This window comes from Mesoplodon densirostris, chromosome 1 (assembly GCF_025265405.1).
Source record: "Mesoplodon densirostris isolate mMesDen1 chromosome 1, mMesDen1 primary haplotype, whole genome shotgun sequence".
NCBI classification, from domain to species: domain Eukaryota; kingdom Metazoa; phylum Chordata; class Mammalia; order Artiodactyla; family Ziphiidae; genus Mesoplodon; species Mesoplodon densirostris.
The window spans coordinates 191,560,797-191,849,154 of record NC_082661.1 but is presented as its reverse complement, the minus strand read 5'-3'; the positions used below and the strand labels follow the sequence as shown (position 1 = coordinate 191,849,154).

The 288,358-nt window shown below is 39.8% G+C and overlaps 1 protein-coding gene and 1 pseudogene across 1 annotated transcript; one reads left to right on the top strand and one right to left on the bottom strand.

The window, feature by feature from the left end:
• Positions 1–1,152: 1,152 nt before the first annotated feature.
• On the bottom strand, positions 1,153–6,387 carry CXCL13 (C-X-C motif chemokine ligand 13). Its single transcript, XM_060097627.1, has 4 exons — positions 6,324–6,387; positions 4,636–4,768; positions 1,497–1,574; positions 1,153–1,207 (listed from the first exon to the last, which is right to left on the bottom strand). Exons 1-4 carry the CDS (start codon positions 6,385–6,387, stop codon positions 1,153–1,155), a joined length of 330 nt encoding a protein of 109 aa, XP_059953610.1.
• A 43,583-nt stretch (positions 6,388–49,970) lies between these two features.
• On the top strand, positions 49,971–171,632 carry LOC132488867 (solute carrier family 25 member 16-like; annotated as a pseudogene).
• Positions 171,633–288,358: the final 116,726 nt, after the last annotated feature.

Genomic DNA, 288,358 nt, shown 5'->3' with positions numbered 1-288,358 from the left:
CAAATTCAATGCAAAACCTTGTCAAAGAAAACATTGGAGACTTTAAGAATTAATATATGAGACAGTGAAAATGGGTTTTAGTAAGAGTTTGGGCATTTCTGGAAGAAATTGTGATGAATCTATCAAGGAGAAGAGGCTCTTGGGGGCAAGCATTTTCCTGCTGTGCTGATATCAGGAATAACTTCACTCACACTTTGTCGTATAATTTATATCATCTGTAAAAAGGCAAGAGGCATGCAAAGAAAAATTAACATGATGAAATCCTACTTTTCATTATGAAGAATCAGAGAATGGCTAAATTTGAATAAATGCTCCATTAAGAATGAATTGCTCATAATTAAGTAAAACATTTGCTCAAGTTTATTGAATGTTGATTAATAGGAAGCATTAAAGAATTGAATACCAGAGACAGAAATAAAAAAGTCTGTGCAAAAGATGTGAGTAAAAAAAAAGTTCATCAAAGCCAATGTATAAAAGAATACATCTGTTATCACCCTTTAAATCCTTTTCCTGAATATTCTATGAATTTAAGTCTGGGGATCTTTGAATGTTATTAGCTTTTGTCTGTGACAATAAATCTTATAAAGGAACTCCTTAAAAGTAGAGGAAGGACCTCATTCCTCTCAATAGTGCGTTTTAAATGAAGGATATCTATTATGTGAACCCTCTGTCTCTTGGAAGGCTGAAATTCCATGGGTTTCCCAGGCAGCTTTTAAAATCTGTTATGGAAGCTTGCTATTCCTAGGGTGTAAAATGATTGAAATGCATTCCATCATTTCCTCCTTAATTCAAGCCACATGTTCAGATTTGAGTTTTAAATTCTCATTCCCTTATTTTATAGGGAAATTCAGCATTCAACAACAGGTATATTTTTGAAAGAAACCTATATCATTTATAACTCAGTAACTATCCTTCAAGAAAGTTTCCTCCTTGATGACTAAGAATGCAAACTCTATGTTTATAGGGTACTGTAATCAAAAAAAAAACTCAAGTTTGCCCCATCAGCTTCTGCAAGGTTATTTGTACATATATTCTCATGCTTGAGCAGATGGGGAAGATCTTTTTCCTGGAAAACATCTAACCAAACACAAAACTAAAACTGAGGGCAGGAATGAAGGGGGAATGCAGGTGTTCTTGGTGGTAATATTGGCATCAGGCAATTGTTTTCTTAAACATTGGAGCTGGTGAAGTTGAAAAAGCACTTTTTCTGTGAAAAAAAACAAGAGAGTCATGTTTAGAGAAAGACTTGCCAGAAACTGTGGCTTTCCCCTGGAGATATCAAACAAGGAATACTGTGCCCACTGGTTTCCAGTTTAGTTTACTGAGCTGCTGGAATGAGTCACCCCAACTCTATCTGATAAGAAATAATAGTGAAGAATAGGCATTTGTCTCAGGAACGTCTCATAAATTTAAAATGGTCCCCATTTTGACTACCCGGGAAAGGGAAACCCTTCCGTACAAGTGAAATCTACAAACCCTTGATATGCCTGACTCACCTTGACACTCTCATTAGTTTTTGTGTCCATTTGGCTCCAGGGTTCAAGCAGATAACTGACTTATTCTTCATCCAGGCTCTGGGGGAAAAGAAATAAAAATAAAAATAAAGCAGTCAGTCCTTCACTTAAGGAAAGAGTTGAGTATAAAAATAAAGATTCCCACATGAAGTGAAATTGGAGGTAGGCAGTTTTGGATCTGGAGTAGGTGATTTATGGCATGAGGTCTGATGAATAAGAAAAACCCCATTTGCATGTTGGTATGTGTGAGCTGGTGGAACTGAAAATTAATTAACAGACTCTCATGTGTCAGAGGTTAGTATTTTGTTGAAAACCTTTACATGAACTGGAGATGGACCAAATGGCTGACTCCAAGGTTTGCTCACTCCTAAAGCTGTATCACAATATCTTTAAAATGTGTTTGTCCATTGAGCTTGGGAGAACAAAATAGACCATAGAAAATACTCTCTTGAAGACCTTTTATTTGAAAAAAAATCTGATGAAATTTATTGTGGGAGAGGTTACAGAGCTGACTGCTCTGAGTGACATCTGCATTTGGTGGAACCATCAGTGAGCAAGGCTTTCAATGCTCTAAAAATTAGGCAACAAGAGCAGCAAGGATAATTATCAGCTGATACTGATCAAGTACTTAATATGTGCCAGCCACTATGCTCAGAAGTAACATGAATTATCTCAATTAATCTCACAAAAATTCTGTGCTAAAAGAAATACTATTTCCTCATCTTCAAAAGAGGAATTTGAGGCTTAGAGAGTTTAAATAATTTGTCCAAGATTGTACAACAAATGCATGATAAAGCAGGATTCAAATGAATCTTGTCTGTCTCCTGAACCCACACTTTTAGCCACCATTCCACATGGGCATGATCTGAATGGTTACCAAGTGCCAGACACGGTGTTGAGTGTTTTACCTGCAGTGGAAGAAGTGAGGTCTCCCAGGTGACAGCAAACTGGGAGACTCTACTCTCTGTTGTGGTGACCTCAGACAAAACACAATTTCTTGATGTGTCATTTTAGCTATAAAATGACAAACAGCAAGAATCCATCCATCTAGCATTGAAACTACCCTTGTCATTGAAAAGTACAGTCAGAGGTCATAGAACTGTTGGGTTCTTGGGCAGAGCCTTCCAATTTGGCTCCTGAGTTCATGATAGAAAAACAGATTTCTGACCATGTGGACTTACAGTATTTTCACTCCTGACTGCTATGAGTTGCTTATAATTATTTGCAGCTTTTGCTTCTATATCTGGTTAAAATTCAGAAATACAGACTCTGGTGAGAAGATAAGAAATCAGATTTTGGGGGGACTTCCCTGGTGGTGCAGTGGTTAGGAATCCGCCTGCCAATGTAGAGGACACAGATTCGAGCCCTGGTCCGGGAAGATGCCACATGCCGTGGAGCACCTAAGCCCGTGCGCCACAACTGCTGAGCCTGCGCTCTGGAGCCCGTGAGCCACAACTACTGAGCCCACACGCCTAGAGCCCATGCTCCACAACAAGAGAAGCCACTGCAAGGAGAAGCCCGCACACCGCAACGAAGAGTATCGCCCCCTCGCCACAACTAGAGAAAGCCTGCGTGCAGCAACGAAGACCCAATGCAGCCAAAAATAAATAAATTAAGAAGAAAAAGTATTTTTGTCACGTTAAAACAATTAAAGCTAAAGTAGAGAAAATTAGGGTGTATCACTTCCCCTGGTTGGAGGTGAGAGACTTGACTCATGACAGAGAAACTGGTAAAAATAAAAGAAGAAGTCTCTATTCTCTAGACAGCCAGAGGAACTGCTCCCAAACAGGTTATGGCTATACTTTGCATCTCCGAGTTTGAGGGCGATAATCATGGTTTAGTCTGAATTTCCACTTCAAAGATAGTAGTGGAAGTGTAATGCCTTTTTAATGAAAAATTCCCGTACTTATTTTTTTTAACATCCTTATTGGAATATAATTGCTTTAAAATGTTGTGTTAGCTTCTGCTGTATAACAAAGTGAATCAACTAGTCCAAGACCCAAAGCATTAATATCAAAATGGGACAAACAAAAAGTGGCTGCTTTCAAATGTTTCATAAGGCTAAAATAGCCAAGGGAAGAGCTGCTAATGAAAGCCAAGCTGATAGTGCCCTGAGAAGGATGCTCTGTCTGTACTTCAAGGTGCTGTGGGACACCTTGGTTTATTCAAGGTAGATCCAGGAAGAAGAAATCACAGTTCTAAGCAGCGATATGCAAAAGATCTACAAGCTCCCTTTAAAATATTCAGTGCAACAATCCAACTTTGTTGAGCCTCTCCTATATGCCAGGTAAGGGATAAAGCATCAGGAATAGAGAAATGAATAATATCTGATCCCCGTCTATAAAGAACTTGTTTTCTGGTGCGAATGAAAGAGAAAAACAAACAAACCTGATTGTTTCAACACAATGATGCTGTACAATTGCAGCTAACAGTTGCTGAACATTTATTACTGTGCCTGGCACTATACTAGGGGCTTTACGTGGAGTGTGTAAAGTCTTATTAATGTGCCATGGAAAATGCCCTAATAAAGAAATCCACAGATTTCTCTGGGTGTACAGAAAAGGGAGGGTCACAGAAGAAAGGGGTTATACCATTTCAATAAAAGAAAATATCTATTAAATTTCTTGTAGCCACTACTATCCCCTTAACCTAAGTCTTTAAACAGAGTTAGAGGTTCAAAGTTGATAGAACCTAAAGCTAAAGGACAGTTCCATAAGATAGACATTCTGACCAAGGACCGCTGTGGGTACTTATTTTCTTGCTCTTCAACTTCTGGGGAACAAAGTGTCTGCTTCTGCTTGCAATTGGAATTTGACAGATATGAGAAGAGTCTTGGCTCTGTCCATTTCTAATGGTGTGACTCAGGGCAGTTAGTTAACTTCCCTAAGCTTCAGTTTCTGCATATGTAAAGAAGTGATAACAATAGACATACCTTAAAGGGCTCTTGAAGGAATAAAATCAGTGAATGTGCATAAAGCATGTGCATTAGCTCAGGACCCCTGCAAAGTATGTACTTAACAAGTATTACTGATTCTCATTATTAGTTTGAGAATTAATTGCTAGCAACACTCAAAGTAAATTACCTTGAGGAATCATACATTATTGTTTTATTGCAACTTACATGACTTCTGTGTTTGGACATCCATTCCCAGGGGGCAAGATTTGAAGCTTTCCAATGAGCAAAATGGAGACAAAGTTGGAGGTCTCTCGGATGCATTTACACTTTAAGTTTGTGTTATAGGTCTCCAGGACACCTATAAACACAGAATCAGTTATTTTAGTCCCTTTGGCATATAATTCACAACTAGAACTTAATCAGTAATCTTTCATACTGCACATCTGAAGATATAAAAATTTCAAGTCGGTGCTTCCAGCCATATGCCTTTAGTTTGTGCATTTCTGTTCATCTTGGCTTATTTTTAAATGTTTTCTACCAAAACCTTAAAAATAAAATTAGCTTCTTAAAAGCACAATACCTATTGAAATTTGTGATAGCATTATATTAGTACTCAGGTGGTTGTCCATATAATAAAATTTAAGAATGGCCGCAGTGGGGACTGACAATTCAGTTATAATTAAGGCAACATAAAATTGACTGATCTTCACCCCAAACACACAAAAAAACCAAGGAAATGAACTAGTTTCCGAGTCCCTGGAGCATTAACAAGCTGTAACAGAGTTCTCTCTCTTATCATACTCCCCAGCCCACCAACGCTCCCTGTCTCTCCGAGGAAATACCACGAGGATATTTTTTGTTTTTGTTTAATATGTTGGTCCTCATAAAAATTCGACTATTTGTTTTCAACAACGAAAGTTCTCAGTACTAGATACTTGTATAGGTAGCCCATCTCATGCATTTTAAGGAATTCTACCTTCTTTAACCCCAGTGCCTACCACTGTGCTCGACACAGAATTGCAAATAAAAGGGACCAGGCTCTCAAGGTGTCTGCACTTTAGTGGGGGAAACAAGTGAACAAGAACTAAAATATCACAGAATGTTGTATTTCCCCCAAGGCCCAAACTGCATGAATGAGAACAGGGGACTTTGCCAGGAACAATGGAAAGGCTTCATGCAGGGAAAGAGAGATGAGGGTCTTGAAGAATGAAAATGACATGAAACAAAATAAAAGTTGGAAAAAAAATCCCCACATTTTAAGAACAAAAGTTGGTCCTCTACCCTGAGCAGAGCGTAGCATCCTGCGCATGCATCAGATTCCTTCAGCTGTATAAAAATTTACCACTTCAATTAGATATTTACCTATTTACACAAAGAAAACCTCCCCGTTTAGACTTGGAAGTCTGCTTCTTGGCAGAAAGTGTGTATCTGAGTACGCCTGCTGTACATACAATGGTTCGTGTCAGAGCTGACCCTATAAAATTGTATCAGACGTTCCCTGCAGGAGACCAACAGGTTGAGGTGAATAATCTTTAAATCCTATAAAGTGTTTGGTCGGAAGGGGTAGTGAAAGGCAAAACGAAGAAGAGATACCTGGAGAGAATTAGTTACAGGCAGAGCTGCATCTGAAAAAGGTCAGGAATAGGCAAGCAGAGTGTAAGTCCCATGGACATTGGATCTCCAGTATCTCCCCCTTTCTCTGGATGACAATCTTAATAATACAGATGTTTCCAGCCTCTAAGAGTTAAATCCCTAAGCACCTTACTTTTAGAAATCTAGGAGCAGTTGAGCAGTTTTCTTCCCCCTTCATTCACATCTCCCCTCATTTTCTGATTGAAAAAAAAAAAAAATTCAAACAGCTGAAGACCATTTCAGTTCAAAGCACAAATGACAACATAAGTGAAAGTTCTCACCATGGACTGGAGAGAGGCTGCAAGCCAGCAGCACAAGAAGCAGAGATCCCTGGGTGAACCTCATTCTGCGTCAAGGTGGAGTTCAGACTTTAGTTAGCTCTGGGTCTAAACTGTGAGTTCTCAGCACAGAGATTCCTATTTATCCAGACCAGTAAGGCCCTCCCACTGCCTTTGTCTCCAGGAGGTCAGCTGCATCATCAGTTTTAAAAGCCCCCAAATATTGCTGAGCTTGCTTTTTTAAAACTCCTCTTGCAAATTTTATGAATTTGCTTCAGAGCAATAGTAGTGTGGTAAAGTATTTCTTGAAAATGTCGCCTATAAATGGCAGGGATGCTACAGGAATTTGGGGGTGGGAGTGAGGGAAAGGGTTATCGGTTTGGAGACTCCACAGCACTCTGCAGGATCACAGTCAGTGATTGTGGCTTTGATTGCTTCTCTCAGTGAAGGGTCAATGGGCTTTCTCAATGGCATTTGAATATATCCTCCAGGAAATCAGAGACTCTGTCGGGCACATCATTGTGTTCCTAGCACCTGCAAGAGAGTCTAGCCTTTGGTAAGTGCTCAGTAAATATTTGCAGATCTAATGAATGTCTTCTTATATACAGATGCTTATGCTGACTGTTTTTCTACCAGACTTTCCCGCATCGTATTTCACTATCTGAAATATATGATTACTTATGTAATCTCACCATCATGGGAATCCTGGAAAAGGGCAAGTATGTGCCCCCTCATTAATGCGGCTGTGTCTTGAAGGGAGGAAAGTAACAGCTTTGAGGAGGAGAATCTTTCTTGCTCTGGTATGCAAGTTATTGAACTTGAGAACCAGGTGTCAGTGGAGGGTGTCATTAGAATTTCATCAGATGCTGAACCTCATATTACAGTTTAATACAGCACATGTGCAATTTGGTTTTAATCTGGCCAAATAGCCCATGGGCCCAATGAACCCATAGCCTTAACTCACTTGCTAGGAGCACTTTTTCTTCTTTTTTTAATACGTCTAAATTGATTTAATTTTTAAATTATCTTGAGATGATGTTGGACCTAACTTTTTTTTTTAACAACTTTATTGGAGTATAATTGCTTTACAATGGTGTGTTAGTTTCTGCTTTATAACAAAGTGAATCAGTTATACATATACAAATATCCCCATGTCTCCTCCCTCTTGCGTCTCCCTCCCACCCTCCCTATGCCACCCCTCTAGGTGGTCACAAAACACTGAGCTGATCTCCCTGTGCTATTTGGCTGCTTCCCACTAGCTATCTATTTTTCATTTGGTAGTGTATATATAAGTCCATGCCACTCTCTCACTTCATCCCAGCTTACCCTTCCCCCTCCCCGTGTCCTCAAGTCCATTCTCTACATCTGTGTCTTTATTCCTGTCCTGCCCCTAGGTTCTTCAGAACCTTTTTTTTTTTTTTAGATTCCATATATATATTTGTTAGCATACGGTATTTGTTTTTCTCTTTCTGACTTACTTCACTCTGTATGACAGACTCTAGGTCCATCCACCTCACTACAAATAACTCAATTTCGTTTCTTTTTATGGCTGAGTAATATTCCATTGTATATATGTGCCACATCTTCTTTTTCCATTCATCTGTCGATGGGCATTTAGGTTGCTTTCATGTCCTGGCTATTGTAAATAGAGCTGCAATGAACATTGTGGTGCATGACTCTTTTTGAATTATGATTTTCTCAGGGTATATGCCCAGTAGTGGGATTGGTGGGTCATATGGTAGTTCTATTTGTAGTTTTTTAAGGAACCTCCATACTGTTCTCCATAGTGGCTGTATCAATTTACATTCCCACCAACAGTGCAAAAGGGTTCCCTTTTCTCTGCACCCTCTCCAGCATTTATTGTTTGCAGATTTTTTGATCATGGCCATTCTGACTGGTGTGAGGTGATACCTCATTGTAGTTTTGATTTGCATTTCTCTAATGATTAGTGATGTTGAGCATTCTTTCATGTGTTTGCTGGCAATCTGTATATCTTTGATTTAAAAAAAAAGAAAGAAAAATATGTGGACAATGGCTCATCTGTCCTAGAGCACCCCTGGGCTGCCCTAGGAGTGTACAGGTGTGGATGTGTGAACCCAGACCCATGGAGCCACTGAAAAATCAGAGGTTTGGTCTTCCTGGTGTGGCTTCCTAAATTAAGTTGATTTTTGCTACTCAGTTAGCATTGTGGATGTTAGCATCTTAGATGCTCCAGAGTGTATGGGGTGGGGTTATGGTAATGTCATAATACCTTCGTAAGCCAAGCAGTCCTCCAATTGGCCTGAATGATTGTGGTGACTGGGAACTCATCAGTCTTGAGGCAGCCCATTCTGTTGTTTGGGCAGTTCTGGTTGTTAGAAAGTTATTCCTTCTGTGCATGTGAAAGCCGCTTCCCTAATATTTCAGTCACTTTGTACTAATTCAACCTCTTATCACCATATGAAAACAATTGCTCTTTCATTGATAGTACTCCAAATATTTGAAGATAGGGTGTGTGAGTTGGGCCCCCCAGGAAGCAGATGCTGAGATGGATGTTGGAATAAAAGAAAATTTTTTTCTTTCTTTTTTTTTTCTGAATCAAAGTAGGGAGGAGACAGGAGTGGGCCTGCCCACTGAGGAGAGCTTCAGATTGCAATGCTGATCTGAGGGTCTGTGACAACTCAATGGGAGGTCCTGAGAAAAGACTGTCTATTGGAGGAGCTTCACAGTGGGCAGAGATCCAGGCCCTACCATCCTTCCCTTCCCCCCACCGCCATGTCCAGTCACTGGTGGGGGCTTCTCAGAAGCAGCATGGTCTCTGGTAGAAAGCTGAAACAGAGCCTGAGGGTGTTAACAGCTGGAGGCTGTCAGCTAACTGCACTTCTCCCAGCTGGTCAGCAAGTTATTTCTTTGAGGGAAATCTGAGCAGTGAACCTCCATGGCTGTTGCACAGAGTTATAAACTGGAGGTTAAGAGCACAAACTGTGGAGTCACCCGGTCAATGACTTTGGACAGGTCACTTAATTTTTCTATGTCTCAGATTCACCAGTTTTCATATGGGGATAATACTAATTTTAAAGGATTTTTTTGGAGAATAAAATCATCTAGTATATGTAGAATTCTTGGCAGGGTGCGTGGCACATAGAATGTGTTCAATAGATGGTCTATCTGTCCATCCATCCATGCACCCATTCATCCATTATCAATAGATTTAACTTTTACTCTAAACCCCAAATAAACACATTTCAAAGGTAAATATCCTAATCTATAACACAGTTTGAGGCTCTCTCACCATCTTTTTTCCATCACTTATCTTCAAAAAGATAAATCACCATCTGGTTTATCTTTTTGAAACTTTTTCATCTTTTTCATTGTTTCTCCTAAATCACGACTGCCCCTGCTTCTGTCTCCCCCTACCTTCTCTGACTCACATACACACACACACACACACACACACACACACACACACTCTTGCATGCACACACATCTGAACATCACACTACCCCAAGTATGGCTTTGCCAATACAAAGTAGAGGAAGCCCCTTAGAATAATATTATTCTGGTCACTTATATTGAGTTTTCAGGTAACAATTTCTTTTTATTTTGATATGGCTATTTCTGACTATGTCTCATTCATTTCACTTGTGCCCACTTGTGCAATTTGATCTTGGGACCCAAGTGTAGGAGTTTTACATTTGCCTCTGTTATAGGTACTATATATCTCCTTGTCAGAACAAAAATGAGTGATGCTGACAACAACAGGAAGAGAGTAGGAACAAAGGTACCTGAAAGAGAACTCTGAATAAACTTAGGAAATTCCACAATTGGCTCTTGTTAAAAAAGAACTGCTGGGTCAAGGAGCTAATTCCAGAGCAATTCTAAAAGTGATTTTGTTCCTTTTAGTGTTCAACGTTTAGGATTTAGCATATACTGACCAAAGAAACTTTATACCTGCCTGCCCCAAGATAGGATTGGAAAATGGACAGCTCTGTGGTGGCCAGATGATTCTAGAAGTTTCAAGTCAGGCTCTCCATGATCTCATTTACAATAGGGGTATACATTTCAAAAACTTTGAAGCCAAGAAGAAAAATGTTTTGAAACAATAGATTTAGGGCCCAAGTGGAAACATTTTATTTTTAAAATCGTTTTTATATACAAATAAATAGTTTTACCTTTGTTTGGAAACATAAAAACATACAACTTGGTTTATATCAAACCTGATTTTTTATGATCAGATATATAAAAACTTAGGGAAAATGAGAAAATGATGGGGAGGGTTTTTTTCTTTCCCCTGACTTTGAATCAAACCAGATTTTCCCTTAGACCCAAGAAAAACTGGGTAGTTTTGAGTACCTTGGTACTCAAATTGTGGTCCATGTACTAGTGTCATCAGCTTTATCTGAGAGCTTGTTAAAAGTGCAGAATCTCAGGTCCTGCATTTTAACAAGATTCCTAGGTGATTTAAATGCACCTTAAAGTCTGAGAAGAACTGCTCTGTGTAGCTTGAGCCACATGCATATTCAAATTGCCTTCAGAGAAAGGTTTGCACAAATCATCTCCTCGGGGTATGATGCACAGATCCCTTAGTGCAAGTGGACAGGACAAACATGCTCACTGACTGCTAAATGCACAGCAGTGAAAGCAGTAAGAAGGGAATTCTCTCTCAAGATATCAAAAAGTGCAATGTCACTAAAGTAGAGAGATGGTATAATTGACCAAATTACCTACCAATCTAGCTAGTCAAAAGGCATTGAACAGAGGGTTCATGGCAGAGTTTAAAATGATCCAAGGGATAAAATTCTGATAATTTTTAAGTAGTTTGTAATATAATAGGAGACAAATGCCATTGTGACCAAATTGAGAACATTTTCTTTCATGTCATCTAAAAGCAACTCAACTAGAAAATCGAAACTTGCTCTATTCTGTTAACAAGTGTTTTAACTTGCTGAACATCTGACATTTGCTTTAGCCTTTCAGCACAGCAGGCAAGTATTACAACCTAGTAGGTAAGAGCTCAGGTTCTGAAATCAGACTTGTCTGGGTTTGCAAACTCACTACAAGACTTACTTGCCTTGCATCGTCCCCAAGGCTCAGTTCCTCCATGCCACTGGCACTGAAGATAAGTGATGGTACCTTCTTGGAGAGTCCTATAGGGAACCTAATAGTGATGGGAAAGTGCTTTGCTCAGTGTTTGGGCAAACAGTAAGCACTCAATAAATGTTAAAATTTTTACCTTTGTGAAAACAGGAACATTTATTATTTATTTTAAATTTAATTAATTTTATTGTGGTAAGAACACTTAACGTGAGATCTACCCTCTTAACAGTTTTTAAGTGTACAATACATTACTGTTGACTATAGGTGCAACGTGGTACAGCAGATTTTCTAGAGCTTATTCATCTTTTTTAAGAAGCAACTTTGGCTTTGTTTGTGAGTCAAGCTTCTGATGTGAATTAACGTGTCACTTTGGTTTCCATTGGACACATGTGATTCCTTATTTAAAGGTCCTCTGACCAAGAATCTGTTCCTCACACTCTGTTTTTACCCACTTTGAACAAAAATATTGATCTCCTTTCCCTAAGAAGCCACCCATGGAGGTTTGTATTAGTTACAAATGTACTGAAGTTTTATGAATTGATTATTTTGCCTTTTGCCATCATTTTCATCTCGACTGAATTGCTTATAACAGCCTGTTGTTTATCAGACAGTCATTCCAAGACCCATATCTGAGGAAAGATATTTTCAAAGGTGATTAAGTTCATATTTCAAGTTGTGCTCAAGTTCACCTCAAATATAGTAGATCCCAGACAAAACTAAAATGTGTCTATCTAAAACTTCCTTCCAAAAAAATAATAAAATTAAAAAATAAAACTTCTTTCCCCTGTGTTCAGGTGGTGATTTTCCAGAAGACTGCTAGGTGGCAGTGTTAATTATAAAAACAGCCTGCTGAGAGGGAAGGCGGGTCCACAGGTAAAGACCCTGCAGTGCTGACAAGAGGGATGTGTTGCATATTATTTCAATGTTCAAATCATTATTTGATTTGGTTTATAGCCTTTTAAAAAAATTAAATACTGTGAGCTTTGAGATTTTTAAAATTAGGCTGAAATGTTACTCAAAGAGGGAAGAAAAACCCCTAAAACTCTGAAGTAATCCAACAAATTCTGGGCCACGTCCAACTTCTTGACCCTGAGGTTGCAAAATCAGATTGTGTGTCAGTTCTCTGGTGTGCAATCACGTTAGGCCTCAGCAGCAGCTGAGTGCAAAGCTTCTGTGATTAGAAAGTTTTCTGAGAACAGTGAGGACACCACATAGCAATGTCAAGGTGATGGTCAAGTTTTCCAGCTCAGCCCAGTCAGCAGAAACAAAATAGTCATCTTCTTTCTCCTGTTCAGATTCTATAATGTACATGTCATCTAATCATCTGCTTTTTTTATCTTAGCTACTTTATGTTATAACCATGTATGGATGGAGTTCTGGATGTTAAGAATAAAAGTCAATGGTTTCCAGCAAGAGTGTTTTTATTTAACTTCGAAAGTTTTGGGCTTATCACTCTGTATTTTTTTTATATATATATTTTTTATTTATTTATTTTTTAATTTTTTGCGTTATAACAAATTTATTCAGTTATACATATACATATGTTAACATATCCCCTCCCTTTTGCGTCTCCCTCCCACCCTCCTTATCCCACCCCTCCAGGTGGTCACAAAGCACCGAGCTGATCTCCCTGTGCTATGCAGCTGCTTCCCACTAGCTATCTACCTTACGTTTGGTACTGTATATATGTCCATGCCGCTCTTTCGTTTTGTCACAGCTTACCCTTACCCCTCCCCATATCCTCAAGTCCATTCTCTAGTAGGTCTGTGTCTTTATTCCTGTCTTAGCCCTAGGTTCTTCATGACATTTTTTTTTCTTAAATTCCATATATATGTGTTAGCATACAGTATTTGTCTTTCTCTTTCTGACTTACTTCACTCTATATGACAGACTCTGGGTCTATCCACCTCATTACAAATAGCTCAATTTCATTTCTTTTTATGGCTGAGTAATATTCCATTGTATATATGTGCCACATCTTCTTTATCCATTCATCCAATGATGGACACTTAGGTTGTTTCCATCTCCAGGCTATTGTAAATAGGGCTGCTATGAACATTTTGGTACATGTCTCTTTTTGAATTATGGTTTTCTCAGGGTATATGCCCAGTAGTGGGATTGCTGGGTCATATGGTAGTTCTATTTGTAGTTTTTTAAGGAACCTCCATACCGTTCTCCATAGCAGCTGTACCAATTCACATTCCCACCAGCAGTGCAAGAGTGTTCCCTTTTTTCCACACCCTCTCCAGCATTTATTGTTTCTAGATTTTTTGCTGATGACCATTCTGACTGGTGTGAGATGATATCTCATTGTAGTTTTGATTTGCATTTCTCTAATGAGTAAAGATGTTGAGCAACCTTTCATGTGTTTGTTGGCAGTCTGTATATATTCTGTGGAGAAATGTCTATTTAGGTCTTCTGCCCATTTTTGGATTGGGTTGTTTGTTTTTTTGTTATTGAGCTGCCTGAGCTGCTTATAAATTTTGGAGATTAATCCTTTGTCAGTTGCTTCATTTGCAAATATTTTCTCCCACTCTGAGGGTTGTCTTTTGGTCTTGTTTATGGTTTCCTTTGCTATGCAAAAGCTTTTAAGTTTCATTAGGTCCCATGTGTTTATTTTTGTCTTTATTTCCATTTCTCTAGGAGGTAGGTCAAAAAGGATCTTCCTGTGATTTATGTCATATAGTGTTCTGCCTATGTTTTCCTCTAAGAGTTTGATAGTGTCTGGCCTTACATTTAGGTCTTTAATCCATTTTGAGCTTATTTTTGTGTATGGTGTTAGGGAGTGATCTAATCTCATACTTTTACATGTCCCTATCCAGTTTTCCCAGCACCACTTATTGAAGAGACTGTCCTTTCTCCACTGTACATTCCTGCCTCCTTTATCAAAGATAAGGTGACCATATGTCCGTGGGTTTAACTCTGGGCTTTCTATCCTGTTCCATTGATCTATCTTTCTGTTTTTGTGCCAGTACCATACTGTCTTGATTACTGTAGCTTTGTAGTATAGTCTGAAGTCAGGGAGCCTGATTCCTCCAGCTCCATTTATCGTTCTCAAGATTGCTTTGGCTATTCAGGGTCTTTTGTGTTTCCATACAAATTGTGAAATTTTTTGCTCTAGTTCTGTGAAAAATGCCAGTGGTAATTTGATAGGGATTGCATTGAATCTGTAGATTGCTTTGGGTAGTAGAGTCATTTTCACAATGTTGATTCTTCCAATCCAAGAACATGGTACATCTCTCCATCTATTTGTATCATCTTTAATTTATTTCATCAGTGTCTTATAGTTTTCTGCATACAGGTCTTTTGTCTCCTTAGGTAGGTTTATTCCTAGATATTTCATTCTTTTTGTTGCAATGGTAAATGGGAGTGTTTCCTTGATTTCACTTTCAGATTTTTCATCATTAGTATATAGGAATGCCAGAGATTTCTGTGCATTAATTTTGTATCCTGCAACTTTACCAAATTCATTGATTAACTCTAGTAGTTTTCTGTTAGCATCTTTAGGATTCTCTATGTATAGTATCATGTCATCTGCAAACATTGACAGCTTTACTTCTTCTTTTCCCATTTGGATTCCTTTTATTTCCTTTTCTTCTCTGATTGCTGTGGCTAAAACTTCCAAAACTATGTTGAATAAGAGTGGTGAGAGTGGGCAACCTTGTCTTGTTCCTGATCTTAGTGGAAATGGTTTCAGTTTTTCACCATTGAGGATGATGCTGGCTGTGGGTTTGTCATATATGGCCTTTATTATGTTGAGGAAAGTTCCCTCTATGCCTACTTTCTGCAGGGTTTTTATCTAAATGGGTGTTGAATTTTGTCGAAAGCTTTCTCTGCATCTATTGAGATGATCATATGGTTTTTCTCCTTCAACTTGTTAATATGGTGTATCACATTGATTGATTTGCGTATATTGAAGAATCCTTGCATTCCTGGAATAAACCCCACTTGATCATGGTGTATGATCCTTTTAATGTGCTGTTGGATTCTGTTTGCTAGTATTTTGTTGAGGATTTTTGCATCTATGTTCATCAGTGATATTGGCCTGTAGTTTTCTTTCTTTGTGACATCCTTGTCTGGTTTTGGTATCAAGGTGATGGTGGCCTTGTAGAATGAGTTTGGGAGTGTTCCTCCCTCTGCTATATTTTGGAAGAGTTTGAGAAGGATAGGTGTTAGCTCTTCTCTAAATGCTTGATAAAATTCGCCTGTGAAGCCATCTGGTCCTGGGCTTTTGTTTGTTGGAAGATTTTTTATCACAGTTTCAATTTCAGTGCTTGTGATTGGTCTGTTCATATTTTCTATTTCTTCCTGATTCAGTCTTGGCAGGTTGTGAATTTCTAAGAATTTGTCCATTTCTTCCAGGTTGTCCATTTTATTGGCATAGAGTTGCTTATAGTAATCTCTCATGATCTTTTGTATTTCTGTAGTGTCAGTTGTTACTTCTCCTTTTTCATTTCTAATTCTATTGATTTCAGTCTTCTCCCTTTTTTTCTTGATGAGTCTGCCTAATGGTTTATCAATTTTGTTTATCTTCTCAAAGAACCAGCTTTTAGTTTTATTGATCTTTGCTATTGTTTCCTTCATTTCTTTTTCATTTATTTCTGATCTGATTTTTATGATTTCTTTCCTTCTGCTAACTTTGGGATGTTTTTGTTCTTCTTTCTCTAATTGCTTTAGGTGCAAGGTTTGGTTGTTTATTCGAGATGTTTCCTGTTTCTTAAGGTGGGATTGTATTGCTATAAACTTCCCTCTTAGAACTGCTTTTGCTGCATCCCATAGGTTTTGTGTTGTCGTGTCTCCATTGTCATTTGTTTCTAGGTATTTTTTAATTTCCTCTTTGATTTCTTCAGTGATCACTTCGTTAGTAAGTAGTGTATTGTTTAGCCTCCATGTGTTTGTATTTTTTACAGATCTTTTCCTGTAATTGATATCTAGTCTCATAGCATTGTGGTCAGAAAAGATACTTGATACAATTTCAATTTTCTTAAATTTACCAAGGCTTGATTTGTGACCCAAGATATGATCTATCCTGGAGAATGTTCCATGAGCACTTGAGAAAAATGTGTATTCTGTTGTTTTTGGATGGAATGTCCTATAAATATCAATTAAGTCCATCTTGTTTAATGTATCATTTAAAGCTTGTGTTTCCTTATTTATTTTCATTTTGGATGATCTGTCCATTGGTGAAAGTGGGGTGTTAAAGTCCCCTACTATGATTGTGTTACTGTCGATTTCTCCTTTTATGGCTGTTAGTATTTGCCTTATGTATTGAGGTGCTCCTATGTTGGGTGCATAAATATTTACAATTGTTATATCTTCTTCTTGGATCGATCCCTTGATCATTATGTAGTGTCCTTCTTTGTCTCTTTTAGTAGTCTTTATTTTAAAGTCTATTTTTTCTGATATGAGAATTGCTACTCCAGCTTTCTTTTGGTTTCCATTTGCATGGAATATCTTTTTCCAACCCCTTACTTTCAGTCTGTATGTGTCTCTAGGTCTGAAGTGGGTCTCTTGTAGACAGCATATATATGGGTCTTGTTTTTGTATCCATTCAGCCAATCTGTGTCTTTTGGTGGGAGCATTTATTCCATTTACATTTAAGGTAATTATCAATATGTATGTTCCTATTCCCATTTCCTTGTTTTGGGTTCGTTATTGTAGGTCTTTTCCTTCTGTTGTGTTTCTTGCCTAGAGAAGTTCCTTTAGCATTTGTTGTAAAGCTGGTTTGGTGGTGCTGAACTCTCTCAGCTTTTGCTTGTCTGTAAACGTTTTAATTTCTCCATCAAATCTGAATGAGATCCTTGCTGGGTAGAGTAATCTTGGTTGCAGGTTTTTCTCCTTCATCACTTTAATTATGTCCTGCCACTCCCTTCTGGCTTGTAGAGTTTCTGCTGAGAGATCAGCTGTTATCCTGATGGGGATTCCCTTGTGTGTTATTTGTTGTTTTTGCCTTGCTGCTTTTAATATGATTTCTTTGTGTTTAATTTTTGACAGTTTGATTAATATGTGTCTTGGTGTATTTCTCTTTGGATTTATTCTGTATGGGACTCTCTGTGCCTCCTGGACTTGATTAACTATTTCCTTTCCCATATTAGGGAAGTTTTCAACTATAATCTCTTCAAATATTTTCTCAGTCCCTTTCTTTTTCTTTTCTTCTTCTGGAACCCCTATAATTCGAATGTTGGTGCGTTTAATGTTGTCCCAGAGGTCTCTGAGACTGTCTTCTGTTCTTTTCATTCTTTTTTCTTTATTTTGCTCTGCAGCAGTTATTTCCACTATTTTATCTTCCACCTCACTTATCCGTTCTTCTGCCTCAGTTATTCTGCTATTGATCCCATCTAGAGTATTTCTTATTTCATGTATTGTGTTTTTAATCGATGCTTGATTCATCTTTAGTTCTTCTAGGTCCTTGTTAACTGTTTCTTGCATTTTGTCTATTCTATTTCCAAGATTTTGGATCTGGGAAATAGAATCTTGGATCATCTTTACCATCATTATTCTGAATTCTTTTTCAGGTAGACTGCCTATTACCTCTTCATTTGTTAGATCTGGTGGGTTTTTATCTTGCTCCTTCTCCTGCTGTGTGTTTTTCTGTCTTCTCATTTTGCTTATGTTACTGTGTTTGGGGTCTCCTTTTTGCAGGCTGCAGGTTCATAGTTCCCGTTGTTTTTGGTGTCTGTCCCCAGTGGCTAAGGTTGGTTTAGTGGGTTGTGTAGGCTTCCTGGTGGAGGGGACTAGTGCCTGTGTTCTGGTGGATGAGGCTGGATCTTGTCTTTCTGGTGGGCAGGTCCACGTCTGGTGGTGTGTTTTGGGGTGTCTGCGGACTTTTTATGAGTTTAGGCCACCTCTCTGCTAATGGGTGGCATTGTGTTCCTGTCTTGCTAGTTGTTTGGCTTAGGGTGTCCAGCACTGTAGCTTGCTGGTCGTTGAGTGAAGCTGGGTGCTGGTGTTGAGATGGAGATCTCTGGAAGATTTTTGCCGTTTGATATTATGTGGAGCTGGGAGGTCTCTTGTGGACCAGTGTCCTGAAGTTGGCTCTCCCACCTCAGAGGCACAGCACTGACTCCGGCCTCCTCAATTTGGGATGATGTGTTGTCTATTCATGTATTCCACAGATGCAGGGTACATCAAGTTGATTGTGAAGCTTTAATCCGCTGCTTCTGAGGCTGCTGGGAGAAGTTTCCCTTTCTCTTCTTTGTTCTCACAGCTCCTGGGTCTCAGCTTTTGATTTGGCCCCGCCTCTGCGTGTAGGTCGCTGGAGGGCGTCTGTTCTTCGCTCAGATAGGACAGGGTTAAAGGAGCAGCCTCTTCGGTGACTCTGGCTCACTCAGGCCGGGCGGGAGGGAGGGGCACGGAGTGCGGGGCGAGCCTGCAGCGGCAAAGGTCGGCGTGACGTTGCACCAGCCCGAGGCGCGCCGTGCGTTCTCCCAGGGAAGCCGCCCCTGGAGTCCCGGCAGTGGCGGGCTGCACAGGCTCCCGGAAGGGCGGTGTGGGCAGTGACCTGCGCTCGCACACAGGCTTCTTGGCGGCGGCAGCAGCAGCCCCAGCGTCCCACGCCCGTCACTGGGCTCCGCACTTTCAGTCGCGACTCGCGCCCGTCTGTGGAGCCCCTTTAAGCAGCGCTCTTAATCCCCTCTCCTCACGCACCAGGAAACCAAGAGGGAAGAAAAAGTCTCTTGCCTCTTCGGCAGCTCCAGAGTTTTCCCGGACTCCCTCCCGGCTAGCTGTGGCACATTAGCCCCCTTCAGGCTGAGTTCTCGCCGCCAGCCCCAGTCCTCTCCCTGCGCTCTGACCGCAGCCCGAGCCTCAGCTTCCAGCGCTGCGCGCCCCGGCGGGCGAGCAGACAAGCCTCTCGGGCTGGTGAGTGCCGCTCGGCACTGATCCTCTGTGTGGGGATCTCTCCGCTTTGCCCTACCCAGGTATGTGGGGTGTTTCTTGCCTTTTGGGAGGTCTGGGGTCTTCTGCCAGCGTTCAGTAGGTGTTCTGTCGGAGTTGTTCCACGTGTAGCTGTATTTCTGGTGTATCCGTGGGGAGGAAGGTGATCTCCGCGTCTTACTCTTCCGCCATCTTACCCGGAAGTCCATCACTCTGTTTTTGTAATGTCTGCTGTTCCATAACCTCAGGTGTTTCCAGGTAATCCTTTTGGCTTCATATTCCGTTGCCAGTGTCTCCTCTTTGTCTAAACAGACATTAAGATCCTCTTCTCACCGCGGGCTCTCTTCCAAGGCAAGCGTGTCTCTTCCCTACTTCCAGTTTAGATGGAAGTCCACTCACATGGGTATCTATCCAATAGCCTAGTGGTCATGGTTTCATAGAGGCCTCTTAGATCCCTCCAACCAATCACATCCAAATTGAACTTAGTTTCTCTAAAATCTGCTTTACCTGCAGTATTCCCAGTCTTAGTGAATGGTATCATTCACCCAGTTGCTCAGAAACCAGTAAGTCATCTTTAATTCCTTCATCTCCCTTAATCCCCATACTTATTTGGTCTCCAAGAGTTGCCACTTGTATCTGTTAAAACGTCTTGGCTTTGTCTACTTTCCTCACTTTTATCACCACCTCTTATTCCAAGACACCATTGTTAGAAATCCTGCAATGGCCCATTAACTGCTCTCTTCTCATCCCCCTTCTGATCCATTTCCCACACTGCAGTCAGAGTCATCTTTTCAGAACACAAAGTTTATCATGTCATTGCTCTGTTTCAAAAGCTTCTCACTGTCCTTATATGGATCAACCCTTCTATGGATCCTGGCGTTCTCTCCAATTTCATCCCTTGCCTCACTCCCTCGTTCTCCACCCCACTTTTCAAAAGATGGGTTTGAGGACCCTTGGCAATCCCTCTGCCCTCCACTAGGGGTCTGAAGTTCCCAGGTTGAACACCTTCTGCAATGAAGAAATGAATACTTCCTTCCTCACTGGCAGTACCTGGATATTCAAAGTTTTATCCTCTAGCCCTATTCCTATGGCTTCATTTATATTTATTCTCAATAACAGGGTGTTGTACCAGGGCTAGAAACGATTTACAATGTTGTATTAGTTTCTCGTGTACAGCAAAGTGATTCAGTTACACATATACATACATATTCTTTTTCATATTCTTTTCCCTTATGGTTTATTACAGGATATTGAATATAGTTCCCTGTGCTATACAGTAGGACCTTGTTTTATCTATTTTATATATAGTGGTTTGTATCTGCTAATCCCCAATTCCCAATTTATCCCTCCCCTACCCCCTTTTCCCTTTGATAACTGTAAGTTTGTTTTCTATGTCTGTGAGTCTGCCTCTGTTTTGTAAATAAGTTCATTTGTGTCATATTTTAAATTCCACATATAAGTGATATCGTATGGTATTTGTCTTTCTCATTCTGACTTACTTCACTTAGTATGATAATCTCTGTGTCCATCCATATTGCTGCCAATGGCACTATTTCATTCTTTTTTATAGCTGAGTAATATTCTATTGTATATATACACCACATCTTCTTTATCCATTCATCTGTCAATAGACACTTAGGTTGCTATACCTTGGCTATTGTAAATAGTGCTGCTATGAACATTGTGGGGTACATGTATCTTTTAAAATTAAAGATTCCTCCAGATATATGCCCAGGAATGGGATTGCTGGATTATATGGCAACTCTATTTTTAGTTTTTTGAGGAACCTCCATACTGTTCTCCATAGTGGCTGCGCCAATTTACATTTGTACCAACAGTGCAAGAGGGTTCCCTTTTCTCCACACCCTCTCCAGCATTTGATATTTGTAGACTTTTTAATGATGGTCATTCTGACTGGAGTGAGGTGATACCTCACTCTAGTTTTCATTTGCATTTCTCTAATAATTAACGCTGTCGAGCATCTTTTCATGTGCCTGTTGGCCATCTGTATGTCTTCTTTGCAGAAACGTCTGTTTAGATCTTCTGTCCATTTTTTTTTTTTTTTTTTTTTTTGCTGTACGCGGGCCTCTCACTGCTGTGGCCTCTCCCGTTGCGGAGCACAGGCTCCGGACACACAGGCTCCGCGGCCATGGCTCGCGGGCCCAGCCGCTCTGCGGCATGTGGGATCTTCCGGGATCGGGGCGCGAACCCGTGTCCCCTGCATCGGCAGGCGGACTCTCAACCACTGCGCCACCAGGGAAGCCCTTCTGTCCATTTTTTGATTGGGTTGTTTGTTTTTTTTGTTATTGAGTTGTATGAGCAGTTTGTATATTTTGGAAATTAAGCCCTTGTCGGTTGCATTGTTTGCAAATATTTTCTCCCAGTCCGTAGGATGTGTTTTCATTTTGTTTATGGTTTCTTTTTCTCTGCAAAAGGTTATAAGTTTGATTGGTCCCATTTCTTTCTTTTTGCTTTTATTTCTATTGCCTTGGGAGACTGACCTAAGAACACACTGGCACAATTTATGTCAGAGAATGTTTTGCCTATGTTCTTTTCTAGGAGTTTTATGGTCTCATGTCTTGTATTTAAGTGTTTAAGCCATTTTGAGTTTATTTTTGTGCATGGTGTGAGGACGTGGCATGTGGATATTTTTGAAGCTTAGCGTTGGGCAACACCCCACCTTACTCCTGAGTGGAACATATTTACTGAGGAGTGTCACCTTGGTGTATATAATGAAGAAAAATCCACCACCCTGCCAACTCCCAACTCTACTGTATTGATGCTCTTTCTTGCCTTGTAAGGCAACTTGTCCAGATTCCATAACATTTTTTTGTTATTCAAATAATCTTTTCTCTGTTTGTTGAAAACAATTCAGTATTTGCACAGTTCAAAGCTCTTCTCCTCTCTTCCAGCCAATGCAGATGAAAACTTTGACTAGAGGGGCTTGGCATGGGTGAGTGAGGCACAGTCTGGATCTCCTCTACCTCCCCTATCCTCTTTCAGGCTTGTGTGACTTGTCAGGGAAGAGGGACGGGGCCTGGGATGGTTGTCTTCCATGGCAAGGGGGCAGCCCCCACTCAGCCCGTTCCTCATCGCTGCTTCTCTGTCATGGGTGCTTCTATCGTTGTGGATGCCTGTTGGGTGGCAGGGCTGGCTCTCTCAGGGAGACCCCGAGGAGCCTCCCTAATGCACAGCTCCCTAACGTGGCAGAGCTGACTCTGCACTAACTCCTTCCACAACTCTCCAGCCTCTACCACAGGGACATATGCCACAGCCACTTGTCACTGGGGTCACCTCACCCCACGCCAGCTCTTTTGGAGGTGGAGTACCGGTGAGATGGCCAAGCTTGGTTATCTCCTGCAGGGTCCGCTAGACCCACAGAAGATGAAAGGTTGTTGCCATGCCAACCAGTGGAAAAGCTGACAGCCTTGCTGGTGTACCTCCTCTTTCAGCATCCTGTTTCCCCTTTTTCCAAGCTCCAACATCATCAAATACTCTATCCCTTTAATGGCTTGCCAATGTTCAGAAGAGGGAGGAGAGGGAAGTGCTTCTTTTATTGATATATACCTGGCAATCTTGCAATGCTCTCTCCTCTTTCCTTATCTCTTCCCCTTATATTGACTGGAGGTGGGGGGAGGATAGAGGGTTCTTTGATTGGGTTCTTCCTGGTAGCCCTGTGAGCAGGTGGTTGGCCCTGGTACTGCTGGTGCTCTGGTTGTAGAATGTAGCCACAGCCTGCAGCAGATCCTGCAGTTTGCCCACCTAACAGCCACTCTTGTACTTCCATTTTTTGAACAGAACCCTATTTAATTTGAATATTAAACCTCTTCAACACAGCCATGTGCACCAGATGAGCTACTCCAAGGCCCTTGGAGGGAAATCCTCATTGTCCTAAGCCAATGATTGAGATGATTCCACTTTTCTACATCTGGAGCCTGAGAAAGACATTTTAATTTAACTCTTAAAATCAAGATAATGTAAGTGGTGACTTCTTCCTGCCTTTGGACATTGTCCTCAGGCTGGATCCTTTCATGACTACAGCTATTCCAGGTGTCTTGCCCAGATCTAACAAAGGCAACACATGGAGGAGTTCCTTGTCAAAAGGATGGAGACATTCTTACTACTTGAGACAAAAATATTTCTTTATCGTTATAGCCATTTTTAGATAAAAGTATCCTAATGGACCCATGTTTCTTTTGCTTGTCAGCTTTCGATCTTAGCACCGATCCAGGACACCAGGAAAAATGCCCCTATATTTTCTGTTACACTATCTTCTGTCTGTGTCAGTGATATGTGAAGGGTTTGCTTTGTTTGCAAAAAACAGGCAACAATTTTTTGAGTATGAGAAGGTCAATAAAGGGGTAGCATGCGGCGGTGGTCAATTCTTCACCCCTACCCAGGCTGAAAGACTGAGACCACTAAGAGTGTTGGAATGCCAAGTTGAGGAGGCTGTGTGTGATAATGACTCTGGACACAGGCATGCTTGTTTGGAGACCAGGGGACACTGTCTTAGGAAGTGGGACAGAGAACTGGGGAGAGGGTCAGTCCCCCTAAATGCTCTGCAGACAATCATAAAGCTCCAAGACTGAAGGCTCGGGGCGGCAGAGCAACATCCTCACAGAAGGCCCTGGCAGGACAGCAGTGATGTATTTTGACACAGAGGCTAGCGCAAAAATCACAAAAGTTTTGTGGCACATCTCCCTGAAGCCAGTGGGGCACTCTGTGGGCGTGTGGGGCAGCAGTCCTATAGACATCCGGCAGAGCTGTAGGAGGGGTATCAACCCACGCACCATTGTGTTTATAGTCAAAGGCTCTGGCTTTCACACCTTTATACCACACTCTTCTATGGGTGGTGAACAAGAGAAGCTTATTCAGTCTTCCCCCATGGTTCAGCTCTTTTCACGGTGAACTCAATCACTGTCATTGATTTGAGTGTCTACTGTATGTCAGGCACTTTGCAATGTGCACAAAAGACATGTGGTCCATGTCCTGTGAAAATCAGCCCCAAATTTAACACCTTTACTGCACGTACTAAGCTCAATACATCTTGACCCAGAGTTTATAAGCACAAACCTGGATTACTCTCACTCAGGGTGTCTCAGCGGGGTTGAAATGTTCTAATCCAACACGTTTTCTTAATTATAAAGCATAAGCGGTCTTAGTAGAGAACTCAAAAGCATCCGCTACCCCTACTAGATTAAGTGAGCAGAAATTAGAGAGTCATGTCCGTAGACCTACTATCTGCCTCAGTGATATACAAAAAAAGCTTTGTTTTATTGGCACACACACACAAAAGAAATGTGCTGGTAAATGTTGTAAAGCAAACATTCTGGAAAATTCTGACTTGTGATGTTTGCCTACTTCCATGATGTGGATACTCCCACCATGGTCAATTTCAAGCTACCCAAGTGAGGTGGCAGAAGTAGAGTGGGGACTGTCGAGCACCCTCCCAGTACCTGCCCAGCTGCCTGTCCACAGAGCCAGAGGCTTTTTCTGGCTTTGGGACATGAAATGTTTATTCTGTGCCTTGATATTCACGTTAGCAGAGGCCTGGGCAGGCTGTGCTGCTTTCTATAGGTGGATGGCCAGAGGGAATTTTCTGAGCTATGCTGCTGACTATAGCTCTAATGACAAAGCTGGATCATTTGATTCAAGTGTCAGTGGAATCCCTGATCAGCCCACTGTCTCAACATTTTTATCGCTGTCTCTGTTTTGGCAGAGACAAATCGATTCTCACGATCTTGTTCTCCAGAAAAGTGGTGCTTCCCAGGGCCTTTGCCTTGAGCTCAAAACATGCAAGGAAGCTCTGTGGACCCAGGTTCCAGGGCAGAGGGAGAAGCTGGGCCTCTGTGGACCTGAAGCCAATTGTTTAAGAGTTCATCACTCTCCTCTTTATGACCTACTCTGGTAGTCTCCCGAGATACTCAAACCTAACCTTTCTGACTCAAAATCCAGTGCTCTTACCATTAGGCTGAGCCCCCAAGTACTTGCACTGCAGCAAGTTCGCCAGGAGGCTGATGTTATTCTGAAGGAAAGCAGCCTTGCCTGCTATGACATGGCTTTCAGTATGAATCCTATGTCACGCAGTGGCAATGCTGACCTTTTGCTGGGGCTCAAGAGAGTGGCACTGCCCTTCTTTTTCTATTCATCCAACCCAATCTCTGGGTTCAGTCCCTGATAACTGTTAGAAAGATCCCTGTCCTCTTACTTAGAAGCATCTCTCAATTTGCTCCCACCTCTGGGGTAGCACTGGTCCTCCTCGCCCTCTGCTGGTTGAAGACAGAGGTTTTTGCCCAGCTAAGTAATAACCACTATGGCATGTGTTCCTGTGTCCAAGAACACCCTTCGCCTTCAAACATGGCAAGGTTTTCACTGGAATCAGGAAGCTTAGATTTGAGAGCTCACTGTTCTTGAACTGACTACTTAAGTTCTGGTCTCCACATTTTCTCATCTACAAAAAAAGGAATAATACCTGTCTGCACAGGGATGATATAAGAAATTAATGTACGTGAAGGTGCTTCGTAAAATATAAAATGATTTTTAAATGTAAGGTATTTTATTCTCTCTTCGTTGCTCCACTTAGGCATTTCCATTAACTTTAAATCCTGAGGTCAACTTCCTCAAAGCCACAGGAATTTATCGGCCTTGCTTTGGAAAGTTAGGTCTCAAGGGACTGTCCACTCATTCATTGTAACAGTACCAGTGACAAACCTCCAATTTTGGTGTGACGCACAACAGAGGGCACATGTGGGAGATGATGGGAAGCAATGGTTAGTGCCCCTTCTTACTGTAAATTGGAGGTGAATCTCTCTCTTCTTTCCAGGCTAGTTGGCTCTAACAATGTTTTAATTTGTGCTTCAAAACAGTTGTGTTTCTTCACCAAGTGATTCATAACAGCCACAATCAGGGAAATGGAGCAAGCTTTCAGTTTCTCCCAAACTCCCCTGGTCAAGCATTTCTTGCCTTTTTAATTGGGAAGAATGGATGAAGGCAAAGAGTTGCCTGAGACCACCCAAATCCAAGAGAATGATGAAAGAATAGAGCCTAGAGAGAGGAAAGAAAGATCTGAGTGAAAATCCCAACTCTGCCCATGCATTTGTAACTTATTAGTCTCTCAGGATTTCTCCATCTTTAAAGTGGAGGTGATAATACCGTAATGTACATTTAGCTTCTCAGCATCCAAAACTTCTTGTTTTAGAGAAATCTCCTATTGTGTGAGTCTTGGATACAGTAAAGGTCTCATTTCCACCATGGAATCTGAAAAGGCCCCTGGTACTCAGGGCACAAGACCCAGGATGGCAACCATACTGTTCCCACCACAGACTTGGACTCTTGATTGATTCAAAGTCTCTGACTTAACTGGACCACCCCTGTGGCAGGATCCTGGCATGGTTCCTGCTGCCCAGCTACTCATGGCTTCCCCCTGGTTCTGCAGGCTTTCTTTGTATTCCATGACCTATACAAAGTCCTTTCAATTATTTCTTTTCTGTTCAAGACAGCTAGAATTGTTTTTGTTGCTGTGTATATTTGTCACTGATAACCTAGACCCCTGTGTAGACAGATACTATTCCCATTTTAGATAAGAAAATTTGGAGCTCAGAGTTTAACTGATCAGTTGACGAAGAACAAGCCCTCAAATCTAGGTGTCCTGATTCCAAAGTCCATCATTCAGCAGATACTTGTTGCACTCTGACTATGGGCCAGGCTCTTGCTGGCATGTAGGGCCTGGTGCTGATGACATGGAAGGGAAGCCAGTGTAGAGCTGTGCAGTGAGGCCTGGTGCTGATGACATGGAAGGGAAGCCAGTGTAGAGCTGTGCAGTGTGGCCTGGACCCTGCAGGCATGAGGGCCACTGCAGCACTTACACACATGTGGATTCCAGGGTTCAACTTAATGTCTGGGGGTCAGACTAGGGAAGTGTCATGTTTAATAAGCTCCCAGGTGATCCCCTGGTGCTTGCTGGTATTTGAGAATCCTTCCTAATATGGTGGCACCAGCCATAAACCATATTATGAGTGTATACGCATAGTAATAGTACGAGGCAGGTAGCATTCTATGGATACACTTTACATGGCGTGAAATAGCTTTTAGCATAACCTTTCCAGTCATAAAAATACTGGCATTGTACTGGGGCTTGGAGAGCATGACTACACATACACTAAGCCCCCTGCATTTACACTGCTGTCTTAATCCTGCCACATGCTGAATTAGTGTGTGATATCTCTATAGGAGAGGGGATAATTCACGAGCTATTTGGTTTTAAACTCAGGAGCAGAAAAGGAAGGAATTGCAGTGTGACTTGTGTCCATGGAAAATGCATTCTTTAGGCCTTCCAGAGGTAAGTTTATGATCAACGTTTTGATACTGTGTTTTACTTTATTAAATTATTATACCATGTGCAATTCTATTTAGAAAAATTTATTTCAAAAAAGGAAATAATTCTTGTATTGCTGAAATTAATAGAGTTCAAACTTCCCATAAATTGCCTCTGTGAATCCCCCATGCCATCAGCTCTTTGAAGTGGAATGGTAACTTGACTAAGCACTTTTGACCTTGGCCCACACATTGCTCTGCTGGAAGAAAAAGACTATGTTTTACCTTAGACTTCTTCTCCCTCCTATAGAAACTGGTTTCTAAAGACAAAGTAGAGACATTCTCTAAAAGGATATTTCTGACATGTGTAGTAAGTGGTTGGCAATTTATATATAAATTTTGGAGGTTAGTCTCTTCTGATTTAAAAAATATATCTTACCATCTCCTGGAGCCACTAAATATAAAGATCTGTGACTTGGAACTTCCCCACAAATTCAGAGAGACGGTGATCACACTTTAATAAAAACTGTCTTCTGTGTACTTCATACATCAATAAATTTCATAGAGTATTTACATGAACCATCAACTTTTGGTGTATGAAAAATCTGAGTATGGGGAATGTATATGCAGGTGTTCAGGTAAAGGAAAAAGCGAAGAAGAGTGGTGTTACCCTTCTGATGGAGGCATGGGCAGTCTGTCTGCATGTTTTCTATTGAATTGAATGAACTTCTCCCTAAGTTCCTATGTCTAATTGATGGAACAGATTGAGCCAGTTGAAAACGTGAATATTTATCAAAATCTTTTTACGGTTCCAGAAAAACAAGCAAGTGCTCTCAAACATTTGCCAAATGCCAGCTCCATACCAAGCAGTTGGTATTCGGCCTTGGGGTCAAGAAGTAGAACTTTGATATAATTTTCAACAATTTCCTCCACCGCACCTACAATCAAAGCCAGGCCCATGCAAGCACTTCTGCAAATTTCAAAATGTATATGGTCTATATAATCAGCAGCCTTTCAAGCCACATGAGTCTGAAATAAAAACTTAGACAGACTGAAAATAGAAGTGGCTCAGAGGAAATTGCTTCAACCATGAGGGACAATTTTCAATTCTAGTAGTTGTAAAAGGGAACCTTCTAACCTAATCGCCCTGGGTTTGACTTACCTACATAACTTCATTTAGTGGTTTTAAGGGTAGTAAGCAGTGATTGCTATGGAGTGTTCAGTTTTGTTCTTGTTTGTCTGTGTTTGAGATGGGAGGGTTGGGGGTGAGCAGAGCCTATGAAGTTATCTCAGGCAAAGAACTGGAGAAAGAGGATCCATGAGAGCAGGTGAAGAGAATGAGGATGGAGCCAGATCCATGGACCAGGCTAGAGAGAACTCAGAGTTTAAAGGACAGAACAGCCAGGTAGTTGGTTTGGGGAAGAAACTCCACTGATGACATATGCACATGCCAAGGACAAGTAAGAAAAGAGGATAGGTTTAAAAATAATTTTCCTGGTGTATTCTCTCAGTTGGCACCAGCATTGTCAGTAATGTATAAGGCTGAACATCCATAAGGCTGAACTAAGCTGACTGGGGTATGCAGGTACTAATGACACTTAGTTACCAGAACAGTGATCCTGGTAGAGGTGGGCAGCAAGTATGGTACCAGAATCCTTGGGGGTTGGGACCAGTCTACTTCCCCACCCACCTCAATGGTAGTGACCCCTTCTTCCAAACTGTGGGTTTTTTTCTCCTCAGGGGTGTGGGTGGGAGTAAAAAACAGTAAAATAAATTATGTACCCAAATTGACAGTAACATTTGATTGTTCACTAGAATTTTTTCTATGAAGACTATAGTGGTAGAGAAGGGGGAGCAGCCTTCTTGGAAAATTAATGTAGGAATCAAAGGTGAAAAGAGGAAAATGAGATCATGCAAAGGAAACAAGACAAACCCCCCCTTGGCCATCAATCCTGGTGCCCTACATCATTTCAAAGCAGAAGCAGAAATTGTCCTTGGCTCAAGCCAGTCCACACACTGCTGTCATCCCCTTATGTGACCCTGTTCCCCAGGCTATTGGACTGGGCAGTTCATGTTCCTTGTCCTTGCAATCAGTCACTTGGTGAGGAGTATTAGAGACCTGAAAAGACGGACCTAGACTTGAATCCTGGTTCTGCCTCTAATTAGTTTCATGGCCTTTGGTGTGTTACTTGCTTTCTTGGCACCTTGGTTTTCTAATTCTTAAAATGACAGTCATTGAAGAATTAAGTGAGCTAAAGTGAAGATTTGATGCAGTGCCTGGCACACAGATATCAGCCTTTGTGAAGATTCCAATTAAACAGATACCTGGTCTCCCTCCTTTGAGCCACTATTCTACCAATTACCCAGCTCCACTGTTGCATCTAACCCTAAGGAATGCAACCATTTATTTCTATACATTATCCTTAACTAGACTGTGAGTTCCTGCTGGAAGAGGTCAAAACATGATGGCTTTGTATTCCTCACACTGTAACTAGTACTGTAACCAGTACAAGCTCAATGAAAGTTTCTTGGATCCCCAAGGTTCCTTTGCTGACTGAATGCATAAGTGAATGAATAAAAGGGGAATGGTGGTGGGGAGAAATGAAACTAGAAGTCTTCATCAATTGAGAGGAATGTTCCAACACAGCATCCTTTTCTTGTTTTGACTAATTCAGCAAGTAAGACACCAGACATACCGGATCTTATTCTGAATACCGTTGACTAATTTGTGGGCAAAAGAAGTCTAGGCCGTATTTACTTTTAAAGAGCTACACAGGGAAGCCTTGTCAGAGTTTCCACACTAGGCTGTTGAATTAGGAGTGACTAAGAAAAAGAAGCCCCATCATGCCAAGACACGGTGCGGTTTCGCATTATATGTCATCAGCTAGAGAAGATGGAGTCGTCTTACATTTCAGCACCACCTACTGTAGCTGGGTCTGCAGCTCGTATAGGGGAACTGTGGTGTCAAACTATCCTTCATTTACACGCAATTTTCAGTTGCTGTCTAGATCCTTTTCTTCCTAGGACTTTAACCTCTACCACACGTTTCCTTTAAGCCACAAAATATTCCCTCAAAGTGTCTAAGAACAACAGCAAGCTTACATGAAGCTAATGTCTCAATCCTCTATTTACAGATGGAAAAATGAGTTATTCCATTGACGCCAGGAAAATATGGCTGCTTAAGCAATTCACCAAAAAACCATTCTTTCCTCATGGTCAGAGACCCTGTCCTGAATATGCACGTCTGGTGAGCCAGTTTATGTAAGTAACTGCCCACATCTTTTGCTGAGGGCATGTTCTCTTGTTTTCCCTTGTGGATACAGAGGAATTTTATTTTATTTTACTTTATTTCATCACTTTTTTATTGAAGTATAATTGACTTACAGTATTATACTAGTTTCAGGTGTACAACATAATGATTAGATGTTTTTATATATTATGAAATGACCACCATGTTAAGTCTGGTTACCATCTGTGCCCATACAAAGTTATTATAATATTATTGACTATATTCTCTATGATGTACATTACATCCCTGTGACTTATTTATTTTATAACTCGGAGTTTATTCCTCTTAATCTCCTTCACCTATTTCACTCATCTTCCCACCCTCCTCCCCTCTGGCAACCGACAGTTTATTCTCTATATCTATGAGTCTGTTTCTGTTTCATTATATTTGTTCATTTGTTTTGCTTTTCAGATTCCACGTATAAGTGAAATCATATGGTATTTGTCTTTGTCTGACTTATATCACTTAGTATAATACCCTCTATGTCCATCCATGTTGTCAAAAATGGCAAGATTTCTTCTTTTTTAATGGCTGGGTAACATTCCATTGTATATATACGCCACATCTTCTTTATCCATTCACCTATCAATGGACATGTTGGTTGCTTCCATATCTTGACTATTGTATATATGCTGCAAAGAATGTAGGGGTGCTTATATCTTTTAGAATTAGTGTTTGTTTTCTTCAGGTAAGCACCCAGAAGTAAAATTGCTGAATCATATGGTAGTTCTATTTTTAATTTTTGAGGAATCTCCATACTGTTTCCCATAGTGGCTGCACCAATTTACATTCCACCAACAGTGCACAAAGGTTCACTTTTCTCCACACCCTCACCAACACTTGTTGTTTATTGTCTTTTTGATAATAGCCATTCTGAGAGGTGTGAGGGGATATCTCATTGTGATTTTGATGTGCATTTCTTTGATGATTAGTGATGCTGAGCATCTTTTCCATGTCTGTTGTTCATAGGTATACCTTCGTTGGGAAAATGTCTATTCAGGTTGCCTGTCCATTTTTTGATTGAGTTGTATGAGTTCTTTGTATATTTTGGATATTAATCCCTTATCAAATACATAATTGGCACACTATCTTCTCCCATTCAGTAGGCTGCCTTTATTTTATATAGTTTCCTTTACTGTACAAAAACTTTTTAGTTTGATATAGTCCCTTTTGATTACTTTTGCTTTTGTTTCCCTTGCCTGAGGAGACAGATCAAAAAAATATTGCTAAGACTAATGTCAAAGAACATACTGCCTGTTTTCTTCTAGGAGTTTTATGTTTGCATGTATTATAGTTAAGTCTTTAATCTATTTGGAGTTTATTTTTGTGCATGATGTGAGAAAGTCGTCCAATTTCATTCTGTTCCATATAGTTGTCCAATATTTCCAACACCATTTATTGAAGAAGCTGTCTTTTTGCCATTGTATATTCTTGCCTCCTTTGTTGTAGATTACTTGACCATGTAAGTGTTGGTTTATTTCTGGGCTCTCTATTCTGTTCCATTGATCTATGTGTCTGCATTTGTGCCACTACCATATTATTTTGATGTAGCTTTGTAATATAGTTTGAAATCAGGGTGCATTATACCTCAAGCTTTGTTCTTCTTTCTCAGATTTCTCTGGCTATTCAGTATCTTTTATGTTTTCATACAAATTTGAGAAGGCTCTTTTACTTTTCCATACAAATTTGAGAATTATTTGTTCTAAATCTTTGAAAAATGCCATTGGAGTTAGGATAGAGATTGCACTTAATATGTAGATTGCCTTGGGTGGTATGGATATTTTAACAATATAAATTATTCTAATCCATGAGCATAGTATATACTTCCATTTGCTTGTGTCATCTTTAATTTCATTTATCAGTGTCTTATAGCTTTAAGAGTTCAAGTCTTTCATCTCCTTGGTTAATTTTATTCCTGGGTAACTTTTATGCAATTGTAAATGGGATTTTAAAAATTAATTTCTCTTTCTGATAGTTCATTGTTAGTGTATGGAAATGCATTAATTTTGTATCCTGCAACTTAATTGAATTTATTTATTAGTTCTAATAGTCTTTGGTGGAGACTTTAGGGACTTCTATATATAGCATGATGTCATCTGTAAACAGTTTCCTTTCCAATTTGGATTTCTTTCATTTCTTTTTCTTGTCTGATTGCTGTAGCTAGGCCTTCCAATACCATTTTGAATAAAAGTGCTGAGAGTCGGCATGCTTGTCTTAGTCCTGATTTTAGAGGATGCTTTCAGCCTTTTACTGTTGAGTTGGCTGTAGGTTTGTAATATATGGCCTTAATCATGTTGAAGTCTGTTCCCTCTATACCCACTTAGTTGAGAGTTTTATCATAAATGAATGTTGAATTTTGTCAAAAGCTTTTCCTGCATCTATTGAGATGATCATGATTTTTATTCTTCAGTTTGTTAATGCAGTGTATCACATTGACTGATTTGCAAATATTGAATCATCCTTGCATCCCTGGGATAAATCCTACTTGACCATGGTGTATGATTCTTTCAATGTATTGTTGAATTTGGTTCGCTAATATATTTTTTGAAAATGTTGCATCTATGTTCATCAGTGATATTGGTCTGTAATTTTATTTTTTAGCAGTATCTTTGTCTGGTTTTTGTATTAGCATGATGATACTCTAGAACAAGATTGGAGGCATTCCTCTCTCATTTTTTTGGAATAGTTTCAGAAGGATAGGTGTTAACTCTTCTTTAAATGTTTGGTAGAATTCACCTGTGAAGCCATCTTAGACTTTTGTTTCTTGAGAGGTTTTTTTAAAATTACTGACTCAATTCCATCACTGGCCATTGTTCTGTTCATATTTGCTGTTGCTTCCTGAAATAGAATCTCTAGTCTTAGAAGACTGTACATTTCTATGAATTTATCCATTTCTTATATGTTGTCCAATTTATTGGTTATAATTGTTTAGAATAATCTCTTTTGATCCTTTGTATTTCTGTGGTATCAGTTATAACTTCTCCTTTTTCAATTATATTTTATTGATTTGGGCCCCTCTCTCTTTTTTTTCTTGATGACTATCATTAAAGGTTTATCAATTTTGTTTATTTGTCAGAGAACTTTTAATTTCATTGAACTTTTCCTTTTTTTGTCTCTATTTCATTTATTTCCACTCTGATCTTTATTACTTTCTTCTTCTAGTAACTTTGAGGTTTTTTTATTCTTCTTTTTCTAGTTCCTTTAGGTGTAAGGTTAGATTGCTTATTTGGGGTTTTTCTTGCTTCCTGAAGTAGGTTTGTATCACTATAAACTTCACTCTTAGAATTGCTTTTGTTGTATCTCATAGATTTGGGATCATTGTGTTTCCATTTTCATTTGTCTCCAGGTATTATTTCTTCTTTGATTTCTTCAGTGACCCATTGGTTGTTTAGTAGCATATTGTTTAGCCTCTACATGTTTGCATTTTTGTAGTTTTTTTTCTTGTATTTGATTTCTTGTCTCATACCATTGTGGTTGGAAAAGAAGTTTGATATGATTTCAAACTTATTAAATTTATTGTAGCTTGTTTTGTGGCGTAGCATGTGATTTATCTTGGAGAATGTTCCATGTGCACTTGAAAAGAATGTGTATTCTATTGCTTTGGGATGAAATGTTCTAGGTATGTCTATGAAGTCTATTGGTCTAAGGTGTCACTTAAGGCCAATGTTTCCTTATTCATTTTCTGTCTGGATGATCTACCCATTGGTCTAAGCGGGGTGTTCAAGTCCCCTACTTCTCTCTTTATGTTTGTTAGTATTTGCTTTATGTACTTATGTGTTCCTATGTTGGGTGTATATACATTAATATTTACAGTTGTTAAATTTTCTTATTGAATTGATCTCTTTATTATGTATTTTTTGGTCTCTTGTTACAGTCTTTGTTTTAATGTCTATGTCTACCTCAGATTTTTTTCTCACTTACATTTATATGGACTATCTTTTTCCATCCCATCATTTCAGTCTGTTTGTGTCTTTAGATCTGAAGTGAGCCTCTTGTAGGCAGCATATAAATAGGTCTTGTTTTTTTAAAATTTATTCAACCCCTTATGCTTTTTGGTTGGAGCACTTAGTTCATTTATATTTAAAGTAATTATTGATGGGTATGTACTTATTGGCATTTTGCTAATTGTTTTCAGATTATTTTTGTAGTTCTTCTTTGTTTCTTCTTCTTTTGCTCTCTTCCCTTGTAATTTGGTGACTAACTTTGCTGTTATGTTGCATTTATTTCCATTTTTGCTATGTGTATCTATTATAGGTTTTTGGTTTGTGGTTACCATGGGGTTGATATATAACAACCTATAGATAGATAGATAGATAGATAGATAGATAGATAGATGACTATTATTAGTCAATTATCTCTTAAGTTTGAATGCATTCTAACAACACTACACTTTTACTCCCCCCTCATGTTTCATGTTTCTGATGTCATATTTTACATCTTTTTATTTTTCATATTCCTTAACTAATTATTGTAGATATAGCTGATTTTACTACTTTTGTCTTTTAACCTTCCTACTAGCTTTATAAGTGGTTGACTCACTACTTTATGTATTTTGCCTTTAGCAATGATATTTTTCTTTCATAATTTTCATATTTCTAGTTGTGGTCTTTTCTCTTCCATTTAGAGAAGTTCCTTTAACCTTTCTTTTTTATTTAGTTATTTATTTTCTTTTTGGCTGCATTGGGTCTTCATTGCTGCACGTGCGCTTTCTCTAGTTGTGACATGCGGGCTTTTCATTGCAGTGGCCTCTCCTGTTGCAGAGCATGGACTCCAGGCACACAGGCTTCAGTAGTTGTGGCACGTGGGCTCAGTAGTTGTGGCTCGCAGGCTCTAGAGCACAGGCTCAGCAGTTATGGCTCAGTGGCCTAGTTGCTCCGTGGCATGTGGGATCTTCCCAGACCAGGGTTCGAATCTGTGTCCCCTGCATTGGCAAGTGGATTCTTAACCACTGTGCCACCAGGGAAGCCCCCGCTTTAAGACTTCTTGTAAAGCTAGTTTAGTAAAGCTCTTTTAGCTTTGCTTGTCTGTACAACTGTTTATCTTTTCTTCAAATCTGAATTATAGCTTTTTTGGGTGGAATATTCCTGGTGTATTTTTTTTTCCTTTCATCACTTTGAATATATCATGGCACTCCCTCTGGCCTGCAAAGTTTCTGCTGAAAAGTCAGCCAGTACAGAGGGGATTTAAAATCACTATTATTAGCTGTTTGTTAAATTCCCTTAAACTCATATTCAGATGACTTGGCAGGAGATACACCATAAGCCATGTGTAAAAACCAGACTGTGATATTCCATGACATTGCATGACCAGAGATACTAAAAACCTTAGCAGAAATGAAAAAAAGAATACTGCCAACATTTTGGTTTTATGAATAGCCCTCTCTCACCAAATTTAATAACCTTGTTCCTTTAAAAAACTTTGAAATATGATTCCATTGTATCACTTTGAGAGCAGGAAAAGCAAAGACTATCCCAGGATAACTCATTTAGGAGGCCACTGGTTTTGGCCTAGGCCTCGTGTTACAAAATGTGTTGTTTAGACTTTCACCTTAACTTCAAATGAGGTTATACCTATTGTCACACATATCCAGGACAGTAGTAAAAGACATTTTTTTTTCACGCAACTCTACAATTGTCTTATTATGATACTACAGAACCTGAATTAAATCTTGTGTTACTTTATGAACAGTACAATTATATTGTATTAGGTTTATATGTTTTACACATGTTAATTTATTAAATGTAAACACTTAAAATACACTCTATTTTTGTAAACTTGTTTTGACATTTCCTGTTACATATACTAGGGCTCAGCCTCTGAGAAGTGCTTGGTGACTAGAATCTAAGCCCTCCAAAGAACCACTAGGTTGATTTTGCCTTTTATGGTAAAGCTCACTGCATGCCCTGTGGAACTGGAAATGTTATCAGTCAACTGTTTAAGGGCTTGTTAGAGCTTCTCAAAAGTTTTAAAGCATTCAAAGCATACATGGCCAGTTATTTTACCACAAATGTCCAGTTCTAAGAAAATATTCTTCAAGTGAGTATGGTTACCTAATTATTAGTAATCAATAGTAATGGAAGAGGTTTAAGTGCCACAGATTTGGTGTACACTGGATGGGACAGTTTCTCTTTCCCAGACCCTTTACACTTGAAAGCAAAGGAGATGGAGTGAATGAAAAGTTTCCCCCATATCATCAGTGCAAAAGCCTCTGTTAACTAGACTGCCTAGTTACCATTTTTGTGTGTATTATGGGAAAAGCTCATAAAATGTGACCCAAGGATGTTTAGGAATCAGTACTGCAGCTTCCTGGACAGTAGATAGCAGCCAATGGCATGAGCACTAAACTGCCCTGCAGACCTTGAGATTTATCATGATTTAAGTAAACAATTTTTTAAACATTTTTATTGGAGTATAATTGCTTTACAATAGTGTGTTAGTTTCTGCTTTATAACAAAGTGAATCAGTTATACATATACATATATCCCATATCTCTTCCCTCTTGCATCTCCCTCCTTCCTACACTCCCTATCCCACCCTTCTAGCTGGTCACAAAGCACTGAGCTGATCTCCCTATGCTATGCAACTCCTTCCCACTAGCAATCTATTTTACATTTGGTAGTGTATATAAGTCCATATATACACTACCACTCTCTCACTTTGTCCCAGCTTATTCTTCCCCCTCCCCGTGTCCTCAAGTCCATTCTCTAGTAGGTCTGTGTCTTTATTACCATCTTGCCCCTAGGTTCTTCATGACCAATTTTCTTTCTTTTTTTTTTTTTTAGATTCCATATATATGTGTTAGCATGCGGTATTTGTTTTTCTCTTTCTGACTTCCTTCACTCTGTATGACAGACTCCAGTTCCATCCACCTCACTACAAATAACTCAATTTCATTGTTTTTTATGGCTGAGTAATATTCCATTGTATATATGTGCCATATCTTCTTTATCCATTCATCTGTCAATGGACACTTAGGTTGCTTCCATGTCCTGGCTATTGTAAATAGAGCTGCAATGAACATTGTGGTACATGACTCTTTTTGAATTATGGCTTTCTCATGGTATATGCCCGGTAGTGGGATACCTGGGTCATACGGTAGTTCTATTTTTAGTTTTTTAAGGAACCTCCATACTGTTCTACCTAGTGTCTGTATCAATTTACATTCCCACCAACAGTGTATGAGGGTTCCCTTTTCTCCACACCATCTCCAGCAATTACTCTTTGTAGATTTTTTGATGATGGCCGTTCTGACTGGTGTGAGATAATATCACATAGTAGCTTTGATTTGCATTTCTGTAATAATTAATGATGCTGAGCATCCTTTCATGTGTTTGTTAGCAATCTGTATGTCTCCTTTGGAGAAATGTCTACTTAGGTCTTCTGCCCATTTTTGGATTGGGTTTTTGTTTTTTTGATAGTGAGCTGCATGAGCTGCTTGTAAATTTTGGAGATTAATCCTTTGTCAGTTGCTTCATTTGCAAATATTTTCTCCCATTCAGAGAGTTGTCTTTTCGTTTTGTTTATGGTTTTCTTTGCTCTGCAAAAGCTTTCAAGTTTCATTAGATCCCATTTGTTTACTTTTGTTTTTATTTCGATTTCTCTAGGAGGTGGGTCAAAAAGGATCTTGCTGTGATTTATGTCATAGAGTGTTCTGCCTATGTTTTCCTCTAAGAGTTTGATAGTGTCTGGCCTTACATTTAGGTCTTTAATCCATTTTGAGCTTATTTTTGTGTATGGTGTTAGGGAGTGTTCTAATTTCATTCTTTTACATGTAGCTGTCCAGTTTTCCCAGCACCACTTATTGAAGAGGCTGTCTTTTCTCTACTGTATATTCTTGCCTCCTTTCTCAAAGATAAGGTGACCATATGTGCATGGGTTTATCTCTGGGCTTCCTATCCCGTTCCATTGATCTCTATTTCTGTATTTGTGCCAGTACCATACTGTCTTGATTACTGTAGCTTTGTAGTATAGTCTGAAGTCAGGGAGCCTGATTCCTCCAGCTCCGTTTTTCTTTCTCAAGATTGCTTTGGCGGCAAAAACAACAAATAACACACAAGGGAATCCCCATCAGGATAACAGCTGATCTCTCAGCAGAAACTCTACAAGCCAGAAGGGAGTGGCAGGACATACTTAAAGTGATGAAGGAGAAAAACCTGCAACCAAGATTACTCTACCCAGCAAGGATCTCATTCAGATTTGATGGAGAAATTAAAACCTTTACAGACAAGCAAAAGCTGAGAGAGTTCAGCACCACCAAACCAGCTTTACAACAAATGCTAAAGGAACTTCTCTAGGCAAGAAACACAACAGAAGGAAAAGAACTACAATAACAAACCCAAAACAATTAAGAAAATGGGAATAGGAACATACATATCAATAATTACCTTAAATGTAAATGGACTAAATGCTCCCACCAAAAGACACAGACTGGCTGAATGGATACAAAAACAAGACCCATATATATGCTGTCTACAAGAGACCCACTTCAGACCTAGAGACACATACAGACTGAAAGTAAGGGGATAGAAAAAGATATTCCATGCAAATGGAAACCAAAAGAAAGCTGGAGTAGCAATTCTCATATCAGACAAAATAGACTTTAAAATAAAGACTACTAGAAGAGACAAAGAAGGACACTACATAATGATCAAGGGATCAATCCAAGAAGAAGATATAACAATTGTAAATATTTATGCACCAAACATAGGAGCACCTCAATACATAAGGGAAATATTAACAGCCATAAAAGGAGAAATCGACAGTAACACAATCATAGTAGGGGACTTTAACACCCCACTTTCACCAATGGACAGGTCATCCAAAATGAAAATAAATAAGGAAACACAAGCTTTAAATGATGCATTAAACAAGATGGACTTAATTGATATTTATAGGACATTCCATCCAAAAACAACAGAATACACATTTTTCTCAAGTGCTCATGGAACATTCTCCAGGATAGATCATATCTTGGGTCACAAATCAAGCCTTGGTAAATTTAAGAAAATTGAAATTGTATCAAGTATCTTTTCCGACCACAATGCTATGAGACTAGATATCAATTACAGGAAAAGAGCTGTAAAACATACAAACACATGGAGGCTAAACAATACACTACTTAATAACAAAGTGATCACTGAAGAAATCAAAGAGGAAATTAAAAAATACCTAGAAACAAATGACAATGGAGACACGACGAACCAAAACCTATGGGATGCAGCAAAAGCAGTTCTAAGAGGGAAGTTTATGGCAATACAATCCCACCTTAAGAAACAGGAAATATCTCGAATAAACAACCTAACCTTGCACCTAAAGCAATTAGAGAAAGAAGAACAAAAACATCCCAAAGTTAGCAGAAGGAAAGAAATCATAAAAATCAGATCAGAAATAAATGAAAAAGAAATGAAGGAAACGATAGTAAAGATCAATAAAACTAAAAGCTGGTTCTTTGAGAAGATAAACAAAATTGATAAACCATTAGCCAGACTCATCAAGAAAAAAAGGGAGAAGACTCAAATCAATAGAATTAGAAATGAAAAAGGAGAAGTAACAACTGACACTGCAGAAATACAAAAGATCATGAGAGATTACTATAAGCAACTCTATGCCAATAAAATGGACAACCTGGAAGAAATGGACAAATTCTTAGAAATGCACAACCTGCCAAGACTGAATCAGGAAGAAATAGAAAATATGAACAGACCAATCACAAGCACTGAAATTGAAACTGTGATTAAAAATCTTCCAACAAACAAAAGCCCAGGACCAGATGGCTTCACAGGCGAATTCTATCAAGCATTTAGAGAAGAGCTAACACCTATCCTTCTCAAACTCTTCCAAAATATAGCAGAGGGAGGAACACTCCCAAACTCATTCTACGAGGCCACCATCACCTTGATACCAAAACCAGACAAGGATGTCACAAAGAAAGAAAACTACAGGCCAATATCACTGATGAACATAGATGCAAAAATCCTCAACAAAATACTGGCAAACAGAATCCAACAACACATTAAAAGGATCATACACCATGATCAAGTGGGGTTTATTCCAGGAATGCAAGGATTCTTCAATATACGCAAATCAATCAATGTGATACACCATATTAACAAACTGAAGGAGAAAAACCATATGATCATCTCAATAGATGCAGAGAAAGCTTTTGACAAAATTCAACACCCATTTATGATAAAAACCCTGCAGAAAGTAGGCATAGAGGGATCTTTCCTCAACATAATAAAGGCCATATATGACAAACCCACAGCCAGCATCGTCCTCAATGGTGAAAAACTGAAACCATTTCCACTAAGATCAGGAACAAGACAAGGTTGCCCACTCTCACCACTCTTATTCAACATAGTTTTGGAAGTTTTAGCCACAGCCATCAGAGAAGAAAAGGAAATAAAAGGAATCCAAATGGGAAAAGAAGAAGTAAAGCTGTCACTGTTTGCAGATGACATGATACTATACATAGAGAATCCTAAAGATGCTACCAGAAAACTACTAGAGCTAATCAATGAATTTGGTAAAGTTGCAGGATACAAAATTAATGCACAGAAATCTCTGGCATTCCTATATACTAATGATGAAAAATCTGAAAGTGAAATCAAGGAAACACTCCCATTTACCATTGCAACAAAAAGAATAAAATATCTAGGAATAAACCTACCTAAGGAGACAAAAGACCTGTATGCAGAAAATTATAAGACACTGATGAAAGAAATTAAAGATGATACAAATAGATGGAGAGACATACCATGTTCTTGGACTGGAAGAATCTACATTGTGAAAATGACTGTACTACCCAAAGCAATCTACAGATTCAATGCAATCCCTATCAAACTACCACTGGCATTTTTCACAGAACTAGAACAAAACATTTCACAATTTGTATGGAAACACAAAAGACCCCAAATAGCCAAAGCAATCTTGAGAACGAAAAATGGAGCTGGAGGAATCAGGCTCCCTGACTTCAGACTATACTACAAAGCTACAGTAATCAAGACAGTATGGTACTGGCACAAAAACAGAAAGATAGATCAATGGAACAGGATAGAAAGCCCAGAGATAAACCCATGGACATATGGTCACCTTATCTTTGATAAAGGAGGCAGGAATGTACAGTGGAGAAAGGACAGTCTCTTCAATAAGTGGTGCTGGGAAAACTGGACAGGGACATGTAAAAGTATGAGATTAGATCACTCCCTAACACCATACACAAAAATTAGCTCAAAATGGATTAAAGACCTAAATGTAAGGCCAGACACTATCAAACTCCTAGAGGAAAACATAGGCAGAACACTCTATGACATAAATCACAGCAAGATCCTTTTTGACCCACCTCCTAGAGAAATGGAAATAAAGACAAAAATAAACACATGGGACCTAATGAAACTTCAAAGCTTTTGCACAGCAAAGGAAACCATAAACAAGACCAAAAGACAACCCTCAGAATGGGAGAAAATATTTGCAAATGAAGCAACTGACAAAGGATTAATCTCCAAAATTTATAAGCAGCTCATGCAGCTCAATAGCAAAAAAACAAACAACCCAATCCAAAAATGGGCAGAAGACCTAAATAGACATTTCTCCACAGAAGATATACAGACAGCCAACAAACACATGAAAGGATGCTCAACATCTTTACTCATTAGAGAAATGCAAATCAAAACTACAATGAGATATCATCTCACACCAGTCAGAATGGCCATCATCAAAAAATCTAGAAACAATAAATGCTGGAGAGGGTGTGGAAAAAAGGGAACACTCTTGCACTGCTGGTGGGAATGTGAATTGGTACAGCCACTATGGAGAACGGTATGGAGGTTCCTTAAAAAACTACAAATAGAACTACCATATGACCCAGCAATCCCACTACTGGGCATATACCCTGAGAAAACCATAATTCAAAAAGAGTCATGTACCAAAATGTTCATAGCAGCCCTATTTACAATAGCCCGGAGATGGAAACAACCTAAGTGTCCATCATCGGAAGAATGGATAAAGAAGATGTGGCACATATATACAATGGAATATTACTCAGCCATAAAAAGAAATGAAATTGAGCTATTTGTAATGAGGTGGATGGACCTAGAGTCTGTCATACAGAGTGAAGTAAGTCAGAAAGAGAAAGACAAATACTGTATGCTGACACATATATATGGAATTTAAGAAAAAAATGTCATCAAGAACATAGGGGTAAGACAGGAATAAAGACACAGACCTACTAGAGCATGGACTTGAGGATATGGGGAGGGGGAAGTGTAAGCTGTGACAAAGTGAAAGAGCGGCATGGACATATATACACTACCAAACGTAAGGTAGATAGCTAGTGGGAAGCAGCCGCATAGCACAGGGAGATCAGCTCGGTGCTTTGTGACCGCCTGGAGGGGTGGGGTAGGGAGGGTGGGAGGGAGACGCAAAAGGGAGGGGATATGGGAACATATGTATATGTATAACTGATTAAATTTGTAAAATAAAAAAAAATAAAAAAAAAATATTGCTTTGGCTATTTGGGGTCTTTTGTGTTTCCATACAAATTATGAAATGTTTTGTTCTAGTTCTGTGAAAAATGCCAGTGGTAGTTTGATAGGGATTGCATTGAATCTGTAGATTGCTTTGGGTAGTATAGTCATTTTCACAATGTTGATTCCTCCAATCCAAGAACATGGTGTATCTCTCCATCTATTTATATCATCTATAATTTCTTTCATCAGTGTCTTATAATTTTCTGCATACGGGTCTTTTGTCTCCTTAGGTAGGTTTATTCCTAGGTATTTTATTCTTTTTATTGCAGTGGTAAATGGGAGTGTTTTCTTAATTTCACTTTCAGATTTTTCATTGTTAGTGTATAGGAATGCAAGAGATTTCTGTGCATTAGTTTTGTATCCTGCTACTTTACCAAATTCATTGATTAGCTCTACTAGTTTTCTGTTAACATCTTTAGGATTCTCTATGTATAGTATCATGTCATCTGCAAACAGTGACAGCTTTACTTTTTCTTTTCCAATTTGGATTCCTTTTATTTCCTTTTTTTCTCTGATTTGCTGTGGCTAAAACTTCCAAAACTATGTTGAATAATAGTGGTGAGAATGGGCAACCTTGTCTTGTTCCTAATCTTAATGGAAATGGTTTCAGTTTTTCACCATTGAAGATGATGTTGGCTGTGGGTTTGTCGTATATGGCCTTTATTATGTTGAGGAAATTTCCCTCTATGCCTACTTTCTGGAGGGTTTTTATCTTAAATAGGTGTTGAATTTTGTCAAAAGCGTTCTCTGCATCTATTGAGATGATCATATGGTTTTCATCCTTCAATTTGTTAATATGGTGTATCACAGTGATTGATCTGAGTATATTGAAGAATCCTTGCATTCCTGGGATAAACCCCACTTGCTCATGGTGTATGATCCTTTTAATGTGCTGTTGGATTCTGTTTCCTAGTATTTTGTTGAGGATTTTTGCATCTATGTTCATCAGTGATATTGGTCTGTAGTTTTCTTTTTTGTGACATATTTGTCTGGTTTTGGTATCAGGGTGATGGGGGCCTCATAGAATGAGTTTGGGAGTGTTGCCCCCTCTGCAATATTTTGGAAGATTTTGAGAAGGACAGGTGTTAGCTCTTCTCTAAATATTTGATAGCATTATCTTGGGAAGCCATCTGGTCCTGGGCTTTTGTTTGTTGGAAGATTTTTAATCATAGTTTCAACTTCAGTGCTTGTGATTGGTCTGTTCATATTTTCTATTTCTTCCTGGTTCAGTGTTGGAAGGTTGTGCATTTCTAAGAATTTGTCCGCTTCTTCCAGGTTGTCTATTTTATTGGCATATAGTTGCTTGTGGTAATCTCTCATGATCCTTTGTATTTCTGCTGTGTCAGTTGTTACTTCTTCCTTTTCATTTCTGATTCTATTGATTTGAGTCTTCTCCCTTTTTCCTTGATGAGTGTGGCTAATGGTTTATCAATTTTGTTTATCTTCTCAAAGAACCAGCTTTTACTTTTATTGATATTTGCTATCATTTCCTTCATTTCTTTTTCATTTATTTCTGATCTGATCTTTATGATCTCTTTCCTTCTGCCAACTTTGGGTTTTTTTTTTGTTGTTGTTCTTCTTTCTCTAATTGCTTTAGGTGTAAGGTTAGGTTGTTTATTTGAGATGTTTCCTGTTTCTTAAGGTAGGATTGTATTGTTAAAAACTTCCCTCTTAGAACTGCTTTTGCTGCATCCCATAGGTTTTGGGTCATCGTGTTTTCATTGTCAATTGTTTGTAGATATTTTTGAGTTCCTCTTTGATTTCTTCAGTGATCTCTTGGTTATTAAGTAGTGTATTATTTATCCTCTATGTGTTTCTATTTTTTACAGATTTTTTCCTGTAATTGATGTCTAGTCTCACAGTGTTTTGGTCAGAAAAGGTACTTGATAAGATTTCAATTTTCTTAAATTTACCAAGGCTTAATTTGTGACCCAAGATATGATCTATGTTGGAGAATGTTCCATGATCATTGGAGAAGAAAGTGTATTCTGTTGTTTTTGGATGGAATGTTCTATAAATATCAATTAAGTCCATCTTGTTTAATGTATCATTTTAAGCTTGTGTTTCTTTATTTATTTTCATTTTGGATGATCTGTCCATTGGTGAAAGTGGGGTGTTAAAGTCCCCTACTATGATTGTGTTACTGTCGATTTCCCCTTTTATGGCTGTTAGTATTTGCCTTATATATTGGGGTGCTCCTATAATGTGTGCATATTTTCAATTGTTATATCTTCTTCTTGGATTGATCTCTTGATCATTATGTATTATCCTTCCTTGTCTCTTATAACATTCTTTATTTTAAAGCCTATTGTATCTGATATGAGTATTGCTACTCCAGCTTTCTTTTGATTCCCATTTGCAAGGAATACCTTTTTCCATTCCCTCACTTTCAGTCTGTATGTGTCCCTAGGTCTGAAGTGGGTCTCTTGTAGACAGGATATATATGGGTCTTGTTTTTGCATCCATTCTGCCAATCTATTTCTTTTGGTTGGAGCATTTCACCCATTTACATTTAAGGTTATTATCGATATGTATGTTCCTATAACCATTTTCTTAATTGTTTTCAGTTTGTTATTGTAGGTCTTTTCTCTCTCTTGTGTTTCCTGCCTAGAGAAGTTCCTTTAGCATTTGTTGTAAAGCTGGTTTGGTGGTGCTGAATTCTCTTAGCTTTTGCTTGTCTGTAAAGGTTTTAATTTCTCCGTCAAATCTGAATGACATCCTTGCTGGGTAGAATAATCTTGGTTTTAGGGTTTTCCCTTTCATCACTTTAAATATGTCCTGCCACTCCTTTCTGGCTTGCAGAGTTTCTGCTGAAAGATCAGCTGTTAACCTTATGGGGATTCCCTTGTATGTTATTTGTTGGTTTTCCCTTGCTACTTTTAATATTTTTTCTTTGTATTTAGTTATTGATAGTTTGATTCATATGTGTCTTGGTGTGTTTCTCCTTGGATTTATCCTGTATGGGACTCTCTGTGCTTCCTGGACTTGAATAACTATTTTCTTTCCCATATTAGGGAAGTTTTCAACTATGATCTCTTCAAATATTTTCTCAGTCCCTTTCTTTTCCTCTTTTTCTTCTGGACCCCTATAATTCGAATGTTGGTACGTTTAATTTTGTCCCAGCGGTCTCTGAGACTGTCCTCAATTCTTTTCATTCTTTTTTCTTTATTCTGCTCTGCAGTAGTTATTTCTAATATTTTATCTTCCAGGTCTCTCATCCATTCTTCTGCCTCAGTTATTCTGCTATTGATCCCTTCTAGAGAATTTTTAATTTCATTTATTGTGTTGTTCATGATTGTTTGTTTGCTCTTTAGTTCTTCTAGGTCCTTGTTAAACGTTTCTTGTACTTTCTCCATTCTATTTCCAAGATTTTGGATCATCTTTACTATCATTATTCTGAATTCTTTTTCAGGTAGACTGCCTATTTCCTCTTCATTTGTTAGGTCTGGTGGGTTTTTACCTTTCTCCTTCATCTGTTGTATGTTTCTTTGTCTTCTCATTTTGCTTAACTTACTGTGTTTGGGGTCTCCTTTTCACAGACTGCAGGTTCGTAGTTCCCGTTGTTTTTGGTGTCTGTCCCCAGTGGCTTGGGTTTGTTCAGTGAGTTGTGTAGGCTTCCTGGTGGAGGGGACTAGTGCCTGTGTTCTGGTGGATGAGGCTGTATCTTGTCTTTCTGGTGGGCAGATCCATGTCTGGTAGTGTGTTTTGGGCTGTCTGTGACCTTATTATGATTTTAGGCCGCCTCTCTGCTAATGGATGGGGCTGTGTTCCTGTCTTGCTAGTTGTTTGGCATAGGGTGTCCAGCACTGTAGCTTGCTGGTCATTGAGTGGAGCTGGGTCTTGGCCTTGAGATGGAGATCTCTGGGAGATTTTCGCCATTTGATATTATGTGGAGCTGAGACGTCTCTGGTGGACCAATGTCCTGAACTTGGCTCTCCCACCTCAGAGGCACAGCCCTGATGCCTGGCTGGAGCACCAAGAGCCTCTCATCCACACAGCTCAGAAGAAAGGGAGTAAAAAAGAAAGAAAGAAGAAGATAAAATAAAATAAAATAAAATAAAGTTATTAAAATAAAAATCAAAAAATTTAAAAAAACAAAAATTGTTTAAAAATATATTTTTCTGTAATTTAAAAAAAGAAAGAAAAGAACAACCAAACTAAAAAACAAATCCACCAATGATAATAGTGCTGAAAACTATACTAAAAAAAAAAAATTTTTTTTAAATGGACAGACAGAACCGTAGGGCAAATGGTCAAATCAAAGCTATACAGACAAAATGACACAGAGGCATACACATACACACTCACAAAAAGAGAAAAGGGGAAAAATACATATATATCGTTGCTCCCAAAGTCCACCTCCTCAATTTGGGATGATTCGTTGTCTATTCAGGTATTCCACAGATGCAGGGTACATCAAGTTGATTGTGGAGATTTAATCCGCTGCTCCTGAGGCTGCTGGGAGAGATTTCTCTTTCTCTTCTTTGTTCCGCACAGCTCCTGGGGTTCAGCTTTGGATTTGGCCCCGCCTCTGCGTGTAGGTCGCCTGAGGGCCTCTGTTCTTCATGCAGACATGACGGGGTTAAAGGAGCCGCTGATTCGAGGGCTCTGGCTCACTCAGGCCTGGGGGAGGGAGGGGCACAGATGCGGAATGAGCCTGCGGCAGCAGAGGCCATAATGACGTTGCACCAGCCTGAGGCGCGCCGTGCATTCTCCCGGGGAAGTTGTCCTTGGATCACGGGACCCTGGGTGTTGCGGGCTGCACAGTCTCCCGGGAGGGGAGGTGTGGATAGTGACCTGTGCTCGCACAGAGGCTTCTTGGTGGCTGCAGCAGCCTTAGCATCTCATGCCCGTCTCTGGGGTCCGCGCTGATAGCCGTGGCTCACGCCCGTCTCTGGAGCTCCTTTAAGCAGTGCTCTTAATCCCCTCTCCTCGAGCACCAGGAAACAAAGCGGGAAGAAAAAGTCTCTTGCCTCTTCGGCAGGTCCAGACTTTTTCCTGGACTCTCTCCCGGCTAGCCGTGGTACACTAACCCCCTTCAGGCTGTGTTCACGCCACCAACCCCAGTCCTCTCCCTGTGCTCCGACCGAAGCCCGAGCCTCAGCTCCCAGCCCCGCCCGCCCCGGCGGGTGAGCAGACGAGTCTCTCGGGCTGGTGAGTGCCAGTTGGCACCGACCTCTGTGCAGGAATCCCTCCGCTTTGCCTTCCGCACCCCAATTGCTGAGCTCTCCTCCGCGGCCCCGTAGCTCCCCGCTCCGCCACCTGCAGTCTCCGCCCGGGAAGGGCCTTCCTAGTGTGTGGAAACTTTTCCTCCTTCACAGCTCCCTCCCACTGGTGCAGGTCCCGTCCCTATTCTTTTGTCTATGTTTTTTCTTTTTTCTTTTGCCCTATCCAGGTACGTGGGGAGTTTCTTGCCTTTTGGGAAGTCTGAGGTCTTCTGCCAGCGTTCGGTAGGTGTTCTGTAGGAGTTGTTCCACATGTAGTAGTATTTCTGATGTATTTGTTGGGAGGAAGGTGATCTCCACATCTTACTCTTCCACCATCTTCAAGCTCCTCCCAAGTAAACAATTTTTGAAAGTTAATTTTTCCTTAAGTTAAACTTTCCTGACCCACATCAGCTGAGTGTCCTGACCCCTGAGCATCCACGCTTGGAGAGAGATTTTAAATAACCAGAATGCTAAGAATGAGACTTTCATTGAATAAAAGAAGCCAGCAACTTTGGTAAAGCTTCTGCTTTTAGTGGCTCAACAGGGAATTCTGGGATACAGTAATGCTTCAGGATGGTGCCCCAATATGCGTGATTCAGGACACTCCTTTAGAAAAGCATGCAAGAAATCATGGGCTCAGACAGCTGCGTGTCTTTTCATTTTGAAGTCTTTGGAGAGAAAGAATTTTTAGAGCATACACTAGTTTTTGGACAGGTATAAGGAATAGCTGTCATTAAAGCAGCTTTAGGATTTAGGGTAAGTGAATTTGAGATGCTTGCATTATGATGTCTAGTATCTCTCCTTACTTTTGCTATTAACTAAAACCTAGAGAGAAGAAAGCAGATCAGAGTATTCTAATTGTGTCTTCCCATGTGCCTAAGGGGTAGAAGTCCTTGACTGTATTTTCCATTTCCTTTCAGGCAATTCTTTTCTGCTCACAACTTTCCTAGATAGTCAGTACACTGGTTATTCTCAGCCAATAGTAGTGCTTCTCCTCCTCCTCTCTCTCAACTAATTCCTCAGCATTCCTGTGCCCCAGAAAGTCAGATTAATCCATGGCTTCTGTCCAGTAAATTTCTCAATACTGTTAAAAATGTATCTTCTAAAGGTAATTCAGATTTTTAGAAGGCTTTGAAATTATCTGGAGTAACTTTATTGTCTCTCAAATTGTGAGGTTATTTTGATTTCAAATGGCAACTAAGAGTATTAATTTCTATATTCTCTGCATATTGGAACAATATCAGCATAAAGTGATAGAAGGCCTGGAATGGCCTTCTTCCTTATTCTGAACCCACATCAGTTTCATCAACTGTCTAATGAATACAGGGTGTGTTGGTGGATTTAAACAGGGGATGTTAGTAGAATGGTTAATGGACCAGATGATGTGAACACAATTGTGCAGTTAGAGAAGTTGGAAAGGTAATTCTTAATCAATGGTTGGAATACAAACCCTGAGTAGCCATCTATTGTGGCCACACCAGTTTTTGAGAAATAATATGTAAAAGACTATTCTAGGCCATGGAACATTGCTATTGGTCTGTATGTTGGCCCTAACCTCAAATGTGGTATCCTGAACCAGTGACATGGGATAGATGTTCACCATCAGGTCACCTCTTGCCTCTCCATTTTAGAACCCAAACTAAATCAATCTCAGTAGTATCCTTGGCCCATTTTCCATGTGTCCGACCTTGGCTGTCATTTACTTAGACTTAAAGGTGGAAAGTGGGAATTAAGGGGAGAGGGTGTGCCATATAGTTCTTTAGGTGGGCTCACTGAAACCTAAAACAATGCAAGGAAAACCAGAACAAACTAGCAAGTAAGACAAAGCAACTACTCAATAATAGCAAATACCAAACAAACTGCCTCGCCTTTGAAGAGACATTTACGTTTCAAATAGATGTCTGTTCTCAGTGCCTTCATTACTTCTACCAGGTACCTTCCATTAACAACCTAAAAAGGGCCTTGAAGGGGATGAATACCTAGTACTTTCACTGCTGGTCGGACGGCCCATCAGGGCTCCATCATAATTTGTATGCCATTTAATCTGGGGAAATAACAACAAAGCTCTATAGCCTTTGAGTCCTTATCGCACCTGCATCTGGGGTCCAAGGAAAGGACAACTCAGTCTCACCAGGTGCACAGCAAGTGGTGTACAAAAGGGCCCTAACTGAAGTACAAAAGGAAGTGAAGGGGAAGGAATAGTTCCTCCTGAAAAGGTTGAGGGGCACATATAGGAAAATTATTATTTTATCCCTTACTTTCATATCTTTTCTTTGCTGTCTGAGGCAGTGGCTTGAACAGTGTATATTTGAATATTTGTCAGATCACGAAGGTGGCAAGCACAAGGGAACCAGCAGAAAACTGTGTTGGCAGATAAAGGATGAAAAGGCATCTCTGAAGGATTTTATATTCCTATCAAGCTGCATTCATCCCAGTTCAATTCCAAAAGGGCTGAGGTTTGGGCTTAAACCTAGTCAGGTGCTCCAGATAGACCAAAAGTAAGCCATAAGAGCCACTCTTATTCTTCTAGATCAAAGCCTAACCTAGATGCTTTTCTAATGACCTCCTTAGTCTAACTCTGGTTCTTCCTTGGTCTTCTGACCTAGGGAAGAGGTGAGGAAGCAACCTGTCACAGTCCGATTACTCAGTGTAGGTGGAAAGAAGTTTTTTAAGCCTTTGTTCCTTATATCAAAAGCTCCAACCTGACAACACCATGACTAAGAGTATGCTCAGCCATGACCTAGATATGAATACAGTTGGCCCTCTGTATCCGTGGGTTCTGCATCCACAGATTCAACCAACTGCAGATTGAAAATATTTGGAAAAAGAATTCCAGAAAGTTCCAAAAGGCAAAACTTGAATTTTCCACATGCCAGCAACTATTTACATAACATTTGTATTAGGGATCAACTCTGGACTTTTCAGGAAAACCATGAGAACAGAGGAGCATCTTTAAAATAGGAGTATGAGTCAGACACACAGCTATTAAGGATCGCTAGACTGCAGGGGCCTCTAGCAGCACTAACATTGAGAAAACATCAACAACTCTCAGCTGGAATATAACTACACCCGACGCTGGTCACTTTACCACAGTGTTGACGCTGCACTTGGGCAGCAAAGGCCAAGCCCACATCCTTTGTGGGGTAAACAACAGCAGCCAAACCTACCTCCTCAGAAAAAGGGTCCCAACTCTAGCTTTCCAAAATTCTACCTGGAAAGTGACTCCTTAGGAGCCTTCTGAAAAAACTGTTCAGATAAAACTATATCAGTAAGGATAAAATGAATACAGGTTCCCCCTGCCATGGGACAGTAGAACGCTCCTATGAAACCTTTCATAAGTTGAAATGGTGTAAAGCAAAGAAGCAATTACCTTAGGACACACCTTGCTAACAGATGCTCACAATAAATCAAGATAAAGAACAGATGCTCATAGTTCAGAGCTCTGGCCGCTTGATGCTGAGATGCTGAGTGTAGTTCCCAGGAAAGGTGCTTGGCGGTGCCATTCTGGCTGCCTGGGGTGGGAGCCTCTGTAACAGCTACTGCAAAACAAACACTGAATGCTATTTTCAATTTTCATCTTTTTTTGTAAAAGTGAAAATCCTCTTTGGATTTTTTTTGCTTAGTGAGAACCTACAAATGTAAGTCTTTTGTAAAAGCAAAGTGGTGTAGAACAAACTTGCAAAAACTGGGGGATACCTGTATCTGAATGACTTCAATGAGACAGAAATGCATTTTCCTGCCAGGGGTCAGTCTGGAGGAGGGCAGTCGAGGGCTGTGTGGCACAATCCAGGCACCCAAGGGCCCTTCACCTCAATGCTCTGCTCTCCCCAGAGTGTGGCCCTTGTAGTGTCTGGAGTTCGAGCCTCAAATTCTCATTTTGGCCAGCAGATGGAAAGAAAAATATGATTAAGGAAGTTCAAAAGGCACCCTCCCACTGTCCTTTAAGGAAGGTCCAGAAACAACCATCTAACATTTCTGCTTACATGTTATTAGCCAGACATAGTTATCTGGCCATGTTCAGTTGTAAGGGAGATGAGGGACTGCCCCCTTTATTCTGTATGATTATATATCAGGTAAAACTTGGGAGTGTGATTACACTGGGAAACTAGAGAATGGGAGTGCTGGTCCTTAGTTACTGTGGCAGAGACTGCTAGTTAGCCCCACCACACCCAGGTTGCAGATGTGGCACATATATACAATGGAATATTACTCAGCCATAAAAAGAAATGAAATCGTGCCATTTGCAGAGACGTGGATGTACCTAGAGACTGTCATACAGAGTGAAGTAAGTCAAAAAGAAAAAAACAAATATTGTATAATATTGCTTATATGTGGAATCTAGAAAAATGATACAGATGAACTTATTTGCAAAGCAGAAATAGAGACACAGATGTAGAGAACAAACTTATGGACCAAGGCGGGAAGGGAAGGTGGGATGAACTGGAAGATTGGGATTGACATATATACACTACTATGTATAAAACAGATAACTAATGAGAACTTACTGTATAGCACAGGGAACTCTACTCAGTGCTCTGTGGTGACCTAAATGGGAAGGAAATCTAAAAATTGGGGGATAGTATATATGTATAACTGATTCACTTTGCTGTACAGCAAAAACTAAGACAATGTTGTAAAGCAACTATACTCCAATAAAAAGTAATTTAAAAATGTGAAGAAGGTTTATTGGAGTATTAGCCATTTATTAGTAATCAGAAACTGGAAGAAACAGAATATTTAACAAGTTTTGTGGCCCAGGGAGAAGGGGAAGGTGGCAAGGAATGATCACATAGCAACATGGAGGACATCTATACTTGTCTCCTGGGTTCCTACTTGAGAATCAGGAGGCCCTGGAAGCCTAAGTGACTTGTCAAAGGTCAGGTAACTATAACCTGCCAGTAACTATAACCCACGACTGACTCCCAACCAGTATCCTCTCATGCCTCATGGATACCCAGTGCCCTACAGATAAGGAAGATTTCTCTACTCTGTACCTAAGAGATTACTCACATTTTACGTGGCAGATTCAATAGGATGGCCGAGAGACAAAAAACAAAAGGGAAGAGATTCCTATTTATTACTATTGTGTATTTTGCCAGTGTTAGTTGTCTGAGTCAAGACCCCAAAGTCTATAAATTCCCAACACTCCTCTGCCTCTGCACAGCATTCCCAGCAGATGATCTGGCCTCTGCTTGAATCTCCTCAGTGATGGGGGAGCTAACTTGAGACAGCCCACCCTGATTCATGTTGCTTTAGTTGTTACGTAGTTCCTGATACAGAAGAGAAAATATCTTCCCCCCATTTTGCAAAAAGGCTCTGAATGAATTTAAAACCATGCTAAAAAGTATTTGTGGAAAGAGTGGTTACTATTCTTAACTTAATATCAAGATTTGGGACATACCCTAGAGTCCTTTAAAAACATAATTTGTAACCTAACTCAAGAGTTACGACTAGTTGAATACCTAAAACCATTCTAACTGTTGTGTTAGTGAGTTCACAGGTGATTGGTTGACATGTTATACTCATTGCTATTTAAGAGATTAATTTAGGATAAAAGAGGACAAGGAAACATCCTCTAAGATGGGAGATGGAAAAATAGGAGGCTTTGAAGTATTGTGGTATTTTATGTGCTAGTGGGAGAAACAAAAGCTACAAATTGAAGAACTTTCAAGGGTCTTGATTTTCATATTTACATTCTAGGAACTTATTTTTATAATTTAAAAAAAGCTATGGTAGTAAATTTTATGTTATTTTAATTTTATCACAATAATTTTTTAAAGGTGGGAGGAGGTATGGTACAGGAAATGAAAACAGCAATAGTTTCCGAGTTGACATGTCAAATATACTGGGTCTCTTCTCCAGTCCACATTATCTGAAGGAACATTGCCAATTGGCGAGTCAGAGTTTTGTGTAATGGTTTGCTTTTATAACAGGTGCACTTTTTAATCGCCTGAATGGACTGGTAAACAAGAGGTAGGGATACACATTTATAACCCTGGATGTTCTGGAAATTTTTAAATATATATTTTCTAGTAAATAATTAGATTGTCCCAGATGGCCACACATGTTTGACTCTCCATAAACACTGCTTGCTCACACATATTTTAATAGAATTATATCAATAGGGAAGGTGGACTTTCATCATCGACCTTGAGCTGAACTATACAGAAGTCCATCTGAATCATAAACAAAGGTCTATAAATTTGATGTATAAGCCCAGATGTTGAAGAGTATGTGGGATAAGAGGGCTTTCCAGGAAAATATTGAAAACCCAAGTTCCCATCCTCAAAGGCTTTTCAAGGTTTGTGGGTCTTGTTCATGTTACTGGAAGCTCTACACAGCAGTTATTTCATCTGCTCTTGGGAAACATACATATCCACCTAGTGGACTGTAATTTCTCAAAGGCCAAACCTGGGTGCCATTCTTTCACCAATTTCCGCAAGTCTTATGGCCATCAGCGCTCTCTCCTGCCTCGCCATCACGAGTTAGAAAATAACAACTGCCATGACAGGTACAGAGAATTACCTAGTTCCTCTTACCTACTAGATTGTGAGTCTTTTGAAGTCAGGCTCCATTGTGTTTTACACATAACAGATAGTCAAATAATTGTTGGGTGCTGTAGGAAAGCAGAGGAAGGAACAATTAATTTCAGCTCCTGCATGAAAGGAAGGTCAGAGCCACTTTCATGTAAAACCTTCGGAGTTGGCCCAGTAAGGATTTTCTTTCTATTTTTTTTTCTTTTTTCGGGAAGGACCCAGTGCAAACAATTAAAAGAAATATTTCTTAAGATAGGAACAAGCTCACAGCCAGTGAGCAAACATTTGGTGTAGAGAAGATTCAAATATGTTCTGCCCAGGGTTCCAGGATCACCAAATACCAATATCATTTTTCCTCTAATGGTCCAGGTTGAACATGAATTGTGTTTGGGGGAGGGGACATAGGGGCATGTGAGCCACCTACAGCTAATTCATTTTCTCCCAGTTTTGAAGCGACAGCCCAACCAGCGCCATGGGTTTTAAACTTTCATTTTTAGCCACAGAACCTCATCTTTTTGCAAACAAATTCTTACCCACAATCCCTATATTTAGATTAAAGCAGGTGAAAGTACAGCAGCGCAGGTGGAAGCAGCAGGAGCCCAGCCACTCCATTGAGCCCCCTCCCTTCCCCCAAAACCTTTGGGCCACATCAGCTGAAACGCAGACTCAAAGGAACAGTTTGAAGCCCACAGACAACCTGACGCAACCTGGTAAAAATCCATGGAAAATGTGCTTGTGAAGCAAAATGGACCCAGGAAAACCCCGCACAGGCTCCGCAAGGTCTAGGGTTATTTATTTTCTGCTGCCCCTCCCCTCCCCCACCCATCGGGGAATGGGGAACTGTGGTGCTAAGATTGCATCACTGCCACACAGCCTTTCCCCTTCCTCTTCTCCACTGGGGAGCTTTCAGCACAGTATCTGCTCATCACGCCTCTTGAAGTCAAAGCTATTTCCCTGGGGAGGGGAGCTATATGTTGTAAGTAAGAATCTGGGCTCTGAGTCTGACTCTGGGCTCCAGGACTTGCTGGATGCAGGCGCCTAGGTACTCACTCTCATTTTGTCCTAGATTTCCCGCTCACGCTAGAGGGACAGCTGCCCTATAGGGTTGTAAAGATTAAAGGAGGTAATGACTGTAAGAACCCTGGGACAGGGCCAGGCACAGAGTAAATGTTTGGTAAATGCTGGGTATCATTAGGAACACAGTCGGTTTGCTTGCCTGATGCCGGAAAACCAGCTGAAGCTCCTCACTCCTTCTGCCCCTAATTTTCTGGGTCACCTGAATGTTCCTTGCTGGCTGCAAGCCAAACATGCGGTCTCAGTGATCACTCGTATGTGTATTCCTATGCATGTGTCAATTTGAGAAGTATCGGAGCACATTAGGTGCCACTGCTTTCCTCCTGCACTCTATGCAGCAAATCTTTAATGACAACTCTCAGAAGCTTCTAGAAACTCCAACTTTTGTCAGTTCTGTTTTTCCCCAAAGATACTTTGTTATTCAGCCCTTATAATTCTGAGCTGGCCTTCTCTTTCTTGTATCATGAAAACCCATGTTAAACAGTTTTTAATTGGTACAAGCAGGACTGACTAATTTTCAGGACCCAGTGAAAAATGAAAGCATGGGGTGCCTTGTTCACAATAATTAAGAATTTAATTTAATTTAAGGGCAGTGACATCAGAGCATGAAACTGAGTGCAGGGCCCTTCTGTCACATGTCTATGAAGCCAGCCCTGAATACAAACATCAGCATCTTTAAAGCCTTTACTTAATTTATCTATGTCACAGTCAGGATAGGATATTCAATTTACACGATGAGATTTCCCTTTTTTGTATGTAGGAAGGATTGAAGGACAGAAAGTACATATATATGACACTTGTTTACTCCTCCCACAGAAAATAGTTGTAAATAAGAGGCAAGAGATTCTGTCCAAAGATCTATATGACAGATTCTTACAGAAGCAGGAAAATGGTATTTTCTCTCTTTCTGCTGGGGAAAGAGCACAGTTTTTTTTTTTCTTGGATTCCCTTATGACACTTCATTTTAGCAAACACCCCAGAATCTCATCTTTTAGCTGTCACCAGTCTCATAAAAAGATCTCACGATTATTACTTTTTTGTGTGTGATATGCGGGCCTCTCACTGTTGTGGCCTCGGCCGTTGCGGAGCACAGGCTACGGACGTGCAGGCTCAGCGGCCATGGCTCACGGGCCCAGCCGCTCCGCGGCATGTGGGATCTTCCTGGACCGGGGCACGAACCCGTGTCTACTGCATCGGCAGGCGGACTCTCAACAACTGCGCCACCAGGGAAGCCCGATCTCATTATTCTTAAAGGTGTTGTACTCTCTATTTACGAAGGAGGTTAACTGTTCACTTATCAGTACTTCTTTTGTTGTGCTGTGAGGAATCCTCATAGGAACTGAGCTGATTTTTCTTCTATCTTAATGGTGATTCCCCCCAGAAGCAGAGCCTGAGATAGGATTTAATTATCAATAGTTTATTGGGAGATGCAGCGAAGGAGGGAAGGGAAGGCAGCCAAAAAAAAGGTGAATTATTAAGCCAGCTATCCCAGCGATTGACTGGAAATTAATCATGTTGAGAGACCCTGAGATAGTGAGATACCAGACCCTGAGATACCACAGACCACTGAAATATCTCACCTGGGGGCTCAGGGGTCTGGGGCCTTTAAACACCAACTCTTATCAGTCAGTGATTGAGAACTGCTGGGGGTGGGCGGGCTAATGCAGCCAGTGCATTCTGGGATGGTAAGGCCTCAGGGACAGGCAGACGCTGGGAGCGTCTGCTACATTTGCAATAATAAATTGGAAAGCAAGTCTACACTGCAAGAGAAAATTGGAAAGCAGACAGCTTTGGGTTCCAAGATCAGCGCTACTGATTAGATGCAGGATGATTTGGGGTAAGTTAACACACGAGCCTGTTCTTCATCTATGAAATAGAAATACTACCTCACCTACTTTCAGGATTATCGGGGTGATTAGAACTGTATGAAGCATCAGATATAGCCGTTTACTGTATATAGAGAGCTGCCATTAAATTGTTTTTAAACTAGTAGGTATTTCTCAAACTTAAATATTCATAACTTTCACTTGAAAATCTTGTTAAACTACAGATTTTGATTCAGCATACTTGGGTCGGGCATGAGGTTTTGTATTTCTAGCAAGCTCCCAGGTGATATGGATGCTGCTGGTCCATGGACCATACTTTATGCAGTAAGATTTTAAACCATTCTAAAAGTTTTGTTTGTTTGTTTTTAATTACAATATGCAGCAACTCGTAAAATATTTTCCCTGTATCCATTGAGTTTCATCATAGCAAAAAAAAAATGTTTGATTGTATTTGTGACAGCTGTTAGCCTTATATGGAACATAACAACCAGCTGGGTTGATCACCACTAATAAACTTAACTGCCTGGGGTTCCCAAAGCAGAGTTACACAGAGAAAAAGTACAGAATGAAAAATATATAGGCTAGATAAGGATTTCAGCATTATGGGAAACCTAAGAAAAGAAAAAAAGTTGCATCATTATTAGAGAATGAGGAAAAGGAAGAGAGCCCAAAGGCATATTTCTAATCAATTCATGACACTAATCCAATATTAATGTGATGTGCTTTGAGACGTTTCCTATGTACCATACATTATGTAGGGTAATGATGTAAAAGAATGTGTGTGGTGTTTACAATCTGTTGAGGGGAACAGACACATACATGCAGAGACTAAGCAGTAAAAATGTGAATAAATAGTTCTCCTTAGTGGGAGAGTTTTGTTAGGCACAGGGAGATTATTTTGGTCTGGAATACAGAGGAAAAGTGTAGCTGGAAGGGGGTTTTCAACTGAGCTTCAGAGGACAAGAGAGTCTTGAGTTTGAATATAGTGGGAATATATAGGGAAATGGTCATAACTTTAACAAAATGGTTCTAGAAAATGTGCCTCAAAAAGGGCATTGTTCAGGAATATATGTTGTCAGTAACAGAGCTTGGTTATGAACTGTGGCCCACAATGTACTTATTGACCCCTAGCTGAGGCAGGTAGAGGTCAAGGAGCAGGTGGCAAATAGGAGCATCATCACTAAGAATATGGAAATTGGAGTCAGATCTGGCTTCTCACACAGATTTTAATAAGAACTAGATGTGTGGCTTGGAAACACTGTTCACTCTGAATCTCCTTTCTTATCCATAAAATGATGAGTTCATGTTTTCTAAATAGGATTGAGGTGATGATTAAGTGAGATAATTCATGAACGGTAACCCATGTGTATTGCTGAGCACAGGGCCTGGTTCATAGTCAGTGTTTGAAAAGTAGTATTAACAGAATCAAAACAGAAAGGAGAAAGGCCAGCAAAAGTTTTTTAAAAAAGAAGAAAGAAAGAAATCTCATTGTGGTCACAGCAGTGCTTATGACCAGGAAGTTCTAGGAGGTGAAGGGGGTCACAAAGACTGGGGCTCCAAGATACCTGGAAGCACATAGCTTCAGTTTATATTGTCAATGACAAACACACACAGCATATTTTAACCTTTCATAGAAGAGAAGTGTGGGTGGATGGCTGCTAGATGTGCTGCCCGCCTCAGGAATAAAGATTCTATTGCCCCACCACACTGGGGGTTCCTTCTAGTGGAAGAGAGCCACCTTGCTCAGAGTCACACCCCTCCCCTGTGGTCCACATCCAGTGACTGTTGGTGCAGAGGTGACAGCTGAGGAGCTATCCACAACTCTGAAGGGTTGAGTCCATCTTCAGAAATTGCCACAGGGTCGACTGAAGCTTCATTTACATGGCATCACATCTCAGTTTCTCCTTCTACTCAATCCTGTTTCCTTCCTTTCCCTTCCACAAGTGTTGAACCCAAGGACACTCTGTAATAAATCTCCTGCATGGTAATCTCCATCTTAGAGTCTGCTTCCTGGAGAATCAACCTGTGACAGGAGGCACTGCTGATGGTAGGTGGAGGACATGTAGCTCTTGGCACAAGATGGTAGTGTAGGTATTAAAATGATCACAGGTAATGAATTTGTATGGCGTATGTGGAAAGAAATACACTAGCTGGTGCTAGTTTCCACCATTGGAGAAATATGAAGGAAATACTAACTTTAAAGACAATTGAATTGGGTGACTTTTCTAACTCAGTTGAGACTTTAGAAAAAAGATAAGCTGGGGTGAAAGGCTGAGGTTCCCCTTAGTAGCCTATAAAGAAGCTCTCATGTCCTTCAAGAGAAGAGCTGAGAAAGTTGAGGACAAGGCCCAGGAACTAGCATTAGAGTAGCCAAATTTCAATGGAGGTTAAACTCTCATCTTAGATGGATCTGCTATGCCAAGGTCAGGGCCCTGCTTGGGTAAAAATAAGACTCTGACATGTGGGATGGGCACACCGGGGTAGATTACCACTCCCCACCCCTGTCTCGAATCACCAGATTCCCAGGAGCCCTACAGAAGTAGTATGCCCAACCCTAGTCAAGGGTAGTACTCTTCTCTTGTTCAAAGGCAGTACAGAAGTTTTTTTCCTTACAAGACAGCATGTGCCAAACTCAGGATCTGACCCTACCCTACCGACCCACTCGGCCACTAGGCCTATAACTATAAGTTGCAGCAAGCATAGCCAGAGACATGGTGGGCATGAGAAGGGAAGAAAGAGACTATATCCCAAAGGAGCTACAGGACCTCGTCCTCCTTTATAAACATGCACTGGAAGATTATAGATGGGATTGGTTTCTGAGGGTGCTGGAATATCGCTTGAACACAGAGTTTATCAATTGGAGAGACTCTTCTAGGATTATGTGATTTAAAATTCTGGCAAGAAACACCAAGAGAAGGTGCAAACACTATCCTAGGGTGGCTCTTAAAAGCATGGAAAAAATGATAGCTCACACTAAGTGGGAAAAGAAAGACCAGAGTTGTCGTGGCAGCTGGTAGACAAAGGGAAAAAAAGGCTGAGAGAAGTACACAAGCCAGAGTACGTATACTGTGTAGGGCTGGACATGCCATTACAGAATTATTATGCTTACTGATAACAGGGCATCCCCCAGCCCCACACCCACATGCACACTATAGAGGACAGGTGGTGGTACTTAACCATCTGAAGCCAGATAGATGCCATTATCGTAATGTATGGAGAGGACAAAAGGCTAATGGATGGATCTGACTTGCAGAAAATTGTGGAACTGATTAACAGAAAACTGTATCCCTAGGGAAAAATAGGGGGCAGCTAACAGGGTCCTACATGTACTCAATCTGTATAATGAAAAGAAGTCGAGGATGACTCATTGCGAGGTTGACAGCACTTGCTCCAATATATAGTCATGATCCATTGCCCAGATTCCAGGTCTGAATGCTTTTTCAGGCCTGGAACCCAGTTACTAAAGAGGTCAGATACCAACAATTTTGCAACACCATGGCAAGTGCACACAATGATGAGTCCCCCAGTCTTTCTCCAGGGTCATTTACATAAACAAATGTGCATTATGGAAGGGGACTATTGGACGGGGTCTGAGTTAACACTAATGCCCAGAGATCTGAAACATCATCGTTTCTCCATTAAAAATGGAGCTATACGGGGGCCAAGTAATAAATGGATTCAGTGGATAAATCAACATTTCAAACTAAAGATGTGTGTCTTCCTAATACTCAGGAAAATCATGTTTTTTAAATTTCTTTCTTCTATTTCCCTTTTCTTAAAAAATTGAAATGTAGTTGACATACAATATTATGTTAGTTTCGGGTGTACTACATAGTGATTTGACATTTGCGTTCATTAAGTAAATCATCACAATAAATCTAGTAACATCTGTGCTCATACAAAGGTATTATAATATAATTGACCATATTCCTTATGCTGTATATTACATTCTTGTGGCTTATTCATTTTATAACTGGAGGCTTGTATCTCTTAATCGCCTTCACCTATTTTGCCCAACTCTGGACTTTCCTGTCTGGCAAACATCCATTTATTCTCTATGAGTCTGTTTTTGTTTTGTGTGTTCGTTTTGTTTTTTAGATTCCATATATAAGTGAGATCATATGGTATTTATCTCTCTCTGACTTATTTCATAAAATACCCAAAAGTGTAATTGCTGGATCATATGGTAGTTCTATTTTGAATTTTCTGAAAAACCTCCATATTGTTTTCCATAGTGAATGCATCAATTTACATTCCCACCAACAATGCACCAAGGTTCCCTTTTCTCCATATCCTTGCCAACAGTTGTTGTGTTGTAGTTGTGATATTCCTCTCATTTCTGTGTCACTAACCCTGGGGTGTGGGTCCTCACTATATCACACCTCTTCTCCTCGTACCCATTTTGTTTTGTATCCTTCTTTATAACATTAGTTATGGAAAATTGTATCTGCTAGTCTTCAGATCGTTCTCATAGATAGTTGCTTTGTAAGTAGTTGTAATTTTGGTGTGCCCATGGAAGGAGGTGTGTTCAGGTCTCCCTACTCTGCCATTGTGGGGAAGCTCCATTTCCCATTTTCTTGGATGGTAGACCTAATCTTCTGGATTCATCTTTGAATTTTCTCATGTTTTATGGCTTTACAATATGGAAGATTTCTCCAACTTTATACTTTAGTATTTTATAACCCTGTTTCTGCAATGATTTTAAAAATCAACTTTAATATACATATAAAATGCATCCATTTTAAGTGTACAGTTTGATAGGTATTTGTGCACCTACCACCCAATGAAGTTACAGTATATTTGGTTTTTCCAATCAAGGTGTATTTCCAAAAATTCCCTCATGCCTCTTTATCATCAATATCTACCCCCACCAGATACAGTAACTGCTGACCTCTTTTCTATCACTATAGATTAATTTTCCTCTCCTAAAAGGTCACATAAAAGGAATCATGAAGTACATCTTCTTTGGTGTCTGGCTTCTTCAGCATGTTTTTGAAATCCACAGTGTGTGCATCAACACACACATTGATTTTTATTATCAAGCAGTCTTCTGTTGTATGGATATATCATTTGTTTAACCACTCATTTAATTGACATTTGGGTTTTAGGCTACTATGAACAAAGCTACTATGAATATTCATGTACCGTTGTCTTTCTGTGGACAAGTGTTTTCATTTCTTGTTGGTATTTACTTAGGAGTAGAGTGATGGGTCATATGGCAAATATAAGTTTAACTTTATAAGGAACTTCCAAATCATTTTCCAAAGTGGTTGTACCATTTTATATTTGCACCAGCAATATATGAGAGTTTCAGTTGCTCTATATTCTCACCATTGGGTAATCTCAGTTTTTGTTTTTAGCCATTCTATGGATTTATAATAACATGTCATGATTTAACTTGTATTTCCCTGATGACTAGAAATGTGCATCTTTTCATATATATATTGGCCATCCTTATATATTTTTATTTTAAGGATGAAATTACCAGTCCAATTTAAAAACTGGGTTTTTATCTTCTGATTATCAAGCTGTAAATGTTCTTTATATATTCTGGATGCAAGTCCTTCATCAAATATATGTAAAGAATATATTTTCTATCAGTCTGTTGGCTTGTCTTTTCATTTTCTTGATGGTGATATTTGAAATACAGAAATGTTTAATATTTATAGAGTCCATTTATTAATCTTTTCTTTCATATTTTGTGCTTTTGTGTTATATCAAAGAAATCTTTGTCTACCCAAAGTTTATAAAGATATTTTCCTATGTATTGCTGTAGCAAGTTTATATTTTTTGTTTTTACATTTCAATTTATATTCAATGCAGTTACCTTTTGCATTTGGTGTGAACTAAGAGTTGAGGTTCATATTTTTTCATAAGGTTATCCAATTGTTCAAGCACTACTTATTGAAAAGACAATCTTTTTGCCGTTGAATTATTTTGACATGTTCAATTTCTTTAATAAATACAGGGCTATTAAAAATGTCTCCTTTTATGTTAGTTTTGTAGCTGTGTCTTTCAAGGAATTTGTCCATTTCATCTTAAGTTGTCCAATTTATTACATAAATTTGTTCAGAATAGTCCCCTTTTATTCTTTTAATATCTTATAGTGAAGTTCTTTCTTTCATTCCTGATTTTGATCATTTGTATCTTCTTTTCTTGACTGGTCTGATTAGAAGCATAATAATTTTTCAAAGAACCAGATTTTGGTTTCGTTGATTTTTTTGCCTATAAATTATCTATTTTCCATTTCGTGATTCCATTCATATTTTTATTATTTCCTATATTCTACTTACTTTGGGTTCAATTTGTTATTCTTTTTCTGAGCTTCTTCATGTGGAATCTTGCATTATTGATTTTAGACTTTTATTCTTTTCTAATATAAGCCCTTAAAGCTCTAAATTACCCTCTAAAGAGTGCTTTATTATGTACATCCTACAAATTATGATGTGTTGCATTTTCATTATTTTCGTTATTCAGGGAATATATGTCCTAATATTCCCTGTGATACATTGTATAATACATGGGTTATTTATAAGTGTGCTGTTTGATTTACAAATATTTGTGCTTTTCCAGTATCTCTTGGTTACTGATTTCTATTTTTTTCTGTTGTGTTCAGAGAACACATTCTATATGATTTCAATGCTTTAAATTTCTTCAGACTCTATATAGTCCAGTATATGGTCTATTTTGGTGAGTGATCAATGTGCATCTGAAAATAATATATATTCTGTTGTTTTTGGGTGGAATGTTCTATAAATGTTCTGTAAATGTCTAGATCAAGTTGGTTGATATTGTTGTTTCATTCTTCTACATTCTTATGGAATTTTCTTTCTATTCTACCAGTTACTGAGAGAAGAGAATTGAAAATTTCCAAGTATTATTGTGAGTTTATTTCTAGTTTCAGTTCTTTACGTTTTTGCTTTGTGTATTTTTGAAACTGTGACTGAGTACATACACATTTATGATTATTATTTCACATTTATGGTGAAATGACTCAGTTATCATTATGAGATATTTCTCTCTATCTCTAGTAATATTCCTTGTCCTGAAGTATCACTCTAGTTTTCATAAAATAAATCTTTGCCAGGTATAAATGTTTTATCCTTTTATTTTAACTTACCAGGGTTTTAAAAAAATTATTTATGGTAGGTTTCTTGCAAACCACAAATAGTTGGACTTTGCTGCACCCTCATTCATTCTATTGAGTGTTTTTTGTCTTGCTCTATTATTAACTACATTAGGATTTGCTACATAAATGACACTAAGCCAAGGGAGATAGCAATTGCTCTATAACATTGACTGCAATAAATATGATGTACCTATTTTTCCAAAACTAGTTATATCAAGTTAGTTCTTCTCTCAACAAGAATGCCAATATCTCTCTGCCTTTATGGCCCTTCTGACCCAATGGTCAGGGAAAAAAGTGAAGACTGTTGGTTCTTAGTCACTTTTGGATGCCATTGTCATTGGTCTTTGCCCAGGCCCACAGGCTTCAATGGTAGGCTGCCAGGTTAGGTGAGACTTGGTTATTCCCTCCCCCCATTGCTGAGCTCAGACATTGGCCCTCCACAGGAGACTTCAAAGTCAAGATGTTAGTGCTTGCCTTGGGTATCCAGGCAACCGTCTCTACCAGTGATTCTACCATCTCTAGTGAGCGTCATCAGAGTGAACCAGAACATTTTCTCTTCTACCTCTAAAGCGCCGATCCCTTATCATCTTTCTCTTCAAATTAGCCAGCCTTGTAAATTTTGGCTTCTGCAGTGCAGGGGAGAAAGTTGGGGATGGGTGCAGAGAAAAGGACATATTTTCTGATTTATTTTCTCCAAGAAGAGTTCGTAGCTTCCCAGAAAAGAAAAGAAAAACAAAACAAAACAATGCACAAGACACCAAATGAATCTCTCAACAGTTCAACTGTTACATACTCAAGTTAAACAAAGTCATAAGTCATTCTTCACTGAGTCTTCAGAAAATGTTTAATAAGACTGAGCAGGGACAGAACTCTTTTTATGAAAGCTTCCAACGCAGGCTAAGTTGGCCTGAGCCCCATGTGTCCTGTCCAAGAATTGCAGGAATGACTGTGCTCATGACCAGGGGTGGGTGGAATAGTGCTGAGATCTAAAGTCTGCCCTTTTTTCACCCAGGAAAAGCCTGTATGTGAAACTCTCCTACACTTGTCTACTTCTCTCTCTAGTGAATGAACTGTGTATTCAGTGTTATTCAACTTCATCGAACCCCTGTGTTTAAGATCTAAATAGGGAAGAAAACATGAAGAAAAAGAAAGACCGTCCCAGTGTTTGTAGAGGTTGGAGAAAAACAGCTGCAAAACAAAATATATCTTAGTTGGCTTTCTGTCTTCAAAAGGACATAAAATGAAACAGGGATGATGACCATCTATGTTTGGCAATCCTCATACAAGCAATATTGAACTTCTATGTGCAAAAGACTGCACTACAAACCTGCATATGTAAAGTGCTTGGCACAGTATCTAACTAAGTAAATGCTAGCAGTTAGCATTACCATTAATAATGACAGCAGTTTTCTTTTACTCTCTCTTCTATAACGTTTTGAGGGAAATTGTAGCCAAGGTAAAAATCTGATTTGCACTGCCTGTCCTAGCTCTTAGGCTATAAGCTCTGTTGACTAGGAATTATCTTAAGAAGGAGAGTGATGTAAAAAACAAGAAAGAAAAAGAAAAAACAGGTTTCCTTTTCCAGGTGTTAATTTATTCTCCCTTTTTGAAACTGGAGCAGGAATCAGACAGCTAAATATCATTAGAACTGTGCTCATTCCCTAAGAATGGATATGCTGTAAGAGCTTGTTTGAATACTCTGTTTTAACAATGGACTGTTTTAGTATATTATTTCTGGCAAAATTAAAAAAACTAATTTAAAGAGATAAATCAAGAACTGTTTCATGGTTGAAACTGAAAAATACCCATCATTCTCTTTAAAAAGAGATTTTGAATGCTGCTTAAAACCACATGCTGGAGGTGAAGAAATACTTTGCGTAGCTAGCATCCTCTATAGGACTGTGTTATATAATGCAGAATGAGTAAATAAAACATCTAATTATAGCTTAAGACGTTTTTTGGCCTCTAGTTAGAGGGCTAGTTTTTCCTAAAATACCTGGTAGTTAGTACAGCTAGGTGCCATTCTAGGATTCCACTCAGCCTATGACCCCTATAACCCTAAGTAGCTTCTTATCCACTGCAGTCACTCTTTAACTTTTTTATCCTGGTAAATTCATCTTTTTAAAGAAACTGAAGGATCAGAGACTGTGGCAGCAGCTATTCCTGCTTAAAAAAGAAAATAAAGGGAAAAGGAAAAAATGTTGCTAATTTTCCATCTTTTGTTTCTCCCTCACAGTCTGTATGCTGTAATCTTCTCTTCCTATCTATTATAAGAACAGCTAACATTTATACGGTGTTTACTCTCCCCCAGCCCCGTGCTAAGTGCTTTACACTGCTTAGCTCATTTAATCTTCACAACAAACCCATAAGGTAGGCAATATTTGTATCCACATTTGAAGTACAGTGGGGCTAAGGGAGTTACCTAAATTTACACAACTAAGTAATGGCAGAGCCAGGACTTGAATCCAAGCAGATAGGCTCTTGAGTTTATGTTCATTTTGTCCCCAGCTTTATTGGGATATAATTGATATATAACATTGAGGGAATTTAAGGTGTACAATGTAATGATTTGATGTATGTTACATAATGATCATGACCATAGTGTTAGCCAACACCTCCATCATGTCATATAACTGCCACTTCTTTTCTTGTGGTGAGAACATTTAAGATCTACTCTCTCAGCAACTTTCAAGTGTACTTAATACAGTATTGTTAACTATAATCACCATGCTGTACATTAGATCCCCAGAACTCATTCATCTTATAACTGGAAGTTTGTACTCTTTGACTAGCATCTCCCCATTTCTGCCACCCCCCAGTCCATTCTACTTCCTCTTTCTATGAGTTTGGCTTTTTTTAGATTCCACATGTAAGTGATATCATACAGTATTTGTCTTTCTCTTTCTAACTTATTTCACTTAGTATAATACCCTCAAGGTTTATCCAAGTTATTGCAAATGAAGAATTTCCTATTTCTTCTGAGTTATATTCCATTATATGTATATAAACAACATCTTCTTCATCCATACATTGATGAACACTTAAGTTGCTTCCATATCTTGTGATATTCCATTATACACACACACACACACACACACACACACACATATATACATACACACACATCTTCATCCATACATTGATGGATACTTAAGTTGTTTCCATATCTTGGCTATTGTGAATAATACTGCAGTGAACATGGGAGTGTAGATATCTCTTCAAGATCCTGTTTTCATTTTCTTTGGGTATATACACATAAGGAGGATTGCTGGATTGTATGGTAGTTCTATTTTTTGCTTTTTGAGGAACCTCCATACTGTTTTCCATGGTGGCTATACCAGTTTATATTCCCACCAACAGCGCACAAGTGTTCCCTTTTCTCTACATCTTCCCCAACACTTATCTCTTGAATTTTGATAGCAGCCATCTAACAGGTATGAGGTGATACCTCACTATGCTTTTTATTTGCATTTCCTTGATGATTAGTGATGTTGAGCACCTTTTCATGTACCTGTTGGCCATTTGTGTATCTTCTCTTTTTTTTATTTTAACTGTTCAGGTCCTTTGCCCATTTTAAAATCAGATTATTTGGGTTTTGGCCATTGAGCTGTATGAGTTCTTTATATGTGTTGGGTATTAACTCCTTATCAGATATATGATTTGCAAATATTTTTATCCCAGTCCTTAGGTTGCCTTTTCATTTTGTTGGTTGTTTCTTTTGATGTAGTTCCACTTAGTAACTTTTGTTGCTGTGCTTTTGAGGTTATATATAAAAAAATTTTTACTAAGACCAATGTCAAGGAGCTTTTTCCCCATGTTTTCTTCTGGGAATTTTATGGTTTCAGGCCTTATGTTTAAGTTTTTAACTCATTTCAAGTTAATTTATTTATTTTTTAGATTAAATTGTTTTTTATTGAAGTATAGCTGATTAACAATGTTGTGTTAGTTTCAGGTGTACAGCAAAGTGGTTCAGAACTACATATATATATATATATATATATATATATATATATATATATATATATAGTTCTCTGTGCTATACAGTAGGTCCTTGTTGGTTATCTATTTTATATATAGTATTGTGTATATGTTAATCCAAAACTCCTAATTTACCCTCTCTTTCCCCTTTCCCCTTTGGTAACCATAAGTTTGTTTTCCATGTCTGTGGGTCTATTTCTGTTTTGTATATAAGTTCATTTGTATCATTTTTTATATTCTACATGTAAGCAATATATGATATTTGTCTTTGTCTGGCTTACTTCACTTAGTATGATAATCTCTAGGTCCATCCATGTTGCTGCAAATGGCATTATTTCATTCTTTTTTATAGCTGAGTAATATTCCATTGTATATATATAGATACCACATCTTCTTTATCCATTCATCTGTTGATGGATCAGTTGCTTCCATGTCTCGGCTATTATAGATAGTGCTGCAATGAACATTGAGGTACATATATCTTTTCAAATTATGGTTTTCTTCAGATACATACCCAGGAGTGGGAATGCAGGATCATATGGTAGCTCTATTTTTAGTTTTTTAAGGAATGTCCCTACTGTTCTTCATAGTGGCTGTACGAATTTACATTCCCACCAACAGTGTAGGAGGGTTCTCTTTTCTCCATACCCTTTTCAGCATTTATTATTTGTAGACTTTTGGATGATGGCTATTCTGGCCTGTGTGAGGTGATACCTCACTGTATTTTTGATTGGCATTTCTCTAATAATTAGCAATGTTGAGCATCTTTTCATGTGCCTTTTGGCCATTGGTATGTCTTCTTTGTAGAGATGTCTATTTAAGTCTGCTCATTTTTTGATTGGGTTGTTTGGGGTTTTTTTTATATTGAGCTGTATGAGCTGTTTGTATATTTTGGAGATTAATCCCTTGTTGGTCGTGTTGTTTGCAAATATTTTCTCCCATTCTGTAGGTTGTCTTTTCATTTTGTTTATGGTTTCCTTTGCTGTGTAAAAGCTTTTAAGTTTAATTAGGTCCCATTTGTTTACTTCTGTTTTTATTTTCATTACCCTAGGAGACGGATTGAAAAGATATTGCTGTGATTTATGCCTGTGTTCTGCCTATGCTTTCCTCTAAGTGTTTTATAGTATATGGTTTTATATTTAGGTCTTTAATACATTTTGAGTTTAATTTTGTGTATGGTGTTAGAGAATCCTCTAATTTAATTCTTTTACATGTAGCTGTTTTCCAAGAACCACTTATTGAAGAGACTGTCTTTTCTCCATTTTATATTCTTGCCACTTTTGTCTTGGATTAATTGACCATGGGTGTGTGGTTTTATTTCTGCTCTTTCTATCCTGTTCCACTGATCTATATTTCTGTTTTTGAGCCAGTACCATACTGTTTTGATGACTGTAGCTTTGAAGTTTAGTCTGAGGTCAGGGAGCATGACTCCTCCCTCTCTGTTTTTCTTTCTCAAGATGGCTTTGGCTATTCAGGGTCTTTTGTGTTTCCATACAAATCAAAAAATATTTTGTTCTAGTTCTGTGAAAAATGCCAGTGATAATTTGTTAGCAGTTGCAATGAATCTACAGATTGCCTTGGGTAGTGTGATTTAACAATATTGATTCTTCCAATCCAAGACCACAGTATGTCTTTCCATCTGTTTGTGTCCTCTTTAATTTCTTTCATCAGCATCTTACAGTTTTCAAAGTACAGGTCTTTTCCTTCCTTAGGTAAGTTTATTCCTAGGTATTTTATTCTTTTTGATGTGATGGTAAATGGGATTGTTTCCTTAACTTCTCTTTCTGATTTTTCATTGTTAGTGTATAGAAATGCAACAGATCTCTGTGCATTAATTTTGTATCCTGCAACTTTACTGAATTCATTGATGAGCTCTAGTAGTTTTCTGGTAGCATCTTTAGGATTTTCTATGTATAGTATCATGTCATCTGTAAACAGTGACAATTTTACTTCTTCCCTTTTAATTTGGATTCCTTTTATTTGTTTTTCTTCTCTGATTGCTATTGCTAGAACTTCCAAACCTATACTGAATAAAAGTAAGGAGAGTGGACATACTTGTGAGGAAATGCTTTCAGCTTTTCACTGTTGAATATGATGTTAACTGTGGTTTTGTCATATATGACCTTATTATGTTGAGATATGTTCCCTCTGTGCCCACTTTCTGGAGACTTTTTATCATAAATGGGTGATGAATTTTGTCAAAAGCTTTTTCTGCATCTATTGAGATGATCACGTGGTTTTTGTTCTCCAATTTCGTAATGTGGTGTATCACACTGATTGATTTGCATATACTGAAGAATCCTTGCATCCCTGGGATAAATCCCACTTGATCATGGTATATGATCCTTTTAATGTATAGTTGGATTCAATTTGCTAGTATTTTGTTGAGGATTTTTGCATCTATATTCATCAGTGATATTGGCCATAATTTTCTTTTTTTTTTGTGGTATCTTTGTCTGGTTTTGGTATCAGGGTGATGGTGGCCTCATAGAATGAGTTCAGAAGTGTTCCTTACTCTGCAATTTTTTTGGAATAGTTTCAGAAGGATAGGTGTTAACTCTTCTCTAAATGTTTGATAGAATTCACCTGTGAGGCCATCTGGTCCTGGACTTTTGTTTGTTGGAAGTTTTAAAATCACAGTTTCAATTTCAGTACTTCTGATTGGTCTGTTCATATTTTCTATTTCTTCCTGGTTCAGTCTTGGAAGATTGTACCTTTCTAAGAATTTGTCCATTTCTTCAAGGTTGTCCATTTTATTGGCATATAGTTGCTTGTAGTAGTCTCTTATGGTCCTTTGTATTTCTGTTATGTCAGTTGTAACTTTTCCTTTTTCATTTCTAATTTTGATTTGGGTCATCTCCCTTTTTCTCTTGATGAATCTGGCTAAAGGTTTATCAATTTTGTTTATCTTTTCAAGGAACCAACTTTTAGTTTCATTGATCTTTTCTATTGTTTTCTTCATCTCTATATCATTTATTTCTGCTCTGATCTTTATGATTTCTTTCATTCTAGTGACTTTGGGTTTTGTTTGTTGTTCTTTCTCTAGTTGCTTTAGGTGTAAGGTTAGGTTTTTTATTTGATATTTTTCTTGTTTCCTGAGGTGAACTTGTATTGCTATAAACTTCCCTCCTAGGACTGCTTTTGCTGCGTCCCATAGGGTTGGGATGGTCATGTTTTTGTTTTCATTTTTCTCTAGGTATTTTTTTATTTCTTTTTTGATCATTTCAAGTTAACTTCTGTGAATGGTGTAAGAGAGGGGTAAAATTTCATTCTTCTGCATGTGGTTATCCAGTTTTCCCAACACCATTTATTGAAGAGATTATCCCTTCCCTATTGAGTATTCTTGACTCCCATGTCAAATATTAGTTGACCATATATGTAAAGGTTTATTTCTGGTCTCTCAGTTCTGTTCCATTTGTCTATGTGTCTATTTTTATGCCAGTGCCATATTACTTTGATTACTATAACTTTGTAGTATAGTTTGAAAGCAGGTAGTGTGATTCCTCCAACTTTATATTGTTTCTCAGGATGGCTTTGACTATTTGTGGTCTTTTATGGTTCCATATGAATTTTAGAATTGTTGTTATTTTTTATTTCTATAAAAATACCATTGGAATTTTGACAGGGATTGTACTGAATCTATAGATGGTTTAGATGGTATGGAGTCTATGTTCTTAATGATTAAGCTCTGGTAGTTTTTTGTGATAAATGCCAGAGCTGCAAGGGCACTTAGAAATTAATTACTTCAAACCCCTCATTTTACAGATTCAACTGAAGTATGGTTAAAGTATTGCTGTTTACTATTTATCCTATCCTGGATCAAATTTAGGCATCCCAAGTTTCATCCTGTTTACTTTACATCATCACTGAACTAAAGCAGAGTATAAGTGAGACTCCCAACTGTGCTGGTTATCTGCCAGTCATTCCAGATGCACATTCCATTCTGCTTAGTACCCAGGAAGCTGACTTACATAGGCTGATCAATGGACTCCCTTGCTCTGTGGATTCTAGTAGGGCTTGACCAGTTGGGGGACAATAGCAGAAGATTCAGGAAGGAGGGTGAAGCTAGAGTATTTATTCTAACAATCTGTATAGTTATTTATTGCTGCTTAACAAACTACTCCAAATTTAGTGGTATAAAATTACCATTTATTAGGCTCACTAACTTTGTGGGTCAGGAATTCAGACAGAGCATAGTGAGGATGGCATGTCTCTGCTCCACTACGTTTAGGGTCTTATCTGGGACTCAGCTGTTAAGGTGGCTTCACAGCTGGGAGCTTATTATCTAAAGACATGTTCACTCACGTGCCTAGCTGCTGATGTTAGTTATTGGCTGGGACTTCAGCTGAATGTACAGCCAAAATACCTCCATATAGCCTCACCATTGCCCTCTCCACCTGGGTGAGTTTGGGCTTCTTCACAGTACAGCATCTTGGTTCCAGTAATGAGTGTCCCCAAGAAAGCAGATAAAAGTATGTGGCACTTTTATGTTCTAACCTTGGGAGTTGCACAGTGCCATTTCCATCATGCTCTGTTGGTCCAGACAGACACAAAGCTCTGCCCAGACTCAAGGAGAGGGAATATAGATGCCAACACTTTATGGGAGAAATGTCAAGGTCACATTGTAAGAAAGGCATGTGGGGTAGGAGAGATTTTGCAGTCACCCTTGGAAAATATAATGGGTAACATATTGAGATTTGAGGACTACATCTGTATACACGAGTATGGCTCAACTGGAAAGGCATGCCTAGAAGGGAAGGAAGTATATTATAGAATTTATGAAAATGTAAAAGATGTAGTATGTTATACAACTGTTATTCAGGGTACCCCCAGGCCTTAAAAAATAAGTAAATAATTGGATCTAGAACAGAGTTCCTAAAATATCCTCAGTTCTTCCTGTGAAAATGAATGTTCTTGACCATACTGTGTGTCCTCTGAAAGCAGTTCTTCCCTCCCTGCCCCTCTCTCTCTTTCTATCTCTCTGGAAGAGGATATTGTGAGGACAGTATGGGTGGGGAGATCCTTGGGGGCAGGAAAGAAATTGCTCAGTGTTTCCCCTTTTACAACAGCAGTAATCTTGCCAAGGTATGCAACGCAGTCTTTAGGAGGGCAGGAAGGTGGGATCTACTTCTTCTGGAGTATTGCTAGAAAGAAATTTAGTGCTGTTTCCATAAAGATTTTCAGAGGGTCTTTGATAAATATGAAAACAAGTTTCCACAAATATATATACCTCACTCTAGTCATGGGATTATAGAAGCAAAAAGAGACCTTAGAACCTATTTATGGCCCAGCCCCATTATTTTGCAGGCATGGAAACTGGAAATGAGAGGTTAAGTGGCACACCTAAGTTCTACACTGCTTGGACTTCTGCCATTTGTGACAAATTTGAAATAAGTCCCAACTCAAACCCCTCACTCTTCTCAGAGGTATATATTTTAAATTAAACTTTGTATTTTGAGATAACAGTAAATTCACATGTAGCTATAAGAATAATAGAGATCTCATGTTGTCCAGTTTCTCCCAATGATAATATTTTGCAAAACTATAGTGCAATATCATAAACAGGATATTAACACTGATACACTCAATATACAGAACATTTCCAACACTGCAGGGGTCCCTTATGTTGCCCTAAAAATAGCCACACATACTTCTTCCTGCTCCACCCCCTCCTTAGCGCCTGGTAACCACTAATTTGTCCTCCATTTTTATAATTTGTCATTTAAAGAATCTTATGTAAGTGGACTCATACAGCATGTAAGCTTTTGGGATCAGCTTTTTCCACTCTGCATAATTCTCTGGATATTCATTCAGTTGTTGTGTATCAGCAATTTGTTCTTTTTATCACTAAGTAGTATTCCAAGGTGTGAATGTACCACTGTTTAACCATTCACCAGTTGAAGAACATTTGGGTTGTTTCCAGTTTCATGCTGTTACAAATAAAGTTATTATAAACATCATATTCAGGTTTTTGTGTGTAAACATAGTCTTCATTTGTTTGGGATAAATGCCCAGGAGAGCAATTGCTGGGTTGCATGGTAGCTGCATATTTAGTTTTTTTAAAGAAACTGCCAAACTATTTTCCAGAGTGGCTGTATCATTTTACATCCCCACCAGCAATGTGTGAGTCATCTAGCCTCTCCATATCCCCACCAGCATTTGGTGTCATAGCTATTTTTCACTTTAGCTGTTCTAATAGGTGTGTAGTGCTATCTCTTTGTGGTTTTAATTGGTATTTCCCTGTAGACTAATGATGTTAGGCATCTTTTCATATGCTTATTAGCCATCTGTTTCTCTTCTTTGGTGAAATGTATCACAAGTATATTTTTAAATGTTTAATATGGGCAAAGTCTATCTACCCAATCTCCCACCCATCCTTAGGGTCTTGTTTGCCAAAGTTCCAGTCCCTATGTTCAGGAAAGGAAACCAACTTGCGCACCATTTTCCAGCCCCACTGCCCTCTGTCAGCATCTTTAGCATGTCAAGCTCTTCATATTTGACCAGCAAACACAATGACTCTGTGACCAATCTGCTTGTTTCCACATGTATCTGGCTCTTCTCAACTTTGAATCTTGGCTTAAAGGCCACTTCTTCAGAAAGGTCTCCCCTGACTTCCTTAAGTTGGTCCTATTGTAACTCTGGTTTCTCTCCCCTTATGTTTACCCCAGTTTGCAGTTTCACTTATCTGTTTGCTTGTCACCATCTTCGCTTACATCTATAAACTCCATCAGGCCAGGTACCTTGTGTCTTTTCTCACTTGAAGCCTCAGCATCTGGGCTAAGTGACAAGTATGTAACAAATCCACAGATTTGGTGAATGACTGGGTACATTTCAGTGCCACTTTATCCAGGTTTCAAGTTACCACAGACTTTTCCCCCTTTAATGTAGTTTCTATCATTTCTCTTTTTTACTTACGTATGATCATCACGATCACCATCCTTAGGATTAAGCTAAGACATACATATTTTACCATGTAAAACACTCAATAGATCTATTTTAGATTGAGTTGGCATTTGGTCACTAAACGTATTTCATGAATATTTAACATAGAAAAATTTTATTTAGTGTATTAATGTGTGTTATCTGGTGCATGATCCAATTTCATAAAATAAAAATGTTTATGTATGATTGAAGTATATAGGAATATACACTAAAGTAGTGTTGTGGGTTGAATTGCACCCCCCCCCCAGATTTATATGTTGAAGTCTTAACCCCATTACCTCAGAATGTGGCTGTATTTGGAGAGGTATATGAGGTCATTAGGGTGGGCCCTAAACCAATATGACTGGTGTCTTTATAAGAAGAGGAAATTTAGACACAGATACACACAGAGGGAGGACCACATGAAGACCCAGGGATAAGACAACCATTTACAAACCAAAGAGAGGCCTCAGAAGAAACCAACCCTGCCAACATCTTGATCTTAGACTTCTAGCCTCCAGGACTGTAAGAAAATTAATTTCTGTTATTTAAGTCACTCAGTCTGTGGTATTTTGTTATGGCAGCCCTAGCAAACTGACGCAAATAGTAACAGCAGCAATATGTGATGGTAGAATTGTGGGAATTTACTGTTTGATCCTCTGCATGTTTAAATTTCTGTAAAATTATCTACAAATTTTGTCACTAAAATTATTTTAATCCTACCCCACCCTGAGCTGATAGATGGAGCTGGTTTGAGATGAAACTAATGATAAAATAATAGATGAAGAAGGAACAAGTTGGCTAATTAATCCCCCTCTTGTCATTGAGGAATATGAAAATAAAAATCAAATTCATAGTTGAAATTGACTGAATCTTGGTCAAAGGAAAGTGTACTGAATGGTTGGTCCTCTGACCAGACCATGATCACCCAGGCAAGAAGGCCTGCATCCCTTACCTGGAAGTGGAACTTCAGAGTGGCCCATGGCAGAGTCTCCAGGGTCTATGCATGGGTCTTCCAAAGCTTTGATCTGAGACTCACAGAACAAATTAACCACATATATTCCTTACTAGTTACTGGAAACAAATTCCAGACCAGGGTGTCCATGCCAAGAGGGACGATGGACATTGGCTCTGGAAGTCAGCCAGGCAGTAGAGTGTGTGGGACTGATACATTCAACCTCTCACCTCATTAACAGGGTCATTTTGTTCATACATCTTCTTTCATCCCCTTGAATAAACGTAACTGGCCAAGAGTAGCCAAATATGATCAGATAAAATCTGTTGGACTCAAGGACCTTCATCAACTGGGCCAATCCTCATTTCACAGGGGAGAAAACTAAGACCCCAAAATGCTCAGAGTAGTGTTCACAGTGCTCACACCTGTGTGTCCAGAATATTTATAGCAGTCTACCTCAGTCTGAAGTTAGAGAGAAAGATTCCTCGGAGACCTACCAAGCCTAAAATTTCTCATGCTACAAACAGCATTTTGGATTCCCTTGCCAGGCCTTGTCTAATATCTCAAAGGGAAATACATTTAAGAGATGTTCCAAAGTTAATTGTTTATCTTATGACATTGGGCTAGAAGTTAAAATCCTATCAGTACTACATCTGGAAAATATAAAGAGATTGATTAACAGTTGGAGAGAGCTGTACTATATCACTGAAAAGTAACTCAATCTCACCAGTGAATACTGTTCAATTATTACTCTTTTGATAAATTATTTCCTCTCTTCAGTGTGCAGGGATACAGATATTTGTTTTACAGTACTTTGAAACTAATAAATCAGGGAGCAGATTCATTTGAGATCCAGGTCCAAAGGATTAAATATGCACTTAATTATAATATATTTCTATCACATATACTTTATTAGACCTTAACAAAATTCCTGTGCACTACAAACTTATTTACTTATTTTATTACAGTATAGTTGATTTACAATATTGTGTTTCAGGTGTACAGCAAAGTGATTCAGTTATACATACATACATTTTTTTCAGATTCTTTTCCATTATAGGTTATTATAAGATACTGAATATAGTTCCCCATGCTATATAGTAAATCCTTGTTGTTTATCTACAAACTTTTTAAGAAATAAAATTGGATGGGACAGTCTGTCCTCAAGGATAGCTCAATCTGGTGAAAGAATTAGACACATGAGATGCTAAGTTGAACAAGAATAACAGAAAATGTTACTCTGCTCTCCCTACTACCTGTTCTGCAGAACATTTGCTTCCTTGTACCTTAGAAGAATCTAGGACAGGTCTCCCCAATAACCTTTCTGGTAAATCCCAAATAATAAAGTCCTCTGGTTACTTCTAAAGGAAAAAAAAGTCTTCTTTCAGTAATTCATTCCCTGTCAAAACACCAAATTTCATTTTAAGGTAAAGACTCCCCTTGCTGGCAGCTTATCCATCTCCCTCCTGGGGCTCTGCTATTCCTCTCCCACTTGCTAGGCTGCCTCTGGCTCCTGTTAGGCTAGAGCCTAAGGTGGGGGCCAGAGGTTTGCTCAGAGGCAGGGATGGCTGGCACCCAGGTGATTTTGGGCCAGAGCAGGTGTCTGGTTGACAGTATCTCCCATGGGTTGTTTGGAGGCCCCCACTGAGAACAGCAAAGGAACTTCCTGTGACATGGGTGATGCCCTGTCTTCAGGGTGCCTGCTTATATCTCCTCCCTCAAACTCCGGGAATTAGATGGTCCATCTCTCAGTTGGGGTAACCATCCCTTTAGGGAAGTCCTTTTCAATAGAATTTGCAATAGCTCTCAGCTGACTCTCTCCATCAGGACCCACAGGACCACTGAGCTGTGAAGGGAAAGACTGCTGGCTTCTAGGGCAGCCTGGTTGAACTCTCAGCTCATTACCATTGCTTCTTGCCATTAGCATCTTCAGCAGTGTTTTACTCTGTTCCCCAAACTCCAGGGGATTTAGATCAAACTCGCTTAGCTCATCAAAGACCTGATCACTAAGCTTGAGGAAGGGGAAAGAACACTTCACGTCTCTTCCATAAGGTGGGGAAGGCCCACTGTACTAATACCCCCTCCTGAGAAATCCTTTGTTTTTCTAGATTCCAATTTCTTGACTCAATTCTTAATTCTCACTTCTATGGCCTGGATATAGCCAGGGGATACAACTTGTTTCCAACCAACTCCTCTGGAAGTTCTGCATAGGCAGATACAACACCTGGTAACACTTTGGATTGTGGGGTTGGTTGCTTTTTGGCTCTCAGCAAAAAATAAGAGTTCCTTCTTGTCATATTAGTAAATATGTCATTAATGTGAGATAAGTGAATGCTAGAATAGAAACACACAAAATCTTTTGTAGTAAATAATACTAATCTACACTAGAGAAGGGGAGGTGTTAATAAGTTTCTCATAAAGCTGAGGAACTCTCCTAAGCTGAGTTCCAAGAGATAAGAATCCAGAAAAGAGGGAAGAGGATTTTCCAAGTTAGGTCGTTTTCAACTGCAAGGTCCATTTGGATTCCTTGGAGCTGTTTGCTCCAATAGCTAACGTGACTCTAATACTCTGCATTTTTACCAAACAAAACAACATTTAACACTATAAAGTGTTCTTTCCCGGAAAAGTTGAACCTGAATCTAGAGTCTCTAGTGTGACCTTTTATTTGCAGGAAGTACAAGGATAGAGGAATAAGTTAAGTGACACCAACACAAGGAAACAGATGAATCCAGACTGGGGAACATTCTGAGGAACTGACTCATTTTCTGTAAAAAGACAACGGGGAAAAGTTGGGAAAAGGGTCAACTGTATATGCAAAAAACACAATAATCAAATGTGACATGTGGACTTTGTAGCCGATGCCAAAGAATTATTAATAATTTTATTAGGTATCATCCAGTATTGTGGTTAAGTAAGAATACATTCTTTCTAAGAGCTGCATACTTAAGTAGGCAAAGGAGAAATGACACAATGCCTGGTACTTACTTTGAATTACTTCAGCAAAGAAAAAGACAAAAGGGATAGTTAAGCTAAGATGGAAAATCTTGATAATTGTTCAGTTTGGATGATGGGTAAATGTGATTCATTATTCTCTCTAATTTTGTTAGTGTTTAATATGTTTTATAATTACATTTTTTTTTCAAAGTTCATTTCTTGTGCTTCCATAGTTGGTGGGTTGCTTTTCTCTTGATGATACTTTCATTTTGTGGTTCTACCGTGCTGTAAGGCCTCTGAGTTCTTTGCATCTGAATAAGCAGGGGAAAGAGAATAGTGAAATTCACATACTCCTACTAACATTCCATTAGCAAAAATGTGTCACTTGGCTTCATCTAGAACAAAGTAGTTCCTGAGTGTACAGTCACTTCCAGCCTCTACTCTACACTATGAAAGTGGGGCAAAGCTCTTCAGTGGATGGCTCACTGTCTCTGCCACATGCAGATTCCTGGGCTCCAATAACAGGGATTCTGATTTAGCAGGCACAGTGGGCCTCAGCAAGCTGCTTCCTCACCAAGTCCTGCAGGGCAACTCTGATACAGGGCACTCTGAATATTTTCTACTTACTCTCCCAAGCGACATTCCACACTTGGTCACCCTGTGTCCTGTGGGGCAGACCACCAAGGACTGCATCAGGAAGCTTCTTTGCCCTGTGGTTCCCAGTGGGGTTCAGGCAAAGGTGAGCACTCAGGAAGGCTGTAAAGAAGGAGGAGATGGAAAGGAGGAGATTGAGGGGAGGTGACTTTGTTCTCAGCTGCCCCTGCAGAATTGCCACCTGGGGTTTTGCTGGCCCTTTCTGTCTCCAGGTTCTGATAAGTGTTCCCTCCCATCTCCCCTTCCAGCCTAAGGTCAATATCAGTGCCACACCAGAATATTACTTTATCCATGTGGCTTCTCTATACCTGTCCACACCCTAATAAATATTGCTTTTATTCAATTCACATCAAATTCCCACCTGTTTCTACTGGGATCCTGGGTGATACACAGGGGTATATGGACAACATCAAGAAACACCAGGTCAAGGCAGGATATGCTACAGCCCCTAGGGAACCTGAATGACACATTTGAACTACAAGATGTCTAATGCAGCCAGAGCAAATGTAAGGAGTGAGAGCTGAGAATGTTGAAGTGGGTGGCATCCACGCCACTGAAGGACCATTTCCCCATACTAGACCATTCTGACAGCAGCAGGAAGATTATTCAAGGAGGCTTAGCAGTAACCAAGGTGAGAAATAAGAGTTTCAACTAAAAAGCAGTAAATCGTGAGACCAGAGAAGGAGAAAATCAAGGTCCTATTGTTGGAATCTACCTACAATGTTACTAGAGCTGCACTTGTGGACCAATGAATCCCCAAGCACAGAAAAAATTGCTTCTGGAGAGAAAAACAGAGGGGTTAGGTAAAGGAGGATACTAGTTTTAGGGAAAGTACAAGTTGAAGAGCACTACTGGGACCATAATGTCCCTTATGCCATGAATCTAACCTCTCCATTAACCTCTACATTTATCACCAAAAAGTTATGCTTCAATTTTGGAGGTTCTTTTCCTCCCTAAGAAGAAGATTGCCCATCATAGGATCATTTGTTACAGCAAAGAAAATGGAATTTTTTTTTGTACAGTCAGTTTTGCCAGGCTACATTTGTTATGGGAAGTGAGAAATATCTAAAACTGGAAGGACTAAAAACTGTAATGGGAAATATTATTTGAAAAACAGCATTGATGATCTAATGTTGCAGAGGCCCAATGCTATAGAGACTTCTAAAGTATTCCTAAAGACATCTAATATACATGCCACATTGGAAAGAATTCAAGACAGAACTTTTATTTCCTCACTTTCTCTCATTCTCTACCCAGGAACTAACATTATTACTTTAAAGCAAAAACCTTGTATTGTTACATATTTGCATAATTATTTTCAACCAGTTGCTTCGGGATATTTTTTGCTCTTTCTTACTTCTTTCTGCCTAGAGTATCTTACGATTTTTTAAAATAGAATTTAAGGAGCTGGTATGTGAATTTTAGGTAATATTTTACCATCAGGTTTGGCCCTAATCATAAGGCATTAGAGAATATTCAATTTCCTTCATTAATGCAGTGTGGATTTTTTCATGTTAGGGGAAGCACAAGCCTACTTGCCTACTTCCCTTTTTGTTGTAAGTATCATGAGTTCAATAAGATTTTCTAAGTTTCTATGATTCCAAACACCAAGGAAAGTCTTGTCTACTACTCCCTTCTAAGTTATTTCGGTACCAAACTGGGGAGAGGAGTCATGGTACCAGCATCATCTTTCACTGGAATAATGCTTTGTATATTTATTTCAAAATGTGCTACATTTCTCATTTGAAGGTATCTTTTAAACCTTCAATTGGGCCAGGGTATATAGCCAAATGGATATATGCTTTTAAAATTCAGGCCATGTTTCAAGTTGGAACTTAATTAGGATTAGAGAAAAAATTCAAACCATGTACTAGATTCACCCACTGGAAATGTCAGTCAATACCTGCCCTACTTACAGCCCATGATGAATGGGCAGCTTTAGGTGATCATGCTTGGTATCACATGGCCAACTAAGTAGACAAAGGTGGACACCCAATGAAAGGGTCACCAATCCAAGGCCTAGATATTGGTACAGCTCATCTTTTCATTCCAGGCCATGTGATAGGTCAGGTTCTTTCTCAGGAATTTGAACTGGGAATTACTACCAAGGGAAGGGGAAGAACAGCAGTGGCAGCAGCTGAAAGACCACGAGGTAGAGTTTACTGTTATCTATTTTACAAATCTGAGATAACTATAGCAGCCAGAAGAGCCAAAGCAAGATACCATTCTTTGGGAGATTGGAATTGACATGTACATATATAAAATACATGTATATAAAATAGATAACTAATAAGAAACTACTGTATAGCACAGGGAATTCTACTCAATACTCTCTAATGGCCTATATGGGAAAAGAATCTTAAAAAGAGTGGATATATATACATGTATAACTGATTCACTTTGCTGTACAGAGGAAACTAACACAACATTGTAAATCAACTATATCCCAATAAATTTTTTTTAAAAAGATAACATTCTTTTGTTATATTTCAGTCCTTTACTGTGTATAAAGGTTTGTTTAACGGTCTAATATGTGATCTATTCTGGAGAATGTTCCATGAGTTCTTGAGAAGAATATGTATTGTGATGTTTTAGGTGCAGTGTTCTGTACTTGTTAGGTCTTGTTGGTTTATAGTATTGTTCTACTATGACCTTGCTGGCATTCTACCTAATTGTTTTATCCATTATATAAAGTAGGATATTGAAGTTTCCAACTACTATTGTTGAATTTTCTATTTCTCCCTTCATTTCTGTCAGATTTTGCTTCATGTATTTTAGAATTCTGTTCTTAGGTATAATTGACCATTATATCATCCTAAAATGTCCTTCGTTTGCCTTAGTAACATTGTTGTCCTAAAGTCTATTTTGTATATATATAGTCACATCAGCTGTCTCGTGGTTGATGTGTGAATGGTATGGTTTTCTCTATCCTTTTATTTTCAGTTTGTACCTTTAAATCTAAAGTATATTTCCTGTAGACAACATATAGCAGGATATTGTTGTTTTTTTATCCAGTCTCTGCTGTTAATTAGATTATAAGTATAATTATTGATGTGGCTGGAATCACATCAGTTATTTTGATTTTCTTTTTCTTTCTGTCTCAGGACTATTTTTCTCCTCTGACCCTCTTAATACATTTGGTTTTAAGCAAATATTTTCTAGTGTATCATTTAATTCATTAAAACATTTTTAACTATTAAAAACATGGGCAATATTACCTTAAAAAAAAGCAAAAGGCTTTAGCAGAAGGCTTCTGCAAACTATTCACCCATTCCATTCCCCACAAAAAAATCACAAACTGAAATTAGCTTGAGTCAGTCACATTATGTCACCTTGTCTGACCAACTGCCATCCGAAAGTACCTGGTAATTCAAGGACTTCTTGTATTAAATATTCACCCTGGGCCTCCCTGGTGGCGCAGTGGTTAAGAGTCCGCCTGCCGATGCAGGGGATACGGGTTCGTGCCCCGGTCTGGGAGGATCCCATATGCCGCGGAGCGGCTGGGCCCGTGAGCCATGGCCGCTGGGCCTGCGCATCCGGAGCCTGTGCTCCGCAACGGGAGAGGCCACAACAGTGAGAGGCCCGCATACCGCAAAAAGAAAAAAAGAAAAAAAAAAAAAAAAAATCACCCTACCTGTAGAGTACAGGTTTTAAAATATGTGTATAAAACCCCAATTAAACATTTAAATGGAAAATAAATGAGAAAATATATAATTACTAATCATGGCTTCTGGTCAACTCAAGAGAATCACTGTTATCAAGGCATTCCCATCATTCCAGGCAAAAGCAAAGAAACCATATTTGAGATTACTTATGAAAAAACTGTAAATGCTAATAAACTCATATATTCTTCTGTTTGAAACCTAGATCATGGACCACTGTACACTTTGGGTTCCCTGGGAAGCAAACTCAGAGGTGGAGTTTAACATCCAGGATATTTATTAAGAAGCACCCTTGAGATCTAAAAGTATGGAAGGGAGGGGGAGGAAGCAAGATTGAGAGGAGGGAGAGGTCTAGCTGTGATATAGGCTGAGGACCAGCCTCAGATGGTCCCACTGGGAAGCTCTGGAACTAGAATGTACTTCAGAGATGCCCTGAGTTGGGGCCAGATGGCCAGGCCTGTATATGCCCTCACAGATCAGTCATGGGATGTGAGCCATGCTGGGAAGGGACATCCTTATGCTAGATGGGTCTCTACACCTGAGACAATTGCCGAAGGTCCTGACAGCTAAAAAACTGTCTCATAAGGTGACCAACTATCCCAGATTTCCCAGGACTATCCAGATTTCAGCACTGAAAAATCCCAGACAAACCAGAATAGCTGGTCACCCTACTGTCTGCCAACAGCGCTTTGGCAGCTGAGACAACAATCTTTCATTGAACTGGTGTGTGTCCATCACAACAGCTTTACTATTCCCTAGGATTTTAGGGACCTCATGCTGGAGTCTAGTATTTGCCAAAGTTCTTAAAAGCTCTAAGTGTTAAAAAGGTAATTGCTGTGTTTCAATGATCATACCGACTGGACTTGCTTAGAAGCAACGAATGACCATACTATCTTCTCTCCTATCTCCCAAAGATTGGTGGTCACATATATTCATTTTGGATCATTTTGTAAAGGACTCACTGGACCAAGGAGACAATACAATATATCGAAGTCTGACACTCTATCAAGCTACTCTGCAGGTACGTTTCCCCATGACAAAGTCTCCTCTGCTGTGTATTTCCTGTTCTCTGCTGGGCATGGCCTATCCCTCTAAGACCAGGCAGCCTGATAAATAGCAAATATGCCTGGAAACAATTATTATATGTTAAAATTTAGAAGAAAACAGCCTGTCTCAATGTCAAAAGAGTACAAACTTTGTAGTTAAAATTTGCTGTATCTCACAGAGTTGGTGATATTTCAGTAACTAGTGACGTTCCTTACCACGCTTAAGTTCACACTGTTGATGCTGAGGTTATAATAATGAGCAGATACACAGGTTGATAAAAGAACAAGAAACAAAAACTAAAGGAGCCATTTGATTTGTTGAAATGACATGATGACAGCTTTGGCAACGGAGGTAGGAATTCAGAACAGAGCTTGACTCCCCTTCCTACAAAACATCCTGGCCTGAACCCTTCGCCTCCGGTTGGTCTCCACCCAGCCCCTTATACCTGAACCCAAGAAACCATTCTTTTATGCAATGTATCTCCCTTGCCGACTATCTGCAAGAGCCAGATCAGAGAAACTCAAGGAAGAAACACTCATTGACTAGTAAATAGCTAAGTGTCATCCAAGGCAGAACTTAAAATAATGTGCCTCCAAGTAAACTAGCAAACCCAGATGCTCAAAGATGGTCAAAAACACTTCATTCATGTGTTGATCCTTAGATTCAAGCTTAATTGGCTACCAATAAATGAAACACTTCTATAGCTATGAGAAGAAATTTTCAACAAATAAATAAACTTTTTGGAAATGAAAATTTACAGGAACTTTATGTTACCAGTCTTGGAAACTGTGTGCAAAAAGTAAACACATTTGCCCTATTTGTCTTCTCAATCGTAAGACGATAGACATCCAAATAATTTCCTGTTGATATACTGTGAGTGTAACTCAAAACCATAGTACATCTGCAAGGATGAATCTACAAATTACATTAGGTTGATGTGGTTTTGTTGTTTTTTTGGCCATAGCCCCTCTTTTTCAAACCTGTGGCTCAAACAGCAATGTTAATTCTAAGACTTAAATCCTTTTTAACAAATATTACCCTACTGCTCATTCTAACTATATGAATAATTCATCATAATCACTTCAGTGAAAAATTAGCCTGCCCATAACTTGGATCATTTTTATAGATGGAAAATGAGTTAAAATTCAGTGAATTTGGGAAGCAATCATTGCTTTTAAAAAGAAAACTAAGTTCTGATATTTCAATTATACAAAGAGAAAAATGCAGAATTGAAAATATTAAAAGCTTGCATTTTTTTGGTCAGATCAAGACAAACTTTGGAGAATATTGAAAATTTATTTTCTGACAAGAAAAGCAGAGAACAGTCTTCTCTGATACCAGCACTTTTACTCATTGAAATTTTTATTAATTTTTATTTTTATATTGAAGTATAGTTGATTTACAGTGTTACAGGTATACAGCAAAGTGATTCAGTTATACATATATGTATGTATATATGTACATATATACATTGTATATATGTATATATGTACATATATATGTATATATGTATATAATCCTTTTTCAGATTGTTTTCTATTATAGGTTATTTCAAAATATTGAATATAGTTCCCTGTGTGATACAGTAGGTCCTTGTTGTTTATCTATTTTATATACAGTAGTGTACACTTGTTCATCCCAAATTCTGCATTCCGCCCCCCACTTTCCCCTTTGGTAACCATAAGTTTTTTTCCTACATCTGTGGGTCTATTTCTGTTTTGTAAATAAGTTCATTTGTATCAATTTTTTTAGATTTCACATATGTGGTATCATATGATATTTGTCTTTCTCTGTCTGACTTAGTATGATAATTTCTAGGTCCATCCATGTTGCTGTAAATGGCATTATTTCATTCATTTTTATGGCTGAGTAATATTCCACTGTATATATGTACCACATCTTCTTTATGCATTCCTCTGTCGATGGACATTTAGGTTACTTTCATGTTTTGGCTATTGTAAATAGTGCTGGAATGAACACTGGGGTGCATGTATCTTTTTGAATTATGGTTTTCTCCAGATATATGCCCAGAAGTGGGATTCCTGGCTCATTTGACAACTCTATTTTTAGTTTTTTAAGGAAACTCCTTACTGTTCTCCATATTCATTGAGTTTTAAAGCTGGTAAAAATTGAATTTTCTAAAAAGTTAATTTTATTGATTGGTATCAAGTAATTATACGTTGGGAAGGGTTTTTTTCCTTCTTTTAATGTGGTAAAATACATATAACATAAAATTTACCATCTTAACCATTTTAAAGTATATGGTTCAGTGGTATTAAATACATTCACATTGTTGTGCAGCCATCACTACCATCCATCCTGTAACTCTTTTGATCTTGTAAAACTGAAACTATACCTAGTAAATAATAATTCCCCATACTATCCTCCCCCGGCCCCTGAAAACCACCATTATACTTTCTGTCTTTATGATTTTGACTATTCTAAGTACCTCATATAAGTGGATGTAAGTGGAATCATTATGTATTTGCTTTTTGTGTGTGACTGGCTTATTTTACTTAGCATGACGTCCTCAAGGTTCATTCATGATGTAGTATATTTCAGAATTTCCCTCCTTTTTAAGGCTGAATAATATTCCATTGAATGTATATACCACATTTTACTTATCTGTTCATTTGTCAGTGGACACTTGGGTTGCTTTCATGTTTTAGCCACAGTGAATAATGCTGCTATGAACAGGGGTATAAAAATATCTCTTTGAGACTTTTTTTTTCAATTCATTTGAATTTGTGCCAAGAAGTGAAATTGCTAAATCATATGATAATTCTACTTTTAGTTTTTTGAAAGACTGTCATATTATTTTCCACAGCAGCCATACCATTTGACATTCTCACCAATAGTGCACAAGTGTCGCAATTTCCCCATATCCTCACCAACACTTGTTATTTTCTGTTTTTGATAGTAGTCATCTTAATGGGTGGATATAATTCTCAGATGTAGGGATTCACTTAAAAGAAAACAGAAGAAAAAACAATGGAAAAAAAACAGTACCACGTTTGGACAGTATCAATGAGAAAATGTAACTATAAAATGATTCAGTTAAAATTCCTCAGATCAGTTTAGTTGTATAGTTGTCAGAGTAATGTTGATATCAATGAAGAAATATTTGTAACATGCAGATGGCTCTGTTTCTTAAAAAACTATTGTCATAGGGCTATTAAACTTGTATTTTTTAGTTTAAAAAATGTGGTGGTATCTCATTGTACATTTGATTTGCATTTCTTAGTTATTAGTGATTTTGAGCATCTTCTCATGAGCTTATTGCCATTTGTATATTTTCTTTGGAGAAATGTTTAGTCAAGTCCTTTGCCCATTTTAGATTGGGTGGTTTGTTCTTTTTTTGTTGAGCTTAGGAGTTCTTTATATATCCTGGCTATTAATCCTTTGTCAGATATGTGATTTGCAAATATTTTCTCCCATTCTGTGGATTGTTTTTTTTTTATTCTGTTGATAGTGTCCTCTTATGCAAAAGCTTTTTCATTTTGATAAAGTCTAATTTGTCTAGTTTTTTCTTTTGTTACCTGTGCCTTTGGTGTCATATCTAAGAAATAAAATCCAGTGTTGTGAAACTTTTACACTGTGGTTTCTTCTAAAAGCTTTATAGCTTTAGGTCTTACATTGAGGTGTTTGATCCATTTTGAGTTAACTTTTGTATATGGTATTGGGTAAAGTTCCAACTTCTTCTTCTTCTTTTTTTTTTTTTTTTTTTTGGCATGTGGATATCCAGTATTCCCAGCAGTATTTTTGAAAAGACTGTCCTTTCTCCACTGAATGGTCTTGACACTCTTGTTGAAAATAATTTGGCCATATATGCAATTATTATTTCTGGGCTTTCTATTCTGTTTCATTGATCTATATGTCTTTTATACCAGTACCACAGTGTTTTGATTACTGTAGCTTTGTGATAAGTTTTGAATCAAGAAGTGTGAGTCCTCTAGTTGTGTTCTTCTTTTCAGGATTGTTTTGGCTATTCAGGGTCCCTTGAGAGTATGAATCTTAGGATTTGTTTTTCTATTTCTGCAAAAAGTGTCATTGGGATTTTGATAGGAATTGCATTGAATCTGTAGATTGCTTTGGGCATTATTGAAATTTTCATAATATTAAGACTTCTAATTCATGAACATGGGATGTGTTTTCATTTATTTGTCTTTAATTTTTTTCAGCAATGTTTCATAGTTTTTATTGTATAAGTCTTTCACCTCCTTGATTAAGTTAATTCCTAGGCATTTTATTCTTTCTGATGCTATTATAAATGGAATTGTTTTTGTAAGTTCCCTTTCAGACTTTTCATTGCTCATGTATAGAAATGCAATTGATTTTTGTGTGTTGATTTTTTATCCTGCTACTTTGATGAATTCATCCACTAGTTCTAAGAGCTTTTTTTGTGGAGTCTTTAGGATTTTCTACACAAAAGATCATATCATCTGCAAACAGATAATTTTATCTCTTCTTTTCTAATTTGGATGCCTTTTATTTATTTTTCTTGCCTAATTACTCTGACTAGAATTTCCAGTACTATGTTGATTAGAAATGTCAAAAGCAGGTATCCTTGCCTTGTTCCTGATCTTAGAGAAAAAGCTTTCAGTCTTTCCCTATTGAGTATATGTTATCTGTGGGTCTTTCACATATGGCTTTTATTATATGGAGGTAGTTTCCCTCTACTCCTATTTTGTTGACTGTTTTTTATCATGAAAGGGTGTTGAATTTTGTCATGTTTTTTCTGCAATTGAGATGATCATGTGTTTTTTCCCCCTTCATTGTATTGATGTGGCCTATTATATTGATCAATTTTCATATGTTAAACCATCTCTTCATTTGAGGAATAAATCCCACTTGGTCATGGTGTATGATCCTTTTAATATGCTGCTGAATTCTGTTTCTTAGTATTTTGCTGAGTATTTTAAAATCAATATTCATAAAGAAATTAGTGTAGTTTCCTTGTGGTGTCTTTATCTGGCTTTGGTATCAGGGTTATGATGGCCTCACAGAATGAGTTAGGATATGTTCCCTCATCTTCAATTTTTTGGAAAAGTTTGAGAAGGATTAGTATTCGTTTTTTAAATGTTTGGCAGAATTCACCATTGAGGCCATCAGGTCCAGGGATTTTCTTTGTTAGGAGATTTTTGATTACTGATTCAATCTCCTTACTAATTATAGGTCTATTCAGATTTTCTAGAGCTGGTAGGTTTTTTATTTCTGTTAATTTGTCCATTTTATCTAGGTGATCCTTTTTTTGGTGTATAATTGTTTATAGCTCTCTTACAATCCTTTTTATTTCTGTAATATTGATAGTAATGTCCCCAGGCTCCGGACACTCAGGCCCAGTGGCCATGGCTCATGGGCCCAGCCGCTCCGTGGCATGTGGGATCCTCCCAGACCGGGGCACAAACCCATGTCCCCTGCATCAGCAGGTGGACTCTCAACCACTGCACCACAAGGGAAATGCAAGATTTGTCATTTTTTAAAAATCTTTTCGAAGAACCAACTTTTGGTTTCATTAATTTTCTCCATTATTTTTCTATTCTCTATACTGTTTATCTCTGCTCTGTCTTTTTATTTGCATCCCTTCACTAGCTTTGAGTTTAGTTTGTTCCTTAAGTTTAAAGTTAGTTTGTTGATTTGAGATCTTTTAAATTTTTTAAATGTTATTTTTTAATGACTAACTTACTGGGGTATTGGGAGAATTTAATTAAAATCATACATGGATGAAAAAAGTTTTATAGCTATAATTTTGCCCCTTAGCACCACTTTTGCTGTGTCCCATAAGTTTTCGTATGTTGTGTTTTCATTTTTCATTTGTCTCTAATTATTTTCTAATTTTCCCTGTGATTTCTTCTTTGATCCATTGATTGTTTAAAATGTGTTGTTTAATTTGCACAATTTTGTGAATTTTCCAGTTTTCTTTATGGTACTCATATCTAGTTTCATCTCATTGTGGTCAGAGAAGATATTTTTTATGATATCTATCTTTTTTAATCTATTGAGACTTAATTTATGATGTAACTTATGGTCTATCCTGGAAAATGTCCCATGTGCATTAAGAAGAATGTGTATGCTTCATTGGGTGGAGTGTTCTGTATATGTCTGTTAGATCTAGTTGGTTTATTGTGTTAAGTCCTCTTTTCCTTACTTATCTTCTGTCTCTCATTGTTGTGAGAGCAGTACTGAAGTCTCCAACTATTATTGTAGAGCTGTCTATTTCTCTCTTCAATTCTGTCAGTTTTTGTTTCATATATTTTGTTGGTCTGTCATTAGGTATGTGTATGTTTGTAATTGTTATATCTTCTTGCTATATTGAAACTTTTATTAATATATAATGTCTTTATCTCTTGTAAACATTTTTGATTTAAAGTCTATTCTGTCTGTTCTTAATATAGCCATTCTAGCTCTCTTTTGGTTACTATTTACATGGAATTTCTTTTTCCATCCTTTCATTTTCAACCTGTTTTTTGTCTTTGGATCTCAAGTGAGTCTCTTGTAGACAGCAAATAGTTGAGCCATGCATTTTTGTACATTCTACCAACCTCTGTCTTTTTTTTTTTTTTTTTTTTTTTACGGTACGCAGGCCTCTCACTGCTGTGGCCTCTCCCGTTGCGGAGCACAGGCTCCAGACGCGCAGGGTCAGTGGCCATGGTTCATGGGCCCAGCCACTTCGCGGCATGTGGGATCCTCCCGGACCGGGGCACGAACTCGTGTTCCCTGCATCAGCAGACGGACTCTCAACCGCTGCACCACCAGGGAAGCCCCAACCTCTGTCTTTTGATTGGAGAATTTACACTGACAAATGTAAATCCATTTACATTTAAAGTAGTTGCTTATAAGATATTGTCTGAACCTCTGTGATCAGAAGCAGTAATCAGCAATCAAAGCACAGATGTTCAATATTTGGAGGACAAGGTCCTTTTTGCTCATCCTGGCTACTGCAAGCTGTGGGAAAGCTGCTCTAGGAACACATGCACAGCTGCCTGAAATGGGGGTAGGGGGTGGGCAGATGCTAGTGTGCTAAAAGCTAAAAATGACCAAAATTAATCAAAATTTACCTTCTAAGTCTTCCCCTGGAATTGTAACTCTTCTACAAACCCCAGAATTCCAGTATAGTTACATCAGACAGATTCTGCCAGTGCAATTGTTGTCTAAGTGGGAGACAGATTCCTGGGGCCCCCTACTCTTCTGTCTTCTCAGAATCATTTCTCCTGGGTAAAGTTGTTTTTAACTAAAACATTTTTCCTTTCCATTAAGACAGAAATAATCTTCGCTTGGCACTAAAGGGAAAAAAATGTAAAATTTGTTTGCCATGTAAAAGTCCAAGCAAGTTGAGAAGCCTTATATATATATCAAAGTAAACATGGCTCACTGTAATCATATCAAATCACAGTTCATTTCTTATCACCAATGAGGTTGGTGTTCAGTTACTAAGCCAAGAGAAAGCCAAGTGAAACCTCTGAATTGAAGCAGCATGGATGTCCAAACAACTCACTGGGCTGGAATCAATTACTGAGTTTTGCATTCTAGAAAAGGATGATGGAGAAAATAAAAGTGGAACTAGTCCAACCATGCAGTTATCTGTGCTCTGCCATTTAAAATTTGTTGCTTAATAAGTATTTGATGATAGAATCTAAATAACTTATGGAAACAAATGTTTTGGCAGTATGAGTTGTTTATATCCCCTTAACCAACAAATAAGAACATCTACTGTGTGATAGACACTGAAGAAAGAGAAAATAAGACAATTTCTGACCTCAGAGAACTAACAGGGGAAGTAAATATACGAGAAGAACCCAGAAAAAGGGTCCTCTATAAATGAGAATGGGGTTATAGGGGAGAGCTTGTGAGGAAAGCCTTACTTCCTAAAAACAGTAATACTTGATCAGAGTATAATTAAGAGAAATGCTCTGAAATTAAGGCACTGGATAAAGGACAGCATTTTAGGCTGAGGAAATGCATATTTGTCAAAATGGCAAGCCTTTTGGTATGTCAGGAGCAAATGGTACAAATGAAGGTGTGACAAGAATTGATGCTGAAGAGGCTAATGGGCTCAGACCCCAGAAGGCCTTGTAGAGCATGCTGTGGAATTTGGGCATGATTCCATAGACATGGGTGAGATACGCTGTGGTTTATGTGCAAAGCAAGGCAGGCTAGCTATTATTCACCCTTTCTGTTCTATCCAAGAATATGTCTGAAACAGGGGAGGATGTGATCCTGTTCAAAGTTCTCATTAAATTTATTAACTGAGCAAGAGTAAATGGCTAAAGATTTAAATTATTTATCTTAATAATAACTAACTTATAACACCCTGTTGCTGCTCATGACATAGGCTATGAGTGTGCATTTGATGTGAGGCTGTTGCCGTTGGTGGGAGGGCATTAAAAAGATTTCATGAGAGAATGAAGTGATGAAATTTGAGTAGTTCTGTATTATACCCCATCCTCAGTCTCATAAATTATGTTTCCCAGATGAACCTGAGCAAAGAGGTAAAGGTGAAACTGGTCACGGGTCTTTTCTCACCATACCCAACAGGGGTAACTCTGAGGAATCTCACCCCACTTCCCACCTCACCAGGACTGACTTTCCCTTCTCTCAATTTTCTCTTTCCCTGCCTCATCCAGGATCACTTAGATTTTTTATCTACTTGCACTTTGACAAGAGAATTAAAGATTCCAATCCCAATAAACCCAGTGGGCAATAGCAGTAGCCTCTGCCCTGCAGAAGACCTCCACTTTGAAAAGGACACCCCTTAACTCAAAGAAGGCATCTCTGATATTAGGATATCAATTACCAAGGCTGCCTAGTCAGGGAATACTGTGTTATAGGAGCTGAGTTGGTGTAGCTGGAAGGGAAGGGGGACTCTTTCTTTGGGACCTCACAAATCACCATTACTAGCATGGTAATCATCACTAGCATGAGCCTCCGGCCTTGGAGCTGTTGAGTGTTCATGTATTCAAAAGGTTTCTCTCCCTTCTGCAGCCTCTGGGCCTGCTGGCCATCCTCTGTGCATGAGTAGTAGGCTTTGAGCCAGTGACGTGCTGAAGAGTGCTATTTAGGCATCCACACATGTCCTATGATGTGCTTTTATGCATTGTGAACAATCAATCTGATAAACTGTCCTCTTAAAGCATCCAGAAAGATGCCAGGATTGCATCAAGTAGTGGGCGGACAGGAAATGTGGAGGCAGTAGCTCTATAGGATGAGATAAATGACACACACTAAAAGCTCTGATAAAAATATCCTCATGGGAATGAGCATTTGACCATCTACTTCTTTTCTATTCAGGAATGTGGGATGACAGATGGTAAGGTTAAACTATATTTAGAATCTAGATCTTCATAGATGGTATGCACTAAAGTGAAATGGAGTGGTGGATGATTGACGTTCTTGAAGGAGTCCTACTTTGTATGTCATGTATTTTAAAGAATCAACCACTTTTATTTTTTAATAGATCTTTATTGGAGTATATTTGCTTCACAATACAGTGTTAGTTTCTGTTGCAAAGAAACTAAAGCGAATCGGGTGTATGCATAAACGTGTCCCCATATCCCCTTCCTCTTGAGCCTCCCTCCCATCCTCCCTATCCCACCCCTCTAGGTCATCGCAAAGCACCAAGCCCATCCCCCTGTGCTATGCTGCTGCTTCCCACCAGCCAGCTATTTTACATTCGGTAGTGTATATATGTCGATGCTATTCTCACTTCGCCCCAGCTTTGCCCTCCCACCCCATGTCATTAAGTCCATTCTCTATGTCTACCACTTTATTCCTACCCTGCAACTAGGTTCATCAGTACCATTTTTTTTTAGATTCCATATATATGCGTTAGCATATGGTATTTGTTTATCTCTTTCTGACTTACTTCATTCTGTAGGACAGACTTTAAGTCCATCCACCTCACTACAAATAACTCAGTTTCGTTTCTTTTTATGGCTGAGTGATATTGCATTGTATATATGTGCCACATCTTCTACATCCATTCCTCTTTCGATGGACATCTAGGTTGGTTCCATGTTCTGGCTATTGTAAAGAGGGCTTCAATGAAATTGTGGTGCATGTCTCTTTTTGAATTATGGTTTTCTCAGTATATACCCAGCACTGCGATTGCTGGGTCATATGGTAGTTCTGTTTTTAGTTTTTGTTTTTTTTTTTTTTTTACATCTTCATTGGAGTATAATTGCTTTACAATGGTGTGTTAGTTTCTGCTTTATAACAAAGTGAATAAGTTATACATATACATATGTTCCCATATCTCTTCCCTCTTGCATCTCCCTCCCTCCCACCCTCCCTATCCCATCCCTCCAGGCAGTCACAAAGCACCGAGCTGATCTCCCTGTGCTATGTGGCTGCTTCCCACTAGCTATCTACCTTACGTTTGGTAGTGTATGTATGCCCATGCCTCTCTCACACGTTGTCACAGCTTACCCTTCACCCTACCCATATCCTCAAGTCCATTCTCTAGTAGGTCTGTGTCTTTATTCCTGTCTTAGCCCGAGGTTCTTCATGACATTTTTTTTTCTTAAATTCCAAATATATGTGTTAGCATATGGTATTTGTCTTTCTCTTTCTGACTTACTTCACTCTGTATGACAGACTCTAGGTCTATCCACCTCATTACAATAGCTCAATTAGATTTCTTTTTATGGCTGAGTAATATTCCATTGTATATATGTGCCACATCTTCTTTATCCATTCATGCGATGATGGACACTTAGGTTGTTTCCATCTCTGAGCTATTGTAAATAGAGCTGCAATGAACATTTTGGTACATGACTCTTTTTGAATTATGGTTTTCTCAGGGTATATGCCCAGTAGTGGGATTGCTGGGTCATATGGTAGTTCTATTTGTAGTTTTTTAAGGAACCTCCATACTGTTCTCCATAATGGCTGTACCAATTCACATTCCTACCAGCAGTGCAAGAGTGTTCCCATTTCTCTACACCCTCTCCAGAATTTATTGTTTCAGGATTTTTTGATGAGGGCCATTCTGACTGGTGTGAGATGATATTTCATTGTAGTTTCGATTTGCATTTCTCTAATAATTAATGACGTTGGGCATTCTTTCATGTGTTTGTTGGCAGTCTGTATATCTTCTTTGGAGAAATGTCTATTTAGGTCTTCTGCCCACTTTTGGATTTGGTCATTTGTATTTTTTCTTATTGAGCAGCATGAGCTTCTTGTAAATTTTGGAGATTACTCCTTTGTCAGTTGCTGCATTTGCAAATATTTTCTCCCATTCTGAGGGTTGTCTTTTGGCCTTGTTTATGGTTTCCTTTGCTGTGCAAAAGCTTTGAAGTTTCCTTAGGTCCCATTTGTTTATTTTTGTTTTTATTTCCATTTCTCTAGGAGGAGGGTCAAAAAGGATCTTGCTGTGATTTATGTCATAGAGTGTTCTGCCTATGTTTTCCTCTAAGAGTTTGATACTGCCTGGCCTTACATTTAGGTCTTTAATCCATTTTGAGCTTATTTTTGTGTATGGTGTTAGGGAGTGATCTAATCTCATACTTTTACATGTCCCTGTCCAGTTTTCCCAGCACCACTTATTGAAGAGGCTGTCCTTTCTCCACTGTACATTCCAGCCTCCTTTATCAAAGATAAGGTGACCATATGTGCGTGGGTTTATCTCTGGGCTTTTTATCCTGTTCCATTGATCTATATTTCTGTTTTTGTGCCAGTACCATACTGTCTTGATTACTGTAGCTTTATAGGATAGTTTGAAGTCAGGGAGCCTGATTCCTCCAGCTCCATTTTTCGTTCTCAAGATTGCTTTGGCTATTCGGGGTCTTTTGTGTTTCCATACAAATTGTGAAATTTTTTGTTCTAGTTCTGTGAAAAATGCCAGTACTAGTTTGATAGGGATTGCATTGAATCTGTAGATTGCTTTGAGTAGTAGAGTCATTTTCACAATGTTGATGCTTCCAATCCAAGAACATGGTATATCTCTCCATCTATTTGTATCATCTTTAATTTCTTTCAACAGTGTCTTATAATTTTCTGCATACAGGTCTTTTGGCTCCTTAGGTAGGTTTATTCCTAGATATTTTATTCTTTTGGTTGCAGTGGTAAATGGGAGTGTTTTCTTGATTTCACTTTCAGATTTTTCATCATTAGTGTACAGGAATACCAGAGTTTTCTGTGCACAAATTTTGTATCTTGCTACTTTACCAAATTCATTGATTAGCTCTAGTAGTTTTCTGGTAGCATCTTTAGGATTCTCTATGTATAGTATCATGTCATCTGCAAACAGTTACAGCTTTACATCTTCTTTTCCTATCTGGTTTCCTTTTATTTCCTTTTCTTCTCTGATTGCTGTGGTAAAACTTCCAAAACTAGGTTGAATAAGAGTGGGGAGAGACAAGTTGGCAACCTTGTCTTTTTCCTGATCTTAGTGGAAATGGTTTCAGTTTTTCACCATTGAGGACTATGTTGGCTGTGGGTTTTTCATGTATGGCCTTTATTATTTGAGGAAAGTTCCCTCTATGCCTACTTTCTGGAGGGTTTTTATCATAAATGGGTGTTGAATTTTGTCGAAAGCTTTCTCTGCATCTATTGAGATGATCATATAGTTTTTCTCTTTCAATTTGTTAATATGGTGTATCACGTTGATTGATTTGTGTATATTGAAGAATCCTTGCATTCCTGGAATAAACCCCACTTGCTCATGGCGTATGATCCTTTTAATGTGCTGTTGGATTCTGTTTGCTAGTATTTTGTTGAGGATTTTTGCATCTATGTTCATCAGTGATATTGGCCTGTAGTTTTCTTTCTTTGTGACATCCTTCTCTGGTTTTGGTATCAAGATAATGGTGGCCTCTTAAAATGAGTTTGGGAGTGTTCCTCCCTCTGCTATATTTTGGAAGAGTTTGAGAAAGATAGGTGTTAGCTCTTCTCTAAATGATTGATAGAATTCGCCTGTGAAGCCATCTGGTCCTGGGCTTTTGTTTCTTGGAAGATTTTTAACCACAGTTTCAATTTCAGTGCATGTGATTGGTCTGTTCATATTTTCTGTTTCTTCCTGATTCAGTCTTGACAGGTTGTGCATTTCTAAGAATTTGTCCATTTCTTCCAGATTGTCCACTTTATTGGCATAGAGTTGCTTGTAGTAATCTCTCATGATCTTTTGTATTTCTGCAGTGTCAGTTGTTACTTCTCCTTTTTCATTTCTAATTCTATTGATTTGAGTCTTCTCCCTTTTTTTCTTGATGAGTCTGGCTAATGGTTTATCAATTTTGTTTATCTTCTCAAAGAAGCAGCTTTTAGTTTTATTGATCTTTGCTATCATTTCCCTCATTTCTTTTTCATTTATTTCTGATCTGATTTTTTTGATTTCTTTCCTTCTGCTAACTTTGGGGGTATTATGTTTTTCTTTCTCTAATTACTTTAGGTGCAAAGTTAGGATGTTTATTCGACATGTTTCCTGTTTCTTAAGGTAGGATTGTATTGCTATAAACTTCCCTCTTAGAACTGCTTTTGCTGCATCCCATAGGTTTTGGGTCGTCGTGTCTCCATTGTCATTTGTTTCTAAGTATTTTTTTCTTTCCTCTTTGATTTCTTCAGTGATCAATTTTTTATTAAACAGTGTATTGCTAAGCCTCCGTGTGTCTGTATTTTTACAGATCTTTTCATGTAATTGATATCTAGTCTCATAGCATTGTGGTCGGAAAAGATACTTGATACAATTTCAATTTTCTTAAATTTACCAAGGCTTGATTTGTGACCCAAGTTATGATCTATCCTGGAGAATGTTCCTTGAGAAAAATGTGTATCCTGTTGTTTTTGATGGAATGTCCTATAAATATCAATTAATCCATCTTGTTTAATGTATCATTTAAAGCTTGTGTTTCCTTATTTATTTTCATTTTGGATGATCTGTCCATTGGTGAAAGTGGGGTGTTAAAGTCCGCTACTATGATAGTGTTACTGTCAATTTCCCCTTTTATGGCTGTTAGTATTTGCCTTATGTATTGGGGTGGTCCTATGTTGTGTGCATATTTTCAATTGTTATATCTTCTTCTTGGATTGATCTGTTGATCATTATGTATTATCCTTCCTTGTCTCTTATAACATTCTTTATTTTAAAGCCTATTGTATCTGATATGAGTATTGCTACTCCAGCTTTCTTTTGCTTTCCATTTGCATGGAATATCTTTTTACATCCCCTTACTTTCAATCTGTATGTATCTCTAGGTCTGAAGTGGGTCTCTTGTAGACAGCATATATATGGGTCTTATTTTTGTATCCATTCAGCCAGTCTGTATCTTTTGGTGGGAGCATTTAGTCCATTTACATTTAAGGTAATTATTGATATGTATGTTCCTATTTCCATTTTCTTACTTGTTTTGTGTTCGTTATTGTAGGTGTTTTCCTTCTATTGTGTTTCTTGCCTAGAGAAGTTCCTTTAGCATTTGTTGTAAAGCTGGTTTGGTGGTGCTGGACTCTCTCAGCTTTTTCTTGTCTGTAAAGTTTTTAGTTTCTCCATCAAATCTGAATGAGATCTTTGCTGTGTAGAGCAATCTTGGTTGCAGGTTTTTCTCCTTCATCACTTTAAATATGTCCTGCCAGTCCCTTCTGGCTTGCAGAATTTCTGCTGAAAGATCAGCTGTTAACCTGATGGGGATTCCCTTGTGTGTTATTTGTTGTTTTTCCCTTGCTGCTTTTAATATGTTTTCTTTGTATTTAATTTTTGACAGTTTGATTAATATGTGTCTTGGTGTGTTTTTCCTTCAATTTGTCCTGTATGGGACTCTCTGTGCTTCCTGGACTTGATTAACTATTTCCTTTCCCATATTAGGGAAGTTTTCAACTATAATCTCTTCAAATATTTTCTCAGTCCCTTTCTTTTTCTCTTCTTTTTCTGGAACCCCTATAATTTGAATGTTGGTGCATTTAATGTTGTCCCAGAAGTCTGAGACTGTCTTAAGTTCTTTTCATTCTTTTTTCTTTATTCTGCTCTGCAGTAGTTATTTCCACTGTTTTGTCTTCCAGGTCACTTATCCGTTCTTCTGCCTCAGTTATTCTGCTATTGATCCCATCTAGAGTATTTTTAATTTCATTTACTGTGTTGTTCATCATTGCTTGTTTCATCTTTAGTTCTTCTAGGTCCTTGTTAAATGTTTCTTGCATTTTGTCTATTCTATTTCCAAGATTTTGGATCATCTTTACTATCATCATTCTGAATTCTTTTTCAGGTAGACTGCCTATTTCCTCTACATTTGTTAGGTCTGGTGGGTTTTCATCTTGCTGCTTCATCTGCTGTGTGTTTTTCTGTCTTCTCATTTTGTTTATCTTACTGTGTTTGGGGTCTCTTTTTTGCAGGCTGCACGTTCTTAGTTCCTGTTGTTTTTGGTGTCTGTCCCCAGTGGCCAAGGTTTGTTCAGTGGGTTGTGTAGGCTTCCTGGTGGAGGGGACTAGTGCCTGTGTTCTGGTGGATGAGGCTCGATCTTGTCTTTCTGGTGGGCAGGTCCATGTCTGGTGGTGTGTTTGGGGGTGTCTGTGGACTTTTTATGATTTTAGGCAGCCTCTCTGCTAATGGGTGGGGTTGTGTTCCTGTCTTGCTAGTTGTTTAGCATAGGGTTTCCAGCACTGTAGCTTGCTGGTCGTTGAGTGAAGCTGGGTGCTGTTGTTGAGATGGAGATCTCTGGAAGATTTTTGCCATTTGATATTATGTGGAGCTGGGAGGTCTCTTGTGGACCAGTGTCCTGAAGTTTGTTCTTCCACCTCAGAGGCACAGTACTGACTCCTGGCTGCAGCACCAAGATCCTTTCATCCACACGGCTCAGAATAACATGGAGAAAAAACAGAAAGAAGGAATTAATAGAAGTAGAAAGAAAGAAAGAAAGAAAGAAAGAAAGAAAGAAAGAAAGAACGAAAGGAGGGAGGGGGAGGAAGGAATGAAGGAAGGAAAGAAAAAAGAAAGAAAGAAAGAAGATAAGTAAAATAAAATAAAGTAAGATAAAATAAAATAAAGTTATTAAAATAAAAAATAAAAAATAATTATTTAAAAAAACAAAAACAAAAAAATGGATGGATAGAACCCTAGGACAAATGGTGGAAGCAAAGCTATACAGACAAAATCTCACAAGAAGCATACACATACACACTCACAAAAAGCGGAAAAGGGGAAAAAATCATAAATCTTGCTCTCCAAGTCCACCTCCTCAATTTGGGATGATTCGTTTTCTATTCATGTATTCCACAGATGCAGGGTACATCAAGTTGATTGTGGAGCTTTAATCCACTGCTTCTGAGGCTGCTGGGAGAGATTTCCCTTTCTCTTCTTTGTTCTCACAGCTCCCGGGGCTCAGCTTTGGATTTGGCCCCGCCTCTGCATGTAGGTCTCTGGAGAGCATCTGTTCTTCGCTCAGCCAGGGTGGGGTTAAAGGAGCAGCTGCTTCGGGGGCTCTGGCTCACTCAGGCGCGCGGGAGGGAGGGGTACGCAGTGCGGTGCGAGCCTGCGGCGGCAGAGGTTGGCATGATGTTGCACCACATTGCCGTGCGTTCTCCCGGGGAAGTTGTCCCTGGATCTCAGGACCCTGGCCGTGACGGGCTGCACAGGCTCCACAGAAGGGGGGTGTGGACAGTGACCTGTGCTCGCACACAGGCTTCTTGCTGGCGGCAGCAGCAGCCCCAGCGTCCCACGCCCGTCTCTGGGGTCCACGCTTTTCACCGCGGCTCACACCTGTCTCTGGAGCTCCTTTAAGCAGCGCTCTTAATCCCCTCTCCTCGTGCACCAGGAAACAAAGAGGGAAGAAAAAGTCTCTTGCCTCTTCGGCAGGTCCAGACTTTTCCCCGGACTCCCTCCCGGCTAGCTGTGGCGCACTAACCCTTTCAGGCGGTGTTCACGCAGCCAACCCCAGTCCTCTCCCTGCGCTCTGACCGAAACCCGAAACCCGAAACCCGAAACCCGAGCCTCAGCTCCCAGCCCCGCCCTCCCCGGCGAGGGAGCAGACAAGCCTCTCGGGCTTGTGAGTGTCGGTCGGCACCGATCCTCTGTGCCGGAATCTCTCCGCTGTGCACTCCACACCCCTGTTGCTGTGCTCTCCGCGGCTCCGAAGCTTTCCCCCTCCTCCACCCGCAGTCTCCGCCCGTGAAGGGGCTTCCTAGTGTGTGGAAACCTTTCCTCCTTCACGCCTCCCTCCCACTGGTGCAGGTCCTGTCCCTATTCTTTTGTCTCTGTTTATTCTTTTTTCTTTTGCCCTACCCAGGTACGTGGGGAGTTTCTTGCCTTTTGGGACGTCTGAGGTCTTCTGCCAGCGTTCAGTAGGTGTTCTGTAGGAGTTGTTCCACGTGTAGATGTATTTCTGGTGTATCTGTGGGGAGGAAGGTGATATCTGCGTCTTACTCTTCCACCATCTTCCCCAGAAGTCCTGTCTTTAGTTTTTTAAGGAACCTCCATACTGTTTTCCATAGTGGTTTTATCAGTTTACATTCCCACAAACAGTGTAGGAGGGTGCCCTTTCCACCACACACTTTCCAGCATTTATTGTTTCTAGCTTTATTGATACTGGCCATTCTGACTGGCGTGAGGTGATACCTTGTAATTTTGATTTGCATTTCTCTAATAATTAGTGATGTTGAATATCTTTTCATGTGCCTCTTGGCCATCTGTATGTCTTCTGTCCATTTTTTAACTGGATTGTTTGTTTTTTTGATATTGAGCTCCATGAGCTGTTTGTATATTTTGGAGATTAATCCTTTGTCTGTTGTTTCACTTGCAAATACTTTCTCCCATTTTGAGTGTTGTCTATTTGTCTTGTTTATGGTTTCCTTTGCTTCACAAAAGCTTTTAAGTTTCATTAGGTCCCATTTGTTTATTTTTGTTTTTATTTCCATTCCTCTGGAGGTAGGTCAAAAAGGATCTTGCTGTGATTTATGTCAGAGTGTTTTTCCTGTTTTCCTCTAAAAGTTTTATAGTGTTCCGATCTTACATTTAAGTCTTTAATCCATCTGGAGTTTATTTTTGTGTATGATCTTAGGCAGCATTCTAATTTCATTCTTTTACACGTAGCTGTCCAGTTTTCCCAGCACCACTTATTGAAGAGGGTTTCTTTTCTCCACTTTTCTCCGCAAGTATATTCTTGCCTACTTTGTCGTAAATTAGGTGCCCATAAGTGCATGGATTCATCTCTGGACACTCTGTCCTGTACCATTGATGTATATTTCTGTTTTTGTGCAAATACCATACTGACTTGATTACTGTAGCTTTGTGGTATAGTTTGAAGTCAGGGAGTCTGATTCCTCCAACTCTGTTTTTCTTTCTCAAGATTGCTTTGGCTATTCGGGGTCTTTTGTGTTTCCATACAAATTGTAAGATTTTTTGTTCTAATTCTGTAAAGAATGTCATTGGTAATTTGATAGGGATTGCACTGAATCTGTAGATTGCTTTGGGTGGTATAGTAATTTTCACAATATTGATTCTTCCAATTCAAGAACATGGTATATTTCTCCATCTGTTTATATCACCTTGATTTCTTTCATCAGTGTTTTATAGTTTTCTGAGTACAAGTCTTTCACCTCCTTAGGTAGGTTTATTCCTAGGTATTTTATTCTTTTTGTTGCAATGGTAAATGGGAGTGTTTCCTTAATTTCTCTTTCTGATTTTTTGTTGTTGGTGTATAGGACTGCCAGAGATTTCTGTGCATTAATTTTGTATCCTGCAACCTTACCAAATTCATTGATTAGTTCTAATAGTTTTCTGGTGGCATCTTTAGGATTTTCTATGTATAGTATCATGTCATCAGTAAAACGTGACAGTTTTACCTCTTCTTTTCCAATTTGTATTCCTTTTATTTCTTTTTCTTCTCTGATTGCTGTGGCTAGGACTTCCAAAAGTATGTTGAATAAGAGTGGCGAGAGTGGATATCTTGTCTTGTTCCTGATCCTAGTGGAAATGCTTTTAGTTTTTCACCATTGATTATGATGCTCGCTGTGGGTTTGTCATATATGGCCTTTATTATGTTGAGGTAGGTTCCCTCTATGCCCATTTTCTGGAGAGTGTTTATCATAAATGGGGGTTGAATTTTGTCAAAAGTTTTTCTGCATCTATTGAGATGATCAGATGGTTTTCATTCCTTAATTTGTTAATGTGGTGTATCACACGATTGATTTGCATATATTGAAGAATCCTTGCATCCCTGGGATAAATCCCACTTGATCATGGTGTATGATCCTTTTAATGTGCTGTTGGATTCTGTTTGCTAGTATTTTGTTCAGGATTTTTGCATCTATGTTCATCAGTGATATTGGTCTATAATTTTCTTTTTTGTGATATCTTTTTCTCTTTTTGGTATCAGGGTGATTGTGGCTTCGTAGAATTAATTTGGGAGTGTTGCCCCCTCTGCAACTTTTTGGAAGTTTGAGAAGGATCAGTGTTAGCTCTTCTCTAAATATTTCATAGAATTCACCTGTGAAGCCCTCTGGTCCTGGACTTTTGTTTGTTGGAAGATTTTTAATTACAGTTTCAACTCCATTACTTTTGATAGGTCTGTTTATATTTTCTAATTCTTCCAGGTTCAGTCTTGGAAAATTGTACCTTTCCAAGAATTTGTCCATTTCTTTGTGATTGTCCATTTTATTGGCATATAGTTGTTTGTAGTAGTCTCATAATTCTTTGTATTTCTGCAGTGTCAGTTGTGATTTCTCTCTTTTCATTTCTAATTTTATTGATTTGCATCCTCTCCCTTTTTTTCTTGATGAGTCTGGCTAAGGGTTTATCAATTTTGTTTATCTTCTCAAAGAACCAGCTTTTAGTTTTATTCATCTTTTTTAGTGTTTTATTTGTTTCTATTTCATTTATTTCTGATCTGATCTTTATGATTTCTTTCCTTCTACTGACTTTGGGTTTTCTTTGTTCTTCTTTCTCCAGTTCTTTTAAGTGTAGGGTTAGATTGTTTACTTGATGTTTTTCTTGTTTCTTGAGGTGAGATTGAACTGCTATAAACTTCCCTCTTAAAACTGCTTTGGTACATCCCATAGGTTTTGGGTCACCGTGTTTTTGTTGTCATTAGTTTCTATGTATTTTTTTTTTTTTTTTTGCTTTATAACAAATTAAATCAGTTATACATATACATATGTTCCCATATCCCCTCCCTTTTGCGTCTCCCTCCCACCCTCCCTATCCCACCCCTCCAGGCGGTCACAAAGCACCTAGCTGATCTCCCTGTGCTATGCGGCTGCTTCCCACTAGCTATCTACCTTACGTTTGGTAGTGTATATATGTCCATGCCGCTCTTTCACTTTGTCACAGCTTACCCTTCCCCCTCCCCATATCCTCAAGTCCGTTCTCTAGTAGGTCTGTGTCTTTTTTCCTGTCTTACCCCTAGGTTCTTCATGACATTTTTTTTTCTTAAATTCCATATATATGTGTCAGCATACAGTATTTGTCTTTCTCTTTCTGACTTACTTCACTCTGTATGACAGACTCTAGGTCCATCCACCTCATTACAAATAGCTCAATTTGATTTCTTTTTATGGCTGAGTAATATTCCATTGTATATATGTGCCACATCTTCTTTACCCATTCATCCGATGATGGACACTTAGGTTGTTTCCATCTCTGGGCTATTGTAAATAGGGCTGCTATGAACATTTTGGTACATGTCTCTTTTTGAATTATGGTTTTCTCAGGGTATATGCCCAGTAGTGGGATTGCTGGGTCATATGGTAGTTCTATTTGTAGTTTTTTAAGGAACCTCCATACCGTTCTCCATAGTGGCTGTACCAACTCACATTCCCACCAGCAGTGCAAGAGTGTTCCCTTTTTTCCACACCCTCTCCAGCATTTATTGTTTCTAGAATTTTTGATGATGGCCATTCTGACTGGTGTGAGATGATATCTCATTGTAGTTTTGATTTGCATTTCTCTGATGAGTAAAGATGTTGAGCATCCTTTCATGTGTTTGTTGGCAGTCTGTATATCTTCTGTGGAGAAATGTCTATTTAGGTCTTCTGCCCATTTTTGGATTGGGTTGTTTGTTTTTTTGTTATTGATCTGCCTGAGCTGCTTATAAATTTTGGAGATTAATCCTTTGTCAGTTGCTTCATTTGCAAATATTTTCTCCCATTCTGAGGGTTGTCTTTTGGTCAGTTTCTATGTATTTTTAAATTTCTTCTTTGATTTCTTCAGTGATCTCTTGGTTACTTAGTAGCACACTATTTAGCCTCCATGTATTTGTGTTTTTTACAGTTTTTTTTCCTGTAATTGATTTCCAGTCTCATAGAGTTGTGGTCAGAAAAGATGTTTGATATGATTTCAATTTTCTTAAATTTTCTGAGGCTTGATTTGTGACACAAGATGTTGTCTATCCTGGAGAATGTTCCATGTGCACTTGAGAAGAAAGTGTATTTTACCACTTTTGGGTGGAATGTTCTATAAATATCAATTAGATCTATCTGGTCTATTGTGTCATTTAAAGTTTGTGTTTCCCTATTTATTTTCTGTTTGGATGATGTGTCCATTGGTGTAAGTGGGGTGTGAAAGTCCCATCCTATTATTGTGTTATTGTCGATTTCTCCTTTCCTGGTTGTTAGCATTTGCCTTATGTATTGGGGTGCTCCTATGTTGGGTGCATAAACATTTATAATTTTTATATCTTCTTCTTGGATTGATCCTTTGATCATTATGTAGTGTCCCTCCTTATCTCTAGTAACTGTCTTTATTTTTATCTGATATGAGTATCACTACTTCAGCTTTCTTTTGATTTCCATTTGCATGGAATATCTTTTTTCGTCCCTTCACTTTCAGTCTGTATGTGTCCCTAGGTCTGAAGTGGGTCTCTTGCAGACAGCGTATATATGGGTCTTGTTTTTGTATCCATTCAGCCAGTCTCTGTCTTTTGGTTGGGGCATTTAATACATTTACATTCAAGGTTATTATTGATATGTATGTTCCTATTACCATTTTCTTAATCGTTTTGGGTTTGTTTTTGTGGGTCTTTTTATTCACTTGTGTTTCCCTGCTTAGAGAAGTTTCTTTAGCATTTGTTGTAAAGCTAGTTTGGTAGTGCTGAATTCTCTTAGCTTTTGTTTGTCTGAAAAGCTTTTGACTTCTCCATCGAATCTGAATGAGATCCTTGCTGGGTAGAGTAATCTTGGTTGTAGATTTTTCTCTTTCATCATTTTAAGTATATCCTGCCACTCCCTTCTGGCCTGTAGAATTTCCACTGAAAAATTAGCTGATAACCTTATGGGGATTCCTTTGTTATTTTTGTTTTTATTTTTATTTTTATTATTATTTTTGTTTTTCCCCTTGCTGCTTTTAATATTTTTTCTTTGAATTTAATTTTTGTTAGTTTGATTAAAATGTATCTTGGTGTGGTTTTCCTAGAGTTTATCCTGTATGGCACTCTCTGTGCTTGCTAGACTTGGGTGACTATTTCCTTTCCCATGTTAGGGAAGTTTTCCACTATAATCTCTTCAAATATTTTCTCAGACCCTTTCTTTTTCTCTTCTTCTCCTGGGCCCCTATAATTCGAGTGTTGGTGCCTTTAGTGTTGTCCCAGAGGTCTCTTAGATTATCTTCAGTTCTTTTCATTCCTTTTTCTTTATTCTGCTCTTTGGCAGTTATTTCCACCATTTTGTCTTCCAGCTCACTTATTCGTTCTCCTGCCTCTGTTATTCTGTTATTGATTCTTTCTAGTGTATTTTTCATTTCAGTTATTGTGCTGTTCATGTCTGTTTGTTATTTAATTCCTCTAGATCGTTGTTAAACATTTCTTTTATTTTCTCAATCCATGCTTCCATTCTATTTCCGAGATTCTGGATCATGTTTACTATCATTACTCTGAATTCTTTTTCAGGTAGATTGCCTATTTCCTCTTCATTTATTTGGTATTGTAGGTTTTTACCTTGCTCCTTCATCTGTGACATATTTTTTTGCTATCTCTCTCTCTCTTTTTTTTTTTTAATGAGTGGGATAATGCTCCTGTTTTACTGGTTGTTAGGTCTGAGGCTTCCAACACTGGAGTTTGTAGGCTATTGGGTAGAGCTGGGTCTTGGTGCTGAGATAAGGAACTCTTTGAGACCTCACTCTGATGACGATTCCCTGTGGTCTGAGGTTTTCTGTTAGTCCAGTGGTTCGGACTCGGAGCTCCCACCACAAGACATTACCCTCAACCCTAGGCTCATGAATAAAGGTCCTGCAAGCCTCATGGGGTGGGGAAAAAAAAGAGAAAAATAACAAAGTAAAAAATAAAATTAGACTAGGAAACTAACTAACTAGGTATGTTAGAAAGAATGTAAAAATAAAAATAGATGAGTCAACAACCAGAATATACATCAGTACCACAATAGTAAAAGAGAGGAGAAGGGAAGGGGGAAAAAAACAAAGGAAAACAGTGGGGGGAAGGCCTTGGCTGTGAAGAGCAGGGCCTAAGCAAGGGTGAGATTTGGGCATTGGGCAGGTCCAATGATCAGGACCCACAGGGCTGGAAAAGGCCCTGGGGTCTGTGAGGGGTGGGGCTTAGTCTCAAGGAACAGATGGGGCCCAGGTGTGACCCCCACCCTGGTCTCAGAGGGTGGGGGACCTCACCTGGGAGCCTAGCAGGCTTCCTGGGCTCGAGTGGGTGGGGCAAATGCCCTCCTCTCCTTTCCTTCTCCTCCAGTCTGGGGTCTGGGAGGACCCCTCCCACCTGTATCTCCTGATCTACCTGGCCTCTCTCCTATGCCCGCAGGATGCACAGGCCTGGAGGGGGCTTTGAATTGTAGAGGACTGGACTGGGAGGTAAGCAGGCTCCCCGGGCCCCAGTGGGCAGGGCAGTCACCCTCTGCTCCTCTCCCACTCCTCCTGGATGGCTCCTCCCACCTGCCACTCCTGATCTCCCAGGCCTCCCTCCTATGCCCCCAGGACCCACATGGCCTGGATGGGCTTTGGATGGGGGAGAACCAGCTTGGGAGCTCAGCAGGCTCCCCTGCCCAAGTGGGCCAGGTGATGGCCCTCCACTCCTCTCCCGCTCTTCCCAGAGAGTCCCTCCCAGCTGACTCTCCTCATCTCCCTGGCCTCAGGGGTGCTGATCTTGTCTGCCCTCCACTTCTCCTCCCCCCTTGGTCCCCCTATGTCCTACCAGTTCACTTTGGGGCTCCTCCCATCTCCTTGGGGGTCAGAGTCCCCCACCAGGTGCCGGCAGGCGCCCTAGTTGTGGGGAGATGCTAACTCCACGTCTTCCCACACCGCCATCTCGACTCCTCCCTCTCAACCACTTTTTTAAAAAGTTTTCTCTGTTAAGGCAAGGACAACACACAGCTACCGGGAATCCCAGATCCATTAAAAGCTCATTGCTTTATGTAGGTAGCATATTCTGGACCCTAGATGAAAAAAGCCTTGAAATTCTGATGTATTGTGACATTTGGGGATTTTTGACTCTAAGTTACACAATATAGCACTATTAAGAATCATCCATCTAAGTAAAGATGCCCAGAGACCACCAACTAAGCAGTGAACTATCTCTTGACTGTTAATTGTGACTGCTAGTATTTGTTCCTTTTTTTTTTTTTTTTTTTTTTACTGTAAAAAGAAAATATCCAGCAATGTTCCAGATAGTACCAGTCATCACAGGACTCAAAAAATAAGAAAAGAAACTGAAGGAAAATGATAACCAGTTTTTCTCTAGTTGAGTAACAAATAAGCCTCAAACAATTTATAAACACGGTTATCTTCTAATGCATTAAGTAAAGCAGGGTGGCTTTTGAAGGGGGTGCAAAAATGACTACATTGGTTACGCTATTGGTTCATCCTAGGCTGCTTGTCCCTGTGTGTTTCTAATAACTGACAAATGCCTAGATATAAAATGTTGTACAAATCGTGGCCACAACATTCTTGAATTCCAGATATACGCATGAAGTCACATTTCAGTCAAGTGACATTAATACCAGACTGTTTATGCATCTTCCCAGAGTTGCTCAGCTCCAATCCCAACATTGTTCAGTGGTCATTGCTGCTCCAAATACTGCCAGTGGTCTTATCCTCTTCCAGGGCACAGCTTCTGTGGTGCCATGATAGCAGCACCTATAGCAGCTTCACTGCCAAAGTTTGACTTAACCAGACACATAGAGGCTCTAGCTCACCTGGCAGGTGCTTGGAATGGCCAAGCAACATATCTGGTAGTGTAGGTGAGTTATTGTTCCTTAATAAAATATAGACCAATGGGAGGCAGAAGGGAGCTGACAAATTCTACTTCCTTCCTCCTGATCCCCCACCAGAGATTTCAAGACCCAGTGACAGCTTTCATATGGCCTTTTCAGAGATGTCTCCTGTAACCAAGCAACTCCCTGTGAATTTGTATGAAGTTATAGCTTGCTTGATAGTATATCACTTTGTAGGATTTCTTTCCCTATTTCCCTTCTTCACATCCCTTTCTCTCACTCTTGTTGCCCTGGGATTGCAACCTCTAACATCCCGTTTACATGTAAGCTTTGCCGTAGTCTCTGTTTTCTAGGGCTAAGACACTTATACTTTCCGTGCTAATCTTAAGTTTGAATTAAATACAGTTTATGTATGTATGTATGCATGTATGTATTTAATCAACTTTTTATCCCTGGATTTCTCCAGGGTGGGAATGGAGAGGGCACCCAGTCCATGGTATTAGAAAAAGGATAGTTTAAGTCCATTGGGTATTTAGATCTTTGTTAAAGTCAGTGCACCAAAGGCACAGCTTTTCAAATCTTGGAACTGATGTAGTAGCTCAAGGGAAAACAAACTTGGTGTTCCCTTCCAGCATGCAGTAGGGTCCTTCCCTTTGAGATACATTTGGTATTGGTATTGGTTTCCTCTTCCTAATAAGAGTAAAAGCCCCCAATTAGGGATGCCCTGTAGGAGGCTGATGAATTTGGATGGAAGAAAGTATAACATTGTCTGCTCTTCTTTCTTAAATTCATGTGCTTTATCAAGAAGTACATTTTCAAAAAGACTTCAATGAACACTTCAACAAAGATACAGATGGGAAATAAACACTTTAAAAATACTCAACCTCATTAGTCATTAGGGAAATGCAAATTAAACCACAATGAGATGCCAGTATATATCTTTTGGAATGTCTAAAATATATTTTTTTAAAACTGAAAATATCGAACACCAACGAGGAGGTAAAACAATTGGAGCTTTCACACATTGCTGTTGGGAAAGCAAAATGATACAGTCACATTGGAAAACCAAAAATCATAAAAATTAGAAAGAAGAAAATATATTGTCAAGCACCTCATAAAAAACAAAATGCAAATGGCACATAAACAAGCGGGGAAAAGTTCAGGCCCAGTACTAAGCAAATAAATGAAAAGTAAAATATCAGGGAGATATTCGTCTTTACAATTCACCACCAATAAGGATTTTTAAAATAACAGTACCCAATATTTGCAAAGATTCAGTAAGACACATATTCTCATAAATTATTGGTGGCAATGTAATTTGTTAAAGCCCTCCAGAACATGATTTGTAAATATCTGTCATAAGCTATAAAAAATTTCATTCTCTTCAAATCAGTAATTTTACTCCCCTGAATGGATCGTAAGGAAGTAATCAAAAATGAAGACAAAGATTTATATATAAAGAAGTCCATCATGACATTATTTTAATACCAGAACACTGGAAACAAACTTAATACACAATTCAGCCAATAAAAATATGTATGAAGCATTTTGGATGACATGGGAAATAGTTCTGCTGCAATGATAAGTAAAAAAGAGGATAGAAAACTATACATAGTATGACCCTGGTAATATATCTATAAATATATATGTATAATTTTAAGAAGATTAGGATTATTTGTATGTGGATATATAGTATGTGCATGACTACAAAGAAATACAACCATTAAGACTGCCAGACTGGACTTTGTCATTTTATTTTATTTTTTAAATGAATTTATTTATTTAATTAAAAAAAAAAAAGAAGTACATTTTCAATATCAATATAGGAAATACCAATTGATACAACCCACATAAACAAAGGTTTGGGGAGTCCTCAATAATTTTTGAGTGTAAAGGAATCATGAGACTACCAAGTTAACAGATATCTCCAGGGCCTAGCATAATACCTGGAACAAAGAAAAGTCTTGTAGCAGAGACTTCTTGTGCCCATGTTGTAGCCCCTTAGCCTACTCCAGTTAACCGCTGTTTTATGGTGCTTTACAACTTGCAAATAGTAAAGAGGCAGAAATGCTGGGTTACCATGCATTGCTATGCTTGTATATCTTCTTGCTAATAAAATTAGGGATATTATTACTTTGAGATTTTAGTGCTTCAACATTTGTATTTCTAACCACCTCTACTGTAGGACTTTAGTGTTTCTGATGCTATTTTTCTTCCTAAAGTGCTGCCAACATAGATGTGCCACACTTGAGCTTCATGGCACACTGAGCTGAAAGACTATATGTCTTACATATACAGTGAAAATTTTGCATTTAGGGAGCAATAAAGGGAACTATTAATCAGACAGGAATTTGAGACTCCAGTTCCATTTTTGGATATGATATAATTTTTAAAACTTAGATATCTTTCCTATAATATTTTTTTCTCCCTAAGCTTAGGTAAAAAGAGTGGTACTTGAGTGTTTGGTGCAAATAGTACCTATTTTTTATTTTCTCCTTTTAAAAGGTTTTATCTAACACATTAGTGTAAGTGAAGTCAAATAGCACTAAACGTATACAGCAATAAAGTGTACCAAAGGCATATAAATCTGGCTAGGATGTGGGACTCCAAGAATATATGGTATTAATTTGATTTAGCTTGATGTTTTTATAGAAATTCTCACTAAAATATGGTACTTTAATTCAAAATTTTATGTTGGAAATAGTAATGCTTGTAACACACAAGCTTGTAGAATGAGCTTATGACATGGCCTGATTTCCAATTGAAAAATTGTATCACATCTATAAAACCAGTTTTATTCAGTGGAGATTGGTCACTGGTCTCTGTCTCTCTCTCTCATAACACACACACACACACTTTCTTAAAGAAATTTAAAAAACAGAGGTCTAATCTAAAAGATTGATTTTTCCTACCTCAGCACAATCATACACCTACCCTCACCTAAAATAAGTAGCAAAGTCAATGATCCTTAAGTTCTAGCATGCTCACCCAACTTACACATGTGCAAGCACACAGGAATTGAGATTTTATTTCTTGTCACCCTTTCTTCAGTTTTATTTTGAGCACTCACAATATTTTTGGTGCCACAGAAGGCTTTAGGGATGCAACAGACAAAGCAGACACCAACCCTGTCAGCTTAGAACTTAACAGTCTAGTTCACCACTAGTCTAGCAAATACAGTGTACTTTTAGTTCACATGACTACCTCCTCACTAAAGTATATTCCTCAAGGGCAAGGACTCTTATTATCTGTTATTTCCCAGTAAGCTTCTTGGTGTACTCATAGTGTATATAAGTTGCTTTCCACTGCAAGTAGCAAAGGTCCTGATCTAAAAGTGACAAACATTTGGAGTGTACTTTTCTCAAGTAACAAGAAATCCAGAAGTAGCTGGTTGCAGTGTTGGTTTGGAAGCTCCACAATGTCATTGAGAACCAGAGTTTTCTATCTGTCTTTTCTACCAAACTCAGGTGTCAGTCAGAACTATTGGTCAGAGCTACAGGATGACTACAGTAGCTCCAAGCAACATATCTTTACATGATAAAGTCCAAAAGCAGAAAAGGAGACTCTGGGTCTCTTCCCTGACTTTTCTCCTTTTATCAATTAAGGAAACATTTCCAAAATTTTTTCTTATGATTATGATCATAACTGTGTCACTTAGCCACCAATAGCTAGTTGCCAGAGAGGCTGGGTAACCAAGTATCAGCCTCAGTTGAGTAAAGAAACTGTAGGGGAGGTGAGTGCCCATAGGGCAGGCAATCCACCTTATTTGCCACAAAGGCATATTCATATTTGTTACGAGAAGGCCATGGGAATAGATGGTTAAAAAACAGACTAGAATAAAGGATGAGACAATGATATGGAGGACGAATATTCTTAGGATGACAGGAGTCAAGTCAAAGAGTATGACCATATCCAGATTCCCAAATCCTCAATGAATCTGTGAGCATTTAGAAATGGGGTGAGTAGGTTTCATAAGATGATAGCAATAATGACAGGTACAAGTACCTGAGGAAGGTGATCAGACTAGCTGAAGATCCATGACCTATCTGTGGACAGGGCAGAACCAGGAGACTGATACTGAGTTCCATGCCAAATTTCAAGGTCTTCTGGGAGAATGGGCAGATTCCTCTCAAGTGAGTGACCAAGAAATTAGCATGTCCAGGTTTTAATTAGAGGAAAAAAGTATGGAGGTAGTCTATTTTGCTGTGATGTACATAGATAAGTTTATTTATAAGAAAAATGAGAGTTATAGTCAACAGTGGATGTGGTTGAAAGAACAATATCAAAAAGATGTGGCTTGGAGGGTGTGGAGAGAAGCAGGCGGGAAGGAAACTGGGATTAAACACATGGGCAAAAATCAGTTTTCTGCAAGGTTTCTACTCCAGACCCTGGCAGGAGTTCAACAGAATGAGAAGTCAAGATAGAGGAAGCTTATGGATAAATTTAACCAGCTCTATAAGTTATGACTCTCTAGTGTCAAGTAAACCAACTTTAATTTTTTTTAAAGGGAGAGGATGTTGAACAGACTCTAAAGCTATGAAGTCAGCTGGACCTCAGAAAGTGACAAGAATCTAAGCCTGGTAAACTGCCAGAACTCTCCCATCTCTGTTTCTACATATTCAGATACTTTTTCTCTGCTCTCCTAGGCTATTGATGGAAAACAACCGCTCCACACTTCTTAAGTTTGCATGTTATATTTCCAACCACCCACTAACAGGCTGAATTAACTCCATGTCCTTGGAGAAGATCTGATTGATCCTCTTTGGGTTAGACAGGATCTATCCAGCCTCTGCTAATGCCAGGGAGACACAATTATGTAATATAAGTATGGCTTCTATGAGCTTATCCCTAAAATGGGAAGAAGTTTAAGAGAAAAGTATTATTATGTGCTCTGCAGACATCACAGTTATCTATTATTGTGCTGGAACCAGAGAAATTTGGTACAGTATGACTGGGTATAGCTCTGGTCTTCAGGAGTCTCTGGTGATCACTGAGTTTGACAGTGGGATTTGAGTCTACCCTATTCTCACATTAGATTTCACATTTCATTCAATGGGTGACCTAGAAGGAGGAGTAGAACATGGAAAGATAAGTCCAACTCCCAAGCGTTTGTCACCTATGTCATGTAGAAGAGGTGTTTGGGTAAGAGAGGTAAGGGAGAGGTTGGAAGGAAGGTAAGAACCACTCAAACACTGAGAACAGAGGTGATACTGATTCCTTCACCAACAAAGATTTCTAACTGGGCAGTCTTTCTACCACAGAAAAAGAATGTGTTGGTCTCACTTTAAGGATCATAAAATATGCTAAAGGCAGAAAATGGTAATTTGGAAGTGGCCAATAGCTGACTCCATAATTTTGAAGGCATCTTTTAGTAAATAGCATAAAGAAAACATCTTTTAACTTTTAAATTAAAAAATATAAATTAAACACCTAGGAAGAAGTCATGTAGTAAGATAGCATGAAACAGTGGGAAGAACTCTGGATTTGATATGAATAAGTCACACTTGGAATTCTAGCTGCACACCTTGAGTTACCTTGAGCAAGCACTTATTGCTTTTATAAAAAATTAAAAATCTAATAGCAGAGAGATTAAGATCTTTTTGATTTAGGACTTCGCATGGTTGTGAGGATCAACTGAATTGGCATAATAGCAAGTGGGAAACAGCTGAAATCTATGCAAATGTTAGTAATGACCCATAACTTGGAGGAGAAATGTTCATATATGGATGAAAGGGGAAGACTCTCACTGTAGCTAATAGTCACTCCTATAGCAACTGAATGCCTTCGGGGCTGTCGGGATGGATGGTGAGTACTGAAAGTGCAGGACCACTCTTATTCATGACAGGTATCAGCTCTAAAATTTTATAAGAAGTATATTCCTTAATCACCAAGCAGGTCTTTTTGCAGGATTTCTGGAAGCACAAAACCAGATAGAAACACATGCAAATTCGAGTGGTATAGATGGGACCCACTTGGTCAATAGTATAGTTGACCCTTGAACAACTGGGGGTTAGAAACCCCAACACTCCCTGCAGCTGAAAATCCACACTTAACTTTATAGTCAGCCCTCTATATCTGCATCCTGGATTCAACCAACCACAGATTGTGTAGTACTGTAGTACTATTTAGTGTGGGGGGGAAATCCATGTATAAGTGGACCCACACAGTTCAAACCCGCATTGTTCAAGGGTCAACTGTATAAGGACCTCGCAGAGCATCCTGTTGGTTTGAGTATAGTGAATTCTGTCCCAAAGGTTGGACTTGTGGGGGAAGAGAGAGGTGGAGGAGAGGGGTGGAGAAGCCCAGACCCAATGTCCTGGACCCATTGTGCTCAGAAGCCTGTGGATGGGGATGATGTCCTAGAAATTAGTGCTTGGGGATTTTTTTGTTTGGGCATACATCTGTTTGATCTAGAAGTCAGCTGGGCCACAACAGTTACATCCATAAACAAACAGTCTTGCAGTCTCCAAGTAAGAACTTTGCCTAGGGAAATCTGCTTGCTGGTTTCAGCTCTGACAGGAGCTATTTGGGTTTCTTCATGTGAGCTCCTTGAGTCCTCTCAGGGTCAAGCCATGCACATATACTAAGTTTTCATTTTATATTTATAGTCAGGGATCTCAGGATCCTTGCTTAAAAGATGAGACAGTTGGGGCTTGGAATATCCAGACTAACAGAGTATTCTGTGATTCTATGAATAGTTTACTGGCCAGAACTATGGTCCTGTCTGATAGTATTCATCTCAAGTAAGTACTGTAGGGCCGTAGAACTCAGGATGCTCTTACCCCACCCCTCCCCCCATCTCAGCCCCCTTCTAGCACCCCCAAGCAGTGGGGACATGAGTGGTGGATAACATCCAAACCAAGAAGGTTGGTGGATGATCTAATTGCTGGTCAGGGACGGGCCCATAAGTGCAATCTTGCCTTGTTTATTTTATAAGAGGAAAGAGGCAGAAAGGATTGAAGAAGGAGGAGAACTGGGGAAGAAAGAACATTATGTTCAGAATAAAGGCTTAAACATCCACCGTGAGCCAAAAGGGGAATCCCACTCTTTTTACATGAGCCTAGTTCCTCTTTTACATATTTGAGAAGACAGTATAATTAGCTGAGGACACTGAGCAACCTCAAGGCATTTGGAAGTCCCCTCTGGCCCCCATTTCAAAAGGACGCTCTTAAATTGGTTCAAAGTCCTGACCACAAATCTGCTGAATCAGGCTCTGGATGCCTTTTGTCTGCCAGCAGTAATGGGACTCTTGGAGGTACCCATTAGCAGGAAGCCTTATTCACTTTCTGGTAAGGAAAATAAAGGGAATGACCCTAAATTTTGGATTATACAAGCATGCTCAAATGATGGTATGTCAACTGCTTGTCGTACAGTTGAACTTCTGCTTCAAACATTGCCAACTCTTTGTCAATCAGGGAGCTACATCCTCATTTTAAAAAAATGTTTAAACACCAAAAAAGAGATGCAGAGAGAGCCAGACTCAATGCTCTTAAAAGAAATCTTGCTTGAATCACTATCTAAACGTTCAAAATTACATTAAGATGACATAATCTTAGTTTCTACCCCATATCAGCATTCTGGGTATTGTCTATATGCCCGAAGACTTATGTAAAGCAGCAAAGAAGTAAATGTACTTCCAATCTTTGGGGAAATTAGAATTCATTTCACAGAGTAGGAAACTCTGTGAGGAAAAATTGATTGGTAGCAGCAAGGCAACCTGGAAAGGACCCTGATGGACCATATAAACATTGTGGTGGGCATGTGGATTCATCCAAACATGAAAGGGCTCATCTAGGAGCAAGTGTATATCCCTGGTATAAGAGCGGAAACCACTGTCCTATCTGGAAGAAAAAGATAGTACCAATTGGGGTAACAAACCCAACTCCTAAGTTAACTAAGGCTCCAGAATATTAAATTATGAAAAGGGTAGCAAGAGATCATCATTTCCTGCTGGGACAACTGATGTCACACTTTTGCTCATGTGTTCCTGATTGCTTTTTATTTTCTATATTAAACAGTTTCCTTGTGGGCTGCTCTATGGGAATGCCATTTTGTGTGAGCCATCCCCAGAGATGACTATGGGTCAGGTCTCCCCGAGAACCATCCAAACTTTTCGCCCATTATGGTCATTATGTCCACCTTGTTCAGAGGGTTAAGTGTGGTCATTTGGCCTCTGCTCTTCTGGGAACCTATCATCGCGATCACTTCCAGGGAGCCCAGGTCCATAACAGCATCTCTTACTGTAACTTTCAGCTCATAGAGGATAGCTTTCCATCAAGGTTGGCACACTCTTACAGGTGCATTCATTACTGCCTTTTTAAAGAGTGTCCTGCAGACTTGGCTGAGGAACATGATTAGCTTTTATAGAGTAGATCATGGTCAAGTCTTTTGCAGTAGATCTGTTTTAGCACTATCCCTTCCTCAATAGGCTGCCTAGACAATTCTGCCATCTCTACTTCATTCAATGTGGGTCATCACTTTTTCTAAGCTTCCAAAAGCCATCCCAGCACTGTCACTCAGTGTTCTTTCCAGGGCATTAAGTCCTGTGTCAAGGAAGAGTTCCTTCATTTTGACCAAATCCCACCTATCCAGATTTAAGTTCCTCCCCAGCTGGGCCAACCCCCACAGGATCTATTCCCAGGTATGCTCTCCTGGTTCATGCCTGCCTGTTAGCCAGATTCTGTAGCTCCTTTGACATCTCTCACCCACCAGCACAAGCCCATCACTTCCCCAGGAGGGCTCTGCTGAGATTTGACCCTAATTATAGGTCTGGTGGACAGGAGATTAGGTGGGGACAGATGCTGAGGAGGGCAAGTGTCTTTTCAGGCATGTGTCTCATTTGAGGCTTCTGCGTAGTCTTCAAGGAAAGGAGGGAGCTCTACCTTCCAACAAAGGGCGTGAACTACTTCTGTAAGCTCACAGGGCTCAAAGGGATCAGAAGATTCAAGTTTCTCAAGTCCATCTCCCCAGATACAACCATTCCAAATCTCAAGGTCTTAATCCTTCCCTATTAGAGCCCCAACTTTAGTGTAGGATTCTTGACCGGGCTGGGAATCCAGCCATTTCTGAAGTTCTGTCTCTGTTAAAATTAACACCTGTGTCTGATCTTCAGCTGTAGGTTTGGGACTAGGGTGAGGCAAGTAAAGCACTTAGGGTACAAAATTTAAGGAGGTGCTCATACTCAAGGCCATGCGAGTACTGACCTTGCTCTAGCACGATCCCGAGTGTAAGTGCCTCCTAAAATTTTGTGCCCTAAGTGCCTCTTTTGCCTCACCTTAGCCCTGACCATGTTCGGCTGTGTCTTCCCTTCAGCTGCAAAGGATATGGGTCTTTTTAAATGTTGTCAAGGAGGCCACCTGACTCCTGAAGCTTTCTTTAAATCATTGACCAATATATTGGAATCTGTCTTAGCAACTATAAAGATTGTGAAATGAATGTTGGTTGCTCTCTCTACCATACCCCTCAAACGCCCAAGGCACTGTACCAACTAGAGCTTCCTCTTCCACCTATACATCATTCCAGGTAGTTTTAACAATCCCAGAGCTCCAGCATGCCAGGAACTATTACTACTTCACATACTCAGTGCCATACAGATAGTGAGCAACCCAACTTCAGAATCTCATCCTTAGGGTCTGCTTCCTCTACCAACTGTCTTAGTTTGGGTTCACTAGAAGCAGACCTATGATGAGGGTTTTTAAGTGATTAATTGGGTGAGTACTCTTAAGAAAATGAGGGAAGCAAGATAGAGCAGATGAAAAAGCTAAGCAAAAAGCTCACTGGAATCTCACTTAAGTCTGAAGCTTTGGGAATTCTGAAGCATAAATTCCACCATAAAACTAGTTGCACCTCAAGGCAAAGGGGCTGGCTTCTTATGCCCCAAGCTAGTCATTGGAAGGTCTGGCCCAGGTGAGAGCGTGGGAGAGGGAGGAGGTGTAGTGCAGCCTCCCACAGGTTTCTGTTTGCCCAGAGCCAGTTCTCTGGAGAAGGAGCAGCTGTGAACTTTACTGGCTAACATTCAGAGCATCTGGGGGATGGGTGCACCAGCCAGTAAAGGGGTGGAGCACCAAGAGCATCAAGAACACTATACACCTTAAAGAAATGATCTGTTTGATCAAAATATTATAGAAGGTTTCTATTATACCTGGGCTGCCAGAAACAGTACCCCTCATGGGACTTATTTTAGGCTTAGCTCTGCCATTAGCTAGCTGGAGGACCACTTTGGCCACTTTGTTTTGGCCTCAGTTTCTCAATCTTTAAACATTAAAAAGAAAGTACAGCAGACTCAGTTTTGCCTGTGATTTCTAACCTCATTGCTTGTGGTAAGTGGGATGGCTGTGCTGTAACATCAAAATTACCAAGATGCTCATCTGTGGCCAGCTGAGCTGGGATACAGATAGAAGAAGATGCACTAACTTATGTAATCTGCAGAGATATCGGACAATGGTAAGCCAGTTGGTTATTAAGTGATGCTGATGCTCTCAAGGAAGAAAATGACACATTCAGGTCAGCTAACTACCAACTCCGTCACAATATGAAAACTAAAGGGCCTCCCCAGGCAGTATTTAAAGAGGTCATTTCCTGCAGTTTGAGGGCAGACTGTGGTAAAAATCAGATCCAATACCTGATTGTAGAAGAGCAGAATTATAAAAAAGGCTGAACTCATAGTCCCAGAAAATCTCCTATGCTAAAGTCTGGCCCTATAAGAGAGAAGTAAGTAAAGAACTGTGACAGGAACATCTGGTGGGATGCATTTAAGAACTCTAAATGCCCACATTACCCTGAACACTCTGGGGATGCTGGACTTCCCTCATGGTCCCTTACTGGAGCATAACAGGCCCCCCCACTACCTGGAAACATGCAATGATTTCACCTGAGGCAGGTGCCTTGCAAGATGATGCTTGTCCTAAATTTTGACTGCATCTCTCCTCATGGCTTCTAAACTAATAACAAGGATCAAGAGCCAGCATGGCCCAACTAAGGAGGTACCATCATGCTTTAGGAGTCAGAGCAAGAGAAGGCTCTGCAGCAAATTCAGGCTATGGATTCAGGCTTCATCCCATTGCTATGGGAACAAGGTTGGCTATAACATGGGGATGAAGTACCAGAGAGTCAACATTCCCAGCAGTGATCCTCAGTCAGTGAGGAATGGGAGTGGATGAGTGAATACCCCAGTTTCCTTGCTTGTCAATAGACAATGCAAAGTGAATTCCATGCAGCTCTTTGAGGGTCTCCAGTGGGACTGAGCCCCAGTTGCCCACAATAGTAACCCACTTGTTAAAACACCTTTTTTTTTTTTTTGGTTTTACTCTCTTCCTTGTCTCATCTCTCTTCTCTTCACTGTGTTCCCTGGGATTCCCTCCAAAATAAACTAGAGTATACAAATAGTTGTCCCGGGTTCTGCTTTTAGAAGCACCCAATCTAAGACAAAGATCACCACGTCTGGAATTCAGTGAGGGCAGGGAAATGGAATGAGGTGAAGTGAAGAAGCAGGTAGGATCATGTAGGGTTTTGTAGTGGCTTGAAAGCTTGGATTTAATTCTAAGAGCAGTGGGAAGTCAAGACATGTTTTAAATAGAGGGATAACATGAATAAATTTGAGGGTTTTTTAAAATTATGCTGGTTGCTTTGAAGAGAATTATTTTAATGGAACAATAATGGATGCAGGAGGGCCAGTTATGTAGAGTTGAGGGTACTTAGTTGAGAAATGTGGCCATGGAGAGGAAAGAATGAGCTGATTCCAAATATTTTAGAGTTAAATTCTACAGGATTTGCTGATGGATTTGTTATGTGGACCAAGGGAAAATGATTGTGCCGTTCACTGAAATGGTGAGGATGAGGTAGGGCATGCTTCAAATTTCAGATTGAGTATTTCTTCTCTACTGTTTACCTTTATGTCTAAAGAGGTCTAGGATCCAGGAATTTCTGCCCAGGTTGAATCGGCAGTGACTGGGGTGTGTAAGAGCTCAGTGGACACTGACAGAACTCCTTTCATAAGTTGGGGCAGTAAGTAGGCTGGGGACACACCTGTTAATATTTTTGTTTTTGTCATACTTTCTAGGTATAATGATAAGACACTGTTGCCTTTCCAAGTTCATTTTTTTAGATAATTATAGTTTCTTAATGACAAAAATAGTTAGTTGCAAATTTTAACTTGACTCTTAGCCAAGTTATACCATGCAGACTACTGGAAGTGCATATTCTGAAAATGAAAAGTAATTACATGTTCTCTTCATGCAGAAGGAGGAACAGTCAGCTTCCTGGACAGCACGGATGGCTTGTACATTCTGAACTGTGCAGGGCAGAAGGACACTGGAAAATAGTCCAAAAGCCATTGCTTTCTAGACAAAACATAGAAGCACTTCAAACAGTCTGCATCCCCCAGCCAGCTCTTTAAGCCTCTCTCTCCATGGTACCCTGATTTCAGAAGAAAGAAATAGCTCCCTTTTAAACACTAGGGAAGACAACAGTCCTGCTGGCATCAGCTGTAGGCCAACAATCACTAAAGACTTATATTTCAATCACTGGAGACTTATATTAAATGGGTAGGAATTCTAGAGGCTTAGACATAGGAGTGATGGGCCATACAAGAAGCTCAGCTTCTGGAAATTTGTCTGTAGGCCTTCACACATGTAACTTTCATTTCAGTAGATCACACCACTCATGGAGAGGTTGGGAAGGGGTGGAATCCTGCTGGACAACCCCCAGTGAGCTAGGGCACTTCAGGTTCAGTCCCTTTCAGGATTTCTTCACTGTGTGTGGTGTAAAATGGCTAATATTGAACTACTAGATGACTAGGAAGAGGCCCAAACACGTTTTAACATTTTTTCTTACAGAGTAGACTCAACATCCCTACTGAAAGTCAAAAATTGTCCGAAATGCAATCTGAATTGCAGACTGCTGTCCTCAATGGGATTAATGTCTCACATCACCCACAGCTCTATCAGTCATCATTCACATTGTATTCATTCTCTGCTACTAGAATGGATACCTGAGCTCACATTTTCTGGAACTGGACCAACCACAGAATCATATACCTGATGGTTACAACCCCAAAATACAGCAGGAACTCAGAATGCTACCTAATTTTACCTTAGAGCAGATGGCATTGCTAGGCATATTCAGGGGTATGGCAGATGCTGTTTGTAGATCCTGCTCTACATCCCCCTGGTCACTTCCAAGCTGGTCTGTGGCTGCAATGGGCAGCCTCCCTCCTCAAACATCTATCTGAGCTGCTCTGCCTGAGGGTTTTCTCTGGTGCTAAAGGTGCTTGCCTGGAAGTGCCAAGGACTGAATGACCCTCAGGGTATCCCTCAACTAATGACAGATGGAAGTCAGTGGAGAAATACTGTAGCCCCCCATCCCTTGGTAGGACAATCCTGAGGCATATTCTTAGCAGATGCTCAGTGAGTCCCCAGGGGAATTGAACCATAGTTGCCTACAGTAGTATCCTGCTCAACTGTATTGGCTTTCTTTGGTGGTAGACAAAGAGATGCACTGTCCTGATCCAGAGATTGTGACCAGCAGCTCCAGACGTCAGCTCCTTCCGGGTCTACCTTAGTCCCAGAGTTGTCTCACCTGAGGTCATGTGCTTCCTGGGAAACTCACATCTGACAACTACGTGAGATGAGGGCACAAAGGTGTGGCCATTTTGGTCCCATGCAGTATGATGCTATGGGCAGTATTTGCTCCAGAGCACCCTTCCAGGCTGACCTTGGCTTTGTTAAGCCTGCATCCAGTGTGACTGCCCAATCCCACTTCCCCTTGCCTCCTTTCACAGACATTGATCCCTAAGAAACACCTTGTACCCCAAACTCTGCCTAGAGACTGCTTCTAGGAAACACAATCTACATTTTTCCCATCTCTCTCCCCACTCCTTCACTTCTGCTCCAGACATCACAGATAAACCTCCTGCACTCAAGTCTTTGACTCTTTGGAGGGAACTCAAACTAGAACCAGAGGAAAGAAGAGAAGTGTCTTTCCTTGTTCTTAATCTTTCCATGTTGAGATAGCTCCTGCAGCTAAAGCACTCTTCACTTTTCTCTCACCGCTCCTTCCCTCCTCCCTGAAAGAGTAGACTGGGGACATGAAGCCCAGCTTGTTCCTCTTTCCTTTTGGGAGTGAGGCTGCCCACAGGAAACATGTGTTCTCTCCCATTCCTGCCTCTGTCAGTTTTCTAGAGGCAACACATGACTTAAGAGTCCTGGAGTGGTCAGTGTTGCTAGAATGGCTAAGTGTCTAATTCTGGGCTCTTCTGAGAAGCTCACTGCCCTACAGATGTAAGTTACTTTCTCCCATATCTGGCTTCTCAGTAGGAAAGGCAATATTTTGGCTACCACCTGCTGGCTTTTGTCCTGTGTCTATATTGTTTAAGAATTCAGGCAGGAAAGAAAAAGATAATTTGTTCCCCTTCGCTCATCTAGAGAGCAAACTCCAGCTCTGTTGTGAGTCACCTGGGTTGTATCCAGGCAAGGAGGGTGTAGTGGCCATGGAGATGCCCCACTCTGATGTTCCATCAACAAAGCAGCTGCAGAAAACTTAGATGACTGGCAACCTCAGCTGCTGCTTCCTGGATCTACCATGGTGTTCACCCAGAGGCCAGTGGGACTGAGGCTTTCCAAGCCAATGGCTAAGCACATCCAGAGCTCTGAAGCCAGCCAGTCCTTGGGATGCAGGTTTCATCTCACAGTCAACTTTGGCTCCAGGACTACATCTGCCTGGTCACAACTTTCTCAGAACTGTACTGCAGGCTGAGAGGCTCTTCCTAACCAACCTTGCTTCCTTCTCTCCTTTTACAGGTGTCAGTCCTGCATAATAGTCTGAAGGCTGTCCCTGCATACTCCTGCTTCTTTCTCCTTTACACTTCATTGGTATCTCCCTGTATCTTGCATGTCTAATCCATCCCAGTGTCTGACTCTGGGGGAATCTGAACTGACACAGGAAGTAACTACTAAAAGCAGAAAAACGAAGAATCATTGAGGTGGTGCTTGCTTCTTTTGTGTTAGAATTCTGCTTTGGGCTGCCCATTTGTAAAGCAGTACCAGAATCTGGGCACCCCTATCTTAATTACAAAGCTTTTCTATTTAATTGTTGCACATGTGACGAAAAAATTAAAAATTGTTTTGAAGGCTTAAATCTCCCACTTGCTGAGGACCTTCAGAGACATCTTGATCAGACCTTGAAAAAGGTAATTACTGTGTTGAGCCATTTTTTTATAGTTCTAGTTAATTGGGGGTCTAAACTTTCTTTTCCTAGAGATTCTTCTCCAAAAAGCTTCCCCCAAAAAAGAAGCCCTAAAGCTTCTCTCTTATAGGGCCTCTTTCAGCCATTTCTAACTGGAGTAATACTGACTGCTCATTAAATAAACAAACAAAAACCAGGTCTTTTTGGAAGCAGTGCCAAACTTTCAGCATATAATCCTTGGCTCAAGTGGTCCATACTGCCATTAGTAGTGAAGGAGGGCACTGTGTGATTGAAAGTACAGGACTCGTATGGAAAGAAAGATGGACTTGAGCTCAAGCTATTACATCCACAACTGAGTGGTGACGAGCAGACCACTGTTCAGAGCCTTAATTTCCTCATCTGGAAAATGAAAAGACTTTTGCTTTTCGTGAAAGTTATAGGAGAATACGGAATTTACTTAATAAACTGTAGAACAGAGGTTGTACAGTGATGGTCAGTGGGGCAGATCTGGTCTACAGATGTGCTGGATTTTTCCCACACACAATATTTTCTTCATCTGAAACTTTTACAGAAAATCTGGCTTTCTGGCTTCTTATGAAAAATCCCACGTGGCAACAATCCAATGACAGGGAATAACAGTTGCTTCCTCATACAGGGTATGTCTTCTCTAGTTCACTCCTGTCTCCAGAACTTCCCACAGCTTTGTCTCTGAGAAATCACTCATTGCATCACCTGCCAGGCCCCTGTCGGCATCAGAGTGTTAGACCTGAGGTAGAGCATGATGCAAGTGTTCACCGTCTGCGAGGGGACAGTCAGGTACTAATGAAGAAGGTCCATGAAGGAAGACAGTCTGTCAACACTCAAGATCGGGGCTGGCAGATTGGCTGCCCACCGTACTCCAAATTGTTGCCATGTACAACTTCCCAGAGCTGCCATGACTTTCATGCCATTGTGCTTGAGGAGTAGCTTTCAGTGTCCATAAAGCTTCTGCGAGTGGAAGCCATTGTCCCTTCTGCCCCCACTCTCTCCCCTCACACAGCCCACGGAGCACTAGTCAGACCTTCCATGCAAACACCAGGGCCTGCACCAGGCTGTACCTTTCAACCACCCTCTTCCTCACTCATCAGTGGAGGGAAGTTCCATGGTCAAAGACAAAGGCATTTGTATTGTTTCCTGTGATAAGCAAAGGAATTAAAGGCCTGCACCCTGTGGGTACAGTGTCTGTGGATTCTCACTCCCCATGGATAGTGAGTGGGTGCTCTTTCCTGAAAACAGCCCCGGCCTGAGATCTGGGATTCCTGGCCGAGACCCCAGCTCTGCGCTATTAGCACTGGACACATGCAGTTTCTTCTCACGGGAGGGGCAGCTTTTCTTTTGATGGGCTTTTCCTTGCCTTAACAATGAGACAGTAAACTCATGATTCATTTTTCAAGTCTCAGGATAGTGCCTTTTAAATGGAGAAGGCCAAGCACAGGCATTAGCTCGTCTAGTCTTCACAACACCCCTACAGAGATAGATCCTATTATTATCTCTACTTACAGGCAAGTAAAGTGCTGGAAAGTTAAGTAATTTGTATAAGGTCACACAGTAGGAAGAGTGATGCTGGTACCTGAACTCTTGCAACCTGAAACGAGAGCTCCTGCTTTGATGCACTCCTGTGTAATACTGTCTCTCAAGAGATTTGAGCATATGCTTAAGGAAGAAGGAAGCTGAGGTGTAGCTAAGGTAAAAATATTCTGTATGGTCCAAACCATCTTGGATGTGGAGAATGTCTCTTTGCCTTGATCCACAAGTATAAGATAGGGTGGGCAGTTACTTTGGGGAGTCCTGTAGAAATCCCACAACAACATTCTTTACCAACTGCTCTTATATGATCCTGCACTGGATGCCAGAATGTAACTTTTTTAAAAGATGGAGGTAACATTGGTTTTCAACATGGTTTAAGTTTCATGTCTACAATATTGTATTTTGACTTCTGTATATACTACAGGGTAATCACCACCAAAAGTTTCATATCCATCCTTCATCATATAGTTGATCCCATTTACCCATTTCACCATCCCTTCCCCCCCCCTTCCCCTCTGGTAACCACTACTCTATTCTATGTGTTCTTTTTTGTTTGGTTTTCTTTATTCATTTATTTTGTTTTATTTTGTTTTTTCATGAGGTCTTTTTATATACACCCATATCCTGCCTGGAAAGACAGCGAACTTTGGTCTGCTGTGGGGTTTCTTTCAATTTCTCTTATGCACAAGGAACCAGAGAGCTCAGAATGCACTTTGGGGGTTCAGTAGGTGGAGGCAGTGTACACAGAGGAGAATGAGAACTGCTCTTAGTGGAGTCTCCTTCTGCAAATACCCCATCAGGCAGAGGTCTGCAGTTCTGGGCAAGAGCTTTCTTGAGGACAGTGACCCTCCATGACCCCTGTCCTATGGGAGAGTGGCAAAAGATCATTTCAGGCAAAGGCACTCATCTCTGAAGGAATGGTTCAAACACTGCTTTAGCTGTCTCTCAACCTCCTCCAGGGAGAATGTCCCTTCTATAATACAAGAATAGATTCAAGAGGGGCTGGCAGGGCAGAATGCTGGCTCTTTCACTGAAATGGGAAACCTGTGTGGAGCTGTCCATGTAATAACTAACCAATCCATTTGGTAATGAACTTGGTTAAGGCAGCATCCTGTGCAGATGGCGGCTCCCCTGTTGTCTTCCATCCTAACATGGTCAACCCTGTTCCCATCAGAAGGGTGTCCCATCTGCTTTAATCTTTTCACAGTATTCCCCTTAATCTCCCTGGCTTCATTAACATTTGATCACCACTCAGTCTCTGCTTGAGAGGATTGCAAGGGAGATGATGTCTCTCCCCCTTGGCCGTGCCATGCACAAAAAGAGAGAGAATAGGCTTTCTTCTTGCTCCGAGCTAGGTGCTACTTTCCCCATCTTATCGTGGGCAGAGAGTCTTTTCCTTGTGTTTCTTGGTCCCTGATCATGGCCTGTGTAAAATTCAAATGCCTTGAATTCGAATCGCCTCTCTTCCTTCTATACCATCTATGTTCTTGGATCAATGGAATAATTTATGGGGAAGCAAGATCATCAAGCACCACTTGCATGTCATCTTGGTGTGACCACTGTACATTTTTGTGTTCCAAAGCAGAACAGCTGTAAATAGAATATTTGGGGATTCTTGTTTCAGGGTTCATAGAGTATAGATTTTTTAGATTTGTTTAGATTTTGAATGATTTTAGTCTAACAGAACACTGCTCCTAAATAGGAGCAAGAGTTATTGCAGCATCTCTTGTGTTCCCTAGGCCTGTCCCTTAGTTTGGGGTCCCCCAAAATCAGACTATGAGGCTAGAATGCAAGTCATTTGAGAGGTAGGTGGAAACCTGGTAGGAAAACAGGGAAGCAAAGTAGCCAGTGAAGTGCATACTATCAAGCCAGCTACCACTGTGAGCAACTGGAGAGTAACTCCAAGGAGAAATTTTGTGCCTTGGTGGCCACCATAGTTTATAACTCACTGGGACCCTTTCTGTATTATCAAGCAAGAGTGTGCCTACTTCAGAGACTAGGACTTCCAACATGGTAGAGCCCAGATTTGTGAGGATGAGAAGCACAATGTTCCCTAGTGAGATACTGGGGATAATGGTGAGTAAAGCCATTTCTGCTTCCAACTCTTGGCTCCTGGTCCAAATGTGCTCCCTGTTGGAGTCACTGTGCCATTTAGAAATCTCTCTATAATATGTACAATGTATTCTGGAGAAAGGTACCTCAGTTCTGCCTTTAGCAGGCCTTTCCAAAGCTCTCTGAGACCAGCTGATTCTGGATGGCATAGTGCCATATGACTAGGGAATCCCATGGTCATGACTCACACCCATACCTCCTTCACTGTAATGGGAGACCTCGGTCAGATACTGTGTTGTATGTATCAGGGACTCTGTAATACTCTGGATAATGATGCTGAACGAGGTGCTGAGGGCAAGAAAGGCAAACCCATATCAGGAGTGGCTATTCCTGTGAGAGTGATTCACTCATTTTTCTAAGACTGAAGGGTTGAAGTGTAATTGATTTGCCTCCAAATGGCTGGTTGGTCTCCTTGAAAAGGGCTCTATATCAGGGGCTCAGCATTGGTCTATGTTGCTGGCAGGTTAAACATTCAGAAGCACCAGTAGTTAGATTGGCCTTGTTGAGTGAGAGTCCACATTGCTGGGTCCACTCATGGCCTCCATCTCTGCCACTGTGGACCCTCTATCTGTATGCCCATCATGTCATTCCAGGGGTGGTAGATGACAAAGGCTAACAAACATCAACTGGCAGAGTAATTTTGGCTCAGTCTGGGGACAGTGCAAGACATTATGACTTTTTATCAGGGTAACCACTCTCAGCCTTCTTGTCATCCATTTGTTCATTCTTCTCATTATACATATTAATCAATGCCCTCATTGATTCTCATGTATATTGCTTCTATGAATGCTGTGTTCTGTGAGATGTTACACATCTCAGAACTCTCTGGAGGTCATTTCCACTTGGTTGCCATTCCAGCCTTATCTGGCTTTATAATAATCATGACACCCTGGCTTTTGCTGGTTGAGGGCTGCCACCTGGCCTCTTTTGCTTCAGGAGCTCCACCATTCCATTATGAGAAATGAGCCAAGACCTTTAAATGCACCTCCTAGTGTCTGCAACTGGCCTTCAGAAGAGAGTGACTGTTGAACTTTTTATTGACGCTGGTGACCCTCTTGCCAGTACATTCCTAATGACCTCGGTGAATGAGTGTCTTTTGGACTGTCCCATGGAACATCATTCCATGGTAGGTCTTTTATCATCACAAAATATATTTAATCCAGTATGCCCATGTCCTTGGGCTCTTTTAGTTCCTTCTTCTACCGTCTGTCATTGCAATTAAGGTGTTTCAACTTGGCTCAGCATGGGCCCTTGCATTTTCCAGGCTTCTAGGAGTCACCATAGCATTAAGTTTGCTTAATCCCCAGAAGCTCTTGCCAGGGTATTAAATCCAGTATCAACAGTAGTGCCACCAAGTCAAAAAACTCTCCCTTATCTGGTCTAATGTCCTGGTTCCCTAGGTCAAGCACACTCAAATCCAAAACCATGGGTGCTCTCCTGACCCCTGCTGGTTCATGTTGGCTAACTCTTGCAGGCCCATATCTACCTGGTTGTGTAATGCTTAACCCCAGGTATCAGCCTGGCTGCCAGAGGAAAATGGGGGCAGATCTTATGGTAGAGCTTCTGCTGCCTTGTGGAGGGTGAGGGTGGGGGTTAGGGTAAGAGGTAACTCTCTTTATAGGAAAGGAAAGGGTGAGCTAGCCACATCTGCAGTCTCTAAGGGTTCAGGGCAGTATGAAGAGTAACATAGTTCCATCCCATACTAATGGTTCCAAGTTTGTCCAACTAGGTCCTGACCTTGGTATAAGAGACATGCCTCAGTTGAGAATTCAGTCAACTTTGCTTCTCAGCAAGTCTAACTATTAAATCCAGAGTTTGGTCTTCCACTTCTTTTGCTCTTTCACTTTAGGAAATAGGACTTTTTGGAAGCTTCTGAAGAAGTTCTCTGGCCTCCATACTTGATTTTAATGGTTTATTAACTGCTTCAGCTTGTTCCTCTCTCTATCTAGTGGCTCAATGTGATTTAGTACCAGCCAGCCAGTTCTATTGTCCTCATTTTCATTTTCTTCTGTACCTATCCATGCCTGCTTCTCAAACAGTTGAATGATTGCTCTGGCCAGACTGTTCTCCTCTACTAAGACATTCCACTAAGTTAACCTGGAGAAAATTTTAGCAACTGGGCTGCCACCTTGTGCCATAGAACAGGAGTCAGGAGACTCCTTGTAAAAGGCTGGGTAGTAAGTACTTTGGGGCTTCTGAGACCAGTCTCTGTAGCAACCACTCAGCTCTCTTGTTGTAGTGCAAAAGTAGCAAAAATAAACAATATTTTGCCCATTATTATTGAGTAGTTATAGCAACTACTCAACTCTCATGTTGTAGTGCAAAAATAGACAATATATAAAAGAATGCATATGCCTGAGATCCAATACAACTTAAAAAAAAACACAGGTGGTTGTATCATTCCAACTATATGACTCTGGTAAAGGCAAAACTATGGATCAGTGGTTGCCAATGATTTGGGGATGAATAGATAAAGCACATGGGATTTTTAGGGCAGTGAAATTATTATGTGTCATACTATAATGGTGGATACGTGTGTTTATACATTAGTCAAAAGCCATTGAACACACAGAAGAAAAAGTAAACCATAATGTAAACTATGGCCTTTAGTTAATAATATTGAACCAATATTACCTCATCAGTTGTAACAAATGCACTACATTAATGCAAGATGTTAACAATAAGGCTAACTTAGGGGGAGGTGAGGGGATTTCTGCTCAATTTTTCTGTATCCTTAAAACTGCACCCAAAAATCTCTATTAATTAAAAAAAAACTGAAGGTAAAATAAAGACTTTTCCATACAAATTAGAACAACAATAAACAGGTGGCAGGTGGAATTTGGCCCTTGGTCTGGAGTTTGCCCATCCCCCCGACACCCATAGATTATCCATGTCTCACATAACAACCAGGATAGGGTTCGCATTGCCAGCTGGGAAATGAGGGATCCAGTCCACAAAACATATCTCGCTTTCTCAGACCATTCTTGGTACCAATTGTGTCAGTTCAGATCCTCTAGGAAAGAGATGCTGAGGTGAAATTAGGAGTGTAAGAGGCTTATTGGGGGGTAATAGCTGCGATAAATGAAGAGGAGGAACCAGGATTAGGCACAGAAGGTTTTTGTACCACATTACATAGCCAGAGATATCTTGGGCAACTCAAAGGGGCTCTGGAGCAAAGAATACCACCTGTGGAGTTGGTCAGAAATGGCCAGGCAGGCCCTTGTATTTTCACTGTACTAACTCATTGGCTGGGAACTGCTCCAATATTGTGTTAGATCCCAAAGGCACTGCAGAGAGGCTGTCAGCAGCTGCTTTCCTCAGAGCTCCGTGGTAAGTTCTTTCATGAAAGGTGATCTGAGGGGACATCCCCAGGGCTGCACAGGGTTCCAGTTTCTTTTTGTTTTTTTCTCCAATTTCATTGAGATATAATTGACATATAACACTCTATTAGTTTAAGGTATGCAACATAATGATTTGATATGTGTTTATATTACAAAATGATTACCACAATCAGTTTATGTAACATCCATCATCTCACATAGTTATACATTTTTTTCTTGTTATGAGAACTTTTAAGATCTATTCCCTTAGCAATTTTCAAATATGCCATACAGCAGTATTAACTATAGTCACCATGCTGTGTATTACATCCCCAGGAATTATTTATGTTATAACTGAAAGTTTATGCCTTTTGACAACTTTCACACATTTTGCCCATGCCCTACCCCCCGTCCTCTGGAAACCACCAATCTGTTCTTTGTTTCTATTAGTTTTTTTTTTTTTACATTTCACATATAAATGATATCATACAGTATTTGTCTTTCTATCTGTATTTCACTTAGCATAATGCCCTCAGGTCCATCCATGCTGTCACAAAAGTCAGGATTTCCTTCATTTTTGTGGCTGAGAAAGAGTTGAACCTTGAAAAACATGTGTTTGAACTGTGCTGATCCACTTATATGTGGATTTTTTCAATAAAAAATGTACTATAGTACTACACAATCTGTAAGTTGGTTGAATCCATGGATGCAACAGTGGACACAGAGGACTGACTGTTATACACGGATTTTTGGCTGCAGGGTTTTGGCACCCTAACCCCCATGTTGTTCAAGGGTCAACTATATTCCACTGTATGTTGTCCCACATGTCCTTTATCCATTCTTCTGTCCATGGACACTTAGGTTGTTTCAATGTCTTGACTATTGTGAATAATGATACAATGAATATGAGAGTGCAGATATCTCTTTGACATAGCAATATCATTTTCTTCACATATCCAGAAATCAAATTTCTGGATCATACAATAGTTCTATTTTTAACTTTTGAGGAGCCTCCATAGAGTTTTCCACAATGGCTGTACCAATTTACATTGTCACCAACAGTACACAAGGGTTCCCTTATCTCTACATCCTCACCAACACTCGTTTTTCTTGTCCCCTTGGTGATAGCCCTTCTAACAGGTGTAACGTTATATCTCATTGTAGTTTTGATTTGAATTTCCCTGAATGTTAGTGATATTGAACACCTTTTCACAAACCCATTGGCCACTTGGATGCCTTCTTCAGAAAAATTTCTGTTCAGTTCCTCTGTGCACTTTTGAATTGAATTATTATTTTTTGCCATTCAGTTTTATGAGTTCTTTATGTTTTGGATATTAACCCCTTATCAAATATAATTGCAAGTATTTTCTCCCATTCCCTAGGTTGTCTTTTCATTGTTTTGATGGTTTCCTTTGCTATGCAGAAGGTTTTTAGTTTGCTGTAGTTCTACTTGTTTATTTTTCTTTTGGTGTCAAATCCAAAAAATCATTGCCAAGACCAACGTCAAGGAGCTTACTGTCTATGTTTTCTTCTAGGAAATTTATGGTCAGGTCTTACATTCATGTCATTAATCTGTTTTCAGTTAGTTTTTGTGTATGGTGTAAAATAGTGATCTGGTTTCATTCTTCTGCATGTGGCTGTTCAGTTTTCCCAATACCATTTATTGAAGAGACTGTCCTTTCCCCATTCTATATTCTTGAATCCTTTGTCATAAATTAATGACCATACATGGGTGGATTTATTTCTAGGTGCTCTATTCTGTTCCATTGATCCATGTGTCTGTTTTTATGACAATACCATACTGTTTTGAATACTGTAGCTTTGTACTATAGTTTGAAATCAGAGAGTGTGATGCCTCCAGCTTTGTTCTTCTTTCTCAGTATTGCTTTGGTTATTATGGGTCTTCTGTGGGTCCATACAAATTTTAGGATTGTTTGTTCTATTTCTGTGAAAAATGTCATTGAAATTTTGATGGGAATTGCATTGAATCTGTACATGGCTTTGCACAGTATGGACATTTTAACAATATTAATTCTTCTAATCTATGAGCATGGAATATCTTTCCACATATTTGTATCTTCTTCAGGTTCTTTGATCAGTACCTTACAGTTTTCAGTGTACAGATTTTTCACTTCCTTGGTTAAGTTTATTCCTATGTATTTTATTCTTTTTGATGCAGTTGTGAATGGGATTGTTTTCTTAATTCCTCTTTCTGATTGTTGTCAGTGTATCGAAACATAACTGGTTTTTTTTTTTACATCTTTATTGGAGTATAATTTCTTTACAATGGTGTGTTAGTTTCTGCTTTATAACAAAGTGAATCAGTTATACATATACATATGTTCCCACATCTCTTCCCTCTTTCATCTCCCTCCCTCCCACCCTCCCTATCCCACCCTTCTAGGTGGTCACAAAGCACTGAGTTGATCTCCCTGTGCTATGCGGCTGCTTCCCACTAGCTATCTATTTTACGTTTGGTACTGTATATATGTCCATGCCACTCTCTCACTTTGTCACAGCTTACCTTTCCCCCTCCCCATATCCTCAAGTCCGTTCTCTAGTAGGTCTGTGTCTTTATTCATGTTTTACCCCTAGGTTCTTCATGACATTTTTTTTCTTAAATTCCATATATATGTGTTAGCATACTGTATTTGTCTTTCTCTTTCTGACATACTTCACTCTGTATGACAGACTCTATGTCCATCCACCTCACTACAAATAACTCAATTTCGTTTCTTTTTATGGCTGAGTAATATTCCATTGTATATATGTGCCACATCTTCTTTATCCATTCATCCAATGATGGACACATAGGTTGTTTCCATCTCCTGGCTATTGTGAATAGAGCTGCAATGAACATTTTGGTACGTGACTCTTTTTGAATTATGGTTTTCTCAGGGTATATGCCCAGTAGTGGGATTGCTGGGTCATATGGTAGTTTTATATGTTGATTTTGTACACTGCAACTTTACTGTATTTGTTTATTAGTTCTAACAGGTTTTTTGTGAAGTCTTTTTTGTTTGTTTTTTTGTTTTTGTTTTGTGAAGTCTTTAGGGTTTTTATATAAAATATTGCATCATCTGCAAATAGACACAGTTTTACTTCTCCCATTCTTATTTGGATGCTTTTTATTTCTTTTTCTTGCCTGATTGTTCTGGCCAGGAGCTCTGGATTAAGATTGTAAGAGTTCAAATTCCACCATGACCCTTTCCTACTATATGACTTCCAATACTATGTTGAATAAAAGTGGTAACAGTGGACATATTGTCTTTTTCCTGATCTTATAAGAAACTCTTTTAGCTTTTAACCATTGAGTACGATGTTAGCTGTGGGTTGTCATATATGATCTCTATTATGTTGAGGTACAGTCTCTCTATACCCAGTTTGTTGAGAATTTTTATCATAAATGGATGTTGAATTTTTCAAATGCATTTTTGCATCTATTGAGATGATCATATAATTTTTATCCTTTATTTTGTTAATGTTGTGTATTGATTGATTTACAATTGTTGAACCATCTTTGAATCTCTGGAATAAATCCAACTTGATCATGGTGTATGACCCTATTAATGTGCTTTTGAGTTAGGTTTGCTAACATTTTGTTGAGGATTTTTGCACCTATGTTCATGAGGGATATTGGCCTGTAATTTTCTTTTCTTGTAGTGCCCTTGTCTGGTTTTGTTATCAGAGTAATATTAGCCTCATAAAATGAGTGTGGAAGCATTCCCTTCTCTTCTATTTTTGGAAGAGTTTGATAGGATTGGTTTTAATTACATTAATATCATGAAAATAATTTATTGATTATATTATTATAGTTATAATGTTATACAGTATAAAATATAATAAATAGTATATAATTATATTACATAAAATATAATAAATAATACATAATTATATATTTATATAATATATAATAAAAATATAAAAAGAATATGATAAAATTCCATTAATTAAATGTTTGGTAGAATTCACTACTGAAGCCATATGTTCCTGGACTTTTCTTTTGGGATATGTTTTTGATTACTGAGTCAGTCTCTTTAGTAGCTATTGGTCTGGTCAGATTTCTGTTTCTTCATGATTCAGTCTTGGTAAGTTGTATGTTTCTAGGAATTTATCCATTTTTCTAGGTTGACCAATTTTTTTTGGCATATAATTCTTCATAGTCGTCTCTTATGATCCTTTGTATTTCTGTGCTGTTGGTTGTAATGTGTCCTCTTTCATTTCTACTTTTATTTATTTAAGTCCTCTCTTTTTTAAATTAATAAATCTAGCTAAAGTTTTGTGCATTTTGTTTATCTTTTCAAAGAACCAGAGTTTCATTGATCTTTCTATTGTCTTTGTAGTCTCTACTTCATTTATACCTGCCTGATTTTGTTTTTTCCTTCCTTCTACTAACTTTGAGCTCAGTTTTTCTAGTTCATTGAGGTGTTAGTTAGGATGTTTGAAATCTTTCTTATGTCTTAATGTATACGTTTATTGCTATGAACTTCCCTCTTAGAATTGCCTTTGCTGAATCCCATTTCCATTTTCATTTTCTCAAGGGTTTTTTATTTTTCTTTTGGTTTCTTCTTTGATCAGTTGTTTGTTCAGTAGCATGTTGTTTAACCTCCACATATTTGAAATTTTTCATTAATGTATCAGCATATCATGCTTGATGTGATTTCAGTCTTCTTAAATTTATTAAGACTTGTTTTGTGGCCTAACATATCATCTGTCCTGGAGAATGTTCCATGTGCAGTTGGGAATAATGTGTATTCTGCTGCTTTTGGATGGAATGTTCTGTAAATGTCCGTTAAGTCCGTCTAGTTAAGTGTTAAGTCCAATGTTTCCTTATTGATTTTCTTCCTGAATGATCTATTCATTGCTGTAAGTGGGGTATTGAAGTCCCCTAATATTTTGGTATTGCTGTCTATTTCTCCCTTTAGATCTATTAATATTTGCTTTACATATTTAGGTACCCCTATGCTGGATGCATACATATTTACAAATGTTATATCTTCTTGTTGGATTGACCCCTTTATCATCATAAAATGACCCTCTTTGTCTCTTATTACAGTCTTTGTTATAAAGTCTATTTCATCTGATAAGTATAGCTATCTCTGCTTTCTTTCGGTTTCCATTTGCATGGAATATCTCTTTCCATTCCTTCGCTTTAAGTCTCTGTGTGTCTTTACATCTGAAGTGAGTCACTTACAGGCAACATAATTGGGTCTTTTGAGAAATTTATTTAGCCACTCTATGTCACTTGACTGGAGAATTTACTTCATTTACATTAAAAGTAATTATCAATAGGACTTACTGTTGCTATTTTTTTAATTGTTCTGGCTATTGGTAATGTCTTTGTTCTTTTCTTCCTCTTTGTCTCTTCCTTTGTAATTTAATGATTTTTCTGTAGTGGTATGCTTAGATCTCTTTTTCTTTATCTTTTGTGTATTTACTATAGATTTTTACTTGTGGTACCACAAAGCTCATATAAAGTACCTTCTATTTGTAACAGTATATTTTAAACTGATAACAACTTAAGTCTGAACACATAGTATAGCTCTGTATCTTTACTCTCCTCCCTCCATGTTTTATGTTTTTGATGATACAGTTTACATCATTTTACCTTATATATCCATTAACAAATTATTGTGGTTATAGTTATTTTTACTACTCCTGTGTTTTAATCTTCATACTAGGTTTGTAAGTGACTTACCACCACCATTACAACATTATAATATTCTGAATGTAACTATATATTTACTTAACTGATGAGATTTTATGTTTTTCTGTTACTAAATAGTGTCCTTTCATTTCAGCTCAAAGATGTCCCTTTAATATTTCTTATAAGCCTGGTTTAGTGCTTGTCTGGAAAACTCTTTATCTTACCTTCAATTCTAAAGCACAGCTCTGCCATGTAAGGTATTCTCAGTTGGCAGTTTTTACTTGCAGCACTTTGAATATATTATGCCATTCCCTTCCAGCTTGCAAAGTTTCTGCTGAAAAAATCGGCTGATAGTTTTATGGGGTTCCCTTATATGTAACAAGTTGTTTTTCTCTTGCTACTTTTAAGATTCTCTCCTTGTCTTAACTTTTGTCATTTTAATTATAACATTCCTTAGTGGAGTCTCTTTGTGTTTTCTTATTTTGAACTCTCTGGGCTTCCTGGATCTGGATGTCTGTTTCCCTCTCCAGGTTAGGGAAGTTTTCAGCCATTATTCCTTCAAGTAAGTTTTCTGCCCTTTCTCTCTCTATTCTCCTTCTGGGACCCCTATAATGCAAATGTTGGTCCACTTGATGTTGTCTCATATGTCCCTTAAACTATCTTCACTCTTTTTTTTTCCTTCTCTGATTAAATGAATTCCTCTGCCCTGTTTTCCTGTTTCCTTTCTTCTGCTTCATCTAGTCTGGTTTCAAACCTCCTCTATTGAATCTATTATTCTATTATTATAGAATAATAAATATATATTATATATTATATCTATTGTTCTATTATTATATTCTTCAATTCTGTGATTTCTGTTTGGTACTTTCTTATATTTTCTATCTCTGTTGAAATTCTCATTTTGTTCATGAATTGTTCTCCTAACATGGTGAGCATCTTTATAACCATTTTTGGAACTCTTTATCATGTAAATCACCTTTGTTTCATTAATGTCTGTTTCTGGAGTTTTATCTTGTTCTTTTGTTTGGAACATATTCCTGCTTTTCTTCATTTTCCTTGACTTTCTGTGTTGGTTTTTGCACTTCAGATAAAATAGCTACTTCTCCCAGTCTTAAAGGCATGGTCTTATGTAGGAAAGGAATCTTATCAGCCCTAGTTCCTGGTTATCTCTCAAATATTTGTGATGGTCCAAGCTACCTTCTTTGTCTTTGTGGCTCCCAGTGTTTTAGGGTGTGCCAATACTTATCAGTATCCAGGGGGAGGATCTTAGTCAACACCTAGATGCTGGCTGATTGGAAGCTGGACCTTTAGGCAGCAGCTTCTAAATTATACAAGTAGACCTCTGTCAGAGAAAGACTGGGAGCTGGGTGGTTCTGTCTACTCCCTCTGCACTGAGTCTTGGTGGGGTGGGGTGGTTGGCTGGTTAAGAACTGATTCTTGTTTGCTACAGTCCTGTGGGATCCATGAAGACAAGCCCCACTGGCTACCAGAGCCATGTGATCAAAGGTGGCATCCCCTGGGCAAGAGCTAAAAAAGCCAGGGCTCCAGACACATGCAAACGCTTCTTTCAAGGAGATATTAGTGACCTGTAGCAGAGCAGAGGGAGGATCCAGAGATGGCTCCCAATGACCTCCCTGGTCTCCAGGGAGAACCACAGTCACCCTAGATGTGGGCTAAATAAGGAGCCTGACCCTCAGGCTGCACCTTTTAAGATATGCAAATAGTCCTATTTCAGGGAAAGACGGTGAGATGGGCATTTCTGATTGCTGCCTCTATACTGAGCCCTGCGGGGGATAGCCATGGGGAGTCCTCAAGAGCCTGTTAAAAACTGTTTCTTTGTTTGTTATAATCTGGCGCTTCTCATGGATGCAAGCCCTGTTGGCTTTCTGAGCTAGGTGTTTTGGTGGGGGGGGGGCACCCCCCAGGTTGAAGTCTTAAAAGTTGGGGAATGAGATGTTGGGTCTAAACCCTTCACTCCTCAGGGAGAAGCTGGGAGTTGGGAGTTCCCTTCCGATTGTAGGGTACTGTGCCAGGGGTAGAGTTTATGGTGAGTATGTCTCAGCCTGTCCTTTTTGATGTAGGTTTTTTTCTCATTCACCTTACTGTAGGAGTCACTCAGTTTCTGGATTTTTTTTCAGAGGGAATTGTTCCATGCGTATCTGTAGATTAGTGTGTCTGTGGGAGGAGGTAAGTTCAGGAGCCTCTGATGTCACCATGTTGGACTGGAACCCTCTGAACAGGATGCCAGTTTCTTAAGACAGTCTCCCTCAGCCTCTCAATCAGAATCATCATATAATCTTAGATCTCCTTTACAGTTGAGGCAAAGCCACCCTTTAAAAGAATGAAAGGGGAGCAGCTGTAGAGGGCAGCAAAGGCAAGGTAGGCACCAGGATTCATTGGCTCCTATAAGATTGAAAAGAAAGATGAGAAAAAAGTCCACCAAATGAGGAATTATGGCAAGGCTCAAACAGCAAAAAGTGTGCAGTGCATGTCAGAAGCCAATTTTTCTATTCCTTCACTAATGGAGGAAACTTAAAACATTGAATGGAAGTTCCCTGAGGGCAAGAATTATTTTCACCTCTGGTGTCTTCTTCCATTACTGAATGATGCCTTACTGTGGTTTTATAGCTTATGATGTAATTTTCCCTCACTCACTTTTTAAAATTATAGGCTTTTTTTTCTGAGTGACCTAAATCTCCTGAAGCTGGGGCCTGTGTCTTAGTTAGGGTTTCCTTAAAAACAGAGCCTGAGATAAAGATTTGGGATTGCCTCCTATATAAACTGCCTACACCCAGAAAACAGGAGTATATAAGGGGAAGCATCAGATAGAAAAGAAGGAAAAGCCAACATGAGGTGCAATATTGAAGTCCACCATCCAGCTTTTCACCTTTGCAGAAGGATTTGTATGCTTCTCAGATTTGCCCCCAGAAACAACTCCTTAACTCTTCCAGGCTGCACATAGAAAAAAGCCTGGACTGGCAAAAGCCACGCCCCTCAGAAGAGGTCCAGTGTGAGCCTGGGGAGCACCCTGCCATCATGAATAAGACATAAATACTCCCTCAGGTGTGAAGTCATAAGTGGCTGAGGGCATGTACCATGGGGCATCTGGAAAATGCTATGGCCCATTCTTCTAAACTCTAAATATTCAAAATAGGTCATTCCTCTGGTTTAAAGCTGTTTTGTTTAAACAAAACATAATGGTGCACATAAGGGATGCCATGTTGTCTGGATGTGAGCTGCTCCAGTGGCTTAAGGAATCAGAGTGAGTTCAACAGTTTGACAAGTTAAGGGATATCTGAGAACAGGGTATTATGAAAGCAAAACACTAGAGACCCTTGATGGCATGTTTTACCCAGATCTGACCCCACTATAGGGCTTTCCAAGGTTACCACCAGGATACCCCCAAAGACCCCTCTAGTCACGAATTCCATTACAAGTGAAAAATTCCTTGTGGCCTTGGGGGCTGAGTATTTTGTTCCATGGTCTGGCTTCCTGCCTAGTGCTGGATCCTCCCCCAGGGGCTTTTCTATTTGCCTGACATCCATCTGGCTCTGAAACACAAATATCTAAGAAGGTCAAGACTGGTCTTACATCTTTAGGAGAAAACAGTGCCCACAATGGGCATTGCAGTATTTTGGATTGGCCTCAAGAATGATTCATGTTCTACAGTTGGGTGTCTCGAATGACACCCAGTGAAGAACCTCCAGGCTAGTAGGGGGAAATGGAGCACCAATTTCTTCAGCCCCATTGCTCTGAGCAAGGTTATGTATGGACACAACAGAGCAGGTCTCTTCACCTTGGTTTCCTGATCACCATCAGGTACCTTCTCACAAAGGAGTGCTCCAGAGAGTTTATTAATATTCAAAACTCCTACAGCTTAGTGTGTAAACCCATGGGACCTGAAAGAGTACATGGGTGCAATTTCTGCTTACATAAAATACACTGTATCATGGTGTATGAACAAAGTTCTCTGGACTAAATCAGGAGTTCTGGGATCCAGAGTTAGTCCATCTCACAGAGCTGAGTTACCTTGGACAAGTTATTTACTCATATGCTCCAGATGAGGTTGTCAGTGTTAGAATGTGCCAGCAAGTCACTGATTACCAAATGGAGTTATATAAAAACCATTTAATAAGTATAAACCACTAATAAGTATTGGTATTGTATTAGTATGACAATAAGGCAAAATAATTGGAACCCAAGGCCATAAAGTATTAGTGTTTTTAATAAGTAAAAGTATATTTAATAAGTATTTAAAACCACTGTTTCATAATTATAAACCACTATTCTAGTAAGTTATTTTCTTAGATAGTTTAATTTCTAGGCAAATCACCTAGAAGTTCACTGGGTTTATATTTTAGAACCAAAGTTGCTATGGTATAGCATGTTATTTTCTTTCTATGGCACATAGTATCTCTTATCTCATAAAAGCCTTCCCCCTACCATTACCATTTCCATTTTAGCAGACCCCAAAACAGTGCATATAAACCAGGGCTCATCATGCTTTTGGCAAAATAGCAGCCTCCAGAGAGGAGGGACCCATACAGGTAGGATTGCTGAACCACTATAAGGAACACCCCTCCCAAGGCAGGTAAAAGAGGTCACGTACCTTAACGAGAAAACAGAGATCCAAGGCAGTAGGGACCATCTGTGTCTTGCCCACCTGTTGCCAGCTATGTTAGCTCAGTATATGTTTGGGGCATAATCTATTTTGTGAGAGAGGAGAGGTCAACAGAGCCATGCACACTGGTGCTTTGAAATGTGGTCCCCACAATTTCCCCACTGACAGAACCCATCTTTTCTCTCACCTCCCTGGGATTCATTCTCTTCTGAGACCTACACCTGTTGGTCCAACTCTTACCTCTTCTCCAGCGTGTCTTGCTCTGCTTTAGCCTTTCAGCATCTCCTCCCCTTCTTGGGGTCTTCTTCCTGCTTATCAGCCTCAGATTGGGTCAATTAGATTAACCTGGCTATTCTCCTCCCAAGAACTATGTATCTTTACCCATAGCTGTAGAACACAAGATGTCCTAAGACTGCATTAGTCAGTCACGGCTAGTCATTTCTTCTCAGAAAGACTTCTCAGAAGCTACCCAGTTGTGGTTCCATCCAGCCAAGGTGGCTCAGGGCTCCATGAGCTCTGCCGTGTGATTAGACACTGCCATCTCCTGGCCAAAGCACTAAACCTGGTCCCACGGGTGTGTCCCAGCAGTTCACCCTTGGGCTTAGTTGTGTGCATTCTCCATCTACACTGCCAGCCAAGATTGGAGAGATACTCCTGACCACCGTGCCTCCACATCTTATAAGGCCTACAACTTAGAGAATCAACAGCTAGTACTGCCCTGGGGACCCATCTAAAGACCACACTTCCCTCAGAGTCCAAAGGCATCTCTCCCATAGAGAGACATCAACTTTGGATCCTAGACCTCATTATTTTATCATCCACTTAGCTGGTCCAATGAGTCATCTGAAAGGGATCTTAAAAAGTGCTGTTTTAATTTGGATGAATACTTGTCTTCATGTGGACTTGTAATCAGTCTCTCCTAGTAACTAGGGTTAGGTTGGGTTTTTTATACAGTAGCTTTTGGAGTTAGATTTCTGATGGATGACTCCATATAAATATAAAGCAGTGTTTTGTTGAGTTATTAATCTGTTCAGTAAACTCCAGCAGGCATAAAAAGTCTACTTTTCCAACAGAGAGACTGGCTAAATGACATATTCAACATCTCTATCAAAGCTAAGGAGCTGAGACCAAAAGTGCTAAATATCTACTCTAGTCTAAAGTCTAAGCCAGCTGAATCTATAGATATTATCCTCTCTCATTCTTCATTCCCAGACCCTACGGCACAGGGGATTCTCTTGAGTGGAGCTGGCTCTTGCCTGCAACGTTTGCCAGAATCTATGTAATCACCAGCTCTGCCTCAGGAATTCCCTCAGGATCACAAAAGGGAAAGATTTCTGTTCCTCTGGCCAGAAATACCCAGATACCAATGGCCAGATATAATCCCTGAAAACAAGCAGGCCTTCAGGAGTTGAAAGAAACTGCTAGACATAAGTTTCTAGAAGTGGGTAAAAAGAGCCTATAGCCTGAAAGTCTAAATGTGTAGGAAGTTGGTTCCAGTTTATAACGGATTATCCAGTAGACTTGGGACATTAAAGACTCTGACTTTGCCTGTGTGGACCTCCAAGTCTATCCCAAACAAAAGAGAGATGGAGATTCATCTGGATCAGAGAGCTTTGTGAATCTGCTTAATTACCATAATTTTGGATATTAACTTTACCCCATGCTCATTTGGTTCTTTAAAGTATTGGATAAAGTTTGAACAAGCAAAACAATTCCCCTCTACACCCTTAGTAGAGCTTAATTTCAAATCATCTGCTTCCTCTTTCCAAAAGACTAATTGAGAAAAGTGATGTTTGTGAAGAATTGATTACAGGTCAGGCAGCACATCCAACTCTTGTTATTGTGCATTGCATCCTCAGATTGAATAGAACCCTCATGTACTTGTACAATATTTTCTTGGCCTCACACACAATCACGTTTGCTGTGTTATAGTTTGGTGTTATGCCTTCAGCTTTCATCAAGGGATGATATTAAAAAAAAAAAAACAGGCTAATGGAATCCATTACTCTCTTTGTTCCAGCAACATCGGAGATGTTGCTTACTATATCCCTCAGCTGTTGCTCTATAAAGCCCCTCATGAAAATTGTCTGACAAAGTTGCCTGCTAGGAGAGGCTTTGCATCCCTTGAGTAACAGGCATAATTTTTCCTCATTTGATAAGAGTATAATAACTGACTCTCCTGGTAATTTGCCTATCAGGAACTTAGAGCCTTATTCAAAGGTCAGAGATTCAGGCTCCAGTGGGAGGACATGGCTCATCTAGCACCGATGGGGTTGTTTCCTACATGGGGGTGGAGACCCCAGACACAGGAGGCTAAAATATCTTGTTCTGGGCTGCCCAGAATGAGATTTCAGTCCATGGGGTTCCTGAACTAAGTGACCAGCAGAGATTGTTTTGGAGGAAGCTTTCCCTGCTAGTCTATGAAGTTACTGAACTTGGGGCTTATAGAGGATAATCCATCAGGGTCCCTAGCTTGTAGCTATGTTACACTCCCTTTAAAGGCAAAGTTATTGGCCTATTCCCCACAGGTTTGTTTTGGTTTTTGGTTTTGTTTGTTTTTGTCAAATAGGGAAGAGGACACTGACTTCTAGCTATTTGCAAATGTACTATCTCACATGTACCCTGGATTAATTATCTCAGATTTTTCTCCTCCTCACCTGGTCATTGCAAGCTGCTTCTTTCCATTACTTAAACTGATGAGCTCATCACTTGTCACTCTGCTGGACACAGCTCTCTCGTGGTGACACCCATGACTGTCCCCCTCTCAAATTCAGGGAGGCAAAACAGTAATTACATGTCCAAAATGTCCGTCTTGCCACTCAGTAGCAGGACCAGAACTCAGACCTACCCCCTTAAGTTTGGAGGCCCACTGTAGATGCTGCTGCCCTGGGTCCCAGCTGCTCAGGAAGGGGTGTTTCCACAATGCCATTGTTGACACCAGGAGGAGATTGGGTGTTTCCTCTTACTCTTGTCTGTCTCCACATGGATCTCACCCCCACCAGCAGAAGTACTCCAAGCCTCTTCACTTTCCCTAGTCCGAAATACATCTCATTTCTTACCCCAGAGTTAATGTGGAAATGTCTTTCCCTCACAGTGTGGACTCATGGTGTGGCCTCATAGGATTACTATGGTGTGGTCTTGTGGAATTAGTGGTGCTTTGGCATATTTCCCCAAACCTGGGTCATTCCACATTGGCTATGGTTAGGTTTTATCCTAGAAAGGGTCTCCAAGAGATAGGTCCGGGTTTTAACAAAACAGAACCCACAGTATATACATATGTTCACATGTAAATCCAATACTTCCTACATTAAGTATATCATAGTATCAAAATACTATGTGATTTTAAAGTGGTAATTGTACCAACTTATAGCTTTGATTTTGATTATAATTTTAAAATTAGTACATTGATATAGTAAACAAATTCTAATACAACAAACACTATTAATCTACTTCATAATCTTGACTACCATGACCCTCCAATAGAGTATCCTTCCAAAGATATTCCAGGTCTATACAATTTGATTAATGAGTTTTTATCAAACTTCTATAAAGTTATGATGAAGTTAATGGATTTTCTGTAGTAAGGTCTAACTTTAATATCTTGGAATGAGATATTTCCTTAGTAGGAGTAACTGACATAATTACTGGCAACCAGCCTGTAAAATCATACAAATATTATTTATGAACTGACCAGTTGTGGTAGCCCCATCATTTTAGATATCCTTTGCCTTTTATAGCAGTCTTCTTGATTTCATACTTTGGCATACATTTCCCAGGAAATTAAAATCCTTAACTCACCCTTAGGGCTTTATGATCAAATAATAATTATAAAATACACTTGATTAATAGAGTTCATCCAAAAGAAGAGTGCTGCCCAATTTTAATTTATCTGGAATCACTCTAATGTCTCAAGTTATATAATATTAAAAAAAAAACCTGAGTTGTGATTTTTATCATCGTTTTGTTATTGCCTGATTAAATCCCAAGTAAGCCATTCAGTTTAAAGAGATGCCAGATGATGATTAAAAGCAACCCCACTGTCTAATGAATTCCATAACCAGGTTAATTTGTTCTTGAAATATATGTGCATGGAACTGAAATTCCCCCAAAGCCAAGTCAATAGTGGAGCTGCCATCTTAATCCCCACTATCTGGGACAAATAACCCTTGATCTTCCTCACAGTGGACACTCTGGCAGGACAAGCAGGGAAGTAAAGCGGTTCAAGGACTCTGCAGTGGCCTTGTCAAACTTTCCTTAGAGTTGCACTCAGTCTAAGAAGCTTCCATGCAACCTTACACTTCTTTCCTCTGGAGTTAGACATGCAATGCACCCTAATGGCTCTCTCAGCCTCACCCGGCTGCTGTGCCATTTTCCCTGATAGGCACTTTCTCTAATAAATTTCTTGCCTGATGTCATCTATATAGTGGGCCCATGTCACATTCCACAGGGTCTCCTCATGGTTCAGATCTTTTTGAGCCAGACTGCAACCCTCTGGCTGCCACTCTGACCATGCTGCTGATTACAATGATTGTGTCCACTAGATTTCTGATACTTATGCACTATCTCCTGCCTCTACTGTTTCAGAATCTGATCATGCTCTTTGCTCTCAGTGGTGCCAGTCCTGTAGTGGCATCTCCATTTGTCACCTCTGGCCTAAAAAGGCAGCCACCACTGAACTTCTTAGTGATGCTGATGCCCTTCTCATTAGTTCATACTCAATGTTTTGGTAGACAGTGTCTCCTCCGTGCCATCCTGTGAAGCAGTTTAGGCCAGCTGAAACTCTTCAAAGGATTGACATCTTTTTTCTCCTACTTCTACGTCTGGTCACAAGGGACTCTGATACTGCCTAGGGTGTGACCTGAGGGTAAGACACTAGTGCAACAGTGAGGAGGTCTGGGATATCTGTTTTGCTGCTTTGTCCTTCAGCTCTGTTCATGCTTGATCCTGGAGTACCATTCCATCTACCCAATCTAAAGATTTGTGGGTTCTGGTTTAACCCAATTTATGAAGGGCAGTGTTGCTGCATAGTTGCTTGGTATAGCATATTCAGATGCTCCATCTACATCAAGGCCCAGTAGCAAGCCAGAAGCTGTTTTTCAAACAGTGTACAGTTCTTGCTGTAAATGACCTTGTCCAGAACCCTAGCAGTCTGCATTGTGATTCTCCCATTGAGACTTATATGAATTCCACATGGCATCTTTCTCACCCAAGAAACTTCCTTTGGGGTAGAGTACCTTTTCTCCCTAATCAGCCTAGCCAGCCTAGCACATCCCCAGCTGGGTTATGTTGTGATTGAAATCTACTTACTTACTGAATATAGATCTGGAGCGGGGGTGTTGGGGTTCTGCATCATCATGAATCCCATTAATGGGGAAGACTGGATAAGTTCTGCAGTATCATGGGTTCCAAGGAATCCAGGGATTTGAAGATGACCCCATTCTGTCCCAACTAGGACCCTGACCTTGGCATTGCATACTTGCCTAGCTGCGAAGTGAATCTTCTTCAGAGCTCTTCTATATTTATGATTAAGTCCAGAGCCTAGTCCTCTGTTTTCTCTGGCTTCTGGTGAAGGAGACAAGAGCCTCTTTAGATGCTATAAAAAAAGGTCTCTGGCTTAGCTTTTAGTTACTGATTAAACACTCAACTTCTTGTTATTTTTCCAAAATACCAATTGCATTTAGCAAGAGCCACCTAGTTCCACTGTACATGTGATTAGTATTTCCCCATGCTTCTCAAACACCTGATCCAGTGCACCTGCTAGTTCATTTCCTTCCACTTCACCATCAGCAAACATTTTAACAATTTCAACCTTTTAATAATTCAGCCTTGTGCCAGGGGTTATCAGTACTCCACACATCATCAATGATGGGGTCTGTGCTAGTTTCCTAGAGCTGCTGTAACAAATGACCACAAACTGCATGGCTTAAAACAATAGAAATTTATTTTTTCATAATTATGGAGGCTGGAAGTCCAAAATCAGTGTGTCAGCAGGGCTATATTCCCTCTGAAGTTTCTCAGAAAGAATGCTTCCTTGCCTCCTCCAGTTTTTGATGGCTCCAGATGTTCCTTAGCTCGTGGCAGCATCACTCCAATCTCTGATCCCATCTTTACCTGGCCTTCTCCTCTATGTCATCTTCTCTTATAAAGACACCTGTCACTGGATTTAGGGCCCACCTTAATCTACCATGATCGCACCTCAATCCTTAACTAATTCCACCTGCAAAGACCTTATTTCCAAATAAGGTCACATCTTGACGTTCTGAATGAACGTGAATTTGGGAGGTGGGTGTTCAGTATCCAGCTCACTACAGGGTCCTTCTGGCCAGCTGGCTGGTGACAACCCAGCTTCAGGATCCTTTCTTAGCACTGACTTTCTTGGATCATTCCTGGCACTAACTCTTGCAGGTTGGGTCCCCAGGAAACCGCCTCTGAGACAAATAATAGTGTACAGGAAGTTTATTAAATGTTGCTCTTAAGTTGAACACAGGTGGAAGGGATGGATAGAAAGGATTCAGCAGAAAGGGAATTTGGACCACCGCATGGTTACACAAAGACCTCACCAGACTCGACAGGAATCGCTGCAGCTGAGATGACCCCTTATTGTTGTTCTCAGTTGGATCAAGGGGGCAGAGGCGTCAATGAGTAGGATAATCAGTCACTGAATGTGGACTGCTCTAGGAAGGGGCTGTGCTGTCAGGCAAAGTGCCTATCTTCAGGCAAGACATGAAGACTGATAGCTAAGTGTTCTCAGTCATAGGTGAAAAGTACTTCACTCCTGAAGAGGTGTCTGGGTGACATGGGACACCATCCACTATACTTATCATTGATCAAGACTGAATTAACTTATTTTTATAAAACTAACTATTTTAGACAGACTATTGTTTTTTATTCCCAGAAAGATAAATCAGAGGGAGAAAAAAGCATAAGAACCCTTGAAAAGAAATAAATCTTAGTTGGATGAGATGACTGAAGGGAAGTTTTGAGACATACATTTTGGAAGATGGAGGGAACACTCACCCAAAGTGGAAGCTCCTCCTTCTGAAAACTGGAAGAATGGAGATTGCACTCTGGTGATTGAGTTTAGGGGAGGGATGTGGGAGATGCTCCTCTCTCTCTCTCTCTGAAATGCCCGTCTGGAAGAAGAGTATATGTTCTCATCTGTTCTGCTCCTCTATACCATCAACTTTTCAGGGGCTGGACCTTGTTAGGGGGACCTGCCAGAGTCCAGCTCAGCTTGTACTGAGTGGGTAAATTTAACTTTGGGTGCAGTATTTGCAAGTCTTTTTGACCAAAAACCTAAATTGCATTTCTCCCAACAGCTTTATCAGCTAAAAAAGGAGATTTTTTGACCTCCACATCATCAATTCCTCTATGTCCCAACCTGTTCTGAACTCAGGTAAAGAAGAGTGATTACTATTCACAGGGCCCTCCCTCAAACTCCAACATGGTTATCAGTATTAGTGAAGTTAAACACTTTCACTAGAACAACATTTTGGAGTTTCAGAAGTGAAAAGGAAAAGAAAGTTGCATCTCAGTCCAAAAATAACCATGTGTATCCATTCAGAGTGCAGGCAGAGACAATTGAGCCTTCTCCAGCTTGAAAAGCAGACAGGGACTTAAAAGGGGGTGAAATGATTTACAGAATTGATGAGAGAAACAGACTCTAGGGCAAGCTTCCAGATATGATTCCAAAGACACCATGGAATTTTTTTTAAATACAATTGACATAACATTATAATTTGTTTCAGGTGTACAACACAGTGATTTGATCTTTGTATATATTAGAAAATGATCACCACAGTAGTCCAGTCAACATCCATCACTATACATAGTTACAAAGAATTTTTTTTCTTGTGATGAGAACCTTCAAGATTCACATTTCTAGCTACTTTGAAATATGCAATAAAGTATTATTAACTGTAGTCATCATGCTGTACATTATATATCCATGATTTAATAACTTTATACCTGGAAATTTGTACCTTTTGACTCCCTTCACCCATTTCACCCACCCCCACCTCTACATCTGGCAACCACCAATCTGTTCTCCATGAGCTCAGGTCTTTTGTTTGTTTGGTTGGGTTTTTTAGATTCCACATATAAGTGATAACATATGGCATTTGTCTTTCTCTGTCTGACTTATTTCACTGAGCATAATGCCCTCTAGATCCATCCATGTTGTTGCAAATGACAAAAATTTATTCTTTTTTATGGCTGAGTAGTATTCCATTCTATATAAATAACATATCTTCTTTACCCATTCATCTGTTGATGGACACTTAAGTTGCTTCCATATCTTGGCTATTGTAAATAATGTGTCTGTAAACACTGGGGTGCATGTATTTTTTTGAATAAGTGTTTTCATTTTCTTTGGATATATATCCAGAAGTGGAATTGCTGGGTCATATGGTAGTTCTGTTGTTAGTTTTTGAGGAACCTCCATGCTGTTTTCCACAGTGGAGACCAATTTACATTCCCACCAACAGTGTTCGAGGGTTCCCATTTTTCCACACCCTTGCCAATGTTTATTATTTGTGGTCTTTTTCATGATAGCCATTCTGACAGGTGTGAGGTAGTATCTCATGTGGCTTTGGTTTGCATTTCTATGATGATTAGAAATGTTGAGCATCTTTTCATGTATCTGTTGGCCATCTGTATGTCTTCTTTGGAAAGATGTCTATCCAGGTCTTCTTAAAGAAGACCATTTTAAAATTTGGTTGTTTGTTTTTTTCAAGTTGAGTTATATGGGCTGTTTATATAGTTTGGATATTAACCCCTTATCAGTAATATCATTTGCAAATATTTTCTCCCATTCCATAGGTTGTCTTTTCATTTTGTTGATGGTTTCCTTTGTTGTGTAAAAGCTTTTAAGTATAATTGGGTCTAATTTGTTTATTTTTATTTTTTTTCCTTTGCCTTAGGAGAAAGATCCAAAAGAATATATTGCTGCAGTTTATGTCAGAGTGTTCTATGTATGTTTTCTTCTATGAGTTTTATGGTTTCCAGTCTTGTATTTAGGTCTTTAATCCATTTTGAGTTTATTTTTTGTATATGGTGTGAGAAAATGTTCTAATTTCATTCTTTTACATGTAGCTGCCTAGTTTTCTCAGCACAACTTAGGGAAGAAACTATCTTTTCTCCATTGTATATTCTTGCATTCTTTTGTAGATAAATTGACCATAAGTGTGTGGGTTTATTTCTAGGCTCCCTATTCTGTTCCATTGATTTATGTGTCTGTTTTTCTGCCAGTACCATACTGGTTTGATGACTATAACTTTGTAATATAGTCTGAAGTCAGAGTGCATGATACCTCCAGCTCTGTTCTTCTTTCTCAAGATTGTTTTGGCTATTTGGGGTCTTTTGTATACCATACAAATTTTAAAATTATTTGTCCTAGTTCTGTGAAAAATGCCCTTGGCATTTTGATGGGGATTGCATTGAATCTACAGATTGTCTTGGGTAGTATGGTCATTTTAACAATATTAATTCTTGCAATCCATGAACACAGTATATCTTTCCAACTGTTTGTGCTGGTTTCAATTTCTTTCAACAGTGTATTAGAGTTTTCTGAGTCCAGGTCTTTTACCTTCTTAGTCAGATTTATTCCTAGGTAATTTATTCCTTTGGATGCAATTATAAATGGGATTGTTTCCCTGATTTTTCTCTTTGATAGTTTGTTGTTAGTGTATAGAAATGCAACAGATTTCTTTATATTAATTTGTATCCTGCAACTTTACTGAATTCCTTGATGAGCTCTAGTAGTTTTTTGGTGGTGTCTTTAGGATTTTCTATGTATAGTATCATGTCATCTGCAAGCAATGACAATTTTATTCTTCTTTCTTTCCAATTTGGAGTCTTTTTTATTTCTTTTTCTTGTCTGATTGCTGTGGCTTCAAAAACTATGTTGACTAAAAGTGGTGAGAGTGGGCATCCTTGACTTGTTCCTGACATTAGAGGAAATGCTTTCTGCTTTTCACCAATGAGTATGTTGATAGCTGTGGGTTTATCATATATGGCCTTTATTATGTTGAGATATGTTCCCTCTATACCCAATTTTTGGAGAGTTTTTATCATAAATTCGTGTTGAATTTTGTCAAAAACTTATTCCGTATCTGTTGATGACCATATAATTTTTTTCTTCAATCTGTTAATGTGGTGTAGCACATTAATTGATTTGCAGATACTGAAAAAATCTTGTATCCATGGGATAAATCCCCCTTGATAATGATGTATGATTCTTATCATGTATTGTTGGATTCAGCTTGCTAATATTTTGAGGAATTCTGCATCTGTGTTCATCAGTGATATTGGCCTGCAATTTTCTTTTTGTGTGTCTGGTCTTGGTGTCAGGATGATGTTGGCCTTGTAGAATGAGTTCAGAAGCATTCCTTCCTCTTCAATTTTTTTGGAATAGTTTGAGAAGGATTGGTGTTGACTCCTCTAAACATTTGATAGAATTCACATGTGAAGCCATCTGATCTTGGACTTTTATGTTTGTTGGGAGATTTTTCAATTACTGATTCAATTTCATTACTGGTAATTAGTCTGTTCATATTTTCTATTTCTTCTTGGTTCAGTCTTGGGAGATTGTACAGTTCTAGGAATTTGTCCATTTCTTCTAGTTCTGTTTTTTTGTTCTGCTTTTTTTTTCATATAGTTCATAGTAATCTCTTGTGTTCCTTTGTATTTCTGTGGGTTTGGTTGTAACTTCTTTTTCAATTCTGATTTTATTGATTTATGCTCTCTTTTTTCCTTGATGAGTCTGAAAATTGATAAACCTTTAGCCAGAGAACCACTTTTTAGTTTCATTGACATTTTCTATTATTTTTTAAGTTTCTTTCATTTATTTCTTCTCTGATCTTTATGATTTCCTTCCTTCTACTAATTTTGGGTTTTGTTTGTTCTTCTTTTTTTAATTCTTCTAGGTATAAGGTTAGGTTATTTGAGATTTTTCTTGTTTCCTGAGGTAGGCTTGTATTGCCATAAACTTCCCTCTTAGAACTGCTTTTGCTGTATCCCATAGATTTTGGATCATTGTGTTTTCATTCACTTGTCTCCAGTTTTTTTTTTTTTCTTTGATGTCTTCAGTGATCCACTGGTTGTTTAGTAGCATATTGTTTAGAATCCACTCTGCTCATTTTTGAATTGGATTTTTTTGCTAGTTTTATGAGCTCTGTATATATTTTGGATATTAGCCACTTATCAGGTATATGATTTGCAAATATATTTTCCCATTCAGTAGGTTGCCTTTGATTTTGTTGGTTTCCTTTGCTGTGCAAAAGCTTTTTAGTTTGTTGTAGTTCCGCTTGTTTTTCTTTTGCTGTCAAATCCAAAAAAATCATTGCCAAGACCAATGTTGAGGAGCTTACTCTGTTTTTTTCTAGGAGTTTTATGGTCAGGTCTTACAGTCAAGTCATTAATCCATTTTTAGTTAACTTTTGTGTATGGTGTAAAAATAGTGATCTGGTTTCATCTTGTGCATGTAACTGTTCAGTTTTCCCAATGCCATTTATTGAAGAGACTGTCCTTTCCCCATTCTATATTCTTGGTTCCCTTGTTATAAATTAATGACCATACATGAGTGGGTTTATTTCTAGGTACTCTGTTTTGTTCCACTGATCTATGTGTCTGTTTTTATGGTGACACTATACTGTTTTGATTACTGTAGCTTTGTAGTAGAGTTTGAAATCAGAGTGTGATGCCTCCAGCTTTGTTCTTCTTTCTCAATATTGCTTTGGCTATTATGGGTCTTCTGTTGTTCCATATAAATTTTAGGATTGTTTGTTCTAATTCTATGAAAAATGCCATTGGAATTTAGATAAGGATTGCATTGAGTCTGTATATTGCTTTGGGTAGTATGGAGTTTTTAATTGAAATATAGTTTATTTACAATATTATGTTACTTTCAGGTGTCCTACATAGTGATTTACATACATTATGGAATGTTTACCATGATAAGTCTAATAAACATCAGTTCCCATACAAAGTTATTACAATATTATTGACCATATTCTTTATACTGTGTATTACATCCCTATAGTTTATTTCATAACTGGAATTTTGTACCTCTTAATCCCCTTTCCTATTTTGCCCAATCATCCAATCCCTAACCTTCTGAACTACTCATTTGTTGTTTATATCTATGAGTCTCTTTTCATTTTGTTTTGGTTTTTTGCTGTTGTTTTTTAGATTCCACACATAAGTGAGATTATGTGGTATTTATCTTCATCTGTCTGACTTATTTCACTTAGCATGATACCCTCTAAATCCATCTATGTTGTTACAAATGACGAGATTTCATTTTTTATGCTGTTATATATATATACACACACACACACACATCTCATATCTTCTTTATCCACTCATCTATCAGTGGACACTTAGGTTGCTTCTATACCATGGCTATTGTAAATAATGCTGCAATGAATGTTGGGGCACATATATCTTTTTGAATTAGCGTTTTTGTTTTCTTTGGGTAAATACCCAGAAGTAAAATTACTGGGTCATATCATAGTTCTATTTTTAATTTTTGAGGAACCTCTGTACTGTTTTTCATAGTGGTTGCATGAATATACAAATCCCACCAACAGTGAACAAGAGTTCCCTTTTCTCCACATCCTTGCCAACAATTTTTACTGTCATTTTGATGACTGCCATTCTGAGATGTGTGAGGTGGTATCTCTTTGTGGTTTTGATTTGCATTTCTCTGATTATTAGTGATATTGACCATCTTTTCATATGTCTATTGGCCACTGGTATGTCTTCTTTGGTAAAAAAAAAAAAAAGTGTCTATCCAGTTTAGTTTGATGTAGTCCCATTTGTTCACTTTTGCTTTTGTTTCCCTTGCCTGAGGAGACAGAAAAATATTGCTATGCCAACGTCAAAGACTGTTCTGCATATGTTCTCTTCTAGGAGTTTTATGGTTTCAGGTCTTACATTTAAGTCTTTAATCCACTTTGAGTGTATTTTGCATATGATGTGATATACTCTTCCAATTTTATTCTTTTGATATAGCTGTCCAGGGTTCCCAACACCATTTATTGAAGAGCTGTCTTTTCCTTATTGTACATTCTTGCCTCCTTTGTTATAGATTAATTGGCCCTATAAATGTGGTTTTATTTCTGAGCTCTCTGTTCTGTTCCATTGATCTATGTGTCTGGCTTTGTGCCAGTAGCATACTCTTTGGATTACTATAGCTTTGTAGTATAGTCTGAAATCAGAGAGTGTGATACCTCCAGCTGCATTCTTTTTTCTCAAGATTGCTTTGACTATTCAGGGTCTTTCCTGATTCTATACAAATTAGAATTATTCTTTTCCTGTGAAAAATGCCGTTGGTAGTGTGATAGGGAGTGCATGGAATCTGTAGATTGCCTTGGGTAGTAGGGTTATTTTAATATTCATTCCTCCAATTCATAAGCATGGTATATCTTTCCATTTGTATGTGTTGTCTTCAATTTCTTTCATCAATGTCTTATAGTTTTTAGTATACAGGTCTTTCACCTCATTGCTTAAATGTAATCCTGTGTTACTCTTTTGATGCAATTATAAATGGGATGGTTTTCTTAATTTCTCTGACACTTTATAGAAATTCATCAGACATTTGTATATTGATTTTGTACCCTGAAACTTTACTAAATATTAGTTCTAACAGTTTTTTGGTGGAGCCTTTAGGATTTTCTGTATATGTCATATGCAAAAAGACAACTTGAATGTCTTCTTTTTCTTACCTAATTTCTCTGGCTAGGACTTCCAATACCATGATGAATAAAAGTGGGAAGAGTGCTTACCCTTGTCTTGTTCCTGATCTTAAAGGAAAACCTTACAGTTTTTCACTGTTGAATATGATGTTAGCTGTAGGCTTATCACATATGGCATTTATTACATTGAGGTACATTATATTTGTTGAGTTTTTTTAAATGGATGTTGAATTTCGTCAAATGATTTTTCTGAATCTATTGAGATCATATGATTTTTATCCTTTACTTTAATGTGGTATATCACATTGATGAACTGAATGGTGAACCATCCTTGCATCACTGAGATAAATTCCACTTGATCATGGTGTATGATCCTTTTACTGTATTGCTGAACTTGGTTTGCTAATAATATTTTTGGTAAGTACTTTTGCATCTATATTCATCAGGGCTATTGGCCTATAATTTCTTTTCTTGTGGTGTCCTTTTCTGGTTTTAGTATCAAAATAATGCTGGCCTGGTAAAATGAGTGTGCTAATCCTGTCTTCTGCTTTATTGAGCCTGCTAGTGAACCCCTCTATTGAATTTTTCAGCTCAGTTATTCTTCAGCTCTATGATTTCAGTTTGGTACTTTCTTATATTTTCTGTTTCTTTGCTGAAATTCTCATATCATTCATGCATTGTTCTCCTGACTTTGATGAGTGTCCTTATGACAATTACTTTGAACTCTTTTTCCAGTATATTACTTATCTGTTTCACTAATATTTTATCCTGAGATTTTATCTTGTTCTTTTGTTCAGAACATATTCCTGTTTATTCTACTTGACACTCTGTGCTGTCTATGCATTAGCTGCATAAACAGCCACCTCTCCCAGTCCTGACTATCCTTGTATAGGAGATTAACCTTACCGTACAACCCATACCCTACTTCTTGGTTGTTGTTTTTTGTTTTCTTTTTTGGTACACGGGCCCCTCACTGTTGCAGCCTCTCCCATTGCAGAGCACAGGCTCTGGACGTGCAGGCTCAGCGGCCATGGCTCAGGGACCCAGCCGCTCTGTGGCATGTGGGATCTTCCCAGTCCGGGGCACAAACCCGTGTCCCCTGCATCAGCAGGCAGACTCCCAACCACTGCACCACCAGGGAAGCCCCTTCTTGGTTGTTTTTCAAAACTTTGTGAATGCCCAAGCAGCAACATGGAGGGACTTAGAGATTATCATACTAAGTGAAGTTTAAGTCAGACAGAGAAAGGTAAATATCATATGATATTGCTTATATGTGGAATCTAAAAAAATACAAATGAACTTATTTACAACACATAAATGGACTCACAGACATAGAAAACACATTTATGGTTACCAAAGGGGAAAGGGGGGAGGGATAAATTAGGAATTGGGGATTAAAAATACACATTACTATATATAAAATAAATAAACAAGGACCTATTGTATAGCACAAGGAACTGTATTCAATATCTTATAATAACCTATTATGGAAAAGAAACTGAAAAAGAACATACATATATAAACTGAATTACTTTGCTGTACACCTGAAACATTGTAAATCAAGTATACTTCAATAAAGAAGATAATTTTTTTAAAAAACTTCCCAAACCTAAAGAAGGAAACAGATATTCAGGTACAGGATTGACAGAGGGTCCCAAAAAAGATGAACCCAAACAGACCCACACCAAGACATATCATAATTAAAATAGCAAAATTTAAAGAGGATTCTAAAGGCAGTAAGAGTCATATAAAAGGGAACCCCCATAAGGCTATCAGCTGATTTCTCTGCATAAGCCTTGAATATATCATGTCACCCATTTCTGGCTTGCAAAGCCCTGAAAGGGAGAAACCTACAACTTAGGGTACCCTACCCAAAGGAGAGATAAAGAACTTCTCAGACAAGCAAAAATTCAAAGAACTCAGCAATACTAAACCTACCCTAAAAGAAATGCTGAAGGGTCTTCTCTAAATGGAAAAGAAGTAAGAATATACAGGAAACAGAAAATCCCAATTAAAAAAAGCAAATATATAGTAAGGATTGAAGGTCACTTAACACGTTATTGACCGGAGACATAATAATATTCGGGCAACAAAAGGTGTATAACTGACCAGAGACGAATCAATACATATTTAGAGAGTGATACAATTAACATCACCATGTGAAGTTGTTAGAGCTAAAAATAGATCGAGTTCATTATACAACTTATAATTGTCATAGTCATTCACATTTCATAGTCAAAACCTCACTCCCTTAGGTTTTTTATACCATAAACTTTTCAAAAACGACACATCGCGAAATTTTGAGTGAAGAAGAATTTTATGCAGATGCTTTCTCTGATTGTCCGAGTGACATGTATACTAGTGTCTCAGAAGATAGTTCTTCAGAATATAGTTCTGATTCAGACGATGTGAATATTAGACCAAGAAAAAGACAAAAACCTTAGTGATTGATTCTGATACGGAAAGTGAAAAGGAAACTCACGGAGCTGTAGAATGCTCCTTTGCTTCTATAGAAGAGTGGATTGAAGACAACATTTCAGGAAAATTAGAAGACTCTACATATGTGTCAGGTGTAACTATTGAATGTAATAACCTGCAAAGTGTGTGTTAGTGAAATATGACTTTTTCAAATTGGTCGCTTCTCAAACAAACTTGTATTACCAACAGAATGAAAAATCATATAAAAAGTATGATAAGGCTTTAAAATGGACTGATGTAACCAATAATGACATGAAGAAGTTTCTTGGATTAATTATTTTGATGGGACAAATAAAGTCACACTGGAGAGAATACTGGTCAATTGATCCCTTATTTAAAACACCTATCTTTCCAAAGATTATGACAAGAAGGTTCAAACAAATAATGACATTTCTTCACTTTTACAATAACTTGGAAACTCCACTTCCTGCAGACAGAATTTCAAAGTTAAACCTCTTTTGGATTATTTTCTACCAAAATTTCAGTCGATCTGTGTACCCAAACAAGAACTATCACTTGATGAGACAATGATAAGGTGGAGAGGATGACTCAGATTCAAAACCTATAGTTCTGGAAAACTTACAAAATATGGAATTTTGGTCAGGATGGTTAGTGAAAAGTGAAACTGGATGTATATGCAACCTTGATATTTACACAAGTGAAGGAAAGAAACTGCAATAAACAATATTATCAGTCCTACAACCTTATCTTGGTTCATGGTACCATATTTACCAAGACAATTATTATAACAGTGTGTCCACATCTGAAATATTGTTGAAAAATAAAACCAGAGTTTGTGGGACTATAAGAGAGAATCGTGGTCTACCAAACCAATTAAAGGAGAAATCTAAAGATCTACAGAGGGGAGAAATGACATTTTTATGTAAGAGAGAAATGATTCTTATATGGAAAGACAAGAGGCTACTCTGCATGGTGATAACTATTCATGATGCCTCCATAGCATCTACAGGAAAGGAAGACAGGAGGATTAGACATCAGATGACTAAGTCCACTTGTATATTAGAGTATAACAAATGTATGAAAGAAGTTGATCGATCTGATCAATATCTGGCAAACTTCAATATCCTCTGGAAAACCTGAAAATGGTATAAGAAAGTGGTTTTCTATTTGAGTAATTGCAGTTTATTCAATGCATTTAAAATTCATTGTAGCCTAAATGCACAGAATAAAATGACTTACAAGCAATTTTTGTTAGCAGTAACTAGAGAATGGGTAACTGACCATTCTGGTGAATGTAGTGGTAGTCTCACACCAGTCCTTCTTGTGGCATTTCTAAAAAAGCCCCCCGCAAAGATCCACCTTGTCACCAGGTAAGATAAAAGAACATATTCTAGAGGAAATCATACCCACAGGACTAAAACAAAATGCTGTCAGAAAGTGGAGAGTCTGCTCTTCTGGGGAAAACACAGTGAAACATGGTATATTTGTAATAGATGTTCTGTTTCCCCTACACAGAGGTGCCTGCTATACTGCCTAACACACTCTAACAAAATATTAGAATGCTTTAGTAAGACATGTACAAAGTTTCAAATAAATACGTTAAATGCGAAAAAAGTTATTGATATTTACTCAAATGCAGGTGTTTCAGTATTCACTTACATAACAAATCACTAGCCACAGTATTAGTTTCTGCAAAAATCCCCCAGTCAATAATGTGTTAAGTATGCCAGTACATACATTAAAAGACAAAAAGTATTGTAAAAGCAACTATAACTACAGTAAACACTAAAAAAATAAACATGAAGATATAAAATATGACATCAGAAAAATTGAGGGAGGAGAGTAAAAATGTAGATCTTTTAGAATATATTTGAATTTAACTATCAGTTCAAAGAAAGTAGATATAATTATGGGTCAATACATATGAACCCATGGTAACCAAAAATCACAAACCTACAGTAGACACACAAAAAAACAAAAAGAATCCCAAGCATACTACAAAAAAAAAAAATCATACAACAGTGAAAGAAACAAAAGGAAATGAACAGAGAACTACAAAAACACCTGGAATACAAGTAATAAAATAGCAATAAGGACATACCTATCAATAATTACTTTAAATGTCATTGGTCTAAATTCTCTAATCAAAAAACAGGTGGCTGACTGGATAAAAAAAATAAGACCCTTCAATATGCTGCCTACAAGACGCTCACTTCAGGGTGAAAGACACACAGACTGAAAGTGAGGGGATGGAAAAAGATTTCATGCAAACAGAAACAACAAGAAAGCAGAGATAGAAATTCTCATATCAGACAAAATAGACTTAAAGGCTATAAAAAAGACAGAGAAGGACATTATATAATAAAGGAAGCAATACAAGAAGAGGATATTACACTCTTTAATATATACACACCCAATACAGGAGGACCTAAATATAGAAAGCAAATACCAACAGACATAAAAGGAGAAAATAATAATACAACAATAGTAGGAGACCTTAAACACCCCACTGACATCAATGGACAGATCATCCAGACAGAAAATCAGTAAGGTAACAGTGGTCTTAAGTAACACAATGGACTAGTTGGACTTAATTGGTATCTAGAGGACATTACATCCAAAGAAAGAATACGCATTCTTCAAGTGCACATGGAACGTTCTCCAGGATATATCACATCCTAGGGTCACAAAATAACCCTTAACAAATTTTGAGAGGATAGAAATTATACTAAGCATTTTTATGACCACAGTGGTATGAAACTAGAAATCAACTACAGAAAAAAAAAAAAAGGAAAAGTACAAACAAGACTACACACAACATGTTACTAAAAAACCAATGGGTCAATGAAGAAATCAGAAAATCCATCAAGATATAAAAATGGAAAGAAGTTTCCAAAACCTATGAGATGCAGCAAAAGCAATTCTAAGAGAGAAGTTCATCACAATTCAGGGCAATATAAACTACCACCTAAAAGAATTAGAAAACAACAAACAAAGCCCAAAGCCAGCAGAAGGAAATAATAAAGATCAACAAGGAAATAAAGAAAATAGAAGTGACAAAAATCAATAAAAGAGATCAATGAAACCAAGAGCTGGTTTTGGGAAAGATAAAATTGATAAACCTTTAGCCAGGCTCACAAAGAAAAGAGAACCCAAATAAACAAAATATGAAATTAAAGAAACAACTGATATCCCAGAGATACTAAAAAATCATAAGAGAATACTATGAACAGTGGTATGTCAACAAATTGGCAACTTAGAAGAATGTAAAAATTTCTAGAAACATACAGCCTGCTAAGACTGAATCAAGAAAAGACAATTTAAACAAACTGATCACTACAAGTAAGATTGAATTTGTAATAAAAAAAAAAACTCCCTGCAAACAAAAGTCCAGGACCGACAGCTTCTACCAAACATGTAAAGAAGAACTAATACCTATCCTTCTCAAACTATTCCAAAAAATTGAAGAGGAGGGAGCACTCCCAAATTCATTTTACAAGGCCACCATCACCTCGATACCAAAACCACACAAAGACACTACAAAGATATTGGCTTGTAATTCTTTTTTTTTTTCTGATGACTATAGATGCAAAAATCTTCAACAGAATATTAGCAAACCGAATCTAACAATACATAAAAAGGATCATACACCATGATCAAGTTGGATTCAGCTCAGAGTCACAAGGATGGTTCAACATACACAAACCACACAATGTGATACACCACATTAACAAAAGGAAAGATAAAAATCACATGATCGTCTCAATAGATGAAGAAAAAGTATTTGACAAAATGCAACATCCATTCATGATAAAAACTCTCATCAAAATGGGTATAGAGGGAACACATCTCAACATAATAAAGGCCATTTATGACAAACCCACAGCCAACATCACACTCAAGCTGAAAGCCTTCCCTCTAAATTCAGGAATAAGACAAGGTTGTCTACTCTCACCACTTCTAGCAATTGGAAGTCCTAGCCACAGAAATCAGACAAGAAAAAGAAAATGTATTCAAATTGGAAGGGAAGAGGTAAAACTGTTACTATTTGCAGATGACATGATACTCTATATAGAGAACTCTAAAGTCTCCACCCAAAATCTATTAGAATAAATCAGTTCAGCAAGGTTGCAGGATATAAGATTAATACAGAAATATGTTGTGTTTCTATACACTGCAGTAAGTCCCCTACATAAGAATGAGTTCAGTTTCAAGAGCGCGTTTGTAAATCCAATTTGTTGTGAGTCCAACAAAGTTAGCGTAGGTGCACAATCGGCTATATAGTACTATACTGTAATAGGTTTATAATGCTTTTCATACAAATAATACATAAAAAAACACAAAAAATAAACATTTTTCATCTTACAGTACAGTACCTTGAAAAGTGCAGTAGTACCAGCTACATCACCTCAACTCTTATGCTTGCTTTGGGATATCCTGGGCTTGAAATAAAGATACTGTACTGTACTCTACACAGTACAGTACACAAAACCACAACCACCTGTAGAGAATGCACACACGTGACAATGTATGCCAGACACGTGAACTAACTTACATGATTGGACATGCAAATGCACTTTTGCATCTTTGAAAGTTCACAAGTTCACTTTAAGGTTCATATGTAGGTGACTTACTGTAATAATGTAATATTAGAAAGATAAAGTAAAAAAAATCCGATTTAAAATTGCATCAAAAGAAAAAGACAGGGGCTTCCCTGGTGGTGCAATAGTTGAGAGTCCACCTGCCGATGCAGGGGACACAGGTTCATGCCCCGGTCTGGGAGGATCCCACATGCCATGGAGCGGCTGGGCCCATGAGCCATGGCCATTGAGCCTGCGCGTCCGGAGCCTGTGCTCTGCAACGGGAGAGGCCACAACAGTGAGAGGCCCACATACCGCAAAAAAAAAAAAAAAAAAAAAGAAAGAAAGAAAAAAAGGAAAAGACCTATACTCTGAGAAGTATAAATCAGTGATGAAAGAAACTCAGAATGTTTCAAAGAAATGGAAAGATATCCCATACTCTCAGAGTGGAAGAATTAATATTGTTAAAATGGCCATTCTACCCAAAACAATCTACAGATTTAATGTGACCCCTCTCAAAATGCCCATGACATTTTTCACAGAACTAGCATAATCCTAAAATTTATATGGAACCACAAAAGACCCCAAATTGCCAAAGAAATCCTGAGAAAAAAGAACAAAGCTTGAGGTATAACCCTCCCAGACTTCGGACTATACTATAAAGATACAGTAATCAAAACAGCATGGTATTGGCACCAGAACAGACACATGGATCAATGGAACAGAATAGAGAGCCCAAAATAAACCCATGCACCTATGGTCAAGTAATCTATGACAAAGGAGGCAAGACTATACAATGGAGAAAGACAGTCTCTTAAATAAGTGGTGCAAATAAGTGGTGCTGGGAAAACTGGACAGCCAGCCATGTGTAAAACAATGAGATTAGAACATTCCCTCACACCATATACAAATATAAACTCAAAATGGTTTAAAGACCTAATGTAAGACCTGAAACCGTAAAACTCTTAGGGGAAGACAGATGGAACACTCTGATTTAAATCATAGAAATATTTTCTTGAATCAGTCTCCTAAGGCAAAAGAAATAAAAGCAAGGTTAAACAAATGGGACCTAATTAAACTTAAAAGCTTTTGCACAAAGGAAATCAGACAAAATGAAAAGACAATCTATGCAGTGGGAGAAAATATTTTCAAATGATATGACCAACAAAGGGTTAACATCCAAAATATACAAACAGCTCATACAACTCAACAACAACAAAAAACAAACAACCCAATTAAAAAAAATAGGCAGAAGACCTGAATAGACATTTGTCCAAAGAAGGCATACAGATGGCTAATGGGCTCATGAAAAGATGCTCAACATCACTAATTATTGGAAAAATATAAATCAAAACCACAAGGAGGTATACCGCCTCATACCGGCCAGAAAGGCTATCATCGAAAGGTCTACAAATAACAAATGTTGGTGAGAATGTGGAGAAAGAGAACCATCCTGCACTATTGCTGGGAATGTAAGTTGGTGCAGCCACTATGGAAAACAGCATGGAGGTCCCTTAAAAAATTAAAAATAGACCTACCATAGCAATTCCATTCCTGGGTATATATCCAGAAAAAATGAAAACACTAATTTGAAAAGATACATGCACCCCAATGTTTGTGGCAATGCTAGTTATTGGGTTGGCCAAAAAGTTCATTTGGATTTTTCGTAAGATATTCAGGTTCTTACGTAAGATGTTATGGAAAACCCCGAATGAACTTTTTGGCCAACCCAAGACAGAAGCCACTCAAGTGCCCATCAACACATGACTGGATTAAGAAGATGCTGCATATATGCAATGGAATATTACTGAGCCATAAAAAAGGAAATACTGCCATTTGCAGCAGTGTGGATGATCACAGAGAGTATTATACTTAGTGAAATAAGTCAGACAGAAAGACAAAAACTGTATAATATGTGCAATCTAAAAAAATACATTTGAATGTATATGCAAAACAGAAGACACACAGATATAGGAAACAAACTTATGGTTACCAAAAGGGAGAGGGATGTGGGGAGGGAAAAATTAGGAGTATGGGATTAACAAACTACTATATATAAAATAGACAAGCAATAAGGATATACTGTATAGCACAGGGAATTATCCCATTATCTTGTAATAACCTATAATGAAGTAGAGTGTGCAATACTAAATCATTATGCTGTACACCTGAACTACAATATTGTAAATCAACTATATTTCAATTAAAAATAATAAAATTTTTTTAAAAGGACAGTAATGGATTACAATCCATTGAATAAAATTGTAGAAGTACATACTGATATTAACATATGAGAGAGGAGGAAATGCTTTCCCTTACAGTTGAGTATCAACTAATAAATGTAGAAGAAATGAGGAAAATAACAAACCATTTGGCAACCATTACAATGCTGATTGGTTCAAGTGGGAATTATCAATGGATGTTAAGGCTGGTAGATATAAATTTGAAACTAGGCCAATATCCCATTTCTTATTAGAAATCTTCCCACAAAATACTTCTCAACTATGAAGGACACCAGAAGGAGGAAATGGCAGGCTTCTCCACCCATAATTCAGACCCCAACTTGAGCAGGTTATCAAGGTTAACATAAACAGTAGTGGGATGGGTCAATGTCATGTGCCTCCTGATGTGATACACTGAGAAGAACACAGCATCACTTCTGGACAGTAGTTTTCTATCAGTGTTGATATCCTAATTTGGATGGTTGCATTGTTGCTTTATAAGTAAGAGAGGGTCTTTCTTTGTGTTCCAGAAATATGCACTAGATTTAGAGGTGACGAGGCATCATGTTAGCAACTAGCTTTCAAGTGGCTCAGAAAACAAATAATGGCAATAAATATTCACATAGCGATGCTTGCAGAGCAAATACATTAATAATTGGGGAATCTTGATGATGGGGATATGCTGTACTTTACTGTCATTGCAACTTTTCTGTACATTAGAAATTTAAAAATTTACTAAAATACCTTTTTAAAAAATCATGTTTAGGGCCTCCCTGGTGGCGCAGTGGTTAAGAGTCCGCCTGCCGATGCAGGGGATACGGGTTCGTGCCCCGGTCTGGGAGGATCCCATATGCCGCGGAGCGGCTGGGCCCGTGAGCCATGGCCGCTGGGCCTGCGCATCCGGAGTCTGTGCTCCGCAACGGGAGAGGCCACAACAGTGAGAGGCCCGCATACCGCAAAAAAGAAAAAAAAAAAAAAAGAAAAAAAAAAATCATGTTTATAATATAAAATGGCTTGATGATTGGCATTTTGGCAAGGAGTTGGGAAAAGCAACTGCATAGATTTCTAGGTGGGAAAGTATATAAAAGTGCTGTTTCTTATGGAGTGCTGTTTGTCACTATCCGATTTTAAAATGCATATACACTTTGACCCAGTAATTCTACTTTTAGGAATTAACACTACAGATATATACACATATGAATATGGGATGTACTTCAAGTTACATGAAATGCAAATAATCAAGCCCAAAATTGTGTGAATATATGACCATTTGTGTGAAAAAGGAACCATGCATACATGTTTACCTATAATTACTGATAATATCAGAGAATAGAAAAGAAGCTGGATGACTAGGTCAAGTGGTAGGCAAGATACTTTGCCCATCATTCTAAAAGTAAAAAAAAAAAAAAAAGCATAGGTATAGGAGAGGTGGAGAATTGAGGCTATTTTTGGAACTGGTCTTAGGTTCTACCTCTTCATGGGAGGAACCACAATTTCCCCATTCCTTGGATCTGGACCTTGGCCAATTGAATGTGGTAGAACTGACAGTGTGCCAACTCCAAGCCTAGGTATTAGACCCATGCAGTTGCCATGAGAACTTGACCAGGGAATTTGGTTGGAAGATGAAATACATAGAACAGAGCCAGTAACGCCAGCTGAGACCATTCAAGACTAGCCAACAGCAAGCCAATCACCAGAGTAAGCCCAGCCAGGACCAAATGAATTGCCCAGCTAAACCCAGTAGAACAACCCAGTGGACCCATAGTCTTGTGAGTATAATAAATGGTTCTTTTAAGCCACCAAGTCTGGTGTAGTTTTTAATGCAGCATTAGTGTGGCAACAGATTATACCCAGCATGAACCCCTTCTTATTGTGTCCTGTATGAGTCTTGGTATCTAGCAGAGCTTACCTCCTGCTACAAATCTAGAAGTCCAAAGATATATTCAACTTTTCCTTGTCATCTTGGTAACCAGGCATGGGCACATGACCTCGGCTCTGTTAATCAAATGCTTGCATATGAAATTTTGAATCCACTTTGCTGCATCTACTAATTAAAATGTCAAAATTCTCCAGTATCCTTATTTCTTCGTGTTGCTTGTTTCAGATTTATTGATGGTGGAATTGCCTGCTACGTGAGGTCCTAGCACTGATGCCTGTATCTTCAGTTGCTTCTCTGGGGAGTTTTCAGCTCTGCCTCTATTTATACATTTTCTGAGCCTGATCCTTCTGCTCCTGAAAATGAGAAGGTATTGGGCAGTTCATGGAATTAAGTTTATTTTCTGTTTACAGGGGCCAGCGGGTCATTTTGTTTTTAAGCGGAACATAATTCATTTAGACTGTTGAAATTGATTAGTCAGGAATCTGCTGGTGTGGAAATAGAATAGAGCTTCACATTGGTGAAGTTAGAGAAAGAAAGTAGGGGAGAAGTTTAGGAGTGGGGATGGTATTAATGTGCCTCTAACATTATTCCCTTTTGAAACACAAGCAAAGAGATTAGCTCAGTATATCTCAATTACTATGGTATAGTACAAGCAAAATAGAGATCATTCATTGTGTGCCTTTGCATTGAAAATAAATTATACCAAGACTCAAGTCCTAGCAACCTTTTACATTAGGAATGACCAGGATTCAAGCTTTGAACTTTATCCCTAACCCATTACTTCCTTAGGTTTGTGGTTTATAAGTTTTGACCACTCTCACACTATCCTGAAAAGAAATTTAGAATCCCAAGTATTAGTATACTTAAATGCCTTCTATTGTCCCTGAAAAAGTGCCTTGGATATGGATAGATCAAGTAACTCAGGAAATCTTGAATCAGACAAGAAATTGGATAACTACCAATTTTCCCATCTCTTGGCTGACCATTGTCTCCCAATTAGTTTGAGGCTCAACAGCACTAGGACCCTGGCTAAGTTTCAGCTGGCATTGATTCAATCTTTAAATCTCTCACATCTATCATGTCTCATTCCATAGCTTAGGCCCTCATCTCTCATCTAGATGATTACTGCAATGTGAGACAAGATTGGAGGCGGACAGACCGAGGTTTTAACAGGGGGCAGGCCTTCTGTGATTTGGTTTTTCTTACTTCCCACTGCAACTCCTGCCAATCCCAGGATAGAAAATAGACATTTGCCTGATTACACCAATTATTTTCAGAACGCCAAGCACTTGCATGCTGTCCCTTATGAGTAGCATGCCCTCCCCACTTGATAAATGTCCACTCATCCTTCAATTCTCAACTCAAGCATCACCCACTATGTCCATCTCCAAGTAGAGCTTACTCTTCACCTTCTCCTGCAGCCATGCTATCTATTTAACCCTATCCCTACTGTGGAGCATTGATTTCCTTGTTGTCTCTCCCATTGTTCAGAGTTCTCTTGTAACCCCAAGACATAGGCTATTGTACTGGAGTACTCAAATTATGCCTATGAGCAACATTGGACAAATAGCCAAGAAAGAAACAAAGAAGGAAAAAGACAGAAAGAGAGGGAGGGAGGGAGGGGGAAGGGAAAGAAGAAGAGAGGAGAAAAGAAAAGAAAAAAGAATCTGAAGTCCCAGGGGCTCAATTCTCTATTCTACAAAATAAGAACAATACTTAGCAAAAGAGTGACAAGATGAAAATGCATGATAATTACTGCCTTGGATTTCAAAAATTATTCTCAAGAAATCTATCAATCACATTAGTAAGAATCATTTCTTCCTTATTAACTATATAAGCTGAAAGGCTGGCAGGATTTCATGGAAATTTTTTGATCACTGGCATCAGTCATGGTTTAAATCTGGCTTTGGATAAAGTTCTTGCCCTCTGGAGCTCAGTTCCTTGAATTGAGAGGATTGTATTACACTGCTAGGAATCTTTATATATATATATATATATATATATATACACACACACACACACACACGTACACATATATACACACACATATATACACACACATATATATACACACATATGTGTGTGTATATATATATATATATATATATATATATGTATCCTTAAATAGTTTTGTTACTTTTCCAGTGAACAGGCTTACGGGAGCTAAAAACTGGACACAGCCAAGATTTTCATTACATGGAAAAGGTTGTTTAGAAAAAAATCACGATGTCCATACTACCCAGTTTTATACAGCATTTAAAAAAATACTCAAGTGTAACTATATACTGACTTGGAAACCTGTCCATGTCCTGTTTAGTGGGGAAAAATATTGAACATGTGCAATTATGATCTTATTGATCAATTTGGAAAAGATATCTGTATATAAGGAGGTACATATATGTGCATAAAAGTGCTTATGGGAACAATCACCAAAACCAAAGTGTGTAATATATGAAGGGGGGGGGGAGAAGACATTAAAAGAGAAAAAGAATTTCAATAGACAATTCTATTTTGATTGATATAGTCCATTCATGATGCAATAACAAAAAACCACAAACTGGATAGCTTATAAACATATTTCTCACAGTTCTGGAACCTGGAAAGTCCAAAATCAAGGCACCAGCATGGTCACATAGAAACTGCTGACCAAGAATAGTTTACCCAACAAAGTTATGCCTCAGAAATGAAGGGAAGAGAAAGCTTTTCTTAACAACCAAAAGCTGAGGGAATCCATCACCACTATACCTGCCTTAGAAGAAATGCTGAAAAAAGTTCTTCAAGTTAATATGAAAGGATGCTAACTACTAATATGTAAGCTCATGAAAGTACACATTGCACTGGTAAAGCCAAGTATATAGTCAGATTTAGAATACTCTAATACTATAATGTGATGACATATAACCACATCAGTCTAGTATAAAGGTTAAAGGACAGACTCTGCCCCTCCTGACAGGCGGTTGGTGCCCTGTCACTGCCCACTCTGGCCATGGTTAGGGCCCTTGGCTTGTAATTTGGCGACCAAGTCTCCCGAGGCAGCACTGGCTGTGGCGACCCCACCTCTAGCGGTGCGGCAGGCAGGAGCTAGAGGGCCCATCGCAGGCCGAGACTTCTCCTGGCCGTGCTCCTTCCTGGCTGCAGGTGTTGCTGGACGCTGTGCCAAAACAGGTGCTCCTTTATATCAAGCAAAGTTTTTATTACCAGCTCACAATCACCATTACAAACCTTTGGGAGTGTTTGCTGCATTGCGTGCTGTTCCCCAAAGGAGGGATACCTTGGGGATTGTATAAAGGGAATGGTGCATTGATGATCCAAATCATTCCCTATGGTACAATCCAGTTTATCGCTTTTGAGCATTATAGAACATTAATTACTACAAAGCTGGGAGTTTCTGGTCTGTGCACAGATGAATGGCTGCATCTATAGCAGGTTTAACAGAAGTTATCGGCACTTACCCTCTTCACGTGATTAGAGTACGCCTAGCACATACCTATACAGGAATTATTCATGCATTCAACACAATTTATGCAAAGGAAGGTGCCTTGCATTTTACAAAGGCCTGATGCCTGCTGTATTAGGAACGGCTCCTCGTGAAAGTGTTTCTTTTTTTTTTTTTTTTTTTTACTTTTGGTGCCTTTCCCATGCTCCCACCCTTCTTTGCAGACCTTCAGACTACCCTAACGTCTGAAGTTTGAAAACTCACATAAACTTACATTATGGTGGTGCTGCTAGAGAAATAACACAGACAGATCCGACCCATTTGATGTAACTCATCAGTGAATGCAGTTAAGGACTGTTCTTCCAGAATTTGAAAAGTGCCATACCATGGAGGTGACTATAAAGTATGTCTATATGGCAGATAATTCAAAAGGATATCATAGTTTCTCTCTTAATTACATTCACTGTGTTCTTTCTCAAGCAGTTGCTTTTACAGTACATGAACTTATCAAGCAGTTTTTTCTCCTCAACTAAAAAAGGTTCTTGTGATTTCTTTTCCTTAGTAAACTCTTTGAGGGAGAAATAAAATGTTAATTTGGGGGGAGAACATTACTTGAAAGGGAATATATACCCTGTCACAGGAAAACATGGGTATTTTAGCACTTGATTTTATTCATCACAAAAGTGCTTACTTATACTTTTGGATGCCAAAAGTTATATCTTAGAACATTGAAAAATATGTAAGCTGTTGCTGGCTAAAAGTGTTATTTGGGGGCTTCCCTGGTGCAGTGGCTAAGAATCTGCCTGCCAATTCAGGGGACACGGGTTTCAGCCCTGGTCCAGGAAGATCCCACATGCCACAGAGTAACTAAGCCCATGCGCCACAACAAAAGAAGCCACCACAATGAGAAGTCTGTGCACGACAACAAAGAGTAGCCCCTGCTCACTGCAACTAGAGAAAGCCCACATGCAGCAACGAAGACCCAATGCAGCCAAAAAAAAATAATAATAAATACATTAATTTTTAAAGTGTTATTTGGAAGTAGAACTAACTTAAAATGGTTCAAGAGGTTGCCATAAAGTTTACTTTAAAAACTAAAAGTAGAGCTACCATATGACCCAGCAATCCCACACCTGGGTATATATACAGAAAAGACAAAGTAAAGATACACGCACCTCAATGTTCAGCCCTGTTTACAATAGCTAAGATATGGAAACAACCCAAGTGCCCATCAACAAATGATTGGCTTAAGAAGAAGTGGTGTGTGTGTATATATATACACACATATATATATATGTGTGTATATATATATATATGTGTATATATATGTATATACAACATATATACATATATATGTATGTATATATATATATACACACATACAGTGGAATTATTACTCAGCCATAAAAAGGAATGAAATATTGCCATTTGCAGCAACATGGATAGACCTAGAGAATATTATGCTTAGTGAAGTAAGTCAAAGACAATTATTATGTAATATCACTTATATGTGGAATCCAAAAATGATACAAATGAGTCTACATACAAAAGAGAAACAGACTCAGACAGAAAACAAAGGGGAAAGGGAAGGGGGAAGGGATAAATTAGGAATTGGGGATTAACAGATACACAGTAGTACATGTAAAATAGATAAGCAATAAAGATTTACTATATAGCATAGGGAACTGTATTCAATATCTTATAATAACCTATAATAGAAAATAATCTGAAATATATACATTCAGTTATATATATATATAAATCACTTTGCCATACACCCAAAACTATCTCAATACTGTAAATCAACTACAATTTTAAAAAGAGGTTGCCATTAGTTTTATCATGCCATTCCAGTTTTTAATTGTAATCATAATTTTCAAAGACTCTGGCATCGGTTCTTATTATAAATGGGCTTGGTTATATTGCAGCAGAATCACGGGAACTGAAAATTTAAGTTATATGAAGCATGCTTAGAAGCCAACACTGAAGTATTATTAATATTGCTCTTCTTGTAATTCTGCTCTACTAAATAAAAGGACACTTTCTCTTCATTTCTCAATAAAAAAAAATTTTTTAAAGTAGGTGTGTGGGGCCTCCCTGGTGGCGCAGTGGTTGAGAGTCCGCCTGCCGATGCAGGGGATACGGGTTTGTGCCCCGGTCTGGGAGGATCCCATATGCCGCGGAGCGGCTGGGCCCGTGAGCCATGGCCGCTGGGCCTGCGCATCCGGAGCCTGTGCTCCGCAACGGGAGAGGCCACAACAGTGAGAGGCCCGCATACCGCAAAAAAAAAAAAAAAAAAAAGTAGGTGTGTGGAAACTCAACAATAAGAATTTTCAGAAATTGCACAAATGTTATGTCCAGTTTCTATGAGTGATTTAAATGTGTTTTTAAAAGTTGATGTATTGGGACTTCCCTGGTGGCACAGTGGTTAAGAATCCGCCTGCACATGGACGTGTATACACTGCCGGGCATGGGGTGGATGGATGGTGGGGGGTGGCCGCATGGCACGGGGGGATCGGCTCGGTGCTTTGTGGCCGCCTGGAGGGGTGGGATGGGGAGGGTGGGAGGGAGGGAGACGCAGGAGGGAGGGGATGTGGGAACAGATGTATATGTATGACTGATTCACTTTGTTGTAAAGCAGAGACTAATAAAAAAAAAAAAAGAAGAAAAAGAATCCGCCTGCAAATGTAGGGGACACGGGTTCAAGCCCTGGTCCAGGAAGATCCCACATGCCACAGAGCAACTAAGCCCATGTGCCACAACTACTGAGCCTGTGCTCTAGAGCCTGTGAACCACAACTACTGAGCCCACATGCCATAACTACTGAAGCCTGCATGCTTAGAGCCCGTGCTCTGCAACGAGAAGCCACTGCAAGGAGAAGGCCATTCACCACCACAAAGAGTAGCTGCTGCTCACCACAGCTAGAGAAATCCTACACACAACAAAGACGACCCAACACAGACATAAATAAATAAATAAATAAATAAATAAATAAATAAATAAAATAACATTTTTTTTTAAAGTTAGTGTATTTCCCAAAGGCAGTAATAAATACTGAGTATCTTTGCTCTTAAAACACATTATCATTATAGATTTGTTTCTGTTAAATTTTTTAGTATACACCAAATCATCTAAGTGGACTGTGAAATATCCACTAATATAGATGTGAACATCAAAGAACATTTCTAAGGTATTATGTCATGATACATCAACTAGTTCATCCCTGTAAAATAATTTTAGTGCAATGTAAACTTAAGTAGAAATGTAAAATATGATTTGAATTGCTATCCGTTATATTAAAATGGTTTAAAATGTAAGAATTCCATTTGTTGTGTTTAGAGTACTTTTTAATGTTTTATCACAAGCATGACTAAAACACAAGGGGAACAGTTATGGCTCTGTCCTCAGAAATAGCAATTTGTAGAATAGTTTTCTAATGTCTTAAAAAAATCATAAGTTGAAAGTCTTATTTCTGCTTCAATTTTTATTTTTTGCATAAAATATTTCTTGTCATACCTTGGTAAAAATTAGATGAACTGGTTTCACTTTCAAAGTTTTTAGTTTAAAATAAATATGTACCTTTGTATGATTTATAAGTGTACACACAGGTAAAAATACATGTGTTCCTAGAACTATTTTGTATATTTTAATTTCTGGGCTACAAATGTATCTAAATACTGTCATCAAATCTCAAGAAAATTTAAATGTATAAAATAAATATCTCAGGTTACCAATAAAAAGACTGCAGATTTTTTAAAATAAAATTTTGCATTCTATGTCTGTTATAGAATACATAGTATATTAAAAATAACTTTTATTCAAAAAGGTTAAAGAGGAGATTGGTTCAAGATGGCAGAATAGAAGGACATGTGATCACTCCCTCTTGCAAGAGCATGGGAATCACAGCTAACTGCTGAACAATCATTAAGAAGACGACACTGGAACTCACCAAAAAATATACCCCACATCCAAAGTAAAGGAGCAGCCACAATAAGATGGTAGAAGGGGTGCAATCACAATAAAATCAAATCCCATAACTGCTGGGTGGGTGACTCACAAACTGCAGAACAATTATACCACAGAAGTCCACTCACTGGAGTGAAGGTTCTGAGCCCCTCATCAGGCTTCCCAAACTGGGGGGTCTGACAACTGTAGTAAGAATTCCCAGAGAATCAGACTTTGAAGGCTAGTGGGATTTGATTGCAGGACTTTGACAGGACTGGGGGAAACAGAGACTCCACTCTTAGGACACACACAAAGTAGTGTGTGCATCAGGACCCAGGGGGAAGAAGCAGTGACCGCATAGAGACTGAACCAGACCTACCTGCTAGTGTTGGAGGGTGTCCTGCACAGGCGGGGGTGGCAATGGCTCACTGCGGGGACAAGGACACTTGCGGCAGAAGTTCTGGGAAGTACTCCTTGGCATGAGCCCTCCTGGCGTCTGCCATTAGCCCCACCAAAGAGCCTGTAGACTCAAATGCTGTGTCATCTCAGGCCGAACAACCAACAGGGAGGGAACTCAGACCCACCCATGAGAAGACAAGCAGATTAAAGTTTTACTGAACTCTACCCACTAGAGCAACACCCAGCTCTAACAACCACCAGTCCCTCCCATCAGGAAGCTTGCACAAGCCTCTTAGATAGCCTCATCCAACAGAGGGAAGACAGCAGAAGCAAGAAGAACTACAACCCTGCAGCCTGTGGAAAGAAAACCACATTCACAGAAAGATAGATAAAATAAAAAGGCAAAGAGCTATGTACCAGATGAAGAACTAAGTTAAACCTCAGAAAAATAATTAAATGAAGTGGAGATAGGCAACCTTCCGGAAAAAGAATTCAGAATAATGATAGTGAAGATGATCCAGGACCTTGGAAAAAGAATGGAGGCAAAGATCGAGAAGTTGCAAGAAATGTTTAACAAAGACCTAGAAGAATTAAAGAACAAACAAATGAACAATAACGTAACTGAAATGAAAAATACACTAGAATGAATCAGTAGCAAAATAACTGAGGCAGAAGAACGGATAAGTGACCTGGAAGACAGAAGGGTAGAATTCCTGCTGTGGAACAGAATAAAGAAAAAAGAATGAAAAGAAATGAAGACAGCCTAAGAGACCTCTGGGACAACATTAAATGCACCAACATTCACATTATAGGGATTCCAGAAGGAGAAGAGAGACAGAAAGGACTCAAGAAAATATTTGAAGAGATTATCGTCAAAAAATTCCCTAACATGGGAAACAAAATAGCCACCCAAGTCCAGGAAGAACAGAGAGTCCCAGGCAGGATAAACCCAAGGAGAAACACACCAAGATACATAGTAATCAAACTGACAAAAATTAAAGACAAAGAGGAGAAAGACATTCAAGATGGCAGAAGAGTAAGATGTAGAGATCACCTTCCTCCCTACAAATACATCATAAGTACATCTACATGTGCAACAGCTCCTACAGAACACCTACTGAACACTGGCAGAAGACTTCAGACTTGCCAAAAGGCAAAAATCTCCCCACGTACCCAGGTAAGGAAAAAGAAACAAGAAAAAACAGAGACAAAAGAATAGGGATGGGACCTGCACCAGTGGGAGGGAGCTGTGAAGGAGGAAAGGATTCCATACACTAGGAACCCCTTCACTGGCGTAGATGGGGGGTGGGGGGGGTGGGGGAAGCTTCGAAGCCATGGAGGAGAGCACAGCAACAAGGGTGCAGAGGGCAAAGCGGAGCGATTCCCGCACAGAGATCAGCACTCACCAGCCTGAGAGGCTTGTCTGCTCACCCACTGGGATGGGTGGAGGCTGGGATCTGAAGCTCGTGCTTTGGAGGTTGGATCCCAGGGAGAGGACTGGGGTTGGCTGTGTGAACACAGCCTGAACGGGGCTAGTGCACCATAGCTAACAGGGAGGGAGTCCAGGAAAAAATCTGGAACTGCCTAAGAGGCAAGAGACCATTGTATTGGGGTGCTCGAGGAGAGGGGATTCAGAGCACCACCTAAACGAGCTCCAGAGAAGGGCGCGAGCCACAGCTATCAGCGTGGACACCAGAGACGGGCATGAAATGCAAAGGCTGCTGTTGCAGCCACCAAGAAGCCTGTGTGCAAGCACAGGTCACTATCCACACCTCCCCTCCTGGGAGCCTGTGCAGCCCACCACTGCCAGGGTCCCATGATCCAGGGACAACTTCCCAGGGAGAACACATGGCGCACCTCAGGCTGTTGGAATGTCACACTGGCCTCTGCCACCGCAGGCTCACCCCACATACCATACCCCTCCCTCCCCCAAGCCTGAGTGAGCCTGAGTGAGCCAGGGCCCCCTAATCAGCTGCTACTTTAACCCTGTCCTCTCTGAGTGAAGAACAGATACCCTCAGGTGACCTACATGCAGAGGCAGGGCAAAATCCAAAGCTGAACCCCAGGAGCTGTGCAAGCAAAGAAGAGAAAGGGAAATCTCTCCCAGCAACCTCAGGAACAGTGGATAAAATCTCCACAATCAACTCGATGAATGCTGCATCTGTGGAATACGTGAATAGAAAACGAATCATCCCAAAATTGAGGCGGTGGACTTTGGGAGCAATGATATATATATATATGTATTTTTTCCTTTTTTTCTTTTTGTGAGTGTGTATGTGTATGCTTCTTTGTGGGATTTTGTCTGTATAGCATTGCTTTTACCATTTGTCCTAGGGATCTATCTGTCCTTTTTTTTGGTTTATTTTTATTTATATTTTTTAGTATAGTTTTTAGCACTTGTTATCATTGGTGGAGCATTTGTTTTATAGTTTGGTTGCTCTTTTTTTTTTTCTTTTTCTTTTTTTTATTTTATTATTTTTTTTCCTTTCTTTCTTTTTTTCTCCTATTTCTTCTGAGCCATGTGGCTGACACTGTCTTGGTGCTCCAGCTGGGGTCAGGCCTGTGTCTCTGATGTGGGAGACCCGAGTTCAGGACATTGATATTGCGTGAAGCTAGGAAGTCTCTGGTGGACCAAATGGCGAAAGCTCTCCCAGAGATCTCCAGCTCAATGCTAAGACCCAGCTCCACTCAACAACCAGCAAGCTACAGTGCTGGACACCCTATCAAAAACAACAAGCAAGATAGGAATACGACCCCACCCATTAGAAGAGACACTTCCTAAAATCATAATAAGGTCACAGACACCCCAAAACACACCACTGGATATGGCCCTGCCCACCAAAAAGACAGGATCCAGCCTCATCCACCAGAACATAGGCACTACTCCCCTCCACCAGGAAGCCTACACAAACCAGTGAACAAACCTTAGCCACTGGGGGCAGACACCAAAAATAACGGGAACTACGAACGTGCAGCCTGCGAAAAGGAGACCCCAAACACAGTAAGTTAAGAAAAATGAGAAGACAGAGAAACACACAGCAGATGAAGGAGCAAGGTAAAAACCCACCAAACCAAACAAATGAATAGGAAATAGGTAGTCTACCTGAGAAAGAACTCAGAGTAGTGATAATAAAGATGATCTAAAATCTTGGAAATAGAATGGAGAAAATACAAGAAACGTTTAAAAAAATAAGGACCTAGAAGAACTAAAGAGCAAACAAACAAACATGAACAACAAAATAAATGAAATTAAAAATTCTCTAGAAGGAATCAATACCAGAATAACTGAGGCAGAAGAACGGATAAGTGACCTGGAAGATAAAATAGTGGAAATAACTACCACAGAGCAGAATAAAGAAAAAAGTATGAAAAGAATTGAGGACAATCTCAGACACGTCTGAGACAACATTAAACGCACCAATATTCGAATCACAGCAGTCCAAGAATAAGAAGAGAAAAAGAAAGGGACAGAGAAAATATTTGAAGAGATTATAGTTGAAAACTTCCCTAATATGGGAAAGAAAATGGACAAGACCTGGAAGTGCCGAGAGTCCCATACAGGATAAATCCAAGGAGAAACAGGCCAAGACACATATTAATTAAAATATCAAAAACTAAATACAAAGAAAAATATATTAAAAGCAGCAAGGGAAAAGCAACAGATAACATAAAAGGGAATCCCCATAAGGTTAACAGCTGATCTTTCAGCAGAAACTCTGCAAGCCAGAAGGCAGTGGCAAGACATATTTAAAGTGATTAAAGGGAAAAACCTACAACCAAGATTACTGTACCCAGCAAGGATCTCATTCAGATTCCACAGAGAAATGACAAGCTTTACAGGCAAGCAAAAGCTAAGAGAATTCAGCATCCCTGACCCAGCTTTACGACAAATGCTAAATGAACTTCTCTAGGCAGGACACACAAGAGAAGGAAAAGACCTACAATAAGAAACCCAAAACAATTAAGAAAATGGAAATAGGAACATACATATCGATAATTACCTTAAATCTAAATGGATTAAATACTCCAGCCAAAAGACACAGACTGGCTGAATGGATACAAAAACAAGACCCGTATATATGCTGTCTACAAGAGACCCACTTCAGACATAGGGACACAAACAGACTGAAAGTGAGGGGATAGAAAAACGTATTCCATGCAAATGGAAATCAAAAGAAAGCTGGAGTAGCAATACCCATATCAGAAAAAATAGACTCTAAAATAAAGACTATTACAAGAGACAAAGAAGGACACTACATAATGATCAAGGGATCGATCCAAGAAGAAGATATAAAGACTGTAAATATTTAGGCACCCAACAGAGGAGCACCTCAATACATGAGGCAAATGCTAACAGCCATAAAAGGGGAAATCTACAGTAACACAATCATACTAGGGGACTTTAACACCCCACTTTCACCAATTGACAAATCATGCAAAATGGATAAATAAGGAAACACAAGCTTTAAATGCTACATTAAACAAGACAGACTTAATTGATATTTGCAGGACATTCCATTCAAAAACAGAATACACTTTCTTCTCAAGTGCTTATGGAACATTCTCCAGGATAAATCACATCTTTGGTCACAAATCAGGCCTTGGGAAATTTGAGAAAATTGAAATACTATCAAGTATCTTTTCTGACCACAATGCTATGAGACTAGATATCAATTACAGGAAAAAAAAACCTGTAAAAACTACAAACACATGGAGGCTAAACAATATGTGACTTAACAACCAAGAGATCACTGAAGAAATCAAAGAGGAAATAAAAAAATACCTAGAAACAAATGACAATGAAAACACGATGACCCAAAACCAATGGGATGCAACAAAAGCAGTTCTAAGAGGGAAGTTTATAGCAAAACAATACTACCTCAAGAAACAAGAAATATCTCAAATAAACAACCTAACATTACACCTAAAGCAATTAGAGAAAGAAGAACAAAAAAAAAAACCCAAAATTAGCAGAAGGAACAAAATCATAAAGGTCAGATCATAAATAAATGAAAAAAAATGAAAACAATACCAAAGATCAATAAAACTAAAAGCTGAGGGCTTCCCTGGTGGCACAGTGGTTGAGAGTCCGCCTGCCGATGCAGGGGACACGGGTTCATGCCCCAGTCCGGGAAGATCCCACATGCCATGGAGCAGCAAGGCCTGTGAGCCATGGCTGCTGAGCCTGCATGTCTGGAGCCTGTGCTCCACAACGGGAGAGGGCACAACAGTGAGAGACCCACGTGCCATAAAAAACAAACAAACAATAAAAACCTAAAAGCTGGTTCTTTGAGAAGATAAACAAAATTGATAAACCATGAGCCAGACTCATCAACAAAAAAAGGCAGAAGACCCAAATCAATAGATTTAGAAATGAAAAAGAAGTAACTACTGATACTGCAGAAATACAAAGGATCATGAGAGATTACTACAAGCAACTATATGCTAATGAAATGAAAAACCTGGAAGAAATGGACAAATTTTTAGAAAAGCACAACCTTCCAAGACTGAACCAGGAAGAAATAGAAAATATAAACAGATCAATCACAAACAATGAAATTGAGACTGTGATTAAAAATCTTCAAACAAACAAAAGCCCAGGACCAGATGGCTTCACAGGCAAATTCCATCAAACATTTAGAGAAGAGCTAACACCTATCCTTCTCAAACTCTTCCACAATACAGCAGAGGGAGGAACACTCCCAAACTCATTCTACAAGGCCACCATCACCCTGATACCAAAACCAGGCCAGGATGTCACAGAGAAAGAAAACAACAGGCCAATATCACTGATGAACATAGATGCAAATGTCCTCAACAAAGTACTAGCAAACAGAATCCAACAGCACATTAAAAGGATCATACACCATGATCAAGTGGGGTTTATCCCAGGAAAGCAAGCATTCTTCAATATATGCAAAATCAGTGTGATAAACCATATTAAAAAACTGAAGGAGAAAAGCCATGATCATCTCAATGGATGCAGAAAAAGCTTTTGTCAAAATTCAACGCCGATTATGATAAAAACTTTCCAAAAAGTAGGCATAGAGGGAACTTAACTCAAGAGAATAAAGGCCATATATGACAAAACCATAGTCAACATCATTCTCAATGGTAAAAAACTGAAACCATTTCCACTAAGATCAGGAACAAGACTAGGTTGCCCACTCTCACCACTATTATTCAACACAGTTTTGGAAGTTTTAGCCACATCAATCAGAGAAGAAAAAGGAATAAAAGGAATCCAAATCAGAAAAGAAGTAAAACTGTCACTGTTTGCAGATGACATGATACTATACATAGAGAATCCTACAGATGCCACCAGAAAACTACTAGAGCTAATCAATGAATCTGGTAAAGTTGCAAGGATAAAAAAGTAATGCACAGAAATCTCTTGCATTCCTACACACTAACAATGAAAGATCAGAAAAAGAAATTAAGGAAACACTCCCATTTACCATTGCAACAAAAAGAATAAAATACCTAGGAATAAACCTACCTAAGGAGACAAAAGACCTGTATGCAGAAAACTATAAGACACGGATGAAAGAAATTAAAGATGATACAAACAGATGGAGAGATATACCATGTTCTTGGATTGGAAGTATCAACGTTGTGAAAATGACTCTACTACCCAAAGCAAGCTACAGATTCAACGCAATCCCTATCAAACTACAAATGGCATTTTTCACAGAACTAGAACAAAAAAAAATCTTACGATTTGTATGGAACCACAAAACACCCCAAATAGCCAAAGCAATCTTGAGAATGAAAAATGGAGCTGGAGGAATCAGGCTCCCTGACTTCAGACTATACTACAAGGTACAGTAATCAAGACAGTATTGTACTGGCACTAAAACAGAAATATAGATCAATGGAACAGGATAGAAAGCCCTGAGATAAAACCAGGCACACATTGTCACATTATTTTTGATAAAGAAAGCAAGAATATACAATGGAGTAAAGACAGCCATTTAATAATTGGTGCTGGGAAAACTCGACAGCTACATGTAAAACAATGAAATTAGAACACTCCCTAACACCATACACAGAAACTCAAGATGGATTAAGGACCTAAATGAAAGGCCAGACACTATAAAGTTCTTAGAGGAAAACATAGGCAGAACAGTCTACGACATAAATCATAGCAAGATGCTTTTTGACCCACCTCCTAGATAAATGGAAATAAAAACAAAAATAAACAAGTGGGACCTAATGAAACTTAAGCTTTTGCATAGCAAAGGAAACCATAAACAAGACGAAAAGACAACCCTCAGAATGGGAGAAAATATTTGAAAATGAAGCAACTGAGAAAGGATTAATCTGCAGAATTTACAGGCAGCTCATGCAGCTCAATATCAAAAAAACAAACAACCCAATCCAAAAATGGGCAGAATACCTAAACAGACATTTCTCCAAAGAAGATATACAGATTGCCAACAAACACACGAAAGGATGCTAAACATCCCTAACCATTAGAGAAATGTAAATCAAAACAACAATGAGGTATCATATTACACCAGTCAGAGCAGACATCATTAAAAATCTACAAGCAATAAATGCTGGAAAGGGGGTGGAGAAAAGGGAACCCTCGTGCACTGTTGGTGGGAACGTAAACTGATACAGCCACTATGGAGAACAGTATGGAGGTTCCTTTAAAAGCTAAAAATGAAACTACCATACGAGCCAGCAATCCCACTACTGGGTATACACCCTGAGAGAACCATAATTCAAAAAGAGTCATGTACCACAATGTTCATTGCAGCTCTATTTATAATAGCCAGGATATGGAAGCAACCTAAGTGTCCATCGACAGATGAATGGATAAAGAAGATGTGGCACATATATACAAAGGAATATTACTCAGCCATAAAAAGTAACGAAATTGAGTTATTTGTAGTGAGGTGGATGGACCTAGAATCTGTCATACAGAGTGAAGTAAGTCAGAAAGCGAAAAACAAATACCGTATGTTAACACATATATATGGAATCTAAAGAAAAAAATGATTATGAAGAACCTAGGGGCAAGACAGGAATAAAGATGCAGATGTAGAGAATGGACTTGAGGACATGGGGAGGGGAAGGGTAAGCTGGGATGAAGTGAGAGTGGCATGGACATATATACACTACCAAATATAAAATACATAGCTAGTTGGAAGCAGCCACATAGCACAGGGAGATCAGTTCGGTGCTTTGTGACCAGCTAGAAGGGTGGGATAGGGAGGGTGGGAGGGAGACACAAAAGGGAGGAGATATGGGGATATATGTATATGTATACCTGGTTCACTTTGGTATAAAGCAGAAACTAACACACCATTGTAAAGCAATTATACTCCAATAAAGATGTTTAAAAAAATTTTTTTAATTAAAAAATTTAGAAACAGATGAAGAAGAATTATTAAAAGCAACAAGGGAAAAATGACCAATAACTTACAAGGGAACTCCCATAAGGTTAACAGCTGATTTCTCAGCAGAGACTCCACAAACCAGAAGGGAATGGCATGATATATTTAAAGTGAGAAAATGGAAGAACTCCAACCAAGATGAACCTACAACCAAGTTGACTCTACCCAGCAAGGTTCTCATTCAGATTCCACAGAGAAATGAAAAGCTTTACAGACAAGCAAAAGCTAAGAGAATTCAGCACAACCAAACCAGGTCTACAACAAATGCTGAAGGAACTTCTCTAACTGGGAAACAGAAGAGAAGAAAAGGACCTACAACAACAAACACAAAACAATTAAGAAAATGGTAATAGGAACATACATATTAATAACTACCTTAAATGTGAATGCATTAAATGCTCCAATGAAAAGACACAGACTAACTGAATGGATACAAAAACAAGACCCATATATATGCTGTCTATAAGAGACCCACTTCAGACCTAGGGACACATACAGACTGAAAGTGAGGGGATGGAAAAAGATATTCCATGCAAATGGAAATCAAAAGAAAGCTGCGGTACCAATACTCATATCACATAAAATAGAGTTTAAAATAAAGACTGTTACAACAGACAAGGGTTTTGCTAGAGTCTGTGTATGGTTTCTAAAAGATTTTTCTGTAAGGTAAGAGCTTCTGCTCCATGTGCTGGGGGAAAGCAGCTCACAGTACCATTAAAACCAGTTTAGTCCTTTTTGAGAAAAAAAAAAACCCTACAGATTCAATGCAATCCCTATCAAATTACCAATGGCATTTTTTTACAGAACTAGAAGAAAAATTCTTAAAATTTGTATGGAGACACAAAAGACCCCAAATAGCCAAAGCAATCTTGAAGGAAAAAAGTGGAGCTGGAGGAATCAGACTCCCTGACTTCAGACTATACCACAAAGCTACAGTAATCAAGACAGTATGGTAGTGGCACAAAAACAGAAATAGAGATCAATGGAACAGGATAGAAAGCCCAGAGATAAACCCACTCACCTGTGGTCAACTAATCTATGACAAAGGAGGCAAGGATATACAATGGAGAAAGACAGTCTCTTCAATAAGTGGTGCTGGGAAAACTGGACAGTTACATGTAAAAGAATGAAATTAGAACACTCCTTAACACCATATATAAAAATAAACTCAAAATGGATTAAAGACCAAAATGTAAGGCTGGACACTAGAGTAATGAAAATAAAAACAAAAATAAACAAATGGAAACTAATTAAACTTAGCATTTCCACAGCAAAGGAAACCATAAACAAAATGAAAAGACAACCCACAGAGTGCTAGAAAATATTTGCAAATGAATCAGCTGACAAGGGATTATTCTCTATAATATATAAACAGCTCATGAAGCTCAATATCGAAAAACCAAACAACCCAATCAGAATATGGGTAGAAGACCTAAATAGACATTTCTCCAAAGAAGACATACAGATGGCCAAGAGGCACATGAAAAGCTGCTCAAAATCGCTAATTATTAGAGAAATGCAAATCAAAGCTACAATGAAATATGACCTCACACCAGTTAGAATGGGCATCATCAGAAAATCTATAAACAACAAATGCTGGAGAGGGTGTGGAGAAAAGGGAACCCTCTTGCACTGTTGGTGAGAATGTAAATTGATACAGTCACTATGGAGAACAATATGGAGGTTCCTGAAAAAACTAAAATTAGAATTACCATATGACCCAGCAATCCCAGTACTGGGCATATACCCAGAGAAAACCATAATTCAAAAAGACACATGCACCCAATGTTCATTGCAGCTCTATTTATAATAGCCAGGATATGGAAGCAACCTAAATGCCCATCAGAAGACGAATGGACAAAGAAGATGTGGTACATACATACAATGGAATATTACTCAGCCATAGAAAGAAACGAAATTGGGTCATTTGTAGAGACATGGATGGATCTAGAGACTGTCAGAATGAAGTAAGCCAGAAAGAAAAAAACAAACATATTAACGCATATATGTGGAATCTAGAAAGATGGTACAGATGAACCAGTTTGCAAGGCAGAAATAGAGACACAGGTGTAGAGAACAAACATATGGACACCAAGGGGGGAAAGCGGGGGTAGGGAGTTGTGGTGGTGTGATGAATTGGGAGATTGGGATTAACATATATACACTAATATGTATAAAATAGATAACTAATAAGGACCTGCTGTATAAAAAATAATAATAAAATTCAAAAAAATTTTTAAAGGACAAAAGTATTAAAAATAGATATAGGGCTTCCCTGGTGGCGCAGTGGTTGAGAGTCCGCCTGCCAATGCAGGGGACACGGGTTCATGCCCTGGTCTGGGAAGATCCCACATGCTGCAGAGCGGCTAGGCCTGTGAGCCATGGCCGCTGAGCCTGTGTGTCCGGAGCCTGTGCTCTGCACAGGAGAGGCCACAACAGTGAGAGGCCCACGTACCACCAAAAAAAAAAATAGCTATAGCTACATAATTTTTAGTAAATATACAACATAAAAATATGTAATGTGTGACATTAAAAACAAAATTGTTTGGGCAAGTAAAAAGTTAGTTTTTGTACGCAATCAAAGTTAAGTTGCTGTCAGCATAAAATAGACTATTATATCTATAAAATATTTCAAGTAAGCCACAGGGTAACCACAAAACAAAAACCTATAGTAGATATACACAAGATAAACAGGATCAAAGTATACCACTATGGCAAATTATCAGTTCAAATGGAAGACAGCAAGAGAGGAAGAAAAGAACAAAGGAACTACTAAAGCACAGAAAACAGTTAACAAGATGGCAACAGTAAGTCCTGACCTACCAATAATTACATTAGATGTAAGTGATTATTCTCCAATCAAAAGGCACAAAGTGACTGGATGAATTAAAACAAAACCAACAAAAAAAGAAACTAGACCTAAATATATGCTGCCTACAAGAGACTTCAGCTTCAAGGACATGCATATGCTCAAAGTGAAGGGATGGATAAAAGTATTTCATGCAAGTGGAAACCGAAAGAGCAGGGGTAGCTATACTTATATCAGACCAAACAGACAAAACAGACTTTAAGTCCAAACTATTACAAGACACAAAGAAAGTCACTGTATAATGATAAAAGGGTCAACTCATCAAGAGTCTATAATAATCATGAATATATATGCACCCAACATCAGAGAATCTAACTACATTAAACAAACACTAACATATATGAAGGGACAGACAACAATACAATAATAGTAAGGGACTTCAATACCCCACTTTCAACAATGCATAGATCATCCAAACAGAAAATCAGTAAGTAAACATTGAACTTGAAGTATACTTTAGACCAAATGGACCTAACAGATATTTACAGAAATTCCATCCAAGGGCAGCAAAATACTCATTCTTCTCTAGCACACGTGAAACATTCTCCAGGGTAGATCATAGGATAGGTCGCAAAACAAGTCCCAGAAGATTTTAAAAGGTTTAAGTCATACCAGGTATCTTTCCTGACCACATGGTATGACTAGAAATCAACAAGAGGAAAACTGGGAAATTCAAATATGTAAAAATTAAAACACTCCTGAACCAGCAATTCACACTAAAGCACTGTGTCACCAAGGCCATCAGGAATGTGTGGGTGCATGGGATACTATCATCACTGGGAAGTTCCTTCTCCTGCAATATGTGATTTTGTTTGAGAGTCAGTAGTGACTCTCTTTAGGCCAGAGCTGATGGTAGAAATAGTAGTGACATGGCTAGGATCATATATATCCATCAATGAGGGCAATGGCCCCTTCTGGTAATAAGAGACTCAAGATAAAGGTCTGGGCCACCAGGCAAGTGCTCTAGTCCAGCAAAAATACTAGACAAAGGGGCAGATAATCTAGAATATAAAGGAAGAAAAATAAAAATTATGTATGGCCTCAGGACCAAGTGCAGCATTGGGGGCTATAGCTAGTCTACTAACATTGTTATAGGTTTCCCCCCAAAACTGTGACCACCTTGTGCACTTCTCACATCTATTCAAGTCTCACTAAGTTTATTCCTACCTGTCACATCTTCAAGATGGTGGCTGGACTCTAGCACACACTATTGGTGTTCCATCCGGATTCAGTTGAACGCTTTTTAGCATTTCTGTCTCTCCCAATTTCAGTTTGCATTGGTTTCCAATAGCTCACACTTTTCTCTTCTTCTGAGGCCTGTCACTGGACTCTGGACCTGGAAGTGCCTGGGAGTTTGCATCCTCTGTGTTGGCCCTTATCCAGTGATTGCTCTTCAGCATGGGCCCACAGAAAAAGAGGAAACTCTGTGTAAATATACCCATTTTTATACATATATCAGTTTTTTTAGTATATACACTTTTACTATAAAGTTATCCACTGTTAACCTGCAATACAAGTTGATCAGGGCATCCATCCTGTATTTTATCTGGCAACCTACCTTTCAGTAGAACTAAAGGTTCCCACTTTCTCCCTCTCTCGTGGTTTTTTATTAACCATTGGCAGTTTGGCCAATTACACAGCCCATCTGTGTCTCAAAGGAGTACATAGGTAGCAAGGAGGCCAAGGTCAGCATTCGGAAGCTTCCTAGAAGGGTTGCTGATTGCCTTTTTCTGAATGAGGAGATGACAGCATTTACTTTATTGCGTTGGCATGAAGATTGGTTGTGCTTATGTACACGGTACATAGTATACATCTAAAAGATTTAGCCATTTCTCATGTTATATTTATAGCATATTCACTTTATGGCATTTATTTACATGGCCCTCCTATTGCAAAGAATGAGCTGAATCTCCTTAGTTTAGGGTAGTGAAGTAGTGCACTGAAATGAGGGCTGTTAAGATCACCAGCATTGTTGAAATGTGTTTCCAAGAACCAGTCACAGGGCCCTCCACTGACAGAATCTTGTCCTTCCAGTTCAGTTATCTGCCTTTGAATCAACACATATAGCAGCTCCTGAGAATCAAGGTGGCTCTGAGTAGTCTGGTGGTCATTTGTCATTCTCCACCCTCCTCCCATAAGATTTCCCTTTTACCATCTTAATGTCATCTTAAACCGGAGCCACGATGATTGTTGTCCAGGCTGCAGAAAGTTTTTGGTCAGAAGGTGGTAACATTAAGACCTTCTGAGCTTGGTGTCTATCAAGGAGAAGATTAAATGATGGTTCATTCATACTACAGAATACTGGGCATGAGTTAAGGAATAAGCCAATCTTCATCGAAGAATGACCATGATATATTGAGTATAAAAAGGAAATTACATAAAAATATGTACAATATGATCAAACTTCTTCAAGGTAATTCTTGTTCTTCTAAAATCCTTTATGTTCATTTGCATTTGCTCAGTCTTCTGAAGCATGACCTTTTGACAGTGAACACCTGTTGAGTGGGATGGGCAGGTGGATAGGGAGAAAGGAGGGACTTTGAACTTCGAGAAATATATTAAGCTTTTCTGCAGAGAAGGTATTGCTTTTCTAAGTCTGAACTTTTGATATAAAAAAATATTTATTCTGACTGCTGCCACAGATGTTCACATTCTATAAAGTATGTTGTTTTCAGCTAGGAAGGTAACACTGTGTGTTTAGATACTCAACTCCCATTATTGGTAAAACAGAGAAATGTAAGTCACCTGACTGTAATCTTGGCGTCATTCCCTATTTTCTTATGAGATGGTGACTCAGCAGAATTGCTTAAGGATTTTCAGGAGTATTCCTTAAGAAGTCATCACTGTAAACTTTCAAGTAGCACCACAAGACGGCAGAAAGGGATTAATCGTGGGACAGCTGACGTCAAAGGCTCATACCTGTAAGATTATGTAAGTCATTTTCATTCTCCCCCATGTGGTTGGAATTACTGTTATTGGAAAATTTTTTTAATCTTGGAAGTTATATAATATACTTAAGAGGATGTGTTAGTTAGGGTTCAACCAGAGAAACAGAACGGGTAGGAGATATATATTAAGATACTGATTGCAAGGAAATGAGTTATACAGTGGTAGTAAGGCAAACCCAAAATCTTTAGGGCAGGCTGTCAGGAAGAGTAGGCTGGAACTGTTAGGTATGGAAGAAACTTGTCCACAGAGTTTCATCTTCAGAGAAGCCTCAGCTCTGCTCTCAAATCTTTTAAACTGGTTGAATCAGGCCCATAAGATTATCTAAAATAATCTTCCTCACTTACAGACAACTGACTATGGACTTTAATTACATCCATAAATAACTTCACAGAAAGATCTAGACTAATGTTTGACTGAATAACTGGGGACTATAGCCTGGCCAAGTTGACACACCAAAAGTGTGTCCACCCCTTGTCAACTTGGCACACATACAGTTGACCCTTGAGCAACATGGGGATTAGGGGCATCAACGCTCCACCACTCAAAAATTCACATATAACTTTACAATTGGCCCTCTATGCTGTAGTTCTGCATCTGCAAATGCAACTAACTGGAGATCGTTTAGTACTGTAGTATGTATTTAGTGAAAGAAATCTGCATATAAGTGGACCTGCACTGTACAAACCTGTGTTGTTCAAGGGTCAACTGTACATCACTTTAACCCATACTTAATCTTGAGTGACATCACCAAAATGGCAACATAGGAAACTCCACTCTCTGTCCCCCAACAAAGATCAACTATTAGACAGCTCTCCATGAACAGAAACAGCTCTGGGGGAGCTCTGGAGTCCACCTAGGCAGCTTTAGCAATACAGAACAAAAACCCCAGGGAAAACTACACAAGAGAAGGATGCCTCCCTCATCCCTCCCCCAGACAGGCGTCACTCAGCACTTAGAGCTAACTCCTCAACCAGGAAGAGTTCCCATTGCTGGGAAAGGAAAGCAGCGTGAGCCATCAGCTTCTCAAGCCTTTGGGGCACTGCCTGAAGGTCCCACTTCAGTTCCACTCCACCCAGAGACTGGCAAAGGTGAGACATAGAGATGGCTAGGAACAAAGTAAAGCGGGGGCTATCAACAGCAGCCATGCAGCAGGAGCAATGGCGTTCTCAGTGACCTGCTCTGCAGACAAACCCAGCTGATTTCACCACTGAAGAAACTAACAGTCAGCAGCCATTACAGACCCCCTGCAGATTCCACCCACTTTTGCCCCACAAGTAGTCTTGTGTGCTCATGCCAGCCACCTGAGTCCCTCCCTGCTCCCCTGCGGGAGGCCAGGACCCACACTGGTAGCCATCCGAAGTCTCTGCAACCACACAAGTATAAAACTCCAGCTGCCTGAGTTCCTCCCTGCCCTCATTGGAGCCCAGCAGTCAGCTCGGGCTGCTGCACTTGTGTGAATGCAAGAAGCCAACTTAGGGCCCCCAGGATGGCTCCTGCTCCCCTACTGCCACGCCCACACTCAGGGTGAGCCCTTCAGCTGTGCTCCTGAATGCCACCACCCTGACACCTGTAATCAGCCTCCACTGTTGTGTGCATGTCATGGTTCAGAGAGTGTGCAGCCACAGGTGAGTGTGCTGAGAGCCAGAGCCTCCTGAAGCTGCTTGTGGGTCTGGATCAGGCCTTGCCTTCTGTAACCAGCTGGCACCACCACACCCGCCTGTAGCTAGCCTCTCCAGCTGTGCACCTGCACATCCCCAGCCCAACACACAGCAGCCTTCACTGCAGTGTGCCTGCCTCAGGGAAGACTATGCTAACAGCCGGGGCCCTGGCAGCCGCCAGTGAGCCCATAGTTGGTCCCAACACTTGCTGCCTGCTCTGGCCCCCATCACTATGGTTTGTTTTTAAGATAGAAGTTTAAAGGCCTGCAACTGGCCTCCGCCACTACATAGGCACATTCAGCTGATCCCCACAGCCAAGAATGTACTAACTACTGTCTCTGGCCATCAGTGTTGCCTACCCTGGTCCCTAGCTAGCAGATGTAGAAGTGCCCCTTAGAACTCCAACAGTGCTGCAGCCACAGAGATCCCCTGCAGTGCTTGCCAAGGACCCCAGCAGCCTAAACCAAAGAGATATCATGGCCCTCCCAGATCTGGTGCCACCCCATACCCCATCATTGTACCCTGCACCACTAGACCCAGGGACAGAACATGATCCAACCTACCCCACCTGCAAGTGAAAGCTTCCCTTACCAAAGACCATTAAGTCTGGAAGTGGTGACTGCTTTTTCCAAGGTGCAGACACCTATTCAAAGCTACAGGGATCACTAAGAATCTTGGAAACATGTCTCCCTCAAAGGAATACAGTAAAATTCCAGTAACAGGCCCCAAAATAATGCAGATCCCAGAAGTGGCAGACAGAGAATCCAAAATAATTTTTCTACAGATGCTCAGAGAACTACAAGAGGACACAATTTAATGGTATTAGGAAAACAAGAGCAAATTGAAAAGTTCAAAGAGAAAGAATAAAAAAGAACCAGAAATGTTTCAGAGCTGAAGAATACAATGATTAAACTGAAGAATTCAATAGGGAGTTTCAGGGCAGACCTGAACAACTAGTAAGCTAGAAGAAAGATCAATTAAAATTATCCAATCAGAGGAGAAAAAAGAAAAAAGAATGAAAAGGAATAAAGAAAGCCTATGGGACTTATGTATATTATTTCCTTTGATGGTTCCTATATCATTGAGTCCCAGAGGCAAAAAAGAGTAGAAAGCTTAGTTAAATAATGGCTCAGAACTTCCCAAATCTGGGAAGAGATTTAGACATCCAAGCTCATAAAACCAACAGATCACCTCAAAATTTCAATCCAAAATAATCTTTTCCAAGACACAGTAAAACTATCTAAAACCAAACACAAATTGCTAATCAGGGAAACTGTAAATCAAAACCACAATGAGATATCACCTCACACCTGTCAGAATGGCTATCATCAAAAAGACCACAAATAACAAATATTGGCAAGGATCCGGAGAAATGGGAACTCTCGTACACTGTTGGTGGGAATGTAAATTGGTGCAGCCACTGTGGAAAACAGCATGAAGTTTTCTCCAAAAAAACTAAAAATAGAATTAGCAGATGATCCAGCAATTGCACTCCTGGGTATGTATCCGAAAAAATAAAAACACTAATTTGAAAAGATACATGCAACATTATTTACAATGGCTAAGATATGGAAGCAACCTAGGTGTCCATCAATAGATGAATGGATAAAGAAGATGTGGTGTGTATATATATGTAATGGAATACTACCAAGGCATAAAAAAGAATGAAATTTTGCTGTTTGCAACAACATGGATGGACTTGGAGGGCATTATGCTAAGGTGAAAGAAGTCAGAGAAAGACAAATACTGTATGATACTGCATATGTAGAATTTAAAAACTACAACAAAGTAGTGACTTTAACAAAAAAGACTCACAGATATAAGGAAAAAACTGGTGGTTACCAGTGGGGAGAGAGGCTATATAGGGTAGGGATTAAGAGGTTCAAACTCTTATATAAAATAAGTTACAATGATATATTATACAACATGGAAAACATTGCCAATATTTTATAACTATAAACGGAATATAACCTTTAAAAATTGTGAATCACTATATTGTACACCTGTAACATATTTTACATCAACTATACTTCAATTAAAACATAAAGTTAAATTTTAAAAAGTAAATCAAACAAAAAACTTTTAAAGCTACAAGAGAAAAAAATAGAAGGGAACACTCATTAGGCTACCAGTGGATTTCTCAGTAAAGACTTGCAGGCCTGGAGAGGATGGGATGAGATGTTCAAAGTGCTAAAAGAAACAAACTGCAAACTTTACTGAAAGTTGTTCTTTAGAATGAAGGTCAGATAAGCCTTTCCCTAACAAAAGCTCAGGGAGTCCATCGTCACTGCCCTCCCCTTTTTTTTAAATTAGAACAATTTATTCCTTTATTCCATATTTCCAGTCTTCAGCTTTATTGCACGTTGTATCACCACGGAGTTTAATGTAATAAAAATAGAACCCATAAAGTGAAGCATTAATAGTCTCATCTGATTAATAGAGATATCAAGCTTTTTGGAAATTTTGTTTTCAATTTTCTCAACCATTACAGCATTAAATAGTCTCAGTTAATCGATCTATATAAGGAGAGGTAACACAAGCACTGGCATGTGTGAATCATTATTCTATTCAAGGTATGTGCAAGTATTTACTACTACTCAAATAGCATGTTTCCTATACTGACTTGGTTTCTAATGTTAGAAAGGCCTTGGATTTGAAATCTGAAGGCCTACTCTTGTTATGGCCCAACTTATTATCTGCATAACCTAGGACAATATCTTAGTATCCACATCAGTAAACTGAAATGCAAAACAAAATATAGTTTAGGTTTATATTCAAAGTCGGATGAGATAATGCTGTAAAAGGTCAACTGCTATTTAAATATTAATTTTAATATGTACACATATGCGATATAGAGTATAAAAATTTAGAAAATTCCCACTGCCTTTTAAGAAATGCTGAATGGAGTTCTTCAAGCTGAAACAAAAGGGTGCTAACTAGTAACATGAAAACATATGAAAATATACATTACACTGGTAAAGGTAAGTATATAGTCAGATTCAGAATACCCTGATCCTATAACCAGGTGATTTGTTAACTATCTAATTCTAGTATAAAGGTTAAAGGACAAAAGTATTAAAGATAGCTATAGCTTCAATAATTCGTTAATGGATACACAATATAAAAAATGTAAATATGACATCAAAAACAAAAGGGTAGGAGTAAAAGGGTAGAGTTTTTGTTTGCAATCAAAGTTAAACTGTCATCAGCATTAAACAGTCTGTTTTATATATATAACATTTTATTTAAGCTTCAGGGAATCACAAGGCAAAAATCTACAATAAATAGACAAAAGATGAAGAGAATCAAAGCATACCACTATGAAAAATCATCAATTTACAAAAGGCAGAAAGGAATAAAAGAAAAATGGAACTATATAATACAGCCATAAAACAGAAAGGATTAGTAAATCCTTACCTATCAATAACTACTCTAAATGTTAATGGGCCGAAATCCCCAATCAAAAAGCAGAGTGGCTGGATGGATAAAAAAACAAGACCCGTCTATATGCTGACTACAAGACACTTCAACCTTAAGGACACACATAGGATCAAAGTGAAGGGATGGAAAAATATATCCCATGCAAGTAGAAGCCAAAAAAGAGCAGAGTTAGCTATACTTACCAGACAAAGCTATACTTCAAGCCAAAAACAGTAACCACAGACATAGTCATTACATAATGATCAGAGGGGCAATTAAGATGTCATAAATATATATGCAACCAACATTGGAGCACATAAATGTATTGAGCAAATACTAACAGATCACAAGGGAAAAATGTAGAAGACTGTAGTACCCCACTTTCAACAGTGGATATCAACCAGACAGAATATCAACAAGGAAACATTGAACTTGAACCATACTTTAGAACAAATGGAACTAACACATACACAGAACATTCCATCAAATAGCAGCAGTATCTTCTTCTCAAGTGCACATGGAACATTCTCCAGGATAGAGCATACATTAGGCCATAAAAGAGTTTAAGAAGATTTAAGTTATATCTAGCAACTTTACAGACCACAATGGTATGAAAATAGAAATCAATTACAAACAGAAAACTGGAAAAAATATGAACATGTGGAGACTAAACATCAAGCTACTAAACAACCAATGATACAATGAAGAAATCAAAGACGAAGTCAAAAACACCTTGAGACAAATGAAAATTGAAACAAAACTCTTTCAAAATTTATGGGATACAGCAGAAGCAGTTCTATAAAGGAAGTTCATAATGATACAGACCTATCTCAAGAAACCAGAAAAATTTCAAACAATCTAACCTTACCCCTAAAGGAACTAGAAAAAGAACAAAGCCCAAAATTAGCAGAAGGACATAATGATTAGAGTGGATATAAAATGAAACAAGGACTAAAAGAAATAATAGAAAAGATCAATGAAACTAAGAGCTTGTTCTTTGAAAAGATAAACAAAGTTGATAAACTTTAGCCAGACTCATCAAGAAAAAATGAGAGAGGGCTTCCCTGGTGGCGCAGTGGTTGAGAGTCCGCCTGCCGATGCAGGGGACACGGGTTCGTGCCCTGGTCTGGGAAGATCCCACATGCCGCGGAGTGTTGGGGCCTGTGAGCCATGGCCGCTGAGCCTGCGCGTCCGGAGCCTGTGCTCCGCAACGGGAGAGGCCACAGCAGTGAGCAGCCCGTGTAACGCAAAAAAAAAAAAAAAAAAAGAAAAAATGAGAGGGCCCAAGTAAATTAAACATAAATGAAAGAGAAGTTACAACCAATACCACAAAAATACAAAAAATCATAATAGACAGTACAGTATTGGCATTAAAACAGAAAAATAGATCAATGGAACAGAGTACAAAGTCCAGAAATAAACCTACCTTTATAAGGTCAATAATCTATGACAAGAGAGGCAAGAATGGAGAAAAGACAACCTCTTCAATAAAGGGTGTTGGGAAAACTGGACCGCTACATACGAAAGAGTGAAACTAGACCACTTTCTTATACCATACACAAAAATAAACTTAAAAAATTTGGACAAATGGATTAATGACTTGAATGTAAGATCTGAAACCATAAAACTCTTAGAAGAAAACATAGGAAAAAAAGCTCCCTGACATTGGTCTTGGAAATGATTTTTGGATATGACACCCAAAGTACAAGAAACAAAAGGAGAAGAACATGAGTAGGACTACATCAAACTAAAAAGGTTCTGCACACACACACACACCACACACACACACACACACAATCGACAAAATGAAAAGGTAACCTACCAACTGGGAAAACATATTTGCAAACCATGTATCTGATAAGAGATTAATACCCAAAATACATTTTATACTCATGCTACTCAATAGCCAGAAAAACATTCAAACAATTAATGGACAGAGGAACTGAGTAGACATTTTCCATAGAAGACATCCAAAAGGCCAACACGTACATGAAAAGATGCTCAACATCACTAATCAGAGAAACAAATCAAAACCACAATGAAATTTTCACCTCACACCTGTTAGAACAGTTGTCATCAAGAAGACAAGATATAACATCCTTTGGCAAGGATGTGGTGAAAAGAGAAGCTTCATATACTGTTGGTGGGGATGTAAATTGGTATATCACTATTGAAACCATTATGAAGAGTCCTCAAAAATTTAAAAATAGAAGTACCATATGATCCAGCAATCCCATCTCTGGGTATATACCAAGGAAATGAAAGCATGATCTCGTAGTGGTATCTACACTCCCATATTCACTGTAGCATTATTTACAATAGCCAAACATGGAAACAACCTGTGTGTCCATCAGCAGATGAATGGATAAAGAATATGTAGATCCCTCAGAAGATGGCGGAAGATTAAGACATGGAGATCACCTTCCTCCCCACAGATACACCAGAAATTAATCTACACGTGGAACAACTCCTACAGAACACTTACTGAACGCTGGCAGAAGACCTCAGACCTCCCAAAAGGCAAGAAACTCCCCCACGTACCTGGGTAGGGCAAAAGAAAAAAGAATAAACAGAGACAAAAGGATAGGGATGGGACCTGCACCAGTGGGAGGGAGCCGTGAAGGAGGAAAGGTTTCCACACACTAGGAAGCCCCTTCGAGGGCGGAGACTGCAGGTGGCGCGGGGGAGAAGAGCTTGGGAGCAAAGGAGGAGAGCACAGCAACAGGGGTGCGGAGGGCAAAGCGGAGAGATTCCCGCACAGAGGATTGGTGACGACTGGCACTCACCAGCCTGAGAAGCTTGTCTGCTCGGTCGCCGGGGCAGGCGGGGCTGTGAGCTGAGGCTCGGGATTTGGGTTTTGGTCGGATCGCAGGGAGAGGATTGGGGTTGGCGGTGCGAACACAGTGTGAAGGGGTTAGTGCACCATGGCTGTCTGGGAGGGAGTCCAGGAAAAATTCTGGACCTGCCGAAGAGGCAAGAGACTCTTTCTTCCCTCTTTGTTTCCTGGTGTGCAAGGAGAGGGGATTAAGAGCACTGCTTAAAGGAGCTCCAGAGACGGGCGCGAGCCGCGGTTAAAAGCGCGGACCCCGGAGATGGGCATGGGACGCTGGGGATGCTGCTGGCGCTGCCAAGAGGCCTGTGTGTGAGCGCAGGTCACTGTCCACGCCCCCCTTCCGGGAAGCCTGTGCAGCCCGTCACTGCTGGGTCCCGGGATCCAGGGATGGCTTCCCCAGGAGAGTGCACGGCACGCTTGGGGCTGGTGCAACGTCACGCCAACCTCTGCCGCTGCAGGCTCGCCCCGCACTCCGTACCCCTCCCTCCCCCAGGCCTGAGTGAGCCAGAGCCCCCGAATCAGCTGATTCTTGAACCCTGTCCTGTCTGCGCGAAGAATAGACACCCTCGGGCGACCTACACGCAGAGGTGGGGCCAAATCCAAACCTGAGCTCCGGGAGCTGTGTGAACAAACAAGAGAAAGGGAAATCTCTCCCAGCAGCCTCAGGAGCAGCGGATTAAATCTCCACAATCAACTTGATGTACCCTGCAACTGTAGAATACATGAATAGACAACGAAATATCCCAAATTGAGTAGGTAGACTTTGAGAACAAGATTTACGATTTTTCCCCTTTTTCTCTTTTTGTGAATGTGTATGTGTATGCTTCTGTGTGAGATTTTGTCTGTATAGCTTTGCTTCCACCATTTGTCCCAGGGTTCTATACATCCCTATTTTTAATAACTATTTTTTTATTTTAATAATGCTATTATATTTTATCATACTTTATTCTATTTCACTTTATCTTCTCTTTTTCCTACCTTCTCTCCTCCCTCCCTCCCTCCTTTCTTTCTTTTTCTTTCTTTCTCTTTCTTTCTTTCTTTCTTTCATTCTGTCTTTCTTTCCTTCTACTAATTCTTACTTTCTACTTTTTATCCCTTTTATTCTGAGCCAGGTGGATGAAAGGCTTTTGGTGCTGCAGCCAGGAGTCACTGCTGTGCCTGAGGTGGGAGAGCCAACTTCAGGACACTGCTCCACAACAGACCTCCCAGCTCCATGTAATATCAAATGGAGAAAATCTCCCAGAGATCTACATCTCAATACCAGCACCCAGCTTCACACAAGGACCAGCAAGCTACAGTGCTGGACACCCTATGCCAAGCAAATATCAAGACAGGAACACAACCCCACCCATAAGCAGAGAAGCTGCCTAAAAACATAATTAGGCCACAGACACCCCAAAACACAACACCAGAAGTGGACCTGTCCACCAGAAAGACAAGATCCAGCCTCATGCACCAGAACACAGGCACCAGTCCCCTCCAACAGGAAGCCCACACAATCCAATGAACCAACCTTAGCCACTGGGGACAGACACCAAAAACAACGGAAATATGAACCTGCAGCCTGCAAAAAGGAGACCCCAAACACAGTAAGATAAACAAAATGAGAAGACAGAAAAACACACAGCAGGTGAAGGAGCAAGATAAAAACCCACCAGACCTAACAAATGAAGAGGAAATAGGCAGTCTACCTGAAAAAGAATTCAGAATACTGATAGTAAAGATGATCCAAAATCTTGGAAATAGAATAGACAAAATGCAAGAAACAGTTAACAAGGACCTAGAAGAACAAAAGATGAATCAAGCAACATTTAGAAACACAATAAATGAAATTAAAAATACTCTAGATGGGATCAATAGCAGAATGACTGAGGCAGAAGAACAGATAAGTGACACGGAAGATATAGTAGTGGAAATAACTGCTGCAGAGCAGAATAAAGAAAAAAGAATGACAAGGACTGAGGACAGTCTCAGAGATCTCTGGGACAACATTAAATGCACCAACATTCGAATGATAGGGGTTCCAGAAGAAGAAGAGAAAAAGAAAGTGACTGAAAAAATATTTGAAGAGATTATAGTTGAAAACTTCCCCAATATGGAAAAGGAAATAGTTAATCAGTCCAGGAGGAACAGAGAGTCCCATACAGAATAAATCCAAGGAGAAATATGCCAACACACATATTAATCAAACTGTCAAAAATTAAACACAAAGAAAACATATTAAAAGCAGCAAGGGAAAAACAACAAATAACACACAAGGGAATCCCCATCAGGTTAACAGCTGATCTCTCAGCAAAAACTCTACAAGCCAGAAGGGAGTGGCAGGACATATTTAAAGTGATGAAGGAGAAAAACCTGCAACCAAGGTTACTCTACACAGCAAAGATCTCATTCAAATATGATGGAGAAATTAAAACCTTTACAGACAAGCAAAAGCTGTGAGAGTTCAGCACCACCAAACCACCTTTACAACAAATGCTAAAGGACCTTCTCTAGGAAAGAAACAAAACAGAAGGAAAACATATACAATAACAAACCCAAAACAATTAAGAAAATGAGAATAGGAACATACATATCAATAATTACCTTAAATTTAAATGGACTGAATGCTCCCAACAAAAGACACAGATTGGCTGAATGGATACAAAAACAAGACCCATATATATGCTGTCTACAAGAGACCCACTTCAGACCTAGAGACATATACAGATTGAAAGTAAGGGGATGGAAAAAATATTCCATGCAAATGGAAATGAAAAGAAGCTGGAGTAACAATTCTCATATCAGACAAAATAGACTTTAAAACAAAGACTATTAGAAGAGACAAAGAAGGACACTACATAATGATCAAAAGATCGATCCAAGAAGAAGATAAAATAATTGCAAATAGTTATGCACCCAACATACGAGCACCTCAATACATAAGGCAAATACTAACAGCCATAAAAGGGGAAATCGATAGTAACACACTCAGAGTAGGGGACTTTAACACCCCACTTTCACCAATGGACAGATCATCCAAAATGAAAATAAATAAGGAAACACAAGCTTTAAATGATACATTAAACAAGATGAACTTAATTAATATTTATAGGACATTCCATCCAAAAACAACAGAATACACATTTTTCTCAAGTGCTCATGGAACATTCTCCAGGATAGATCATATCTTGGGTCACAAATCAAGCCTTGGTATATTTAAGAAAATTGAAATTGTATCAAGTATCTTTTCTGACCACAATGCTATGAGACTAGATATCAATTACAGGAAAAAAAAACCTGTAAAAACTACAAACACATGGAGGCTAAACAATATGTGACTTAACAACCAAGAGATCACTGAAGAAATCAAAGAGGAAATAAAAAAATACCTAGAAACAAATGACAATGAAAACACGATGACCCAAAACCAATGGGATGCAACAAAAGCAGTTCTAAGAGGGAAGTTTATAGCAAAACAATACTACCTCAAGAAACAAGAAATATCTCAAATAAACAACCTAACATTACACCTAAAGCAATTAGAGAAAGAAGAACAAAAAAAAAAACCCAAAATTAGCAGAAGGAACAAAATCATAAAGGTCAGATCATAAATAAATGAAAAAAAATGAAAACAATACCAAAGATCAATAAAACTAAAAGCTGAGGGCTTCCCTGGTGGCACAGTGGTTGAGAGTCCGCCTGCCGATGCAGGGGACACGGGTTCATGCCCCAGTCCGGGAAGATCCCACATGCCATGGAGCAGCAAGGCCTGTGAGCCATGGCTGCTGAGCCTGCATGTCTGGAGCCTGTGCTCCACAACGGGAGAGGGCACAACAGTGAGAGACCCACGTGCCATAAAAAACAAACAAACAATAAAAACCTAAAAGCTGGTTCTTTGAGAAGATAAACAAAATTGATAAACCATGAGCCAGACTCATCAACAAAAAAAGGCAGAAGACCCAAATCAATAGATTTAGAAATGAAAAAGAAGTAACTACTGATACTGCAGAAATACAAAGGATCATGAGAGATTACTACAAGCAACTATATGCTAATGAAATGAAAAACCTGGAAGAAATGGACAAATTTTTAGAAAAGCACAACCTTCCAAGACTGAACCAGGAAGAAATAGAAAATATAAACAGATCAATCACAAACAATGAAATTGAGACTGTGATTAAAAATCTTCAAACAAACAAAAGCCCAGGACCAGATGGCTTCACAGGCAAATTCCATCAAACATTTAGAGAAGAGCTAACACCTATCCTTCTCAAACTCTTCCACAATACAGCAGAGGGAGGAACACTCCCAAACTCATTCTACAAGGCCACCATCACCCTGATACCAAAACCAGGCCAGGATGTCACAGAGAAAGAAAACAACAGGCCAATATCACTGATGAACATAGATGCAAATGTCCTCAACAAAGTACTAGCAAACAGAATCCAACAGCACATTAAAAGGATCATACACCATGATCAAGTGGGGTTTATCCCAGGAAAGCAAGCATTCTTCAATATATGCAAAATCAGTGTGATAAACCATATTAAAAAACTGAAGGAGAAAAGCCATGATCATCTCAATGGATGCAGAAAAAGCTTTTGTCAAAATTCAACGCCGATTATGATAAAAACTTTCCAAAAAGTAGGCATAGAGGGAACTTAACTCAAGAGAATAAAGGCCATATATGACAAAACCATAGTCAACATCATTCTCAATGGTAAAAAACTGAAACCATTTCCACTAAGATCAGGAACAAGACTAGGTTGCCCACTCTCACCACTATTATTCAACACAGTTTTGGAAGTTTTAGCCACATCAATCAGAGAAGAAAAAGGAATAAAAGGAATCCAAATCAGAAAAGAAGTAAAACTGTCACTGTTTGCAGATGACATGATACTATACATAGAGAATCCTACAGATGCCACCAGAAAACTACTAGAGCTAATCAATGAATCTGGTAAAGTTGCAAGGATAAAAAAGTAATGCACAGAAATCTCTTGCATTCCTACACACTAACAATGAAAGATCAGAAAAAGAAATTAAGGAAACACTCCCATTTACCATTGCAACAAAAAGAATAAAATACCTAGGAATAAACCTACCTAAGGAGACAAAAGACCTGTATGCAGAAAACTATAAGACACGGATGAAAGAAATTAAAGATGATACAAACAGATGGAGAGATATACCATGTTCTTGGATTGGAAGTATCAACGTTGTGAAAATGACTCTACTACCCAAAGCAAGCTACAGATTCAACGCAATCCCTATCAAACTACAAATGGCATTTTTCACAGAACTAGAACAAAAAAAAATCTTACGATTTGTATGGAACCACAAAACACCCCAAATAGCCAAAGCAATCTTGAGAATGAAAAATGGAGCTGGAGGAATCAGGCTCCCTGACTTCAGACTATACTACAAGGTACAGTAATCAAGACAGTATTGTACTGGCACTAAAACAGAAATATAGATCAATGGAACAGGATAGAAAGCCCTGAGATAAAACCAGGCACACATTGTCACATTATTTTTGATAAAGAAAGCAAGAATATACAATGGAGTAAAGACAGCCATTTAATAATTGGTGCTGGGAAAACTCGACAGCTACATGTAAAACAATGAAATTAGAACACTCCCTAACACCATACACAGAAACTCAAGATGGATTAAGGACCTAAATGAAAGGCCAGACACTATAAAGTTCTTAGAGGAAAACATAGGCAGAACAGTCTACGACATAAATCATAGCAAGATGCTTTTTGACCCACCTCCTAGATAAATGGAAATAAAAACAAAAATAAACAAGTGGGACCTAATGAAACTTAAGCTTTTGCATAGCAAAGGAAACCATAAACAAGACGAAAAGACAACCCTCAGAATGGGAGAAAATATTTGAAAATGAAGCAACTGAGAAAGGATTAATCTGCAGAATTTACAGGCAGCTCATGCAGCTCAATATCAAAAAAACAAACAACCCAATCCAAAAATGGGCAGAATACCTAAACAGACATTTCTCCAAAGAAGATATACAGATTGCCAACAAACACACGAAAGGATGCTAAACATCCCTAACCATTAGAGAAATGTAAATCAAAACAACAATGAGGTATCATATTACACCAGTCAGAGCAGACATCATTAAAAATCTACAAGCAATAAATGCTGGAAAGGGGGTGGAGAAAAGGGAACCCTCGTGCACTGTTGGTGGGAACGTAAACTGATACAGCCACTATGGAGAACAGTATGGAGGTTCCTTTAAAAGCTAAAAATGAAACTACCATACGAGCCAGCAATCCCACTACTGGGTATACACCCTGAGAGAACCATAATTCAAAAAGAGTCATGTACCACAATGTTCATTGCAGCTCTATTTATAATAGCCAGGATATGGAAGCAACCTAAGTGTCCATCGACAGATGAATGGATAAAGAAGATGTGGCACATATATACAAAGGAATATTACTCAGCCATAAAAAGTAACGAAATTGAGTTATTTGTAGTGAGGTGGATGGACCTAGAATCTGTCATACAGAGTGAAGTAAGTCAGAAAGCGAAAAACAAATACCGTATGTTAACACATATATATGGAATCTAAAGAAAAAAATGATTATGAAGAACCTAGGGGCAAGACAGGAATAAAGATGCAGATGTAGAGAATGGACTTGAGGACATGGGGAGGGGAAGGGTAAGCTGGGATGAAGTGAGAGTGGCATGGACATATATACACTACCAAATATAAAATACATAGCTAGTTGGAAGCAGCCACATAGCACAGGGAGATCAGTTCGGTGCTTTGTGACCAGCTAGAAGGGTGGGATAGGGAGGGTGGGAGGGAGACACAAAAGGGAGGAGATATGGGGATATATGTATATGTATACCTGGTTCACTTTGGTATAAAGCAGAAACTAACACACCATTGTAAAGCAATTATACTCCAATAAAGATGTTTAAAAAAATTTTTTTAATTAAAAAATTTAGAAACAGATGAAGAAGAATTATTAAAAGCAACAAGGGAAAAATGACCAATAACTTACAAGGGAACTCCCATAAGGTTAACAGCTGATTTCTCAGCAGAGACTCCACAAACCAGAAGGGAATGGCATGATATATTTAAAGTGAGAAAATGGAAGAACTCCAACCAAGATGAACCTACAACCAAGTTGACTCTACCCAGCAAGGTTCTCATTCAGATTCCACAGAGAAATGAAAAGCTTTACAGACAAGCAAAAGCTAAGAGAATTCAGCACAACCAAACCAGGTCTACAACAAATGCTGAAGGAACTTCTCTAACTGGGAAACAGAAGAGAAGAAAAGGACCTACAACAACAAACACAAAACAATTAAGAAAATGGTAATAGGAACATACATATTAATAACTACCTTAAATGTGAATGCATTAAATGCTCCAATGAAAAGACACAGACTAACTGAATGGATACAAAAACAAGACCCATATATATGCTGTCTATAAGAGACCCACTTCAGACCTAGGGACACATACAGACTGAAAGTGAGGGGATGGAAAAAGATATTCCATGCAAATGGAAATCAAAAGAAAGCTGCGGTACCAATACTCATATCACATAAAATAGAGTTTAAAATAAAGACTGTTACAACAGACAAGGGTTTTGCTAGAGTCTGTGTATGGTTTCTAAAAGATTTTTCTGTAAGGTAAGAGCTTCTGCTCCATGTGCTGGGGGAAAGCAGCTCACAGTACCATTAAAACCAGTTTAGTCCTTTTTGAGAAAAAAAAAAACCCTACAGATTCAATGCAATCCCTATCAAATTACCAATGGCATTTTTTTACAGAACTAGAAGAAAAATTCTTAAAATTTGTATGGAGACACAAAAGACCCCAAATAGCCAAAGCAATCTTGAAGGAAAAAAGTGGAGCTGGAGGAATCAGACTCCCTGACTTCAGACTATACCACAAAGCTACAGTAATCAAGACAGTATGGTAGTGGCACAAAAACAGAAATAGAGATCAATGGAACAGGATAGAAAGCCCAGAGATAAACCCACTCACCTGTGGTCAACTAATCTATGACAAAGGAGGCAAGGATATACAATGGAGAAAGACAGTCTCTTCAATAAGTGGTGCTGGGAAAACTGGACAGTTACATGTAAAAGAATGAAATTAGAACACTCCTTAACACCATATATAAAAATAAACTCAAAATGGATTAAAGACCAAAATGTAAGGCTGGACACTAGAGTAATGAAAATAAAAACAAAAATAAACAAATGGAAACTAATTAAACTTAGCATTTCCACAGCAAAGGAAACCATAAACAAAATGAAAAGACAACCCACAGAGTGCTAGAAAATATTTGCAAATGAATCAGCTGACAAGGGATTATTCTCTATAATATATAAACAGCTCATGAAGCTCAATATCGAAAAACCAAACAACCCAATCAGAATATGGGTAGAAGACCTAAATAGACATTTCTCCAAAGAAGACATACAGATGGCCAAGAGGCACATGAAAAGCTGCTCAAAATCGCTAATTATTAGAGAAATGCAAATCAAAGCTACAATGAAATATGACCTCACACCAGTTAGAATGGGCATCATCAGAAAATCTATAAACAACAAATGCTGGAGAGGGTGTGGAGAAAAGGGAACCCTCTTGCACTGTTGGTGAGAATGTAAATTGATACAGTCACTATGGAGAACAATATGGAGGTTCCTGAAAAAACTAAAATTAGAATTACCATATGACCCAGCAATCCCAGTACTGGGCATATACCCAGAGAAAACCATAATTCAAAAAGACACATGCACCCAATGTTCATTGCAGCTCTATTTATAATAGCCAGGATATGGAAGCAACCTAAATGCCCATCAGAAGACGAATGGACAAAGAAGATGTGGTACATACATACAATGGAATATTACTCAGCCATAGAAAGAAACGAAATTGGGTCATTTGTAGAGACATGGATGGATCTAGAGACTGTCAGAATGAAGTAAGCCAGAAAGAAAAAAACAAACATATTAACGCATATATGTGGAATCTAGAAAGATGGTACAGATGAACCAGTTTGCAAGGCAGAAATAGAGACACAGGTGTAGAGAACAAACATATGGACACCAAGGGGGGAAAGCGGGGGTAGGGAGTTGTGGTGGTGTGATGAATTGGGAGATTGGGATTAACATATATACACTAATATGTATAAAATAGATAACTAATAAGGACCTGCTGTATAAAAAATAATAATAAAATTCAAAAAAATTTTTAAAGGACAAAAGTATTAAAAATAGATATAGGGCTTCCCTGGTGGCGCAGTGGTTGAGAGTCCGCCTGCCAATGCAGGGGACACGGGTTCATGCCCTGGTCTGGGAAGATCCCACATGCTGCAGAGCGGCTAGGCCTGTGAGCCATGGCCGCTGAGCCTGTGTGTCCGGAGCCTGTGCTCTGCACAGGAGAGGCCACAACAGTGAGAGGCCCACGTACCACCAAAAAAAAAAATAGCTATAGCTACATAATTTTTAGTAAATATACAACATAAAAATATGTAATGTGTGACATTAAAAACAAAATTGTTTGGGCAAGTAAAAAGTTAGTTTTTGTACGCAATCAAAGTTAAGTTGCTGTCAGCATAAAATAGACTATTATATCTATAAAATATTTCAAGTAAGCCACAGGGTAACCACAAAACAAAAACCTATAGTAGATATACACAAGATAAACAGGATCAAAGTATACCACTATGGCAAATTATCAGTTCAAATGGAAGACAGCAAGAGAGGAAGAAAAGAACAAAGGAACTACTAAAGCACAGAAAACAGTTAACAAGATGGCAACAGTAAGTCCTGACCTACCAATAATTACATTAGATGTAAGTGATTATTCTCCAATCAAAAGGCACAAAGTGACTGGATGAATTAAAACAAAACCAACAAAAAAAGAAACTAGACCTAAATATATGCTGCCTACAAGAGACTTCAGCTTCAAGGACATGCATATGCTCAAAGTGAAGGGATGGATAAAAGTATTTCATGCAAGTGGAAACCGAAAGAGCAGGGGTAGCTATACTTATATCAGACCAAACAGACAAAACAGACTTTAAGTCCAAACTATTACAAGACACAAAGAAAGTCACTGTATAATGATAAAAGGGTCAACTCATCAAGAGTCTATAATAATCATGAATATATATGCACCCAACATCAGAGAATCTAACTACATTAAACAAACACTAACATATATGAAGGGACAGACAACAATACAATAATAGTAAGGGACTTCAATACCCCACTTTCAACAATGCATAGATCATCCAAACAGAAAATCAGTAAGTAAACATTGAACTTGAAGTATACTTTAGACCAAATGGACCTAACAGATATTTACAGAAATTCCATCCAAGGGCAGCAAAATACTCATTCTTCTCTAGCACACGTGAAACATTCTCCAGGGTAGATCATAGGATAGGTCGCAAAACAAGTCCCAGAAGATTTTAAAAGGTTTAAGTCATACCAGGTATCTTTCCTGACCACATGGTATGACTAGAAATCAACAAGAGGAAAACTGGGAAATTCAAATATGTAAAAATTAAAACACTCCTGAACCAGCAATTCACACTAAAGCACTGTGTCACCAAGGCCATCAGGAATGTGTGGGTGCATGGGATACTATCATCACTGGGAAGTTCCTTCTCCTGCAATATGTGATTTTGTTTGAGAGTCAGTAGTGACTCTCTTTAGGCCAGAGCTGATGGTAGAAATAGTAGTGACATGGCTAGGATCATATATATCCATCAATGAGGGCAATGGCCCCTTCTGGTAATAAGAGACTCAAGATAAAGGTCTGGGCCACCAGGCAAGTGCTCTAGTCCAGCAAAAATACTAGACAAAGGGGCAGATAATCTAGAATATAAAGGAAGAAAAATAAAAATTATGTATGGCCTCAGGACCAAGTGCAGCATTGGGGGCTATAGCTAGTCTACTAACATTGTTATAGGTTTCCCCCCAAAACTGTGACCACCTTGTGCACTTCTCACATCTATTCAAGTCTCACTAAGTTTATTCCTACCTGTCACATCTTCAAGATGGTGGCTGGACTCTAGCACACACTATTGGTGTTCCATCCGGATTCAGTTGAACGCTTTTTAGCATTTCTGTCTCTCCCAATTTCAGTTTGCATTGGTTTCCAATAGCTCACACTTTTCTCTTCTTCTGAGGCCTGTCACTGGACTCTGGACCTGGAAGTGCCTGGGAGTTTGTATCCTCTGTGTTGGCCCTTATCCAGTGATTGCTCTTCAGCATGGGCCCACAGAAAAAGAGGAAACTCTGTGTAAATATACCCATTTTTATACATATATCAGTTTTTTTAGTATATACACTTTTACTATAAAGTTATCCACTGTTAACCTGCAATACAAGTTGATCAGGGCATCCATCCTGTATTTTATCTGGCAACCTACCTTTCAGTAGAACTAAAGGTTCCCACTTTCTCCCTCTCTCGTGGTTTTTTATTAACCATTGGCAGTTTGGCCAATTACACAGCCCATCTGTGTCTCAAAGGAGTACATAGGTAGCAAGGAGGCCAAGGTCAGCATTCGGAAGCTTCCTAGAAGGGTTGCTGATTGCCTTTTTCTGAATGAGGAGATGACAGCATTTACTTTATTGCGTTGGCATGAAGATTGGTTGTGCTTATGTACACGGTACATAGTATACATCTAAAAGATTTAGCCATTTCTCATGTTACATTTATAGCATATTCACTTTATGGCATTTATTTACACGGCCCTCCTATTGCAAAGAATGAGCTGAATCTCCTTAGTTTAGGGTAGTGAAGTAGTGCACTGAAATGAGGGCTGTTAAGATCACCAGCATTGTTGAAATGTGTTTCCAAGAACCAGTCACAGGGCCCTCCACTGACAGAATCTTGTCCTTCCAGTTCAGTTATCTGCCTTTGAATCAACACATATAGCAGCTCCTGAGAATCAAGGTGGCTCTGAGTAGTCTGGTGGTCATTTGTCATTCTCCACCCTCCTCCCATAAGATTTCCCTTTTACCATCTTAATGTCATCTTAAACCGGAGCCACGATGATTGTTGTCCAGGCTGCAGAAAGTTTTTGGTCAGAAGGTGGTAACATTAAGACCTTCTGAGCTTGGTGTCTATCAAGGAGAAGATTAAATGATGGTTCATTCATACTACAGAATACTGGGCATGAGTTAAGGAATAAGCCAATCTTCATCGAAGAATGACCATGATATATTGAGTATAAAAAGGAAATTACATAAAAATATGTACAATATGATCAAACTTCTTCAAGGTAATTCTTGTTCTTCTAAAATCCTTTATGTTCATTTGCATTTGCTCAGTCTTCTGAAGCATGACCTTTTGACAGTGAACACCTGTTGAGTGGGATGGGCAGGTGCATAGGGAGAAAGGAGGGACTTTGAACTTCGAGAAATATATTAAGCTTTTCTGCAGAGAAGGTATTGCTTTTCTAAGTCTGAACTTTTGATATAAAAAAATATTTATTCTGACTGCTGCCACAGATGTTCACATTCTATAAAGTATGTTGTTTTCAGCTAGGAAGGTAACACTGTGTGTTTAGATACTCAACTCCCATTATTGGTAAAACAGAGAAATGTAAGTCACCTGACTGTAATCTTGGCGTCATTCCCTATTTTCTTATGAGATGGTGACTCAGCAGAATTGCTTAAGGATTTTCAGGAGTATTCCTTAAGAAGTCATCACTGTAAACTTTCAAGTAGCACCACAAGACGGCAGAAAGGGATTAATCGTGGGACAGCTGACGTCAAAGGCTCATACCTGTAAGATTATGTAAGTCATTTTCATTCTCCCCCATGAGGTTGGAATTACTGTTATTGGAAAATTTTTTTAATCTTGGAAGTTATATAATATACTTAAGAGGATGTGTTAGTTAGGGTTCAACCAGAGAAACAGAACGGGTAGGAGATATATATTAAGATACTGATTGCAAGGAAATGAGTTATACAGTGGTAGTAAGGCAAACCCAAAATCTTTAGGGCAGGCTGTCAGGAAGAGTAGGCTGGAACTGTTAGGTATGGAAGAAACTTGTCCACAGAGTTTCATCTTCAGAGAAGCCTCAGCTCTGCTCTCAAATCTTTTAAACTGGTTGAATCAGGCCCATAAGATTATCTAAAATAATCTTCCTCACTTACAGACAACTGACTATGGACTTTAATTACATCCATAAATAACTTCACAGAAAGATCTAGACTAATGTTTGACTGAATAACTGGGGACTATAGCCTGGCCAAGTTGACACACCAAAAGTGTGTCCACCCCTTGTCAACTTGGCACACATACAGTTGACCCTTGAGCAACATGGGGATTAGGGGCATCAACGCTCCACCACTCAAAAATTCACATATAACTTTACAATTGGCCCTCTATGCTGTAGTTCTGCATCTGCAAATGCAACTAACTGGAGATCGTTTAGTACTGTAGTATGTATTTAGTGAAAGAAATCTGCATATAAGTGGAACTGCACTGTACAAACCTGTGTTGTTCAAGGGTCAACTGTACATCACTTTAACCCATACTTAATCTTGAGTGACATCACCAAAATGGCAACATAGGAAACTCCACTCTCTGTCCCCCAACAAAGATCAACTATTAGACAGCTCTCCATGAACAGAAACAGCTCTGGGGGAGCTCTGGAGTCCACCTAGGCAGCTTTAGCAATACAGAACAAAAACCCCAGGGAAAACTACACAAGAGAAGGATGCCTCCCTCATCCCTCCCCCAGACAGGCGTCACTCAGCACTTAGAGCTAACTCCTCAACCAGGAAGAGTTCCCATTGCTGGGAAAGGAAAGCAGCGTGAGCCATCAGCTTCTCAAGCCTTTGGGGCACTGCCTGAAGGTCCCACTTCAGTTCCACTCCACCCAGAGACTGGCAAAGGTGAGACATAGAGATGGCTAGGAACAAAGTAAAGCGGGGGCTATCAACAGCAGCCATGCAGCAGGAGCAATGGCGTTCTCAGTGACCTGCTCTGCAGACAAACCCAGCTGATTTCACCACTGAAGAAACTAACAGTCAGCAGCCATTACAGACCCCCTGCAGATTCCACCCACTTTTGCCCCACAAGTAGTCTTGTGTGCTCATGCCAGCCACCTGAGTCCCTCCCTGCTCCCCTGCGGGAGGCCAGGACCCACACTGGTAGCCATCCGAAGTCTCTGCAACCACACAAGTATAAAACTCCAGCTGCCTGAGTTCCTCCCTGCCCTCTTTGGAGCCCAGCAGTCAGCTCGGGCTGCTGCACTTGTGTGAATGCAAGAAGCCAACTTAGGGCCCCCAGGATGGCTCCTGCTCCCCTACTGCCACGCCCACACTCAGGGTGAGCCCTCCAGCTGTGCTCCTGAATGCCACCACCCTGACACCTGTAATCAGCCTCCACTGTTGTGTGCATGTCATGGTTCAGAGAGTGTGCAGCCACAGGTGAGTGTGCTGAGAGCCAGAGCCTCCTGAAGCTGCTTGTGGGTCTGGATCAGGCCTTGCCTTCTGTAACCAGCTGGCACCACCACACCCGCCTGTAGCTAGCCTCTCCAGCTGTGCACCTGCACATCCCCAGCCCAACACACAGCAGCCTTCACTGCAGTGTGCCTGCCTCAGGGAAGACTATGCTAACAGCCGGGGCCCTGGCAGCCGCCAGTGAGCCCATAGTTGGTCCCAACACTTGCTGCCTGCTCTGGCCCCCATCACTATGGTTTGTTTTTAAGATAGAAGTTTAAAGGCCTGCAACTGGCCTCCGCCACTACATAGGCACATTCAGCTGATCCCCACAGCCAAGAATGTACTAACTACTGTCTCTGGCCATCAGTGTTGCCTACACTGGTCCCTAGCTAGCAGATGTAGAAGTGCCCCTTAGAACTCCAACAGTGCTGCAGCCACAGAGATCCCCTGCAGTACTTGCCAAGGACCCCAGCAGCCTAAACCAAAGAGATATCATGGCCCTCCCAGATCTGGTGCCACCCCATACCCCATCATTGTACCCTGCACCACTAGACCCAGGGACAGAACATGATCCAACCTACCCCACCTGCAAGTGAAAGCTTCCCTTACCAAAGACCATTAAGTCTGGAAGTGGTGACTGCTTTTTCCAAGGTGCAGACACCTATTCAAAGCTACAGGGATCACTAAGAATCTTGGAAACATGTCTCCCTCAAAGGAATACAGTAAAATTCCAGTAACAGGCCCCAAAATAATGCAGATCCCAGAAGTGGCAGACAGAGAATCCAAAATAATTTTTCTACAGATGCTCAGAGAACTACAAGAGGACACAATTTAATGGTATTAGGAAAACAAGAGCAAATTGAAAAGTTCAAAGAGAAAGAATAAAAAAGAACCAGAAATGTTTCAGAGCTGAAGAATACAATGATTAAACTGAAGAATTCAATAGGGAGTTTCAGGGCAGACCTGAACAACTAGTAAGCTAGAAGAAAGATCAATTAAAATTATCCAATCAGAGGAGAAAAAAGAAAAAAGAATGAAAAGGAATAAAGAAAGCCTATGGGACTTATGTATATTATTTCCTTTGATGGTTCCTATATCATTGAGTCCCAGAGGCAAAAAAGAGTAGAAAGCTTAGTTAAATAATGTCTCAGAACTTCCCAAATCTGGGAAGAGATTTAGACATCCAAGCTCATAAAACCAACAGGTCACCTCAAAATTTCAATCCAAAATAATCTTTTCCAAGACACAGTAAAACTATCTAAAACCAAACACAAATTGCTAATCAGGGAAACTGTAAATCAAAACCACAATGAGATATCACCTCACACCTGTCAGAATGGCTATCATCAAAAAGACCACAAATAACAAATATTGGCAAGGATCCGGAGAAATGGGAACTCTCGTACACTGTTGGTGGGAATGTAAATTGGTGCAGCCACTGTGGAAAACAGCATGAAGTTTTCTCCAAAAAAACTAAAAATAGAATTAGCAGATGATCCAGCAATTGCACTCCTGGGTATGTATCCGAAAAAATAAAAACACTAATTTGAAAAGATACATGCAACATTATTTACAATGGCTAAGATATGGAAGCAACCTAGGTGTCCATCAATAGATGAATGGATAAAGAAGATGTGGTGTGTATATATATGTAATGGAATACTACCAAGGCATAAAAAAGAATGAAATTTTGCCGTTTGCAACAACATGGATGGACTTGGAGGGCATTATGCTAAGGTGAAAGAAGTCAGAGAAAGACAAATACTGTATGATACTGCATATGTAGAATTTAAAAACTACAACAAAGTAGTGACTTTAACAAAAAAGACTCACAGATATAAGGAAAAAACTGGTGGTTACCAGTGGGGAGAGAGGCTATATAGGGTAGGGATTAAGAGGTTCAAACTCTTATATAAAATAAGTTACAATGATATATTATACAACATGGAAAACATTGCCAATATTTTATAACTATAAACGGAATATAACCTTTAAAAATTGTGAATCACTATATTGTACACCTGTAACATATTTTACATCAACTATACTTCAATTAAAACATAAAGTTAAATTTTAAAAAGTAAATCAAACAAAAAACTTTTAAAGCTACAAGAGAAAAAAATAGAAGGGAACACTCATTAGGCTACCAGTGGATTTCTCAGTAAAGACTTGCAGGCCTGGAGAGGATGGGATGAGATGTTCAAAGTGCTAAAAGAAACAAACTGCAAACTTTACTGAAAGTTGTTCTTTAGAATGAAGGTCAGATAAGCCTTTCCCTAACAAAAGCTCAGGGAGTCCATCGTCACTGCCCTCCCCTTTTTTTTAAATTAGAACAATTTATTCCTTTATTCCATATTTCCAGTCTTCAGCTTTATTGCACGTTGTATCACCACGGAGTTTAATGTAATAAAAATAGAACCCATAAAGTGAAGCATTAATAGTCTCATCTGATTACTAGAGATATCAAGCTTTTTGGAAATTTTGTTTTCAATTTTCTCAACCATTACAGCATTAAATAGTCTCAGTTAATCGATCTATATAAGGAGAGGTAACACAAGCACTGGCATGTGTGAATCATTATTCTATTCAAGGTATGTGCAAGTATTTACTACTACTCAAATAGCATGTTTCCTATACTGACTTGGTTTCTAATGTTAGAAAGGCCTTGGATTTGAAATCTGAAGGCCTACTCTTGTTATGGCCCAACTTATTATCTGCATAACCTAGGACAATATCTTAGTATCCACATCAGTAAACTGAAATGCAAAACAAAATATAGTTTAGGTTTATATTCAAAGTCGGATGAGATAATGCTGTAAAAGGTCAACTGCTATTTAAATATTAATTTTAATATGTACACATATGCGATATAGAGTATAAAAATTTAGAAAATTCCCACTGCCTTTTAAGAAATGCTGAATGGAGTTCTTCAAGCTGAAACAAAAGGGTGCTAACTAGTAACATGAAAACATATGAAAATATACATTACACTGGTAAAGGTAAGTATATAGTCAGATTCAGAATACCCTGATCCTATAACCAGGTGATTTGTTAACTATCTAATTCTAGTATAAAGGTTAAAGGACAAAAGTATTAAAGATAGCTATAGCTTCAATAATTTGTTAATGGATACACAATATAAAAAGTGTAAATATGACATCAAAAACAAAAGGGTAGGAGTAAAAGGGTAGAGTTTTTGTTTGCAATCAAAGTTAAACTGTCATCAGCATTAAACACTGTTTTATATATATAACATTTTATTTAAGCTTCAGGGAATCACAAGGCAAAAATCTACAATAAATAGACAAAAGATGAAGAGAATCAAAGCATACCACTATGAAAAATCATCAATTTACAAAAGGCAGAAAGGAATAAAAGAAAAATGGAACTATATAATACAGCCATAAAACAGAAAGGATTAGTAAATCCTTACCTATCAATAACTACTCTAAATGTTAATGGGCCGAAATCCCCAATCAAAAAGCAGAGTGGCTGGATGGATAAAAAAACAAGACCCGTCTATATGCTGACTACAAGACACTTCAACCTTAAGGACACACATAGGATCAAAGTGAAGGGATGGAAAAATATATCCCATGCAAGTAGAAGCCAAAAAAGAGCAGAGTTAGCTATACTTACCAGACAAAGCTATACTTCAAGCCAAAAACAGTAACCACAGACATAGTCATTACATAATGATCAGAGGGGCAATTAAGATGTCATAAATATATATGCAACCAACATTGGAGCACATAAATGTATTGAGCAAATACTAACAGATCACAAGGGAAAAATGTAGAAGACTGTAGTACCCCACTTTCAACAGTGGATATCAACCAGACAGAATATCAACAAGGAAACATTGAACTTGAACCATACTTTAGAACAAATGGAACTAACACATACACAGAACATTCCATCAAATAGCAGCAGTATCTTCTTCTCAAGTGCACATGGAACATTCTCCAGGATAGAGCATACATTAGGCCATAAAAGAGTTTAAGAAGATTTAAGTTATATCTAGCAACTTTACAGACCACAATGGTATGAAAATAGAAATCAATTACAAACAGAAAACTGGAAAAAATATGAACATGTGGAGACTAAACATCAAGCTACTAAACAACCAATGATACAATGAAGAAATCAAAGACGAAGTCAAAAACACCTTGAGACAAATGAAAATTGAAACAAAACTCTTTCAAAATTTATGGGATACAGCAGAAGCAGTTCTATAAAGGAAGTTCATAATGATACAGACCTATCTCAAGAAACCAGAAAAATTTCAAACAATCTAACCTTACCCCTAAAGGAACTAGAAAAAGAACAAAGCCCAAAATTAGCAGAAGGACATAATGATTAGAGTGGATATAAAATGAAACAAGGACTAAAAGAAATAATAGAAAAGATCAATGAAACTAAGAGCTTGTTCTTTGAAAAGATAAACAAAGTTGATAAACTTTAGCCAGACTCATCAAGAAAAAATGAGAGAGGGCTTCCCTGGTGGCGCAGTGGTTGAGAGTCCGCCTGCCGATGCAGGGGACACGGGTTCGTGCCCTGGTCTGGGAAGATCCCACATGCCGTGGAGTGTTGGGGCCTGTGAGCCATGGCCGCTGAGCCTGCGCGTCCGGAGCCTGTGCTCCGCAACGGGAGAGGCCACAGCAGTGAGCAGCCCGTGTAACGCAAAAAAAAAAAAAAAAAAAAAGAAAAAATGAGAGGGCCCAAGTAAATTAAACATAAATGAAAGAGAAGTTACAACCAATACCACAAAAATACAAAAAATCATAATAGACAGTACAGTATTGGCATTAAAACAGAAAAATAGATCAATGGAACAGAGTACAAAGTCCAGAAATAAACCTACCTTTATAAGGTCAATAATCTATGACAAGAGAGGCAAGAATGGAGAAAAGACAACCTCTTCAATAAAGGGTGTTGGGAAAACTGGACCACTACATACGAAAGAGTGAAACTAGACCACTTTCTTATACCATACACAAAAATAAACTTAAAAAATTTGGACAAATGGATTAATGACTTGAATGTAAGATCTGAAACCATAAAACTCTTAGAAGAAAACATAGGAAAAAAAGCTCCCTGACATTGGTCTTGGAAATGATTTTTGGATATGACACCCAAAGTACAAGAAACAAAAGGAGAAGAACATGAGTAGGACTACATCAAACTAAAAAGGTTCTGCACACACACACACACACAATCGACAAAATGAAAAGGTAACCTACCAACTGGGAAAACATATTTGCAAACCATGTATCTGATAAGAGATTAATACCCAAAATACATTTTATACTCATGCTACTCAATAGCCAGAAAAACATTCAAACAATTAATGGACAGAGGAACTGAGTAGACATTTTCCATAGAAGACATCCAAAAGGCCAACACGTACATGAAAAGATGCTCAACATCACTAATCAGAGAAACAAATCAAAACCACAATGAAATTTTCACCTCACACCTGTTAGAACAGTTGTCATCAAGAAGACAAGATATAACATCCTTTGGCAAGGATGTGGTGAAAAGAGAAGCTTCATATACTGTTGGTGGGGATGTAAATTGGTATATCACTATTGAAACCATTATGAAGAGTCCTCAAAAATTTAAAAATAGAAGTACCATATGATCCAGCAATCCCATCTCTGGGTATATACCAAGGAAATGAAAGCATGATCTCGTAGTGGTATCTACACTCCCATATTCACTGTAGCATTATTTACAATAGCCAAACATGGAAACAACCTGTGTGTCCATCAGCAGATGAATGGATAAAGAATATGTAGATCCCTCAGAAGATGGCGGAAGATTAAGACATGGAGATCACCTTCCTCCCCACAGATACACCAGAAATTAATCTACACGTGGAACAACTCCTACAGAACACTTACTGAACGCTGGCAGAAGACCTCAGACCTCCCAAAAGGCAAGAAACTCCCCCACGTACCTGGGTAGGGCAAAAGAAAAAAGAATAAACAGAGACAAAAGGATAGGGATGGGACCTGCACCAGTGGGAGGGAGCCGTGAAGGAGGAAAGGTTTCCACACACTAGGAAGCCCCTTCGAGGGCGGAGACTGCAGGTGGCGCGGGGGAGAAGAGCTTGGGAGCAAAGGAGGAGAGCACAGCAACAGGGGTGCGGAGGGCAAAGCGGAGAGATTCCCGCACAGAGGATTGGTGACGACTGGCACTCACCAGCCTGAGAAGCTTGTCTGCTCGGTCGCCGGGGCAGGCGGGGCTGTGAGCTGAGGCTCGGGATTTGGGTTTTGGTCGGATCGCAGGGAGAGGATTGGGGTTGGCGGTGCGAACACAGTGTGAAGGGGTTAGTGCACCATGGCTGTCTGGGAGGGAGTCCAGGAAAAATTCTGGACCTGCTGAAGAGGCAAGAGACTCTTTCTTCCCTCTTTGTTTCCTGGTGTGCAAGGAGAGGGGATTAAGAACACTGCTTAAAGGAGCTCCAGAGACGGGCGCGAGCCGCGGTTAACAGCGCGGACCCCGGAGATGGGCATGGGACGCTGGGGATGCTGCTGGCGCTGCCAAGAGGCCTGTGTGTGAGCGCAGGTCACTGTCCACGCCCCCCTTCCGGGAAGCCTGTGCAGCCCGTCACTGCTGGGTCCCGGGATCCAGGGATGGCTTCCCCGGGAGAGTGCACGGCACGCTTGGGGCTGGTGCAACGTCACGCCAACCTCTGCCGCTGCAGGCTCGCCCCGCACTCCGTACCCCTCCCTCCCCCAGGCCTGAGTGAGCCAGAGCCCCCGAATCAGCTGATTCTTGAACCCTGTCCTGTCTGCGCGAAGAATAGACACCCTCGGGCGACCTACATGCAGAGGTGGGGCCAAATCCAAACCTGAGCTCCGGGAGCTGTGTGAACAAACAAGAGAAAGGGAAATCTCTCCCAGCAGCCTCAGGAGCAGCGGATTAAATCTCCACAATCAACTTGATGTACCCTGCAACTGTAGAATACATGAATAGACAACGAAATATCCCAAATTGAGTAGGTAGACTTTGAGAACAAGATTTACGATTTTTCCCCTTTTTCTCTTTTTGTGAATGTGTATGTGTATGCTTCTGTGTGAGATTTTGTCTGTATAGCTTTGCTTCCACCATTTGTCCCAGGGTTCTATACATCCCTATTTTTAATAACTATTTTTTTATTTTAATAATGCTATTATATTTTATCATACTTTATTCTATTTCACTTTATCTTCTCTTTTTCCTACCTTCTCTCCTCCCTCCCTCCCTCCTTTCTTTCTTTTTCTTTCTTTCTCTTTCTTTCTTTCTTTCTTTCATTCTGTCTTTCTTTCCTTCTACTAATTCTTACTTTCTACTTTTTATCGCTTTTATTCTGAGCCAGGTGGATGAAAGGCTTTTGGTGCTGCAGCCAGGAGTCACTGCTGTGCCTGAGGTGGGAGAGCCAACTTCAGGACACTGCTCCACAACAGACCTCCCAGCTCCATGTAATATCAAATGGAGAAAATCTCCCAGAGATCTACATCTCAATACCAGCACCCAGCTTCACACAAGGACCAGCAAGCTACAGTGCTGGACACCCTATGCCAAGCAAATATCAAGACAGGAACACAACCCCACCCATAAGCAGAGAAGCTGCCTAAAAACATAATTAGGCCACAGACACCCCAAAACACAACACCAGAAGTGGACCTGTCCACCAGAAAGACAAGATCCAGCCTCATGCACCAGAACACAGGCACCAGTCCCCTCCAACAGGAAGCCCACACAATCCAATGAACCAACCTTAGCCACTGGGGACAGACACCAAAAACAACGGAAATATGAACCTGCAGCCTGCAAAAAGGAGACCCCAAACACAGTAAGATAAACAAAATGAGAAGACAGAAAAACACACATCAGGTGAAGGAGCAAGATAAAAACCCACCAGACCTAACAAATGAAGAGGAAATAGGCAGTCTACCTGAAAAAGAATTCAGAATACTGATAGTAAAGATGATCCAAAATCTTGGAAATAGAATAGACAAAATGCAAGAAACAGTTAACAAGGACCTAGAAGAACAAAAGATGAATCAAGCAACATTTAGAAACACAATAAATGAAATTAAAAATACTCTAGATGGGATCAATAGCAGAATGACTGAGGCAGAAGAACAGATAAGTGACACGGAAGATATAGTAGTGGAAATAACTGCTGCAGAGCAGAATAAAGAAAAAAGAATGACAAGGACTGAGGACAGTCTCAGAGATCTCTGGGACAACATTAAATGCACCAACATTCGAATGATAGGGGTTCCAGAAGAAGAAGAGAAAAAGAAAGTGACTGAAAAAATATTTGAAGAGATTATAGTTGAAAACTTCCCCAATATGGAAAAGGAAATAGTTAATCAGTCCAGGAGGAACAGAGAGTCCCATACAGAATAAATCCAAGGAGAAATATGCCAACACACATATTAATCAAACTGTCAAAAATTAAACACAAAGAAAACATATTAAAAGCAGCAAGGGAAAAACAACAAATAACACACAAGGGAATCCCCATCAGGTTAACAGCTGATCTCTCAGCAAAAACTCTACAAGCCAGAAGGGAGTGGCAGGACATATTTAAAGTGATGAAGGAGAAAAACCTGCAACCAAGGTTACTCTACAGAGCAAAGATCTCATTCAAATATGATGGAGAAATTAAAACCTTTACAGACAAGCAAAAGCTGTGAGAGTTCAGCACCACCAAACCACCTTTACAACAAATGCTAAAGGACCTTCTCTAGGAAAGAAACAAAACAGAAGGAAAACATATACAATAACAAACCCAAAACAATTAAGAAAATGAGAATAGGAACATACATATCAATAATTACCTTAAATTTAAATGGACTGAATGCTCCCAACAAAAGACACAGATTCGCTGAATGGATACAAAAACAAGACCCATATATATGCTGTCTACAAGAGACCCACTTCAGACCTAGAGACATATACAGATTGAAAGTAAGGGGATGGAAAAAATATTCCATGCAAATGGAAATGAAAAGAAGCTGGAGTAACAATTCTCATATCAGACAAAATAGACTTTAAAACAAAGACTATTAGAAGAGACAAAGAAGGACACTACATAATGATCAAAAGATCGATCCAAGAAGAAGATAAAATAATTGCAAATAGTTATGCACCCAACATACGAGCACCTCAATACATAAGGCAAATACTAACAGCCATAAAAGGGGAAATCGATAGTAACACACTCAGAGTAGGGGACTTTAACACCCCACTTTCACCAATGGACAGATCATCCAAAATGAAAATAAATAAGGAAACACAAGCTTTAAATGATACATTAAACAAGATGAACTTAATTAATATTTATAGGACATTCCATCCAAAAACAACAGAATACACATTTTTCTCAAGTGCTCATGGATAATTCTCCAGGATAGATCATATCTTGGGTCACAAATCAAGCCTTGGTAAATTTAAGAAAATTGAAATTGTATCAAGTATCTTTTCCGACCACAATGCTATGAGACTAGATATCAATTACAGGAAAAGATCTGTTAAAAATACAAACACATGGAGGTTAAACAATACACTACTTAATAACAAAGTGATCACTGAAGAAATCAAACAGGAAATCAAAAAATACCTAGAAACAAATGACAATGGAGACACGACGACCCAAAACTTATGGGATGCAGCAAAAGCAGTTTTAAGAGGGAAGTTTATAGCAATACAATCCCACCTTAAGAAACAGGAAACATCTCGAGTAAACAACCTGACCCTGCACCTAAAGCAATTAGAGAAAGAAGAACAAAAAACCCCAAAGTTAGGAGAAGGAAATAAATCATAAAGATCAGATCAGAAAAAAATGAAAAAGAAATGAAGGAAATGATACCAAAGATCAATAAAACTAAAAGCTGGTTCTCTAAGAAGATAAACAAAATTGATAAACCATTAGCCAGACTCATCAAGAAAAGAAGGGAGAAGACTCAAATCACTAGAATTAGAAATGAAAAAGGAGAAGTAACAACTGACACTGCAGAAATACAAAAGATCATGAGAGATTACAAAAAGCAACTCTATGCCAATAAAATGGACAACCTGGAAGAAATCGACAAATTCTTAGAAATGCACAACCTGCCAAGACTGAATCAGGAAGAAATAGAAAATATGAACAGACCAATCAAAAGCACTGAAACTGAAACTCTGATTAAAAATCTTCCAACAAACAAAAGCCCAGGACCAGATGGCTTCACAGGAGAATTCTATCAAACATTTAGAGAAGAGCTAACACCTATCCTTCTCAAACTCTTCCAAAATATAGCAGAGGGAGGAACACTCCCAAACTCATTCTACGAGGCCACCATCACCTTGATACCAAAACCAGACAAAGATGTCACAAAGAAACAAAACTACAGGCCAATATCACTAATGAACATAGATGCAAAAATCCTCAACAAAATACTAGCAAACAGAATCCAACTGCACATTAAAAGGATCATACACCTTGATCAAGTGGGGTTTATTCCAGGAATGCAAATATTCTTCAATATATACAAATCAATCAATGTGATACACCATATTAACAAATTGAAGGAGAAAAACTGTATGATCATCTCAATAGATGCAGAGAAAGCTTTCGAAAAAATTCAACACCCATTTATGATAAAAACCCTGCAGAAAGTAGGCATAGAGGGAACTTTCCTCAACATAATAAAGGCCATATACAACAAACCCACAGCCAACATCATCCTCAATAGTGAAAAACTGAAAGCATTTCCACTAAGATCAGGAACAATACAAGGTTGCCCACTCTCACCTCTCTTATTCAGCATAATTTTGGAAGTTTTAGCCACAGCAATCAGAGAAGAAAAGGAAATAAAAGGAATCCAAATCGGAAAAGAAGAAGTAAAGCTATCACTGTTTGCAGATGACAGGATACTATACATAGAGAATCCTAAAGATGCTACCAGAAAACTACTAGAGCTAATCAACGAATTTCATAAAGTAGCAGGATACAAAATTACTGCACACAAATCTCTGCAATTCCTGTACACTAATGATGAAAAATCTGAAAGTGAAATCAAGAAAACACTCCCATTTACCAATGCAACAAAAAGAATAAAATGTCTAGGAATAAACCTATCTAAGGAGACAAAAGACCTGTATGCAGAAAATTATAAGACACTGATGAAAGAAATTAAAGATGATACAAATAGATGGAGAGAGATATACCATGTTCCTGGATTGGAAGCATCAACATTGTGAAAATGACTGTAGTACCCAAAGCAATCTACAGATTCAATGCAATCCCTATCAAACTACCACTGGCATTTTTCACAGAACTAGAACAAAAAATTTCAAAATTTCTTTGGAAAAACAAAAGACCCCGAATAGCCAAAGCAGTCTTGAGAACAAAAAATGGAGCTGGAGGAATCAGGCTCCCTGACTTCACACTATACTACAAAGCTACAGTAATCAAGACAGTGTGGTACTGGCACAAAAACAGAAATATAGATCAATGGAACAGGATAGAAAGCCCAGAGATAAACCCACGCACATATGGTCACCTTATCTTTGATAAAGGAGGCAGGAATATACAGTGGAGAAAGGACAGCCTCTTCAATAAGTTGTGCTGGGAAAACTGGACACGGACATGTAAAAGTATGAGATTAGAACACTCCCTAACACCATACACAAAAATAAGCTCAAAATGGATTAAAGACCTAAATCTAAGGCCAGAAACTCTCAAACTCTTAGAGGAAAACATAGGCAGAACACTCTATGACATAAATCACAACAAGATCCTTTTGGAACCACCCCCTAGAGAAATGGAAATAAAAACAAAGATAAACAAATGGGACCTAATGAAACCTCAAAGCTTTTGGACAGCAAAGGAAACCATAAACAAGACCAAAAGACAACCCTCAGAATGGGAGGAAATATTTGCAAATGAAGCAACTGACAAAGGATTAATCTCCAAAATTTATAAGCAGCTCATGCAGCTCAATAGCAAAAAAACAAACAACCCAATCCAAAAATGGGCAGAAGACTTAAATAGGCATTTCTCCAAAGAAGATATACAGACTGCCAACAAACATATGAAAGAATGCTCAACATCATTAATCATTAGAGAAATGCAAATCAAAACTACAATGAGGGCTTCCCTGGTGGCGCAGTGGTTGAGAGTCCGCCTGCCAATGCAGGGGACATGGGTTCATGCCCCGGTCCGGGAAGGTCCCATATGCCATGGAGCAGCTGGGCCCATGAGCCATGGCCGCTGAGCCTGCGCGTCCGGAGCCTGTGCTCTGCAACGGGAGAGGCCACAACAGTGAGAGGCCCGCATACAGAAAAAAAAAAAAAAAAAAAAAAAAAAACTACAATGAGATATCATCTCACACCAGTCAGAATGGCCATCATCAAAAAATCTAGAAACAATAAATGCTGGAGAGGGTGTGGAGAAAAGGGAACACTCTTGCACTGCTGGTGGGAATGTGAATTGGTACAGCCACTATGGAGAACAGTATGGAGGTTTTTTAAAAAACTAAAAATAGAACTACTATATGACCCAGCAATCCCACTACTAGGCATATACCCTGAGAAAACCATAAAACAAAAAGAGACATGTACCAAAATGTTCATTGCAGCTCTATTCACAATAGCCCAGAGATGGAAACAACCTAAGTGTCCATCGTCGGATGAATGGATAAAGAAGATGTGGCACATATATACAATGGAATATTACTCAGCCATAAAGAGGAACGAAACTGAGCTATTTGGAATGAGGTGGATAGACCTAGAGTCTGTCATACAGAGTGAGGTAAGTCAGAAAGAGAAAGACAAATACCGTATGCTAACACATATATATGGAATTTAAGAAAAATATATCATGGAGATCCTAGGGGTAAAACAGGAATAAAGACACAGACCTACTTGAGAATGGACTTGAGGATATAGGGAGGGGGAAGGGTAAGCTGTGACAAAGCAAAAGAGAGGCATGGACATAAATACAGTACCAAACTTAAGGTAGATAGAGAGTGGGAAGCAGCCGCATAGCACAGGGAGATTAGCGTGGTGCTTTGTGACCGCCTGGAGGGGTGGGATAGGGAGAGTGGGAAGGAGGGAGATGCAAGAGGGAAGGGATTTGGGAACAGATGTATATGTATGACTGATTCACTTTGTTATAAAGCAGATACTAATAAAAAAAAAGGAAAAACAGACACATTCTGCAAATGTTAAAAGAAAAAGAAATGAAGGAAATGATAGCAAAGATCAATAAAACTAAAAGCTGGTTCTCTGAGAAGATAAACAAAATTGATAAACCATTAGCCAGACTCATCAAGAAAAGAAGGGAGAAGACTCAAATCAATAGAATTAGAAATAAAAAAGGAGAAGTAACAACTGACACTGCAGAAATACAAAAGATCATGAGAGATTACAACAAGCAACTCTATGTCAATAAAATGGACAACCTGGAAGAAATGGACAAATTCTTAGAAATGCACAACCTGCCAAGACTGAATCAGGAAGAAATAGAAAATATGAACAGACCAATCACAAGGACTGAAGTTGAAACTGTGATTAAAAATCTTCCAACAAACAAAAGCCCAGGACCAGATGCTTCACAGGCGAATTCTATCAAACATTTAGAGAAGAGCTAACACCTATCCTTCTCAAATTCTTCCAAAATATAGCAGAGGGAGGAACACTCCCAAACTCATTCTATGAGGCCACCATCACCTTGATACCAAAACCAGGCAAGGATGTCACAAAGAAAGAAAACTACAGGCCAATATCACTGATGAACATAGATGCAAAAATCCTCAACAAAATACTAGCAAACAGAATCCAACAGCACATTAAAAGGATCATACACCATGATCAAGTGGGGTTTATTCCAGGAATGCAGGGATTCTTCAGTATATGCAAATCAATCAACGTGATACACCATATTAACAAACTGAAGGAGAAAGACCATATGATCATCTCAATAGATGCAGAGAAAGCTTTCGAAAAAATTCAACACCCATTTATGATAAAAACCCTGCAGAAAGTAGGCATAGAGGGAACTTTCCTCAACATAATAAAGGCCATATACAACAAACCCACAGCCAACATCATCCTCAATAGTGAAAAACTGAAACCATTTCCACTAAGATCAGGAACAAGACAAGGCTGCCCACTCTCACCACTCTTATTCAACTTAGTTTTGGAAGTTTTAGCCACAGCAATCAGAGAAGAAAAGGAAATAAAAGGAATCCAAATTGGAAAAGAAGAAGTAAAGCTATCACTGTTTGCAGATGACATGATACTATACATAGAGAATCCTAAAGATGCTACCAGAAAACTACTAGAGCTAATCAATGAATTTGGTAAATTAGCAGGATACAAAATTAATGCACAGAAATCTCTGGCATTCCTGTACACTATTGATGAAAAATCTGAAAGTGAAATCAAGAAAACACTCCCATTTAACACTGCAACAAAAAGAATAAAATATCTACGAATAAACCTATCTAAAGAGAAAAAAGACCTCTATGCAGAAAATTATAAGACACTGATGAATGAAATTAAAAATGATACAAGTAGATGGAGAGATATGCCATGTTCTTGGATTGGAAGAATGAACACTGTGAAAATGACTGTACTACCCAAAGCAATCTACAGATTCAATGCAATACCTATCAAACAACCACTGGCATTTTTCACAGAGCTAGAACAAAAAATTTCACAATTTGTATGGAAAAACCAAAGACCTCGAATACCCAAAGCAATCTTGAGAACAAAAAACGGAGCTGGAGGAATCAGGCTCCCTGACTTCAGACTATACTACAAAGCTACAGTAATCAAGACAGTATGGTACTGGCACAAAAACAGAAAGATAGATCAATGGAACAGGATAGAAAGCCCAGAGATAAACCCACGCACATATGGTCATCTTATCTTTGATAAAGGAGGCAGGAATGTACAGTGGAGAAAGGACAGCCTCTTCAATAAGTGATGCTGGGAAAACTGGACAGTGACATGTAAAAGTATGATATTAGATCACTCCCTAACACCATACACAAAAATAAGCTCAAAATGGATTAAAGACCTAAATGTCAGGCCAGAAACTCTCAAACTCTTAGAGGAAAACATAGGCAGAACACTCTATGACATAACTCAGAGCAAGATCCTTTTTGACCCACCTCCTAGAGAAATGGAAATTAAAACAAAAATAAACACATGGGACCTAATGAAACTTCAAAGCTTTTGCACAGCAATGGAAACCATAAACAAGACCAAAAGAAAACCCTCAGAATGGGAGAAAATATTTTCAAATGAAGCAACTGACAAAGGATTAATCTCCAAAATTTATAAGCAGCTCATGCAGCTCAATAATAAAAAAACAAACAACCCAATCCAAAAATGGGCAGAAGACCTAAATAGACATTTCTCCAAAGAAGGGACCGACTGCCAACAAACACATGAAAGGATGCTCAACATCTTTACTCATTAGAGAAATGCAAATCAAAACTACAATGAGATATCATCTCACACCAGTCAGAATGGCCATCATCAAAAAATCTAGAAACAATAAATGTTGGAGAGGGTGTGGAGAAAAGGGAACACTCTTGCACTGCTGGTGGGAATGTGAATTGGTACAGCCACTATGGAAAACAGTATGGAGGTTCCTTAAAAAACTACAAATAGAACTATCATATGACCCAGCAATCCCACTACTGGGCATATACCCTGAGAAAACCGTAATTCAAAAAGAGTCATGTACCAAAATGTTCATTGCAGCTCTATTCACAATAGCCCGGAGATGGAAACAACCTAAGTGTCCATCATCGGATGAATGGATAAAGAAGATGTGGCACATATATACAATGGAATATTACTCGGCCATAAAAAGAAATGAAATTGAGCTATTTGTAATGAGGTGGATAGACCTAGAGTCTGTCATACAGAGTGAAGTAAGTCAGAAAGAGAAAGACAAATATCATATGCTAACACATATATATGGAACTTAAGAATAAAATGTCATGAAGAACCTAGGGCTAAGACAGGAATAAAGACACAGACCTACTAGAGAATGGACTTGAGGATATGGGGAGGGGGAAGGGTAAGCTCTGACAAAGCAAGAGAGAGGCATGGACATATATACACTACCAAACGTAAGGTAGATAGCTAGTGGGAAGCAGCTGCATAGCACAGGGAGATCAGCTCGGTGCTTTGTGACCACCTAGAGGGGTGGGATAGGGAGGGTGGGAGGGAGATGCAAGAGGGAGGGGATATTGGGGTATTTGTATATATATAGCTGATTCACTTTGTTATAAGGCAGAAACTAACACACCATTGTAAAGCAATTATACTCCAATAAAGATGTTTAAAAATAACAAAAAAAATAAGACACTGGTAAAAAAAAAAAAAAAAAGAACACAATAGGTTAAGTCCCCAATATACAAATGCGTTTCATTCTGAGAGCATTTTCATAAGTCCAATTTGTTCACAAGTCCAAAAAATTTAGCCTAGGTAACAAATTAACACAACTGGCTATATAGTACTGTACTGTAATAGGTTTATAATACTTTTCACACAAATTGCATTAAAAAAATAAAAAATAAAGAAAACATTTTTAATCTTACCATGCAGTACCTTGGAAAGTACAGTAGTACTGTACAAGAGCTGGTACTTCTTAGCAGTACCAGCTATATCACAGCTGTCTTATGCTTGATTCTGGACATCATGGGCTTGAAATAAAGATACTGTACTACTGTACTCTATACAGTAAAGTACACAAAATCACAACAGCTTTTAGAGGATGCACACATGTGACAATGTATGCCACAAACATGAACTAACTTACATGATTGGACATGTGAACACATGTTCACATCTTTGAAAGTTTGCAACTTGACGATGTGTATGTAGGGGAATTACTGTAACTGAAATGAAAAATACACTAGAAGGAAACAATAGTAGACTAAATAATGAAGAACAGGTCAGTGAGCTGGAAGACAGAATAGTGGAAATCACTACCACGCAACACAATAAAAAAGAATGAAAAGAAATGAGGACAGTTTAAGAGACCACAGGGACAACATCAAGTGCACTAATATTTCCATGAAAGGTGTCCCAAAGGAGAAGAGAGAAAGGGCTTAAGAAAATATTTGAAGAAATAATAGCTGAAAACTTCCCTAACCTGGGAAAGGAAACAGTCACCCAAGTCCAGGAAGCACAGAAAATCCCACATAGGATGAACTTAGTAGGAAGACATTTGGGGTCCAGGAATCGGGAGGTAAAAGTTTGACCAGTACTGCTCTCCATCTCTCCAAGTGATATACTTTGTCATTTCATGAGTCAGCATTGTTGCAGGCAAAACTGACTGATCACCAAGAGGTTGGGCTACTTTTACATGATGGGAGCAAGGAAGTATGTGTATTAAGCCCAGGTGATCCACTTGACTACCTCCTCAGACTTCTTTTCCTTGCCTCACTGTAACTCAGGTACAGTCAGCAGCTCAGGCTTGAAAAGGGTCTATTAGTGAGGATTCATACCCACAGATGACAGTTAGGCTCACACCACACCAAACTTCAGATGAGGTGATAGCCAAGAGTGAAGAGAATTTTGAGTGGAGAAGGGAGAATATAGGTATCAGTTGTGACCCAAGATCAACTCCAACATGAGGAGCTATGTTTCATCCCACTCACATCCTCTGGAAGAGAGGCCTCTGGGAATCATGATGTGCTGCTCTGTGAACCTGGGTAGAGAACTAGATCTGTGAGCACAAGGGGGACTGTGGTGACCATTAGAGCCACACCTCCCACGGGCTGCTTCCAACCAATGACTGAGTGCAGCCAGGACTCTGGGGAAGCCCCATCCCTGGGAGACCTGGGTCTCCTGAGGGGTGATTTCGGGTCTGTTAGTTGCCATTAATGATGCCAAGGCACATAGTATTGCACCATATTCTAACTCACTTCCTACCCAAATGTATTCCTTCTTTCACAGTGTTGGACCCATGTTGTGGTTGATGGTGCCTCCAGATACTCCAGTTCCCTCTAAATTTCCATTGCAGGCCTGTTTCTCACCACAAAAAGTTCCCAAATATTAATCCTATCTTGGTATCTACATAGCATAGAATGCAAAAACAGTATAAACATTTATATCCCACTTAAAATACTAACATACATAAGACACATTTATATGTGAATATATTATGCTTGAAGATACCCCCAAATCTATTCCATTCATAGGGACAATGACCATCCAGGGCCGAGGAGGTGGCAGGGGTAGCTCCTGAATTACCTCATCACTACTGATATTCATTTATCCCGTATTGATGGGATGCCTGAGATAAGGATGCTTCTTTCCCAAAGTTACTCAAGGGTAAGGATTAAGAGACTTGGGAACTATTTGCCAAGTTTCCTCATCATATTTTCTTGGGTCCATTTATTTTGGATTCTTCTGTTCTTGTCTTCTCATGTTCCACCATATGCAATTTCATTTTTCTATTGACCCAGATGAGCTATATCAGGACGGTTGTGAGTTATCAACTTGTGGCAGCCATCAATCTCTTCATCTTGCTTCAAGAAGAGGCAGATCATTGGCCATCTGAAATTTAAGTGACTAGGGGACCCAACATGACCAGGCAGGCGAGGACTCAGACCTGATTCTTTGGATGGGAGGCTCACTGAATCCAGGCTGACTGTTACCTGGGCAACTCTATATGACCAATGCTAGCACAAGGGTTGGTGTTAATAACCATGACATCACTCAGCTAATCCTCTCTTTGGCGTGGTTTTTTTTTTAAGCTTTCTCTTTCCTTGCTTTAAGTTTCATCATTTCTAGACAGAAGTTCCAGAAGTTGTAGTAGATTCCTAGATTTTCTAGACTTGGATTATTCATGACAGACTGTCTCCAAAACACTGCTACTTTGTCTTTATGAAAATGGCATCTTTGTTAGTAAACTCAATGTAAGCACAATATCATTATGGATGTAGGATTCTTATATTGGCCTTGGAATAGAATTTCCAGCCACCTTTTGGGGGACTTTTCTTTCTCTTCCTGCCCCATTGTGAACTTAGCCTGAAAAGCCTTTAACACACATTTCTACTACCTAAATCCCCAAGTTTCTTAAGTTGTGAGTTGGTTTTCATATTGCAAACCAGATGGATAAAACCAGTTTACTCTAATACCCACATCTCCATAATGTTCCACTGAGCTCTATCACTTCGGATTGTTTTGCTTGCAAGTGACAGAAAACTCCAACTGTAATTTCCTTGAGATAGGAATACACTGTCTTACAAATTGAAGAGTCAAGGTGTTTTGTCCCACCGTGAGGCTGGATCAAGAAGTCAGTTTTACCAAGAACCAGACAGATTTCTTTCCTCATCTCTTCTCTATTCTCGGTGGTTTTTCACATTCACTCCTCAGGGTCCACAAGGGAATCCCCATAAGGCCACTGCTCCCACCTTCATTCACGACAGTGAATGCTCTAGGCTTTATTATCATTCAATATTCCTTCCAAAAGATCAAAAAAAGAGCACCTTTCCAGCAATATCTCCTTGGGTTGTAGGGGCTGATTAGACAGCATGTCCATACCTGAGTGAGTCACTGTGGACATCAGAATGTGGGGAGGGAAATGGGACACTAATATGCTAAAGCCAATCAGACCTATGACAGAGACTGACTGAGACTAGTGGGAAACCAGGGAACAGATGATTTCCTAAAACAAAGTCAGGGGTATGTGTGACTGATAATGTGGAAATAAATGTGGAGGAAGCATTTGACAAGTCTCTTCACTAAAAACACAGCTCAGGGCCTCCCTGGTGGCGCAGTGGTTGAGAGTCCGCCTGCCGATGCAGGGGATACGGGTTCGTGCCCCGGTCTGGGAGGATCCCATATGCCGCGGAGCGGCTGGGCCCGTGAGCCATGGCCGCTGGGCCTGCGCGTCCGGAGCCTGTGCTCCGCAACGGGGGAGGCCACAACAGTGAGAGGCCCGCATACCGCAAAAAGAAAAAAAATTAAAAAATAAAAACACAGCTCACAGTAGGATGGCCAGCCTTCTGAGTTCATAACTCCTATTTCCCTGAGGAGGTCCCATTCTGAAAATCCCAGGTCTAGCTTTGACATTAACTATCATCTTTTGAGACCTGTCACTTAGCCTCCCTGATTAAAGGCAAGGAGACAACAAAAAATCTTAACTACCATTTGGTGTTGGTTTTCCTTCTCAAAGACACAAAGTTCATTTTTGTGAACTATTTCTTAAGTGACTTTTGATGGGGTATTATACTTCAGCAATAGCTCCTAAGGAAATTGTGGATATACTACAGTAGTTACTGTGGGTGCTGTCATTCACTTGGTCCCAAAGATGACCCAGAAACAAAATCTGCAATACATCTAAGGCAAAACAGTGGTTGCATTGCATTTCTAGTAAGTTTCCCAACTAGACATCCAGCCACTTGGCCAGTTTTACAGAAGGCCTGAGTTGAAACCTTTGACACAAGGAACTTGGGCATATAGGTAATACCTAAAGTTTCTCAATTCCAAGTACAGCTGGGCTCAGGAACCTCATCTGATAACTCATGATCCCATGAGGTGGAGGTAATTTGAAGATTCAAACTCTCCCTCAGAGGTAAGTAGGTTTTCAATGTTCTTTGGGAGACTCAGTGATTGGCAACACAATTCTAGACTCTTTACATTTCATGCCCTATGTCAATGTCTGCAGACCCATGTTCATACCAAGAGAGCCCCAGTAACAGACATAAAGGCCAAGACAAAGGCTGGCAAATAGTATAGCTCAGGCACAAGTAAAGAGAACTGTGAAAAAAAATACAGCTCATAACCAAGGTCTCATCTTCGTTCTCTGACCCCTGCACTGGTACCAAGGAATCTCCTATGAACCCTCTGAGGGCAGAGCCTAGACTTGCATTCAGGCCTGAGACACTCTTGTCCTCCAAGAACAGGGAAGAAGAACTTCCCCCTGGCCATGAGGCAGAGTCACATCCCATGCATACCCATTACATGGTGGTGATGCCTGAGATTCTCTAACCTCCTTCAGGGAAAGAGCTGCCTCATTTCATGTAAGGTCATCACACTTTACATGCAATGTGGGTATGCCTTCAGAGTAGAGCTCCTTGACTTCTCCCACAAATTCTGGTCTTCCTCTCAGTCCCCGACCAGAGAGAACAAGAGCATGTCGTCCTATCATGATAAATAGAAGCTGTTCTGAGGAAAGCACTGCCTGATATGTAAAATCAAATAGTTACCAAGCCAACTATTCCCTCTTTTATCCTTCACATGTTTTCTATGCCACGGTTTAATTTCTGCTGAGGAACACAGATCTCAGACTTTTAGTTACAGAGCACAAGCAGATAGTAATCAAAATGGAATGTGAGATGCCCACGTTCTAGTGCCACATGCATGGAGATTGGAGGTGGCCACTCAGTCCTAACAACCAATAAGATAATGAAAATGGAAAGAAAAGAACTCTTCCTCCATGAATACAAGAGGGGAAGGTAGAGGGCAAACTGCTGCCTCCTATACTGGAGAGACAGACAGGCAAATACACAGTCCCTGCACTTGTGAGGAGAAACCACAGAGGGAACCAGCAGGTTGAGGAAAAGCTGAACTATATTTGACCAACTTCTGGAAGTTCAGTGCAGACATACCTGAGATTTTAAAACTCCAGGGGGACCCAGCCACAGGAAGCCCCCACAATATCATCAAGTTTCCTAGTAGGACCTCAATTAGCTTCCAACTTCAACAATCTGAGAAAAATCTGCTCTTGTGTCTGGCAGGGAAAGTAGTGGAACCATTTAAAAGAGGCCAGAGCACTCTGTTCTTAACAAGGTCTGCCCTCAGGGGAAACTAGTACACCAGAGTCTCACCTTACAGGGTATCGGAATCTAACTGACCTGAACGGGAAATACCCAGTTCCAATACATTCAAGCTATTTGGTCCACCCACAGGGGGAGGGAAAACAACTGATCACACGTGTGAAGTTCACAGTTCCAAGGCATAGAGACTCACTGAAAGCCTTAGACATCATTATATGATCACAGAACACTTCTCCCATATGTCAACACACTACCAAAGTCCTGTTCACAACACTTTTATATCCAGTATATCATGCCTAGCTATAACAAAAAAACAAAACCAAAAACCCACAAGGTACACCAAAAGGTAAAACAGCAGAAGAAAAGACACATTGCTTTTTATGTTATGTCTACCATACTCCCCCTTTTTTCTATCAGTATCCTGGTTGGCATGGTTTCCACCTCAAGAGCAAAACCAAGATGACACTGACTCTTTAGTCAGATCAAGTTTTCCAGAGAAAAATCTCATAATGGGCAACACGTGGGCACATTGGATTGCAAATGTAGAACAAAATCCTCTGGGCACTTCAGCAGCAAAACCAAGTCACTTATAACTTCAACAGGAGCACTATGGCAGAAGACAGTATAGAACCCTTAAATACTATCAAGAAAATATGACCAAAAATTTTTTTACAAGAAAAACAGAACTGACTTTCAAGAATAAGTCCACAAGCTATTAACATAGACTCAGAATGCTGCTCCCACAAGCCATTCCTTTGGGATCTACTACAGAATAATGTTCAGAGCAACCAAAATGACTGAGATGCCAATATGTAGACTACAGATGGTCCCAGCTTACAGTGGTTGCCCTTAGAATTTTGACTTTGCTGGGATTGGTTCAAGACGGTGGAGTAGAAGGACATGCTCTCACTCACTATTGCAAGAACACCAGAATCACAACTAACTGCTGAACAATCATCGACAGGAAGACACTGGAACTCACAAAAAAGATACCCCACATCCAAAGAAAAAGGAGAAGCCATGGTGAGATAGTAGGAAGGACCCAATCACACGAAAATCAAATCCCATAACTGCTGGGTGGGTGACTCACAAACTGGACAACATTATACCACAGAAGTCCACCCACTGAAGTGAAGGTTCTGAGCCCCACATCAGGCTTCTGAACCTGGGGGTCGGGCAACAGGAGGAGGAATTGCTAGAGAATCAGAATTTGAAGGCTAGTGGGATTTGATTGAAGGACTTTGACAGCACTGGGGAAAACAGACTCCACTCTTGGAGGGCACACACAAAGTAGTGTGCGCATCAGGACCCAGGGGAAGGAGCAGTGACCCCATAGGAGACAGAAGCAGACGTACCTGCTAGTGTTGGAGGGTCTCCTGCAGAGGAGGGAGGTGGCTCTGTCTCACTGTGAGGACAAAGACACTGGCAGCAGAAGTTCTGGGAAGTACTCCTTGGCATGAGCCCTCCCAGAGTCCACCATTTGCCCCACCAAAGAGCCAGGGTAGGCTCCAGTGTTGGGTCACCTCAGGCCAAACAACAAACAGGGAGGGAACCCAGCCCCACCTATCAGCAGACTAGCGGATTAAAGTTTTACTGTGCTCTGCCCACCAGAGCAACACCCACCTCTACCCACCACCAGTCCCTCCCATCAGGAAACTTGCACAAGCCTCTTAGATAACCTAATCCACCAGAGGGCAGACAGCAGAAGAAAGAAGAACTACAATCCTGCAACCTGTGGAACAAAAACCATATTCACAGGAAGACAGACAAGATGAAAAGGCAGAGAGCTATGGACCAGATGAAGGAACAAGATAAAACCCCAGAAAAACAACTAAATGAAGTGGAGATAAGCAACCTTCCAGAAAAAGAATTCAGAATAATGATAGCGAAGATGATCCAGGACCTTGGAAAAAGAATGGAGGCAATGACCAAGAAGATGCAAGAAATGTTTAACAAAGATCTAGAAGAATTAAAGAACAAAAAAACAGAGATAAAAAATACAACAACTGAAATGAAAACTACCCTAGAAGGAATCAATAGCAGAATAACTGAGGCAGAAAAACGGATAAGTGACCTGGAAGACAGAATGGTGGAATTCACTGCTGTGGAACAGAATAAAGAAAAAAGAATGAAAAGAAATGAAGACAACCTGAGAGACCTCTGGGACAACATTAAACACAACAATATTTGCATTATAGGGGCCCAGAAGAAGAGAGAAAGGACCCAAGAAAATATTTGAAGAGATTATAGTCAAAAACTTCCCTAACATGGGAAAGGAAATAGCCACCCAAGTCCAGGAAGCACAGAGAGTTCCATACAGGATAAACCCAAGGAGAAACATGCCAAGACACATAGTAATCAAATTGGAAAAAATTAAACACAAAGAAAAATTATTGAAAACAGCAAGGGAAAATGACAAATAACATACAAGGGAACTCCCATAAGGTTAACAGCTGAGTTCTCAGTAGAAACTCTACAAGCCAGAAGGGAATGGCATGATATACTTAAAGTGATGAAAGGGAAGAAACTAAAACCAAGATTAGTCTACCCAGAAAGAATCTCATTCAGAATCGATGGAGATATCAAAAGCTTTACAGAGAAGCAAAGGCTAAGAGACTTCAGCACCACCAAACCAGGTCTACAACAAATGTGAAAAGAACTTCTCTAAGTAGGAAACACAAGAGAAGAAAAGGGCCTACAAAAACAAACCCATAACAATTAAGAAAATGGTCATAGGAACATACATATCGATAACCTTAAACATGAATGGATTAAATGCTCCAACCAAAAGACACAGGCTTACTGAATGGATACAAAAACAAGACCCATATATATGCTGTCTACAAGAGACCCACTTAAGACCTAGGGACACATACAGACTGAAAGTGAGGGGATGGAAAAAGATATTCCATGCAAATGGAAATCAAAAGAAAGCTGGAGTAGCAATACTCATATCAGATAAAATAGACTTTAAAATACAGAATGTTATAAGAGACAAGGAAGGACACTATGTAATGATCAAGGATCAATCCAAGAAGAAGATATAAAAATTATAAATATTATGCACCCAACATAGGAGCACCACAATACATAAGGCAACTGCTAACAGCTATAAAAAAGGAAATCGACAGTAACACAATAATGGTGGGGGACTTTAACACCTCACTTACACCAATGGTCAGATCATCAAAACAGAAAATTAATAAGGAAACACAATAGACCAGATAGATTTAATTGATATTTATAGGACATTCCATCCAAAAACATCAGATTACACTTTCTTCTCAAGTGTGCACGGAATATTCTCCAGGATAGATCACATCTTGGGTCAAAAATCAAGCCTCAGTAAATTTAAGAAAATTGAAATCACATCTTGGGTCAAAAATCAAGCCTCAGTAAATTTAAGAAAATTGAAATCACATCAAACATCCTTTCTGACCACAATGCTATGAGATAAGAAATCAATTAAAGGGAAAAAAACGTAAAAACACAAACACATGGAGGCTAAACAATATGGTACTAAATAACCAAGAGATAACTGAAGAAATCAAAGAGGAAATCAAAAAATACCTAGAGACAAATGACAATGAAAACACAATGATCCAAAACCTATGGGATGCAGCAAAGCAGTTCTAAGAGGGAAGTTTACAGCTACACAAGCCTACCTCAAGAAACAAGAAAACTCTCAAATAAACAATATAACCTTATACCCAAAGGAGCTAGAGAAAGAAGAACAAGCAAAACCCAAAGTTAGCAGAAGGAAAGAAATCATAAAGATCAGAGCAGAAATAAACGAAATAGAAACAAAGACAACAATAGCAAAGCTCAATAAAACTAAAAGCTGGTTATTTGAGAAGATAAACAAAATTGATAAACCATTAGCCAGACTCATCAAGAAAAAGAGGGAGAGGACTCAACTCAATAAAATTAGAAATGAAAAAGGAGAAGCTACAACAGACCGTAGAAATACAAAGCATCCTAAGAGACTACTACAAGCAACTCTATGCCAATAAAAGGGACAACCTGCAAGAAATGGACAAATTCTTACAGATGTATAACCTTCCAAGACTGAACCACGAAGAAACAGAAAATATGAACACACCAATCACAAGTAATGACCTTGAAACTGTGATTAAAAATCTTCCAACAAACAAAAGTCCAGGACCAGATGGCTTCACAGGTGAATTCTATCAAATATTCACAGAAGAGCTAACACCCATCCTTCTCAAACTTTTCCAAAAAACTGCAGAGGAAGGAACACTCCCAAACTTATTCTAGGAGGCCACCATCACCCTGATACCAAAACCAGATCAAGATATTACAAAAAAAAGAAAATTACAGACCAATATCATTGATGAATATAGATGCAAAAATCCTCAACAAAATACTAGCAAACAGAATCCAACAGCACATTAAAAGGATCATACACCATGATGAAGTGGGGTTTATCCCAGGGATTCAAGGATTCTTCAATATACGCAAATCAATCAATGTGGTACACCATATTAACAAACTGAAGAAGAAAAACCATATGATTATCTCAATAGATGCAGAAAAAGCTATGGACAAAATTCAACACCAATTTATGATAAAAACTCTCCAGGGGCCTCCTTGGTGGCGCAGTGGTTAAGAGTCCGCCTGCCGATGCAGGGGATACGGGTTCGTGCCCCGGTCTGGGAGGATCCCATATGCCGCGGAGCGGCTGGGCCCGTGAGCCATGGCCGCTGGGCCTGCGCATCCGGAGCCTGTGCTCCGCAACGGGAGAGGCCACAACAGTGAGAGGCCCGCATACCGCAAAAAGAAAAAACAAACAAACAAACAAACAAAAAAAAAAACTCTCCAGAAAGTGAGCCTAGAGGGAACCTACCTCAACATAATAAGGGCCATATACAACAAACCCACAGCAAACACCATTCTCGGTGGTGAAAAATGGAAAGCATTTCCTCCAAGATCAGGAACAAGACAAGGATGTCCACTCTCACCACTATTATTCAACATAGTTTTGGAAGTCCTAGCCACAGCAATCAGAGAAGAAAAAGAACTAAAAGGAATACAAATTGGAAAAGAAGAAGTAAAACTGTCACTGTTCACAGATGACATGATACTATACAAAGAGAATCCTAAAGATGCCACCAGAAAACTACTAGAGCTAATCAATGAATTTGGTAAAGTTTCAGGATACAAAATTAATGCACAGAAATCTCTTGCATTCCTATACACTAATGGTGAAAAATCTGAAAGAGAAATTAAGAAAACACTCCCATTTACCACTGCAACAAAAAGAATAAAATACCTAGGAATAAACCTACCTAGGGAAACAAAAGACCTGTATGCAGAAAACTATAAGACATTGATGAAAGAAATTAAAGATGATACCAACAGATGGAGAGAGGTACCATGGTCTTGGATTGGAAGAATCAATACTGTGAAAATCACTCTGCTACCCAAAGTAATCTACAGATTCAATGCAATCCCTATCAAACTACCAATGGCATTTTTTACAGAACTAGAACAAAAAATCTTACAATTTGTATGGAGACACAAAGGACCCCAAATAGCCAAAGCGGTCTTGAGGGAAAACACGGAGCTGGAGGAATCAGACTCTCTTACTTCAGACTATACTACAAAGCTATAGTAATCAAGACAATCTGGTACTGCCACAAAAACAGAGCAATGGAACAAGATAGAAAGCCCAGAGATAAACCCACGCACCTGTGGTCAACTAACCTATGACAAAGGAGGCAAGGATATACGATGCAGAAAAGACAGTCTCTTCAATAAGTGGTGCTGGGAAAACCGGACAGCTACATGTAAAAGAATGAAATTAGAACACCCCTTAACACCATACACAAAAATAAACTCAAAATGTATTAGAGACCTAAATGTAATGCCAGACACTATAAAACTCTTAGAGGAAAACATAGGAAGAACACTCTTTGACATAAATCACAGCAAGATCTTTTTTGATCCACCTCCTAGAGTAATGGAAATAAAAACAAAAATAAACAACTGGGACCTAATGAAACATAAGCTTTTGCCCAGCAAAGGAAACCATAAACAATATGAAAAGACAACCCTCAGAATGCAAGAAAATATTTGCAAATGAATCAACGGACAAAGGATTAATCTCCAAAATATATAAACAGCTCAATATTGAAAAAACAAACAACCCAATCCAAAAATGGGCATAAGACCTAAATAGACATTTCTCCAAAGAAAACATACAGATGGCCAAGAAGCACATGAAAAGCTGCTCAACATCACTAATTATTAGAGAAATGCAAATCAAAACTACAATTAGATCTTCCCTGGTGGCGCAGTGGTTGAGAGTCTGCCTGCCGATGCAGGGGACGCAGGTTCGTGCCCTGGTCCGGGAAGATCCCACATGCCACGGAGCGGCTGGGCCCGTGAGCCATGGCCACTGAGCCTGCGCATCCAGAGCCTGTGCTCTGCAACGGGAGAGGCCCGCGCACTGCAAAAAAAAAAAAAACTACAATGAGATATGACCTCACACCAGTTGGAGTGAGCATCATCAGAAAATCTACAAACAACAAATGCTGGAGAGGCTGTGGAGAAAAGGGAACCCTCTTGCACTGTTGGTGGGAACGTAAATTGATACAGACACTATGGAGAACAGTATGGAGGTTCCTGAAAAGAACTAAAACTAAGATTACCACATGTCCCAGTAATCCCACTACTGGGCATATACCCAGAGAAAACCATAATTCAAAAAGACACATGCACCCCAATGTTCATTGCAGCACTATTTACAATAGCCAGGTCATGGAAGCAACCTAAATGCCCATCGACAGACAAATGGATAAAGAAGATGTAGAACATATATACGATGGAGTATTACTCAGCCATAAAAAGGAATGAAACTGGGTCATTTGTAGAGATGTGGATGGATCTAGAGACTGTCATACAGAATGAAGTAAGTCAGAAAGACAAAAACAAATATCGTATATTAACGCATATATATGGAACCTAGAAAAATGGTACAGTTGAACCCGTTTGCAGGGTAGAAATTGAGACAGATGTAGAGAACAAACGTATGGACACCAAGGGGGGAAAGTGGCAGGGAGTGGTGGGGGGGGTGATGAACTGGGAGATTGGGATTGACATGTGTACACTGATGTGTATAAAATGGATAACTAATAACAACCTGCTGTATAAAAAATAAAATTAAATTTAGAAAACAAAGAATTTTGACTTCATGATTTTGCTAAAAGGTTACGCATTCAGTAGAAACCATACCCCTAGAGGGTATGAACCACTTTCTCTGGGACCTGGCAGAAGAAAGTGGTAAACATGCCATCAAGTTGCTAAGTGGGTCCATTAGCTGTACCATCTCCCCAAAATGAATGAGGTAGCACCCTATTTACTTGGACAAACGTCTGAATCTGACCCCACCTCATCCACATACCCTGGGCTCTGTAAAGCATGAGTATGCCCATCCCTATGATGACCTGGAGAACCACTTCCTGAAGGTGAAAAGCCTTAAGAGTGGCTTCCTGACCAGACAAGATGAGCCCCAGACTAGCTGGGAGGACCTTTCTGAGGTGTTCAACCACAAGCACAACTGGGGCCACGTGACTCAGTGTACTTCAACACTGTCTTTGCCTGACTGCTAGCCAAGATCCTAGGAGTTTTGCCTCATGTCCACTGGGGATATGACTCACCTGGTTTCAAATCAACCTTTCAATATCCCCAATATCATGACAGCCATCAAGTTATATTCTAAGTGGAGGAATAGCTGTTATTTGGTATTTTGTGCCTGAGAACTACCCAGAGATAGAAGGATGGCTCCTGTCACCATTATACCCTGTGATCCACTAGGAGATGAGGCACTTCCTGTCCCCATTTCAGGCCCTGCAGGATTAGTGGTTCTGACCCCCCAGAGAGGAAGACTTCCCTCAAGAGGTATAGAAAGAGTTCCAGAGACCTAAAGTAACAATTGGTTATGCTAAGCACTTCATGCCAGTAGACAAAGGGAGGGGGTAATAATATGTCAGAGATCACTGACCCTGAACATTGTGAAAAAATAGCCTTCTACTACAAAAGGGGGACCATGTAGAGACTTGGTGGAGTTGAGTGGCTGCCTCTTAGTGACACTGAGTGGTGACAAGTACACTTAGTGCAGCCACCATCAAGTGACTAGGACAAGTTAGCCAGGCGCTCAGATGCTTTATGGATTTTTAACATCTCCATCCCCATATGAATAAATATCTAGATGCAAGAGGGTGGAAAGGAATCCAAATGGGTAGTTCAAGAGGGAGATGAGTATCTATGGCAGTCTAGGGACTCGTTGCAGCTGTGGGCATAGTGGTTTGTCACACTGATCACATTATAAATTTCCTTGTAAAGCTTGCTTCTTCAAGAATGACCAGTCAAGAGAAGAGAATTGAACTCAATATGGGGCACAAGTGGTTCCAAATGTGTACCAAGTTGACTGAGCAGACACTGGCTCTTCCTGCTTAATTGCTCAGCCCACCCAGAGGAAACCTACAGACACGTCCACTCGCCAGTGCTTCCTGTGTGTCTGTTCTCCTGACACAGGGCCATGCTCTGCAGGGCAGGCCGAGAGTCCTGGAGTAAGTGCCCCAGCAAGAACCCTCAGCCAGTGAGGGGCAGTAGTAGGTGACCTTCCCTTTCAGAGTCTGCCTAGATCATTGTCAGAATTGTCCCACCAGAGGGTCCTCAGCAGAGGTGGCCCAAGTGGCCCACAGTGGTCATTACCCACTCATGTATCTGTAGTGGTTGACCTGCCTTCCCTGTCTCACTTCCCTAACTCTGTGTGTTTCCTGGCATCACCTTCCCAGTAATTTACTTATACTCCAATCTTTGTCTCCTAGTTGCTTTCTAGGAAATCCAATCTAAGCAGGAGTGAACCTGAATTAACTGATTTTAATCAAAAGACAGTCTTAACCCAAAAGTGACTCCAATAATTGATATATTTATCTGGGGCTCAAGGTAAAGGTAATTTTAGGTGGAAATCAAGGATGTTATATTTTTCCTACCCTAGGAGGAGATGCATAGGCATGCTAGGCCTGACCTGCCTGCTTCTTGCCTCTCACATCCAACTGATCAATCTTGTAGGTTCATTTAGTAGACAAGGGCAATTTGAACACTGAAGATCAAAGAGACCAAACTTATATAAGCAGAAAAACCACTCAGAAACCACTAAGACATGAATGCTGAAGTTTACAAAGCTACGGAGAGAAACATGGTCAAGCCACAGGGGAAGAATTTAAGCACCTGTCCTTAAGTCCCAATGTTCCATATCCAGATACAAGAGATGGAAAGTACAAGTCTAACAGCATCTCAACCTGCAACCAGACATTCATTGAGGTAGGAACCCTACCAAAACCCCAAGAAAAGCTCACAGGTCAAAGAGAAGGAAGATGAGAGAAAAATCATGTCCTTCCCCCAAGAGTGAGCACAGACTCTCTGGTACACAGATCTGTCCCTTCAGTCTCCATAGGGAATGAGCTCACAGTACCTTTGGAGTTGATCCCTATTGTAGTGGAAGTGTCCAGCATATACCCCATGGGAAGTGTCAACACAGTGGACCTCAGTGACACCTTCATGAGCACCTTGCCTTTCCAAGTAGAGACCATCTCCCATTCCCTTCTGTGGTAGGCAGAAGGGCCCCCAAATATATCTACATCCTAATTCCCAGAAGCTGTGAATAGTTTAGGAGACATGGCAAGAGAGAATTAAGATTGCAGGTGGAATTAGTTATTCATCAGCAGATCACAGAACAGGGAGATTATCCTAGCTGATTCAAGTTAAATGGTATAATCAGAGTCTTGAAACTGAAAGAAGGAGGCAGATGAGTCAGAGTAATGGGATTAAAAGAGACTAGAACAGCCATCACTGGCGTTAAAAGACAGAAGGGGGCCATCAGTCAAGGAACTCAAATACCATTGTAGCTTTAGAAGTCAAGAAAATGGATTCAGTCTCCCATCTAAAACCTCCAGAAAAGAATTCAGCCCTGACCACACCTTCATTTTAGCAAAGTGAGACTTATTTCAGACTTTTAAAGGAGTTATGAAAAAAATACTGTTCGTACTTTGATTCTGTCTTGTGGAAGTTGAAGTATAGGCATAGAATCTCTGGAAGGAAAGAAAGATGGTTTCTTCTAGATGGGAGTATTGGGCTGCTTGCAGAAAGAATAGGGAAAGACTACATTGTTTCAGTGAGTAATTTATATATATGATAAATAAAAACTAAAAGGTACAAGAAGGTAGACAACAAAATTAGGAGATCAAAACAAGTAAACTGAGATTGTTACACTCATATCTAATGTTCCTAATACTCGAAATCTTACAAATAAAACATTTAAGGTAAAAAGTCAAAGGCCTGGAATAGGTAATTTTTGAGTAGCTATTAGTCACATAAGAGTACTCAGCTACTTAATTCTGCTTATTATCTCTCTCATTTCAAACTGAAGGTTGGCAAAGATTAGAGAATGCTGCTTAGCTTTGGCTTGGTTGCAGGAATATTTAAATTATTAGCAATAGGAGTAAATGGAAAGTTACTAAACAGAATTGGACAGTGTACCTGATTTTGAACATTTGGCTCTAATTCATTCAAATATAAGGGGGATGAGATACAGTCTCTCAGAGACAAACACAAGGACACTCATTCAAAGGTTACACAATCATACCAGTCACTATCCTGCTATAGTAGCAAAACAGATCTCTCAACTCCAGAGAACTATTCTAGCAAAGAAGAGGACCTAGTGACATGAAGGAGGTGAAGTTGCTTCCCTGAGGGTGGGAATCCAGTCTTGGCAAAGTAACCAATAGCAGTTCAGTTTACATCTCATCCAATCAAGGACTGTAAAGTGAATCCTTCTCTCTATAGGAGTCTCTATTGTCAAGTGGTTTTACTTTGGAAAATAGCTGCCTTTGCACAGAGAGCAGATCCCCTCCTGCTATAGAACACCATCATTCCCCAAGGTTCCCTGCTAGGAAGCCCAGGAGTTCCATCAATTTGTTTCCCCACACTTGCCAAACCCATCAGATTCTGCTGATTACACCTCCTACCCAGTGGGCCCTCACCTCTGTGGATGCTGCTGATATTCTGCTGTGGTCCCTATGTGGGCACTGGAGCCTGCCACAGCTGACACAATCCCTGCTGTCACCTCTGAAACATTCTCTGAAGAGCTACTATTTTTCTTCAACCAAGAGGTATAACCTCCACCAAGTGTCAACTTTATGCAAATCTAAAATGAATGCTACCTCCTCTGGGCCAAAAAAAAACCCTCTAAGCCTCTAGAATGGGTGCACTTAGAGTTCACTCTGCCTTTTAGAACATTTACCAAGTTCCCTAAGAATTAGAAAGTTTTAGGAGGCACGGGTCTTTCATGGGCCAATTGTCAACAAGCCTACAGGGCAATTCCTCTAGCAGTAAACAGGGAAGTGGTACCAGGCCACAAGATTCTCAGTGAATCTCACAATTCTAAAAAGCAAGTGGGAGTAGTTAAGACTTGATTGCAAGTCTAACTAAATGCAAGAATTTGTAAATTTTACTCCATTTTTTATTGTGGCCCCTGGAGTATTTAATATATGTGGCTCACATTATCTGTTGGACAGCTTTGCCCTGAGGGAGAATAGGAGGTAGCTCTCTGCGCTAAGTGAATAGTTCCTAAGTTTAGGAGGAGATCTCTATGGCAGTACAGAGGATGGTCATCTCAGGCAGAGAATGCTCTAGCAAGGCCCTGGCCTGCCTGCGTCTTTGTCACTCTGCTCTGCTTCCTGGAAGGTTGTCTATATGATTCCCACTTTCCCCCAACCCATTTTCAAAAAATAATGTCAAAATTTCTCAGCTGATTAAGGCAACCAGCCTATCTCGGTACAAATAGACTTTATCCTGCATTGATGAACTATATGGAGAGTCAATTGAAAGTGATGAACCGTAGAAAATGATGGCTGCCACTACTCAGGACATGGGTCAGGAGGTGGATTTTCCACCTTGCATTTAAACGCAGCTTCCAGAATGTCACATCTCTTTACAATGTCATTACAAACAAAAAGATTTGTGTCCAGGGGGCTGCCACCATAAAGAGTCACTGGTCTTTTAAGAAATCACTGGTACTTATGCACAACTCACATGGCCCCCAAACTTACATTAGGACTGTGGTTCCATAATAGGAGCCCTTATAAAGCTCCTCCTGCTATTCTTCTCTTCTGTTACAGTTCAGGCTCTAAGTTGAAGACTTGTTATCACAAGGCAAACAAAGGCTTCTACCTTGCTTCTCTTCATTGGAAAGGTTCTTCCAATGACACACACAGGGTAACCATTGCACATTGCCTTCTACCAAAGGCCCTAGGACCTTGAATCATTTGGCCTGGGCAGGGAAACAAATCTTCTATATGGTCCATACCATAGGGGACTCAGAAAACAGCATTTGAACTATCTAATTTTGTACAAGTTAGAGGTTACACTTGAGACACACAGACTATTCCTCCCATATGTGCTCTAGGACAGTCCAGAGTTAGAATCTTATGAACTAGATTTTCCTACATTATTTTCTAGGTATGAAGAAAGGAAGTTCAAATACTACTTGTCCCTAGTTCTATTCTTGTCCCTAGTTCTACTCTAAGTAGGAAGTGAAACTGCACCAACTATATTCCCCCCCATGGCTTCTGTCTCACTTGCCAAGAATCCAGTAACTAAAGCTCAGATTCCATTTAGGGGACTCTGTAGGAAAGGCAGTCACCCTCAGGAGGAAACCTGTGCTGAGCACATCCACGTGTAATAGCAGGCCTGACACAGAATAGTCAAGTTCACAATGTCCCTGGATATGGATGACCTGGTGTGGCCTTCCAAAACTCACTTCAAGGAAGGTCTTTTTGCTCCAGTTCCTGGGAGTGCTGTTGGCTGTCCCCTCCTCCCGAGTTTGTCTCTGCAGCAAAGGCATGACCTTCCATGGAAGCCCACGCCCACTAACTGACTGCAGAAGCCATAGAGCAGCCAGCCATCAGGCCACCACCGAGCAACCCTGGACAGCCATACACATGCCAATGCTCCCATGAGCCTGGATACAGTGCTGCTGTGCCTAGACTGAACTTCAACCACTTCCTAATCCCACTTCCTTTCCCACTCCTTTCACAGGATTTCATCTCTAATAAGGGCTCTTCAGGCCAAATTCCACCTCAATATCCAATTCTGAACAATCCATCCTACAACAGGAGATAAAAGGGACACAGAGAAACATGATTCTACTCTTCCTGGCCCTGATGCCTGGTCAGCTAGTCAAAGTCCTTCCCAATCTAAACCCTGTCAATGAGGGGATCTGCCCAGTTCTGGCATCTCTAGAACATACCATGATTTCCAGACTCCTCTAGTTTCTAATGACACGCCAAGTCTTACACATTTTAGCAGCCCTAGAGTCCAATTTTATCCTCTGATATGTTATCTCCTCACCTATACTTTCATCTGTACACTGTGCCTATTCTATGTGTCTATCTAAACACAGATGTCTAAAAAGCTAAGTTGGTCTTCCTCCTAGACTTATAGTACATTCAAGGGCCATCCAATGGTCTGGATAGAGTTCAAGAACTGGCTGTACACGTTCTTTCATTCCAGGGAGGATCCCAACACAGTCACCACTAGTAGAGGGAAGTGAGTTACTATATTTCCATGTTCCATCACTAGAACACTCAGAAATTGAAACTCTGTACTACTATCTCTCCCAGGAGACCCAAAAATAATGTAGATGCATTCTCTGCTCATGTAAGTTTAATGGTGTCTAGAAAATCTACTAGATTGAGTCAGAACTGGGTTTTATACCTAGTCTAAAACCCAAGCTGAATTACCTAAGATGTCCACCCCACTCATAACTTCCAGATGTGGTAAGAGACTAGAGCCCTAAGGTAGTCAAAAACATAGGATTTTATAAGAACCGTCTTGACAGAAACAGCATTTTAACTAATGTTCTATCTGAATATTCAGCTTCTCTGGAAAACCCCAAAATTCAGAACATTTTGAAAACAAGTTAAATACAGATATTCATGGCCATCCGAACTTCCCATATGTAATTTGTTACAATGATTCACAAAATGTCACTACTCAAGTGGCAATGTACACATTGCCAACCCAATACAATGAACCTGTGGGTGACACCAGCAAGTTCAGCTGCACACAAGTGCACCAGGGGATGGCGATGAGCTGTGGTCTTCTCAGAGTTTCCTCACAAGGTCCACATCTCATGCTCAAATTGTTTCATTTGCTGTGCTTGATCAGTTATCTTCCCCACCTGAGAAATATTACATGAATCCAGGAGGCCAAAAAAAGCTCCTCTGCTCTGGTAGTTGTTTGCTATAAACATCCCAAAACATGAACCCACAGAATATACACTCAGCTGTGTATTTACCCCTAAGATGATCTTGCGTCACAACTGATGCCCAACTCCAGCAAGAGGAGCTGTATTTCACCACACTCACATCCTCTGAAAGAGAGGCCTCTGGGAACCTGGGTAGAGAAGTAGGTATGTGAGCACAAGGGGAACTGTGGTGACCATTAGAGCCATACCTCCCACGGGCTGTTTCCAACCAACAACTGAGTGCAGTAGGGACATTGGGGAAGGACAATTCCTGGGAGACCTGGGTTATCCTGAGGGGTGATTTCTGGTCTCTTAGTTTCCATTGACCACGCCAAGACACTTAGTACTGCACCACAGTCTATCTCACTTCCTATCCAACAATTCTACCTTCTTACCTTCAAGGATTAGACCAGCATTGTGGTTATGGCACCTCCAGATATCCCAGTTCCCTCTAAATTTCCTTTGCTGGCCTGTTTCACAGCACAGAAAATTTCTTAAACATTCATCCCATCTCGGCACTGGCATGTCAGAGAATGCAAACCCACCTTTCAGATCTCACCAAAAATCTTAAGCACCACATTAAAGAAACCTCTATATCTGAATATATTATGCCTGAAGATACCACTGCAGCTACTCCATTCAGAGGACAATGACCATCCAGGACAGAGGAGGTGGCAAGGTAGCTCCTGAATTGCTGCATTACTATGGATTTTCATTTATCCCATATTGAGGGGATGCCTGAGATAAGGATACCTCTCTCCCAAAGTTAGTCAAGAATAAGGATTAAGAGACAGGAGAACTATTTACTGAGTTTCCACCTCACTGTTCTTGGGTCCAAATCTTTTGGATTCCTCTGTCCTTGTCTTCACGTTCCACCATATGCCACTTCATCCTTCTATTGACCTCCATGAACTTACTACTATCCCAGATGTAGCTATTGACTAGTGGCAGCCATCAATATCCTCATCCTTCCTCAAAAAGAGGTAGATCACTGACCATCTGAAATTTAAGTGGCTGGAAGGACCCAGACTGACCAAGGAGGACAAGACTCAGATCTGTTTCTTTGGATGGAGGCTCACTGAATCCAGGCTGACTGGTATCTGGGCAACTCTATATGACCAATGCTAGCCCAAGGGCTAGTGTTAATAATCATAACTTCAGTTAGCTAATCTTCTGTTTGGCATATGTTGTCTCTATTTGAAGAAATTTCCTTCCGAGTGCAACCCCCAACCCTTCCCAAGCCAACACCGCCACCTTGCTCGGGAGGCACCCCTCCAGCTGAAGCCCTGCCCACCCTCGGGGTCGCACACCAGAAGCCTGGGCTGCACTCTAAGAAGCTCCTGGCTCACCCCTGGATCCTGATCATCATATGCCAGAGAAATTGGGCACGTGGATCAGACAAAATCCTATGGGCAGCAGGTGAGGCTGCAGCAGTGCTCTCCTTCTGGTCAACCATCCTTACTCAGCAGAGATCAGAGCTGCCCCTGGTGTTTCAGCCCTTCTATCCTGTGAGTTTTCTCAATGTGTCAGCAAGACAAGAAAGGACAGAGACTGCCAGAACCAAGGTTGGCATTTCAAGGACCTTCAAGATGGCAGAGGAGTAAGATGTGGAGATCACCTTCCTCCCCACAAATACATCAGAAATACATCTACATGTGGAACAGCTCCTACAGAATACCTACTGAATGCTGGAAGAAGACCTCAGACTTCCAAAATTTTGCTTTCTGCTTTTGATTTGTTTTTGGTTTTTGATAGTTTAGCTTTTAGTGGTTGTTTTTATTTTGGGGTTAGTTTGGTTGCTCTCTTTTTTGTTTTCTCTTTTTTTGTTTTTGTTTTTCTGAGTGTGGCTGTGTGTTTCTTTGTGTGTTATTGTCTGTTTGGTTTTGCTTTTACCATTTGTCTTGGGGTTTTGTCTGTTCATTTTTGGGGTTTTTTCCCTTCTTCCACACTGTGTAGCTTGCAGGGTCTTGGTGCTCTGGCCAGCGGTCGGGCCTGAGACTCTGAGGTGGGAGAGCTGAGCCCAGGAGTGGGCCACCAGAGAACTCCTGGCCCCAGGGAATATTAATCATCGAGAGCTCTCCCAGAGGATTCCATCTCAACAATAAGACCCAGCTCCACCCAAGGGCCAGCAAGCTCCAGTGGTGGACTCCTCACGCCAAACAACTAGCAAGACAGGAACACCCCATCCATTAGCAAACAGGCTGCCTAAAGTTGTACTAGGCTCACAGACATATAGACACAGTGGGGAGAGGGGATGGTGGGACAAACTGGGAGATTAGGTTTGACATATATACACTAATATGTATAAAATAGATAACCCATGAGAACCTGCTGTATAGAACAGGGAACTCCACTTCGCTGTACAGTAGAAACTAACACAATATTGTAAAACAACTATACCCCAATTTAAAAAAAAAAAAAGGTGGGCATTTCAGTGTTTCAAGGTCCTTTTGGGGAAAAAAAATTTCCTTCCTTACCTCAAGTTTCATCATCTCTAGACAGAAGTCCCAGAATCAAGGGTGGCTTCCCAAATTTTCTAGACATGGATTATTCATGACAGATTGTTTCCATAGCACTACCTTTCTTTATAAAAATAGCACCATTATTGGCAAACTCAGTTATAAGCAGGATAGCCTTGTGGATATAGGCTTTTTAACATTGGCCTTGGAAAAGACTTGCCAGCCCCCTTTTAGGAGCCCTTTCTTTCACCTTCTGCCCCATTGTGAACTTAGCCTGAAAAGCCTTTAACATACATTTCTACTACCTAAGTACCTAAGTTTATTAAGTTGCAAGTTGGTTTTCATCTTGCAAATGATGGAGGAAACCAGTTTAATGTAATACCTACATCTCTGGGATGTTCCATTGAGCTCTATCACTTAGGATTGTTTGGTTGCAAGTGATGGAAAACCCCAACTGCAATTTTCTTGAGGTAGGAATACACTGTCTTACAAAATGAAGAGTCAAGGTGTTTTGTCCCCTGAAATTGATTCAAGAGGTCAGTTTTACCAAGAACCACACAGATTTCTTTCCTCGTCTGTCCTCTACTCTCAGTGTTTCTTCATTCATTCCTCAGGGTCCACATAGGGGTCTCACACAGGACCCCTGCTCCCACCTTCTGGGAAGGCTCTCCATGACAGCAAATACTCTAGGCTTCATTATCACTCCAGAATTTCTTCCAAAATATCTTCTCCAAAAAAAGTGCTCCTTTCCAGCAATACCTCCTTGGGTTGTAGGGGCTAAAGAGACAGAATGTCCATACCTGAGTGAGTCACTATGGACATCAGTCTATGGGAGGGAAATGGGACACTAATACGCTGAAGCCAGTCAGACCTATAACTGAGAATGACTGAGACTAGTGGGAAATGTAGGAAGAGATGATTTCCTAAAAAAAAAAAAAAAAAAAAAAAAATCAGGGGTATGTGTGACAATATGGGAATAAATGTTGAAGGATGTGACAAGTCTCTTCCTTAAAACAAAAGCTCAGAGTAGGATGGCCAGCCTTCTGAGTTTGCAACTCCTATGTCACTGAGGAGTTCCCACTCTGAAAATCTCAGGTCTAGCTTTGACATTAAATATCATCCTTTGAAACACGTTACTTGGCCTCCCTGATCAAGGGCAAGGAGACAACAAAAATTCTTAACTAGCATTTGGTACTGGATTGCTTACTCAAAGATAAGTTCGGTTTTGTGATCTATTTCTCAGATGAATTTGGATGGGGGTATTATACTTCCGCAACATTTCCTCAGGAAATTGTACATGTACTACAATAGTTACTGTTGGTGCTCTCATTCACTTGGCCCCAAAGATGACCCAGTAACAAAATAAGCAATACATCTGAGGCAGAACTGTTGTTGCATTGAATTTCCAGTAAGTTTCCCAAACAGACATCCAGCCACTTGACCACTTTTACAGAAGAGTTGAGTTGAAACCTATGACACAAGAACTCAGGCATAGAGCTGATAGGGAAATTTTCTCAATGCCAATTGCAGCTGAGATAAGGAACCATTAAACTAGCTGATAACTTATGATCTTATGGGGTGGAGGTAAGTTTAAGATTCAAATCCTCCCTCAGAGGTAAGTAGGTTTTCAAGTCTCTTTTGGGGACTCAATGATTGGAAACACAATCCTAGACTTCTTACATTTCATGCCCTACTACAACGTCTGCAGATCCATGTTCATACCAAGAGGGCCCAGTAATAGGCATAAGGGCCAACACAAGGCCTGGCAAACAATATAGCTCGGGCACAAGTAAAGGGAATTACAAAACGGATACAGCTCATAGTCAAAGTCACTTCCTCTGTTCTCCCACCCCTGCACTGGTACCAAGGAATCTCCTCTGAACCCTCTGAGGTCAGAGCGTACACTTGCACTGAGACCTCAGAGCCACTTGTCCACCAGAAACAGGGAAGGAGAACTTCTCCCTGACCATGAGGCAGTCACATCCCATGTGTACCCATCACATGGTGATGCCGCCTGAGATTCTCTCATGTCCTTCAGAGAAAGAGCTGCCTCATCTCATGTGAGGTCATCCCATTTTACATGCAACGTGGGCATGCCTTCAGAGCAGAGCTCCTTGACTTCTCCCACAAATTCTGGTCTTCCTCTCAGTCCCCGACCAGAGAGAACAAGAGCATGTCGTCCTATCATGATGTAATAGAAGCTGTTCTGGGAAGAGCACGGCCTGGTATGTAAAATCAAATATTTTCAACACCAACTATTGCCTCTTTTATTCTTCACATGTTTTCTATGCCAAGGTTTAATTTCTGCTGAGGAACAGAGATCTCAGACCTCTGGTTATAGAACACAAGCAGGTACTTTTCAAAATGGTGAAAAAAGAGTCTCCCACGTTATAGTGTCGCACACATGGACACTGGAGGTGGCCACTCAGTCCTAACAACCACTAAGATAATGAGAATGAAAAGAAAAAAGATGATGCCTCCCGGATGCATACAAGAGAGGACGGTCCGGGGAAAACTGTTGTCCCCTAGATTGGAGAGACAGGCAAATACAGAGAGGCCCTCCACTTGTACTGGGAAACCACAGGGGGGAACAGGAGAGTGAGGAAAACCTGAACTATACTTGACCAACTGCTGGATGTTAAGTGCAGACATACCTGAGATTTAAATACTCCAGGGGGACCCAGCCATCTGGAGCCCTCACAGTAACATGAGGTTTCCCTGTAGGACCTCGACTAGGTTCCCACAGCAACAACATGAGAAAAATCCACCCTTGTGTCTGGCAGGGAAAGGAGAAGACGAACCATTTAAAAGAGGCCACAGCACTCTGTAAAGAGTAAGAGTGACCTTAAGGCAGACAGTTCTAGAGTCTGGACCTACCTTTGCCCAAAGGCAGAGAAGAAACATCTTCCATGTAGTCCAAACCTCCTGGCATGAAGAAGAGCATGTTGATGTTAGTCAATTTGTACAAGCTCCAGAAATGACGTCTGACAGGAATACAGATCATTCCAGGTAAGTGTGCTCTAAAATGGTACCCCAAATTGGAACCCTACAGATTTGTTTCTCCTGCAGTAGTTTCTTGATTCCCTAACATTAAGTAGGTTAAGAGAATGGAAGTTAAATGTATCCTGCTCTTCTGCGAGTCTCCAATTCCTACTTGGAATAGGAGTCACTCTAGCTCCCTCGTGGCTTTTTGCTCAGCTGCCAGTATCCAGTAACTAATGCTCTGATTCCATAGTAGGGGCTCTGTAGGAAAGGGAGGGGCCCTTGGGAGGAAAGCCGGCTGAACTCATCTGTGTGTAAGAGCAGGCCAGAGACTAAGGAGGATGCTCCTGTTCACAGAGTCACTAAATACAGAGGACTTGGAAATGTACCCCTGGCTCTTCGTGAAGGAAGGGCTTTCTGTTGCAGCTGCTGAGAGGGCTGTCAGCAGCCTCCAGGTGTGAGCTCCCTCAGGGTTTGCTTCAGCTCCAAGGATGTGCTCTTCCCTTGACAGGCAACATCCAATTACTGACTGCAGAGACATCCAAATGCTAGCCACTTCAGGCCACCGTGGGGCAACTCTGATGGACCACATACATGCCGATGTCTGTGTGGGCCCAATGCCAGGGAGGACCCAACAGAACCACCATTAGTAGCAGGAGATGAGTTTCCAGATCGCCACATTGCTACCACTAAAACGCTCAGAAAATTGAACCTCTCCTAAAAAAACTACAAATAGAACTACCATATGACCCAGCAATCCCACTACTGGGCATATAACCTGAGAAAACCATAATTCAAAAAGAGTCATGGGACATATGGTCACCTTATCTTTGATAAAGGAGGCAGGAATGTACAGTGGAGAAAGGACAGTCTCTTCAATAAGTGGTGCTGGGAAAACTGGACAGGGACATGTAAAAGTATGAGATTAGATCACTCCCTAACACCATACACAAAAATTAGCTCAAAATGGATTAAAGACCCAAATGTAAGGCCAGACACTATCAAACTCCTAGAGGAAAACATAGGCAGAACACTCTATGACATAAATCACAGCAAGATCCTTTTTGACCCACCTCCTAGAGAAATGGAAATAAAGACAAAAATAAACACATGGGACCTAATGAAACTTCAAAGCTTTTGCACAGCAAAGGAAACCATAAACAAGACGAAAAGACAACCCTCAGAATGGGAGAAAATATTTGCAAATGAAGCAACTGACAAAGGATTAATCTCCAAAATTTATAAGCAGCTCATGCAGCTCAATAGCAAAAAAACAAACAACCCAATCCAAAAATGGGCAGAAGACCTAAATAGACATTTCTCCACAGAAGATATACAGACAGCCAACAAACACATGAAAGGATGCTCAACATCTTTGCTCATTAGAGAAATGCAAATCAAAACTACAATGAGATATCATCTCACACCAGTCAGAATGGCCATCATCAAAAAATCTAGAAACAATAAATGCTGGAGAGGGTGTGGAAAAAAGGGAACACTCTTGCACTGCTGGTGGGAATGTGAATTGGTACAGCCACTATGGAGAACGGTATGGAGGTTCCTTAAAAAACTACAAATAGAACTACCATATGACCCAGCAATCCCACTACTGGGCATATACCCTGAGAAAACCATAATTCAAAAAGAGACATGTACCAAAATGTTCATAGCAGCCCTATTTACAATAGCCCGGAGATGGAAACAACCTAAGTGTCCATCATCGGATGAATGGATAAAGAAGATGTGGCACATATATACAATGGAATATTATTCAGCCATAAAAAGAAATGAAATTGAGCTATTTGTAATGAGGTGGATGGACCTAGAGTCTGTCATACAGAGTGAAGTAAGTCAGAAAGAGAAAGACAAATACTGTATGCTGACACATATATATGGAATTTAAGAAAAAAATGTCATGAAGAACATAGGGGTAAGACAGGAATAAAGACACAGACCTACTAGAGCATGGGCTTGAGGATATGGGGAGGGGGAAGGGTAAGCTGTGACAAAGTGAAAGAGCGGCATGGACATATATACACTACCAAACGTAAGGTAGATAGCTAGTGGGAAGCAGCCGCATAGCACAGGGAGATCAGCTCGGTTCTCTGTGACCGCCTGGAGGGGTGGGATAGGGAGGGTGGGAGGGAGACGCAAAAGGGAGGGAATATGGGAACATATGTATATGTATAACTGATTAAATTTGTAAAATAAAAAAAAAAAATTTCAAAAAAAAAAAAAAAAAGAGTCATGTACCAAAATGTTCATTGCAGCTCTGTTTACAACAGCCAGGACATGGAAGCAACCCAAGTGTCCATCAACAGATGAAGGGATAAAGAAGATGTGGCACATATATACAATGGAATATTACTCAGCCATAAAAAGAAACAAAACTGTGTTATTTGTAGTGAGGTGGATGGACCTAGAGTCTGTCATACAGAGTGAGGTAAATCAGAAAGAGAAAAACAAATACTGTATGCTAACACATATATATGGAATCTAAGAAAAAATAATGTCATGAAGAGCCTAGGCATAGGACGGGAATAAAGACACAGACCTACTAGAGCATGGACTTGAGGATATGGGGAGGGGGAAGGGTAAGCTGTGACAAAGTGAGAGAGTGGCATGGACATATAGACACTACCAAACGTAAAATAGATAGTTAGTGGGAAGCAGCCGCATTGCACAGGGAGATCAGCTCGGTGCTTTGTGACCACCTAGAGGGGTGGGATAGGGAAGGTGGGAGGGAGGGAGATGCAAGAGGGAGGAGATATGGGAACATATGTATAACTGATTCACTTTGTTATAAAGCAGAAATGAACACACCATTGTAAAACAATTATACTCCAATAAAGATGTTAAAAAATAACCTGTATCTCAAGACAAAAAAAGAAAAAAAAAAAAAGAAAATTGAACCTCTATACCTCTCTATCTTCCAGGAGACCTGAAATAATGTAGATGCACTTTCTGCTCATGTAAACATAATGGTGTCCATAAAAATACTCTAGACCAGTCAGAACTGGGTTTTTACATCTGGCCCAACACCCAAGCTGAATTATCCTAAGATGTTTACCTGTAATTTCCAGATTTAGTAACATTTAGTTCATAACACCCCAGGCTGTAAAACAAACACCCATAGGATTCTCTAAAAACTGCTCTAACTCATATAGAGCACTGTAACTAGCATTCTTAATTTTCCACCCTCTCAGAAAGAGCTAAAAGATTTCTTCTGAATCAAAGTTCAGTAGAGATATTCCTTACAATCTGGACTCACCATCTATGGTTTGTTTTAATGACTGGCGGTACGTTCTACAGACGAGCCACTATGCAAACTGAAAATGCACTAAAAGGAGCCTGCGGAGGACAGCAGTGAGTTCAGCTGTGCAAGGGCACGGTGGGTGCCACTGAGCTGCGGTCTTCTCTGCTGTTTCCCCATAAGGTCCCCATCTAGTGTTCACATTGTTTAATGTGCTGGGCTTTATGCACAATCTTCCCCACATGAGGAAATTAGATGAGCCCTAGAGGCCAAGAAAAGTGCCATGTCTAGGGAAGAGTTATATGCAGTAAACATCCTGCAAGGTAGAGGCATAAAAGACACATTTAGCCATGTACTGAATTCCTTCTGATGCCACGTGGGGTTTTTTTTCTGTGTTTAAGAGGAAAACATAAATGTTGGTTTTTGGAAGAGGAAACAAACTGCTCAAGCACAGGTCCTTTTGAAACTGATATTCTCCACTATGTGACACTCCAGCCACTGAGTGAGGTGTGTCCCATTGCTACATAAGAGCCAGCTTTGCTTCCCTGGAGTCCTTTGTTCTGCTCTATCCTTCAGGGTCCATGCCCCCCACTGAGGTGTTCTTTCTGCTAAAAAACTTCAGCTTTGCATTTTCACCTTGAGATTCCTTTTCTTTTTAGATTATTCTCCATTTTTTCCCCTCCAAAACCACCTCCATCCAGGGTTGTATAGCCAGGATATCCCTTAGGATCATCATAGTCAATCACTGCTGTCTCTTTTTCCCTCCCAAGCCCTCTAGGAAGCTGCCCAGCTCAGGCTCCAACCCACAAGGGCCCAGGAAATACAGCTCTGCTGCGTGATCGAGTGCTGCCATCTCCTGGCCAAAACACTGAACTCAGCTCTAGGATGTTTACTCCACACTTGACCCTTGCTTGGGCTTTGTGGGATTCCCCAACCTGCTCTGCCAGCCAGGATGGGAGAGGAACTCAGGACCACCTGCTTCTCATAAGGCATAGAACATCTTCCAGTACGTCAATATCAGTGTCCTCTGAACCCAGAAACCTCATTGTTTCTAGATTCCCAAAACATTTCCCTCACTGAGGTAGATCAGCAAAAGTATTGATCCTCTGGTCAAATGAGCCAGGTGAAGGCGTCTAGAGAAGTGGCGCTGTCTGGCGTTTAGCTGCAGACTTCCTTCACATGGAGTACAAGCTCGATTCATTGTCAGTTGGGGTTGGCTCCCGAGTGACAGCACATGGGAAGTATACATTCTGATGTAAGATTTGTTATAAATACAGAGCATCTCTTATTGATCTGAATGGGTAGATGAACTCTGCTTCCCCCAAAGACAAACTGACAAATGAAAGGCAACACTGCTACCTAGAATCAAAGGATTTTCTACCAAGTATCTGTAACCAAGGCTAAGTCTTCAGCCTCCCATTATATACAAGGTCATCAGTTTGAAGTGTAGGTACAAAGTAGGACTTTTTTAAACCTTAACTCTTTTTTTTTAATATCATATCTGTAACATCAGTAACATGCCACTCCATCATCTGACAGCAGAAGTGGCTTAAAAGGAGCTCCCCCATGTACATCCAGGGGTCCACTGTAGTTGAGTGAACCCAGGCCCCTCCAACTAGAATCATAAGCCTGCCTGTGATTTAGGATTCTTCCAGTGACCTAGAAGTTCCCAAATCTGGATACAGTTTATAGCACACTGATCCAAGAGACTAGAAAGGCAGGTATGTTGTATTTCCTCCAAGCCCAGACAAGTTTGCATATACGTCTTATAGAATTCTATCTGGCCTTAGAAAGCTCATCTATCAGGAAATTAGGAATATCAATCTTCACAATAAACTCCATATAGGAATTCTATATAAAAGCAGACCTTTCAATAGCCAGGTCATGGAAGCAACCTAAATGCCCACCGACAGACAAATGGATAAAGCAGATGTGGTACATATATACAATGGAATATTACTCAGCCATAAAAAGGAACAAAATTGAGTCATTTGTAGAGACGTGGATGGATCTAGAGACTCTCATACAGAGTGAAGTAAGTCAGAAAGAGAAAAACAAATATTGTATATTAATGCATATATGTGGAACCTAGAAAAATGGTACAGATGAACCAGTTTGCAGGGCAGAAATTGAGACACAGATGTAGAGAACAAACATATAGACACCAAAGGGGGAAAGTGGTGGGGGGGGTGTGATGAATTGGGAGATTGGGATTGACATGTATACACTTATGTGTATAAAACTGATGACTAATAAGGACTTGCTGTATAAAAAAATAAATAAAATTAAATTTAAAAATAAAATAAATAAATAAAATAAAATGACCACTATTCCATTTAAAAAAAAAGAGAGAAAATCAGCTATAACCCTCTATAAAAATAAATTACAAAAAAAGCAGACCTTTGATGTAACTTGTTACTGTAGATTTTCAGTCCATTCTGAAGGACAAGAAAAATGACAGGTGACTCATAACGCTTTGTCCAAATAGAACAGGGCTTGAAGTCAGGGTCTACCAAATAGGTAAGAAATCCATCTCAGCCACCAACACCCTGTCTGCCCAAAAGTGACAGGTGTCACTCATTTCTTGTTCCCTAAACAGCACGATAAATGGGATCTGCCATGAAGCCTTGCTACTACAGACCAGGACCTGTGATCCCAAGGCAGCTTTTACCTTCTACTTTTGTCAGTAAAAGAATCACAACTGGGCTTCCCTGGTGGCGCAGTGGTTGAGAGTTCACCTGCCAGTGCAGGGGACACGGGTTCATGCCCCGGTCCTGAAAGATCCCACGTGCCACGGAGCGGCTGGGCCCAGGAGCCATTGCTGCTGGGCCTACGCGACCGGAGCCTGTGCTCCGCAACGGGAGAGGCCACAACAGTGAGAGGCCCGCGTATGGCAAAAAAAAAAAAAAAAAAAAAAGAATCACAACTAGACAAGTTTGCTTATTACCCAATAATCAAGTATTTCTTTCACCCCTGATCTGAAGGGACAAAACACCAAAGAGTTTTATTTTTGAACTACAGCCTAGATTCTTCAAGCATCTGTCAGCATCACTGATACTGTTTTAGGATTAGGAAAGAGACCAAGTTATGCTCCACATGCTAGCCAAAGCCTCTTTCCAAAGCAAAGCATCTTGGCCATAACCTATGATTGTAGCAGCACTTAAAAAACACCTCACACAAGTATCCAGAAGATGGCAGAAGAGTAAGACGCGGAGATCACCTTCCTTCCCACAAATACATCAGAAATACATCTACACGTGGAACAACTCCTACAGAACACCTACTGAACGCTGACAGAAGACCTCAGACCCCCCAAAAGGCAAGAAACTCCCCACGTACCTGGGTAGGGCAAAAGAAAAAAGAAAAAGCAGAGACAAAAGAACAGGGACGGGACCTGCCCCAGTGGGAGGGAGCCATGAAGGAGGAAAGGTTTCCAGACACTAGAAGCCCCTTCGCGGGCGGAGACTGCCGGTGGCGGAGGTGGGGAGCTTCGGAGCCGCGGGGGAGAGCACAGCCACAGGGGTGCGGAGGGCAAAGCGGAGAGATTCCCGCACAGAGGATCGGTGCCGACCAGCACTCACCAGCCCGAGAGGCTCGTCTGCTCACCCACCGGGGCGGGCGGGGCTGGGAGCTGAGGCTTGGGCTTTGGTCGGAGCACAGGGAAAGGACTGGGGTTGGCGTGAACACAGCCTGAAGGGGGCTAGTGCACCACGGTTAGCCAGGAGGGAGTCCGGGGAAAAGTCTGGACCTGCCGAAGAGGCAAGAGACTTTTTCTTGCCTCTTTGTTTCCTGGTGCGGGAGGAGAGGGGATTAAGAGCGCTGCTTAAAGGAGCTCCACAGGCGGGCGTGGGACGCTGGGGCTGCTGCTGCCGCCGCCAAGAGGCCTGTGTGCGAGCGCAGGTCACTGTCCACACCTCCCCTCCCGGGGAGCCTGTGCAGCCCGCCACTGCCAGGGTCCCGGGATCCAGGGACAACTTCCCCGGGAGAGCGCACGGCGTGCCTCAGGCTGGTGCAACGTCATGCCGGCCTCTGACGCAGCAGGCGCACCCCACATCCGTACCCCTCCCTCCCCACCGGCCTGAGTGAGCCAGAGTCCCTGAATCAGCTGCTCCTTTAATCCCGTCCTGTCTGAGCAAAGAACAGACGCCCTCCGCGACATACACGCAGAGGCGGGGCCAAATCCAAAGCTGAGCCCCCGGAGCTGTGCGAACAAAGAAGAGAAAGGGAAATCTCTCCCAGTAGCCTCAGGAGCAGCGGATTAAATCGCCACAATCAACTTGATGTACCCTGCATCTGTGGAATATCTGAATAGACAACGAATCATCCCAAATTGAGGAGGTGGACTTTGAGAGCAAGATTTATTATCTTTTCCCCTTTTCCTCTTTTTGTGAGTGTGTATGTGTATGATTCTGTGTGAGATTTTCTCTGTATAGCTTTGCTTTCACTATTTGTCCTAGGGTTCTATCCGTCCGGGTTTTTTTTGTTTCTTTTACTTTAAAAAAATTTTTTTCTTGATAATTATTTTCTATTTTCATAACTTTATTTTATTTTATCTTTATTTTCTTTTATCCTCTTTCTTTCTTTCTTTCTACCTTTCTTCCTTTCTACTTTTTCTCCCTTTTATTCTGAGCCGTGTGGATGAAAGGCTCTTGGTGCTGCAGCCAGGAGTCAGTGCTGTGCCTCTGAGCTGGGAGAGCCAACTTCAGGACACTGATCCACAGGAGACCTCCCAGCTCCATGTAATACCAAATGGCAAAAATCTCCCAGAGATCTCCATCTCAACACCAGCACCCAGCTTCACTCAACGACCAGCAAGCTACAGTGCTGGACACCCTATGCCAAACAACTAGCAAGACAGGAACACAACCCCACCCATTAGCAGAGAGGCTGCCTAAAATCATAATAAGTACACAGACACCCCAAAACACACCACAAGACGTAGACCTGCCCACCAGAAAGACAAGATCCAGCCTCATCCACCAGAACACAGGCACTAGTCCCCTCCACCAGGAAGCCAACACAACCCACTGAACCAACTTTAGCCACTGGGGACAGGCACCAGAAACAATGGGAACTACGAACCTGCAGCCTGCAAAAAGGAGACCCCAAACACAGTAACATAAGCAAAATGAGAAGACAGAAAAACACACCACAGGAGAAGGAGCAAGATAAAAACCCACCAGACCTAACAAATGAAGAGGTAATAGGCAGTCTACCTGAAAAAGAATTCAGAATAATGATAGTAAAGATGATCCAAAACCCTGGAAATAGAAGAGATAAAATGAAAGAAACATTTAACAAGGACCTAGAAGGACTAAAGATGAAACAAGCAACGAAGAACAACACAATAAATGAAATTAAAAATACTCTAGATGGGATCAATAGTAGAATAACTGAGGCAGAAGAACGGATAAGTGACCTGGAAAATAAAATAGTGGAAATAACTGATGCAGAGCAAAATAAAGAAAAAAGAATGAAAAGAACAGAGGACAGCCTCAGAGACCTCTGGGACAACATTAAATGCACCAACATTCGAATGATAGGGGTTCCAGAAGAAGAACAGAAAAAGAAAGGGACTGAGAAAATATTTGAAGAGATTATAGTTGAAAACTTCCCTAATATGGGAAAGGAAATCGTTAATCAAGTCCAGGAAGAACAGAGAGTCCCATACAGTATAAATCCAAGGAGAAAAACGCCAAGACATATATTAATCAAACTTTCAAAAATTAAATACAAAGAAAACATATTAAAAGCAGCAAGGGAAAAACAACAAATAACACACAAGGGAATCCCCATCAGGATAACAGCTGATCTTTCAGAAGAAACTCTGCAAGCCAGAAGGGAGTGGTATGACATATTTAAAGTGATGAAGGAGAAAAACCTACAACCAAGATTACTCTACCCAGCAAGGATCTCATTCAGATTTGATGGAGAAATTAAAAACTTTACAGACAAGAAAAAGCTGAGAGAGTTCAGCACCACCAAACCAGCTTTACAACAAATGCTAAAGAATCTTCTCTAGGCAAGAAACACAACAGAAGGAAAAGAACTATAATAACAAACCCAAAATAATTATGAAAATGGGAATAGGAACATACATATTGATAATTACCTTAAAAGTAAATGGATTAAATGCTCCCACCAAAAGACACAGATTGGCTGAATGGATAAAAAAACAAGACCCAGATATATGCTGTGTACAAGAGACCCACTTCAGACCTAGAGACACATACAGACTGAAAGTGAGGGGATAGTAAAAGATATTACCTGCAAATGGAAACCAAAAGAAAGCTGGAGTAGCAATTCTCATATCAGACAAAATAGACTTTAAAATAAAGACTATTAGAAGAGAAAGAAGGACACTACATAATGATCAAGGTACCAATCCAAGAAGATATAACAATTGTAAATATTTATGCACCCAACATAGGAGAACCTCAGTACATAAGGCAAACACTAACAGCCATAAAAGGAGAAATCGACAGTAACACAATCATAGTAGGGGACTTTAACACCCCACTTTCACCAATGGACAGATCATCCAAAATGAAAATAAATACAGAAACACAAGCTTTAAATGATACAAGATGGACTTAATTGATATTTATAGGACATTCCATCCAGAAACAACAGAATACACATTTTTCTCAAGTGCTCATGGAACATTCTCCAGGATAGATCATATCTTGGGTCACAAATCAAGCCTTGGTAAATTTAAGAAAATTAAAATTGTATCAAGTATCTTTTCTGACGACAATGCTATGAGACTAGATATCAATTACAGGAAAAGAGCTGTAAAAAATAGAAACACATGGAAGCTAAACAATACACTACTTAATAACGAAGTGATCACTGAAGAAATCAAACAGGGAATCAAAAAATACCTAGAAACAAATGACAATGGAGACACGACGACCCAAAACTTATGGGATGCAGCAAAAGCAGTTCAAAGGGGGAAGTTTATAGCAATACAATCCTACCTTAAGAAACAGGAAACATCTCGAGTAAACAACCTGACCCTGCACCTAAAACAATTAGAGAAAGAAGAACAAAAAACCCCCAAAGTTAGCAGAAGGAAAGAGATCATAAAGATCAGATCAGAAATAAATGAAAAAGAAATGAAGGAAATGATAGCAAAGATCAATAAAACTAAAAGCTGGTTCTTTGAGAAGATAAACAAAATTGACAAACCATTAGCTAGACTCATCAAGAAAAGAAGGGAGAAGACTCAAATCAATAGAATTAGAAATGAAAAAGGAGAAGTAACAACTGACACTGCAGAAATACAGAAGATCATGAGAGATTATTACAAGCAACTCTATGCCAATAAAATGGACAACCTGGAAGAAATGGACAAATTCTTAGAAATGCACAACCTGCCAAGACTGAATCAGGAAGAAATAGAAAATATGAATAGACCAATCACAAGCACTGAAATTGAAACTGTGATTAAAAATCTTCCATCAAACAAAAGCCCAGGACCAGATGCTTCACAGGCAAATTCTATAAAACATTTAGAGAAGAGCTAACACCTATCCTTCTCAAATTCTTCCAAAATATAGCAGAGGGAGGAACACTCCCAAACTCATTCTACGAGGCCACCATCACCTTGATACTAAAACCAGACAAGGATGTCACAAAGAAAGAAAACTACAGGCCAATATCACTGATGAACCTACATGCAAAAATCCTCAACAAAATACTAGCAAACAGAATCCAACAGCACATTAAAAGGATCATACACCATGATCAAGTGGGGTTTATTCCAGGAATGCAAGGATTCTTCAATATATGCAAATCAGTGTGATACACCATATTAACAAATTGAAGGAGAAAAACCATATGATCATCTTAATAGATGCAGAGAAAGCTTTCGACAAAATTCAACACCCATTTATGATAAAAAACCCTGCAGAAAGTAGGCATAGAGGGAGCTTTCCTCGACATAATAAAGGCCATATATGACAAACCCACAGCCAGCATTGTCCTCAATGGTGAAAAACTGAAACCATTTCCACTAAGATCAGGAACAAGACAAGGTTGCCCACTCTCACCACTCTTATTCAACATAGTCTTGGAAGTTTTAGCCACAGCAATCAGAGAAGAAAAGGAAATAAAAGGAATCCAAATCACAAAAGAAGAAGTAAAGCTGTCACTGTTTGCAGATGACATGATACTATACATAGAGAATCCTAAAGATGCCACCAGAAAACTACTAGAGCTAATCAATGAATTTGGTAATGTAGCAGGATACAAAATTAATGCACAGAAATCTCTGGCATTCCTGTACACTAATGATGAAAAATCTGAAAGTGAAATCAAGAAAACACTCCCATTTACCATTGCAACAAAAAGAATAAAATATGTAGGAATAAACCTACCTAAGGAGACAAAAGACCTGTATGCAGAAAATTATAAGACACTGATGAAAGAAATTAAACATGACACAAAGAGATGTAGAGACATACCATGTTCTTGGATTGGAAGAATCTACATTGTGAAAATGACTGTACTACCCAAAGCAATCTACAGATTCAATGCAATCCCTATCAAACTACCACTGGCATTTTTCACAGAACTAGAACAAAACATTTCACAATTTGTATGGAAACACAAAAGACCCCGAATAGCCAAAGCAATCTTGCGAACAAAAAACAGAGCTGAAGATATCAGGCTACCTGACTTCAGACTATACCGCAAAGCTACAGTAATCAAGACAATATGGTACTGGCACAAAAACAGAAATATAGATCAATGGAACAGGATAGAAAGCCCAGAGATAAACCCATGCACATATGGTCACCCTATCTTTGATAAAGGAGGCAGGAATGTACAGTGGAGAAAGGACAACCTCTTCAATAGGTGGTGCTGGGAAAACTGGATAGGAACATGTAAAAGTATGAGATTAGATCACTCCCTAACACCATACACAAAAATAAGCTCAAAATGGATTAAAGACCTAAATGTAAGGCCAGAAACTCTCAAACTCTTAGAGGAAAACATAGGCAGAACACTCTATGACATAACTCAGAGCAAGATCCTTTTTGACCCACCTCCTAGAGAAATGGAAATTAAAACAAAAATAAACACATGGGACCTAATGAAACTTCAAAGCTTTTGCACAGCAAAGGAAACCATAAACAGGACCAAAAGACAACCCTCAGAATGGGAGGAAATATTTGCAAATGAAACAACTGACAAAGGATTAATCTCCAAAATTTATAAACAGCTCATGCAGCTCAATAGCAAAAAAACAAACAACCCAATCCAAAAATGGGCAGAAGACCTAAATAGACATTTCTCCAAGGAAGATATACAGATTGCCAAACACATGAAGGATTGCTCAACATCATTAATCATTAGAGAAATGCAAATCAGATATACAATGAGACATCATCTCACACTGGTCAAAATGGCCATCATCGGACAGAGACAAGCACGCATTCCAGCTCGAACCCGAGGCTGCCACTGCCATCACCGCTGCCCACCCGGTAGCCCCTCAGCAGCAGCCCCTCAGCCGCTTCCCCTCGCCATGGAGGCGAGGCCGCCACCGCCGCCGCCGTGGGGCTCCGAGCTGTGGGCCGGGCGGAGGCCCTGAAGGCGTGTGGCGGGCCGAGATGCCGCCGCGGCACAGAGGGGGAGCTGCCGTCCTCGTCCCCAGCGGTCCCGCCCAACACCGGACTCGAAATTCTGCTGTGATGAGATATTCCACTTCACATTTTCTACTTTGTCTGACCATTGCTTCCCTGTGAATTGGGAATATTGAAATGACTACTTCGTCTGCTTAAAAATAGTGTCTCTTTGGCCCGGCCTGAGTGAGCCAGAGTCCCCGGAGCAGCTGCTCCTTTAACCCTGTCCTGTCTGAGTGAAGAACAGACGCCCTCCGGCGACCTACATGCAGAGGCGGGGCCAAATCCAAAGCTGAAACCCGGGATCTATGAGAACAAAGAAGAGGAAGGGAAATCTCTCCCAGCAGCCTCAGAAGCAGCGTATTAAACGTCCACAATCAACTTGATGTACCCTGTATCTGTGGAATACATGAATAGACAACAAATCATCCCAAATTGAGGAGCCAGGAGTCAGTGCTGTGCCTCTGAGGTGGGAGAGCCAACTTCAGGACACTGGTCCACAAGAGACCTCCCAGCTCCACATAATATCAAACGGCGAAAATCTTCCAGAGATCTCCATCTCAACGCCAGCACCCAGCTTCACTCAACGACCAGCAAGCTACAGTGCTGGACACCCTATGCCAAACAACTAGCAAGACAGGAACACAATGCCACCCATTAGCAGAGAGGCTGCCTAAAATCATAAAAAGTCCACAGACACCCCAAAACACACCACAAGATGTGGATCTGCCCACCAGAAAGACAAGATCCAGCCTCATCCACCAGAACACAGACACTAGTCCCCTCCACCAGGAAGCCTAGACAACCCACTAAACCAACCTTACCCACTGGGGACAGACACCAAAAACAACGGGAACTACAAACCTTCAGCCTGCAAAAAGGAGACCCCAAACACAGTAACATAAGCAAAATGAGAAGACAGAAAAACACACCACAGGAGAAGGAGCAAGATAAAAACCCACCAGACCTAACAAATGAAGAGGTAATAGGCAATCTATCTGAAAAAGAATTCAGAATAATGATAGTAAATATGATCCAAAATTCTATTTCCAAGAACCAAAATCTTGGAAATAGAATAGACAAAATGCAAGAAACAGTTAACAAGGACCTAGAAGAACTAAAGATGAATCAAGCATCGATTAAAAACACAATAAATGGGGCTTCCCTGGTGGCGCAGTGGTTGAGAGTCCGCCTGCCGATGCAGGGGACTAGGGTTCGTGCCCCGATCCCGGAAGATCCCACATGCCGCGGAGCGGCTGGGCCCGCGAGCCATGGCCGCGGAGCCTGTGTGTCCGGAGCCTGTGCTCCGCAACGGGAGAGGCCACAGCAGTGAGAGGCCCGCGTACAGCAAAAAAAAAAAACAAACAAACAAAAAAAAAAAAAACACAATAAATGAAATGAAAAATACTCTAGATGGGATCAATAGTAGAATAACTGAGGCAGAAGAAAGGATAAGTGACCTGGAAGATAAAATAGTGGAAATAACTGATGCAGAGCAAAATAAAGAAAAAAAGAATGAAAAGAACAGAGGACAGTCTCAGAGACCTCTGGGACAACATTAAACACACCAACATTCGAATTATAGGGGTTCCAGAAGAAGAAGAGAAAAAGAAAGGGACTGAGAAAATATTTGAAGAGATTATAGTTGAAAACTTCCCTAATATGGGAAAGGAAATAGTTAATCAAGTCCAGGAGACACAGAGAGTCCCATACAGAATAAATCCAATGAGAAATATGCCAAGACATATATTAATCAAATTGTCAAAAATTAAACACAAAGAAATCATATTAAAAGCAGCAAGGGAGGGCTTCCTGGGTGGCACAGTGGTTGGGAGTCCGCCTGCCGATGCAGGGGACACGGGTTCGTGCCCCGGTCTGGGAGGATCCCACGTGCTGCGGAGCAGCTGGGCCCGTGAGCCATGGCCGCTGGGCCTGCACGTCCGGAGCCTGTGCTCCGCAAGGGGAGAGGCCGCGACAGTGAGACGCCCGCCTACCGCAAAAAAAAAAAAAAAAAAAAAAAAAAACCAGCAAGGGAAAAACAACAAATAACACACAAGGGAATCCCCATCAGGATAACAGCTGATCTCTCAGCAGACATTCTGCAAGCCAGAAGGGAGTGGCAGTACATAATTAAAGTGATGAAGGAGAAAAACCTACAACCAAGATTACTCTACCCAGCAAGGATCTCATTCAGATTTGATGGAGAAATTAAAAACGTTACAGACAAGCAAAAGCTGAGAGAGTTCAGCACCACCAAACCAGCTTTACAACAAATGCTAAAGGAACTTCTCTAGGCAAGAAACACAACAGAAGGAAAAGACCTACAATAACAAACCCAAAACAATTATGAAAATGGAATAGGAACATACATATTGATAATTACCTTAAAAGTAAATGGATTAAATGCTCCCACCAAAAGACACAGATTGGCTGAATGGAAACAAAAACAAGACCCATATTTATGCTGTCTACAAGAGACCCACTTCAGACCTAGAGACACATACAGACTGAAAGTAAGGGGATAGAAAAAGATATTCCATGCAAATGGAAACCAAAAGAAAGCTGGAGTAGCAATTCTCATATCAGACAAAATACACTTTAAAATAAAGACTACTAGAAGAGACAAAGAAGGACACTACATAATGATCAAGGGATCGATCCAAGAAGAAGATATAACAATTGTAAATATTTATGCACCCAACATAGGAGCACCTCAATACATAAGGCAAATACTAACAGCCATAAAAGGAGAAATCAACAGTAACACAATCATAGTAGGGGACTTTAACACCCCACTTTCACCAATGGACAGATCATCAAAAGTGAAAATAAATAAGGAAACACAAGCTTTAAATGATACATTAAACACGATGGACTTTATTGATATTTATAGGACATTCCATCCAGAAACAACAGAATACACATTTTTCTCAAGTGCTCATGGAACATCCTCCAAGATAGGTCATATCTTGGGTCACAAATCAAGCCTTGGTAAATTTAAGAAAATTGAAATTGTATCAAGTATCTTTTCTGACGACAATGCTATGAGACTAGATATCAATTACAGGAAAAGAGCTGTAAAAAATACAAACACATGGAGGCTAAACAATACACTACTTAATAACGAAGTGATCACTGAAGAAATCAAACAGGGAATCAAAAAATACCTAGAAACAAATGACAATGGAGACACGACGACCCAAAACCTATGGGATGCAACAAAAGCAGTTCTAAGAGGGAAGTTTATAGCAATACAATCCCACCTTAAGAAACAGGAAATATCTCGAATAAACAACCTAACCTTGCACCTAAAGCAATTAGAGAAAGAAGAACAAAAACATCCCAAAGTTAGCAGAAGGAAAGAAATCATAAAGATCAGATCAGAAATAAATGAAAAAGAAATGAAGGAAATGATAGCAAAGATCAATAAAACTAAAAGCTGGTTCTTTGAGAAGATAAACAAAATTGACAAACCATTAGCCAGACTCATCAAGAAAAAAAGGGAGAAGACTCAAATCAATAGAATTAGAAATGAAAAAGGAGAAGTAACACTGCAGAAATACAGAAGATCATGAGAGATTATTACAAGCAAGTCTATGCCAATAAAATGGACAACCTGGAAGAAATGGACAAATTCTTAGAAATGCACAACCTGCCAAGACTGAATCAGGAAGAAATAGAAAATATGAATAGACCAATCACAAGCACTGAAATTGAAACTGTGATTAAAAATCTTCCAACAAACAAAAGCCCAGGACCAGATGGCTTCACAGGCAAAATCTATCAAGCATTTAGAGAAGAGCTAACACCTATCCTTCTCAAACTCGTCCAAAATATAGCAGAGGGAGGAACACTCCCAAACTCATTCTACGAGGCCACCATCACCTTGATACTAAAACCAGACAAGGATGTCACAAAGAAAGAAAACTACAGACCAATATCACTGATGAACCTACATGCAAAAATCCTCAACAAAATACTAGCAAACAGAATCCAACAGCACATTAAAAGGATCATACACCATGATCAAGTGGGGTTTATTCCAGGAATGCAAGGATTCTTCAATATACGCAGATCAGTGTGATACACCATATTAATAAATTGAAGGAGAAAAACCATATGATCATCGCAATAGATGCAGAGAAAGCTTTCGACAAAATTCAACACCCATTTATGATAAAAACCCTGCAGAAAGTAGGCATAGAGGGAGCTTTCCTTGACATAATAAAGGCCATATATGACAAACCCACAGCCAGCATTGTCCTCAATGGTGAAAAACTGAAACCATTTCCACTAAGATCAGGAACAAGACAAGGTTGCCCACTCTCACCACTCTTATTCAACATAGTCTTGGAAGTTTTAGCCACAGCAATCAGAGAAGAAAAGGAAATAAAAGGAATCCAAATCACAAAAGAAGAAGTAAAGCTGTCACTGTTTGCAGATGACATGATACTATACATAGAGAATCCTAAAGATGCCACCAGAAAACTACTAGAGCTAATCAATGAATTTGGTAATGTAGCAGGATACAAAATTAATGCACAGAAATCTCTGGCATTCCTGTACACTAATGATGAAAAATCTGAAAGTGAAATCAAGGAAACACTCCCATTTACCATTGCAACAAAAAGAATAAAATATGTAGGAATAAACCTACCTAAGGAGGCAAAAGACCTGTATGCAGAAAATTATAAGACACTGATGAAAGAAATTAAATATGATACAAATAGATGTAGAGACATACCATGTTCTTGGATTGGAAGAATCTACATTGTGAAAATGACTGTACTACCCAAAGCAATCTACAGATTCAATGCAATCCCTATCAAACTACCACTGGCATTTTTCACAGAACTAGAACAAAACATTTCACAATTTGTATGGAAACACAAAAGACCCCAAATAGCCAAAGCAATCTTGAGAACGTAAAATGGAGCTGGAGGAATCAGGCTCCCTGACTTCAGACTATACTACAAAGCTACAGTAATCAAGACACTATGGTACTGGCACAAAAACAGAAATATAGATCAATGGAACAGGATAGAAAGCCCAGAGATAAACCCATGCACATATGGTCACCCTATCTTTGATAAAGGAGGCAGGAATTTCAGTGGAGAAAGGACAACCTCTTCAATAGGTGGTGCTGGGAAAACTGGATAGGAACATGTAAAAGTATGAGATTAGATCACTCCCTAACACCATACACAAAAATAAGCTCAAAATGGATTAAAGACCTAAATGTAAGGCCAGAAACTCTCAAACTCTTAGAGGAAAACATAGGCAGAACACTCTATGACATAACTCAGAGCAAGATCCTTTTTGACCCACCTCCTAGAGAAATGGAAATAAAGACAAAAATAAACACATGGGGGCCTCCCTGGTGGCGCAGTGGTTGAGAGTCCGCCTGCCGATGCAGGGGATGCGGGTTCGTGCCCCGGTCTGGGAGGATCCCATATGCCGCGGAGCGGCTGGGCCCGTGAGCCATGGCCGCTGGGCCTGCGCGTCCGGAGCCTGTGCTCCGCAACGGAAGAGGCCACGACAGTGAGAGGCCCGCATACCGCAAAAAAAAAAAACAAACAAACAAACAAAAATAAACACATGGGACCTAATGAAACTTCAAAGCTTTTGCACAGCAAGGGAAACCATAAACAAGTCCAAAAGAAAACCCTCAGAATGGGAGAAAATATTTGCAAATGAAACAACTGACAAAGGATTAATCTCCAAAATTTATAAGCAGCTCATGCAGCTCAATGACAAAAAGCAAACAGCCCAATCCAAAAATGGGCAGAAGACCTAAATAGACATTTCTCCACAGAAGATATACACACTGCCAACAAACACATTAAAGGATGCTCAGCATCTTTACTCATTAGAGAAATACAAATCAAAAATACAATGAGATATCATCTCACACCAGTCAGAATGGTCATCAGCAAAAAATCTAGAAACAATAAATGCTGGAGAGGGTGTGGAAAAAAGGGAACACTCTTGCACTGCTGGTGGGAATGTGAATTGGTACAGCCACTATGGAGAACGGTATGGAGGTTCCTTAAAAAACTACAAATAGAACTACCATATGACCCAGCCATCCCACTACTGGGCATATACCCTGAGAAAACCATAATTCAAAAAGAGTCATGTACCAAAATGTTCATAGCAGCCCTATTTACAATAGCCTGGAGATGGAAACAACCTAAGTGTCCATCATCGGATGAATGAATAAAGAAGATGTGGCACATATATACAATGGAATATTACTCAGCCATAAAAAGAAACAAAATTGAGCTATTTGTAATGAGGTGGATGGACCTAGAGTCTGTCATACAGAGTGAAGTAAGTCAGAAAGAGAAAGACAAATACTGTATGCTGACACATATATATGGAATTTAAGGGAAAAAATGTCATAAAGAACATTGGGGTAAGACAGGAATAAAGACACAGACCTACTAGAGAATGGACTTGAGGATATGGGGAGGGGGAAGGGTAAGCTGTGACAAAGCAAAAGAGTGGCATGGACATATATACACTACCGGACGTGAGGTGGATGGCTGGTGGGGGGCAGCCGCGTAGCACAGGGAGATCAGCTCGATGCTTTGTGGCCACCTGGAGGGGTGGGATGGGGCAGGTGGGAGAGAGACGCAGGGGGGAGGGGATATGGGAACATATGTATATGTATAGCTGATTAAATTTGTTATAAAGCAGAAAAATTTAAAAAAAATGGCCATCATCAAAAAATCTAGAAACAATAAATGCTGGAGAGGTTGTGGAGAAAAGGGAACACTCTTGCACTGCTGGTGGGAATGTGAATTGGTACAGCCACTATGGAGAACACTATGGAGGTTCCTTAAAAAACTACAAATACAACTACCATATGACCTAGCAATCCCACTACTGGGCATATACCCTGAGAAAACCATAATTCAAAAAGGGTCATGTACCAAAATGTTCATTGCAGCTCTATTTACAATAGCCAGGAGATGGAAACAACCTAAGTGTCCATCATCGGATGAATAGATAAAGAAGATGTGGCACATATATACAATGGAATACTACTCAGCCGTAAAAAGAAACGAAACTGAGCTATTTGTAATGAGGTGGGTGGACCTAGAGTCTGTCATACAGAGTGAAGTAAGTCAGAAAGTGAAAGACAAATACCATATGCTAACACATATATGGAATTTAAGAAAAAAATATCAAGAAGAACCTAGGAGTAAGACAGAAGTAAAGACACAGACCTACTAGAGCATGGACTTGAGGATATGGGGAGGGGGAAGGGTAAGCTGTGACAAAGTGAGAGAGTGGCATGGACATATAGACACTACCAAACGTAAAATAGCTAGCTAGTGGGAAGCAGCTGCATAGCACAGGGAGATCAGCTGGTGCTTTGTGACCACCTAGAGGGGTGGGATAGGGAAGGTGGGAGGGAGGGAGACGCAAGAGGGAAGAGATATGGGAACATATGTATATGTATAACTGATTCACTTTGTTATAAAGCAGAAACTAACACACCATTGTAAAGCAATTATACTCCAATAAAGATGTAAAAAAAAAAACACACACCTCACAGACCCCCTACTTAGGGAGAGTAATTGTCAGCTCCAGGTGCTATACTACAAATCCACTTAAGTGAAATAAGTGGCCCAAGATGAGTATATATTTGTTCCTAGGCAGTGGTCAATGGCCTGGCCATCTAGTCCACCCCCATTAAAAGGATCATACACCATGATTCAGTCTTGGCAGGTTGTGCATTTCTAAATTTCTAAAAGGACTGGAAAAATCAGAGGAAGAGTTGTAGGGAGAAGCATAAGCATGTGTAAGATATGCAGATCTAAGTCACTTAGTAACACCCACAAGCCCTGACCAAAGGTGACACTGAACACTGAACAGACAAAGTGGCTCTGCCAGTTAACAGCCGGCCTTCATCAGCCAATGGGCAAATAAATGCAGTGACCATGGTTGCAGAGATGGAGGCTACATACATGCCCAACTACATGGATTGCTAGTTTTGAAAGACAATCTAGAGATGACTGTTGAATCCCTTATATGGCACTGTTTCAGGAGGCCAACTTGCTACTTAGTAGCAAGGTAACTACTTTGACCACATTAAGCCCCTTCCATTCTAGAAAAGCCAGAAATTCAACCTCCTAATCTTGATATGTATTTGTCTTTCCTGTTTGTAGAGCCTCAAACAATACTACTCTGGTGACGTCTGCCATGTTCTGTCCATAGGCTTGGATATCACAGACCAATGGACTCACTTCACAGAAAGGAGGTGTGGAATAGCTCTCTGTTCATGGGGTCCCACTCCTCATATCACATCACACACACTACCAACACTTCAGAAGCATCTAGCTTCTTAGAAAGTTGAAAGAACATTCAGAAAGCATAGCAGAAGCACTAACTGAGTTAACAGGCTGTTAAGTTTTGTCTGTCTTCTGCAGGACACATCTCTTTACATTAAAGAGCCATCTATACACTGTATCCCTAATAGAAGACATCTATATACTATATCCCTAGTAGGAAGACTCCTTGTGTCCAAGAATCAGGAGGTAGAGACTAGAACGATCCCATTCTCCATTACTCCAAATAGCCTAGTGAGTCATTTTATGAGTCATATTTGCAAGGATAACCGATTCTTAGCAGCAGAAGGAGGTTGGGCTACCTTTACATGGTGAGAGCTGGGAAGCATGTGTGTGGAATTCAGGAGATCCACTTGGACATGTCCTTATACATCCCTCCTTGTCCCATCATACTTGATACATTCAGCAGCCCAGGCTTGAAAGGGTGTGAATAGTAAGGATTCAGACCCCCTTAGGATGATGTTTCTGGTCACACCACCAGACTTCAGATGAGGGGATAGCCAGGGGTGAAGAGAGCTTAGAGTGGAGAAGGGAGAAGATGGGTATTGTTTGTGACCCAAGATCAACTCCAGCAAAGGGAGCTGTATTTCACCCCACATCCTCTGAAAGAGGGACCTCTGGGAACCATGATGTGCTGCTCTGCAGACCTGGGTAGGGGCTGTGGTAGCCATTAGAGACCGTACCTGTTTCCAACCAATGACTAAGTGCAGTAGGGACACTGGGGATGGCCTATCCCTGGGAGACCTGGGTCTCCCGTGGGGTGATTTCTTACCTGTTACTTGTTCTTGACCAAGGCACTTAGTATTGCACCACAGTCTAACTCACTTCCTATTCAAAATTTCTTCCTTCTTTCCTTCACAGGATCACACCTGCATTGTTCTAATGTCTCTCCTAGAATCCGCCAGCTCCTCTCCTCAGTTTCCTTTATTTTTTTTCTGAAAAGTTTCCTTAATGAATCGCATTTTGTCATCTCAGATGACAAAAAACAGTAGAGAAGTTTGGGATCTCAATGAAAGACTAAAGCTGTACAATACATTCAGCTGTGACAATAAGTTTATATGTGCCTGTAGTTACCTATAAGGCTATTCCATGCAGAGTGAAGATGACCAATCCATCTAAGGCAGAAGAAGGGGCTAGGCACAGCTCCCAAGTTACCTTAACACTATAGATATTAAGTTTACCCTATACTGATGTGCTGTTTGAGGTATGTGGATCCTCCTTTTCAAAAGTTAGCCCCTACCCATTCCAATCCTAATATTGCGCTACTGGCCACTTTACCACCTCACATTTGCTCATGGCCAATTATTTTGGATTCTTCTGTTCTAGTCTACTCATTCTGCCATATGCCATTCTCTCTGCCATTGACCCAGATCAACTCATGACTTTCCTGGGTATAATTATCTATTTGTGGCCCCCATCAATGTCCCCATCCTTCCTCAAGAAGCTAATCACTAAGTATCCCAAAAAGTGGCTAGAGGAACTCAGACTGACCGGGGAAGCCAGGACTCAGATCTACTCCCTTGGGTTGGAGGCTCACTGGATCCAGGCTGACAGGACCCTGGGCAACTGTATACCACCAACGTTAGCACAAAGGCTGGTGTTATTAGCCATGATGTCACTCAGCTAATCCTTCATTTTTAGCATATGTTTCCATTTAAGCTTCTTCCTTCCTTGCAAACTTTATTCATTTTTGGACAGAAATCCCAGAAGTGGTGCTAACTAAGTTTTGACTTGTATTATTCATGACATACTCTTTGAAAGCACCACCTTACCTTTATAAAAATGGCATATATGCTGGTCAAGTCAATTATAAGCAGGACATCCCTTTGGCTAAGGGATCATTTCTATTTTATATTGGTCTTGACATAGCCTTTCCACCTCCCTCTAGGGTATCCTCTCTTCTCCCCGGTCACCCATTGTGAATTGTATAGTCCGAAAGTCTTTAGTATTATGCTACTACCTAACTGCCCAAATTTATTAACTAGCAAGTTGACTTTAATATTGAAAATGAAGGAAACCAGTTTATTCTAATACCCACATCTCAGGGATATTCCACTGGGCTGCAACCATTAGGATGCTTTTTGTTGCAAGGTACAGAGAGCCCAAACTAATTGTCTTAAGATGGGAATAAACTGAGAAGTCTAAATTTAGAGTTGTCTCCAAGTAAGACTGGTTCAGTGGCTCCAACTTCTGGGAGGTTCAAGGTTCCTCCTTAATGATAACAAGTATTCTACCTTGTTATCTTTGACGTATTTCTTCCAAATGCATCTCTTGAAAATGAGTTTCATTTTCAGCAATATTTCCTTGGGTTTATAATTGGTGAATAGATAGCATGCCCATTCCTGAACTAGTCGTTATAATCACTGGTATATGGGTGGGACTGAAGTAAGACCTATGGTTGAGAATGATCAAGGTTAGAGAGAAACTGAGGAATCATTTCCTAAAAGAAAGTCGAGCATATGTTTGTCTGAAAATGTGGAAATAGTTGTTCAGGAAGGATCTGACAAGTCTCCTTTAAGACTCAAGTCCAGAGTAGGATAACTAGCCCTCTAAGTTCACAACTCCTTTCTATTGAGGAGTCCCCACTCTGAGAATTCTAGGTCCATCTCTGACATTACTTATTATTCCTTAAGACCTGTCAAGTTTACCTCCATGATTAAGGGCAAGGGAAAAACAACAACTACAAAATGTTAGCTAGACACTTGGTGTTTATATGCCTACTCCAAAACACAAAGTTCAGCTTTATGAACTATTTCTGAAATAATTTGAGATGAAGGTATTATACTGAAGCCACAGATCCTTAGACAGCTAAGGAAATTGTGAGTATACTACAATAGTTACTGTGGGTGCTCTCCTACTTGACACCAACCCTACCAAATGACTACCAATTAACAGATTCTGCAATACATCCAGGGCAAAACAGCAGTTGTATTGCATGTCTAGTAAGTTTCCATTTAGACAGATAGTCACTTGATCAGTTTTTAAAGACTTGTGAGTTGAAACCTAAGACACATTAAACTCAGGCAGACAGACATTAGTAAAGTTTGCAAATTGCAAGTGCAGCGGGGATCGAGAACCATTGAACCAGCTGATTACCTTCACCCCATGGAATCTAGAGATAACAGCTTCAGGATTCATACACTGCCTCAGACATGAGTGGGTTTTAAACCCTCTTTTGGGGACCCAAAGATCTCCAACCTATTTTCTAGGCTTCTTGCACTCCATTCCATGCTCCACTGTCTAGATCCATGTCCACACCAAGAGGGCCCCCATAGTAGAAACAAGGAACAACTCTGAAGACCACAGAAAAGAGCTCCACTCAGATCTCCTATAATGGGCAGTGTAATTGACAGGTCCAGTACATAACCCATGGCAGGGAGACTAAGGCAATCCCATTTCTACAAGACACTGGACCCCTCTCTCAGGCAACTTTGAAAAATTCCCTATCAGCCTACCCAAACTTCTTGTATAACTTCATTAAGTCTGAGGCTTTACCCCTACCTACCTTCCTCCCTCCCTTGCACGGTGAAAGCTCTCCTGCCTTCTGAGGCTCCTTTTTCCCTTCATAGGAGCTTCCTTCACTAGGGCTTTGCCCATCCAATTCTGTCTTGGCATTTTCTCCTAGGATTTCATCCAACACAAGATATCATTTTTCATTCTTACATTCCTTCTATGCCAAGGTTTAACTTCTTCAGATCTCAGACTGTTCTGGTTGTAGGGGGCAAGCAGGTGGTATTCAAAATGGCAGAAGAGATTCCAGTTTCCACTTCCACATGTATGTGCTTGGTAATCACAACTCTATCCTAACAAGTGGGAATCTAAACAGACAAAAAAAAAAAAAACCACACAACCCAATTCTCCTGGATTCATATGAGAGGGGAAAACACAGGGCAAACTGTGACTGAGGAGACAAACAGGTGAATAGAGGGAGTCCCAGATTATAAGAGGAGAGTCAAGGGGAACCCACAGTGCAGATGATAATCTCAACAGTTCTTGACCAATTTCTGGAAGTTTAATGCACACAAGTCTGAGTTAAATACAACAGGGGGACCCAGCCATAGGAAGCCCCACAGTACCATGAGGTTTCCTACCAGGAACTCTACTAGGTTCCCACAGTTAGGAACAAAGACAAACTCCCTCCCACAGGGGGAGAGGAAGAAGGATCATTTACAATATGCCAGAGTGCTCTGTTCTTAACAAGGCCTGGCCTCAGAGGAAACTAGTACATCGGAGCCTTACCTTACTGACCTGGAAGGGAAATACCCAACTCCAACACACTCAAGCCATCATGTCCCACCTACAGGGGAGAAAAACAACTGATACACTTGTGAAGCATACAGTCCCAAGACATGGGCTTATCGAAACCCTGATACCTAATCATATGACTATGGAACACTTCTCCACACCTCACCACCATATTACTAAAGTCTTATTTACAGTAATTCCTTTTACCTGGTATATCAATCTGACTGTCATGAAAAAATTACAAGGCATACAAAAGGTAAAATAGAAGAAAAAGCACAAATTGTTACGTGGTCTCCATTTTATTCACTTTGTTTCTTCTATCAATCCCCTGCATGGTATTTTTTCAACCACTTGGAAAAAACCACAATGACACAGATTCGTGAATTGGAACAAAATCAAGAAAACTTACTCAAAATGGGCAACATATGGACACAGTGCTTTTCAAAGTAGAACAAAATCCCCTGGGCACTTCAGCAACAAAACCAAGTCACTTATAACTTCAACAGTAGCACTAAGCCAGAAGATAGTATAGAAAATTTAAAGAAACTATGACCCAAAGGTTTTATAGAACAAAGAACTGATTTTCACAAATAAGTCCACAAGCTATCCTTAACATACAAGGCTTAGAATGCTGCTCCAAAAAGCCCTTCCTTAGACCCCACTACAGAACAAACTTCAGAACAAAAGTGACTGGTGAGACGCCAGTATTGAGACTCATCACTGCCAGGAGACACTGCCAGGATGTTCACTGTACAGCAAACAATAGGAAGTGTTTCCGTACTGATCTGTTGTCTCCCTCTCCCCCATGATGACCTACCTCAGCTTCCAGGTGGCCCCAATAGTAGACTCTCTAGAAACTTCTCAGCCTGCAACTGGTTGAAATTTTGGAGCATTCCAGAAGATGCTGAATTAGGTGTCTTAAGACCAGAGCAAGGGACTTCAGGAATCTACCTGGAGAGAATTTCTTCTGTGATTAAGCCCAAAGGCAAGCCTGTGCACCATGAGGGATCATGTAGGAAAGTATTATGTGAAGTAGTAGAAGCAAAAGAATCTTACCTCCCCCCTATTTATCCTTTTCCTCCTCTAACCACAGGATTGTAAGTGAACCATGTTGAGGCCATGCCCATATCTCTTCAAGTTCCTTTCTACCATTTCTCTACCCTCATCTCTGCCTCTCATGTGACTTCCAGGGCCAGCTCCTGCATCTCTTCCTGATCACTGGCCTTGGATTAGTGCAACTGTTTTGCCTATACACCCAAATCTAGATGTCCCTGAGGGTTTACAATTTCCCGTCTCCAAATTATGGGTATATTAACTAATGACTGTCAAACACGACTTTGAAAGTCCAACTTGCAACTGAATGTAACTTGTAGTCTAGTGCTCCCCAACGCGATCCAGGTGGATAATACAGAGAACAGGATTTTGCCCAAGATCAGTTGGCCCTTGGCTTACCTACTAACCCCTACCCAACTTCCCCATTCCATCACTGATTGCTCCTGGGAATACCTCCATAATTACTTCTATTCAAATCTTTCAAGGTCTTTTTTCTAAGGAGCCCAAGCTAAAATGACACTTCACCTCATTTTAAATTCATGATATTCACGGCACTTCTGGTTTTGGTGATCTACTTCTTTATGTAGTAGTGTTAGGATTAACACACTGGGGGTTTCCCTTTCTAGCCCTGGGCTTCAGGGAAACCCTCTATCAGAGGCTGTCAGTGCTCAGGCCACACCTCCTTCAAGCCCCTCCCAATTTCAGGCAGAATAGCTCCTGGTGATTTGACTGCCAACAGCCAGTACTTATGTCTTCGTTGTGGAAGGAAGGGGTTGCCTAAAGAAGGCCCAAGGGCTTGGGGATTTATGTCACTTCAGTGGCAAACTTTATTTCAAAAGGGATAAGTGAGATGGTATCAATAATTTTGTGCTTTCCCTTCACTGGAACAACTGAGGTATGACCAATACTATCTCCAGAGGTCCTCTGCCATATGCCCATGTTTCTCATTTATGAGATTTTACTGGATTTCACCCCATGTTTTACCTGCCCTTGTCCATCTTACTTCTCTACCTCCCTATGAGGTTTTACCTTATTATATGTCCTGATCCCTTATGAATTCTCACCTTAAGGTCTGCGTCTAGAAAACTCAACACACACTTCAAACTTCTGGCCAGCCCTTTCCCAAGCTAAGTCTTTCACACACAGCACCTGCCTTTCACAAGCTTCCATGTATTCCATGGCAGTTCCATTCAAGCAGATGCTGCTACCAACCACCTGGTCCATTTACATCTCAACACCCTCTAGTGGGCTATTTTGACCACAATGATGTGGCACTAGAAGATATGAGCCATTTTTTCTGGCACCTGGCAAAAGAAAGTTGTGAAGATACCAAAAATATCCTGAAGTTGCTAAGTGAGTCCATCAGCTTCACCCTCTTCCCAGAATGAATGAGGTCACATCCCTTTTACATGGGCCAACATCTGAACCTAACACCACCAGATCCACATATCTTAGGCTCCGCAAACCATGAATATGACCATCCCTGTGATTACCTGGAACACCACTTCCTAGAGAAGGTGAAAGAATTCAAGGATATAGGTGACCACCTGGCCAGATGGTGCAGAAAAGCCTCAGAATAGGTGGGAGGTACCTTTCTGAGAAATTCAACCTGAGGCATGAATGGGGCCACCTGAGCTCAGCTGCCTTCACTACCAGTTTTCCCGTGTTGACTGTCTCATCCAGGCTCTTAATGTTTTTGTGTCTCAGGCTAATTGGGTATGTTTCAGCTAGATTCAAATCAACCCTTAAATATCCCCAATATCATCATATCCATCAAATTATACTCTAAGTTGGAGAAATAGCCATGAAAATGACTAGTCTTAGCCATTAGAAAAGCTGTGTTAAGGCATTAAAGCAGGAGAATTGACCTTGTTCCTTTTCCCCCTTCTGGACTTTACAGAAGCCTCTTTGGTAGAAGTGAATTAAGAGAAGATTTGAAACCAAGAGTCTGTTTCACCCACAGTGGTTTTTCAGTTAAGTTACGCATTTGGTTTTACATAGAATACATTTGGCTTAAAGGGATCAAGGATAGTTCTCCACACACAGCAAGTCTGGAGATGGGCAGTTATTGAAGTTCTGCTGCTTAGTGGTATTTTCAAGGACTCTGGCTCTTTCCATCTTCTCTTCTATCATCTTTAGATTGTTGACTTGTCAACATGCTTTTAATTGAAGCACAATAAGGTGCCAAGTGCCAGCTGTCACAATGATGTTACAGGTACAGAGAACCAAATCCTTTTCTATTTGATTTTTAATCAACTGAGAACTAGCTTTTGCAGAAGCCTTCCAGTGGCTATATGTTTGTCTCATTAACTCTTTCTTAGCTCTTCTTGAAGCTAAGTGTAGCGATATTTAGTTTTCACCACCTCTTTTTTGGAAGCAGACAATAAGAGGAGTTAGGTATGACTGCTAGGTTAGCCAGCCGATAACACCACAGAGGTTTTGAACCTAATTTGAAAGCCCCAGGCTTAAAGCAGTAGGATCCAACTCTTCTCCTAGGGCACACATATCCCTACTCTCATTGCTTAGTAACTATTTCTTCAAGGCAAAGGAAGCGCAAGTGCCACAACCACTTATAGACCAATGTCAGTGGACTCTGGGATGCTGGCGACTAGGTCCAGCACAAGGCACAACATACTCCCTCCCTCTTCCACCCCTGGGAGATCAGCTTTGAAATGTTTGCTCAGAAAGCCCCAAATGAGAAAAGGAACTCTAAACAGTGGCATCACCCATACTTTGTTTCAAATGACTCCTGACCCAACAAGGACAGTCCCAAGCACAGCTGCCATTTCCACATAAAATATTGCCTAAGGATCACGCATGAAAGTACGAAGCCCACATCACGGACTCCAGGCCCACCGGAAGGCCCACAGCAGAAAATAAGAGGGAATTACTTCCTGCTACTTCCTGCACTCTTCACCAGGACTGCCTGAGTAACCTCATGCTCAACTCTGTTTACATCTCTACAGCCAAAGACAAACAATTCAGGGTTTTCCTACTATACCTCATACAGGCCAAGCAGCCATGCCCCATACTGCTGCTTTACCTGGATGCTGATGAGATACTGAAGACAACATCAGCCTTAGGGCTAAGACCTGCACAAACACCAGGGTGACAGGCCTTCCATGAGCTCATATGCTTTTGGTCATATTTCAACCGGAGGTTCCTCAGTGGTAGAATTCCACTTCAACCTGACAGTAGGTGGATGTCTGACCACTACACTCAAAGTCAGACTGAGCTGTAAGCCAGCTAGCTAACTTAGAGGGGTTAGACATGATCTCCCCACTTCATTATGGAGGTAGAAGAAATCTGAGCAGGTGAACTATCAGCTCATTACAGATTATAGTTCAAGTTGGCTCCAAATCTGGGAGGTCTCCTTTAAATACATGGTGGTACAATCTACTGGTGCTTATCTGGTATTCATTTTCTTTTTCCTTTTAGTAAGAGTCCCCCAGGTTTAGGTAAGCACACAATCTCCCAGCTAAGATTATACGATGAGCTTTTTATTCAGCTAGTTGTGACCATGCAACTAGATACTGGGCAATGGGATGTTGATAGAAATTTAGTGCAAGTGTCATCATGCCTTTAGAAAAGAAGCTGCAGACCTGCCACCTTCTTTTGGTTCCCTTTCGGCTGTCTGGAAAACAGATGGTGGTCATGACGAGTCATCTTTGACAACCCAGAGAAACAGCTTGGAGGATGCTTCATCAAAAAGATAGACAGATCCCAAATCTATGAGTGGTCCTGAAGAACAAAACCACCCTATGGAGTAATTACTAACAAACTTTCATGACAATGTTTTCCCTCATAAACTTTACATCTGTTAAGGTGGCCGAATATGAAAGTGGCCGAATACGAATATCCTAAGATGAATGGATAGACGATGCTATCTACCCACTTTTTCGCAAGTCACCCAAAGAAGCAATCCTCTCCAGTACTATACTCCAGTAAGGGCAGTGGACCAACTCCACCTGTTGAAAAGTTGCTCTACTCTAGAACCTTCTACAACAATCAGAACAGATCCTTCCACAGAGACTAGTGTTGTCATCTTTACTTCTTACAAGTACTTCCTGACATAGAGATTTCAATAAAACTGCACTTCTTCCAGCCAGTTCTTTGTTTAGATATTAGTGATACCATAAGTTGCATTCTGGAGTAGATACAGAAAGGAAAAAACGTGCAAGATATTGCTTACTGTAGAATCTAAAAGTCAAATACATTGAAGCAGAGAGTAGAACAGTGGTTACCAAGGACAGGAAGGTAGGGAAAAATCGGGATTTGTTAATCAAAGGGTACAAAGTTATAGCTCTGTCAGTAAGTCTAGAGAAAACGTACAGCATGATGACTAATACTGTATTGAACACTAGAAATTTGCTGAGGGCATTAAGTGCTCTCATCACAAAATAAAAGGATAGTTATGTGAGATGATATGTTAATTAGCTTGACTAATAATCTTTTCACTGTATTTATGTATCAATTTGCTGTACACCTTAATTTTTTTAATGAAAAGAGATGAATTTTAGGGCCCATATGGATCACCCAGGCAGCTGGACTTCCTGCTACCATCTCCCAAACCATGTTAGTAAAGATGATAAAAATGAGGGAGGCCTTGAAGAAATATTCCCAACTGTTATTGACCAAGCCCTGTTATCCTGGTGAACACCAGGGATTTAATTGCAGCTCCACTGAACAGAGGGGAAATTTCAGCATTGAAGGTCACAGAAAGACAAGTCTGGAGTAAGGAGAGAAACCCCTCAAAATCCACAAAGACTTGAATGCTGAGGAACACAAAGCTAAGGAGAAACAATGGTCAGGCCACAGGGGAAGAATCTAAGCACCTGTCCCCAAGACCTATTGTTCATCTAAACCCAAGTGATAGAAAGTGCCAAGTCTCAGCACCTCAGATTGTAGCCAAGCAGGAGCTAGACCGCATATGCAAACCCCAGGAAGAGCTCACAGGTCAAAGTGAAGAAACAGCGAAAGGAACACCATGACCTTCTCCTCAAAAGTTACCAGACCTACTGGTTCTCAGTCTTGCCTCTTTCAGTCTTCATATCCAGCCATCCCCAGGCCTTTAGAGTCCTTGCCATGGTGCGAGTGCCTACCACATACCCCCATGGGCAGCACCAACATTGCAGACTGTTCACATGACTCCTTCCATGAGCACCTACCCCTTTCCAGGTGGAGACTGCTTCCAAAACCCTTCTGTGGTAGGTAGAATAATGGCCCCTAAAAGGTTTACATCCTAAGTCCCAGAACTTATAAATATATTATGATTACATAACAGAAATGAATATTACATATGGAACCAAGGTTACTAATCAGTTGATCACAAAATAGGAAGACTATCCCAGTAGGACCAGTATTGTCATAAGGGTCTTTAAACATGGGCAAGGAAGACAGAAGAGTCAGTTCTAGAGTGAAGTGACATAAGAACGCCTTTGCTAGCCATCACTGGTTGTAGAAGGAAGGGGGCCATGAGCCAAAATATACAGGCAGCCTGTAGTAGCTGGAGAAGTGGGATGAATATCCCATCCAGATCCCCTAGGAGAGTATGCAGTACTGCCTACAACTCCACTTTGAGACTCAATTAAGATCTGAATAGATAACGTCTCCTATTTTAAGACTTAATAGTATTTTGTTACAACAGCAATAGGAAATTAGTATCTTTTCTATTAGGACTCAGTGATCCATACAAAGAACCTGGAGTGCAGGGGAAAGCCTTCTGAGCTCAAGTTTTCTGCTAAGGAATGACTAGCTCCACTCTCTACATCCCAGAAGTACCAAGCTGGTAGCGCATTCGACAATGGGAAAATTATAACCTTTACCACCATCAGGACTACCTCTTGAAGATGATCAGACTCACAAGCAAGGGCACCATTTAATGAGCTTCCATCTGCAGCGCTTCAGGATCTGCTGTAGCAATCAAGCCTAGATTATTCTTCTCAGGGAGCAATTGGCCAAAGACTGAGCACAGGGCAGTACTGGGGCCTCACTATTTCCACCCAATCCAAGTTTCCTCCCCTGCTCATCTCCATACAACATCTCCCTCTTAGAATGGCCGAGACTCTACCACAGAGCTGAGCTGCAGTCTCCGGCTCTTTCTGTCCTTCCCCTTCTTTCTTGGGTGTTACAATGATGTGTAAAGATGTTTTCAGCCTGCCCCTTCCATCTGCCCCCTTTTCCCCCCTGGCTTTATGCCCACTAAGTCTCTTGTGTTTTCAACTCCAAAGGACCCAAACTTGACAGCAGTAGAAGTTCCTCTTCCTACGAAGACTGGCTGCCTGTGAGGGCCTGCCCTCTAGACCTGCATTCAGTGCTCTACTGCATACCGAGATATGCAAAATAGAATCCAACACTTCTGTCCTCATGCCTCAAACAAGTCAAGAAATTGGCCATAATCCATAGTTAAAGGTCACACGCTTGTTGTGGGTGAGTTTTAGGAAGTACAAGCTGCTGTTAAAAAAGGTACTATCCCCCCAGAACCTGGGATCTCATTCTACTCCTTCCTGGGACTGGCAGCTTTAAAATATCTCAACCCCACGGGCTTGAAGGCAGAAATGCTCTCTAGCAGATAACTGCCTGTGGTTTACTAAAGCAGCTTCACAGGACAATTAAAGCTTCCTGCCCCTGCCCCACCACCACCTCAAGAGGTACTAGCTCTGGTCGAAAGCTTCTCTAAGCTTGTCCCAGGAGGTCCCACTTGACCCTCAGCCTTTCTCACTTCTTCCACGATGGGGGAGTTTTCCCCCAACAGTACCTCAGATATCTTGCCACTGTATTCCCTCTTGCCTAGACTTGGCCACAGCAGAAGTATTCTTCCAAGTATTTCATTTTTGTCCTCAATTTAACCCACCCAATCTGACATTCCCCCTTAGGGCAGAAACCCAAGTCTCTAAGACCTTAGAGAGGGTCTTTCCTCTGAACAACCCCTGATGTCGACTCTGCTGTTATGAATTTACTTCTGACAGGTAAGAACTAAACATATAGTACGGGCAGTGGAGCTGTGAGCACCACCTTCAACCCACACACTAGCACGGGAAGCTGTTCAACATCCCAGGACCTTCTGAAAAGACCAGACCCAGCCGGTAAGTCTATTCTCCCAGGAGATTCAAGTCAGATCCTATCCTAGGAAGCCAGGCCCACTGTGTACCCACACCAGTTTAACTGGGAAGAAATACTTCTCTAGAATTTCTGTGATAGAGAACCACGGAATTTGACAGACTCCATTGCCCAAGAACACTAGACTCACCTCCATACTCAGGAGGATCTGGCTGAGCTCAGGTCTGTCTGATCACCCCTTTAGAGTAACTGCTGGGGAGAGCGGTCTTCCCCACCATGAAGGGGAGCCTGACCCTGCTGCTCTGCTGGTGCCACACGTTGTCAAGAGCACCTGGGAGACTGGAAACCCTTAGCCTGCCCTCAACTCTTCTGCATGCTGGTATGGAGCCAGGGATACAGGACCAGCAGCAGCATGTGGCTGGTGGGTCTCTGTAGGCTGTCTGGTCATGACACCACAGCAATTCAGATCCCAGGTCAGACTACCTTGGTGACACTGGATCAGAAGAACCAAGCTTGGGATAAATGGTCCCCCTGAACCAGGCTGAGTGAACCTTTTGCCATAAGGTGGAGAAAGCTGGCTTGGGCATTTTTCCCCACACAAACTGGAAAGGGCACTGCTCTGAAAACTAAAGAGGATGGTTCAGCTACATATGCCCCATGAATTGTTCCCCATCTCATTAACCCAATTCTTCTTCTTCCCTTGGATAAGACAGGTGATAGGAAAAGACTAGAGAAGGACTTCCCCATATTTCAAAGAGAAAAGGAATTCTACTTCACAGGAACAGCAAAGCTACCCTGTGAGCCAGAATTTTTTTTCCAGTCTCCCAACTTACTTTCCCAACCCCACTTCTCATTCCAAGGGACCCCTTTAAGGTACTCCAGGTACATGTCCCAGTGGATCCTGGGAAAGCAACACTGATATTACCCACCCACAGAAGACACAGTGTGAACTTCAAGCAGCCAGCTGTGTCTTGTCCTAGTCTCCAAAACAAATGAAGCCCTTAAGCCTTTTTCTAGGACTTGCCAACTCCCTAACAAAGGTTTTCCCCACTCTTTAAAGAGATTGACAACTACAGATAAGAACCCTGTATATTTGTTATGTGGGCCAAGACTGATTTCCTTTCTTTTTTTGAATAGACTAATAGTAAACTGGGT

What these genes read in the sequence shown, in the direction of transcription:
- CXCL13 (XM_060097627.1), bottom strand. Translation starts at nt 6,387, where the DNA reads ATGAGGTTCACCCAGGGATCTCTGCTTCTTGTGCTGCTGGCTTGCAGC. An exon ending in CAGCCTCTCTCCAGTCCATG is followed by an intron (nt 4,769 to 6,323) that starts GTGAGAACTTTC and finishes CTGTGTTTATAG; the next exon opens with GTGTCCTGGAGACCTATAAC. An exon ending in AAACTAATGAGAGTGTCAAG is followed by an intron (nt 1,208 to 1,496) that starts GTGAGTCAGGCA and finishes TTTTTTTCACAG; the next exon opens with AAAAAGTGCTTTTTCAACTT.